Here is a 220,042-nt window from a genome sequence, read left to right on the forward strand (position 1 = left end):
GCCCACAGTCACCCAGCTGACAAGTGGCAGAGCTGGGATTCGAACTCATGAGCCCTGACTCCAAAGCCCATGCTCTTTCCACTGAGCCACGCTGCTTCTCTAAAATGGGGATTCAATATCTGTTCTCCCTCGCCCTTAGACTGCGAGCCCCATGTGGGACAGGAACTGTACCCCAATTATATCTACCCCAGTGCTTAGTTCAAGTCTCAGAACATAGTAGACATTTAAAATACCTCAATTAGTATTATTATTGGTTAGAGGGCATTTGTTGAGAGGGCTGGAAGGGGAGATTTAGCGCTTAGAACAGTGCCTGGAACATAGTAAGTGCTTAAGAAATACCATTAAAAAAAGTTTATGGAGGTGGGGAATCCCAGATTTTTGGAGGTCTGGAGTCCTCACGATTTAAGGTTTTCGGTTTCTGAGGACTTCAGATGGATCGGGTTTCGTGGGGAAGCTAGGGGCTTCCTTGTGCCTGGGACACGAGTGGAGTCAGGGCCTTGGGGCCATACCCCAGTTCAGCCCCTCCGCTGAGAGGCAGGTCCACCCCCGAGCAGAAGGATCCCTCCGCTGCCAGGAACATGGCAGCTGCCCCCACCTCTGCCGGCGTCCCCAGACGGCCTAGGACCTGGGGAAGGGACAGGGATGGAGATGGGGAGAGAGGAGGAGGAAGAGTCAAGGGTCTGAAGAGGTCTCTTCCCCAAACCCTGCATCCCACCACTAGTTTCCTAACCCTACCCTCCAGTTCCAACATCCAATGTCCAATCTCCTTCCTGCCTCTCACCTTACCTGAGCAGCCTCTCCTTCCCTCACTGCCTTGGCGAGGTCTGGTGTCATCTGGGCCAGTTCTTTCCACAGGGGAGTCCAGATGTTACCAGGGGAGATACTGTGAGGGGCAGGGGTGAGTGCAAATGGTCAGGACAGCCTCTCTCCTAGCCTCCCCTCTGTGGCCAACATCCTGCAATACCCTCCCTCCTCATATCCTACAGGCAATAACTCCTCTCCTTCAAAAGCCTTACTAAAGGCACATCTCCTCCAAGAGGCCTTCCCTGCTTATGCCCTCATTTCCTCTTCTTGCACTCCCTCCTGCGTCACCCTGACTTGCTCCCTGTATTCATCCCTCCTCCCAATCCCACAGCACGTATGTACATATCTGTAATTTATTTATATTAATGTCTGTCTCCCCCTCTAAGATGTAAACTTGTGATGGGCAGGGAGTGTTTCTGGTTTATTGTTGTATTTTATTCTCCCAAGCACTCAGTATAATGTTCTGCACACAGTAAGCACTCAGTAAATATGACTCACTGACTAAACAGTTCTCTAAGACAGTGAGCTCCTTGTGGACAGGGAACGAGTCTATGAACCCTGTTGTATTATACTCTTCCAACAGCTTACTACACTGTTCTGCACATAATAAGTACTCAATAAACATCATTATTTGATCAACTGTACAGTATTGTTCTCACCCTAGCACAGTCCCCTGGTTTGTACTCAAATACCACTAATTGATTGATAGGTCATGGCCCATAAGGAAGAGACCTGAGAGGTCATAATGGTCACTCCCCTTCCTCTACCACCACCCCCACCCCGGGTTTTACCCAGCCAGGGCAGGGAATTTCTCAAAGGAGAATCCGTCCCTTACTTAATGGTATTTATTGAGCACTTATTACATACAGAGCTTAGCACTGTACTAAATGCTTAGTACTGTCTTAAGAGCCAGCTCTCCTCCCTCCCACTGGGGTCTCCATCTTTTCTTCTTGTGCTGACATGGACTGAGGCAGAGACCAGCAGATGCCCAGTTTCTAGGATACCCAAGATGTCTCAAGCTCCAGACCTTACTTAAGCCCTTCCAGTCACACTCCCCAACACCAAGCCCTCCTCATTCTCCTTAGGAACCCTGGTGTCCTGGTCCACCACCCTTGATCACCTCCAAGCTGCTTCCCCCAAAGACACCCTAGCTCCTTTAAGGAACCTCATTCCTCTCCCACCACAACCCAGCCCGCACACTTCACTCCATCAACACCAACTTACTCGGCCGTCCCTCACCCCTGCCTCACTGCCATCAACCCTTTGCTCACACCCTTCCCTCCTGCCTGGAACTTGCCCCCTCCGCCCTACATATCTGACAGATATATATCCCCATCCACCGAATCCTACCTGAAATCCCTTTTCCTACAGAAAACCTTCCCTAAGACCTCACTAAATACCACTGTTTGAGCCACACGCTCTGAATTATTTACCAGTTGACCCGGACACCATTTTGACCTTCATCTATGGCGAGAGCTTTGGTCATGGCGGTGACGGCACCCTGCGGGGAGAAAGGAGAACCATTTGGGGGAGTGGGGAGAGGTGTCTGGGAGGGTCTTAGGCCAGGGACTGTGTCTCCCTGGAAATTGGGCCCAAAGGAGCGGGGCTTCTGGGCTCTGGTCTGGAGCATGCTCAGCCTTTACTAGGCCCTGAGCCAGGAAGGATTCTTCCCTCTCAACCATACCTTGTTCCAGCAGATGGGGGGGGGGGGGAGAAGAAGGGGCTTAGCCCAACATACTTTTGTAGCCACATAGGGGACAGCCTCCCTCTGTCCAATGATTGCCACCAAGCTGGAGATGTTGATGATATTGCCCTGGGTCTGTCTCAGGTAGGGCAAGGCTAGCTGTGAGGAAGGAGGAAGAGCAAAAAAGAGAGGTAAGCAGGGGGTCAGGAGAACACTTGGAGGGAACCTAATAGCCTGAACCCCTGCCCAACATCACTTCTACTGAAATCTGTCCCAGCTTTCTGGCCCCTGGGGTCTCTGGCCCTCCCCTTTTCTCTGTCTTTCCCCACCTCCTTATCTGCATCTCTCTCTCTGCACCCCTCCCCTCCATCCCTCCCACCCTCCCGTGGTCTCTTCCTTCCCCTACCTTGGAGGCCGTGTAGTATCCGAGCAGGTTCAGTTCCAGGAGATCTCGGAACTCCTGAGCCGTCGTCTCCTCTATCCGCTCCGGTCCAGGGTCTGGGGGAGGAAGGAGGTGGCTTTTCAGACTCCTCCCCCTCAGGCGCTCCCTGGAGTCCTCCCTCCTTTCCCTTGCCTCACTTCCCTCCCCCACACAGCCTCCCTCCGTCAGTGGACTCACGGCGCCCAGCGTTGTTCACCAGGCAGTCCAGTCGACCAAAACGACGTAGCGTCTCGGAGAACAGGGTCTGAGACGCACACGAGGAAAGACGCAGACATACCGGCGTTGGCCACTCAGCTGCAGCCCCCATCTTCAATCATTCCCTCCCCACCTCTCTGCTGGGGGGTCAGAGTTCACCCACCTGAAGCTCTTCTTCCCGAGTCACATCACACAGCACGAATACTGCTTCCCCAGGGGTGTTGGCTTCCCTCAGAGCCAGCTCCAGGGCCTGACCTGCTGCCTCTGGGATATGAATAGTGGTTATAGGGCAGGCCACTCGGGCCATAGAGAGCTCAGGGTAGGGCCTCCAGGAGCCTGGGTAGAGGGAGGACTGAGGGAGAGAGGGTCTGGGGGACAGGATGGCTAGGTCTTGTTTTTGTTTTGTTCTATTTTGCTCTGCTGTCTCCCCCATTTAGACTGTGAACCCGTCATTGGGCAGGGATTGCCTCTATCTGTTGCGGAACTGTACATTCCAAGCGCTTACTACAGTGTTCTGCACATAGTAAGCACTCAATAAATACTACTGAATTAATTGAATGGGTCCCTGAGAGGCTCAGGAGTGGGTCTCGCACGGGAGGTTGGGGAGGGAGGGCACGAGTCCTCGGTTCTCTGAGGACCACTCATAAGGAGTAGGGGTGGCTGGGGAGATCTTTCACCTCCCAGAACTCAGTCCCTGATTTCTCTCCAAATCTCAATAGATCGGCCAGCATGGCCTAGCGGATAGAGCCCGGACCTGGAAGTCGGAAGAACCTGGGTTCTAATGCCGGCTCTGCCACTTGTCTGTGGTGTGACCTTGGGCAAGTCACAACTTCTCTGTGCCTCAGTCACCTTATCTGCGAAAGGGGGATTAAGATCGTGATCCTCGTTAAGACTGTCCAACCTGGATTAACTTGTATCTTGTCCCAGGGATCGGTACAGTGTGTGACACATAGTAAGTGCTTAACAAATACCAGTAGAAAAAAATAAATTCTCGTCTCAGCCTCGCCTTCCCCGGGCAGCACCGCATGTGGCGAGGGAACTGGGGCACCTGGAGGCAGTTAGGGGTGAGTGGGGAAAGGAGATGGGGTTGAGGGGAGAAAATCTGGGTGGGCGAGGGATGGAGTGAGGAAGAGGCCGGTGTTAAGGGGAGAAGCTGGGCAGTGAGGATTTGGAGGGGCAAACTAGGTCCCCGGCCCCGCAGTCCGCAGCGACTCACCGTCTTTGTCACAGAAGACAACCCGGGCTCCTTGATCCACTGGAGACGGCGGAGAGAAGGGGACGGTGGAAGAGGTTACAGCGTGCTTTCCCAAGCGCTTAGTACAGTGCCATGCACACAGTAAGCGCTCATTGAATCCGATCGGAGGAATGAACGGGGCGGTCTCTACCGCCCCCTGCCGGCCCCGGGGGAGGTGGGCCCGGCTCCCGCCCTCCTCCACTCCCCACCTGCCCCCCGTGACGCCCATTCCCGTGACCGCGGGGCAGGGGTCGAAGGGCGGATGGACCCCCTCCCCCCAGCTCTCCCCACCCTTGCCCGCCTCGTCTCCCTACTTCCAATGCCTCCCCCTTCCTAATTCACTCATATTGAGCACTTAGGGGGGACAGAGCTCTGCATTAATCACAATGTGGGCACTTGTTAAGCGCTTACTCTGCGCAGAGCACTGTTCTAAGCGCTGGGGTGCATACAGGATAATCAGGTTGTCCCCCGTGGGGCTCCCAGTGAATCCCCATTTTACAGATGAGGTCACTGAGGTCCAGTGAAGTGACTTGCCCACCGTGCCACGGCTGACAGGTGGCCGAACCGGCATTCGAACCCGTGACCTCTAACGCCCAAGCCCGGGGTCTTTCCACTGAGCCACGCATTAAGCGCTTGGGAGAGCACGATACAACACGAGACGGATACAACCCCTGCCCACGACGAGTCCAGCAGACGAGCTTCCCAATCTTCCTTCCAGGCTCCTTTCGCAGGCCCCCATCCGCCTCGTCTTCTCCCCTTTTCCCAACCCGGCCCATCCCAGGCGCTCCCATCTCCCTCCTCGCCTTCCTCCATACCAAAGGCCCGCACGATGCCCTCGCCGATGCCCCGGCTGCCCCCGGTCACCACCGCCACCCGCCCGGCGTAGCGCAGTCCGGTGGCCATAGCGCTCCCCGCTCCTTCCGCCTCCGAAAGCGGGCCAGGGAGAGCGGAGGAGCGGGGTGTCAAAAGCAAAAGCGGAGGGGGCGGGTCCTGGAGGGGCAGGGGCCCCAGCCTCACCCCCGCCGGGGGGCCCCTGCCCTTAACTCTATCAGCTCCGGGAACCCGAGAGGCCCGCCCCTCCCCGGGGCCCAGGACCGGCTCCCGCCCCCAGGGATCCCGACCATCCCAAATTGCCCACGTTTTTCCAGGGACCCGGGCCTCCCCCCCGGCTTTTTCCCGGACAAACAGACTAGGCCTCTGACATAGGGAATAAAGTTTAATGGGCAAATGGGAAGGGGCGCCCGCCGGCCTCTGCAGCCCCGCCCCCTGGCAAACGAGGCCCCACCCCTTTCCCGACGAGGCCCCGCCCCTTTCCCGACGAGGCCCCGCCCCCAGCAGCTACTAGAAACTGGATTGGAGCAGGGTGACGCGCGGAGGCCACGAGGCTTCGTCGGCGGGGGCGGGAGGGACCGACCCCCCCTGCCAGGAGGCCGCCCAGGGAGCGGGGCCTGCCGCGCTCTCATTGGCCGAGACGGGCGGGCGGGACCCGCGGGGATTGGTCCGCTGGGGCGGCCGGGGGCGGGGCGAAGAGGGGCGGGGCTCCGAAGGGGCGTCGAGGCTCCGGCCTGAGGAAAAGGGCGGGGGGGGGGGGGAGAGGGACCATCAGTCCCCCGTTGCCCCTGGGGACCCCCGACCTGACCCCTGACCCCTGACCCCTGACCTGTGAGGAGCCGGTGCCAGTGCGAGGCCTCGGCCGCCAGGGCGTAGGACAGGCTGAGGACCCGTTCCCGGTGCCCCTCGGGGGGTGGCACGTCGGCCGGGGCGGGGCACCTGGGGCTGAAAGACGGACGGGGCCGCATGAGCCAAAGACCGGCGCCGTGGAGGCTCATGGGAAATGTAGTCTTCGCCCTCAGCCCATGTCGGGAGGGGAGTCGAGGCCTAACGGGGGTCCCGTCCTCCGACTCCCCTCCCCACCCCCCCCCCCCCCCCCAGGCCTTTCACCTGCTCCAGGAGCCCGAACTCCGGATCCACTCTGTGACCACCGGCTGGTCCGAGGCCTCCGGAGAGTCCGGGGGGACGGTGGGCACCTGGGGGACGCGGAGATGATAACAGTAATGAGAATAACGGCGGCGTTTGTTAAGCGCCTACTATGCGTCAGGCGCTGCAGAAATAAATAGATAAATAATGGTGGTAATAATGTTAATAATGTTGGTATTTGTTAAGCGCTTACTATGTGCAGAGCACTGTTCTAAGCGCTGGGGTAGACACAGGGGAATCAGGTTGTCCCACGTGGGGCTCACAGTCAATCCCCATTTTACAGATGAGGGAACTGAGGCACAGAGAAGTTAAGTGACTTGCCCACAGTCACACAGCTGCCAAGTGGCAGAGCCTGGATTCGAACCCATGACCTCTGATTCCAAAGCCCGTGCTCTTTCCACTGAGCCACGCTGCTTCTAAGCACTTACTATGTCGATTAGACTGTAAGCCCGTCAAACGGCAGGGACTGTCTCTATCTGTTGCCGACTTGTTCATCCCAAGCGCTTAGTACAGTGCTCTGCACATAGTAAGCGCTCAATAAATACTATTGAATTGAATGAATGAATGACTTGTTCATTCCAAGCGCATAGTTCAGTGCTCTGCACATAGTAAGCGCTCAATAAATACTATTGAATGAATGAATATGTGCAGAGCACTCTTCTATGCCCTGGGGGGATACAGGGTGATCAGGTTGTCCCACGTGGGGCTCACAGTTTTAATCCCCATTTGACAGATGAGGGAACTGAGGCCCAGTGAAGTGACTTGCCCAAGGTCACACAGCTGATCAGCGGCAGGGCCGGGATTAGAACCCGTGACCTGTGTCTCCCAAGCCCGCGCTCTTTCCACTGAGCCACGCTGCTTCATTGGGTCTGTGGTATTCGTTAAGCGCGTACTATGCATCAGGCACTGTACCCCAGGTAGTTGGGCCAGGCCCAGTCCCTGCCCCCCACATGGCTCATGGACCTCATCCCCATTTGACAGATGAGATAACTGAGGCCCAGAGCGGTGAAGTGACTTGCCCAAGGTCACACAGCAGAAAAGTGGAAGAGCTGAGAACTCAGGTCCTTCGGACGCCCAGGCCCGTGCTCCATTCACTGGGCCACACTGGAGCTGGGGCGGGGCCGGCGAGCGTGAGGACGGTCCAGCACCCTCGACCTCCTGCAGGGAGGGCGTCCCCCCGGCCGCTCCCGCCCCTCCGACTACACTCACCCGATTGACTGTCTCGGTGGTCTGAAGGGGCTGTCGACTGGATGGAGAAAGGGTCCTCCTGCCTCCCCCCACGGAGCCCAGCCTCCCTCGAAGCCCCAGGGACGCTGGGCAGGGAAGGGGCCGGCAGGTCTCCTGGTGGCGCCGCATCCGCTCCAGCTGCTCTTGGGCACTCATCCGGGGTCGGACTCCCCGGGCAGTGGGCTGGTGGAGGCAGGGGAGGGGGCGGGGGTCAGTAGGTCTGCCGTGCCTCCGAGTTCTGAGGGGAAAAGGGTGACGGGGGCCACGAGATGATACTCCCAAGGTGGGGGAAGGGGAAGTGTCCTACCTTTGCCCCCGGCTGGGGGGACAACTGCAGCTGAATGTCAGGGCTGGGTGATGAGGGGGAGCCGGGGGAGCTGAGGCCTGGAGGAGTGGGGGGGCAAGGCAAGCCAGGAGAAGAGTTAAATGAGGGAAGGGCAGAGGGGTTCGGGTTGGTATTGGGATGGGGAAGGAGCAGTTAAAGCTCAGCACGCTTCTCTCTCTTACCTGTTGGTGTACTGCATGTGTCTCTCTCCTTTGGGAGGCTCCCCCAGTGGAGGTCTGGGGGCCCTGGGATCCCCAAATCCAGTTGAGACCCCTGGGGTGGGCTCTGTTAGGAGAAGGCAGTGTGGTTAGATGACCTGGATTCCCATCCTGGCCTGCTCTTTGACCTTGGGCAAGCCATTTCACCTCTCTAGGCCTCAGTTTCCTCATCTGTAAAATGGGTTTTCTAGCACCTGCCTCTTCCTACCTCAAAGGGATATGAGGTTAAAATGGGGGCAATTATCACATCCCGCCTTGACTACAGCATCGACTTCTTCGCTGACCTTTCGGCTTCCTGCCCTCCCCCATCCAGTCCATACTTCACACTGCTGCCTGGATCATTATTCTAAAAAAAAATTCGGTCCATGACTCCCCACTCCTCAAAAACTTCCAGTGGTTGCACATCCACCTGCACGTCAAACAGAGACTCCGTGCTGTTGGCTTTAAAGCACTCAATCAGCTTGCCCCTTCCTATCATACCTCACTGAATTCCTACTTTAATCCAGCCCACACACTTCTCTCCTCTAAGACCAACCTACTCACTGTACCTTGATCTCCTCTATTTCGGCACTGACCCCTTGCCCACGACCACCCTCTGGCCTGGAACACTCTTTTTCTTCATATAATAATAATAATGGTATTTGTTAAGCACTTACTATGTGCCAAGCACTGTTCTTAGTACTGGCGTAGATACAAGGTAATCAGGTTGTCCCACACGAGGCTCACAGTCTGACATTTTACAGATTAGGTAACTGAGGCACAAGCCTGTGCTCTTTCCACTAAGCCACGCTGTATATACAACACATCACCTCTCTTCTCACCTTCAAAGACTTATTAAAATCGCATTTCCTCCAAGAGGCCTTCCCATAGTAGCCCTCATTTCCCTTACTCCTTTTCCCTTCTGTGTTGCCCTTGTACGTGGATTTGTACCCTTTAAGCATTTGATATTCACCCCATGCTCAGCTCACATTCCAAGTAGGAGGGAGCACAGGAACTGAATTCCCATTTTGCCGATGAGGGAACTGAGGCACATCAAAGTTAAAGTGACTTGCCCAAGGTTACACAAGAAGCAAGTGATGGAACAGGATTAGAACCCAGATCCTCTGACTCCCAGGCCCATGATCTGTCCACTAGGTCCTGCTGCTTTTGGTTTCTAATTGTAATTGTTAAGTGTTTACTATGTGCCAGGCACTGTACTAGGTGCTGGGGTAGATATTAGCTAATCAGGTTGGACAAAGTCCATGTCCCAGATGGGGCTCACAGTCTTAATCCCCATTTTACAGATGAGGTAAGTGAGGCACAGAGAAGTGAGGTGATTTGCCCAAGGTCCCATAGCAGACAAGTGGCAGAGCTGGAATTAGAGCCCAGGTCCTTCTGACTCCCAGGCCCAGGCTCTCTCCACTAGACCATGCTGCTTCCCATACCATCGGTTGATTGACAGCACTTGGGAAAAATCAAAAAAAGGGTGAAGAGAAAGTGGGAGTTGTGAGGAGGATTGGGTCATGGAGGGTCACTCACCTCTAATTTAGGGGAGCTCCTTCTTGGCAGAAGAGGGGAACCTGGGGCCTCTAGGTGATAGGGCGGTAGCTTATGGGAAGAGGGGCTCCCCAGGCCCTCCAAAGTGTCCTCTACCATCCACAGTTGCTGCTGGGCAGATGCCCGGGCCTACGGGAAGGGGAGGGAGTTGGAAAGGCAAAAGAGAATTCCGGTCAGAGTGGAGAGGTGTAGGGATAAGACGGGTAGGGGAACAGAGTTTAGGAAAAGGGTCTAGGCTCAGGATGGCTAGTGCTTCAACTAGCAGAGTTCTGAATCCAAGTGACCTGTTATTTTGTACCCTACCAAGCACTTAGTATAGTGCTCTGTATACAGTAAATGCTCAATAAATATCATTGATTGATTAGTTGATTGCATGTCAGGGGCCTGAGGATCAAAGCCAGGGAAGAAGATTTGAGAAGGGAAAGGAAAGGGGCAGAGACAAGCCAGGAGTTCTCTCTGCCTAATCTACACCCACATCCTCCCCACCCCTGGGGGTCACGGGTTTACCTGGGGAGAACCAAGCTGTAACAGATATTCCAATGTCTCTCTCAGTGTCTTCAGCTCCTGCTCCAGCCCACTGTAGTTCTCCCACACCCGCTCGTGCTCCTGGGAAAAGGGAGATGGGGACATGGGACAAAGCCACACATTGTTCCCAACATCTCCCCCTACCACCCTTCCCCTTGCCTCTCTTCTCCCCACCCCAGGCCAGTTTAGCAGCTGACTCAGAGGAGAAGCGGCCACGTCCCATAGCATCGGAGGGGCCTGGGAGGCCCAATCAGCCTCAGGGAGCCCAATGGACTCCCAAAAGCCTCTGGGCCCACCCCACCAAAGCCGGGAGATGAAGTCTTTGCTTTCCCAGCAGTTGCAGGGAGAGAGTATCCTGATTCCTTGGAGTCAGAGCCCTTGTCCGGGAGGTTGGTGCCGGTGGGAAGATGGGGGGGCCCTGCCTGCCTTTCTCTTTCCCCCCAGCCACTCCCCAGGGCCCTCACCAGGGTGAGCTGGCAAAGCCCAGCCCTCACGCACACCAGCCGGTCCTGAAGGAGACGCTGGCGGCTCCAGATCCTCTCGGTGACGGCCACTCCGGGCTCTTGGTCGGGCAGGAGGCTTAGCTGGCGACGGGTCAGCTCCAGCGCGGCCTCCAGCTGCTCCTGGGAGCAGGAGGGACGGTGTGAGAGGGTGGCAGGGAGGGAGAGTTGGGCTTCCCACTGAGTGACACTCAGTCAGCCAGTCAATCGTATTTATTGAGTGCCGTGTGCAGAGCGCTGTACTAAGCACTTGGGAGAGTACAATATAATGATCCCACAGGGGAGAGGGCTCACAATCTAAGTAGGAGGGAGAACAGGTATTGAATCACCATTTTTCAGATGAGGTAACTGAGGCCCAGAGAAGTGAAGTGAAGTGACTGGCCCAAGGTCACACAGCAGACAAGTGGCGGAACCGGGATTAGAACTCTGATCCCCTGACTCCCAGGCCTGGGCTCTATCCACTAAGCCACACTCAATGAGACGTCAGTAAGGGAAGGGAGCTACCTTCCCCAGAGGTCACTTGAGATGGAAGAAGGATTTGCCCATGGGAGGTTGGGAGATGCCAGCCAGCGTAGGGGCCAAAGTCCCAGGGTCCCCAGCCCTCATTCATCGTTCATTCAATAGTATTTACTGAGTGCTTACTATGTGTGGAGAAATGCACTAAGCACTTGGAATGTACAATTCGGCAACAGACAGATGGAAAAGGAGAGACAGTATGCAAAACAGCAAAGCAAACAAAACAAAACAAGACAACGTCATCAAGATAAATAGAATCAGGGAGATATACACCTCATTAACAAAATGAATAGGGTAATAAATAATATATACAAATAAGGCCCCCACACCCCGCCAAATCCCACCTTCTCCTCCCGCCTCCTCGCCATCTCCTCCTCCAGCCCCCTCAGCAGCCGGTCCTGCCCACACAACCTGTTCAGCAGCACCTACAGGGATACAGAAGATAAGTTTTGGGGGAGAAGCTACTTCTCTTATTTCCAGACCTTGTTTCTGCTCCCCCAATCTCCTTCGCCCCCTCTCCCAGACCCCCGGAGACCCCCATCTGCCCTCTGAAAAGGAAAAACATTTTTCACTGGCTTCTCCCCCGAGGGGGATGATAAGTCATCTCTGCCTCGGATACATAAAAGGCCCAGAGCACCAGAAACTCCTAGTGACCGGTATAAACCGGCAGGAGAAGCTGGACTCTGGAATTTGGGGATGAGGAATGGGGTCGAGGATGTGTGTGTGTGTGTGTGTGTGTATTGGGGGGGGGACTTACATCTGTCTCAGCTCCTCGTCGGAGAGTAGAGTCTGCATGGGTTCCAGGCTGTGAAGGGGATGGAGGGGGAGGGAGAAATCAGGGGGAAAGGTGAGAGGGGGGGTCACTGCGCCTCACGAGGGTCCAAGCTCCTCACCGCACACCAGGGCAGCCAAAGCGGTGAATGGGGATGGGGGCGCGGCAGAGGCAAGTTGGGACACACATACCGGAGAGGCAAGGGAGGTCCGGGACCCAGGCGGCCGAGGGGGAAGCTGCAGGTATGGGGAGGGTCCAGGGGACACCTGGGGGGCAAAGGGAGGGAAGAAGGTGAGTTGTCCCCGTGGTTCCAGAGGACTAGAGGATGCACGGAGGTTTGGGGGCTGGGTCGAGGATGGGGCGCGAGGCAGAGCTTCATTCCGCTGCCCGGATCATCTTCCTGCAGAAAGGCTCTGGGCCTTTCTTAAAACCTCCAGTGGTTGCCCATCAACCTCCGTACGAAACAAAAATTCCTCACTCTGGACTTCAAGGCTCTCCATCCCCTTGCCCCGTCTCCTCCCTTCTCTCTTTCTACTGCCCACCCTGCACGCTCCGCTCCTCTGCCGCCCACCTCCTCGACGTCCCCCGTTCTCGCCTATCCCGCCGTCGACCTCCGGCCCACGTCCGCCCGCTGTCCCGGAACGCCCTCCCTCCTCACCTCCGCCAAACTAACTCTCTTCCCCTCTTCAAAGCCCTACTGAGAGCTCACCTCCTCCAGGAGGCCTTCCAAGACTGAGCTTCCCCTTTTCCCTCTGCTCCTCCTCTGCTCCCCTTCCGCCCTCTGCTCCTTCTCCCTTCCCCCCTTTACCGCCCCTCAGCTAAGCCCCTTTCCCTCTGTTCCTCCCCCTCTCCCTTCCCCTCCCCTCAGCACTGTGCTCATTTGTCTATATTTTTATCACCCTATTTATTTTGTCAATGAGGTGTCCATCCCCTTGATTCTATTTATCGTGATGATGGGGGTCTCCCCCGATTAGACCGTGAGCCCGTCGTGGGGCAGAGATGGTCTCTATCTGTGGCCGAAATCCAAGCGCTTAGTCCAGTGCTGCGCACCTAGTAAGCGCTCAATAAATACCACTGAATGAACTTATGAGGGAGAGTGGTGGGAGGCCAAGGCCGATCCCAGACCGGCCCGAGGCTCCCAGGTCCGGTGACCCGAGGGAGCCCCTCCACCCCAGCCCCGTGCCCGACTCACCCCGGACTCCTGGGTCCAGTCCAGGGGCTTCCTCGGGGCCCGGGCCCGCCCCTCCTCGGTGGCCAGCGGCCGGCGCGGGGTGGAAGGCCTGGCCAGGGGCCGGCGAGGGGCGGCGCTGGCCCAGTCCTGGGGCCGGACGTCCAGGCGGCCCACGGGCGTGTGCGGCCGGGATGGGCGGCCCAGCTCCTCGCACGAAGCTGCGTGAGGAGGGGGCCGCCGGGCCGGGGCCGAGCGGGGCCGGGGCAGCCCCAGCGGGGACGGGGGGCGGGACAGGGGCGAGAACAACCTGGCCGGGGGCGAGAGGAGTCAGCCGGGGGCCCGGCCCAGGCCCTGCCGCCTCCCTCCCTGCCCTCCCCCACCCCCGCCCACTCACTCGGGGCTCCGGGGCGGGGGGCTCCGGGGCTCCCTCGGCTCGGGCCGGGCCGGGGAGCTCGGGGGGAGCCCGCCTCCTCTCTGGCTCTCTGAGATCCTGGCCACTTCCAGAGACTCGGCGCTGCGGTCCTCATCCCCGCTGGCCAGCTCGGGGGGGCCCCCCGGCCCCCCGGGACCCTCGGGGCCAGGCTGCAGGGAGGGGCGGACCCTGCTGGGGAAACTGAGAGGGGAGGCCGGTGGTGGTGGTGGTGGTGGAGGGGACGGACACTGGACGGGGACGATGAGGCAAGGGAAGGCCGCGGGGCGGTCTGAGAGTCTTGGGGGCTGAGGGTGGGGCCCCTAATCCCAAAGGAGGGGAGACTTCAGGAGGCAGAATGCGGATGAGGGACGGTTTCGGGGGGCGGGGCCTGGGCCCGAGGGGTGGGGCCTCCCGGGCCTCCACAACCCCGGCTTCTCCCCCCCCACCTGCTCCCCGCACCCCTTCCCCCCATCCCCATCCTTCCTCCTTACCTGTCCTCCCCCTCGGCCCTGGCGGCCCTGCCCAGGGCCCGGAGCCAGCCCCGCAGGTCCTCCTGGGTGTCAGCCCCCAGCACGTACGTCCTCATGCCGGGGTGCTCCGCCTGGAAAGGGGAGCGGAGGATGGGGGTCCCTGAGGCCGGTAGGGGAGAGGGGCGAGGGGGCGGCTCCCGGGGCAGGGGGGACTCACGGTGAAGGTGAAGCGGCGGCCGCGGGGCATCCCGGGGCCATCCGGGCGGACGCTGTAGCTGGGAAGGAGCACGCTGCCCAGGACGCTCTCTTCCCGGCTGTCTGTAAAAGGGGTGGGAGGGTAGGGCCTGGGTCCCCAGGACAGCTCGGGGTTGATGGGTCGGCGCCCGTTACCCACCTCGGGGTTCTGAGGGAGGGCGGTGAGTGGATGAATCTCTGGAGGATCGGGGTGAAACGTCGGGGATCGCCCACCCTCTCCCCTGGGCTGCCCGCCCGAACGCCCAGGCACTGACCCCGGTAGTAGAAAAGACAGTGGCCGGAGAGGACGAACCAGCGACGTTTCCAGAGACGGAGCCCTGAGCTATCCTGGGAGGCAGAACAAAATGAGGGAAAAATCAAAAAGAAACAGGCAGGTAGAGACGGGAGGAGAAAGAAAGAAGGGGATGCAAAGAGAAACACAGCTAGGGAGAGGACCAAAGAGATGGGCCCAGGGACCTAAAGAGGGAACCCTCAGAGACCCTCCCCTCCCCTCCAAACTTCTCCAAGAACCCTGAGGTCTGTCCAGCCCCTCACCAGCCTCCCAGGTCTCTCCATGGCCCCACCTGCCCGAAGGTCACCCCTGCCCCTCGTACCTGCTTGTATAACCAGCCCCTGATCTGCACAGCCAGGTTGGGGTCTCTCTTGAGAGCGCTCTCCCTCTTCCCAAAAGCGTGGACCCGGCTGACGGGCCGGGCCGGCTGGGGAAAGGAGACGGGGATGCTTGAGACCCTACCCGGGGGCTTCGGGCCGCTTGAGGGGCGATGGGGTGGGGCAGCGTGGAGGGGCGGAGAGCCTAGGCCCCATTGCTTGGGAGTGCCCATCCCTCACAACGTCGTGTGCGAGAGGGCTGGGGCCTCTGGCGGCCCACCCCAGGATGCTGGTTCACTGACCTTGGAGCTGAGGTTGAGGGAGGAGGCTGTGGAGACACCGCTGGAGACGCTCAAGCTGCTCTTGGGTCTCCCGTCCTCCATCTCCTCTCCCCTGGGAGAAAGAGAAAAGAGAGAGAGAGGGAGCTGCAAGAAAAATGTTTCTGGACCCCAAAGAGACAGGAGATTGAATTGTGCACAGGGAAATGTCATCCCTGCTCAGGGGCTGTTAGGGGCCGCGTGGGCTGTGGCCCCTTAACTTCGATCCTGGGGAGGGAAGGTTCTCTGGGCTCCGGTTCAGATCAGGGTGGGGATCGGATTGGGGGGCGGGAGAGAAGAGAAAGAAAGTTTGGAGAGGTGGTGGGGGGAGGGGGTGCAGGAGGGAGGTAAAGGTGGGGGTGGGTAAGGAGAGCCCAACTAGGGGTCTGGGAGAGGCAGGGGGTGGGTGCTGGATTTTGGCATGGGCTGAACCTGCTTGGCATACCAAGCTGGGGGCACTGCCAGGGGGGCTACAGCAGCTGCAGGCTGGTGGGGGTGGGGAAGGGAAAGGCCCATTGGAGATGGGCGGGGGGGACGGGGGACGGAGAGTGTGGTGAGGGAAGCTGAACTCCTTCCCTGGAGCCAGCTGCTGGGGGGGGACAGCTGGGAGGCGGGGTGGAGAACAGAAAAGAACCCCCTTTGTCCTCAGGCCCCTGCAGAAGGGGGAGGGGGTCAGTGGCAGGGGTCCCAGAGATCAGGAATTTAACCCCCCCACCCACGGGCCATTCAGCACACTGGCCCTGCCCCACCCACCCTCCTGCTGGGCCCCTGGAGAGGGCAGTGGGGGGCGGGGGGGCGAGGAGGCAAGCTGAGGCCCAATTCCAACTCGTGACACTCTTGAGGATGGTAAAGAACAGAGAGGAGCCTATAGGCCTCACCCCCCCACAATCCCCAGACCTCCCAGAGGCAACCAGCCCCCTTGACCTCCAAGGCAGAAGCTAGAGGCCCCTCCCATCATCCATCCTCCCTTCCCAGCCCCAGTCTTTTCAGCCGCCCCTAATCCCCATCTCTCCTGTAACCCAAACCCAACTGCCCCAGCTCTTGAGTTTCCAATCCCCTAGCCCTGCCCTCTCCCAGACTCACTGTACCTAGTCTGGTGCAGGAGGGGGACACAGTTGTCCTGCTCCCAACCTCTGCAGCCTTACCTTGATCTAGCAGGTCAGGTGGTCTTGGATTTGTACAGGTGTCTTCAAGAGAAGACCAGGGGTAACTTCCTGCCCCTCGGCCCTGTCTCTCCCCTTACTCCAGCCCCCACTTCCTTTGGGGGTTCAGGATCCCAAACCTCAGCTCTTTCTCTCTTGCTGGTTCCCCTCTCGAGATCCAGCGTCCTATTTCCTCAGTCCTTGCATATGAGTGTTCTTGATCTCTCTTTCTGTCTCTCTCTTTCTGACTCTCTCTCTCCCCCTCCCTCCCAGTGACTCAGAAAACTTCCTTCTCTGACCGTTCCTGATTTCTGACTCTGTTCCTTCTGCGACTTTTCCAATCCCTCTCTCCCTTCCCGGCTGTCTCTCTCTGTCTTGCTCTTTCTCCCTCTGTCTTGCTCTTTCTCCCCCTGTCCCAATCTTCTCTCTCTCTCGCCCCCGCACACCCCTCCCTCCTCTCCCCGTCTATCCCGTCTCGCCCCGCCTACCCCCACAACAACCTGACCCCTTGTCCCAGCTGCCCCCTCAAAGGGTGGGAGGGGCCCAGGCCTCAGGCTAGGATGCCTGGGTCACTAAGGAGAGGAGATCTAGTGGGGGAAGAGTGGAGTGCTAGGGGCAGGACGCCTGGGTTCCTGAGAGGAAAGCCAGGGGTTGGAGGGCCCAGGCGGCTCGAGTTCCTGAAGGGTGGGAGGGCTGGAGGGTGGGGCCCCTGAACCCCTGAGGGAAGCAGTGTCATGAATTCAGTGTTAAGGCAGCAGGGGCAGCCCAAAGAAGGCTCCTAGCCCAAAGAGGCAGGGAGAGCCTGTCACCCCCACAAACCATAGGGCTGGGGACACGCAGAGCCCTGGAGGCTCAGGGCAGGGTAGGTGAGCAATGGTGTGGCTTGGGGAGGGGAAGGCGGAGGGCAGTCAGGAATGGCGTGTGGGAGGCGATGGTCAACCAAGGCTCTGGGCAGGGGGACAAATTGTCTTGGGTGGGGAGAGGAAAGGGGCAGGGCCTTTGGGGAGGAGCAAGTGGGATGAGGTTTGGGAGGAATGGGCGGGCTTTGAGGAGTTAAATGAGAAAGAATCGGTTTGGGGTCTTTTTAAGGCCCGATGTTTGGTAGGAGATCCGGGTTGAATGAGGCTCAGGGTTCAGATCCAAAAGCTGTGGGCGTGAAAGAAGCAGCGTTTAAAAATCCACGGAATTGGCGCCTAAGGGCTGGGTAGGGGGCGGGGGGTGGGGGTGGGGAGGGGAGAGGCAGAGGCAGAGGCAGAACAGTTGGTTCGGTGTCAATTCGGGAGGAGGAGGAAGGGGGAGAAGGGGAGAGCGAGGTCGAACGGGGAACGAGCATAGGAAGGGACGATAATACAACTAATATGAATGGTATTAGACTGTAGTCTGTCTAGACTGCTCGTTATGGGCAGAGAACGTGTCTGCTAGTTCTGTTGAAATGCACTCTCCCAAGCGCTTAGGGCAGTGTTCTGCACATAGCGGGGAGAGCACGGGCCTGGGAGTCAGAAGGACCTGGGTTCTAATTCTGACACCACCACGTGTCTGCTGTATGATCTCGGGCGAGTCACTTCACTTCTCAGGACCTCAGTTACCTCGTCTGTAAAAATCGGGATTAAGACCGTGAGCCCCATGGGGGACGGGGATTGCGTCCAACCTGATTTGCTTGTATCCACCCCAGCGCTTAGTACAGTACCTGGCATATAGTAAGCGCTTAACAAATACCACATGCGTACCACATGCGTACCACATATACCACATATAGTAAACACTCATTCAATACGATTGATTGATGATGGTTAGATGCTTACTATGTGCCAAGCATTGTACTAACGGGTGGATTTGTCTCGTTATCGCTGTCATTCTCCTTCTTTCCCCGCCTCTCTCTTTTTGTGTCTCTCTTCGTCTCTGTCCCTCTGTCTCTGCCTCCCCCGTCTGTCCATCTCTTTCTTCGACTTGCCCATCTGTCCATTCCCCCCCATCCCCTCCCCTAGCCTGACTGCCCTTTCCTTCGGCCCCGCTGAGCTCCCTCTGTCTCTCTCACCTTCCCCATCTCTCCGCCCATACATCTCTCACATCTCCTAGACTGTAAACTCGTCGTCTAGGCTGTAAACTCGTCGTGGGCAGGGAATGTGTCTGTCTGTTGATGCATTGTATTCTCCCAAGCGCTTAGTACAGTGTTCTGCACACAGTAAGCGCTCAATAAATACGACTCACTGAATGAATATTGTACTCTCCCAAGCGCTTAGTACAGTGCTCTGCGCACAGTAAATGCTCAATAAATACTACTGACTGAATGAATGAATATTGTACTCTCCCAGGTGCTCAGCAAATAGGACTGAATGAACACTGTACTCGCCCAAGCTATTAGTATGGTGCTCTGCGCACAGTAAGCGCTTAATATATACGACTGAACAAATGAATGAACATTGTACTTTCCCAAGCGCTTAGTACAGTGCTCTGCACACAGTAAGCGCTGAGTAAATACGACTGAATGAACCTTTTCCTTGACTCTCTGCTGCCTGCCTATGTCTGTATGAGTCTCCGTCTCTGCACCACTCCCGTGTCTGCTGGTGGTCACCCCAGGGCCAGGATCGCCGCTCGGGACCCCACAGTCGGTAGGGGGGCGTGTCCCGGGGATGTGATCAATAAGGGGGCGTGATCAATAAGGGGCGTGGTTAATAAGGGGCGTGGTTTGTGCTGGGCATGGCCAGAGCGGCGGGGGCGAACAGCACAAGGCTGCAAAGGGCGAGGGAAGGACCCTAATTCTATTTATCTATTTTGAGGCTATTGATGTCTGCCTACTTCTTTTGCTTTGCTGGCTGTCTCCCCCCTTCTAGACCGTGAGCCCGTTGTGGGGCAGGGATTGTCTCTATCTGTTGCCGAACTGTACTTTCCAAGCGCTCAGTACAGTGTTCTGCACACCGTAAGCGCTCGATAAATGAGATTGAATGAATGAATGAACTGTTTTGGCGGGAGGGCCCGGGGCCTTGGTCGTGCAGGCGCAATGGATGGGCTCCCGCCCCCTTCTCCCGGTTGCCCCCGGAGCCCCCACCCCTCACTCATTCTTTTATTCATTCAATTGTATTTATTGAGCGCTTACTATGTGTAGAGCACTGTACTAAGCGCTTGGAGTGGACAAATGGGCAACAGAGAGACACCATCCCTGCCCAACGACGGGCTCACAGTCTAAAAGGGGGAGACAGCAAAGCAAAACAGAACAAAACAAGTAGTCTGGCGTCAATATCATCAAGATAAATAGAATCATAGATATAGACACATCATTAACAAACTACGAAGGCTCCAGGCCGCTCCCCCAGCCTCCTCCGGGCCAACCCCCGGGGCGGCGTCCTCGCCCGTTACCCCGGCAACGTCCGCCTCCCCCCCCCCCCGCAGGTAACCTGGTAACCGGGGTCGGCATCGGAGGAAGGAGACGTCTCCTAGGCAACCGGACCAAACACGGGAGCCGGAGCAGCCCGGTCTCCCTCTGGACCCACTCCTGATCCCATTCCCGATCCCATTCCTGATCCCCGGCCACCGGCCACCCAACTCCCCGTCGCCTCCTCCTCCATCCCGGCCTACCTCCCCCTAAGACCACCATGGCTTTTGGCGGGTGGACCACCACCGCCCGCTCCGAGATCAGCGTAACCGACTCCGATGGATTTGGTACCGGGGGCTGGGCAGGGCCCTGGGGGTAGCAGGGACCGGGGCAGGGATGGGGAGGTGTGGATAGAGGGTGGTAGCTGATTCGGAAAGAGAGGATGGGCAAGGAAATGTCCCCGTTTATTGTCATATTGTACTTTCCCAAGCCCTTAGTACAGTGCTCTGCACACCGTAAGTGCTTAATAAATAATAATAATGATATTTGCTAAGTGCTTACTGTGTGCCACGCACTGTTCTAAGCAGTGGGCTAGATAGAAGGTAATCAGGTTGTCCCACGTGGGGCTCAACGTTCTTAATCTCCATTTTACAGATGAGGTAACTGAGGCCCAGAGAATAATAATAATAATTGGTATTTGTTAAGTGCTTACTATGTGCCAAGCACTGTTCTAAGCGCTGGGGGAGATACAAAGTTAGCAGGTTGTCCCAGGTGGGGCTTACAGTCTTAATCCGCATTTTCCAGATGAGGTAACTGAGGCACAGAGAAGTTAAGTGACTTGCCCAAAGTCACACAGCTGACAAGTGGCGGAGCCGAGATTAGTACCCACGTCTTCTGACTCCTAAACCTGTGCTCTTTCCACTAAGCCACGCTGAAGTGAAGTGACTTGCCCAAGGTCACACAGCAGACAAGTGGCAGAGCCGGAATTAGAACCCATGTCCTCTGACTCCCAAGCCCGTGGTCTTGCCACTAGGCCATACTGCAAATTTGATTAAATGACTGGAGAAACAGAGCTGGGGTGAACCCAGCTGCCCCCCTAGGCCAGCTCCTCCATCCCCTTCCTAGCAGAGAAGCAGCGTGGCTTAGTGGGTAGAGGCTGGGCCTGGGAGTCAGAAGGAGCTGGGTTCTAATCCCAGCTCCCCCATTTATCTCCTGTGTGACCTTGGGCAAGTCATTTCACTTCTCTGGGCCTCGGTCACCTCATCTGTAAAATGAGGATTAACACTGTGAGCCCCGTATGGGAAAGACACTTCGCAACCTGATTAACTTGTTTCTCCCCAGTGCTTAGAACAGTGCTTGGCACATAGTAAGTGCTTAACAAGCACCATAATTACGATTATCTTAGCTGCGGAAACAGAGGTGAAGCGACTGCAGCGGAAATGCCAACTGATGGAGCGCAGCATGCAGTCCTATAACACTGAGACCCAAAATGTCATCCGACGGCAACAGTGAGTGAAGGGAGCTGGGCCCCTGGAGCCCCCGAGGGGATTGGGGTCTGGAGCAGGGAGAGCCTGGGGGACCCCCTGCCCTGAAGGGAAGAGAACCTGGGGGAGGGGCCTGGGAGGAAGATGAGGACGTGAGTGCTGAGAGAAGAGGTGGGGGCAGGACACCTGGGTCTGGAAGGTGACTGGGGACAAAGAGTAATAATAATAATAATTATATAACTTAAAATGTGGTGCTTATTATATGCCCAAACTTTACTAAGTACTTTGGTAGATGTAATCAGATCAGACACAGTCCTCATCACGTGGGACTCACAGTGCGAGAGGGGAATAGATATTTAATCCTCCTTTTACAGACGAGGAAACTGCGGTAGAGAGAAGTCAAGTGACTTGCCCAGGGTCACATAGCAGACAAGTGACAGAGCTGGGATTGGCACCCAGGTTTCCTGACTCCCAACCTTGCTCTGTTTTGCACTAAGCCCCACTGCTTCTTTGGGAGAGGAAGGAGGAGGGAGAAACTGGGTTTGGGACATCCAGGGTCCTGAGGGAACTAGTCCTTGGTGGGGAAGATATTGGCTGCCGTGTCCTCAGTTTCCCTGAAGCGGACTGTGCTTCCCTCTGGGGACTGGCAGAGGGAAGATCGCCCGTCTGAAGGAAGAACAGGCAGAGCTTCTCATCAACATTGAGGCCTTGGACAGTCGAGCCAACCGGCGGCGGGACCAGGAGAACGGGCGTAACTTGAGGGGCTTGCTGGAGCAGCAGGACCAGGTGCAGGAGAAGGTGAAACAGGAACAGAACAGACTGCAGGAACTGGACAAACAGGTGGGATGAACAGCATGCAGGGCGGGGAACCCGGAGGAGGACGGGGATGAGGGGAGGTGGAGTCAGGGCCAGGGGAGACAGGAGAGCAGGGAGAGCAGGGAGGGGACGGGAAATGGGCCAGAGGAGGGGGGAGGCGGGAGGACGTGAGTAAAATGAGGGGAATGAGGGGAGGGCAGTGTGGTGGGAAGGGGGTGGTTTGGGGGAAATGAGAGGTTTTGGGCGGAAGAGATGGGGTATGGAGAGAGTCAGGGTGGAAGGGCTGGCCGGATGGGGCTAGGCGAGCCAAGACCCAGAAATGCAGGCCAGAGGGAACATGTAGTGACCATTACATTCCTTCCCACCCCCTTTGGGCCCTTAGATCCAGGAGTGGGAAAAACGGATTCTATCTCTACACCGGGAGTCCCACGCCACTGGCCTCTCCCAACACCAAGCAACGCAGGCCCAACGAAGGGTGAAGATCCTGGAGAACCAGTTAAACATGGTGAAGCTGAGGGGTCGGTTACCTGAGGAGAGGGGAAGCCAAGAGCAAGGAAATGTCAGGGACAGGAGCCTAAGAGAATAGGGGCTCAGGGGAGAAGGGGATGATAGCAGTTAACATAAAGAAGAAGGTAGCGGTAAGGGCGTCCTGGACTCTGAGGAGCCTGCCCCTCCCAATCAATCAATTTATTGGGCTCTTCCTACCTGCAAGGCATTGTACTTCACTCTGTAATCCGGTTCATTTTTTTCTACAAAAATATTCAGTCCATGTTTCCCCACTCTTCAAGAACCTCCAGTTGTTGCCCATCCGACTCCAAGTCGAACAGAAACTCCTTACCGTCGGCTTTAAAGCCCTCAATCACCTTGCCCCGTTTTACCTTCCCTCGCTGCTTTCCAACTACAATCCACTTTGCTCCTCTAATGCCAACCTACTCACTCCACCTCAATCTCGACAATCTCGCCGCCGACCTCTCGCCCACATCCTGCCTCTGACCTGGAACGCCTTCTTTATGTCCGACTGACGATCCCTCTCCGCCCCTTCAAAGCCTTATCGAAGGCGTACCTCTTCCAAGAGGCCTTCCCCGACTTCGCCCTCGTTTCCTCTTCTCCCACTCCCTTCTGTGTCGCTCCAGCACTTGGATTTGCACCCTTTATTCCCCCTTCCCTCGGCTCCATCGGGGTGGAGGGTGACGGCCCAGCCGCTGGGGCGCTGCAGCCACTGGGCACGAGAGCGAGGTCTGGATTCACCTTCAGAATGGCCCCGGGCAGCGGGTCGAGTTGAGACAGGCTGGCACTGTGGCTCAGGCAGAATAATAATAATAATAATAATAATTGCGGTATTCGCTAAGCACTTACTACGTGCCAAGCAATGTACTAAGTGGCTGGGGGGGATCCGGGCAAGTGGGAGTTTTCTCCCCTGCTCGTCATCGTCCCTTCCCCTTTCCCACCCCCTTCGGCAGGCCTGCAATCACTTCAACACCCAGCTGGGGCAGAACGCGGAGCTGAGAAAGGAGCTGCGCCTGCTGCAAGTGGAGTGGAGCTGGTTTCAGCGTCTCCACAACCGACTGCTCAAGGTTAGGCCCTTTTCACCCCCGAGAGTCCAGACCCTCCTGCCCCCTCCCCTGGGGCCTCCCTGCCTCCCAACCACCCACCCCCCGGGACCTCCAGCTGTAGAGTTGGGACGGCAGGGTCCCCAGGTGGATATTCCGCTCTGCCCCGGCCTCACGGCCCCCCGTGCCTTCCCGCCAGGAACACTACCATGCCTCCCAGACCATCGCGGCCCACATCGAATCCTCGACCTCTGCTTTTGGTGCCAGGTACCCACATCTACCTAAGAGGAGGAGAAATGGGAAATATTGAGTGTCTAACGAATGCAGCCCACTGTACTAAATGCCTGGGAAAGTGCAGCGGGAGTCCTTTGCCCACAAGGAGCTACTGCACGGTAAACTCGTAGTGGGCAGGGAATGTGACCGTTCTCTTGTACTTTCCCAAGCACGTAGTGCAGTGGTCTGCACCCAGTAAGCGCTCAATAAAAATGATTGATGAGGGAGTGGCAGGGCAAGGAGGGAGGCCCTCTTCCCCCAGTCCATCCCGGCTGGGACTTCAGCCTCCTTCCTCCCACCTTCTTGGTCTCCATCCCATTTCCGTTGACTCTCCCAAGCGCTTAATAGACGGCCAAGAGAAGCCGTTGATTCATGGCTTGACGGACTGTCCCTCCCCAAAGGCAGGAAGGAGGCTGGGGGAGAGGGTCGGGGTGACCTTGGCAGGCCCCCCCAAAAAAAGAATGGAGTGGGGAGGAGGAGGAGGAGGTCCTCAGAGGTCAAGGGCTGCAAGGACCCACTCTGTCGACGGGTGGCCCAGGGAAGAGGCGCAGGGGAAAACGTCGCAGCTGCGAGAGAAGGCAGAGAAGGAGGCGATGCAGCGCAGAGGGGAACTGAGGGAACTGCAGCGGCTGCTGGACCACGAGGAGCGGTTGCGGCTCTTCTTGACCTTCAAGAGCCAGGAGCGGGCGCTGGATCCCCTGGCGCTGGAAGCCCGAAGGCGGCGGGGTGAGGGAGCCCCGGAGGCGGAGGCAGGGGGAGGTGGAGGTGGTCCCCTGGAGAGAAAGGACAGCGTCAGAGGGAGGGAGGGCACCCTGGGTGAGGTAGGGGACGGACCCAGTGGGGAGACAGGCAGGGTGAGAGAGATCCACAGTGGCCTAGAGGGCAGGAGGTGGTCAAGCAAGAGGCTGGGGGCTGGGTGAAAAGGACCGTAGGCTCACTGTGGGCAGGGAATGTGTCTATTATATTGTTATATAATACTCTCCCAAGCACTTAGTACAGTGCTCTTCACAAAGCGCTTAATAAATACGACTGACTGACCGACTCTGGGTCAGAAGCTTAGGGGAGGGGCTCAGTTGCTAGTTTGGTTCCCTCATCTCATCCCATCACCTCCTTCCTTCCCCCGCCTCCATTGGCCGGTCATCCTGCCTCCATTTTTCTTCTTTCCCTTTTGTCCCATCCTCACCGTTCCCCGGAACCTACTCTCGTCTGTCCCGCACTCCCCGCTCCTCCCTCCGCCCCAACCCCCGTCTTCCTTCCGTCCCCTCTCCCGACCTCTTCCCCACCGCTCTCCTTTGCTCCCCACCCTACCTTCTGGCCGCCCCCGACCACGGTGGCCTGGCAGAGCGGGAGAAGGCAGAAGGGAAACGGCGAGACCCCCGGAAGGCGCTGGCGAAGAGCTACAAGAAAATGCTGAAGGAGCTTGAAGAACTCACAGGCGAGACAGACATCCGGGAGCTCGTGGACAAATATCTGGAAGGTGCCGTCGGGTTTTTTGGGGGGCGGGGAGGGGGCGCTTGGGGGTCAGGGGACTGGGGCCTCTCCGATGGGTTTCCAGAGAGAGAAGTGAGCAGGCTCGAGAAGAATTTAGGTGGATTTGGGGGTGAAGAGGCCCTGATGGGTTGTTGGGGAGAAAAGTCAGCCCCTCTGCCCGGAACTTCCTGCCCCTCCACATCTGACAGACCACTGATCTTCCCATCTTAATAATAATAATAATAATGTTGGTATTTGTTAAGCGCTTACTATGTGCAGAGCACTGTTCTAAGCGCTGGGGTAGACACATGGGGAATCAGGTTGTCCCACGTGGGGCTCACCATCTTAATCCCCATTTTACAGATGAGGGAACTGAGGCACAGAGAAGTTAAGTGACTTGCCCACAGTCACACAGCCGACAAGTGGCAGAGCTGGGATTCGAACTCATGAGCCCTGACTCCAAAGCCCGTGCTCTTTCCACTGCGCCACGCTGCTTCTCTGAGTCCTCAATAAACACCAATGGTTAATTGAAGGATAACAAGGAGGGCAGCTAATGTGTTGCTTCTCCAAGCGTCTTTGGTGTCCATGATAGAGACAGGGGCCGGGCGGGGTTGAGCCATTGGTCATTGGTCAGACCCAGAGTTCTGATGTTGGGCTGGGGAAAGGGACTAGAGTTGTAGAGGGGTGGGGAGGGAAAAATGGGTGAGAGAAGACAGAATTGGGGTTTGAGTTAGACGCCGAGAAGCAGCATGGCCCAGAGGAAAGAGCCTGGGCCTGGGAGTCAGGGAACCTGGGTTCTAATCCTGGCTCTGCCACTTGCCTGTTGTATGAACTTGGGCAAGTTACTTAACTTCCCTGAGCCTCAGTTACCTCATCTGTAAAATGGGGATTAACTGTGAGCCTCACGTAGGGCAACCGGATTACCCTGTATCTACCCCAGCGCTCAGAACAGTGCTCTGCACATAGTAAGCGCTTAACAAATACCAACATTATTATTATTTATTATCTGAAAAATGAGGATTCAGTACTTTTTCTCCCTCCTTCTTAGACTGTGAGCCCTGTGTGGGTTAGGGATAGATTATCTCATGTCTAGTTCAGTGCTTACCAAGTAGTAAATCCTTATCAAAAAGCCATTATTATCATTAGAGGGATTTCCAAAGGAAGAGTAGACCCAGAGCTCAAGGAGGCAGTATTGGGAGTAGAAGGCCCAGTCTGGAGGAGGATCTGGGTGCTTTTTCTTTAAAAAAAAATAAAATTATTTGTTGAACATTTTCTCTATGCCAGGCATTGTACTGAGCACTGGGATAGATAAAAGCTAATCAGATTGGACATAGTTCATGTTCCACATGTGACTCAGTCTTAATCTCCATTTTTCAGATGAGGTTAACTGAGGCACAGAGAAGTTAAGTGACTTGTCCAAGGTCACACAGCAGACAAGTGGCAGGACCAGGACTAGAACTCAGGCCCACTAACTCTCAGCCCAGGCTCTTTCCGCTAGGCCACGCTGCTAACCCGTGTCCCTTGTGCGTGACCTCCTCTTTATCCCCTTTTCTTCCCCCAGTGGAGGAACGAAAATTTGCCCAGTTCAACTACGTCAATGAGCAGAACCACGAACTGGAGCGGCTTCGGGAAGAGATCCAGGAGGTGGGAAGAAGGAGCGGGCCACCCGTGTGGCTACTTTCTGACCCTGTGCCCTCACCATGTGACTTCTGACCTCGGGTCACTCCTGACTCCGGCTGCTCCGATACCTGTGATTTCCTCAAACCTGAAATCCCTCACTCCCTCTGACCCGAGGACCTCTGACTTTGTGAACCCTCTCACTCTACATCTCCCAGCTCCATAACCCCACTGCTCTGACCCGCTGACCCATAATTATGGCATATATTAAGCACGAATGTGTTAAGCTTTAGGTTATCAGATCAAGGTTATCAGATCAAGGTTATCCCACCTGGGACTCACCATCTATCTTGTTCCCATTTTAAAGATGAGGAAAATGAGCCCCAGAGAGGTTAAGTGACTTGACGACAGTCAAGCAGTCACACAGAAGGCTAGGGGCAGAGCTGGGAGTAGATTCATCTCCTGGAAGCGGCATGGGGTAGTGGATAGAGCCCGGGTCTGGGAGTCGGAAGATCATGGGTTCTAATCCTGGCTCCCCACTTGCCTGTTGTGTGGCTTGGGAAAGTCATTTCACTTCTCTGTGCCTCAGTTCTCATCTTTAAAATGGGGATTAGGTCCGTGAGCCCCTTGTGGGACAGAGACTATGTCCAATTCGATTTAGCTTGTATCCACCCCAACACTTAGTACAGAGCCTGGCACATAGTAAGTGCTTAACAAATATCATAATTATTATTTCCACCAGGCCACACTGCCTTCCCATGGGAACTCTGGTCCTGTGACTCCTCACCCCTTGATCGCCACCCCGCCCCCGGGCTCCCTCCAGTCCCTGTCCGGTCTACCCCCCACCCCGGCCTTTGCCGTTCCTATCCCAACATCCACGCCCTGTCTTTGTCTGTTTGGCCTCTGCCAGACCCAGCAGGCCCAGGCCATGTGTGTGTCCAGGAAGGAGGAGAGTCTGGCCAAGCAGCAGAAGGAACTGGCAGCCCTCGAGGAGCAGCAGGAGGTGGTTGGGCAGGAAGCCAAGCAGCTTACAGAGAAAATTCAGGCCATGGCCAAGACCTTGGAACTGCTCAAAGCTGGTGAGCCCCTGGGGGGCCCAGGCTCAGGGTCTCGGAGACTGGGATTCCAGAGGGCAAAGGGGGTGGGATCTTGGAGTAAGGAGAAATATGCAGCATTTGTGTCCACATCATTAATAATAATTGTGGTAAGTGTTAACCACTTACTATGTTCCAAGCACTCCATTCATTCAGTCATATTTATTGAACACTTTCTGTGTTCAGAGCACTGAACTATGGGCTTGGGAGAGTACAGTATAACTACAAAAAGATATATTCCCTGCCCACAACGGGCTTACAGTCTACTAAGCACTGGGGTAGATACGGGGTAATCAGGTTCCACATGGGGCTCACAATCAAAATAAGAGGTAGAACAGATATCAAATTTCCATTTTGCAGATGAAGGAACTGAGGCACAAAGAAATTAAGTGACTCGCCCAAGGTTACGCAGCAGGTACATGGTGGGGCTGGGATTAGAACCCAGAACCCAGCCTCTGATTTTCAGGCCCAGGCTTTTTCCACTAAGCCATGCTGCTTCTGCAATTTATTTTAATGCCTCTCGCCTCTTCTAGACTGTAAGTCACTTGATTTTTCCACGTCTCAAGTTTCCTCATCTGTAAAATGGGACTAAGATACCTATTCCCTATCCCCATTAGACTGTGAGCGCCCTGTGGGACGGGGGACTGGATCCAATCTAATTGCATCATACCTACCCCATTGCTTTGCACAGTGCTTGGCACATAGTAAGCGCTGAACACATACCATTGACCACATTATTGTTATTATTATTATTGTCATTCATGGAGCTGAAAGAGGTGGGTGACTGCATTTTGGTACGTGGCTCCATCGTCTCGTTTGTCCACCCACCCCAGGCATCGAAGCCATCTTTACACAGATGAGCTGTGACTCTACGACCCTGGAGCAGCTGCTGGGCGGGGGGACGCAAGTCCAGGACAACAACATGGGGGTCTTCTTTGCCCTCATCGAGCGGCGGCTCGGGGAGCTGCTGACCACCCAGGCTTTCCTGGACTCCAAGGTGAGAAAGCTAGAAGGGAAGGGGCGAAGTCAATCAGAGGGGAAGAGGGGAGCTGGGAGACAGGAAGAGAGACTCGAAGTGGTGGGGGGAAGGGAGGGTGAAGAGGCTGGGAGGCTGGAGGGGGAAAGGGGAATGAAAGCTGGAGGAAGGGAGGCTGGAGTGACCAGAGGAGGAGAAGGAAGGCTGGAGGGACTGGAGGAGGGGAGGCTGGAGGAGGAGTAGGGGGTTGAAGGAGAGGAGGCTGAAGGGACTGGAGAAGGAGGGGGAGGCTGGAGAAGGAGAGGGGAGACTGGAGGAAGGGAGGATGGAGTGACCAGAGGAGAAGGAAGGTTGGAGGGACTGGAGGAGGGGAAGTTGGAGGAGGAGTGGGGGGTTGAAGGAGAGGAGGCTGAAGGGACTGGAGGAGGGAAAGGGAGGCTGGAGGGACTCGGGGAGGAGGAGGGAAGGGGTGAGGACTTCTGAGGAGCTTTGGGCTAGGGGTGGGGGGTCCTGGATAGAGAGGATTCAGCTGGCAATGAAGCAGAGGGTGGACCCAGATGACCCCTTCCCAGTTCATCCCAGAACTGGTCCTTCCTCAGGCCTTAGCTGGAAAGGGAGGTGGACAGAAGGAATAAGAGGGAACGGGTTAGGAGTGGGGCAGCGGTGTGGGAATGAAGGAAAGAGCTGAGCCTCTGCTCCTCTTCTATGTCCCCTTCCAATGGGCCTTCTCTCCTTCCTCCCTCCATGTCCTTTCTTACCCCCTTGCCCCGGGACCCTTTCCACCTGTGTTCCTGTCTCGGTCCTCCTCCTGCTTTCCCCCCACTTTCTCCAGGTTCTCGCCCATATTCCCTGTCTACCAACCTTCTCCCTGATCTACGCTGGGCTTTTATCTGCTGACTCCCTTCCCCTCCCCTTCCATGTTGCCTACCTTGCTCCTCTGACCCCCGCCCCTGATCTCTCCTCCATTGGTATCCCTCCCCCTCCACGCCCTGGGCGCCTTACATGCATATCCATCATTTATTTATCTATATTCATGTCTGTCTTCCCCTCTAGACTGGAAGCTCATTGTGGGCAGGGAATGTGTCTGTTATATTGTTATACTGTACTCTCCCTAGAGCTTAGTACAGTGTTCTGCACACAGTAAGCGCTCAATAAATATGTACATATCTGTAATTTATTTATATTAATGTCTGTCTCTCCCACCTCTAGAATGTAAAGCTCGTGGGCAGAGAATGTGTCTGTTTATTGTGTATTGTACTCTCCCAAGTGCTTAGTACAGTGCTCTGGACACAGTAAGCGCTTAATAATTATGATTGAATGAATGAATAAATACAATTGACTGACTGACTCCCTCCCCGCCCCACAACCCCACAGGACGACAAGGCGAACTACGATGAGGAGGCCACCGCCTGCCTTCTCTTGGGGCAGAGACATGAGGGGCCTGGGCCCTACCCCAGCCAGCCCCGACTCCCCTCCGATGGGTATGGAACCGGGGATGGAGAGGAGAGGATTTGGGGTGTGAGGGAGGCTGTAAGAATGGCGGAGGGGATGGATTTGAGCCCGGACGGGGCAGTGAGGAGAGAGCTGCCGGACTCTGGTGGGGGAAGGGTTGGACCGTGGGGTGGGGTGGCTGGGGACTCCTGGGCTCTAACCCCGGCTGTGCCCAGGGAGGAGCCTGAATTCCTGCAGCAGCAGGAGGCGGAGCGGCCCCTGAGCCACCGGGAGCTGAAGGACCAGGTCCTGCAGGCGGTGAGTGGCGGGGGCCCCGGCCGGGGGTGGGGGGCGGGCGGACCGAGGGTCCGGATGGCCAGGATGGGGACAAGCTGTGCTGGCCAGGCCCACTTGTTGTCCACTGATTCCATCTTCCAGATCCTGGCTCGGGAGCAGGCTCAGCTCTGCAGGAAGAGTATTTATAGCGTGGCCGGAGACCAAGGGGGAGCTCCCCTGACCAAGCAAGTGTCTGATGCCTGACGGCTCTCCCCACTGCCACTTCCCTCCCTCCGTCCCTCCTTCCGTCACTGGGGCTTCACAGCGCTATCTTTGTCTCTGATTCTGAGCCCCGACTCTGACCATCTCTGCAGTCCCTGCCTCCCCTCTTTTCTCCTCCTCCTCCCTGAGAAGCCAGAGGATTCTGGGGCCCGAGGAGGAGGAAGGGGGCTGGTCTGGGTTGCGTGTGGAGGCGTGGAATAAAGCTCTACTGTGACCTGTGACCCTCCTCTCTGTCTGATCTGTGAGCGTGGAGGGACGGAGGAGACAGGGGTCTTGTGGAAGGAGCACAAGCCTGAAAGTCAAGAGGTCTGGGTTCTCAGCTCGGCTCTGCTCTCTGCCTGCTATTTGACCTTGGACAAGTGACTTAACTTCTCCGGGCCTCAGTTACCTCATCTGTAAAATGGGGATTAAGACTGTGAGTCCTATGTAGGACCAGGACTGTGTCCAACCTGATTATCTTGTATCTATCCCAGCACTTAGTACAGTGCCTGGCGTGTAGTAAATACTTAAGAAATTCCATTGAAAAAAAAGTGGGAATGTCGAGAACGAGGCCTGATGAGAGGGTAATTTTGAAAGGGAAAAAGAGGGTGAGCTGGAGCAGAGTGGGAGAAGAGAGCGGATAAGTAAGTGGGAGAGAGCTGATGAAGTGCCTTTAAAGCCGATGGTCAGGAGTTTCGGCTTAATGCAGAGAGGACTAGATATCCTTTGGGGGTTTTTAAAGAGTGAGGAGATGGGTGCAGAAGGAGGTTTTAAAGCAATCATCTGGGGAGCAGAGTGAAGTACAGGTTGGAGTGGGGAGAAATCAGAAGCAGGGAGATGAGTGAGAAGCTGATAGGATAGTCGAGCTGGACTAAGACCAGCACATGCAAGGCAGAATAGGGATCTCACAGAGGGATATATCCTGAGGGGGGAAAGACCATATACTTGTCGTGACTTATTGCAAGTTCAAAGGGAAAGGGGCAGACCAGAAAAAAACAACCTCGGAAAGACTTGAGAAGCAACGTGCCCTAGTGGAAGGAGCACGGTTCTGGGACTCAGAGGACCTGGGTTCTAATGCCTGCTCCGCCACTTATCTGCTGAGAGACCGTGGGCGAGACACTTAACTTCTTCCTGCCTCATTTACCTCATCTGTAAAATGGGGATTAATAACAATAATAATACAATCATGGCATTTGTTAAGCACTTACTATGTGCCAAGCGCTGTCCTAAGCGCAGGGGTAGATAAAGGTCATCAGGTTGTCCCATGTGTGGCTCACAGTCTTCATCCCCATTTTACAGATGAGGTAACTGAGGCACAGAGACATTAAGTGACTTGCCCAAAGTCACCCAGCCAAGTGGTGGAGCTGAGATGATAGCCCACAGATTATGACTGTGAGCCCCATCAGGGACATGGACTGTGTCCAACCCGATGAGTTTATATCTACCCCAGTGCTTAGTACAGTGCCTGGCACTGAGTAAGCACTTAACCAATACCATGAAAAAAAGGGGGCTGGTTAAATGCCACCTTTAACAGGGTGGCCTAGTGGAAAAAACATGAGTCTAGGAGTCAGGAGACCTGGTTTGAATCCCAGTTTTGCTACTGGCCTGCTGGATAACCTCGGGTAATTTCCCTGGGTTCCAGTTTCTTCATGCGGGACAGGGGCTGGTTCTGAGCTCATGACCTGGTGTCTTCTCCAGTGCTTAGTAAATGGTGTCGTTTCCTAGCCATTGGCTGATAACTAGAATGGAATCTTCGAGTCAAGAGGCACCTATTAATACACCAGCCACGTTACTAACACACCTGTGTCTACGGCCTGTTCTATCGCTTGTAATGAGTAATAGTTTGTGTCTATTAGATAATGGTAGGAGTTAGTCCATAAAATGTAGACGGTAGTCAGGGGAGATAGGAACACATTAGTACACAAATGAAAAATGAAATCTCTATCATTGAGGTTACCTTTATCCTCCTTTTCAACCTCCTAGTCAGCTTGGGGAAGGAAGTGGTGATGGGGTGGAGTGTTGGCTTGGGATAAAGTCAAATAAGTCCTATGAGGCTTGGGAGCTGTGGTGTTGCTTATCAGTCAGTCAGTACTGAGTGCTTACTCTGTGAAAATCACTGTACTAAGCATCACCATCCTTCCTGTCTCACAAACCCATAACCTTAGCACGATCCTTGACTCCTTTCTCTCATTCAACCCACGTATTCACTCTATCACTAAATCCTGCTGGTTCAATCTCCACAACATAGCTAAAAACCATCCTTTGCTCTCCACCCAAACTGCTACAACGTTAATACAGGTATTTATCCTATCCTGTCTTGATTACTGCATCAGCCTCCTTGCTGACCTCCCCGCCTCCTGTCTCTCTCATTTATTGGAAGAAGTATTTATTGAGCGCTTACTATGTGCAGAGCACTGTCCTAAGTGCTTGGAATGTACAATTAAGCAACAGAAAAGAGACAATCCCTGCCCAGTGACGGGCTTAAACCACTCCATTCCATACTTCACTCCGTTACCCAGACCATTTTTCTACAAAAATGTTCAAGCCATGTTTTCCCGCTCCGCAAGAACCTCCAGTGGTTGCCCGACCACCTCCGCATCAAACAGAAACTTCTCACCCTTGACTTTAAAGCACTCACTCACCTTGCCCCTTCCTACCTCACGCCACTTCTCTTCCTTCAGTAGTATTTATTGAGCGCTTTCTATGTGCAGAGCACTGTACAAAGCGCTTGGAATGTACAATTTGGCAACAGTCCGAGACAATCCCTGCCCATTGACGGGCTCATAGTCTAATCGGGGGAGACAGACGGACAAAAACAATAGCAATAAATAGAATCAAGGGGATGTACATCTCATTAACAAAATAAATAGGGTAATAAAAATATATACAAATGAGCGGACGTTCTCTCCTACCACCCAGCCATCACACTACAAGCCCTGCGTGGGACAACCTGATGGCTCGGTGGAAAGAGTCCGGGCTGGGGAGTCCGAGGTCGTGGGTTCTAATCCTGGCTCTAACCTGATTACCCTCTATCTGCCCCAGTGCTTAGAACAGTGCTCTGCACATAGTAAGCACTTAACAAATACCAACATTATTAACAAATACCATAATTATTATTACTGTACCTACCCCAGGCTTAGAACAGCAGTGCTCTGCACATAGTAAGCGCTTAACAAATACCATAATTATTATCGTATCTACTCCAACGCTTAGAGCAGTGCTTGGCACATAGTACACGCTTAATAAATACCAACATTATTAGTAGTACAGTGCTCTGCACAGCGTAAGCACTCAATAAATACGATTGAATGCATGAACGAATGACTCAGAATCCAAAGTCAAGGCGTGGCTCAGTGGAAAGGCCCCGGGCTTTGGAGTCAGGGGTCATGGGTTCGAATCCCGGCTCTGCCACTTATCAGCTGTGTGACTGTGGGCAAGTCACTTAACTTCTCTGTGCCTCAGTTCCCTCCTCTGTAAAATGGGGATTAAGACTGTGAGCAACCTGATTCCCCTGTGTCTACCCCAGCGCTTAGAACAGTGCTCTGCACATAGTAAGCGCTTAATAAACACCAACATTATTATTTAATCCCCATTTTGCTGATTTAGAAACTAAGGCCCAGGAAAGGAAAGTGACTGGGCAGAGGTCACCCGGCAGACAAGGGGAGCATTAGAACCCAGGCCTTCCCCCTTTCCAGCCTCGGTTCTTTCCAACTGCACCCGCCAGTCAATTTTGTTCTCCTCGAATGGAAACTCCATCACACCCCATGGGGGAGTTCGGGGCTTTCGGGTGAAACTCGGCTAAAGGGCAACTGGAAAAGGAGCGGCCGTGACGTCACCACGTCGGGGACGTCCGACCGCGGGCCCCGCCCCCGATGACGTCACCAAGGGGGAGCGGTTGTATAAAAGGCCCAGGGTGCGGCGGTTGCCCAGCACATCGGTCTGCACAGCTGAGAAGACGTCGTAGTAGCCGCCCCTGTCGCCCGGCCGTGAGATGACCCTCCCAGAGCCCCGAGGTGCTTGGATTCGCCATCGCCTGCTGCATCCCGCCTTCTCCCCGGGGTGACCACCCTGCCCTAACCGGTGAGACCACTGGGCTTTGCCCCAGCCAGAGGCCTGGGGTGGGAGGGACGCCTGGTTTCTCCCCTGGCCACTTGTCAGCTGGGTGACTGTGGGCAAGTCCCTTAGCATCTCTGGATCTCAGTTACCTCCTCCGTGAGCCCCACAATCTGATCGTCTTGTATCCCCCCTCCAGCGCTTAGAACAGCGCTTCGCACCTCGTGCTTAACAACTGCCATTGTTAGTATTTTTTGCTTCGTGACTCAGGGTCCCGCCACGGGGGATGGGCCGAGGTTACCGTGACTCACCCTTCTGCCTCCTCTCACCCCACAGGTCGAAGGCATGCCTCCCATCTGCAGCCCCCCGGGACCTGCCCTCGCCCTGGCTTCTCTAGCCTACGTCGTCACCCTGATCCGGTGGGCCCGGAGGGCCCTCTCGGGGGCTTCTCCGCCCTGGGCGGGGGCCGCGGGAGGGCCCTTCAGTGGCTCAGAGAAGGAGATTCAGGATGGAGATAACATCAGCCCCGCCTCCTGGGAACCCACGCTCGTGCCAGGGATGTGCCAGCCAATAGACGAATCGGATGATGAGGTTGATGAAGATGAAGAGAATGAGGATGATGATGAAGAGGATGAGGAGGATGATGATGAAGAGGATGAGGATGATGAAGATGAAGAGAATGAGGATGGTGATGATGAAGAGAATGAGGATGATGAAGAAGAAACAGCCTCAACTCCCAGGCTTCTTTTTGCCTCAAGCCCTGACCTACTTTGGGCTCCTGTCTCTCCACCAGAGGAGGAGAAAGAAGAAAGAACACAAGTGACCCAGTGTCCCCACTCCCCAGTATTCATGAGCCCCTGGCTCAGGGCCTGGGTCTATAGGCCGGAGGAGGAGGAGGAAGAAGAGGAAGAAGAGGAGGAGGAAGAAGAAGAAGAAGAGGATGACAGTGATGACAACATAAAAGTCACCCAAACTCCCCTCTCTCCAATGTTCATGAGCCCTCTGCTAAGGGCTTGGGTCTGCCATCCTGGGGAAGATGATGAAGATGATGAAGAAGATGAAGAGACCCACTCTCCCAAACCCTTCCTTGTGGCCTTCTACCTCCCTGGAGCAGAACCACCAGCTTCCTGGGAACTCCCCCAGATTCCCCCCCGGCTGCAGAGGCGCATGAGAAACCCCCCGGCCAGAACGCGGCCCCCGCTTGCAGACCCACCCGTGGAACGGTCTATGGCAGGAAGGAAGGTAAGGACGAGCCGAGGACCCGGGTCCCGGGAGGGGGTGGGGAGACAGAGGGTTGAGGTTGCAGCCAAGTTGCATAAGCTGGCCCCGGGTGAGTTTCTGACATCTGCAAGCAGCTAGAAATCCAGAGACGAAGGGTGTGGGGGAGTGGAGGAAGGACACAGAAACAGATGCCGGGGCCGGGGTGACACCAACAAGCTCTCGTGACTTCCCTTCTCTTCCCCTTGACTGACTCAAACGTTTGGCATCTGAGCGGGCCAGCGGGGTGAGGTAGTAAACAATCAGGAGATGGAAGCCTTCCTCCGGGAATTGATGAGGGAGACCCTGTCAGTCAAGGGCCTCCTGATCCTTAGCGTTTTGGATGATTTGTTAATCCCAGACTTGCGGGAATTAGAGTAGGTGTCTTGCTGGTGAAAAGGAGGCTGGGATGGAAGGGAACAGACTGGTGTCTTTAAGAGCTGATTCAGGGGGAGGGGTTTCCTGGCTCAGGGGACCAGGCAGGATTTCCTTTCCGTGCCACTGACTCCACTCTTCGTCCCCCCCCCCCGCACAGGTCCAGTTCTCCTCCCAGGTCTCTGTCCACCTCATGGCTGTGTGGGCCGGGCCAGCCAGGGCCGCCCGCCGGGGCCCTTGGGAGCAGCTGGCCCGAGACCGCAGCCGCTTCTCCCGCCGCATCGCCCAGGCTGAGAGGGAACTGGCGCCCTGCCTCTCCCCCGCGGCCCGGGCTGCCGCCTGGGCCCGCCTGCACCCACCCGCGCCCTGCCTGGGAGCCTGATGGAGTGGCCGACGGCCGCACTGAGGAGAACGGCTCCCTGGGACCGGTGCCGGCTCGGTCCGTGTGGCTCTGAGGGGAGTGGGGTCAGCCTCTCCTCCCCTCCTGGGGCTGATGTGATTTCCTCTCCTTCAGAGGGAGAGGCCTGATTTTTTCCCCCCCTCCCCACCCCTCTCCAAATTCAGCTAGACCTCTCCCCATCCTAACCCCTTTTTCTCCTCCCCTTTGGCCTTGATTGGTCTGTTTTATTTATTGGCAAGAATAAAGCGTCTGGCTTTCTAACGCTGATGTCTTGTTGTGTTTGACTGCAGGGGATAGAGCCACGGGCCTGGGAGTCAGAAGGACCTGGGTTCTAATCCTAGCTCTGCTACTCATCTGCTTTGTGATTGTGCGCAAGTCACTTCACTTCTCTGGGCCTCACTTACCTCATCTGTAAAGTGGGGATTAAGACTGGGAGCCTCATGTGGGACACGTCTGTCCAACCTGCTTGCCTTGTATCTACCCCAGTGTTTAGAACATGCTTAACAAATACTATCATTCAGTCAGGGAAAAGGCTGAAAGAGATCTAGAGTGTTAGATGGGTGCAATGCTGGTGGAGGGGCACAATAAAATTTATCTTACTCTATTTTTCCTGACCTTCTCCCCTGACACTTGATGAAGGGAGCAGGCAGGCAGAGGGCACCCAGACACATGTCTGTCTAAGGGAAATAAGTTTATTGCTGGTACAACAGAGCAGCCTAGATGCCCTCACTTGCAGGTCAGCTTCCCATCAAAGCTGGAGAGGCAGATGGCGAAGGCCTGAAGGGGGCAGAGGGGGAAGCGGAAGTCCATGGTGAAGAGGTCGGGAGCGATGCGGCCAAACTGTAGCACCAGGTACTCGGCTGGAGGGGGAAGTGACAGTTAAGGCCCCGCTAGGCCCTGGAGCCAGGTAATAATAACTGTGGTATTTAAGCACTTACTATGTACTAAGCACTGGGGCAGATGCAAGATTATCAGGTTGGACGGCAGCCCCTGGCCCATGTAGGACTCACAGTCTTAATCCTCATTTTACAAATGAGGGAAGCGAGGCAGAGAGCACTCAATTGACATGCCCAAGGTCACACAGCAGACCAGTGGCAGAGCCCAGATTAAAACACAGGTCCTTCTGAGTCCCAGGCTTTTGCTCTATTCGCTAGACCACGTTCCTTCTCAGATGTCTGCCTCCTCCCCACCCCCCTCCACCCCTGCATCTGCCCTTGGCCCCCGGGCTCACGGTCTTCCGGGTAGACGATCTGGAAGTTCTTGACGGACGCCCGGGTGACACGGCCGTGGAAGTTGAGGACGTAGGCGCCGTTCTCCTCGTTCCAGGACGGCGTCTTGTTCTGCAGCAGCACCAGTCCCTGAAGCGTTCCTCGCTGCACCTGGTTCAGGAGGGACTCCCGCTCCTGGGGAGGGGGCCAGAGGATGGTTGAGAGAATGCCCGGTCCCTGTTCCCAGCCCCCACCCCTCTATGGGGAAGTCAAAATCATGATATTCGTTCTGGGGGTCAGAGTGCTACATTCAGCACTGGCCTGGATCCAAGCGACCAGGTCAGGCAGGTGGGCAGAGCAGAGACCAGATAAGGATGCTGGAGCTCAGAAAGGTCAAGTGACTTGCTCAAGCTCACACAGCGAGTCGGTCATAATAACTGTGGTAAGCACCATACTTAGTGCTGAGGTAAATAGAGGTCATCAGGTTGGACACAATTCCCGCCCCAGATGGGGCTTGGGGTCTAAGAGAAGCTAAGTTGGGATCGGAGCCAGGTCTCCTGACTCCCGGCCTGGGCTCCCCACGAGGCCTCACCAGGGGCTCCCAAATCCCCCTCACCCCAAGGCCTTACACAGTGGGGCCAGATGCTGAGTCTCTGGCCCTGGGCGTCGATCTCCGGGAGGATGACGGTCATTTTGCGGGGGCCCCGGAAGCCCAGGAGGTTGGTCTCCTGGGGAAGCGGAGGGGGAACAGTCAGTCGGTCCGTTGGAGTTGAGACCCCAGCCCTCGCATCCCTGCCCCAAGAAGCTAGGACGCCCCCCGCCAACTCACGTAACACACTGCTCCTAGTTCCTCCCGAAGCTGCGCTGACTCGGGCACGAACGGTTTCTTCTCAGGGTTGATTCCATTGTTGAAGATGGTGAATCTGGTCCCCAGCACGTTGGACCTGCGGGCGGATGATCCGGGCAGCTGTGCTCCCCACCCCCCGCCCCCCCAGCAGAGGGGAACCCTGCCATTAAGAGCTCCCCGCACGAAGGCAGTTCTCACCTAACTTTCCCGATATAATTCTCTCCGTCCCGAGACAGGTCTGTGGGGTCCAGGGAAATGAGGTAGTTGGAAGTTTTGCTCTTCTTCCTTTTGCGGCCGGCCAGGAGAAATTGCTGGGGGTGGAGGCAAAGGGGGGAAACGGATCAGAAATGGGGGGAAGGGGTTTGGAAAAGCCCCAGTCTTCAGGTGCCTTTTTCCTTGATCCACTGGGTGGCTGGTCCACCAACTTACAGCTCTCAATTTAAAGCTCACATTCTGCCCCACTCCCTTTGGGACCTCCATGCCCTACAGCCTAGTCTTTCCCAGTAATAATAACTAAGGTATTTATTAAATGCTTTCCATGCACAGAGCACTGTGTTAAATGCTGGGGTAGATCCAATACAGACTGTCCTTGTCCCACATGGGGCTCACAGTCCAATCACTCAATCAGTGGTATTTATTGAGCTCTTAGTGTACGCAGAGCACTGTATTAAGTGGTTGGGAGAGCACAATACAACGGAATTAGCAGGCATGTCCCCTGCCCATAACGGCTTAAAGTCTAGAGGGAGCGTCTAAGTGGGAGGGAGAACAGGCATTTAATCCTCAATTTAATTTACAGATGAGGAAACTGAGACCCCCAAAAGCGAAGGTCACACAGCAGGAGAGTGGTGGAGCTGGGATGAGAACCCAGGTCTCCTGCCGCCCAGCCTTGTGCTCTTTCCACTAGGTTACAGCCCTTCCCCCTCCCCAGGTCTGGCCTAGGGACCCGGGCCCCTCCCATCTCTCACTTTCTTTCCGTTGAGACCCTCCAGGTACAGGTAGTAGGAGGGGAAGATGCCCTTGTCCAGGCCACGTTTGTCCCGGATGATCCGGCACTGGACCGTGAGGCCGCGGGGGACTGGCCGCAGGGCATATTTCTCCATGTCTTCGCCGATCTGGGGCCCGGGGGCCTGGGCCGAACAGCTGGGGAAACTGGCCCCGTCCCCTCCGCCGGCTCCAGACAGCTCCTTCTGTTCCTTCTCATCTTCCTGGGAGGGAAGAGAGACATTGGAGGCTAATAAGTAATTGTGGTATTTGTTATAGAGAGGCAGCCTGGCGAGATGGATAGAGCACGGGCCTGGGAGTCAGAAGGTCTTGGGTTCTAATCCCGAGTTCTCCATTTGCCTGCTGTGTGACCTTGGACAAATTACTTAACTTTTCTGTGCCTCAGTTACCTCATCTGTAAAGTGGGGATTAAGACTGTGAGCCCCACCCGGGACAACCTGATTACCTTATATCTACCCCATCACTTAGAACAGTGCTTGGCACATAGTAAGTGCTTAACAAATACTATAATTATTATTATTATTGTTATTATTATGTGCCAGGCGCTATACCAAGCCCTGGGGTGGATAGAAGCAAATCTGGTTGGACGCAGTCCCCGTCCTTATGTAGGGCTCACGGTCTCAAATCTCCGTTTTACAGATGAGGTCACTGAGGCACAGAGAAGTGAAGTGACTTGCCCAAGGCCACACAGCTGGGTCAGGAGGGGCCCCAGAGCCCTTGCAAATCCGATGGCTCCAAGCCCCGCCCTCGACCCGTCCCCTGGGGCTCAGAGCCCCAAGCCCAACCCCCCACCCCAACTTCCCTGGATCCAAAGCCCCATCCACTATGTTCTAATTGACCCCGAGACTTCACAGCAGCCCCCCCCACCAAATTCTGAAGCTCCGCCTCCAGAGGCTCTAAATTCTAAAGCGGGTTCCCCTGCAATCCGTTTGGCTCTGAGCTCTATGACTCAAATTCCATCCCCTGAAAACTCTCCCCCAGGGTTCTGATTGGGTCTCGGGCCATCATCAACCGTGTTTATTGAGCACACAATGGGTGCCGAGCACCGTACTCACTGCTTGGAAGAGTCTAATAATAATCGTGGTATTTGTTAATAATAATTATGGTATTTCTTAAGCCCTTACCATGTGCCTGTACTGAGCGCTGGGGTGGATACAAGCCAATTGGTTTGGACCCTGTCCCTGTCCCACGTGAGGCTCACAGTTTTGATCCTCATTTGGCTTACTAGAAAGAGCACGGGCTTGGGAGTCAGAGGCCCAGGGCTCTGATCCCAGCCCCACCACTTGGCTGTGTGACCTTGGGCAAGTCACTCACCTTACGAAGTGCCAGGGACTGCACTAAGTGATGGGGTGGATACAAGCCATAGTCCCCATCCCTAGTTGGGAACAGAATTAGCAGACACGGTCTCTGCCCTCAAGAAATTTACAGTGGGGATTACTATTATTATTTGTACATTTGTTAGCACTTTCTAAGTGCCAAACTCTGTGCTAAGCCTTGGGGTAGATTCAAGATAATCAGGACAGACACAGTTCCTGAGGCTACAGTTTAAGAGAGAGGAAGAACAGGTATTGAATTCCCATTTTACAGATGAGGAAACCGAGGCACCGAGAAGTTACGTGACTTGTCCAAGGTCACACAGCAGGCAAGTGGCAGATCTGGGTTTAGAACTAAAAGAAACTACACGTAAAGGTAAAGCTCAAATAAAGATATGAACTAGGGCAGAGCATGAGTCCCCAAAATCTTAGGTGGGGTGGAAGTTCTGAAGTGGCAGGAGGGGAGATTAGAAATCAACTGGGGAAATGAAGTCATGGGGATCTTCTCCTCTTTTCGAATTTGACCCACTTGGTTCTGAGTGCCATTAAGTCTCTCCCCTTGGGGGTTCTGAAGCCGAGGTCCCTCACATTTTCACTACTCCAAGCCCAGAGACAGAAGCCCTCCAGAACTCCGCCCACCACTGGAGCCCTCGGGCCCGGACTCCACGGCCTCTGCCCCGTGGCCCCACGGTCTTTGGCTCTGCCCACCTCACCTTGCTGGAAGGAGAAAAACTTCCTCCAGAGCTGCAGCTTTTGTCTTCACCCTCAGCCTCATCTTTCAAGTTGAAGCCTAGAGGGGGCAAAACGGGGGAAGCCCACCAGGACAGTGGTTGGCTCGTTGAGGGAGGTGGGTTGGGGCAGCGGGCTTCTGGGCCCAATGGCGGGGAAGGGGGGAGAACTGAAGGCAAGTGGGGGGAGATTAGACTGTAAGCCCGTCATTGGGCCGAGACCGTCTCTATCTGTTGCCGAATTGTACATTCCAAGCGCTTAGTACAGTGCTCCGCACATAGTAAGTGCTCAATAAATAATATTGAATGAATGAGATGACTGGGTCCCAGTGGGGGGATGGGTGTTGGAGATGAGACAGATGCCGGGGAGCCGCAACCGGTGTCCGCGCTACCTGGCTGTGGGGACGGCTTCTTCTCCCGCTGAAATCTGCCGTGAGTGAACTGGCCTGTGGTCACCCCTTCGGCAGGCTCCCCCTGCCCCTCTTCTGTGTCCTGGAGCAGGGCTGTCTCCTCCATCCCTGGACAAGCGGGGGAAGATGTACCCATTCGGTGTGGTAGCATGGATGAGAGAGAAATGTATCACAAGGTGTGTGTGTGTGTGTGAGAGAGAGAGAGAGATGTGAGAGACCTACCTCATCCACTCCCTATGGGGAGGAACAGGAAGACAAACCCTGGAGAAATCCCAAAGGCCACATCACATCCCCACTGGGGATCCCTGCTGACCCCTGCCCTTCCCCTGCCCCCAACGGTGGGCTGGGCTTCCCTGGGATCTCTGCTCTCCCTACAAGCCAGGAGGTAAAAAGTGGGGGGAAGATGCTGGACGGGGACCCAACAGCCGCAGAAGGTGCACCTGGGTGGTGACTACAAGATAGGTTTCCATCCCAGAAGCGGGAGGCTCTGGGTCCCGGGGAAGGGGGCGGCTGCACCCCCAGGGGAAATAAAGTGGGGAAGGGGGTGAGGTGGGCTGGGATTGAGTTCTGCACACAAACTGACCGGTTCTCTGGCAGGCCTGCCAGCCCCGGCGACAGGGCCCCAGGACGTCCTTGTGTGGCGAAGCCAAGACCGGGGCATCGGCCACCGACACCTCCTCCAGCTCAGCGTCAGAGTTGTCTGTGGTGAGAGAGCAAGGGGGCTTGAGGGCCCGGCCCCCATGGAGCTGAAGCTCGGGCAGGGGGAGCAGGGGAGGGTGGAAGTCGGAACGAGGGGGCCCGAGGGGGCCGAGGAGAGAAAGAGGCTGAGGGCCGAGCATCTTGGGCTGCTAGGGGTTCCCGAGGAAGTGGGAGCCGGGGGAGGATCCGCAAGTCGCCGGGGTCCCGGAGGAGCGGGGGCTGGCAAGGGCGGCGTTACCTGCTCCGGGCGGGGAGTGGCGAACCCCCTTCTCCAGGGCTCCGGTCTCGCCACAGCTCACAGGCCTCGGACTGCTCTGGGCTCGGGGCAGCATCCGCAGATCGGGGGCGGGGTCCGGGAGGGGAGGGCTACCCGGGCCTGCGGTTGGGGAGGAGCATCATCAGTGGTTTTTAATGAGCGCTGACTACGTGCACAGCGCTGTATTAAGCGTCTGGGAAGGTTTGGTTCAACGGCGTTGATCGACGCATGTCCTGTCTACCGTGAATTTACGGTCTAGGGGAGTTTACAGTCTACAGAGAAGAGAGGTTGGAACTGTAGAGTGTAAACTCACTGTGGGCAAGGAATGTGTCTGTTCTATTGTTATACTGTACTCTTCCAAGCACTTAGTACAGCGCTCCTCGTTTAGTAAGTGCTCAATAAATATCATTGACTGATTGGCTCTTCCTCGGCCCCACTGTCCTGAGGACACCGCCCGCTTTCCTCCCTTCTCCCTCCACCTTCTCTCTCTCTCTGTTTCTGCCTCCGTGACTCTCCCAAGCTCCTACTACAGTGATTTGCAGACAGTAAGTGCTCAATAAATACGATTGAATGAACGAACGAATGTGTCTCTCGGTCTCTGTCTCCATGTCTCTCTCTCTGTCTCTTCCCTCCCTCTCTCCCCCACCGACCCCAGCCCTTCTCACCTCTCCACACGGGGCCCCTCTCCTCTCGCCTCTGAGGCCGCCGGGGTCTCAGGGAGGCGTCGGGATTGGCCTGAACCATAAGAGGCTCCTGGCGCTTCCGACGCTGCTTCTTCTCAAAAAGGCGGCGCTGGACCGGGGGGGTGGGAAGCGGAGAGAAGGTGAGATGGAGGAGGTGAAGAGGAGGGGACCGATGAGGGACGGGGAAGGAAGGGGTCAGGGGAGAGGTAGGAGCCAAGGACTGGCCTCCCTCTTACCTGCTGCTCCAGCTTCTGCAGTCTCACGGCCACCAGCTCATCACCAATGCCCCTGAGAGACAAGACTCTGTGAGGTCACAAACCTCTGGGGGCTCCTGCCCCCTCCCCCCCCCACCCAGCCCCGCTCCCCCCAGGGCCCCGGACATTCAGGCTGGGGATTGGGGTAGGATTATGTCTGTGGGATTATCTCTCCAACAGAGCGGGGAGGGCCTGGAATCCAGATCCGACCCTGTGATTCTCCCGCCTGGGCCGTGGGGAGGGTGAGGGTCTGCCTGGGAGCCGAGGGGCTGCCGGAGTGGGGGACGGAGGCCCGAAACTCTGTCTTCCCTAGACTTACAGCTCCTTCTTCCAGGGATTGGTGTCCTGGAGCATCCTGGGGGGAGGGGAGGGGTGCTCAGACCCAAGCATCAGACCCTAACCCCCTTCCATAATAACAATAATAATAATACTGGTATTTGTTAAGCGCTTACTATGTGCCAGGCACGGTACTAAGCGCTTGGTTGGACACAAGCAAATTAGGTTGAACACAGACCCTGACCCACAGAGGACTCACAGTCTCAGTCCACATTTTACAGAGGAGGTCACTGAGGCCCAGAGAAGTGGAGTGAGTGGCCCCAGGTCACACAGCAGACAAGCGGCGGAGCCGGGATTAGAACCCATGACCCTCTGACTCCCAGGCTCATGCTCTACTATGCCACGCTGCTTTTCTATCCCTCCAGAGGACAGGGAGCTGGGGGCCCAGTCCCCCCATCCCTCGCTCTTTCTCCCCCAGCCTGATCCTGCCCACTAATCTGCCTTGGGGGCCGGAGGAGATGGATCTGGGGATCCCCGCCCCACCCGGCCTGGGTCTCTGCCTCAGTCTCCCTCACTCGCTCTCCCTCATTTCTCCCTCCTCCTCAGTCTCTGCCTCTGAGTTCGTTCCTCTACCTCGGTTTCTGCCTCTCCTTACCTGCTCTTCTCCTTTTGGATTCCCTTGGAGACCTAAACTCTGGGTGTCACCCACCCAGAGCCCAGAAGGGCGATCTTGGGGAATGGGGCTGAGCCCCCAGATCTGGGATCTCAGAGAGTGGAGGGGGAGAGAGGGTCAACGGACACCACACCCCACTGCCTCCTTTCCCTCTGCCTTCTCCCCCGAAGTTCCTTCTGCTTCAGATCCCCAAATTTCTGCACTCAAGCTCCCTGCTCACTGGCGCAGAATGGGCCCCGGTCTGGGCTCGCACCTGGCAACAGGGGAATGAAGTTCTGTCCCAGAACAGGGGGTGACATTCCTTAAAGGGGCCTGGACATTCTGATCCCCCTGGACTTCATTTCTCCCAGGGATCCAGGAACCCGCTCTCCATCCCGGCTCCCCTTAGTCATCCAGGAGTCCCAGCTCAATCAATCAATCAATCGATCAGTAGTATTTATTGAGAGTTTACTGGGTTGTAGAGCTCTGTATTAAGCGCTTGGGAGACTACATTACATAACTGAGTAGGTGGGCACATTCCCTCTACACAAGAAGCCTACGATCCTAGACATTAAAATAAATTATGGATATATACGTGTGTGCTCATTTACCCCCTACCTCACCGCCCACCCCTTTCCCGTCTCTTCCCTCTGGCCCGGAACTATAAGCTTGTTATTATTTTAAGCGCTTAGTGTGTGCAAAGCGCTGTACTAAGTGCTTGCTGTGGGCTAGGAACTCCGTTGTATTGCACTCTCCCAAATGCTTAATAATAATAATGTTGGTATTTCTTAAGCGCTATGTGCAGAGCACCGTTCTAAGCGCTGGGGGAGATACAGGGTCATCAGGTGGTCCCCCGTGAGGCTCACCGTCTTCATCCCCATTTTACAGATGAGGGAACTGAGGCCCAGAGAAGTGAAGTGACTTGCCCAAAGTCACACGGCAGACAAGTGGCAGAGCCGGGATTCGAACCCATGCCCTCTGACTCCAAAGCCTGGGCTCTTTCCACTGAGCCATGCTGCTTCTCAATAAGTGCTTAATACAGTGCTTAATACAGTGCTCTGCACATAGTAAGTATCCAATAAATTCCATTTATGATGGAACTCAGTCCCCTTCCATATATGCCAGTTCATCACTCTTCTCAACTCTCAGAGCCTTATTAAGGTCATATCTCCCCCACTCCACTTAAGGTATTATAATAATAATTATAATTCTGGTACTTGTTAAGCGCTTACTGTGGATACAAGCAAATCGGGCTGGACACGGTCCCCGTCCCACCTGGGGCTCACAGTGTTAATCCCCATTTCACAGATGAGGAAACAGAGGCCCAGAGAAGTGAAGTGACTAGCCCAAGGTCACACAGCAGACGAATGGTGGAACGGGAATTAGAACCCACAACCTTCTGAACTCCCAGGCTCATGCTCTATCTACTACATCATGCTGTTTCCCTTATCCCTGCCAATGGTCTGCTTTGTGACCTTGAGCAAATCATTTCATTTATTCATTCAAGGTTATCTATTGAGCGCTTACTCACTTTTCTGTGCCTCAGTTACCTTGTCTGAAAAATGGGGATTAAGATTCTGAGTCCCATGTGGGACGGGGACTTTGTCCAACCTGATGAGCGCTTAGTACATCTATCCCAGCGCTGAGTGGAAAGAGCACGGGCTTGGGAGTCAGAGGTCATGAGTTCGAATCCAGGCTCTGTCACTTGTCAGCTGCGTGACTATGGGCGAGTCACTTCACTTCTCTGTGCCTCAGTTCCCTCATCTGTAAAATGGGGATTAACTGTGAGCCTCACCTGGGACAACCTGATGACCCTGTATCTCCCCCAGCGCTTAGAACAGTGCTCTGCACATAGTAAGCGCTTAACAAATACATTATTATTCTCTGGGCCTCAGTGGCCTCATCTGTAAAAATGGGGATTGAAAAAAAAATGTGAGCCCCACGTGGGGCAACCTGATGACCCTGTCTCTCCCCCAGCGCTTAGAACAGTGCTCTGCACATAGTAAGCGCTTCACACATACCAACGTTATTATTATTATTGGCTCCGAATCCGTCTCCCAGCCAATCAGGTTAGGGAAGGCGGGGTGGTGGGAGGCTGGTTCAAATCCTGCTTTCTTCTGAAGGGCTGAGCCTCGGGGCGGGCGGGGGAGGGGGAGGACGCGCTCGGTCACCAACCAATCGGGCTGAAGGGGGCGTGGCCTCCCGAAATACCTGTCAGCCTCGGCCTGGGAGTGGCTGGGGTGGCTCCCGCTCCAGCCAATTAGATCGAAGGGGCGGAGCCTGACCCATCAATCGGACTGTAGGGGGGCGGGGCCTCCCTAAATGCCCGTCAGCCTCGGCCCGGGGTGGCTCCTCCAGCCAATTAGATCGAAGGGGCGGGGCCTGATCCCCCCAATCGGGCTACAGGGGGGCGGAGTCTCCCGAAATGCCCGTCAGCCTCGGCCTGGGCGTGGCCGGGGTGGCGCCTCCAGCCAATTAGATCGAAGGGGCGGATCCTGATCACCCAATCGGGCCGTAGGGGGCGTGGCCTCCCGAAATACCCGTCAGCCTCGGCCCGGGGTGGCTCCTCCAGCCAATTAGATCGAAGGGGCGGGGCCTGATCATCCAATCGGGCGACGGGGGGGGCGGGGCCTCCCTTAACGCCTGTCAGCCTCGGCCCGGGAGTGGCCGGGAGGCTCCTCCTCCAGCCAATGGGGTGTCGGGGGCGGAGCCGGCGTTGTATCGGGGGCGGAAGGGGGCGGGCCCGGCCGGCGGCGCCCCGGGAAGGAGCCGAGAGGGAGCGGAGCCGCGGGGGAGGGAGCGGCCGCCCGTCCGCCCGCCCGTCCGTCCGTCCGTCCCTATGGCGCCTCCCGCCCTGCTGGCCGCGGCCCTCTGGCTCCTGGTCCCCACCGTCGCCCTGCCCCTCGACAGGCCCGGACCCAAGAAGGGCAACGAGCCGCCGCCCGAAGCCCCGGTAAGAAGCATCTTCGAGAAGCAGCGGGGCCCAGTGGGAAGAACCCGGGCCGGGGAGTCCGAGGTCGTGGGTTCTAATCCCGACACTTGCTGCTGGGTGACCTTGGGCAAGTCACTTCTCCGGGCCTCATCTGGAAAAATAATAATAATAATGTTGGTATTGAAAAAAAAAAAATGTGAGCCCCACGTGGGACCATCTGATGACCCTGTCTCTCCCCCAGCGCTTAGAACAGTGCTCGGCACAGTGGGAGCGCTTCACAAATAACATTATTATTATTATCTTCTGGGTGTGGGGGACCCCCCCGGACTCCCCCATCGTCATCATCCTCAGAGTACTCAGATAATAATAGCGATGGTATTTGGTAAGCGCTTCCTGCGTGCCGGGCACTGTACTGAGCGCCGGATTGGATACAGAGAAGCGGGGTGGTTCAGTGGAAAGAGCCCGGGCTGGGGAGTCAAAGGTCGTGGGTTCTAATCCCGGCTCCGCCCCTTCTCGGCTGTGTGACTTGGGACGAGGCACTTCACTTGTCTGGGCCTCGGTGACCTCATCTGGAAAATGGGGATGAAGACGGTGAGCCCCTCGTGGGACAACCTAATAATAATAATGTTGGTATTTGTTAAGCGCTTACTATGTGCCAAGCACCGTTCTAAGCGCTGGGGTAGACACAGGGGAATCAGGTTGTCCCACGTGGGGCTCACCGTCTTCATCCCCATTTGACAGATGAGGGAACTGAGGCCCAGAGAAGTTAAGTGACTCGCCCACAGTCACACAGCTGACAAGTGGCAGAGCTGGGATTCGAACTCATGAGTCCTGACTCCAAAGCCCGTGCACTTTCCACTGAGCCACGCTGCTTGATGACCCTGCATCCTCAGCAGCGCTCAGAACAGTGCTTGGCACATCGTCAGCGCTTAACAGATACCAAAATCATCATCATCATTCAAGCAAGTCGGGGTGGACACAGTCCCTGTCCCACGTGGGGCTCACGGTCTTCATCCCCATTTTACAGATGAGGGAACTGAGGCCCAGAGAAGCGGAAGTGACTTGCCCAAGGTCACAGAGCAGGCAAGTGGCGGAACAAAGATTAGAACCCACGACCTTCTGACAGACGATCGACAATTACTCTCCTCCGCTTCAAAGCTTCGTCGAAGGGATGTCTCCTCCAGGAGGCCTTCCCTGACTAAGCCCCTCCTTTCCTCTCCTATAATAATAATGATGGTATTTGTTAAGCGCTTACTATGTGCCAAGCACCGTTCTAAGCGCCGGGGTAGGGACGAGGTCATCGGGTTGTCCCACGTGGGGCTCACAGTCTTCATCCCCATTTTACAGATGAGGGAACTGAGGCACAGAGAAGTGAAGTGACTCACCCAAGATCCCACAGCAGACAAGGGGCAGAGTTGGGATTAGAACCCACATCCTCTGACTCCCAAGCCCGGGCTCTTTCCAATAAGCTACGCTGTTGACTTGGTCCCTTAATTCATCCCCCTCCCAGCCCCACAACACTTTTGTCCATATCTGTCATTTATTCGTTTATTTATATTAATATTCACCCCCCTGTAGACAGTAAGCTTGTTGTGGGCAGGGAATGTGTCTGTTTATTGTTGTATTCTACTCTCCCTAGCGCTTAGTACAGTGCTCTGCATACAGAAAGTGCTGAATAGATACAGTTGAATGAATTAATGTTAAGCGCTTACTATGTGCCAAGCACTCTTCTAAGCATTCAGGTGCAGACAAGATAATCAGTTTGGACACAGTCCCTGTCCCAAGGGAGGCTCCCAGTCTTAGCCCCCATTTTACAGATGAGGTCACTGAGGCACAGTGAAGTGGTCACACAGCAGACATTTGGCAGAACTGGATTAGAACCCGGGTCCTTCTATAATAATAATTATTATTATGGTGCTCGTTAAGCGCTTCCTGTGTGCGAAGCACCGTTCTAAGCACTGGGGTAAATCCAGATTAGGTTGGACGCAGCCTCCCGGGCCCGGGCCCTTTCCATTAAACCGTGTCGCTTCTCCATCCTGTCCCCACCGCCGCCAGGACACCGGGCTGTATTATCACCGCTATCTGCAGGAGGTGATCAACGTGCTTGAGACGGACGGACACTTCAAGGAGAAGCTGCAGGCCGCCAACGCCGAGGACATCAAGGTGGACGCGGGGTGGAGAGCGGGCTCTAAGCTTGTTGTGGGCGGGGAGTGTCGCCATCAACTCGGTGGTATTATGTTCTCCCGAGAGCTTAGTACAGTGCTCTGCACACGGTAAGCGCTCAGTAAGTAAGTCAGTAAGTAAGTAAGGAGCAGCATGGCTCAGTGGAAAGAGCACGGGCTTTGGAGTCAGGGCTCATGAGTTCGAATCCCAGCTCTGCCACTTGGCTGTGTGACTGTGGGCAAGTCACTTAACTTCTCCGTGCCTCAGTTCCCTCATCTGTAAAATGGGGATTAAGACCGTGAGCCCCACGTGGGACAACCTGATTCCCCTATGTCTACCCCAGCGCTTAGAACAGTGCTCGGCACATAGTAAGCGCTTAACAAATACCAACATTATTATTACATTATTATAGGAAGTGCAACTGATTGAGGGAGAGAGGATCGATGGGCCCGGAGAGCGAGCGGACACATAATAATAATAACAATTGTGGTATTTAAAGTGCTTACCTGCGTGTCAGCGCTGGGGAATGATACGGGATGTTCAGTACGGGCACACGGTCTAAGTAGGAGGGAGGGCAGATATTGAATCTTCGTTTTTACGGATGAGGGAACTGAGGCACGGAGAAGTTAAGCGACTTCTTTTTTTTTGATGGTGTTCGTTGAGCAGCGTGGCTCAGTGGAAAGAACCCGGGCTTGGGAGTCAGAGGTCATGGGTTCAAATCCCGGCTCAGCCACTTGTCAGCTGTGTGACTTGGGGCAAGTCACTTCACTTCTCTGTGCCTCAGTGACCCCATCTGTAAAATGGGGATTTAAGACTGTGAGCCCCACATGGGACAACCTGATCACCTTGTATCCTCCCCAGCGCTTAGAACCGTGTTTGGCACATAGTAAGCGCTTAACAAATGCCATCGTTATCATTATTACTCTGTCAGACACTGGACCAAGCTCGGGGATAGATACAAGATAATCGGGTTGGACTCGGCCCACGTTCCACACGGGGCTCCCAGTCTTAATCCCCATTTTCTAGATGAGGGAACTGAGGCCCAGAGAAGTGAAGTGACCTGCCCCAGGTCACCCAGCAGACACGTGGCGGAGCCGGGATTAGAACCCAGGTCCTCCAGCCCCCAAGACCGTGCCCTTTCCGCTAAACCGAGCCCTCCGTCCCTGCCACCCCTCAGAGCGGCAAGCTGAGCCGGGAGTTGGACTTCGTCAGCCACCACATCCGCACCAAGCTGGACGAGCTCAAGAGGCAGGAGGTGTCCCGGTTGCGGATGCTGCTCAAGGCCAAGATGGACGCCATGCAGGAGCAGGGTGGGTCCGGGTCCTCGAGGTAACCGGGGGCGGGGGGGAGACCGGGAAGAAGGGGCTAGGGTCGGTGGGGAGCCGGACCCCCGAGTCCCTTCCCGATCCCGGCTCCGCCGCTTGTCAGCTGTGCGACTTTGGACAGGTCACTGCTCTGTGCCTCAGTTACCTCATCTGTAAAATGGGGATGAAGACTGTGAGCCCCATGGGGGGCAACCTCATAGTCCCGTATCGATCCCCGTGCTTAGAACAGCGCTTGGCGCGTAGTGAGCGCTCAACGAACACATTCATTATTATTATTATTATTCCTCTTCCCAGAAGTACAGGTGGATCACCTGAGTCTGTTGAAGCAGTTCGATCACCTGGACCCGCAGAACCAGCACACGTTTGAGGCCCGAGACCTGGAGCTGCTGATCCAGACGGTGAGCCGGGGGTGGGGGTCGGAGGTCAGGGCCCGCCATCGACCCGCCCGTCAATAACCGGACGCCTCGGATGGGGCGGCGGCCGCTCCTGCCCGGGAGGGGAAGGGGCGCGGGTCCGTGGCTGGAGAGCCGAGAGGCGGAGACGGGTCACCTCCCGGCCCGGCCTCTCCGCAGGCCACGCGGGACCTGGCCCAGTACGACGCAGCCCACCACGCCGAATTCAAGCGCTACGAGATGCTGAAGGAGCACGAGCGGCGCCAGTACCTGGACTCCCTGGACGGCGAGCGGCGGCGGGAGGAGGAGCGGCGGCTGCAGGAGCAACAGAAGCGACACCGCCAGCACCCGAGGGTCAACGTGCCCGTGAGCGCTGGGGCCGGGGAGGGCTGGGCTCCCGCTCGCCCGTCGAGTCCGTCCTATTTATAATAACGATGGCGCCTGGGAAGCTCTTACTATGCGTTAACCGCTGGGGTGGATACAGGCTAATCAGGCTGGACGCCACCTGAGCGCTGGGCGCAGACCACTGTCCTGTTTGGGAGAGTACAATAAAGGGACACATCCCCTGACCACAACGACCTTACGCTCATTCAGTCGTATGTATCGAGCGCTTACTGTGTGCAGAGCACTGTACTAAGCACTTGGGGGAGAGTACACTATAACATCCCACCCCAAAAGAGGAAACTGACCTCTGCCTGAGACACATGCCGTAACACCCGCCTCTTGCAGCCTCAATCACTGGTATTTATTGAGTGCTTACTGTGTGTAGAGAAAGCAGCGTGGCTCAGTGGAAAGAGCCTGGGCTTTGGAGTCAGAGGTCATGGGTTCGCATCCCGGCTCTGCCACTTGTCAGCTGTGTGACTTTGGGCGAGTCACTTAACTTCTCGGTGCCTCAGTCACCGCATCTGTAAGATGGGGATTAAGACTGTGAGCCCCACGTGGGACAACCCGATTCCCCTGTGTCTCCCCCAGCGCTTAGAACAGTGCTCGGCACATAGTAAGCGCTTAACAAATAGCAACATTATTATTATTATTAGAGCCCCGTACTGAGCTCTCGGAAGAGCACAGTACACCAGAGTTATTGGTTTACTGGCTTGGTCCCTGTGTTCTTCCCCCCTCCCAGCCCCACAGCACTTAAATTCATTTGACATCAGTCATACGTCTTGATGTCTGTGTCCCCCACCCAGGCTGTAAACTCGTTGTGGGCAGGGGATTATTGTCGTGTTGTAATCTCTCCCGAGCACTTAGTCCGCACACAGTATGCGCTCGATAAATATTATTGAACGGATTTGGCAGGCAAGTTCCCTGCACATAACAGGGAGCTCGCCTGCTGCCCTCTGCTTCTCTCTTTCCCATCTGTTCTGGGGGGGTCCAGTGGAGAGCTTACCGGGGGGGGGGGGGACGACACACCCTCCCTCCGTCGCCTCCGCTTCTCCCCTCAGGGTAGCCGGGCCCAGCTGCAGGAGGTTTGGGAAGAGACAGACGGTCTGGACCCCGCCGAGTTCAACCCCAAGACCTTCTTCCGGCTGCACGGTACGGGCCCCGATCTCCCCCCGATCTCAGCCCTGACGGATTCCCGGGTCCTCCCCTGACCGGGGCTGTCCCCCCCAGCTCTGTGCCTCGGTTGCTAAGCAGAAACGCTCCCCCGAAATGAGACCTGGGGAAGCCTAGTAAGACCTGGACCCTCCTTCGGTCTCAGTGCCCCCCAACCTCCACTCCCCCGGCGCTAGAACTTCCGCTCCCTCCCTCCGCAGACACCAACGGCGATGGCGTTCTCGACGAGCAAGAATTGGAAGCGCTCTTCACCAAAGAGGTGAGGTGCGGGGAGGGGCAGGAGCTGGGGGGGCAGGGTCCTTGGATCCCTGTGGGAAGTGGGCGGAAGAGGGAGGGAGAGAGATCTGGGTGGGGGAGAAGCAGCGTGGCCTAGAGGATAGAGCCCGGGACCTGGGTTCTAATCCCGGCTCCGCCACTTCGTCTGCCGTGTGACCTTGGGCGCGACACTTCGCTGCTCTGATCCTCAGTTGCCTCGTCTGTAAAAGGGGGATTGAGAATGGGAGCCCTAGGTGGGAGGGGGACTGCGTCCAACCCGCCCATCTTGTATCCACCCCAGCGCTTAATACGGTTTCTAGCACGTAGTAAGTGCTTAATGGGTAATCGCAGTTGTTATTAGGAGGGGTGTGCCCTGGTCTGAGTCACCTGTCTGCCTGAGCGCCTCACAGGCAGAGACGGGGCCTGGGACCTGCGTGACCCGTGTCCCCTTTCCTCCCTGTCCCGCCCCCTGCTCTCCCCCGCCGCCGCCGCCCAGCTGGAGAAGGTCTACGACCCCAAGAATGAGGACGATGACATGAGAGAGATGGAGGAAGAGAGGCTGAGGATGCGGGAGCATGTGATGAAGAACGTGAGGACGGGCGCTCAGCTAGTAGAGCCAGAATAGACACTCAGACCCCCCTAGGGGAGAAGGAAGAATGGGGGTATCCGATCCCCTGGATTGGGTGCCGGCCCCCGGCTCCCCGGGTCCTGCGTAACCCTCTTGGGGGAGCTGGACTCGTCGGCTCTGGGGAGAAGCAACGTGGCCTAGTGAAAAGAACCCCAACCTGGGAGTCAGAGGACCTGGGTTCTAATCCCGGTTCGGCCAGTTGCCTATCGGGTAACTTTGGGGAAATCACTTAACTTCTTCAAGTCTGTTTCCTCACCTGTAAAATGGGGATTTAATACCTGTTCTCCCTCCTGTTCAGACCGTGAGCCCCATGCGGGTCAGGAACTGTATCTTATCTGCATATACGGTATCTGCCCCTCTGCTTGGTACATAGTAAGGGCTTACCAAATACCATTATTATTATTATTATTGTTATCATTAGGGGCAGGAGCCAGGGGAAGAGTTGGGCCCTAGGGGAAGGAGGGGTCAGGTCCTAACTATCCCCACTCCTCCCAGGTGGACACTAACCATGACCGCCTGGTCACTCTGGATGAATTTCTGTCATCCACTCAACGCAAGGAGTTCGCCGAGGCCGGAGGCTGGGAGGTGAGGAGGCGCAGGCCACTGGGGCTCGTTTTGGGCCGGGAATGGGTCTTATATTGTGCCCGGGACATATGAAGCGCTTAACGGATAACCATTGCTGTTAGAGAAGCAGCGTGGTTCGGTGGAAAGAGCCCACGCTTGGGAGTCAGAGGTCATGGGTTCTAATCCCAGCTCCGTCGCTTGCCGACTGTGTGACTTCGGGCAAATCACTTCACTTCTCTGGGCCTCAGTTACCTCATCTGGAAAATGGGGATTAAAACTGTGAGCCCCGCGTGGGACCACCTGATCACCTTGTATCCCCCCAGGGCTTAGAACAGTGCTTTGCGCATAGTAAGCGCTTAAACCACCACCATTATTATCATCACTCTCCCAAGTGCTTAGTCCAGTGCTCTGCACACAGTAAGCACTCAATCACCTTCCGCGGCCTCACCTCACCCGGCTACTCACCCGCTACAAGCCAGCCGGCACGCTTCGCTCCTCCGATGCCAGGCTACTCACTGTACCTCAATCTTGTCTCTCTCGCTGCCGACCTCTCGCCCGCCTGCTGCCTTTGGCCCGCTACGCCCTCCCTCCTCGTATGCGACAGACAGTGACTCTCTCCCCCTTCAAAGCCTTTTTGAAGGCGCTTCTCCTCCAAGACGCCTTCCCTGCCCAAGCCATCTTTTCCTTTTCTTCCACTCCCTCCCGCACCACCCTCTCCCGTTATTCGTCCCCCTCCCCCAGCCCCACAGCACTCAGGTGCACATCCCGTAATGATTTATATTACTGTCTCCCCATCTAGACTGTAAGCTCGTCGTGAGCGGGGAATGTGTGTTATAACGTATCGTGCTCTCCCGAGTGCTTGGTACAGTGCTCTGCACACAGTAAGCGCTCAGTAAATAGGTCCGACCGACTAACTGATCCTCCCGCAGACGGTGGAGGAGCAGCCCGTGTACACGGAGGAGGAGCTGGTGCGCTTCGAGGCGGAGCTGGCCGCCCGGGAGGCGGAACTGAGTGAACGTGCCGCTCAGCTGGGCCGGGAGCACGAGGCCCTGGAGCGCTCCCAGGGGCAGCTGGAGGCCAAGAAGCAAGAATTGAAGCAGGTGGGGAGACTCCACGCCAGGTTGGGCGAGGGAAGGGGTGCGGGTCCCCCCCACAGAGGGGGAGTTGCCAGGTGCCCCGGGGGCCCTGACCCAAGTTCGACCGGAAGATGTTCTGCTGCATGAGAAGCAGCTTGGCCTAGTGGATAGAGCTCGGGCCTGGGATTCTGAAGAACCTTGGTTCTAATCCCAGCTCCGCCACTGGCCTGCTGTGTGATCCTAATTAATTGTGCCGTTTGTTAAGCACTTACTACGGGCCAGGCTCTGTACTAAGCGCTGGGGTGGATACAAGCGAATCAGGTTGGACGCAGTCCCCTTTCCACGTGGGGCTCACAGTCTCAATCCCCATTTTATATTCATTCAATTGCATTTATTGAGTGCTTACTATGTGCACAGCACTATACTAAGCGCCTGGGAGAGATTCCTTAAAGCTGAGGGAACTGAGACCCAGAGAAGTGACTTGCCCACAGCAGACGGGTGGCAGAGTCGGGATTAGAATCCAATGCTGCCGTGCTCTATCCACTGTGCCATGCTGACCTTGGAAAAGTCACTTCACCTCTCTGTGCCTCAGCCACCTCATCTGTAAAATGGGGATGAAGACTGTGAGCCGCCCACCCCCCTACCATGGGATATGAACGGTGTCCAGACTATCTTGTATCTACCCCAGCGCTTAGTTCAGTGCCTGGCTCATAATAAACGCTGAACTGATACCATAAAAAAAAAAATAGGTTGGGCCTGACCCCCGGGGGTAAGGGGGAATGAAGTCCCCATCTGGGTTCAGACCCCGAGGAGCCTGGGCCCCGAACGCTCTGTGGGGGATGGAGAGGACAGGGATTGGTAGGTCCCCGGCGATCAATACAGTCCACCCGTCCTTCAGGCCGTCCTGCAGATGGAGCAGCGGAAGCAGCAGCCTCCGGCCCCCCCGGCCCCCGGCCCCGAGGGCCAACTTCTGTTCCAGCCCCAAGCAGGTAGGAGGGGCGGGACGTCTGGACCTCTGAAGGGAGCGAGGCAGGGAGGAAGAGGGTCCAGGGGTTGGGGGTGGGGGGCCTGGATCCCCCCACTTCCAATCAGTCAACCAGTCACATTTATTGAGCGCTTACTGGGTGCAGAGCACGGTAGTAAGCACTCGGGAGAGTTCAAGGTACCGGTTGGTAGATACGGTCCCTCGGTTGTTACAGGTGCTGGAGCCCCAGGCCCCCGGGACGCTCTACCTGCATCGGCCACCCCCGACCAGAAGCCTACACAGCCGCCTGGGGACCACCCGCCTCAACCGGATCAGCTCCAGTGACGACCCCCCACGCCCCCAGGTTGACATCTCCGCCCTCGCGACCCCTCCGTCGGCGACATCTGCGGAATTTTTCCTTCTTTGTCCCGGGACTGTGAGAAGCACTGCAGAGTCTGGGGGGGGACCAGAACGAGAGCCCTGGGAGCCATTCAGGGGGCGAGGACCTCCAGGGCCAGCAGAGAAGGGACCCCCCGGCCGAGGCCCCGTAATAAAGACTCCTCCTCAACTGCTCGTCGAAACTCTGTCAGCTCCAGTCTGGGCAAGACTGGGGGCTGGAGAAGAGTGTGCGTGACTCCTTGCGACGGAGGCAGGATGGAAATTTACTGCTTGTGGACTAAATGCTCACCCGGGTTCCCTACTCTGCAGTTAATAATCCTCACGTAGGTAACTTGGAAGCGAGAAAATCCTGATTTGGGGTTCTTATCTGGGGAGAGGTGCTTATCTGGGCCCAGGGGTGGAAGGAGCGATGGGCAGCCGGCCTCCTAGGGCCAAGATCGAAGTCCAGAGCTGGCGTGGCTGAGCCTAGAAGGGGCCTGGGTTTTCCTGGGTCCTTTCCCCGCCCTTATTCTTGCCCACCTGGCCTTTGCCCATCCTTTGAACCTCGTGCCTCTGGTGACTCCAAGGTCGTGCAGGGTGTGACGACAGCTCGCGCCCTCGGGCTTGTGACTGGGAAGCTGAGCTCCTGGGGCTGGCCAATCTGAGAGCCACGTGGCCAGGTGGAGCCTGATGGGCAGAGAGAGGGGCTGACTAGGCACTCCTTGCCCCCAGCTCCTCCACCCAACGGGGACCCAGGTGTCTGAGCTGGGATCAGGGAGCTTGTACTCCTGGATAACGTGACACTGCCTCCCCTTCACCGGCCAGATTTCAGCAGCCTCCCTCCCTTCGGAGGTCCAGACGACCCACCCCTCCTACCTGCTCGGGACTGGAACAGAAGTTGGCCCTTGGGGGCTGGAGGTGCCCGAGGCGGCTGCTGCTGCTTCCAAGGGCTGAGGGATTTGAGGGTGACATGGTTGGGGAACGGGAATGGGTCAGCGCTTAGTACAGTGATTGGCACATAGTTAGGCACCTAACACCATCATTATTATCAAGTGATTTTCTCACTGCCACAAGATTGATTAAAAAACAGGAAGGCGGGGCAGAGCGCTGAGGAGCTGGTGAGTGGACCTCTTAGCGGAGGATAATAACGATGGCATTTGTTAAGGGCTAAGTGCAAAGCACTGTTCTAAGCACTGGAGGGGATACAAGGTTGTCCCACGTGGGGCTCACGGTCTCAATCACCCTTTTACAGACGAGGGAACAGAGGCACAGGGAAGGGACTTGCCCAAAGTCACACTGCTGCCAAGCGGTGGAGGCAAGGATTTGAACCCATGACCTCCGGCTCCCAAGCCCAGGCTCTCGCCACTGAGCCATGCTGCTTCGAAGGAGGGTGTGTGAGGGGGAAGGCTTACCTGTTTTCCTGTGTGTCCAGGGCGGGAGTAGGACTTGATGCCTTCCCGACCCGTGGCTTGAATTTGGGCCTCGTTTGTATGTACCTGCCCCATTCCGGAGGGCTGAGTCAAAGGGTGAGCTTGGAACCCCTAGGCCCTCTGCAATCCGAGCTCCGAGCGGGTCCCTGCCCACCAGAGAACAGACGCCGCCTCGGCCATTAACAAGGCAAGTTGGCTGGCGCCTCCTTCTGATAGAAAGGTTGTACCAGATGCCTCCCACAGGGCTGATTTCTCACTCGGATCTTCTCTGGAAATCTTCCTGCCCTGGCTGGGTTTAATTAGACGCAGCTATCTTGGCACAGGGGTGCACCAGGTGAGTGTGATGAGGGATTTATCACCCACCAAAGCACTGCCCTTGTTCACGGGGAACAAACTGCTCTGAGAATCCTTGCCTGGCCCCATGTCTGGCTGGACAATAGCCACCATAGGAGTGCTTGGACACCCCAAAAACCACGGGACAGTCTTGGTTCCCAATCACTGACAACCTATCAGTTTAGTGCCTGGTGGTAGAGATAGGGGATTTGGCTGAGGAGGGGGAGGAAACAGGGACTGACCTTTGCCACCCACTCCTGCCGCCCTCAGCAGCAACCACTGCCGTACCCCACCCCAAATAAGGTGGGATGCAGCTATTAGGGCACCTGAGAGACCAAGCAGCTGCCCTGCTCAGGCCTGGCGGCCTTGATCGCGGGCGCCGTCTTCCTCTTCATCATTAACCATCCATCTTCATCCGTCTCCATCACTATCCATCTTCCATTACCACCAGCTGTGCTTGGACAAGAAAGATGCATCCCACGAGATGTACCTGGCCAAAGACAAGCCCTCCAGGACCTAGTTTATGATCTCTCCGCCTCAGGGTCCTTAATAATAATGGTATTTGTTTAAGCTCTACGTGCCAGGCACTGTACTAAGCGCTGGGGTGGATACAAGCAAATTGAGTTGGACACAGTCCCTGTCCCGTGGGGCTGAGTCTCCCCATTTTACAGATGAGGTAACTTGTTAAGTGACTTGTCCAAGACCACACAGCACAGGATTAAAACCCATGACCTTCCATATCCCAGGCCCGTGGTCTACCCATTATGCCATGCTGCTTCTCCTTGGGCGGGTTCTTCGGGCCTCAGTTTCCTCTACGAAACTGCGATTCAATATGTTCTCCCTCCTACTTATAACTGTGAGCCCCTTGGGGGACCCGAGTACCTTGTATCTACCCCAGTGCCCATCATACAGTAAGCGTTTAGTACAACTATTATTGAGAAATGCCGTGATGCCCTCGGAGGCCCACTGCACCTCTCCCCTGGCTGTGCTTGACCGGGGGTGCGGGAAGGGGTACTTGCCAAACAGAGCGAAGCCAGGCTGGTAGAGAAAGTTATAGCTTTATTGGGGGGGGGCGCCCTCAGAACTTCTGGAACTGTTTCTTGGTGCCCGCAGCCTTTGTCACCTTGAGGACGTTGAAGCGCACGGTCTTGCTGAGGGGGCGGCACTCGCCCACGGTGACAATGTCGCCAATCTGGACGTCCCTGGAGGGGAGCAGAAACGGAGGGTCAGGGAATCCACGACTGCAAGTTCTCACAGCCTCAACCCCCTGTGTTAACTGAACCCTTTCCTCTGGTCCAGCCCCTCCACGGCGCACTGTGTGTCTTCTCCACAGAGCAGGAGACGCAATAAGCTCCCACCAAGCCAGAATATTGCACCCCACCCACCCACCGTCCCAACCTACGGCGAGTAGGCTCACAATGTTCCCTCAGTAACCATCTTAGAACATCACTCAGCACTTTGCTCCTATGGCTACTCATTTCCCACTATATTAAACAGAAATTCCCGCTCACTGGATTTGAGGTTCACAGCTTTCACCCCTTTACACATGGGGACACTCCCAATTCACACTCCCCCTAGACTGTGAGCTCACTGTGGGCAGGGATTGTCACTGTTTATTGCTGTAGTGGACTTTCCCAAGCGCTTAGTACAGTGCTCTGCACACAGTTAGCACTTCATGAATACGACTGAATGAAGTTCCCTAGCTACACCGTGCTCGACTCCAACCCAAACCCTTCCTGAACCCCCACCTGATCCCAGCACTCACCATCTTCAAAGTCTTTCCCGATTACTTCCCTATTCCCCCCCAAAACCACCTCAGTACTTAAGGCCCCCTCAAATCAGGGACTGGGATTGAGTTTTGTTTCGAGGGCAGTGCTGAACTTCCCTGTAAGTGTTCAAGTTTTTTGTCTTCTGGTATTTGTTAAGCACTTACTCCGTGCCCAACAATGTGCTAAGCTCTGGGGAAGATACAAGCCAGTCAGGTGAGACACAGTCCAGGTCCCACATGGGCCTCCCAGCCTTCACCTCCATTTTGCAGATGAGCTAAAGGCAGTGGTGGACAGAGGATTACAAATGCCAACGCTGGCTAGTTTCACTGCTGAGGGAGGGGACCCAGACAACCCTGGTTGTGCCCACCAGCCGTCCACTGGCCCCAGGCTCACCTGAAGCAGGGCGAGAGGTGGACGCTCATGTTCTTGTGGCGTTTCTCGAAACGGTTGTACTTGCGGATGTAGTGCAGGTAATCCCGCCGGATCACAATCGTCCGCTGCATCTTCATCTTGGTCACCACCCCTGGGGACAGCGGAAGAGTCAGAAACCCGAAGTCGGGGGCGGGTCGTCTCAAGCGCTTCGCTGCGCAGCCCCCGGAGACATCCTTGCCATGCTGAGCCCTTCTTTGGAAAACCAACCGGCTCCACTAACGTACCAGACTTCAGGTTTCTTGTGTGTCAGTCAGTCAGTCAGTCCTATTTACTGAGTACCTACTGTGTGCAGAGCACTGTCCTAAGCCCTTGGGAGAGTACAACAGATATATTTTCTGTCCACACGAGCTTACAGCCTACAAAGAGCAGTAAATACAGACTCCCTGGCAAGGCCCCAGGAGCTTCCGGGGGCCAATATTCCCGGAACAGCCAGGAGCTACTGCGAGCCAACACTCTTAGAATAACAATTATGGTATTTGTTAAGTGCTTACTATGTCAAGCACTGTTCTGTGCTCTAGGGTACACTGAAGAGAAGTGACTTGCACAAGGTCACACAGCAGACAAGTGGGGTAGTCGAATTAGAACCTATGACCATCTGACTTCCAGGCCCGTGCTCTCCCCTCTACGCCATGCTGCTTCTCCCCACAAAACAAAAATCAGCCCTACTTTTCTGAGCCTCCCACCTGACCCACCTCCCCCGGCCGCCCTTCCGGGTCCCCCTGGCATCAGCTGAGCCTTTCGGCGGTGTCATCAGGGCCCACGGGGGGCAATCTGAAGACCATCGTGAGAATGGACATCATCTGCCAGAGGGAAGGGGCGGCCCTCGGAGTCACTCACCGGAGAGGATGCGGCCGCGGATGGACACGTTGCCGGTGAACGGACACTTCTTGTCGATGTAGGTGCCCTCGATGGCCTGCAGGAGAAGTTAGAGATCAGGGAAAGGGGCTGGCACGGGGAATGGAGAAGAGGGCAGAACGCTAGGGTTTTTTGACAACTGCACCTCGCCCCCCCGGCTTCAGCTGAGCCAGTTGGCAGCGGCCCGTTCACCGGGGGGGGCTTGGACGACCATCGTGAGGATGGGCATCACTTGTGTATATTGGCATATTTTATTTATTACTCTTTCATTAATGTGTATATATCCATGATTATATTTATCTTGATGGTATTGATGGATGACTACTTGTTCTGTTGCCCGTCTCCCCGTTTTAGACCGTGAGCCCTTTGTTGGGCAGGGATTATCTCTATCTGTTGCCGAATTGTACATTCCAACCGCTTGGTAGAGTGCTCTGCACGGTAAGCGCTCAACAAATACTACTGAATGATGCCTACTTGTTTCGTTTTGCAGTCTGCCTCCCCTTCTAGACTGTGAGCCCATTGCTAGGCAGGGATGATCTCTATCTGCTGAGCTCACCTCCTCCAAGAGGCCTTCCTTCCCAGACTGAGCTTCTCCTTTCCCCTCTGCTCCTCCCCCCTCCCTTCCCCTCAGCACTATGCTCAACGGTATAGATTTTATCATTTTATTATGTTAATGAGGTGTCCATCTCCCTGATTTTATTTATGATTATGCGGTCATGTTTTTGTCCATCTCTCCCGATTAGACTGTAAGCCCGTCATGGGGCCAGGATTGTCTCTATCTGTCGCCTAATTGTCCATTCCAAGCGCTTAGTCCAGCGCTCTGCACATAGTAAACGCTCAATAAATACGATTGAATGAATGAATCTGCTGCCCGACTGCACGTTCCAAGCGCTTAGTACCGTGCTCTGCCCACAGCAAGCACTCAATAAATACGACTGACTGAAGGAATGATAATGGTATTTATAAAGTGCTTACTAGGTGCCCTGCACTGTTCTAAGCGCTGGGGGGGATTAGGAAGCAGCATGGCTCAATGGAAAGAGCCTGGGCTTGGGAGCCAGAAGTCATGGGTTCGAATCCCAGCTCCACCACTTGTCAGCTGTGTGGCTGTGGGCAAGTCACTTCACTTCTCTGGCCCTCAGTTCCCTCATCTGTAAATGGGGATGAAGACGGTGAGCCTCACATGGGATGACTTGATTACCCTGTATCTACCCCAGCGCTTAGAACAGTGCTCTGTACATGGTAAACGCTTAACAAATACCAACATTATTAGCAGCAGCTTGGCATTTATTTTAGAGAAGCAACATGGCTCCGTGGAAAGAGCTTGGGCTTGGGAGTCAAAGGTCATGGGTTCAAATCCCAGCTCTGCCACTCGCCAGCTGGATGACTGTGGGCAAGTCACTTCACTGGGCCTCAGTTCCCTCATCTGTAAAATGGGGGTGAAGACGGTGAGGCTCACATGGGCCAACCTGATGGCCCTGTATCTCCCCTAGCGCTTAGAACAGTGCTCGGGCGTCAGAGGTCATGAGTTCGAATCCCATCTCTGCCACTTGTCAGTTGTGTGACTGTGGGCAAGTCACTTCACTGGGCCTCAGTGGCTTCATCTGTAAAATGGGGATTAACTGTGAGCCTCACATGGGACAAGCTGATGACCCCTTATCTCCCCTAGCGCTTAGAACAGTGCTCTGCCCAGAGTAAGTGCTTAACATGTACCAACATTATTATTATTATAGTAAGCGCTTCACAAATACCCACATCACTGGCTGTTCCAGAAAACGACCCGTTTTCCAGATGAGGTCACTGAGGCGCGGGGAAGCCTGGAGCAGCGTGGCTCTGTGGCAAGAGCATGGGCTTTGGAGTCAGAGGTCATGAGTTCGACTCCCAGCTCGGCCACTTGTCGGCTGTGTGACTGTGGGCAAGTCACTTGACTTCTCTGTGCCTCCGTTCCCTCATCTGTAAAATGGGGATGAAGACTGTGAGCCCCACGTGGGACAACGTGATTCCCCTGTCTCCCCCAGCGCTTAGAACAGTGCTCGGCACATAGTAAGCGCTTAACAAATACCAACGTTGTTATTATTACATAGCAAGCGCTTAACAAATACCAACATCATTATTATCAACAGTGCTCTGCACATAGGAAGCGCTTAACAAATACCGATTTTCTTCTTCCTCTCTTCTTCTTCTTCTCTTTCCCCCGAGCCACTCATTCGGAAGTATTTCCTGAGCGCTTACGCCGGGCGGGGCACTGTACTGAGCGCTTGGAATGGCCAAGCGGGCCCGCCTGACCCACGTGTCCGGGGAGGCCCTGACCCAGAAGCCCCCGCGGCCAGGACCGGCCCCTCTCCGAGCCCACCTCCTTGGGGGTCTTGAAGCCCAGGCCGATGTTCTTGTAGTAGCGCGGGAGCTTCTCCTTGGCGCCCTCGCCCAGCAGCACCCGCTTCTTGTTCTGGAAGATGGTGGGCTGCTTCTGGTAGGCGCGCTCCGTCTGCAGGGAGGAGGAAAAGCGGGGTCGCCCGTGAGGGGGAGGAGACCCTTGCTTCGGCCCCGCTCCCGCCGGTCCCGGCCTCCCTCCCTCCCGGCCCTCGCTCCTCCACCTGGATGTCCGCCATCTTCGCCGGCCGCCGCGCGGAAGGGAGGCGCGCGCCCCGCCGGGCTCGTCTTATCCCCCGAGCAGGGGCCGGGCGGAAGTGACGTAACGCCCCGCCTCGGGAGGCCGCTCGGGAGGGGAGAGAGAGGCGCCCGGATCACGTGACCGCCCGGGCGCGCGCGGGGATCGCTAGGGGGCGCGCGCGCCCGGCGACGCTGAACGTCGTTGCGGGAGGGGCGGGGGGGGAGGTCACGTGGTTTCCCGCGGAGGCACGCCGGCGGCCCCGAGATGGCGCCCTCTGGGGAGCGGTGTTGGGAATGACTCTGATCATTACTACTATTACGGTACTTGTTAGGCCCTTACCATGTGCCGGGCGCTGTTCTAAGCGCTTAGTAGTGTCGTTATTACTATTATGGTATTTATTAAGCACCTACTATGTGCCAGGAACTGTTCTAAGCCCTGATTAGTGTCATTATTATTATTATTATGGTATTTAGAGCCCTGATTAGTGTCATTATTATTATGGTATTTATTAAGCACCTACTATGTGCCAGGAACTGTTCTAAGCCCTATTTAGTAGTGTTATTATTATGGTATTTATTAAGCACCTACTATGTGCCAGAAACGGTTCTCAGCGCTTATTAGTGTCTTTATTATGATGTTGATGTTGATATTTATTAAGCACCTATGTGCCAGGAACTGTTCTAAGCGCTGATTAGTGTCATTATTATTATTATATTTATTAAACACCTATGTTCCAAGAACTGTTCTGAGGCTTATTAGGGTCGTTATTATTATTATGGTATTTATTAAGCACCTACTATGTTCCAGAGACTGTTCTAAGCACTGATTAATGTTATTATTATGGTATTTATTAAGCACCTATGTGCCAGGAACTGTTCTAAGCGCTGATTAGTGTTGTTATTATTATGGTATTTGTTAAGCACTTACTATATGCCAGGCACTGTTCTAAGCACTGATTAGTGTCATTATTATTATGGTATTTATTAAGTACTTACTATGTGCCAGGCACTGTTCTAAGCACTGATTAGTGTCATTATTATTATGGTATTTATTAAGTACTTACTATGTGCCAGGAACTTCTCTAAGCCCTGATTAGTGTTATTATTATTATGGTATTTATTAAGGACTTACTGTATGCCAGGCAGTTCTAAACGCAATTAGTGTTATTATTATGGTATTTACTAAGCACTTACTATGTGCCAGGCACTGTTCTAGGTGCTGATTAGTGTTATTATTATGGTATTTATTAAGCTCTTACTATGGGTCAGGCACTGTACTAAGCTCTGGGGTGAATACTAGCAAATCGGGTTGGACACAGTCCCTGTCCCATGTGGGGCTCACAATCTCAATCCTCATTTTACAGATGAGGTCACATCTGTATTGTGTATGTCACACAGCAGACAAGTGGCAGAGCCGGGATTAGAACCCATGACCTTCTGATTCCCAAGCCTGTGTTCTACTATGCCCTGCTGCTTCTCTATTATCATTATTACTATTATCATTTTGATATTTGTTATGTACTTACTATGTGCCAGGCAGTGTTTTAAGCACTGAAGTAGATACAACATAATCAGGTTGGACTCAGTCTTAGGCTCACATAGGCTCAGTCTTAATCCCCATTTCACAGATGAGGGAACTGAGGCACAGAGAATTCAAGTGACTTGCCCAAGGTCATACAGCAGACAAGTGGCAGAGTCCTTCTGACTCCCAGGTCCATGTTCTGTCCACTCTAGGCCATGCTGCTTCTCTGAGCCCGAGACTCAGAAATCTTGGTAACCGGGAGTGTGTTAGAAGGTGGGGGAGATCGGGGGCTTTTCCACTGATCATTCATTCGTATTTATTTAGTGCTTAGTACAGTGCTGGGCACACAGTAAGCACTAAGTAAATATGATTGAATGAGTGAATGATCAGATGAATTAGGGAGCAAGTCAGGGAGTCGGAGAAGGGGGCGGGGGGGGCCTCTTGGAGATGTGCCTTCAATAAGGCTTTGAAAGCGGGAGAGTAACTGTTGCATATGAAGAGAGAAGTTCCAGGCTAGAGGCAGCACGTGGGAAAATGTCGGTGGTGAGATAGATGAGATTGAGGTGCAGTGAGTAGATTGGTATTAGTGGAGTGAAGTGTGTGGGCTGGGTTGTAGGGAAAGAAAAGGATGGCAGAGATGGAATGGTGTGAAAGCTGCACTGGAGTCCGAAAAGGAAGCCAACCCCTCCTTTCTCTGTGAGTCTGGAGGGGCGGGGGGGAGATGAGGCCACTTCTAGGGAGAGCAGCAGGGGAGACCCTGTTGTCTGGGAAGAGGCAGGTTTCACTGATGGTGAGGAGACAGGAACAGGACAAGGATGAAGGGAAGCTTCCCCATGAGGGAGTGGGGTCCCACAGGCCACCTCTGGCAGAAGCTGTGGAGGGAGGAGTGGAAGAGGGACAGCACAAGGAGTGGGATTTGGAGTTGAAAGGGGGCTTGCGCAGAGGGAGGGGGATGAGGAATGGGTAAAATAAGGTTCCTGATGACCCTTCCACTGGCTGCTTCCTATCACTCAACTGAATTGACCTCCTGCTTCACCCCAGTGATTCTCAATACCACCCTCTACTGCACTCGCTCCCCTATCCCTTCAATCTAATGCCACTAACCCACAGCCCTGAATCACCTCCACATCCCACTTCTTGTGCTTGAGCTGTGGAGTGCTGCTGGAGGATACCTACATTATCAAGCTGACCTCATCCGCTTCATTTATCCTTATGTGCTTTAACTCTGCCCTCTCTCCCTGGCAAAATTACATCTCCATCCTTACATCCTCACCAGGTGTTTCAGCCTTTTAACTGCCCCCCACCACCAAAATCTAGCCACCTACCTTGAGAAAGTCAAAACCATCAGGTGTGATCTCCCTAAAACCTCCCCTGCCCCTATCTCCCATCTCAATATCTCCCCGGCCCCTTATCGCCCATCTTTCCCAGCGGTATTGCTAGAGATCTCCTGTCTTGTCTCAAAATCCATCCCCTCCACCCTAGAGTCTGATGCCATCCCTTTGCAGTTCAGTCTGGTAGCTTTGATCTATTGTAGCTCCAAGCAAAGTGAATGCTTGTTTCCTTAGGTTTGCGATGAACTTTTCCTGCAGGAATCCACTACCTGAACTCCAAGCTGCTGCTTTGATTAGTAGCCACAGAAAGGAGCCAAGATGTCTAAGAGGTAGAAAAACCTTTTCCTGGAATAGACTGGGAGGTCCAATTATATCAACCCTTTATTGAGCACTTGGGAGAATACTAGATTTGGTGTATTCCCTGATCCCAAGTTTAGAGTAGATAAACCATTCTGGAATAGGGGGCACTAAAGGCCTGAATGTAGTATTTCCCAAACCAAAGGAAATGGAAACAATCTTGCCTAACAGGCCATTAATAGCACAAATTCCTTCACACAGGAAGCTGTGCAGATTAGGGAAAAAAAACTAAACTCAAACCATCAGCATGTGCCAGATTAGAGCAAAAGTCAAGCTACTGCTTCCAAAACAGTAACAACTCCTTGCCTCCAAAGCTCTCCCATTTCCCCAGCCGGCTTCCCTTTCAAGATAACAGCAGACATCTTCTCCAAATTCAACCCCAAAATGGATTTGACCATCTTCAGTACAAAATACACTTCCAATTTAATTTAATGCTGCTTTAGCTAATCCTTATACCACCTCCTGCATGTTTCTAAGAAGTTGAAGGTGGAGAGGGAACCAGTTTGCTGTTTCATGTTCAATGTTTTATCTCTGCCTAACCCATTTCCTCACTTGAGGGGAGGCACCCTGACCTGGGAATTGGAGAAATCACACCAGGATAGCCTGTTCTCAAGCCGAACTTCATTTATTGCTCACATGGGAGAGTACAGTAGACAAGATTGATCTCTGCCCTCAAAGAGCTAACAATCTAGTGAAAATGACTACACCCAGAAGTGAGAAGCCGGACAATCTCATTGCAGGTTAAACCAGGATTCCATCCTCCTTTAGCAGATGGTCTTCTGAGCTCTCTTCACACACATCCTAGTGAGGTGGAGAAAAGGATGTCAAACAACCAGTTGAAAAAGCATTGTGGTTTAGCAGAAAGAACACGAGCCTGGGAGTCAGAAAGACCACTAATCTGCTGAGGAACAAGTCACCTAACTTCTATGGCTCAGTTTCCATGAAAAATGGGGATTTAAGTGTTTTGACAGAGTGAGTACTTAACGCCACTTAGTCATTCTCTCCTAAAAAGACAAGTGATCCTCCACCCCATCCTTTTTGGCAGGGGGGTGGTGCAGGGGAGCCAGAAAAGGACAGGGACATCAATGGATGCTGGTATCCCTAGGGGCCTCAGATATAGCTGTTTTCTCACAGGAAAATCAAACAATGTAGGTAATTGAACAGCATCATCGGCCCTTGGGGAAGGGGGTACAGAGGGAAGGGACAATAAGGGTCTGGTACCTTTTTGTAGGGCAGAGGGGAATCTCCAACACCTCAAGTCTCTCCAGGGCCACCTGGCCCCATTTGATCTTGTGGGACAGCATCCCTAAGGAAAAAAGATGGAGGTCAGATGACCAGCACCTCCCACCCCAGAACCCAACCCCACCCTCTCAGGGGTCTCAGATGGTAGTGCATGGAGCTGTGATCTCAAGGTCGTGAGACTCGAAATAAAGTGAAAGTCATCATCACAGACCCATGTTCCCCCACCCCAGACCCCTTCTCACCATCTGTCAGAAGATGCAGGTCAGGGTTCGAGAGCAGTCCAGCCCTCTGGACGGGATGATATCCATCCGGTTCCTCAGGAACACCAGGTACCTCCCTAGGAGACAAGGATGGCTGACCTTATTTAGTGTCCTTCTGGCCCCTGCCCCTCAGCCCCCACCCCCTCAAGACCCAGGGACTTCTGCCTGGAGACATTTAGGGAGCAGAGGAGAGGCCTCAGAGCGGTGCATGGAGTTGGTCTCACAGTCGCGAGACTCGAACGAAAGATGGTGAATGTTCCTCATCACTGGCCGGGGGTTGGGGACTGCTACAGGGGGTCCAGGGCACAGGCAACACTTACCCAGGAGCATCTGTTCAGTCAGTCAACGGCAGCCAGGCGGCCCCACCCATCAATCGCCAGCTCCTGTAAAGGGCAGGGGACAAGGGTTGAGCCACAGCTCTCGGGGCAATCCTTCACCGGCAGCACCACAGGTATCCTAGTAGGCAGCCCCCACCCACCCATCAAGGTCAAGGAAGCAGCGTGGCTAGTGGAATGAGCATGGGCCTGAGCTCCAGGACCTGGGTTCTCATCCTGGCTCTGCCACTCCTTTATGGAGTACTTAATGTGTACAGAGCATTGATGCACCCAAGCCAAATTACATCAGATCCATCTCTAGCCTTTCTCCCACTGGTTCTTGTTCAGGGGGTCCAAATTCCCAATTCTCCCAGTGCCCCTCATCACCCCACATCTACATACCCACCTTTCTACTAAACCACTCTGTCCTGGACAGCTTTCCATGGCCCACATGACAGGCCTGCGAGTCACGAGACCTGGACTCGCCTGCTGTGTGACCTTAACTGAGGCCCAGGGGAGTTAACTCATCTACAAAATGCGGTTTGGATCCCATCGTTTGCAGACTGCTCACTCTGATAATCCACCCCAGTGCTTGGCATACAACAGTTTAAAGTGGTAAATGAATAGGAATGGATTTAAACTAGTCTCTTGATGCACTTCCAGTCAGCAACACCGCCAGAGGCCCAAGCCCAGGGAAGTGGTAGCCACCCCAGCTTGCCTAAAGCAGACTTTCCTTCTCGTGGAGGCCTTTCTCTACGCAGCTTTGATTACATCGGTGGTCTTGCGCATTTTATCTTGGACACCACACATGGGAGTGAGAACAGAGGGAAATGAGGCGATCACACTGGGTGATCTCCTGAAAAACTGCAGCCGCATTTTGCAAGTCCCTTTCAAAATGGAGATTTAGTATCCTTTTCTCTTTCAAACACGTGGGGCCAAATCATATGTCCACCCTAGCATTTAGTACTATCTTTGGCAAATAGTAAGCATTCAAACACTATAAGCACAGCATTTGGGAGTGCTCTACACACGGACCCGATGACCACCACCCCCTGGTCCCCCTGGCATCAGTTAAGCCGTTTGGCGGTGTCGCCAGCGCCCACGGGGGGCAATCTGAAGACCATCGTGAGAATAGACATCATCTGCCAGGAAGGGAAGGGTAGGCCCTCAGTGCCACTCACCAAAGAGGGAGAGGCCGCGGATGGATGCATTTGTGGTCCCCGGGCACTTCTTGTCGATGGAGATGTCCTTGATGGTCTGCAGGAGAAGATAGAGGTCAGGGAAGGACGGAAGCCACGTGCCCAGGGGCCTCCCCGTAACCCCATACGGGACTGCGCGGACTCCAGGGTGGGAAGAGGTGAGTTAATAATAATTGTATTTATTAAACGCTTAGTTTGGGCCACACATTGCAGTAGGAGCTGGGGTGGGCACAAGCAACTCGGCTTGGACAGTCCCTGTCCCACGTGGCAATCCTCATTTTCCAAGTGAGGCAGGGAAGCGACTTGTCCAAGGTCACAAAGCAAACAAGCATGGGAATTAGAACCCATGACCTTCTGAGTCCCAAACCCGAGGGCTCCAGGCCTTCGCCAAGTCGTCCGCGACCCAACCCGCTCTGGGCCTGACCGCGCTTCGCACCTCTTTCCTCTCGGGCCCCCCACCCTCCTCCCACAGAAGCGCTTAGTACAGTGCTCTGCACATAGGAAGCGCTCAATAAATACTATTGAATGCACGAAGCCGCCCTCCCTAACAGAGTCTAGCCCAGCTCCTTTCGACTGCAGCGCTCCCAAGCTCCTCACCTGGCTCCTTCCATGCCTGACCGCCTTTGGACAAAGAGGGCGCCCGCTCCTGCGCGGAGCCTTTTAAGCCGACTCGGAGGGGCGGGCCCAGGTGACGTAGTTGCCATCGCGTCTTCCCATTGGACGGTCGGAAAGGACGTCGATCACGTGACGAGGTATGGGCGGAGGCCGTTGCCCGGCCCGGCACCACGTGGTCTCTCCACGCTTTCCAGCGGGCGGCCATGACGGCTCGGGTCACGTGACCTCCCCTCACGTTAGCCTTATAGGCCATGCTACTAGTCATGGGGCATTTGCAAGGGCTTATCAAGGGCCAGGCACTGGGCTAAACCTTGGGGTATTTAAGAGATCAGCAGATTCGACCCAGTCCATGACCCACATGAGGCTCACGGTCTAAATAAATAAATTTATTTGCATTGGCGTCTGTCCCCCCCACCCCCAAACTGTAAGATGGTTGTGGGCAGGGAAGGTCACTGTTTTCTATTGTATGGTACTTTCCCAAGCGCTTAGTACAGTGCTCTGCACCCAGCAAGCGCTCGATATGATTAAATGAAGACACTGGAGGGAGAATTAAAATTCCATTTTAACAATAATAATGTTGGTATTTGTTAAGTGCTTACTTAACAAGTGGAGCAGCAGCGTGGCTCAGTGGAAAGAGCCTGGGCTTGGGAGTCAGAGGTCATGGGTTCAACTCCTGACCCTGCCACTTGCCAGCTGTGTGACTGTGGGCAAGTCACTTCACTTCTCTGTGCCTCAGTTACCTCATCTGTAAAATGGGGATTAACTGTGAGCCTCAGGTGCGACAACCTGATTACCCTGTATCTACCCCAGTGTTTAGAACAGTGCTCAGCACATAGTAAGCGCTTAAATACCAACATTATTATTAAGGTCACTGTTTTCTACTATATGGTACTTTCCCAAGCGCTTAGTACAGTGCTCTACACACAGCAAGCGCTCAATTTGATTAAATGAATGAAGACACTGGAGGGAGAATTAAAATTCCATTTTAATAATAATAATGTTGGTATTTAAGTGCTTACTATGTGCAGAGCACTGTTCTAAGTGCTGGGGGAGATACAGGGTCATCAGGTTGTCCCACATGAGGCTCAGTCTTCACCCACATTTTCCAGACGAGGTAACTGAGGCCCAGAGAAGTGAAGTGACTTGCCCAGTCACACAACTGACAAGCAGCAGAGCTGGGATTCGAATCCATGACCGCTGACTCCCAAACCCGGGCTCTTTCCACTGATATACGCTTAAGGAAACAAAGACGATAAGCACCTTCCTTGGCTGAGGTTGCTCAGCCAACAGAGCCAGAAATAGAACCCTGGTACTGATTCCTAGGCTTGGGTTCTTTCTACTAAGCCACCCTGCTTCCGTTATTAGTATTCTGGTACTTATTCTATTCTGGTACTTATTAGTATTCTGGTATTCCTACTGAGAGCTTACCTCCTCCAAGAGGCCTTCCCAGATTGAGCTTCCCCTTTTCCCTCTGCTCCCTCTCTGCCCCCCACTTCACCTACCCTTAGCTAAACGCCCCTTCCCTTCCCTTTCCCTCTGCTCCTCCCCCTTCCCCTCAGCTCGTCTGTGCTCATCCCCCTGTGCTCATCTGTTCATTTGTATATATTTTTATTACCCTATTTTGTTAATGAGATGTACATCCCCTTGATTCTATTTATTGCTATTGTTTTTGTCTCTATCTGTTGCCCAATTGTACATTCCAAGCACTTAGTACAGTGCTCTGCACATAGTAAGTGCTCAATAAATACTATTGAACGAACTTATATGTGTGGCTCAGTGGAAAGAGCACAGGTTTGGGAGAGGATGTGGGTTCTAATCCCAGCTCCTCCATTTGTCTGCTGAGTGACCTTGGGCAAGCCACTTACTTTCTCCATGCCTCAGTTACCTCAGCTGTAAAATGGGGATTGAGACTGTGAGCCCCACATGGGACAATCTGATTATCTTGAATTTACCCCAGTGCTTAGAACAGTGCTCGGTACATAGGGTTTTGAAGATGGGGCAAACACTCATCTAACAGATTGTAAGTGGAGGGCTGTGGGATGGGGAGTGCCAGGCCGAGGGAAAGCTGAGAGTGATATAGTTAGTTTGGAGGGAGCATAGTGTATGCTGGGCTACAATCATAGGAAGAGGGAGGTCAGGCTTATGAACCCCTTAAAGCCCAAAGATCAGGATAGACTGATCTAGGCACAATTGCTAAGCCACGGGTTTTGGAGATGTGTGGATTTTTTTTAGAAAGAGCTGTAAGGGGCTAGAGCATGGGCCTGGAAATCAGGACCTGGGCTCTAATTCCAGCTTTCCCACTTGTCTGCTGTGTGTCCCTGGGCCAATCACTCCACTTCTCTGTTATGTGTAAAATGAGGATTAAGACTGAGCCCCATGTGAGACACAGACTGTCCAATCTGAGTAGCCTCAATCTACCCCAGGTTTTAGTAAGAGTGAATGGCACATAGTAAGCAGTTAAATACCACGATAAAACCCCTCCCTGACCCATGCTGCATGATCATGGACCAAACTGCTAAATAGCTTAATTACATTTGTTGAAGACTGCAAGTTTCTTACGGATTGCCACTACCTACAATTAACCTGGGCTCTCTCAAGTGCTTACTACATTCCAGGTGCTTAGTACAGTGCCCTGCACATAGTAAGCACTCAATAAATAGGATTGATTGTATGAATAAACTGCTCTGCACACAATAAGCACTCAATGTCAGTGACTGAATGAACTTCGCCCACCACAGGGTAGGAGTGAGACCTTCGTGGGTGAAACCCATCAACCAAATCAGCACTTAAACTGCCTTTCTTTTTCCCCCTTAATTCAAGTCGGCTGTCTGACCCCTTTCATTTGTGACCTCTTTGAAAATATTTCTTCCGGCAATCACTCGAAATGTTCGGCCAACTGACGGTATCCACTGAGCGCCTGTTAAGTTGAAAGCACGCTTGGGAGAGAGGACAGAACTCTCAAAGAGCTTCCAGTCTAACAAGGAGTTTACAAAGACAAGATGACGAAGGAATCCTCCTCCGGCTGACTTTGCCAACATCAACCATAAAGCTATAAGGGTCTACCCAATGGTCCATCTGTCCCATCTGTGTCCTATAGGGCCAACTCCTGGCATGATCCAGGTGAAAGTCACCCCCCATCAATCCAGTAGGCAGATGAGTGAGCCAAAGAGCCGTTTATTGGGAGAGTTAGACCAAGATACCATGCTGTTTCAGCACCTCTGTGTACTTGCTGATCTTGCTCTCCACGTTTTTCTCCGCCTGTTTGCGCAGCCTCTGCAGGAGGGAAGGCAGGTTAGTTCAGAGTCATGTCAACTCTACCCACTCCCTCCCAGCCTCCGGCTCCGGGGCTCCCCAAGCTCCCAACACCCCTATTCCGACAGGCCTCACCGTCTGCTTCTTCTTGCGCCGGTAGTGCAGTTTGGCCTTCTCCTTCCGCTTCTCCTCCAGAGTGGCTGTCACGGCCTGGTACTTCCAGCCAACCTCATGGGCCAGGCGCCCCAGGAAAGCAAACTGAGAAGGAGACCGGGGGTCGATAAAGTTAAGAGCCTACACGGTCACTTCCAGTCTTCAGGGGGGCCAAGCCCTCCAGCTGCCCATGAGTCAGCCCCCTCAACCTCCTCCCCAGTGTGTGCCAGGGGTCCAGGGCAAGTGGCTGCCCTGACCAAGGTAGACCCACCTTCCAGGGTCCTGGAGCTAACTCACCTTGCGGGTGGGCTTCAGCCGGACCACCTTGAGGGCAGCAGGGACCACCATGCGCTTCCTCTGCAAAGGGAAGGGTGGGTCAGAGTCAGGATATGGGGTCAGAGAGAAGGATGTCAGTGGGAGACGGTGTCTGGGGGGGGCGGGGCCTCAGTCACAGTTATGTTCTCATGGGGAAAAATCAAGCAATGTAGGTAATTGTGCAGCATCACTGACCCCCAGGGGAAAGGGGCTCAGAGGGGCGGGAGGGAGTCCAAGGGTCCGGTACCTTATCGTAAGGTGGGGGGATCCCGTCGAACACCTTGAGCCTCTCTAGGGCCGCCTGGCCACGTTTGGTCTTGTGGGGCAACATCCCTAAAGGGAAGATGGGGGTCAGAGGAACAGGCTCCCACACCCAGAGCCCCAATCCCTCCCCGGCCGCTGGACGGTCTCAGATGGTAGTGCATGGAGATGTGATCTCAAGGTCGGGAGACTCGAAATAAAGTGGACAGTCGTCATCACAGACCGGTGTCCCCGCCCCACCATCGTCCTCCTCACGCCCAGGTCCCCTCTCACCTCTCACCGTCCGCCAGAAGATGCGGCTCGGGGCCCGGAAATGGTAAGGGCCCCTGGAGGGGTTGGTGTTCATCCGCTTCCTCAGGAACGCCAGGTACTTCACTGGGAGAAGACGGAAAGGAGGAGTCAGGGGACCCGGGCGACCTGCCGTCCTCGCCCGGCCTGACGGACTCCTTTACTCACGCTTATTCCGGTAGAAGTTGCCGGAGATGTTGATTCCTTCGCATCTCACCACCACCACCTTGCGTCCTAGGGTGCGAGTTTTACAGGGTTAGCCATCCTGCCCCAGATCCTCAGCTTCCTCCTTCCCACCAGCCCCAGGGATGGGGACGATGGGGACCCAGAAGGAAAGAGAGGGGAGGGGGCTGGGGGAAGAGGCCTCAGAGCGGTGCATGGAGTCGGTCTCACGGTCGCAAGACTCGAACGAAAGATGGTGAATGTTCCTCATCACGGGCCGGGGGTCCAGGGAGGGGGCGGCACCTACCCAGCAACACTTGTTTTGCCACAATGGCTGCCAGGCGTCCCAGCAAGTGGCCGCGGCCGTCTATCACCAGCACCTGGAAGGGAGAGTGTATTTTAACATGCCAGCGGCCTCTTCGTACTCGGTCCCCCACGCACGGCAAGTTGTCTCAGGGTCTGTGTCCTCTGCTAAACACCAAACTCTTTCAGGACAGGGCTCACATCTACCAGCGTCGTTCACTTTAAACTCACTTTGGGCAGGATAAGTACCTGCCAATTCTGTTGTACTCTACCAAGCGCTTACTACAGTGCTCTGCACATACTAAGAACTCCAACCATCGATTGATTCACACCCAATTGACTGTTCTGCACACAGTAAACGCTCAAAAAACACCGGTGATTGCCTCACACCCAAGGGCTTGGTAGTGTGTTCCGCACAATGATAGCTCAAAAAAATACCAGTGGCTGTCTCACTCCCAAGGTCTTAGCTGAGTGTTTTGCACACAGTAAGCGCTCAAAAACCACCAGTGATTGCCTCGCTCCCAAGGCCTTAGTAGAGCGTTCTGCACACAGTAACTGCTCAGAAAATACCAGTGACTGACTCACTCCCCAAGGGAGTAGCACAGTGCTCCGCACACAGCCCCCAGCAAATACTCATTCACTCATTCAATCGCACTTATTGCGCGCATACTGTGCAGAACGCTGTACTAAGCGCTTGGAATGGAAAATGGAGCAACAGATAGAGACCACCCCTGCCCAACGACCGGCTCCCACTCCTGATGGCTCGGTGGGGCCCTTCGGCCCGACAACGACGCTTAAACGAGGTGTCAACTCGTGGGCAAGGAACTCTGGCATGGGGTGCTTTGCGGAGCGTTTAGCACAGTGCTCTGCAGACAGCAGGCGCCCAACAGATGAGGCTTTTGGGTGGATTCCACCGGAAAGGCATAGTTCATTCATTCGGTAGTATTTATTGAGCGCTTACTACGTGCAGAGCACTGTACTACGCCTGTATCTCCTCCAGCGCTTAGAACAGTGCTGGGCACATAGTAAGCGCTTAACAAATACCAACATTATTATTACTAAGCGCTTGGAATGGACAAATGGGTAACAGCTAGAGCCAGTCCCTGCCCTTTGACGGGCGCACAGTCTAATCGGGGGAGACGGCCAGACAAGAACAGAGAAGCAGCGTGGCTCAGTGGAAAGCGCCTGGGCTTTGGAGTCAGAGGTCATGAGTTCAAATCCCAGCTCTGCCACTTGTCAGCTGGGTGACTGTGGGCAAGTCACTTCACTTCTCTGGACCTCAGTAAAACGGGGATGAAGACTGTGAGCCCCAGGTGGGACATCCTGATTCCCCTGTGTCTACCCCAGCGCTTGGAACAGTGCTCTGCACATAGCAAGCGCTTAACCAATACGCATATTATTATTATTAGAACAATGGCAATAAATAGAATCGAGGGGAAGAACATCTCATTAAAACAATAGCAAATAAAGGGAATCAAATAGGAGTTGGGGGGGGGGGGTGGCGGCCAGCTGGATCAGGGCCCTCGAGGGGCGTTCAGCTCATAGCCGAGACCGCGTGGGTCCTGGAGGCGCGGCGGCCCCTCGCCAAGGGTGCTGCTCCCTCGCCCCCTCCGCGCCGCAAGGACCCACGAGCCCCGCGTCCATCCCCGCGCGGCCGGTCCTCCCGCGGCCCAGCCCGGAGCGCCCCACCTGGCCTTCCGCCATCTTCGGCCGCCGCCTGCGAAAGAAGGAGCGCGCCGCCCCCCCGGGGTCTCCTTATCGCCGGCGCAGGGGCCGCCGGAAGTGACGCGTGAGGGCGGGAAGCCGGCTCGCCTCTCTATTGGTCGGCCGCCTCGGCGGAGGGGGAGGCGCGGGGGGGCGGCGCGGGTCACGCGGAAGGGGGAGCCAATGGGGAGGCTAGAGCGCCGTCACGTGGTCTATGGGGGGCGCCATTGCTCAGGTGGGCCGCCGCCGTACAAGCCCTTGCCGTACGGACGGGCCCAGGCGGAAGCGGCGCAGGAAGCTCCGCCGCCCCGCCCTCCCTGCCCCCTGCAACACCCAGGATAATAACAACTGTCGTATTTTTAAGTGCGGACGACGGTGACAGAGAAGCCGCGAGGCTTAGTGGAAAGAGCCCCGGCCTGGGAGTTGGAAGGACCTGAGTTTCCTCTCCCAAGCACTTAGACCAGTGTGGGCTCAGAAAGCTAGGGAATGTGTCTGTTTATTGTCGTTTTGTCTTCTCCCGAGCACCAAGTACGGTGCTCTGCACACGGTAAGCGCTCAATAAAGGCGATGGAATGCAAGCGCTTAGTACAGTGCTGTGCACGCGGTAAGCGCTCAATAAATACGATGGAATGCAAGCGCTTAGTACAGTGATCTGCACGCGGTAAGCGCTCAATATATGCGATTGAATGCAAGCGCTTAATACAGTGCTGTGCACGCGGTAAGCGCTCGGTAAATACGATCGAATGCCAGCGCTTAGTACAGTGCTCTGCACGCGGTAAGCGCTCAATACGATTGAATGCAAGCGCTTAGTATAGTGATCTGCACACGGTAAGCGCTTGATAAATACGATTGAATGGAAGCGCTTAGTACAGTGCTCTGCACATTCATTCATTCAATAGTATTTATTGAGCGCTTACTATGTGCAGAGCACTGTACTAAGCGCTTGGAATGAACAAGTCGGCAACAGATAGATGCACATGGTAAGTGGTCAATAAATATGATTGAATGCAAGTGCTTAGTACAGTGCTCTGCACACGGTAAGCGCTCAATAAATACGATTGAATACAAGCGCTAAGTTACAGTGCTCCGCATCTAGTAAGCGCTCAATAAATACTATTGAATGAATGAATAGTAAGCACTCAATAAATACTACTGAATGAATGAGTGAATGAATGAATGAATCCTGGCTCGGCCACTCTACCTCGGGCCAGTCACTATATTCGTCTGGGCCTCTGTTCGCTCATCTGCAAAATGGATTATGATGGTGAGCCTCACGTGGCACAGGGATTGGGTCCAACCTGATCAGCTTGCGTCTACCCCACGGTTAGTACAGTGCCCGATACCTAGTGCTTAACAAATGCCGTAAAAAAAAAAAAAGTCTAGAAGCCCTGAGAGAGGTGCAATGTAGGTAGAGTGGACACAGTCACTGTCCCACACGGGCCTCACGCTCTAAAAGGGAGGAAGGTCATTTAATCCCCATTTTACAGATGAGGAAACTGAGATCGGGAGAAGTTAAGCGCCCAAGGTCACAAAGCAGGCACCCACTCCCCTCCCTCCCTGCACTCAGATGTCATTAGTATAGCGCTCTGCGCACAGTAAGAGCTCAATAAATACTATCGAATGAATGTCTCCAGCACTACTTTTGCTCCCCAAGTGCCCCCAGTCCCCATAAGTCTCAGACACCCCGCGGGTGTCTTGTCTTCAGTATCATTATCGATGTTTATTGAGGGTCAGCGGAGGAAGGGGGGCACCCTGGGCCCTGAGGGCTGACAGGAATTACAAAGGAGGAATGAGATAGTCCCCCCTGCCCTGGAAGATTTTACAGTCTCTTTCGGGAGGCAGGAACCACATCGATTTTCAATTACTCCAAAAGTGCACGTGCCAGGAGCATAAAACCAAGAACTGAAATATATACACGAGATTTACAGAGATAATACACAGTTGCTAGAGCGGCTGAAAGGAGTCCACAATCCGAGAAGGCTGCCTGGAGGAGGAGGTGGCTTTTTGCAGGTCGAAGGCGGGATGAGATGTGGTTTAGCATCTCACAGCTTTGTCAATGCAAAAATCTTTCCATGTCAACTTTCGGCTTGACGCGCGAGGGGGCGGGTGGGCAGGTGCAGGATGGGGGAGGTGAAGCTCGGCCTGCTCCGGACTGCCCCGCGCCCAGCTGGAGCCCCCTTCTTGTTTCCTTGGGAGACAAGTGGCAGCCAAGTCCCGGAGGGAAGAGAGGAAAACTGGGGGGGTCGGGGGGCCACGGGGCGGAGAGGCCCGGGGAGGGGGCAGATCGGGGAGGCGGGGGCGGCTGCCAGCCGGCACCCATATACCTTGTCTCTCTGCTTCCGCTCTCAGTCCCGCTCAGGGTGGGCAGGGGGTCATAAGCACGGTCTCCTCGGGAGGGGAGAATCTGTGGGGATCTGAGACGTCCCCTGGCACGGCTGCGGAGAGAGAGAGAGCCCCCGCGCCAAAGTGGGAACCCGCCCGCTCCTCTGGGTTATCGGAAGGGGTGGCCCCCGGCGACGGAGGACCCCCTGCCCACCTCGGGAACCCCAACCCCCCTTCCGCGGTGCTCTGTCCGCCCCCAGCTCACCTGGCTCTGTCCTCTCCAGCTCCGCATCCTCCACAGCCTCCACAGTCCCCACAGTGCTCCCATGGTCAGCCCGGGCAGGAACAGCCACAGCGGGGTCAGGAGGAGGCCCCGGGACAGCGGAGCCTGGCTGCCCAGGGGGCCCGGGGTGCCGGAGGAGGGAGCTGAGGTGGGGGGATCTGGGTGGAGGGGGAGAATGAGCAAGAGAGAGAGAGGAGGCCGTGGGGGAGGGATAGGGTGGCCCGGCGGAGTGGGACACGGTGGGAGAGGGGAGCAGGGCTGAGGGAGTGGAGCACAGTGGGAGTTGCGAGGGAGGGGATTGCCTCTGCTGAGCGTGCCCTCCACCCCCCGGGGCCCCAAGTCCCCTCTTCCCGGCCCCTACTCCCTCCTCCTCCTTGGAGGACCCAGTGGAGCTGGGAAGGGGAGCCCAGGCCCAGAGACAGGGGTTCGCTCAGGGTGAGGAGGGGGAAAGGAGGCACATACAACTTGGGGCAGAGTCTCAGTCCCCCCACCCTCAACTCCCCCTCCCCAGGAACAGTAGCTGGGAAACGGGCAGGCCAAGGGACTCATTTCCCGCAGCTACCCTCTGCCACTCTTCGGGAGTCAGGGTGAGCTGGAGGGAGAGCTAGCTGGGAGAGCCCCCGCTCACATCCCCCGCTCCTGTCGTGGAGGGCATGGGAGGGAGGCAGGTGGAATGGGTTGGGCGGGGGAGCTGGGAGAGAGGGGTCCAGGAGGGAAAAGGGCAGACAAGGGGAGCCGGGAAAGAGGGGCCCAGCGTGGGGAAGGGGTGAAGAAGGGGAACAGGGAGAGAGGGGCACAGGGGCGGGAGAGGGAAGGACGGGCAGTGGGACTGGTGAAAAAGATGAAGACAGAGGGAAGTTGATGGCGGGGGGTGGGGAAAGGGGAAGGAGAATCGGGCAAGGCAAGGCGGCGGGGCAGGGGGCAGAGCCGGGGATCGGGGATGGAGACGGCCGTTACCAGGGACACAGCGGAGCTCCAGGCAGCTGGAGAAGTTGAGGCTGGTGATCTTGGGGCGCAGGGAGGTCAGATGCTGGGACACGTCCCCCAGGAACTGCGAGATGTTGATCTGCTGGAATCTGGCGCACTTCTGGGGGCGCTGAGCGGGAGAGGAGGCCCCTGCTTGAGACTCCCCGGGGGTCCCCCAGGGTCTCAGGTCCCGCCCGGCGGGGGGCCGGGGGTGGTGCGGTTGTTGGACGGGGACCCCCGTCCCTGTCCACGGGAGACCCCTGCCGTGGGGGCGAGGGGGCCGGTCCCACCTGGAAGCCACAGTCGTTGACGAAGTCGACTTCAGCCTGGACCTTGTGGACCAGCTCCCGCAGCCGAGGCCCGGACATCCGCTCCAAGTGCTTCAGCCGGTCCTCTGCCACCGACAGGTGCCACAGCTCCCAGCACAGCTCGTCCTGGGGTACAGCCAGGGCTGGGGCCGGGTGGGGGTGGAGGGGAGGGCGAGCGAGGGGACACGGCGGGGGGAGCGGGGAGGATGGGGGGGCGTGGGAAGGGAGGACCTGGGGGGAGCACGGAGAGGGCCTGGGGAGGATGGGGGGCATGGGGAGAGGAGGGGGGCCTAGTGGAGGGTATGGGGAGGGTTGGGGAGACTGGAGGGGACAGGGAGAGGACTTGGGGATGACGGGGTGTGTGGGGAGGGTCGGGAAGCCGGGGGGGGGGGGCAAAAGTGCAGGGAAGATCCAGGGGGACACGGGGAGGGCTGGGGGACCTGGAGGGAAAGGGGTGAGGCGAAGAGCTGGGAGTCGGCGGTGCGGGGGACCTGGGTCCTTGAGGGGCTGAGGGGGGGAGGCTCTTCTCGCGCCCCCCCAAGCCCTTCCGCACCCCAACGTGAGGCCGGGGAACCCGGAGGTACTGCCCCGGCCGGGGGAGGGTCCCCGTTGCGTCCTGGGCCCCGGGGCCTGGAGGGGTTGGGGGGTGCAGGGTCTCTAGGGGCTCCGCTCTGGGGGTCTGGCAGGGGGCAGGGGGTGCATCCGGGGGAGCAGTGCCGTACTCACAGTCTGGAGGTTGGTGACCACGCTGACGGGGTAGTCCTGGAGCAGGTACTGGGCCTGCGGGGGAGGGGCACAGAGAAGTCCATCAGCAGGGTGGAAGGGAAGGGCAGTGGGCGACGGAGTCCGGGGCCGGCCGGGGCTCCGGGGGTCCGGGGTGGGGGGGCTCACCAGGTTGTGGATGTGCAGTCCGAACATGGAGCTGACGGGGCTGTAGCGGAAGGCGCAGGCGGGGGCTGGGGGCGGCCCGCTCAGCAGCAGCAGCAGCAACAGCAGCTGAAGGTGGAACGGCGGCCAGGCCTGGGCCGGGGCGAACGGGGCCGGGGTTCGGGACCCCCGGCTCCCCCCGCCCCTCCCCAGGACGGGCCCCAGCCTGCCCCTGCCTCCCCGGCCACCTCTGCCTGGCTGCCCCCGGCCTCCCCTTTGGGGCCGCTCTCCCCTCCGCCCGCCCCCGATCCCTTCTTCTCCCTACAATGTCCCCATGTCCCACCGACCCCCACCCCTTCCCTCTGCCCCTCCCCGCTAATCCTCCCGTCCCCTTCTTCTCCCTGCAATGCCCCGTGTCCCACCGACCCTCACCCCCTCCCTCTCCCCCTCCCCGCTACTCCTCCCGTCCCCTTCTTCTCCCTGCAATGCCCCCATGTCCCACTGACCCCCATTCCCTCCCTCCCCCTCACCCCACCGCCCTGCCATCCCCTCCCTCTCCCTGGGACGACCCCCCCTCCCGTCCCACTAACCCCCCCCCACTGACCCCCATCTCCTCCCTCTCCCTGGGGTGGCCCCCCCATCTCACCGACCCCCCTCCCGGTGACCTCCCCTCACCCCGCTGACCCCCATCCCCTCCTCCTCCTCCGGGCCGCCCCTCCCGTCCCTTCGCCGGACTGGGGCCCCGGTGGCCGGTACTCACGTGGGGGAGTCCCGGGGGCGGCCGAGCCGTCATGTCGCCGACGGGCCCCACATGCCGGAGGCCGGGCCCTAGGGCGGAGGAGTCAGCCCCGAGCTGGGGACCCAGGTGTCCGGGCCGGACGTCCCCCGGCCCCCTCCCCCGCCCCCGGCCCCTTGATGTGGCTGGGTTTCCGCTGCGCGCCCCCTCCCCCGGCCGGCTTCCTGTGTCTGCACTTACTGCGAACGGCTCCCCGGGCCGCCTTCCAGGAACCCAGCCTCCTGCCCCCCGGCCCTGCCCCCCTCGGGGACCCGGGGGTCCCGGCCTCTGACCGGCCCCCCCGCCGGCCGGGGCTCCTCGGCCCGCTCCTGGGCCGCCACGCGTTCGAGGCTCACCTGCACTCGGCTCGGCGGCCCTGGGTCCGCCCCGCTCCGGACCAGCCGGGAGGTCAAGATATCGAAAGCAAAAACACCCCGGGTGTGTGTGTGTGAGTGAGTGGGTGAGTGTCAGGGGGTGAGTGTCAGGGGGCGAGTGTGCCTCTGGGGGTGTGAGTGTGTGTGTCTGGGTGCCTGGGTGTGAGTGAGCGTGGGCCTGGGTCTGTGTGTGTGTGTGTGTGTGTGTGTGTGAGAGAGAAAGTGTGTGTGTAAGTGTGTGCGCTTTGGTCTGTCCTTGTGGGAGTGAGTGTGCGTGTGTGTGTGTGTGTGTTTGGTGGGGGAGAGAGGGGGGCGGGCCGGGGGCGAGAGAGGCCATCTGGTGGCCGCTGGGCAAACACCACCCTGAAACCGGGAGTCCAGTCCAGTCCCTCATAACTGCACCCCAAAACCCGGGATCACACCAACTCAACCCAGGGAGGTGGGGGACCCCCGGAGCCCCTCAACAATACCCCCAAATCGGGATGATCCGAGCTCAATCTAGGAAGGTGGGGAGACCCCGGAGTGCCTCAACGGTACCGCAAAACCGGGACCACCCAAACTCAATCCAGGAGGTGGGGGGGGACCCTCCCCCAGGATCCCCTCCACGGTACCCCCAAACGGGATCATCCAAGCTCGATCCAGGGAGGCGGGGGACCCCGGAGCCCCTCAACGGTTCCCCCAAACGGGATCATCCAAGCTCGATCTAGGGAGGCGGGGGACCCCGGAGCCCCTCAACGGTTTCCCCAAACCGGGATCATCCAAGCTCGATCCGGGGAGGTGGGGGACCCCCGGAGCCCCTCAACGGCCCCCCCAAACCGAGACCACTCGAACTCGATCCAGGGAAGTGGGGGGACCCCAGAGGCCCTTGCCATAATAGAAGTGCTGCCTGTAAAGCACTTACTATTTTCTAAGTGCTGCACTAAACACTGGACACAGTCCCTGTCCAACACAGCGGTGGCTCACAATCCTCCCCCTCCTCTAGACTGAGGGCTTGTTGTAGGCAGGGAATGTGACGACCGGTTCTGTCATACTGTACTCTCCCTAGCGTCTAGTACGGTGCTTCGCACACAGTGAGAGCTCAGTAAATACCACTGATTGATCGACGTGAGAGGGAGGGAGAAAAAGTTTTGAATCCCCTTTTCGCAGATGAGGACACGGGCCCAGAGAGGTTAAAAGTCACAGTCAAGATGTGTTGATTATCACTGGGCCCCGTAATGCAAACGTTGGTAATGGAATGGAAATGAAGGTTGTTGGGAGCATGAGAAGCAGTGTGGTGCAGTGGAATGACCCCGGGCTTGGGAGTCAGAGGTCATGGGTTCGAATTCCGGATCTGCCACTCGTCAGCTGTGTGACTGTGGGCAAGTCACTTCACTTCTCTGGGCCTCAGTTACCTCATCTGTAAAATGGGGATTAACTGTGAGCCTCACGTGGGACAACCTGATTACCACGTGGGAACAGTGCTCTGCGCATAGTAAGCGCTTAACAAATACCAACATTATTATTATAAGTAGGGCCTTGGAAATCAGAATCAAGCCAGAGACTGACATTGATTTCTGTTAATTGAATGGCTTTTTTTATTGCCGACACCTTCTTCAACCAACCTAAACGACCACTGTGTACACGGACTTCACCGGATGGACTATATAGAAATGAAATAGACTCTTTTACCTGGAGAAAGAGATGGAGTTCTCTTTGGACAGCACAATCATGGCCCGGAGTGGATTGTGGAACAGATCATGAGCTGTTCATGTGTAACCTCTGGTTAAAACTTAGCAAGACTCATCATGCCTTATAGCTGCCCAAATATGACCCGACTAATATCCCCCTGCATTTAAGGATCATGTAAAAAATCGATTTGAGATGCTTAATCTCACAGACAAGGAACCAGAGAGACTGTGGCTGGAGATTGAAAATATCAGTGAGGAAGAAAGCGACACAGTATTGCAAAAGGTCAGGAAGCAGAAGAAATCAAAATGGATGCCGAAGGTAACTCTGGAAGTAGCCAGGAAACGGAAAGAAGCAAAAATCAGAGGACAAAAGAATCTGGATAAAGAACTGAACCGAGATTCCAGTGATCTGCCCGGAAGGAGAAACGGGAATATTATAACAGCATATGTAAAGAAATGGAATTCAGTAATGGATGTGGATGGACGAGATCACTGTTTCAGAAGATTGAGAAAATCAAGGGGACCTTTTGTCCTCGACTGACTTGGCTAAAAGCAAAGATGGACTGACGATAGACAATGCCAGTGGAATCAGAGACGGAAGGAATACGTACAGGAACTACACCAGAAGGATAGCAATACACAGGAAGCATTTGAAGAAGTTCCTTGTGAATTAGAGCCACTCATCACGGAAAGCGAAGTTAGATCAGCGTTGCTCTGTCTTGCCAAAAATAAGGCACCCACCTTGGATAGGGCTTCCTACTGAGGTGTTTCAGGCAGCTGGAGAAGAATCGGTTAGAGTCCAAAAGAATTGGCTAACCACTCAATGGCCATCTGACCGGGAGAGATGAGTTTATGCTCCAACACCGAAGAAAGGAGATAGAACTAAGTGCGACGATTATTGTAGGATTTCCTTGATCTCAGATGCCAGCGAGGTATTGCCAGAAGTTATACAGCATGTACTGGAGACCTACATGGGATATGAACCGCCCGATTCCCAAACAGGATTCCAGAAAGGACGAGGGACACGGGGTATTATTGCTGATGTCCGTTGAATAAACGGAAGGGCAAGGAAACATCGAAAGGAAGTCATCATGTGCTTTACTGATTATAGTAAGGCCTTTGACTGAGTGGAGCCTTGAGAAACTCTGGGGCACGTTAAGGAAAATGGGCATACCGGACCCTTTGATAGAATCAATACGGAAGCCGTACGCCAGAAGGGACACTACAATAAGAATGGAATATGGAGAAGCCGATTGGTTTCCCATCAGTAAGGGTGAAAGATAAGGATGCATCTCATCGCCTTATCGGGTCATCCTTTATGCTTAATACATAATGAGAGAAGCCTGATTGGAGGAAGACAGAGGAGTAAAGACTGGAGGAAGAAATATAAACAACCTTTGTTATGCTGATGATTACTACCCTACTAGCAGAAAGTGAAGATTTGAAGGGCTTATTATTAAAAGTTAAGGAGCAGAGCAAAAAGATAAGCCTACATTTGAATGTCAAGAATACAAAGACCATGACACTTAGAAGTTTTAACACATTTATAGCGTGTGGAAAGAAGATTGAAATAGTTGACACTTTTTCTCTCCTGGGATGGATAATTAATCCTAAAAGGAACTAGTAGTGAAGAGATATGCCAAAGATTAATGTTAGCAAGATTTGCAAGATTTGCCTGGAAAAAAAAATCAAGAAATGTGCTGATGTAACAATTGCCAGAAAAATGCAGATTGTCAATTCTGTGTGTTTCCAGTGACAGTGTATGGATCCGAAAGCTGGACACTGAAAAAACGGGAGAGAAAGAGCATCGACTCTTTTAAAATGTGGTGTTGGAGAAGGCCTCTACGAACACCAGGAACGGCCGGAAAAACAAATGGGTTTTGGAGCAAATTAAGCCTGGGTTCTAATCCTGGCTCCTCCACATGTCTGCTGTGTGGTCTTGGGTAAGTCATTTAACTTCTCTGGGCCTCAATGACCTCATCTGTAAAATGGGAATTAAGCGCGTTGGCCCCATGTGAGACGGGGACTGTGTCCAACCGGATTTGCTCGTATCCACCCGGCGCTTAGTAGAGTGCTTGGCATATAGTAAGTGCTCAGCAAATACCACAATTATGATTAAATGATCTGGTGTCCGTCTCTCTCCTTAGAGACTATACGTTCCCTGAGGACAGGGAGGAATCTTTCATCTCCCTGGTTCTCTGTTAAGCGCTCAGCTCAGTGTCTGGCACCTAGTGGACGCTGCGTACTGCAGAGGACGTACTGATCGGTCAACGGCTTGATCCTGCTGCCCCAGCCGGTGGCTCGGAGGATGAGCGCAGGTTCTGCAGCGCTCCTTCCCCGGGCCCGAGGGACTCAGAGGACCCCAGAGTGACAGAGAAATCCACCCAAGAGGCGGTAGGGGTCGGCACGGGAAGCGACATGCCGGGACTTAGTTTCGTGCCAGTTCCGCTGACCCCGCCAACCTGGGAATGCCCCCCATGGATGCCCGGATCCATCCCCTCCGCTCCCCTCATCCGGCCCCCTGCCCTACTCCTCTCCAACATATTCGTATTTGGACTCCTTTTCTCCCCCCTCCCCTCTGGACCTTGTTAGCCTTCCCCCCACCTCTGCCTGCCTTCCGGCCATTATTAACACCCCCCAGCATAGGCTCTCCAATCCCCGAGGAGAAGCTGAATGATTTTCACATTCTGGGGCCATTTATTGGGGGAGCGGAGGGGTCAGGGGTGGAGGTTGGCCGGCAGTGAGAATCAGTGCCGACTCTGGTCAACCACTGGGGCGGAGAGGGGGTGGGGGTCCGGCCGCAGGTCTGTCCCGTCGTCGGGTGGGCGGGCGGCCTGGGTGGCCCAGGGATCTCAGCTGTCCCCCGCGGGCAGCCACACGCTCTTGGTTCGGGCAGCCCGGCGGCCCAGCTCTTCGATGGCCCCAGGGGGAAGTTGGTCCCAGGCCCGGACCTGGCCTCCGCTCACCCACGTAGCTTTCAGGTTGCCGGCCGAAGCCCATTCCACAAACTGGGAGCCCTGAGGACGGGGGAGGAATGAAAGGGGCAGTCAGGAGGAAGAAAGGCCTTCCCTGACTAACCCCTCCTTTCCTCTTCTCCCACACCCTTCTGGGTCGCTCTGACTTGCTCCCTCTATTCATTCCCCCTCCAGACCCACAGCACTTATTACCCATATCTGTCATTTATTTATTTATATTAATGTCCGTCTCCCTACCTCTAGAGGGTAAGCGCGTTGTGGGCAGGGAAGATGTCTGTTTATTCTTGTATTGTACTCTCCCAAGCGCTTAGTACAGTGCCCTGCACACAGTAAGCACCAAATACGATCGACGACTGTGTGTGTGTATGTCCCTTCTAGACTGAAAGCTTGTTGTGGGTAGGGAATGTGTGCGTTATATTGTTATACTGTACTCTCCCAAGCTCTGCACACAGTAAGCACCCGATAAATGTGATCGCGCGCGAGAGAAATATGATCGACTGGCTGAAGGAAGCGGGTCGGGGGAGCAGGAGGAAGGGGAGCCCCTCAGCACCAATCTGGTTGAGGGGAGATCTGTCCTCATTTGCCAGGACCAACTACACCCTAGGCAGTGGGGCGGCGAGGGGCAAGGAGCTGAGCTGTGGGAGCCGGGGCAGGAGCGGGAGAGACAGTACCTCAGCGGACCCGAAGTACCACAGGGCCGGGACGTCTTGGTGCAGGGCCAGGCAGCGGGTCAGGTGGTCCCGGTCCCCAGTGATCACGTTTACCACGCCAGCCGGGAGGGTCGTGGCCATATCCTGTGGGGGAAGGAGGGGAGGAGAGGGGCAGATGGCTGCCGGAGTTGGGGGGCGAGGAGGAGGGGAAGAGGGTGACCGGGGGGCATTGACGCCTTGGTCCTTGAGGAGAGTCGGGGCTGGGGGTAGTGGTGCAGGTGAGCTCGTTGAGGGCAGGGAATGTGTCCATTTATTGATAATTGTGGTATTTTTTAAGCACTTACTACATTCCAAGCACTGTACTACGTGCTGGGGTGGAGACAAGCAAAGCAGGTTGGATACAGTCCCCGTCCCCTATGAGGCTCACAGTCTCAATCCCCAATATCTGGATGAGTGGCAGGGCTGGGATTAGAACGCATGCTCTTACATTGTACTCTCCCAAGCGCTAGTACAGTGCTTTGCACCCAGTAAGCACTCAATAAATATGATTGAACGAATGAATGGATGAAAGAGAAGAACTGGGCGTTCGAAAGAGGAAGCAAGTAGAGCCTAGAGGAAAGAACGGGGTGGCGGGGAGGCCAGGGAAGGTGGGGATGCCAGTGAGGGGGAAGGAGGGCCAATGAGGGGGAAGGGGTGGCCAGTGACGGGGCGGGGGCGTGAGTCCAGGGGTGGGCTCGGCTAGCCCCGGGTCCCCATCTACCTGGCACAGCTCCAGAGCAGGCAATGGGCAGCCCCCTGCCGGCACCATGACCAGGGAGTTGCCGTGGGCCAGGGCGGGGGCCAGAAGCGAGACGAAGCTGAGTAGGGGCTGCTCGTCGGGACACACGACCCCCAGGACGCCCAGCGGCTCCCGCAGCCGTAGCACGGAACCCTTCAGACTCGCCGCCTGCGGAGAGAAACGCGGCTCAGGCCTGGACCCCCTCGTCTTCCGGGAGCCCAATCCCGCCTTGGGGGCTGCAACTCCCGCAGTCCCCAGAGGCTCTATGGCACCGGGAAGAAAGAAGGCCCAGAGGTCCATGGGCAATGTGGTTCCCCGGGCCGCTGGGCCCCACTCACCTGCACGTGGCCCCCCAGGGTGCCGGCCTGGGCGCGGGCCCCCCACACCCGCAGCTGCTTCAAGCTCAGCTCCACCTCCGCTTTGGCCTCCTCGGGGCTCCTGCCTGCCGCTCGGGTCAGGGTCTCTGCCAATGCCGCGCTCCGGCGGGATAAGGCAGAGGCCAGGGCCCACAGGGCCGCCATCCGGGACCCGGGCGACTGGGCTGCCCAGCTGTGGGGAGAGAAGCCCAGCGGGGCGGGGGAGGGGAGCGGAAAGGACTCAGGGGACCGGCCTCTCGGTCCCATCTACCCTCCTGGTCACCTAGCGATAATAACTGTGGTATCTGTTAAGCACTTACTATGTGCCAGGTACCGTTTTACGTGCTGGGTAAATACGAGATCGGGTTGGACACGGTCCCTGTCCCAAGTGGGGCTCACAGTCTCGATCCCCCTTTTACTGATGAGATGACTGAGGCCCAGTGAAGTGGTTTGCCCAAGGTCACACAGCAGGTAAGTGGTGGAGCCGGGATGAGGACTCACGACCTTCCGACTCCCGGGCCCTCGCCCTATCCACTACGCCACGCTGCTCGCCCCGGCCCCTCTGGCCCTGGCCCTCCCACTCCCCTTACCCGGGGGCAGCCTTATGGGCGGTCTCCACGGCGACGCGCACATCCTTGGCCCCTCCCTCAGGGACGTGGGCGTAGACCGCTCCATCGGGGGCCCGGACCAGGCGGGAGCTTCGGCCCCCCGGGGGCTGGAATTTACCGCCAAGGAACAGGCCGTAGGGGACGGCGGGACTGGACGTCGGGTCGGGGGCGGGAGCGGAGGAACGAAGACAGGCGGGGTGGAGACAGAGAGAGAGAATGGAGAGATGGGTCAGAGCGCAGGCAACCCAGGAACTCTCCCCCCTTTCAGAGACCTAACTGTTCTGCCTCCCAGGACCTCAGCTTCATCAACCCCATCGCCCCATTTCCCCCCATCCAGCTTGAGAGATGGGAATTACATCTTCCATTAGTCCCCGGGGCCCAACTCTCAGACTCCTCAAAAGGGACAACTCCCCTATCCCTAGGTGGGTTCTGCAGTGACGTCCTGAAGGCTGACGGGAACAGTAGGCACCCAGCCCCGGAAGATCACGGGAGTCAGAGTCCTCTCGGGTCCCTTAAACGATGAATTAAGGAGTTGGGACTAAGGAAGGGCTCCGCGGAGGCTCACGGGATCAGGTTGCCCAGACTCTGGAGATTCTAGGAGCTGAAGTTCCCCATTCCAATCAATCAGCTCTCACCTGGGAGTGACCAGGGGACCCTCGGGGAAAGTGGGAGCGGGAGCTAGGCCAAAGGTGTCATAGTTGAGGTCTGTGACGGCTCCGTGATTTCGAGGGGTAAGGCCGGAAGGACGGAGGTACTCATAGAGTCCCTAGGAGGGGGGAAGGAAGTCAGGGAATGGGGAGGACGAGGGAGGGGAGGGCCAGTGAAGGGTCGAGGAAGGGAAGTGGCGAGGGAAGACAGAAGGAGAGGGATGGGGAGGCGTTGGGGAGAAGAGGCGGCGGGGGGCGGTGGGGCATACTCACATCTGAGCCCCCGTGGCAGGCCGGCCCGCTCTCCTTGCAGCCTCCGCAAGGGGCCGCGGGGTCACGGAGGGCGTGGGCATTGACCCAGACAGTGCCGACCCGAAGCCTGGAGTGGGAGGGGGAGGGAGGCCAGGGCAATGGAGAAAAGCAGGGGGAGGGAGAGAGCAGGGGAGGTGGGGGATGGAACGGTCAGGACCATGAACGAAATGTATTAAAATTCCAACTTTCCCTTGGCTCTTCTTCCTCTGAACCTTCCCAGTCCCCCCAGAAGAGCGGCCGGGGGCCCTCGACGGATCCCTCCCACCCTGGCTCGGAGAACCCCGCCTATCCCGGGGCCCCAAAATGGCAAGAGTTGGCAGAGGAGAGGCTGAGTCTGCCCGTTCCAGGTAGGGCCTCCTCTGAGCCGGGGAGGGGGCCTCCCTGTGCCCCTCCTGGGACTACGAGGCTCGGCAGCCCTCGGGGATGGTCGCTTCCGTGCGGGCGGAAGGGCTTTGGTCTGAGTTGCATTCAGGTTGGGGGGGGTCCCCTCACAGGGGAGGAGAGTGCAGGGGGCAGAGGCAGGCCAGGAAAGAGCAGTGCCAGGCTGGAGGCCAGGACCTCAGAGCTTTCTCGGGGAGGGAAAGAATTTGGGGGGAGGTCCTCACCCGTAGGCCAGCTCCAGGGCCAGGCCCAGCTTCTCACTCCAGATGCTGCTGCTGCTCCCGCGGGGGGTCCCGTTGGCCAGGGCCAAAGCTTCTTTGGTCGTGCGGAAGGGGAGGGCCAGGACCAGAGGCCGGGGGACCTGCCGGGGAGAGGCAGGAAGGGCTGTGATTCTCGGGGACCCCGGCCCCTACAATCCCAAACCCCTTTTCATTCATTCGATCTTATTTACTGAGCACTTACTGTGTAGACAGCACCGTAACTAAGCGCTTGGGAGAGTGCAATACAACAATAAACGGACACATTCCCTGCCCACAGTGAGACTGGTCTGGAATTTCCTACAGCACTACCTCCAGAGGCCCCCAGCCCCTACCCTCCACAGCCTCCATTCCCTCCTCCTCCCTCCCCGCCGACACCCTCTGCCCCACAGAGCCCCCTCCCCAGAACCTGCACTCGCCCCTCCCCGCCCCTCAGCCTCTCATGCAGACCCAACCCCACGCACCACCCCAAGTCCTCCCCTTTTGGCCGTCACTCACCTCACTGTGGGCACAGGGGGAGGCTGCAGGGAGGTCGGTGATCAGGGTTGGGGGGTAGAAGGGCCCTTCCTGGGGGAAGTCTCCAGCCTGGAAGATCTGGGGAGAGAAGCCCACACCTGGATCCCTCGCCTCTCAGTCCCGCCACGGCCACGGGGATCCATGCCGCACGGCCCTCCCACCCCCACTTCATCCCGCCCCGGGGAGCCACTTCATCCCACTCCCCCTCCGGCTCCATGGTATCAAGGGAGCTCAAGTTCCCCGCTCCCCTCCCTGCCCTTCGTCCCAGGGTCCAACCCGGGTCCCGCCCCTCGGCTCCCCCAGAGGCTCACGGGGGTCGTCGCCCCGGCCCGCGGCTCACCTGGGCCCCCTGGCCCTGGGCCCGCCGGACGAAGGCGTCGGCCTTGTCCCGCGCCGCGCTGCCCAGGCTGCCCATGTCCACGGCCCCGTCCAGGCCTCGGCCCACACGCAGGCGATCCATCCGGCTCCGCACCCGCCGCAGCGTCTCCTCCCACACCGACTCCTGCACCAGCAGCCGCGCCCCGCCCTGCCCGCCCCGGGGAGGGAGGGGCTGCTCAAGGATGCTTTTGGCTACCCTCCCCCTCCTGCCCACCTGGCTGCTCTCCTCTCCCCACTGCCCACCCATCCACTCTCCCCACCCCGCCCACCTAGACGGTCTCCTCTCCCCCCGGCCAACCAGCCCCCTCTCCGCCCAGCCGGCCTTCCCACCCTTACCGCGCTGCCGTCGGACCAGACGGCCTCCAAGGCCCCCTCCGCGGCAGAATCCAGGTCGGCCAAATCGGTGACCAGGAGGACGGTGTCGGCTCCCAGGCTCAGGGCCAGTTCAGGCCCTACCCCGGCCAGGGCCCGCCGCAGACTCCGCCCCTCCTGGGAACGGGACGGGTCCCGTCGCTTAGCCTGGCCCCATCCCCTGGAATGAAGCCCCGCCTCATCCGTGAAGCCTCACCCACATTCATTTAGCCGAGGACCTCTGACCTCCTCCCCCTTTCGGCCTGCCCCCCACCCCCACTCCCCAGCACCCTCTTCCCTCATCCCATGAGCCCCCCGCTCGGCCACTCCTGCCTTTCTCAGGCTCCCACTCCCCCTTCGGCTCCCATCCCCGTTCCCTCTCCCCGCTTCCCTCTGTCCTCCCCTTCCTCCCTACCTCAGTATCCCCGGCGTAGGAGACCTTGCTGACCCCGGGCTGGGCGGCAAGCAGGGGCCCCAGGGTAGAGGGGCCCGTGACCACGTTGAGGACCCCGGGGGGCAGGCCCGCCTCCCCCCCAAGCTGGGCCAGGAACAGCGGGGAGAGGCAAGCGGAGCCGGCGGAGAGGACGACCACGGAGCAGCCTGGAGAGCCGGGGGAGAGGGAGGGGAGGGTCGACATGCAGGGCCCAGGGGTCCCTCTTTGCCCCACATGCCCCCAGCCCCCCCGACCCCGCACTAGAGCGCCAACTTCCAACTTACCCACAGCTAAAGCTGGGCAGACTCTCCACATCATCTCGGTGAGAGAGAAGGATCCAGGGAGGAGGATGGCCACCACCCCTGGGGGATGATGGAAGAGTGTTGGGACCCGGGGGATGGGGGCGGGGGGGAGCAGGGTCTGGACAGGGAGGAGCGGAGGAGGCAGGATGCCCGGGTCTTGGCTTCTTACCCACGGGCTCCCAGTCTGCCAGTTCTTCCTCTTGGATCTGGGCCCAGCTGGCATGATAGTGCAGCAGCCTGACGGCTAGAGGCAGATCGCCATCCCGAACCCCGTGCACAGCCCGGCCGGACACCAGGGACTCCAGGGTCCACAGCAGCCTCTGGTGCTTCTGTATCGTCTTCGCAAAGCTGGGGGTGGGGGGAGGCGGTGGGGGGCGGGGATGGGGAAGAAGCAGAGTGTCAGAACCCGGGCTTTCACTTCCCCTTGGGGCTCTTTTAAGTAGAACTACAACTCCAACGAGCCCTTGGGGCCAAAGCCCCTAGCAGCAGGGGGAAGGGGATTCCAGAACTCCCTGGGAAATGTAGTTTGAAAGGTCCCGCCTCCTAACAGGAACGGGCAGGAAGATTTAGAATCAATGGGGAAGAAGAGACTTAATGTCCTCCTTGACCCTTTCCGGCCTTGAGACGGACAGGCCTCCTGCTTTAAGAATAACCGGCTGCCCCACAGGTTGCTGGGAGATCATCAGTGCACGTAACTCGATCGATCAATTGATATTTACTGAGCACCTACAGCCGACAGAGCACCGTACTGCATATTTAGGAGAGCCCAACAGAGGGAGAAGCCATGTTCCCTACCCTCGGGGAGCTTATAATTGAATGGGGTAAACAGAATCAGGAGGCAAGAAGGAAGTGCTTAAATAATAAAACACGTCAGTCGATCCGTTCAGAAGATTAGCGGCGGCTTGCGACCGCAGAAGGGCTACTGTGCCGGGGGAGGTGGGACTTGAAAAGGATTTCCGAGGGGAGACTGAGTCCCCAGTCCCGAGGCTTCTGGGAGATGGAGCCCGGGGCGGGGGTTTCCAGGAGGAGGCCGCATCCCAGGGGCTGTTGGCCACTCACTTGGTCAGGTGCTGAGCCCGCCTGGTCCCGGGGAGCCTGCTCCACGTCTTGAAGGCCTCCTGGGCCGCTTCCACGGCCACGGTCACATCCTTCTCCTCACCCTGCAGGCTGGTGGCCAGGAACTCCCCTGGGGCCACCAGAGGAGAAAGGGCAGACCTCCTGCTGAGGGGGACTAGATCCGAAACCCCCTCCCAGCAAGAGAAGGCCAGTGGTTGCCCCTTGGCTATGAGAACTGGCCCTCCCCTCAACCCCAACGCCCCCTCCGTCCAAGTCTGTCACCCCCCGCCCCCCACCACACAAACACACACCTGAGACCAGGTTTCCCCTGCCCTCTCCGCCCCTCGGCGACCCCCAGACAAGAGCCACGGCCCCTCAGCAGCCCCGACCAGGCTGCCCCTAAGGTACCTGTGCCTGGATCCCTACAGCTGTGAGTCTCTCTCCCCTCCGGCGTTAACCAGTCCCCGTCCACAAAGTGGCCCAGAGCTTGGCCGTGGGAATTCAGCCAGGCCTGGGGACAAGGGAAAGGGGGGGGTCAAAATTTTCTCCCCCCGGCCCCTTCCCCGAGAGACCAGCCCCTTCTCTCGTCCCAGACATCCCATCGGCCAGGATCTCTCCTCTTTGCCCTTTGCTCATTCGAGGGGTGGGGGAGAGGGCAAGTCCGGGGCTCCAGGGTTCCTTTCGCACCTGCTCCACCAGCTCAGAGTCCAGCCCTTCCTCTCTCTCTCTCCACACCCTGCAAACGGCCAGGGCCATTCCATGCCCCCGGGTTCAAGCTGTCCCCCTTCGCCCCAACGGGGGCTCCCCGACCCATGGTGGGGTGAGGTTGGGCCCCAGACACAGGAGGGAGTGAGGTTCAGCCTCAGAACGGCCGAGCTGGGCGGGGGACAGGACCTGAGAGCCTCGGAAAGGAGGTGGAGGGAGGGTGGAGTGGGGAGAGAGCGATGGTTTGGGGGCGGGGGGAAGAGGGCTCGGGCGGAGGAGAATATGAGTATGGGGTGGGGAGAGAACAGGGATGGGGGGGACTGTGGGGAGAGAGAGGGAGGATGGGGCAGAGGGAGGAGAGCGAAAGGAAGGGTGAGGATGGAGGGCTCTGCACAGTGCAGTGCTCTGCACACAGTAGGCGTTCAATAAATACGATTGAATGAATGATTGAACAGGGATGGGGGAGACTGTGGGGAGAGAGGGAGGGCAAAGATGGGGAGCGAAAGGAAGGGTGAGGATGGAGGGCTCTGCACAGAACGTTGCTCTGCGCACAATACAGTGCTCTGCACACAGTAGGCGCTCAGTAAATACGATTGAATGAATGATTGAACAGGGATGGGGGAGACTGTGGGGAGAGAGGGAGGGCAAAGGTGGGGAGCGAAAGGAAGGGTGAGGATGGAGAGCACAGTACAGTGCTCTGCACACGGTAGGCGCTCAATAAATACGATTGAATGCATGACTGAACAGGGATGGGGGAGTCTGTGGGGAGAAAGGGAGGACGGGCAGAGGGAGGGCAAGGGTGGGGAGCGAAAGGAAGGGTGAGGATGGAGGGCTCTGCACAGTGCAGTGCTGCGCACAGTACAGTGCTCTGCACACGGTAGGCGCTCAATAAATACGATTGAACGAGTGGGGAGGGGAGAAGACTGGGGGAGAGGATGGACAGTGTGGGGTATTGAAGGGGGGAGAGAAGAAGGGGTTTGGGGATTACGGGGGGCTTTTTTTTTGGAGGGGGGGCCTGGTAGGGTTCGAGGGGTCCCGAGTTCGGGGGGAGCAGGGGAGGAAAGGAAGGGGGAGTCGAAGGCGGGTCTGGAGGCCCCTCACCAGCGCGCATGCGTGGCTCTCGGGCACTGGCCCGAACTCCAAGGTAGAGAAGATGTCCCGCGCCCGCTTCCCGCCCGGGCCCGCTGCCGCCGCCATGACCAACCGGACCGCTCCCCGGGCCGGACTGAAGGGGCGACGGTCACCGAGCGGGAGAAGGGCGGGGCGGGGCGGGGCCGGGCGGGGCCGGGCGGACCGGGAGAGAGCGTCTCTCCGGAGGCCACCGAGACGGAGGGCGAATGGTGGGGTAGAGCGCCGCTCCGCGCCCCTCCTCGCCTCCTCATTGGTCCGGCGCCCAGCCGGGACCGGAAGTCGGGCACCGGGGCGCCGGAAGAGTGGCGGTGCCCGGGACAAAGAGGGAGGTGAGGCGGAAGAGGTTGGGAAAGGAGGGGGGCGAGGACGGGCATGGCATGGACGGACCCCAAGATGGGGAAGGGGCCCGAAGAGGGAGATGGGGGGCTGGGGGCGGGAGGAGGAAGCGGGGAGCGATTGCAGGGTGATGGGGGAGAAGCCGGCCGACCTGGGGGGGGAGGCTCCAATAGTAGGGGAAGCCCCGTGGCTCAGTGGAAAGACGCCGGGCTGGGGAGTCCGAGGTCATGGGTTCGAATCCCCGCTCTGCCACTTGTCAGCCGGGTGACTGTGGGCGAGTCACTTCTCTGGGCCTCCGTGACCTCATCTGGAAAATGGGGATGAATAATAATGTTGGTATTTGTTAAGCGCTTACTCTGTGCCGAGCACTGTTCTAAGCGCTGGGGGAGAGACAGGGTCATCAGGTCGTCCCACGTGAGGCTCACAGTTAATCCCCATTTTACAGATGAGGGAACGGAGGCACAGAGAAGTGAAGTGACTTGCCCACGGTCACACGGCTGACAAGTGGCAGAGCCGGGAGTCGAACTCATGATCTCTGACTCCGAAGCCCAGGCTGTAAGCCTCACGTGGGACCCCCTGATGACCCTGTATCTCCCCCAACGTTTAGAACAGTGCTCTGCACAGAGTAAGCGCTTAACAAATACCATTATTATTATTATCATCAGTTAAGCGCTGATTGGGTGGCAGGCACTGTCTTGAACGCTGGGGTGGATACAAGCAAATCGGGTTGGGCACAGGCGCTGTTCCCCATGGGACTCCCAGTCTCAACTCCTCTCCCCTCCCCCCCGTTTCACAGATGAGGGAACTGAGGCACAGAGAAAGGGAAGTGACTTGCCCAAGGTCGCACAGCAGACTAGCGGTAGTGCTGGGATTAGAACCCATGGGTGTAGGAGGAGCAAAGTGGGGTCACAGATGGAGAAAGGGAGAGGTCTTCATAATAATAACAATGATGGTATTTGTTAAGCACTTATTCAGTAGTATTTCTTGAGCGCTTACTCTGTGCAGAGCACTGTACTAAAGGCTTGGAATGTACAGTTCGGCAACAGAGACAATCCCTGCCCAATGACGGGCTCACAGTCTAAACGGAATATGTTTGGCACTTACTATGTGCCAGACACTGTTCTAAGCTCTGGGGTAGATACAAGGTAATCCAGTTGCCCCACGTGGGGCTCACAATCTCAATCCCCATTTTACAGATGGGGGAACTGAGGCATGCAAAAGTGAAGTGACTTGCCCAAGGCCATATAGCAGACAGGTGGCGGAGGCAGAATTAGAACCCACATCCTCTGACTCCCCAGCCCTTGCTCTTTCCAATAAACCATGCTTCTTCTCTTGGAGGCGGGGGTCTGGAGCCAAGGGGATACCCGTCCCCTCTGCCAACCCCTCCCACATCTCAACCCCTCCAGGTCATGGCGGGGAAAGCGGATGATTCCCTACTCTTCTCGGGCCAGAGTGAGGAGGATGAGGACCAGGCTCTGTACGAGCGCATCCTGCTGCAGGTGGAGGGCTGGGTGCCCGGGTCCTGAGGGGAGCGGGGAAGAGGGGCTGAACCGGGGGGCCACGAGTCACCGCCTCGCCATCCATCTTCTCTCCAGGCTACGCAGAAGATCTTCAATGCCCGCTCTCCCATGCCTGACTCAAAACAGATAAGACCCCAACCAGGTATTGAGGCGGGGGAATAGGCTTTAGGGGTGGGGGAGAGGTCGAGATGGGAAGGGCAGTGGGAGAGAGGGAAAGAGGAAAAAAAAGGGAGAGGCAGAGTCACGTCGGGACGGACAGCGAGCTGTGTAAGGGTGGAGCTGATTCTGGTTCTGGGTGGATAACCCTCGGGTCGCCTGCCACTGTTCCTGCTATTTCTCCTCCCGCACCTCTCCCGCTCCAGGTTTCTGCATCAAGACCCGCTCCCCACAGGGGAAAGTCTTTATTAACGTCTGCCGTTCCCCTTCCATCCCACCCCCGGCCGACCTGACTGAGCAGGAGCTGCTGTGTGTCATCGAGGACGACCAGACAGCCTTCCGGATCCCCATGAGCCTGGGGGAGCCACACGCTGAGCTGGACAAAAGTAAGAGAACAAGCTTCCCCTCCCTTTTGCCCTCCTCTGCCCCCACCCCCACCCCAAGGGCCCTGGGTGAGGCCTCACCTGTCCTCAGCTCCCGGCACCTGCTCCTCTAGCTGAGAGTCCAGATCCCCTCCCTGTCCCGCCGGCACCGCCCCCCTCCCAACTCCCAGAGCTGGGAGGGCGATGCCCAGCCCCGGGGAAGGGGGCAGTCGATCGATCAGTCGACGGTATCTGTTGAACATTTACTGTGAGCAGAGCACTGGATTAAATGCTTGGGGGAGCCCAACACAATACTTGATAGACACCTTCCCTGCCCACCGGGAGCTTACCGTTAAGAGGGGGCGATGGACCTTAAAATGAATTATGGATGTGAACATAAGCGAATAAATACATAAAAATAAACGTGGGTATTTGTTAAGCTGTTAAGCGCAGAGTCCTGGACTAAGCGCTTGGGAGAGGAAAGTACAACAGAGTTGGTAGACGCCCCCTGCCCACCAAGCTAGAGGACGAAGCAGACATTAAAATGAATTTTGGGTATGTACATGAGGTGCTGTGGTGTCCTGTCCACCTCTCCCTTTGGGAAGCAGCACGGCCTAGCGGATGGAGCACGGGCCTGGGCATCAGAAGGACCTGGGTTCTATTCCCGGCTCCGTCACTTGTTTGCCCTATGATCTCAGGCAAGCCCCTTAACTTCCCTGTGCCTCAGTTGCCTCATCTGTAAAATGGGGACTCAAACTGTGAGCTCCATGTGGGACAGGGACTCTGTATAACCCGATTACCTGTACCTACCCCAGCGCTTAAAACAGTGCTTGACATATCGTAAGTGCTTAAGAAATTCCATCATTATTATTAAGAGTATCGTCAACATTGCTATCTATATAGATGCCATGAAACTCTTCCCTTGGACTCAGCCACCTTCAGACCCTTAGGTTTGCTGGGACTCCATTCATTCAATTGTATCTATCGAGCGCTTACTGTGCGTAGAGCACTGTACTGACTTCTTGGGAGAGGACATCACAACGAAAAACAGGCACGTTCCCTGCCCACGACGAGCTTACGGTCTAGGGGGGAAGCCAGAACGCAAGCTCTGGGGTCCTACTCCATCAATAAAGTGTATCGAGCACTTGCCAAGAGCAGAGAGTACTGCACTAAGACCCAGGAGTGGACAGAGAAAGTCAGAAGATGCGATCTCCATCCTCGAGGAGCTTACAATCTAGCAGGGTCCCGGCTGTTGCAGGTGGGCAAGGGTGCACGGCGTACGACGTGGCAATCAACAGCGACTTCTACGAGAAGCTGCGGGTGAGGCTGGGGTGAGGGGGCCCGGCGGGGGCGAGGGGCGTGCAGTCGAGGGACGCGGGTGCCAGCCGGGGGAGGGGGCTGGGGTCCCGGAGCGGGGCTAGGACGAGGAGTGGGGGCCGGGGAGGGGTGGGCTTGCCGGACCGGGGGACCGCAGGTGCCGAGTCCCGCCCCCTGCGTCCTCCCTCCAGACCAACGACTTCTTTCTCGAGTTCTTCGTCACCGTCGCCCTGGAGGGGCTGAGCAGCAAGTACGGGGTGGAGCTGAGCAGCGGTGAGGAGCGGGTGGGTGGGTGGGCCCGGGGAGGGGGCGAGGGGGCCCGGGGAGGGGACGGAGCCCTCCGACACCCCTCCTGTCCCTCCCCCTCAGAGTGGCGCCTCCTGAAGCATCGGCCCTTCCTCGGCTCCATCTCGGAGCAGAGCATCCGGACCCAAAACCGTCCGGGGATCCAGGAGCTGGCAAGGTGAGGCGGGGGTGGGCGGCAGGAGGGGGCGGAGCGAGCAGGCAGACCTCCCCCAGTCCATCCAACATCCTTATCAATCGATCAGTGGTATTTATCAAGGCAAGGGGCTTCCAGTCCCTTTAGCTTTGGAGAGAGGAGATTGAGCCTCGCTCCGTCACCGCTCCCCCGCTTTTCTCTGCCTCTCCCTGACTGTCCGTCCGTCTCCATCTCCGTGTCTCCGCCAGCCCCGAAGCTCCGGCTCTGACCCTGTGGCTGGAGCCGCCCAGTCTCATGACGGCAGAGATCGCTCTGCCCAAACTGGTGAGGGGGCCCCGGAGGGGTGGGGGGGTTGGGGGCCAGGCTCCCCAGGAACATCTAACGTGGTGGCCAGCTTTGAGCCGAGGGGTGGGGTGGCGGGGTCTGTGTCCGTCCTCTAGACTGTAAGCTTGATGTGGCGGGGAGCGTGTCTGTTGTATTGTTATATGGTACTCTCCCAAGCGCTTAGTACAGTGCTCTGCACACAGTAAGCACTCATTAATTGATTGTGCATGTGCTCCCTCTAGACTAAGCTCGTCGGGGGCCGGGAATGTGGGTTATAATGTTAAGTTGTACTCTCCCAAGCGCGGAGTACAGTGCTCTGCACACAGTAGGCGCTCAATAATTGATTGCGCGTGTGCTCCCTCTAGACTAAGCTCGTTGGGGCCCGGGAATGTGGGTTATAATGTTACGTTGTACTCTCCCAAGCGCAGAGTACAGTGCTCTGCAATAAATGAGAGAGAGAGAGAGAGAGAGAGAGAGGAGAGAGAGATCCCTGTGTCCCCCCGGGGCCGGATTAAAGGCCAGGTAGAGAGAGAGAGGAAGTGTGTGAGGGAGACAGAGAGAGAGGAAGTGTGTGTCTGTCTCCCTGTGTCTGTCCCCCCGGGGCCGGATTGAAGGTCAGGTAGCCCCAGCTCAGGTAGCCCCAACCCTGGGGTTCCTAGCCACCGCCCCAGTCCGGTCGCCCTGCAGTTCTGCGATTGGCCACCGGAGGCCGCCCCGAGACCGGCGGAGCCGCAGGGACCCGACCCTGACTCCTTCCGTCTCTCTGTCTCTCTGTCTCTCTGTGTCTCTGGGGGCCCCCACCCCCACCCCCCCCTTAGGACTCAGCTCGCTCCCTGGCCCTGAGCCTGGGCGAGGATCGGCTCGTATTGGCCGGCGCCGACTCCCCTTACCGGCTCGACGTGTACGTGCCCCATAACGTGGTCCAGGAGCGGAGCCGGGCGGCCTTCAACCGGGACAGCAAGGTGCTCCGGCAACACTGTCGTTATCGTTATGGTGTCTCTTAAAGCGCTCACTAGGTGCCAAGCACCGTTCCAAGCCGCTGGGGTAAATACAAGGTCACCGGGTTGTCCCACGTAGGGCTCCGGGTCTCGAGCCCCGTTTTCCAGATGAGGGAGCTGAGGCCCAGAGGAGTGAAGTGGTTCGCCCAAGGTGACCCAGCAGACAAGCGACGGAGCCGGGATGAGAACCCACGATCTCTGACTCCCAAACCCCGGGCTCTTTCCACTAGGCCGTGCTGCTTCTCTGCTAACTCTCAGTTACTATTAATAATGTTGGTGTTTGTTAAGCGCTTACTATGTGCAGAGCACTGTAATAAGCGCTGGGGTAGATACAGGGTAATCAAGTTGTCCCACGTGAGGCTCACAGTCTTAATCCCCATTTTACAGTTGAGGTAACTGAGGCACAGAGAAGTTAAGTGACTTGCCCATAGTCACACAGCTGACGGGTGGCAGAGTCGGAAATCCAACCCAGGACCTCTGACTCCCAAGCCCGGGCTCTTTCCACTGAGCCACATTACTACTGATAATAATAATGGGGGTTTTGGATAAGCACCGGGGTAGACGCGTGATGATCCCTGACCCACACAGAGCGCTAAGAGGGAAGGAGAGCGGGTACCGTCCCCATTTTTACAGATGAGGATACCAGAGCCCAGAGAAGCGAAGTCACCCGCCCAAGGTCACACGGCAGGGAAGCGGCGGAGCCGGCGGCGGGACCCGGGTCTCCCGTCGCCCAGCCCCCACGCTCTTTCCACTGGGCCGCGCGACGGCTCAAGGCGGACCTGCGCCCTGGGGTGGGGGGAAGGGTGGGGGGTGCTATTTTGGGGCGACGATACGGGACGGAGACATCTAGGCTCTCTTTCGTCCAGATCCTGACGGTCACCATGCCCCTGCAGACCCCCTGCCGCTGAGCTCCGGGACTCCCGGCCACCCTGGAGATGGGAGTCCGGGAGAGGCCGCGCTCTCTCCCAGTGTGTGTGTGCAAATAAAAGACTTGAACCTGAACCTGTCTGTGTCCCGACCTCTTGGCAGAGGGCGGCAGGGGGACGGGGGCGTCTCGTGGGGGAAAGGGCCACCTAGGCCTTGAGGAGGGTGGCCGCTTCCTTGGTCTGTCTCCATGACGACAGCCTTCACTTGGGGGGACCTGGCAGCTGGCCGCCTCCCCCTCCCCCTCTCCATCTGCTCCCCCTCCTCCCCGTCCCCCCCCCTCCAGCTCACACCTGGCACGGAGCCGCCGCCCACTCCCGGGCAGCCCCACCGTCCGGCCCCGGCCTCCGGGCCCCGCCGTCCCCACGTCCCGCACCGCCAGGTGGCACCGGGGATGCCACAGTCGTGGGGGGTGGTCCCCCCGTCCCCCCACCTACCCTCCTCCCCCCCCCACACCACCACCACCTCAACTTCCCGGCCGTCAAGCCAGCCCCGAGGGCCCGGGCTCCGCGAGACCCAGCGGGTGACGGGGTCTCGGGGGGCCGGGAAGCCGGGATCCTGGCTTCCGGGGAGACGTGTGCGTCTCGGCTGCCGCCCCTTTCGTTTCTCATGAGCCTCCCTCCCCGGTCTTTCCCCTAGTTCGTGGCTCGGAGCCGACCCGTGAAAATTTAATACCCAGCGCATTAGGCGGGGTGGAGGGGAGGGGCCGGGTCGGGCGGGGTGGGAGGCGTCAGGGTCCCCCCTCTTTCTTTCCTCTTCTTTTCCCTCCTCCCGGCCCCTGCCTCTCCTCCTTCCCTTACAGAAACCGGGTATCCTGTCCCCACCGGGCTCCGGCCTCCTCGGGGACCCCGGCGTCCGCCCCCCGCCCCCTCCCCTCTTCCCGCCGCCCGAAGCGGGTCTGCGGTGCTCGTCGCCGGCAATTCCAGGGTTACTGTGGGAACCACGTGTTCCCAGCCCCGGGGTCCCCCCGGAGGTGCGGGGCGGAGGTGGGGGAGGGGGGAGGGGGCAGCCGGGAGAGGGGAGGATTTAAAGGGCCCGGCCGCTGGCCGTGGTGCTGCCGCTCTCCTCGTGGCCGGGAAAGCTGGGGGGACGGGACTCCCGGACGCCCCCCGAGGCTGGGAATCCGGACCCCGGTCTTCCCGCGGGGAGCAGGGACTATGTAGGGGCTGGGGGGGAGGGAGACGCTGGAAGGAAGGGGGTAGAAGGCCAGTGGTGCCAAAGGGAGTGGAGCTCGGGTGGACTTGGGTCTCCCTGGTCAGCGGGGGAAAGGGGGGGGGAAGAGAAGGGGCTGGGGTGGGACCCAGGAATGCAGGTCCCCAGCCCCTCCCCGTTCCCCCCTTCCCTACCTTCCTTCCCCCCTCCCCCCTAGCGCTATATATAACCCACCGGGTAGGGGCGGGGCCGCAGCCTCCCCTACAGTAGCTCCTATCCCGGCCACTGGCTCTCCCAGGACCCCCACCCCCTCCATCCACCCCTTTTCCGCTCCATCTTTTGCCTCTCAGGACCCCCCCTCCCTTAAACCTGAAACCTCCAGTTCCCTCTGTCAGGACACCACTCACCTTCCTCCCTCAGCCCCTCTCTCTCCCCCCCCCCCCCCGCCCCCGACCAACTCCACCTTCTCTCCGCAATTCTCAATCCACCGGAATCCCAAAGCCGGACTTTCCAGGAGTGACATTCCCAACTTTGGGTTTGGGGGGGGGGGCGGTGTGGGAGGGCACCCGTGAGAAAGGACCCTCTGCACTCATCGGATCTGAGCAGCGCCCCTGGAATTCCAGACGGCGTTCCAAAGTGGCGTTCCCTTCCATTCCCGAAGACCCTCCCCCCAAACCTGGGATGTGCTGACGCCCGCCCCCCCACGTTCTGGGCCTGGGAGGCGCAGGAAAAAGAGAGAGAGAGACAGAGACAGAGAGAGAAGGGCGGGGCGCTGGTGTACCATCGCCTCTGGGGCCGATCGCCCCCCGGAATAGCAGGAACGCCGGCCAGCATCCCACCGCCATGGAGTTCCGGAAGGAGGAATTCCAGAAACTGGCCGGGAAGACCTTGGGCCACCTGCACCGGTGAGTTCTTTACCCCAGTATTTGTGTGTGGTCCCCGTCCCGTCCCTCCCAGCCCACTCCAGACCCTCCCTAGCCTTGGGACGTCGACCGGGTAGGAATATTCCAACGCTCCTACCGCATCCCGGACGGCTAGGGTCCGACGGGAATCCCGGGGAGGGCGGGGGACAGGAGAGGAGACAGACAGGCAGGGCCAGGACCAGTGGGGCACGGTACCTGGGCTTCTGGAGAGAGACACACAGAGAGGGGGAGAGTGTCCCGGTCGGAAAGAGTGAGAGGGATGGATTCCTGGAGTCTGGCAGCAGGTTGGAGCAGTCTCTGAGCTCGGCCCCGGGGCCGTCTCCGCCTCCCCTTGCTGCCTCGGTCTCCTCTCCCTACACTTAACCGTTCCTTCATCTCCCCTCTGCCTTTTTGCCCCTCTGTCAACCTCTCTGGCCTCTGTCTCCATTTCTGTCTCTTCTCCCTTTGCATCCACCCCCTCCCGTCCCCCCCGCCCCGCATTCTCTGGTCTGGAGGGGGGGGGGTGGGAAAGGCAGGACCTAGCAGCCCCCTTCCCCCAGTCTCTCATCCCCGCCCCTCCCCCCTTCTCCCTGACCAGGCCTAATCCAGGCCCAAAGCCGATTGGCAGCGGGTGGGGAGTGGATGGAGGCAGGAGGGAGGACCGTGTCCTGGCGTGGGTTGAGCCAGGACGGGGGGAGGGGAGACCCTGGAGCCCCAGGGGGCAGAGAAGGCCTGAATCCTGGAGTTCTTCCTGACACAACCCCGGGTCACCTCCTGCCTCTTCCTCTTCGAGGAAGTCGCCCCTTGTCTATCTCGACTCCTCCCTGCTGCGGGGCCTCCTTATTCCTCGTAGGGAGGCAGGAGGGAAGCAGGGCTCCCTCTCCGGGGGTCTTCCCCGCCAGACCTTCACCTTCAAGTCCTCGAGGTGGGGGTGGGCAGCGGAAGGAAGGTCCTTGTGAGATGTCCCGCAAAGATGTCGGTCTCTCCGATTTTCAGTCTGAGAGTCTCTGTTCCCACCCCATCTCTCTCTGTCTCCTTCTACCTCCGTCTCTCTCCCTCTGTGTCTCTCTGCCTCTCTCTCTGTGTCTGTCTTTTCCTGGGACGGATTCCGTTTCCAGCCCCCTGCACTTCACCCTTTCCCAGAAGGAAGAAGGAGTTCAGTGCAGGGGAGAGAGAACAGGAAGGGGCCGAGAGGGGCCGGCGAGCCGGGAGCGGGCAGAAGAGACTTCTAGAATCAATCTCCGCAGTAGGAAGGAGTGAGGGTAGACTCAAGGTGGACAGGGGCTAGGTCTATGCAGGAACAGTGGAATGACTGAATTGACCCTGGCGAGCCCTGGGGGACTCTAGGTCATAGCCGCCTCTTCTGCCCACTCCCCTCCTCTCCCCCCCACTGTGGTCTGGCTCCATGTCAGAGATATTACTCAAAACTGCGGAGACCGACTATAAATATCCCACGCGAGGGTTGGGCCGGGCCGAGGGGTGGGGAGATAGAGTCCGAGGGCAAGTGACCCCTCAGGTAGGGTGATCAGAGTCATTCCAGCCTTCCCTCTGCCTAGCCCTCCGGGAGAGGGGTGATGGTGCTCTGGGCAGTTGGAAAATCCTTTCTCCTGAGTTTGCCTCCGCAATGCCCACTCGTAGGCCTCCTGGAGATTCCCTGTCCATCTGGAAAATGGAGGGGGAGCGGGGCGGGAATTGGGGTGAGGAGGGTGTGATGCCCTGAGAACGCCTCCCCTCGGGGGGCTCCTTGACATAACTGCCTTCTAATTCCACCACTCGTCTGCTGCGTGACCTTGGGCAAGTCATTTCGCTTCTCTGGGCCTCAGTGACTTCATCTGTGAAAGGGGGATTAAGGCTATGAGGTCCAAGTGTGACAGTGACTGCATCCAATCTGATTAATTTGTATCTACCTCAGCGTTTAGTGCAGAGCCTGGTACATAGTAAAGCACTTAACAGATGCCGAATTGTACATTCCAAACAGTGCTCTGCACATAGTAACTGCTCAATAAATACTATCGAATGGATGAATGAATGAATGAACCTGGGTCCATCTCACTGCAGCTGGGGGAGGAGGGCGGTGCCGGGGACCCTTTCCAGAGATCTCCTGGTTAGGAGACACCCCCCACCCCCACCACCACCAGCTTCTCTCACTGCAGGCAAATCATCTCACCCCTCTCCCATCTAGGACCTTTCCCCCCAAGCTTCTGCTCCCCCCTCCCAGCAATCAGACCGGACTGGGGGCACCTCTCAATCAATCAGTAGTATTTATTGCGCTCTTATAGTGCGCGGAGCACTGTACTAAGCGCTTGGTAAGAGGACAATACCACAGAGTTGATAGGGAGGTCGGGGAGGATTCTGAGACAAGAGGAACCGGTCGACCTTCAGCTCCTCTCCCCTCCTCACAGAGTCTGCAGCGGGAGGGAACCGGGGCAGAGTATGGAGGAATGTCTGATGGGGAGGAAGCTCCGGGTGTCTTCGGGGCGGGGAGTTCGGGGGATGTGGGGGGTCCCCCGATCCCTTCTTGAAGCTCTAGTTCTTTCGGGCAGGGTCGGGGCTTGGGCCTCGGGAAAGGAAGGAAAGGCAGGCCTCGGAAAGGCAGGCCAGATCGGCTCCCAGGGAGTCCAAGCCCCCCGCCCCCGCCGCCTCCGCAGCCACCTCTTCCCAGTTCTCGACACCTCGGTTCGCGCGACGCCCGAGATATATATATATATATCTATCTATCTCCAGGCGTGAAGTCGGAGAGAGCGCCGAGCGAGAGCGAGAGAACGAGCGAGCCAGAGAGGCCTCGTTTCTGGGACGCCCCCCTCCCGACCCTCCCAGGCTGGGAAGGACCGTGCCCGGGGGAGGGGAGGGGGCCGAGGGGCAGGGCTGGGGCTGGGGGCTGGTCAGAATCGCCCCCCCCACAGCCCCACTTATTCCAGCAGGAGAAGGGGGAGGCGGACAGGACGGGGAGGTGATCAGAGATGGGGTAGGGTGGCCTAGTGGATAGAGGCCGGGCCTGGGAGTCATGGGTTCTAATCCCGGCTCTGCCACTTGTCTGTTGTGTGACCTTGGGCAAGTCACTCCACTTCTCTGGGCCTCAAGGACCGCATGTGTAAAACGGGGATTGAGGCTGTGAACCCCATGCGGGACAAGGACCGTGTCCAGCCCGATTGGCTTGGATCCACCTCAGCGCTTAGTACAGCACCTGGCACATAGTAAGCGCTTAGCAAATACCATAATAATAATAATTAATTTAAATTATTATCGGGCGATCTCCTTCCCTGTCCATTTCTCTTCGCCTTTGTCTCTACCTCTCCTTCGTCTCTTCCCCTCTCTCTAACTGGACCCTAAAGTCCCGGCTATTTCATCGTCCCCTCGGTCTCCTTCGGGGGCCTGGTGGGAGGACGGGGGGCGCCCCCCGGCCCCCGAGAAAGCCCAGAGGCTGAGATCCAAGATGCTCCAGGCTAAAGACCGATGCGCTTCCCCCCTCCCCAACTTCCCACCTGGACCTCGGATCCCCGGACACCAGATGACGCGGGAAGCAGGAGCCGGGGGGCGGGGAGAGCAGAGAAGAGCCAGCTGGACCGGCCCTAGTGTCCCCACTGGACTGATCCTAGAATTCACCGGGACCAGAGGGGGATGGAGGGGACCTTTGGTCCCCTCGGACCCGACACCCCCACACCCCCACAAGTTCCCCTCCGGATTCCTTGGGGGAGGGAATCCCCTCCGGCTCAGATGCCTAGGGGAGGGAGAGTCGCCGGGCTGAGCCGGGCCTTGAGTGAGGGAGTCGGGGTGGTGGGGCCGAGACGAGAGGTCTCCGGCCATTTGGAGGACGAGGCGGGGTTAACTCGGCTTCTGCCTTTCTCTTGTCTCTGTCCCTCTGTCTTGACCTCTCGGCGGCCCCCCGGCACATCCCTGACCATCTGGCACTGCCCAGCCCAACCCAACCCCACCCTGCCGCCCTCAGCCCGTCATCAGCCCGTTATCAGCCCATCCTTTGCCCTTCCTCTTGCCCTCCTCCAGCCCATCCTCTGCCCTCCCTCTGCCCAACCCCACCAGGCCTTCTGCCCTCCTTCTGCTCGCCCTCATCCCATCCTCGGCCCATCCTTAGCTCTCCCTCAGCCCTCCCTCAGCCCATCCTTAGCCCTTCCTCTTACCTTCCTCCAGTCCATCCTCTGCCCTCCCTCTGCCCGCCTTCTGCCCTCCCTCAGCCCAACCCCACCAGGCCTTCTGCCCTCCTTCTGCTCGCCCTCATCCCACCCTCGGCCCATCCTTAGCTCTCCCTCAGCCCTCCCTCAGCCCATCCTTTGCCCTTCCTCTTACCTTCGTCCAGCCCATCCTCTGCCCTCCCTCTGCCCGCCTTCTGCCCTCCCTCAGCCCAACCCCACCAGGCCTTCTGCCCTCCTTCTGCTCGCCCTCATCCCACCCCTGGCCCATCCTTAGCTCTCCCTCTACCCACCCTCAGCCTTTCCTCTGCCCTCCCTCTGTCCTCCCTCAGCCCACCCTGGCCCTCACCCAACCTGTCCTCAGGCCACCCTCAGCCCTCCCCCCACCTTGGCCCTCCCCCAGCTGGTCCTCAGCTTGCTCTCAGGCCCCTCCCCCCTTCCCCGGCCCTCCCTCAGTCCACCCCAGGCCTCCTCAGCCCTCCCTCAGCTCAATGGCCTGGCGATGCGGGAGTAGCGGGGGCGGGCGATGCGGGAAGGGAAGGCCGAGAGAACAGGCCAGGTTTCTGAAGGTCAGGGCTGGGCAGGGACCGAAGCTTGGGGAGTCATTTCCACTCTACCTCCCCATCCCAGGAATCATTTCCGCCTGGGTCTGGCCCCCACAAGCCTCCAGGGAAACCAGGGAGGCCCCCGGGGAGCAGGCTGGGGTTGGGAATCGGCAGGGGAGCAAGTCAATAGACCCCCAGAGAAGGATGGGAGTGTGCGATTAGACTCCATACATTAGTACTGGTGGCAGGCTGGAGCTCGGAAATTCGACATTTGACTCCAAGATGAGAAACTGATAACAGGAGAGGAAATTAGAGCTATCTGACTCTGATCCCAGATATTGATCTATCGCATCCCCATATTAGGAGAGATGATTAGCTCGCTCTGACTCCGAGATTGGATGTGCGACTCCACTCTTCGACAGATAATAATACTAATAACAACAACGGGGTTTGTTAAGCGCTTAACAAACTATGTGCCAGGCACTGTTCTAAACGCTGGGGAAGATACAAGGTAATCAGGTTGTCCCAGGTGGGGTTCACAGTCTTAATCCTCATCTTGCACATGAGGTAACTGAGGCACAAAGAAGTTAAGTGACTTCCCCAAAGTCACACAGCTGACAAGTGGCGGAGCCGGAATTAGAACCCACGACTTCTGACTCCCTAGCCTGCGCTCTTTCCACTGAGCCACGCTGCAGATGACAGGTTCGTGCTCAGGACGGGCTCTGGCATCAGAAGACCATATTTGCTCTTAGTCACTGGAATCGGGACGTCAGGACTCAGTGTGATGAAAAAAGATCCGAACTGCGGCCTCGCAGTGTTGAGGGAAGGTGAGAAGCTGGATTAGGTTTTAGAGGAGCTGATGCTTGGCTGGATTAGAAAAGCAGCGTGGCCTAGTGGAAAAAGCCCGGCCCTGGAAATCAGAAGACCTGGGTTCTAATCTCGCCTCTGCCACTCGCTTGCTGCGTGACCTTGGACAAGTCATTTAACTTTTCTTAACTCAGATTCCTCAACTGTAAAATGGAGATCCAAATCTTGTTCTCCCTCCTACTTAGAGTGGGAGCCCCCTGTGGGACCGGGACTGTGTCTGACCTGATTAACCTGCATCTACCCCAGCGCTTGGAACAGTGCTTCTCACAACATAAGCGCTTAACAAAGTCATAATTATTACTATATAATATATAGTGGACTATAAGACATTATTATTATCATTAGACCTGGACAAGGAGGAATTAGCGCTCACCCTGCTTCCTGCAGAACCAAATGGATCCTGAAGCGTGAGGACCTTGGGGTAGACTCGAGAAGGGACTTCTGGAAAGAGTGGGACAGAGGAGGCTTCAGGGGAGGGGAGGGCTCTTCTTCTCTGATCTTCTCCGCAATCCTCTGGAGGGCTGGTGTGCATGTATGTGTGAGCTAGACGTGAGAAATAAAATGTCCCCTTTAGCCGCCAATTTCCCCCATGCACCGTGACCAAGTGGGCGAGTGGGAATGGACACGTTTGGTCCTCCCGCCCTTCCCGTGTTCTCTCCCTCGACGGCTCCCCCCAGCCCCTCACGTTTCTTCTCTGTGCTGCCTCACGCCCCCCTCCCCTTTTCCCTCCCCCCCACCGGGCCTGGCTGTTCTCGCCCCCTCCTCCCCCGGCTCCGTCTTTCTTTCCATCTGTTCCCCAACGCTCTGAGCCTGGCGCGGGGCCGGCGTCTCCTGCATTCATCTTTCCTTCCTTCCTTCTTTCCTTCTTTCCTCCCTTCCTCCCTCCCTCCCTTTCTTCCTTTATTCCTCCCTCCCTCCCTTTCTTCCTTTATTCCTCCCTCCCTCCCTCCCTTCCTCCCTTCCTTCCTTCCTTCCTTCCTTCCTTCCTTCCTTCCTTCCTTCCTTCCTTCCTTCCTTCCTTCCTTCCTTCCTTCCTTCCTTCCTTCCTCCCTCCTCCCTCCCTCCCTTCCTTCCTCCCTTCTTCCCTCCCTTCCTCCTCCCTCCCTCCCTTCCTCCCTCCCTTCTTCCCTTCCTTCCTCCCTCCCTTCTTCCCTTCCTTCCTTCCTTCCTTCCTCCCTCCTTCCCTTCCTTCCTCCCTCCCTCCCGCCTTCCCTACTTCCCTCCTTCCTCCCTCCCTGCCTCCCTTGCCTCCCTTTCCGGCTCTGTCCCTCCGTCCTTCCGACCGTCTGTCTGTGTCGGTCTCTCCCTCCCTCTATCTCTCGGAGTCTCTCTCGGACTGTCTCCATCTCGGCCCCCTCAGTCTTGGGCTCCAGCTCCCGAAGTTTCTCCTCTCTGGGCCTCTCCCTCCTTTGAGCTCCTGGTCCTCCCCCGCCCTGGGCCGGGCCGGGATAGTGAGGGCCTTCGTGTCCCGACTTTTACCGGGCGCTGCCTGGCCCTAGCTCCGCTAGACGCTCTGTTTCAGGCTGGGAGGAGGCCGAAGGCCCTGTTCTTTGACATGAGAAACGGGGCGGGGGCGCACCCAGGGAGACTGAGGCCAGGACTCCTGGGTCCCCCCCATTCCAGCCACCCCAGGCTGACACGCTCTATTTGAAGCTGCTCAAGGTGCTAACGAGATGCAAAGAGGAAGGTGTCGCAGGAACAGATGCTAGTCAGTAACTGCTGTTAAAAATAACCCTCCCCCACCCAAGACTGGATGTCTGAACACCCCCCCCCCCAAATCCTTATCCCAGCCCAGCCCGGCAGCCTCTGCTCCCTTCGGAGTCCCAGGCGTCCCAGTCCCTAGCACCCCCCACCCCCCTCAGCCTCTGTTTTTCCCTGGTGCTCTGCCCCTCATTCATTCGTCCATTCATTCAATCGTATTCATTGAGCGCTCGGAAAGTAGAAGCAGCGTGGTTTAGTGGAAAGAGCCCGGGCTTGGGAATCCGAGGTCATGGATTCTAATCGCGCTCCAGCAATTTATCAGCTGTGTGACTTTGGGCAAATCACTTAACTTCTCTGTGCCTCAGTTCCCTCATCTGTAAAATGGGGACTAAGATTGTGAGCCCCACGTGGGGTAACCTGATCACCTTGTATCTACCTCAGCGCTTAGAACAGTGCTTGGCACATAGTAAGGGCTTAACAAACGCCGTTACTATTATTATTATTATTCTCTATGCTTCAGTTACCTCAGTAAAACGAGGACTAAGATTGTGAGCCCCACCTGGGACAACCTGATTACCTTGTAACTACCTCAGCGCTTAGAACAGCGCTTGGCACATAGTAAGGGCTTAACAAACGCCACTACTATTATTATTATTATTCGCTGTGCCTCGGTTACCTCATCTGTAAAATGGAGATTAAGATCGTGAGTCCCACGTGGGACAACCTGATTACCTTGTGTCTACCCCGGCGCTTAGAACAGTGCTTGGCACATAGTAAGCGCTTAAGAAATATCATCACGATGATTATTACAATTCGGCAATAAAGAGAGACAATCCCTGCCCACAACGGGCTTCCAGTCTAGAAGGCCCCCTCCCCCGGGTCTCCTCGGGGACCCCGGGGTCCGAGCCTCAAGGGGATGGTGATTCGGGGGGTCTGGGAGACGTGGGGAGGGGCGGATGTCCGGGTTGGGGGGAGGCAGCAGGGACCCTCCAGACAAGAGGGGGGGGGGGACCGGCCAGGGGCGGAGCCCGGCCCAGGAGGGCCCCCGGCCCCCGGCCCTCGGGTCGGAGGGAGAAGAGGGTCGCGGGGAGAGGGGGTCGGGGGGCGTCCCCCCCACCTCCCCTCCCCGACTGAGCCCCTCCCGGCCCGCTCTGGCCGCCAGCCTCCTGGAGAAGCGGCAGGAGGGCTCGGAGACGCTGGAACTGACGGAAGAGGGGCGGCCGGTGGCCGTGTCGGAGCGGCGGAGGCCCGTGCTGGACTGCACCTGCTTCGGCCTGCCGCGCCGCTACATCATCGCCATCATGAGCGGCCTGGGCTTCTGCATCAGCTTCGGCATCCGCTGCAACCTGGGCGTGGCCATCGTCAGCATGGTCAACAACAGCACCGTGCGACGCGGAGACAAAGTCCTCATCCAGGTGCGGGAACCCTCCCGGCCCCCTGGGCAGGTCACTACACTAGTCTGGGCCTCCCCAGGTACTCGTTCTGTCGGCCCGGGCCTGGGAGTCAGAAGGACCTGCGTTCCGATCCCGGCTCCGCCACGTGTCTGCCGGGTGACCGCGGGCAAGTCACTTCACTTCTCTGGGCCGCAGTTCCCTCACCTGTAAAATGGGGATTGAGACTGTGAGCCCCACGTGAGACAGGGCCTGCGTCCAACCCGATTTGTTTGCATCCCCCCCAGCGTCTAGTACAGTGCCCGGCACATAGTAAGCTCTTAACAGACACTACAGTTATTATTATTATTGTTGTCTCCCCTCTAGACTCCGGGTTCCGTGTGGGGCAGGGACTGTGTCTCACCGGATGATCTTGCATCTAACCCCAGCACTTAGTACAGTGCTGGGCACATAGTAAGCGCTTAACAAATATGATGATTTTTAATTATTATTATTCGTTCATTCATTCAATCAATCAATCAGTCGTATTTATTGAGCGCTTACTGTGTGCAAAGCAGTGTACTAAGCGCTTGGAAAGTCCAATTCGGCAACAGATAGAGACAATCCCTACCCAACAAAGGGTTCACGGTCTAGAAGGGAGGATGCAGATATCAAAACAAGTATTATTCGGCCATTGAGCCCTTACTGTCTGCAAAGCACTGTACTAAGCACTTGATTATTATTACTATTGTTATTATTACCATTATTATTCCGAGGGACCCAAAAGCCAGGCATGAGCTGGGGACAGGTTCTGGGCGTCCCGTGGGGGATTCTGCACAAAACGAGACTCTTCAACTCGGATTTGGAGGCCCCATGGGGGCTGAGGGCTGAGGAGGGGGCAGGCCTCTGGGGTCCCTCGCCAGCCCAGCCACGAAGGAGACCTCTGGGGCTGTGGTCTGGTGGGGGCCGGCGGTGGTCCGGGAGTTGGGGAGGGGGCGCCTCTGGCATGCCCCTCTCTCCCCTGTCTCCTCAGAAAGCCCAATTCGGTTGGGACCCCGAGACGGTAGGCCTCATCCACGGCTCCTTTTTCTGGGGCTACATCGTCACCCAGATCCCCGGCGGGTTCATTTGCCAGAAATTCGCTGCCAACAGGTGCGAGGGGCGAAGTGAGCGGGGGGGTGAGGGTGGGGTAACCAGGGGCTGGAAGTGGGACCCGGAATGAGGGGAGGAGAACGGATCTGGGGAGGAGGCCGGGGTTGGGCCGGGCAGAGGCGCGGCTCCCCACCTCCCTCGACCACGACTGATTTTTTTCCCCTGTGTGCCCGCAGGGTGTTCGGCTTCGCCATCGTGGCCACGTCCACGCTGAACATGCTCATTCCCTCCGCTGCGCGCGTCCACTACGGCTGCGTCATCTTCGTCCGCATTTTGCAGGGCCTGGTGGAGGTCTGGCCCCGTCCCTTTGCCCACCGCCCCGCCCTTCGGCCCACGACCCCGTCCCTGCGCCCACGCCCCCACCCGGGCACTGACCCCCCCTCCACCCCCTCCTCCTTCCTCAGGGGGTCACCTACCCAGCGTGTCACGGGATCTGGAGCAAGTGGGCCCCCCCACTGGAGCGGAGTCGTCTGGCCACCACAGCTTTCTGCGGTGAGGGGCGGTGGGGATGGGGGAGACGGGCTCCAGGGCTACTAAGGAAGGGCGTGGAGGCTGGGCGGGGCGGTGGCAATAATAATAATAATGTTGGTATTTGTTAAGCGCTTACTATGTGCAGGGCACTGTTCTAAGCGCTGGGGGCGGGATACAGGGTCATCAGGTTGCCCCATGTGAGGCTCACAGTCTTTATCCCCCTTTTACAGATGAGGGAACTGAGGCACAGAGAAGTTAAGTGACTTGCCCACAGTCACACAGCTGAGAAGTGGCCAAGTCAGGATTCGAACCCATGACCTCTGACTCCCAAGCCCGTGCTTTTTCCACTGAGGCACGCTGCTTCTCTAGTGGTCCGGGGAGGCAGCCCTGGCTGGTGGAAAGAGTCCGGGCCTGGGAGTCAGGAGATCTGGATTCTAATGTCGACCCCGCAACGAGGCTGCCGTGTGGTCTTGGGCAAGTTACTTAGCTTCTCTGTGCCTCGGTTCCCTCATCTGTAAAATGAGGATTCAACACCTGTGGTCCCTCCCGCTTAGACTGCAAGCCCCATGTGGGACAAGACTGTGTCTGGCCTGATTGTATCCTATCCTCCTTAGCACTTAGCAGGGTGCTTCGCACAAGGCAATACTTTTATTATTATTATCACTGTAGCAGGGAGGAGGATGCCTGATGCTCGAGGGGAAGCAGCTGAGGCTAAGTCCAAGGTGCTCAATCAATGACAATTATTGAACACTTACTACGTGCAGAGCACTGTGTTAAAGGCGTGGGAGAGTACAGTAGAGTCGGTAGATCCAGTCCGTGCCCTCAAGGAGCTGTCAGTTTAGTGGGGAAGCCGGACATTAAAGCAAATTACAGATAGGGTAAGCGGGAGAATATAAGGAGATGAGGATATAGAGAAGCAGCGTGGCCTAGTGGAAAGAGCGCGGGTTTGGGGAGTCAGAGGTCGTGGGTTCTAATCCCGGCTCCGCCACTTGTCAGCTGTGTGATTTGGGGCAAGTCGCTTCACTTCTCTGTGCCTCAGTTACCTCATCTGTAAAATGGAGATTAAGACTCTGAGCCCCACGTGGGACAACCTGATTACCTTGTATCTACCCTAGGGCTCAGAACAGTGCTTGGCACATCGTAAGCGCTTAAGACTGAGTGCTTTAAGGTCGATGGTAAGGAGAGTCTGTTTGACGCAAAAGTGGATGAGCAACCACTGGAGGTTCTTGAGGAGTGGGAAGATGTGGATTGAATTCTTTTTCCTAAAAAATTATCCCGTCAGCAGAGAAAAGTATGGACTGGAGTGGGGAGAGACAGGAAACGGAGAAGTCAGCGAAGAGGCTGATGCAGGAGTCAAGGCGAAATGGGATATGAATTTGGACCAGTGTGCTAATAGATTGGGTGGAGAGGAAAGGAAATATTGTGGAGGTAGAATCTGCAGGATTTGGTGACAGATTGAATATGTTGGTTGAATGAGATAGATGAGTCCAGGATGATGGAAGATTTTTGTGACAGGGAGGATGGTGGTGGTGTCTATAGTGAAGGGAAAGTCAGGAGGAGGGGGTTCCTGGGTGAATCCTCTGGGGGTCCTTCTTCCCAGGCTCGTACGCGGGGGCCGTGGTGGCCATGCCTCTCGCTGGAGTCCTGGTCCAATACTCAGGCTGGAGCTCGGTCTTCTACGTGTACGGTGAGTCACCACCTGGGCGCTGGGCACCTGGGTCCCGAGGGGCAGGGACGGGCTGGGGACGGGGTCAGAAGGTGAGGGCGGGCTGGGGCTGGGAACTGGGCACCTGGGTCCCCGAGGGGCAGGGGCCGGCTGGGGCTAGGGGCTGGGGGCTTGAATCTTTGAGGAGGACGTGGTTAGAAGGCAAGGACAGGCTGGGGCTGGTCGCCGGGCTCCTGGGTCCTCACTTCCTCGCGGGTCCGGGCTCTCAGGCAGTTTCGGGATCTTCTGGTACCTGTTCTGGCTCCTGGTCTCCTACGAGAGCCCCGCGCTGCACCCCAGTATCTCGGAGGAGGAGAGGCGGTACATCGAGGAGGCCATCGGCGAGAGCGCCAACCTCATGAACCCCGTCACGGTCAGGGGGCGGCCGGGGGATTGACCGAGCCGGGGGCCGCTGGAGTCGGGCTGGTGGGTGGGCGAGGAAAACCTGGGGCCTGAGCCAAGGGCTAAAGGGAGAAAGGCACGGTGGAGATGAGAGAGGGGAGCGTGAGGGCGGATTGGCGGGGGAGGCCGGTTTGAGTCCCCTTCCCCCAGCTCCCGCCCCCTACCCCCGCAGAAGTTCAACACTCCCTGGCGCAAGTTCTTCACGTCCATGCCCGTCTATGCCATCATCGTGGCGAACTTCTGCCGCAGCTGGACTTTCTACCTGCTCCTCATCTCCCAGCCCGCCTACTTCGAGGAGGTGTTCGGCTTTGAGATCAGCAAGGTCAGGCCCGGCCCCCGGGGAGGCCCAGGGAGTCCCGCCCTCGATCTCCCGAGAGAAGACAAGAAAAGGGGCTTGGCCAAGGCCGGGTGGAGGCCTGGGATGGAGTGGGTTCGGCCTGGGATGGAGTGGGCTCGGCCTGGGATGGAGTGGCCTTGGCTTGAGATGGAATGGGTTTGGCCCGGTGGCCTGGGATGGAGTGGGCTCGGCCTGGGATGGAGTGGGCTTGGTCCTAGGACCTCACCTGTCCATGTCCCCCATCCCGGCCCCCCAGGTTCAGGTCCTGGGGGGCATGGCCAGCCTCAGCCCCTCCCCCTCTGTCTCCCCTCCCACCCCAGGTGGGGCTGGTCTCAGCGCTCCCCCACCTAGTCATGACCATCATCGTGCCCATCGGGGGCCAGATCGCCGACTTCCTCCGCACTCGCCGCATCATGTCCACCACCAACGTGCGCAAGATGATGAACTGCGGCGGTGAGAGCTGGGCCGGGGGTGTCCTGACCCCATCACCACTCAGGGAAGCAGCGTGGTTCAGTGGAAAGAGCCAGGGCTTGGGAGTCAGAGGTCCTGGGTCCTAATCCCGGCTCCACCACTTGTCAGCTGTGTGACTTTGGGCAAGTCACTGAACTTCTCTGGGCCTCAGTTACCTCATCTGTAAAATGAGGTAAAATGAGCCCCACCTGGGACAACCTGATGACCTTGTATCTCCCGCAGCGTTTAGAATGGTGCTTGGCACATAGTAAGCCCTTAATATATACCATCATCATTACTATTATTCAATCGTATTTACTGAGCATTTACTGTGTGCGAATCACTGTACTGAGCCCTTACAATTCATTCACTCATTCATTCTGTTGTATTTATTGAGCGCTTCTGGTGGGCAGAGAACCATACTAAATGCTGGGGAGAGTACAATACAACAATAAATAGACGGATTCCCTGCCCACAACGATCTTACAGTCGCGAGGGATGGACGGATGGACATTAATATAAATTAATAAGCAACGGATATGTACTTTAGTGCTGTGGGGCTCGGAGTGGAGATGAAAAAAGGAAAGAAGTCAAGGTGACATAGAAGGGAGTGGGAGAAGAGGAAAGGGGAGCTTAGTCAGGAAAGGCCTCACCATCATCATTGTCATCAATCGTATTTATTGAGCACTTACTGTGTGCGGAGCACTGTGTTATATGCTTGGACAGTACAACAGAGTTAGCAGACACGTTCTCTGCCCACAGCACAGAAGAACCTGGGTTCTAATAACCAGCTCCTCCAGTTGTCTGCTGTGTGATCTTGGACAAGTCACTTCACTTCTCTATGTCTCAGTTACCTCATCTGTAAAATGGGGATTAAGACTATGAGGCTCATGTGGGACATGGACTGTGTCCTACCTGATTATCTTATGTCTACTCCAATGCTTAGAACATTGCTTGGCACTAAGAAAGCACTAAACAAGTACCGTTATTTTAAAAAAAGAGCTTACAGTCTAGAGGGAGCTCTATTTGGTCGTTTTATTGCCAAGCCATTTGCTCCTCACAACACCCTTGCATGGTAGGGCTCCGGTATTGTCCCCATTTTACAGATGGGGAAACTGAGGTATGGGGATGTTAAGTGACTTGCCCAGGCCACACAGTAGACAGGTGGCAGAGCCGGGACTAGAACCCCCTGGAGCTCCCACTCCCAGGCCTGCAGCTGTCCCACCTTGCCACACTGCCATCATCATCGATGCCATTTATTGAGGACTTATTGCGTGCGGAGCACTGTATTAAGCATTTGGGAGAGTAGGTGGACACGTCCCCTGCCCACAGTGATCCTGAACGGAGTCCAGGGGTGGGGTAGGCCCAGACTGACGGATCTCCCCTCCTCGCCTCCCAGGGTTCGGAATGGAGGCTACCCTGCTGCTGGTCGTTGGCTACTCCCACTCCAAAGGCGTGGCCATCTCTTTCCTGGTTCTGGCCGTCGGCTTCAGCGGTTTCGCCATCTCCGGTGAGGGGCCTGGCGGGGGTAGGGGCACGGAGAGGGGAGGGACAACCCAGGGACTACCCTCGCCGTCGTGTCTCCGCGCTCGTGTCTCTGCGGGCCGTGTCTCTGTGGGCCGCTGACAGGCTTTGCCCTCAGGCTTCAACGTTAACCACTTGGACATCGCCCCTCGCTACGCCAGCATCCTCATGGGCATCTCCAACGGCGTGGGCACGCTGTCCGGCATGGTCTGTCCCATCATCGTGGGTGCCATGACCAAGCACAAGGTACTGATAGGAGGAAGGGTTCTCTGAGGGGTCTCCGTACTAAGCGCCGGAGTGGATACAAGCAAATCGCTTGGACACAGTCCCTGTCCCACGTGGGGCTCACAGTCTCAATCCCCATTTTACAGGTGAGGTGACAGGCCCAGAGAAGTGAAGTGACTTGCCCAAGGTCACACAGCAGACAAGTGGCAGAGCTGGGCTTAGAACCCATGACCTTCTGACTCCCAGGCCCAGGCTCTGTCCACCATGCCATGTTCCTTCTCATTACGATACGTGACCTTTGGCCAGTCACTTAACATCTCTGTGCATTGGCTCTCCCGTTCTCGCTCCTACTTAGACTGTGAGCCCCAGGAGGGACAGGAGCTGTATCCAACCTAATTCACTCGTGGGGTGCCCTACCCCAGCACTTAGAGCAGTGTTGGGCACATAGTAAGGCCTTAATAGATACCGCATAAAGGGGACGCGGTAGGGGAGGAGAAGGCCGCAGACTGAGCTAGGTTGATTTCGGTTTCTTTCTGCCTCTTTCTCTGTCCACACTCTCTTCCCCCGGACTCCCTCCCTCCCGTCTCCCCTTCTTTGGGCCCGGCAGACGCGGGAAGAATGGCAATACGTGTTCCTCATCGCCTCCCTGGTGCACTACGGTGGGGTTCTCTTCTACGGGATCTTCGCCTCGGGAGAGAAGCAGCCATGGGCCGAGCCCGAGGAGCAGAGTGAGGAGAAGTGTGGCTTCATCCACCAGGACCAGCTGGGGGCCAGTGAGGAAGACGAGGACGAGTACGAGGAAGATGGGGCGCCCCCGGCCCCCACGGGTCCCCCGGCCCGGCCCCCGGCCCCTCACGGCTACGGGGCGACCCGCTCCACCCCTCGGGCCCCCAGCAACTGGGTCTCCTTCGACGATCCCGCTCCCTCCCAGCCCCTCGCCCCTGGCCGGGACTTCTGAGGCGGCCCCCCGTCCCCCCTCATCCCAGGAGCGGGGCTAGTGATTTCCTCTGTGCGTGTGAGAGACGGAGCGTCTGATCGAAAAGGAGGTGTCCAGACACCCCCAGCCCTTCTCAGGCTGCAACCGGGTTCAAACCATGGTTTCAAGCGCCTCCCCCATCCTCCCTCAGCTGATCTCAGGTGTTTCCAGTCTCCCCCACCTTTCCCAACTAGTTGTTTCATGGGCCCACCGACCCTTTGGGCCCATGCTCCCGGGCCCGGGCCCGGGCTCCCTTTGTTACTGCACTTCCAGCCCTCTTTTGGCTGGACGAGGCCCTCTCCAAAGCACTCGATCGATGGTTTCAAGCCCTCCCAACCACCAGGCCAATCCATTTCAAGTTTCCTCAGATGTTTGTGGAGTCTTCCCTCTCACTCTGAATGGTTGCTACAAGACCTCCCTAAGTCATCTGTGGGTGTTTCAGGACCTCTCTCAATTCCTAGCTGGCAGTTTCAAGTCTTCCTGCTCGGGTTTTGGAAGTGTTCAGGCCCCTCCCCAACCAGCAATTTCTCAAGCTCCTCTGTCTCTGACCACCCCCACCCCTAAAGTTTCAAGTCCCTCTACTCAGGGGTTTTATTCTCCCTCGGGCAAGTCCTCTGTCTTACTACAAAGTATTTTCTTAAGTGTCCTGAGGAGGGGATTCTCCCCACGCTCCTGACCAGCAGTTTCAAGTCTTCCCATCAGTCATGTCAGGGTCTCTCTTTTCCCCCGACTGGCCGTTTCAAGTTCTTCCCAATCCTCTCTATGAGCCTCTCTGTTCCAGACTGTCAATTTCAGGGCTTTCTCTAGCCCCTGCTGGGGTTTCAAGGCTCCCAAAGTCCTTCTTGAATTGGTCCTAGGTCCAGCCCTGGCAAAAGTACTACTGGGGTACTGAGAGAAGTCATCTCACGCCCCTTCGAGGCCAGGGCCGCCTCCTCCAAATGGGTCCACGAGAGACCACAGCAGGTGCAAAGGCAGCTCGGGTAGCTTCCCCGGCACGTGCCCGCTCTCCAAGATAACATATCCCAGAAGGCCCTGAGACTCTGAGCCCTAAGCCTCCCTCATGCCAATTCTCCCAGAGATTGGGGTACAGAGGGAGCTCAAGACTATAGTTTTCCCCAAAACCCAGGTGGATTCAGGCCTCCCTCTGATCCCCGATGGGCACTCCCCCCCAGACCTCCATGTCTCTAGCCCCCCCCCCCAGACTTAGCACCCCATCCCTCCTGGGGGAGTCCCAACTCTCTCCCCTCCAGGCACAAATGGAGGGTGAGGCCCTGCTCTGCCCGTCCCCACAGCCGCTCTGCTCCCCTGGAACTGACGTCCACCAGCGTTTCTAGGAGACACGCGCGAAATGACCCTCCTCCCCCTGGGGGAGCCAGCGGCAGGTGCCCTGGCCCAGCATGCTCTAGACAGACACCTCCAGCCTCCTACACCTGCCCGCCCCGGCACGGTCTCGGGGTCGGTTTGGTGCTACCTGAGCCCAAACCAGCCAGCTCTCCTTCCTGGGGCCTTCCGGTGCCCCCTACCCTGCCTAAGGAGCCCCAGGGACAGCTACTAACCCTCCTGCACTGTCTCTGAGGATGTTTTTGGCACCCACCCTCAGCTCTGAGGGATCTGAGCCCAGCGCTCTTCAATCGCCCTCTGGGCAACCCACACCCAATCACAATGGCCATTTTCCTCACAGGCCCACGAGCCCTCCCCACCATCCCTAGCCCCCTCTCTGGCGTGGTCTTTAACCTCTTCCCCCTCGCACTTTCAAAATGGCTGTTCCCATCACCCCACATCTAAAACGACTACTCACCTCCTGGCGGTTTCAACCTCCCTCCCTCTTCCGCCTGCACTTTCTCCATGGTGGTTTCAAGGCCTCCCACTTCCTATGTGGGCCCTCCTTGCACTTTACCATACCTTCCCTCCCTTCTGGTGGTTTTAAACCACTCCAATCCATTTCTCCCCCAAGCCTTCACCAGCGGTCTCCAGACCCATCCCCACCACCCCTTGGCGAGTACCCATTCCGGGGTGAACGACTCAGAGTCCGGGTTTCCCCCCAACTCCGGGGATCCCAGTCCTCCTTCCCCCATCCTCCTGGGGTCCCTGCTCCGTCTCTGTGTCTCTGTGTTGTGCTCCTGCTCCTGCCCACTTCCTTGTCTGAATAAAATGCTGTTGTGTAAATATATAAATACACAGTCCCAGCCCCACCACTCCTTCCTTGCCTTGTTCCTGTAGTCTTGGGGGGCCAACACTTGCTCTCCCCCCACCCCGGTAACACGGATATGCTGCCTCCCCATCTCCAAACACAGATTCACATCACTGCCTCCTGGTTTTCTGTTCTGGTCTTCCCTCATTAATTATCTAGTTTCTAGTTGGGGGTGGGGGACCCTGGATCCCCTTCTGCTTGGGGATCTATTGGACCTTGGAGCCGGAGAGGGGGGAAAGGAGTGGTTCGCTGCAGGGGGCGGGAGGAGGGCTTAAGGGGAGAGAGGAAGGAACCGCAGACCTGTCAAAGGGCAGGGACTGTCTCTGTTGCTGAATTGTACATTCCAAGCGCTTAGTACAGTGCCCTGCACATAGTAAGCGCTCAATAAATACTATTGAATGAATGAATGAATGAATGAAATGAGAAGAGGGGAGAGGAGGCAGGAAGGGAAAAGAGCTGAGGACTGGATTGGGAAGAGGGTTGTTGCTGAAAGGTGGAGGAGAGGGGAGAAGTAGAAATACTTGAAGAAGAGAGATTGGCATCGGGCAGGAATAGTAATAGTATTTATTAAGAGCTGACTGTGTCCAGAGCATTGAACTAAGCACTGGGAAAGAATATTGCTTAGTAAAAGCGCTTAGCACAGTGCTTTGCACACAGTAAGTGCTCAATAAATTCGATTGAATGAATGACTATTGTACTGATAAAAATTGTATTATTTATGAAGTGCTTACTATGTGCCGGGCAACGTGCTAAGTGCTGGTGTGGATGCAAGCAAATTGGGTTGGACACAGACCCTGTCTCACATGGGGCTCACAATCTTAATCCCCATTTTGCCGATGAAGGAACTGAAGGTAAGTGACTTGCTCAAGGTCACCCAGCGGACGAGTGGTGGAGATGGAATTAGAAATCGGGTCCTTTGACCCCCAGGCCCGGGCTCTATCCAGTAGGCCACGCTGCTTCTCTCTACAGGTGGGAATTAGGCAGAGTTCCCAGCCCTCAGGTTCCCGAGCTGTTGCCTCTCCATTAGTTTTGATGCTTATCGTCTTGCAGTGGTTCCCGCCGCCCCTGAGGTCCCAATTACCACAAGGAGAGCTGGCTGCCGTTTCCCAAGAAGCGTTCCTTGTCAGAGAACTCCCAGATATTCGGTAGGGGTGGCAGAGGGGGAGCAAAAAGCCCTTTGGGACCTAGAATGGAATTTTCCACCAACTCCATCCTGCTCATCCCTTAAGGTCTTTGGCTGATTTTGCTTATTATCAGGCCTCTTCCCACCTGACATTGTTTACGAAAGGTCCAGCTTTCTGAACAGGTAGCATCTTTAGTGGCCTGTTTATCTGGGCCCCTGAGACCTGACTTGGCTTACATAGGATTGTCATGATCCTGTTTACCTAGGGTTCTCTCAGGGCTGGCTGTTTTCTTCCTTTTTCCGCCCAGCATTTTTCAGAAATCTTTGAGATGCCTCTATAAAGGCCCTAGAGAAATGGATTGGTTGGAACCTGGGCCTCTCAAGTCCGGTTCATGAAGGGCTTTTACAAAAAAAGGCGAGTTGTTTTTGCTAAAGGTAGATCTTTTCAGACTTCAGTGGTCTTCCCTTGCTTAGGAAGGAGCTCTTAATACTTACCTTGGCTCGGGTGCTTTGCCACGGCCTGGGGTGAAAAGTGCATCTTTGGGCGTCTTTCTAGCCCCTTGGTCTTCCCCCAGCCTCATCTCCACCCCATGACATCACAGGGCACCTCATCAATTGCCCTGGAAGAACCCTCCACCCCAGTGGGAATGGGTGTGGCCAGCTACCCGGAGGTAGGTCTACACTCTCTTCCCAGGATGGGTTCCTAGGGCCCGTTCAGCTTTGCCTAAGTAAGGTCTGCTGCTTGGCACGTGGTAAGTGCTTATTTTACAAATCCTGCAATCTATGCTTAATAATCCCTGGTCGCACCGCATCCCCATGCTGCCACTGCCCACTGCTGCCCCCTGAAGCAGCCTCCTCATTTCATTCCCACCACCTCTCCCGACTTCTTCCCTCCTGGACAGACGAGGCAGAGAACAGGATTAGAGCCCAGGGCTGGTTTTATTACTGACTCGTTGGGTCCTCCCCCTGCTAAGGCAAAGCGACAACTAGGGCCCTCTCCCCTCCACCGTCCCCTGGCCGGAGACCTCTTCCAGGCTGAAAGGGACTGTGGGAGGGGGAAAAAACTGGCAGAACTACAGGGCAAAGCATCCTGGAAAGGGGAAACCAGAGTCTCCCCTGACACCTGGCACCACTGGGAGAGCCAGACCCCTGGGTACCTGGGGGTAGGGAGCATCCCGGCGGTGAGGGCTAAGGGAGTCAGGGGCCAGGGAAGGTCAGAGGAAGCCAGTGTGGTGGGGAAGGAGGGCGTTTGCGGGGAGAAATTCTCAGCTGCCTCTACCGACGACCCCCATCCTCCCAAGGAGACCCGTGCTTGCTTCACACAAAGTTATTGGGGAGGGCAGCGGCCGAGAGCGGCTCCAGGTGGATCCCCGACTTCCCGTTTTTGGGGGGACCCTGGGTTGGGGGAGGTAACTTCGGGGGCACCGGAGAGGGCAGCGGAGGAGTCTGCGGGGGAGGCTGCTTGGTAGCGATGTGGGAGGGGATCCAGGCGTCCGGGGCGTAGAAGTACAGGTCGTAGGGGTCCTTGGGGCTGTCCAGGTGGAGAACTGCAGGGGTGAAGGGGAGGTGGAGGAGGGTCGGGGGATGGTGGGGGAGAGGGGAAGGGGAAATTGGGGGGGGGGAGAGGGGAGGGAAGGGTGCGGGGCCTCACCTGGCTCGTCGTAACCGTCCTCGTGCAGCCGGTGGTGGGCGAAGGGCTGGTGGTGGGCGGCCCGACGGTAGAGACAGTAGAGGAGGAGGAAGACCCCGAGGAGGAGCCCGGCCCCGCACAGGAACAGGATCAGGGCGCCGCCCCCCGGGCTCCGGGCCCGGCTCACCAAAGTCACACCTGTCGGGCAGCGAGACCGAGGTCCGAGCGGAACCCAAGCTCCCCCGTCCGTCTCCCCGCTCCCCCACCCCGCGCTCCGGTCCCGAAAGAGCCCGGGCTTGGGAGGCAGAGGTCGTGGGTTCTAATCCCGACTCCGCCACTTAACAGCTGTGCGACTTGCCCAAAGTCACTTCGCTTCTCTGCGCCTCGGTTACCTCACCTGGAAAATGGGGATTAAGACTGTGAGCCCCAGGTGGGACAACCTGATTACCTTGGATAATCATGATAATAATAGTGGCATTTTGCTAAGCGCTTACTATGTGCAAAGCACTGTTCTAAGCGCTGGAGAGGATACAAAGGGATCAGGTTGCCTCCCCTTGTGACTTTGTGACTTGCTCAAAGTCACACAGCTGACAAGCGGCTGAGCTGGGATTTGAACCCATGACCTCTGACTCCCAAGCCCATGCTCTTTCCCCCGAGCCACGCTGCTTCTCGGATCTACCCCCCCCCCCCCAACGGTTAGAACAGTGCTTGGCACTTCGTAAGCGCTTACCAAACACCATCACTGCTGTTTATTATTATTATTACCTGTCTCCTCCACACGCTCCACCACGATGATGGTTTTGAGTCGGTCGCTCCCGCCGCGCCGCGGCAACGGGGGAGGGTTCGGGGGTCGGGGGCGGTCAAGGGCGGGGGGTGCGGGGGACAAGGGCCTGGACCCATTGGCGCGGGAAGAGGAGGGGGTCCCGAAGGAGGGCTTTCCAGAGGGAGGAGCTGAGGGGGAGGAGCTTCCAGGGGAAGGGGTCTTGGAGGAGGAGTTCGCGGGGGTGGGGGTTTGGGAGACGGGGGTTCCAGCGATAGGAGTCTGGGGGGCCGGAGTCTTAGAGGCAGGGGTTGCAAGGGCAGGGGTCTGGGGGGCGGTGTTGTCAGGGGGAGGGGTTTTAGGGGTGGAGTTTCCTGATGTAGGGGTTTGGGGGGTGGGGTTTGAGGGGCCAGAGTTTCCAGGAGTAGAGGTCTTGGAGGCGGGACTGCTGGATTCAGGGCTCTCGGGGGAGGGAGGGCCTGTGGCTAGAGAAGTTGTAGAAGAGATAGCGGCGGAGGGAGGATTTGGGGCGAGGGGGTCTCGGGCCGGGGTTTGGGGAGAGGAATTTGGGGAGGCGGGGGTTAGGGGGGTCGGGGTCTCGGGCTCAAGGGTGAGATTTTGGGAATCGGTGGAAGGATTTCCGGAGCTGGAGGACTCCGACGCAGGGGTTTCAGACGAAGTGGAAATAATGGGGTCTAAGGTCCCGGGGCTGGGGGTCTCCGATCCAGGGGCCTGTTTGGGGTTATCGGTCACGGCATTCGTCCCCTCGCCCCCAGCCCCTGTGCCGGCCAGGGAGTCGGACCCCAGGGAAGGCCGGGTCCCTGGACGGGACTCGGCCAAGAGGGGGGCGATATCGGTTCGGAGCGGGGTGACCGGGAAGGTCCCCTGGGGGACGGGGGTTGGCTCGGAGACGGTGCTCAGGGGGTGGAGGAGGAAGAGGAGGGGCCAGAGCGATCTCATAGCGCACAGAATCCGCTGCACCTGCGGGAGAATGGGGAGGGGGGGAAAAGGTTAACTAGGGCGTGGCTCGAAAACGGCCGAGTCCCAGAGAACTACGACACCCAGGAGCAATCGGGGCAGCGGCCCGATCCCCTCGCTGCAGCGAAGGCCCAGGGCATCATGGAGATTGTAGTCTGTCCCATTACCCGCGGCACAGACGGTCCCCGAGATGTGGGAGGGCGAGGAGCTTCTCACGCGTTCACCTTAGAGCCGGGATCAGGGCCGGAGCTGGGAGAGGAAGGGGGGAAGGGAAGGGAAAGGGGGCCCGCATCCCCCAGTCACCCCGAGTTTCCACTCTTTAAGTTCAACGCTCCCCGGAGAGTGTTGGGAAGGAGCAGGATGCCCAGATCCCTGGGGAGAAAGGAATTGGGTCCGGGAACTGTGGGGGCAAGACTCCCGGGTGTCCCTGGGGGGTGCGGACCAAATTGGGGAAATTGGGGACCAAAATACTTGGCTGTCTGAGGGGCCGGGCAAGAAGGGAGCCCGGAGGGGAGAGAGAATGGACATCGGGGGCAGGGTGTGAGCAAAGTGGGAGTTGCGGGAGGGCGAGCCGGGGCCTGGATGGAGGACAGGATGCCCGAATCCCTCGGGGGAGGGCGGGCTGAGGAGGGAAGGCTTAAGGATGGAGAGCAGGGCGCTTGGATCATTCCCTGATCCAAGGGGAAGGTGGTCTTAAGAGAGGGGGGAGAACGGCGGGGTCCCTTACCTGCGGGGCGGGGACGGGAGGCAACAACAGGTGAACAAAGCGAAGAGCAGCGCCAGGTGAACGGCGACAAGGAGACAACAGGGGGGCGGGGCGGGGCAGGACAGGGGGAGATTCCCCGGGGGCTCCGTGACGCATCTGACACCGCTTCGGGGCAGAGGCACCTGTTACCAAGGTGCCATCTCTTAAAGGAACAGTACTGGGGCCTGACACCTAGGTCCTGCAGGGGATGGAAAGGGAATAATAATAATAATAATAACGATGACATTTGTTAAGCGCTTACGATGTGCCAAGCACTATTCTAAGCGCTGGGGTAGATACAAGGTAATCAGGTTGTCCCACGTGGGGCTCGCAGCCTTAAATCCCGTTTTCCAGAAGAGGTAACTGAGCTACAGAGAAGTCAAGTGGCTTGCCCAAAGTCGCACAGCAGACAAGTGGCGGAGCCGGACAGGGGCCACAGGGAGGGAACAAACCTAGATTCCTGTAGGGAGCAGGGATTTGGTAGAGAGAGGTGGAGGCCGGGGAGTAGGACCCCTGAGGAGCCCAGCGCGTGGGATGGGAAGAACCGCATCTCGCCCCCTGCTTTTTCCACGGATCTTATCTGTAAAATGGGTATTAAATCCTACTCACTGCACCCTGAACTCCAGATGGGGCAGGGACTGTTTCCAACCTGATTATCTTGTGGAGAGAGCATAGGCGTGGGACTCAGTAGGTCATGGGTTCTAATCCCCACTTGTGTGCTGTGTGGCCTTTACTTCTCTGTGTCTCAGTTACCTCACCTGTACAATGGGGATTAAGACTGTGAGCCTCAGGCGGGACAGGGACCTTGTCTAACCCGATTTGCTTGTAATCAACCCAGCGCTTAGTGAGTGCCTGGAACATGGTAAGCGCTTCACAAATACCATAATTATTATTATCATCATCTTGTTTGTGCCCCAGCGCTTAGAACACTGCCTGACACATAGTAAACCCTTAACAATAATAACAACCATTATGATTATTATTGTCATCATTATTTCGAGTGTCCCGCCCCGCCAGAAAAGAGAATCGTTGGGGAGTGAAAGTGAGCCCTTCCTCTTTAAGGATCAGTCTCTCCTAAATCCTACTCCCTCCCCTCGGAGAGCTGGGGAGCCTGGCCCCGCCCTCACCCTCCCACCCCCCCCCCCCAGACCACCGAGCAATTTCCTCCCCCTCTCCTTGGGGAACGGACGGAACGCAGAGGAACTCGCTATTAAAGGGGCCTCACCACGAATCTGTTTATCCTTTTAATTGTATTTACTGAGAGCTTATTGTGTGCAGAGTACTGTACTGAGTTCTTGGGAGATATACACAATATAACCATAAACAGATACATTCCCGGCCCACAACGAGTTTACATCGCGGACGGGGCCGGGGGAGGCAGGTAGCGGGGAATTTCCCACTTGCTGTGCCAGGCTGGGAGGATGCAAGCAAATGGTGGTGGACAAGAGTTCTCCCTGTTAGTGGAGCAAGGGGAAGGGCCTGTGAGGAGTAGTGGAGGTGCGAGAATCTAGATTTACTGGGCCCTCCAACTCCTTAAAAAAGCAGGGTACTTGATAAGTGCTTACTATGTGCCTAATACTATTCTAAATGCTGGATTAGATACAAGTTAATCAGGTTGGATTATCTCCCCTTTTTGGTCCAGGGGTGTTCGTTCTTTCCCTCTCTCCCTCACCCCGTCTCTTCTCTCCTTTGGCCACCTGTTTGGCTCGTTGTGTTATCTCGGAAATATCTCTCGAAAGGATTAGAGCCCCCCGCTCACTGCTTCAAAGCAGCCAACCCTCCCTCCTTTAAACCTGCCCAATTACTGTAAACTCGTTACACTGTGTGACCTTGGACAAGCCCCTTAACTTCTCACTGCCTCAATTCCCTCTCCTGAAAATGGGGATTAAAACTGTCAGCCCAGTGTGGAACCGGGACTGTGTCCAACTCAACCCCAGCGCTTAGTTCAGTGTCTGGCACATCGTAAGCGCTTAATAATTATAATTATAGTATTTGTTGAGCGCTTACGAAGTGCCAGGCTGGGATGCAAGCAAATCGGGTCGGGCAAAGTCTCCGTCCCGCATCGGGCTCACGGTCTTAATCCCCATTTTTACGGATGAGGTAACTGAGGCCCAGAGAAGCGAAGTGACTTGCCCACAGTCACGCAGCTGCCAAGTGGCAAGGGGGATTCGAACCCATGACCTCGGACTCCCGAGCCCGTGCTCTTTCCACTGAGCCACGCTGCTTCTCTATGGGCTTCTCCCATAGAAAGCCCTTTACAAACCCCAACGTTATTATTGTTATTATTATTATTATTATTCTTTCCATCTCTCGGCCCTCCCGATCTCTCGATGAGCCAATGGGAAGAGCGTCCGCCCGCATCGTCCCAACTCATTCTTGCCATCAGCCACTCAGAAGGCGATCCGCTCCCGCATCCTCTGGCCCTACTCCCCGCCTTCTCAGCCGAAGAATGAGTCGCCAAGGGTGACCGGTGAAAGGGAGGGTCAGCGGGAGGAGAGATTGGCCTTCCGATGGGGTCTCCCTCCCCCGCCCCACCTGGCCTTAGAAAATCCAGATGTCTCGTCCCCCTCCCCATCTTCTCCGGCTCCCACCGCCCCCCGCTCCACTCCGGGCGCCTCCGGCCTCTCCGTCTATCCTCTCGGGTCTGTGCTGGCCGAAGAGGGGAGGAGAGGAAAGGAAAGGGCTTTCCTTAGCGTCCGATCCGGCCTCGGTCTCCTGGGTTCCGAGCAGCCGGCTGGGTCTTTAGAGCAGGGAGGGAAGCGGAGATGCGGGGGGGCGTCGAGGAGCGGAGACAGACGCCCAGAGACCCACAGAGTGAGAGAGAGAAGCCGGTGGAGAGGTAAAGAGGAATCGAGGGAGCCTAGGAAGCGAGGCCGTCTGTCCCCTCCCCTCCCCGCCATCCCGCACCGCACCTAGTGACGACACGTCCAGCAAGGTCTCCGGGAGAGTAGGGGCTTTATTGAGGCGGGGGGCGGGCTGGGGGAGGGCGAGGCGGCCATCCGGGGGGCCCCTGGGGGTCTCCCGTCGCCCCCTCCCCCTCCTCAGGCCGCGTTGACGAGCAGCATCTTCTGCATGTAGGAGTTGAGCCACTTTTGCCTCTCCATGGCGGTCAGCAGCTTGGCCCGCTCTCGGAAGACCGTGTCGTCGGCCACCACGAGGCTCCGCTTGGCCCCGGGGCCCCAGCCTCCCCCGGTGGGGCCCGGCCGCTCCGGGCCCGGTTGGCCCGTCAGCCGCAGGGTCCAGTCCCGCAGGGTCAGCCACGGGGCCGGGGCCCAGGCCGGGGCCAAGGCGGGGGGTGGCCGCCACGGCCTGCGGGCGGCAGAGGGGACGGGTGGGGGAGCCGGACGCCTCCGCCGGCCCCCTCCTCCCTCCCTGACTCCATCCCTAGGTTCGGGCCCGAGGTCGTGTCTTCCCCACCCCCGGCTCCGGGCCCTCTGTTTCCTCCCTCCCCTCATCCCCTCGGGCTCCCCCGAGGTCCACCCTCCCTCGGGACTGCCTCGGAGGGGAGGTGGGCAGGAGGGTCCCCCCCCTCAAGACAGCCCCCTTCCGGCCCCCCAGCCCCTCCACTCCCGGCTCTCCTTGCTGCCGCCCCCCACCCCCTCTATCATCCCATCCCCTCCACGGCCATCCCCTTCCCTCCCAGCTCCTCTTCTCCGCCCCTCGCCCCTCTTCCTCACTCTGTCCGTCCCTCTCTGTGCCTCACTTTCTCACTCTGGACCTTCCGGACACCCACCTGCCATCCCCCCCGGAGGGAAGAGGGGCCCCGACCCCCGGCCTGGACCCCACCAGAAGCGCCAGCAGCGCCAGCAGCAGCCGTCTCGGCTCCGGTCTCTGCGCCGCCTCCATCACCTGCGTGGGGCGAGGCAGAGACAGAGTCGGCTCAGCCTTCCCGAACCCCCAAATCCCCCGCTCCCCCCTCCCTCAGCCACCTACCCAGCTTCTCCCCATCCCCCTTCCCCAACTGTGGCTTCTGGTTATATAGCCCCGGCCCCTCCGGCCTCCCCCTTCCCCCTCCCCGCCTCGACCACACGGGTTCTGGCTGGCTGACGCAGGGACCAAGGGGCTGGGGGTCGCGGGGTCAGGGGGACGCCCCCCTGGGAGCCTCATTAAAAGCCGGAGATGGGATAACGAGGAGCCGGGGGTGGAGCCCGGAGAGTGGACGGTAATTGGGGCCGGAGAAACAGAGACATAGTGGGGGGAGAAAGAAAGGAGGGGAGAGGAGACGAGAGAAAAAGAAGGGAGAGAGAGAAAAGATAGACTCTCCCCGAAGCCCCTGCTTCTCCCCATCTCTGCTCCTCTTCCTTCCCAGAAGAAGAGAGAAAGAGAGAGAGAGAGAGAGAATAGACTCTCTCTTCGAAGTCCCCTGCTTCTCCCCATTTTGCTCCTGTTCCTTCCCAGAGAGAGAGAAATTAGATTCTCTCTTCGAAGCCCCTGCCCCTCCATATCTTTGCTTTATGCTCCTGTTCCTTCCCAGAGGGATAGAGACAGAGAGAAATAGACTCTCTCTCCGAAGCCCCTGCTTCTCCCCATCTCTGCTCCTGTTCCTTCTCAGAGAGAGAGAGAGAAAATAGACTTTCTCTTCGAAACCCCTGTCTCTCCAAATATTTGCTCTTTGATCCTGTTCCCTCCCAGAGGGAGAGAGAGAGTGTCTCTCCGAAGCCCCTGCTTCTTCCCATCTCGGCTCCTGTTCTTTCCCTCCCTGCCCCCGCCCTCCTGGTACTCCTCGAATTCCGCACTGTCTTCCCATCCCTGCCTTTCCCCCCGCCCCCCCGGGGGTCGGTGAGGCAGTTTTTTGGGGGGCGGTAGGCAGCTGGACGGCCAGAGCCACGACCGCGGCCACGGACTGACGGGAAGGGTGTTCGGCTCGGACTAAATGACTGCAGGCCACTCGGCCACCGCGGGGATGGTTCATTTCTCCCAGGATTAAGGAGAGAGAAACCTGCTCCAAAATTTCTAGAAAGCAGAAATAGGTTCACGGGTCCTTTGGAATCTTAGGTATATTCCTCAGGGGTTGAGGCCGGGGCCGCTCGAGGACAATTGAGAAGCAGAACCCCTCCCTCCCAGCCCCGCTTTCCCTCCCCTCATCTAATAAATATGGTATTTGTTAAGCGCTTAACTATGTACCAGGTACTGTACTAAGATCTGGGGTGGAAACGAGCAGATTGGATTGGATACAGTCCCTGTCCCATGTGGGGCCCACAGTCTCAAACCCCTTTTACAGATGAGGGAACTAAGGCCCGGAGAAGTGAAGTGACTTGTCCAAGGTCACTCAGCAGACAAGTGGCGGAGGCAGGATTAGAACCCATAACCTCCTGACTCCCAGGCCCGTGCTCTACCCACTTAGTCACACTCGTCTCTACCTCCCTGTCTCACTTCTCCCCGGTCTCTACCTCGCCTCATCTCTATCTCACTGGGCTTTACTTCCCCCGTCTCTACCTTCTCTTGTCTACCTCCTCTAGTCTCTACATCCCCTGTGTCTCCTGCTTCCATCTCGACCTCCTCTTTCGGGAATGTGTTTCTCCACCTCAACTCTGTCGCCCCTGACTCTGCTTCTCGTTCTCGGCTCTCTCCCTCTCCCTCTCTCCATCTCTTCGCCTCTCTCTGCCTCCCTGAATGAGCAGGTCTCTTTCCTCTCAGAGTTTCTGTCTCAAAATTCAGTCGGTATTGGGTTGTGGGGGTGGGGAGCTGGAGGTCTGACTGGCTAACTAGGTCCCTGCCTCTGTCCAAGCTTCTAATAATCATAATAATTATAGTATCTGTTAAGCACTTACTATGTGTTGAGGACTGTTCTAAGCGCTGTGGGAGATATAAGCTAATCAGGTTGGACAATCCCTGTCCCACATGGGGTTCACAGCATCAATCCCCATTTTACAGACGAAGTAACTGAAGCACAGAGAAGTTAAGTGGCTGGCCCAAGGTCACCCAGCTGACCAGTGGCAAAGGCGGAATTAGAACCCGGGTCCTTCTGACTCCCACTAGACCACGCTGCTTCTCCCTCCATTCGGACAATAGCCCCAGAAGTGGTCCGTTGAGGGGCCTCCCTCTAGATTGTAAGCTTGTTGTGGGCAGGGAATGTGTCTTTTAGGTGGTACTCTCCCAAGCGCTTAGTACAATACTCTGCCCACAGTGAGTTCTCAATAAATACGATCGACTGACCGATTAACTGATTAGGAGAGGATGGGGGGCGGTCCTCCTCGGGTCCTGGCATCCTGGCATCCTGTCTGCCCGACAACCGGGCCTGCTGTCGGCCTGCAGGCTTCTCGTGTCTCTACATCGATTGAACGGTTTGCCGGCCGCCGGTCCCCTGCTAGTTGCTAACTCACGCTGGCGATGGCCTCTCCTCTCCCAGCCACCCCCCGGCTCTTCGCCTCCCCGTAATTGGCTGCCTCCCACCCCCACTCCAAACCGATCCATCGATCCGGCCCCGTCTCCAAAGCCTCTGAGCGGGAGGGGGGGCGGCGGGGAGAAGTCGCAGGACCTCGAGCTGCAGCGGGGACGTTTGGACTTGCTTAGGTGGAGAAGCTGCATGGCCTAGTGGGCAGACCCAGAGGCGGGGAGGCAGGAGACCTGGGTTCTCACCCCACCGCCGCCGCCATTTGCCCGCGGTGTAACCTCGGGCAGGTGGCTTGACTTGCCTGAGGCTCCATTTCCTCGTCTGTATAATGGGGATTCGATAACTGGTCTCCCTCTTCCCTTCAGACTGGTAATTCCATCTCGGGCAGGGATATTGTCCCGCGGTATTAACCTTTTGGTCTAGTGAGAAGCAGTGTAACCTAGTGGATAGAGCAGGCCTCAGTGGATAGGGCCTGGGAGTCGGAAGGACCTGGGTTCTGATACGGACTCCGCCACTTGTCTGCTGTGTGAACTTGGGCAAGTCACTTCGTGTCTCTGGGCCTCCATTTCTTCATCTGTAAAATGGGAATTAAGACTGTGAGACCCACGTGGGACATGGACTGTGCCCAAACTGATTAACTTGTATCTACCCCAGTGCTTAGTGCCTGGCACACAGTGCTTGACAAATGCCATAAAAATATTTTTTAAAAAATATTGGGGCTTGGTTTTTACAAAGGGCTCAGCAAATGATGTAGTTATTCTTCTTAGGGCTTTTCTTAGGTGGCTTTGCTTGGAGAGTGTCTTGGCTTTTGAGGAGGGTCCCCAAACCACCGACCACCCCAACTGCCTCCCCCAGAGACATCTGAGTCCCTTTCCTCAGGCGTGGCCGACCTGGGCTCTCGTTCTGAAGGCAGATTCACCCCTCTGCCCCTCTGGGGGAGTCTCCAGGGCCGGGGGGGCCTTTTGCTCCCCAGCTAGACTGGAAATGCCTCAAGGACAGGAATCTTTTTTCTTAAGTGGTACTTATTAAACGCTATATGCCAGGCACTGTACTACGGGCTAGGGCAGGAACAAGCTAACCAGATTGGACTCAGTTCATGTCCCTCGTGGGGCTCGCAGGGATAGTGTTTTCCAACTTAATCTCTTTCTTTAATGGTATTTGTGCTTACTATGGGCTAAGCACTGTACTGAGCTTTGATTTAGTACCTCCGAAGAATTTAGTACAGTGCTTAGTACACACCGAAGCACAATTGGTGGGTTGATTGAATCTACCTCACGAAGGTGATCCTCCAGGGGAAAGGTCTGAGGCCCAATCGATAATATTTGTGTTTGTTAAGAGCTTAAAATGTGCCAAATCCTATTCCAAGGCTGGGGGTTGACCCCGGGGGACTCCCTTGAAGGTGGTGACCAGTCCAGTCTGGGGCTCCCTTGGGAGACTCTACATTTTTCACCATTTTTCACTAGTATTTTTTAAGTGCTTACTATATGCCAGGCACTGCATTAAGCACAGGGTAGAGACAAGCAAATCGGGTTGGACCCAGTCCCTGTCCCATGTGGGATTCACATTCTCAATCCCCCTTTTACAGATGAGGTAGCTGAGGCCCAGAGAAGTGAAGTGACTTGCCCAGGGTCACACAGCAGACAAGTGGTAGAGTCGAGATTAGAGCCCAGGTCCTGCCCGGGCTCTATCCACTAGGCCACACTGCTTCCCTATACCAAGCTGTGTGGTCTTAGGGAGAGGGGCTAGCTTTGGGCCCCTCCAGCTGTTCAGGGAGCTGCCTGGGGAGAAGCCCAAAATGTTGGTTTGTAAGCCCCTCAAGGGCAGCTATTGTGTCCTCAGGAAAATCCCATGAGCGCACAGGGCTTTCATAGGCCCTCCACAGGAGCAGTTCTCCTACCACGCCGGGGAGGGGGTTTCCTTCCGGACAGACCCGGCATGAAGGAAAACGCACATCAGGGTCTGTGCTTCTCTCCCGATTTTCCCACCACACCCGCTTAGGACACGGCAGCCTGCTAAGAAGCAGCATGGTGCAGCGGATGAAGCATGTGTCTGGGAGTCAGATCATGGGTTCTAATCCTACCTCCACCGCCTGTCAGCTGTGTGACCTTGGGCAAGTCGCCTGCCTTCTCTGGGCCTCAGTTACCTCATCTGTAAAATGGGGACTGTGAATGTGAGCCCCACAATGGACAGGGACTGTGTCCAACCCGGTTTTCTTGTATCCACCCCAGCGCTTAGTACAGTGCCTGGCACATAGTAAGTGCTTAACAAATATTCCGATTATTATTATCTTGGCACGACGCCCTCTCCGGGGAGGCGAATGCGGTCGGAAGAAGGGTCCCCATTTCCTAAGCAGCGTTTCGCCCCAGGCCCGGCGCAAGGTTCTCCTTTTGGGCGAACCGAGCGTGAATTCTGAGGTAACGACAGAGCCGCCACCAGCGCGCTTGGGCTGAAGAGGAACCGCGTAGTCACCGCAGGAGCGACCGTCCCGCAGAGCAGGCGTCCCAGCAGCTCGGCCCAGACTCGAGTTCAACCAGGTTTTATTCCAGCCGGAGCCACGGGGGACCCCGTCCCTGGCCCCTCACGGGCCAGCTCACACCGGGGGCGGCTGCAGGTAGTGCAGCTGCAGGTGGGGCCAGGCCGGCCTCCTGGGGGGGCCCGGGGCCGGGAGCCCGGGCAGCGAGAGGAGCAGCAAGGACAGCAGCATCAGGAACAGAAGCAGTAGGCCTAGGAGTGGAGGCTGGGGCGAGGCCCTGTACGAGGGAGTGGAGGAGAACAGAGGTCACCTTGGCCCTCTCCCTGCCTCTGCACCCACCCCGTCGCTCACCCTTGACCCCGGTCCCTCCTCTCCAGTTACGCTTCCTCATAGCCACCCTCGCATCCCCGTAGCCACCCTCCCGGGTTCTTGGTGTGGCTACCATTCTTTGGTTTCAGGGCCATTTTCTCTGTCTGCCTGAGGTTTTCCCCTCACAGGGCAATGGCAGATACTGACTGTGATAATAATATTGATAATATTGATGGCCGGTGTGAGGCCTGATCTAAACCCATCTCGTGGCAGACAAGGTGTTTGGGGGCACAGGTATGGGGGCACAAATGAGGCGGTGCCCCAAATTTACTGGTTTTCTTCGCTCCCTCAATGGGGAAATTCTTTCCAGAGTCTACCTTAAATCTTCCTTGTAATGCCAAACCAAGAAGGCGAGATGGAAGGGGGTTTCTACCCATCCTGGATAATCTCCTGCCCCACACTGAGATCCTGCTGCTGTGAAATCTGCTTGGGAATGATAACTGTCTGTCCCGGGAGGTCCTCCCTATTCCAAGCCTGGAACTTCCTGCACCCCCCTTCCCTCCGGCCGACTGGCCTTCTTACCTGTGGTCCGGGGCGGGCTGGGGGATGGGATGGAGCTGCTTCCAGGTCCTCCGCCTCATTGGGGCCAGTTGGTTTTGCACCGGCACCAAGGCCGCCGTCAGGGCTGGGCTTTCCGTGTCTCTGGGAGGAGGGGAGAGAAGTTGGGAGCAAGAGTTCAGTGGGTTCGACACTGGGTTTCTCTCTGTCCTGTCTCTCCCCGGCACCCTCAGCTAGAGCCTTGCCCTCCCCGGCTAGGGGGCTGTACGCCTGTGCTTATGGAGCTGGGTTAGTTGGTACCAAGCCCTGGGGAAACCAGATCTAACCTAGATCCTTCCTGCTGCAAAGCCAGCACATTTCCCTGCCTTTTTGTCTAATGGGGGTCCCAGGGTGGGGGCGCAGCCAGACAGGTCATGGCTCGGAGCTGGCTCAATCCCCGTCCACACCTGAGACTTGGATGGTCTCCCTGTGTGGGCCTTTGTCTCCATTGAATGTTTTCTTGAGATATGCGTGTGTGGGTGCGTGTCTGCGACTGAGTGCCTCTGAATCTGTGTCTGTGAGTGTGCGTGCGCGCGTGTGCCTGAACCACTATTTCTCACTCGTAGTTGGGACCTCAATGGAGTCTAGAGGAATCCTGGGGGAGGAGAATGAGGAGGAGGAAGAGAAGAGGAAGAAAGAGGAAGGAGAGGGAGAGAGAGTGTGTGTGTGTGTGTTTGTGTATATCTCTGAACAGCTGTTTGGTGGTGACAAATGGTAAACCAGAATGTTCTCCTTCTTCCGTCCCTCCCTTCCCCCGTCCTTCTTTTCCTCCCTCTCAGCCGCCCACCCGCTTCTCTCCCCCATCTTTTCTTCTGTCTTTTCCACTCATGAAAATCTGCTGCGATTTTGAAAGGGAACAAACAGAGCAGGAGACAAGGGAGTGTTGGGGCCTTTAGGTTTGGGCAGCGTTGACAGCACAGGGGACGGAGGAGCAGGAGGATGGGGCCCCTCGGCTTTGGAAGTCCTGGGTTGGGGGAGGCCAAGGCTTCTGGGTTGTGGGGACAGCTCCTGGGAAGGGGAGAAGAGGGTACCTGGGCTCCGGGAGGGTGATGGGTATGGGAGGGGAGGAACTACGGAATTGTCGTGGGAGGGGGTGAGGTTGGTGTATGTTGGGGGTAAGTGTGGTCTGTGGCAGGGAACTAGGGAGAGGGCCTGAGCCTTGGCAGGAGTTGAGGTAAAGGGGATTTGATAAGCAGAGCTGTTAGACCTTTATTCTTCACACCTGGAGTTCACGCTCCCTTCTCCTTCCTGGAATTAGACTCCTTCACCTGCACCAATGCAGATCTCACCCTGCCCCTCCTCCCTCCCTTCTGCCAGTTGGCCTGCCCCTCCTTCAGCCTGAGCCAGGTGCCCTGCCCCTGCTCCTGCCCCTGTGCCAGCTGACTCTACCACAGCTTAGGCCTCGATGGAGTGACGGTCTTGTTGGAGAGATCTGTGTGGAAGGAGACAGCCGGGGCCCAGCTTTCCCAAAGAGTTACTCCGTGAGTCTACCCCAAATCACTGTTGCTGCAGGGCTGGCTAGGCCCTGTGGGGAGTCCCTCTCCCCCACAGCCTCCTCCTCCAGAGTCCCCAGACCCCAAAATCAATCACCCTTCACCCAATAGTTCCTCTTCCCCTTGGGCCAAGCCTTCCTGGGCCATTTCCCCCTCCCGTCTTGCCTCTCTGGAGCCTGTGGAATCCCTCTCTCCCCCATAACACTGCTCCTCACTCTCCCCTCTCCCTCCCCCCATCCCCACCAGCTCTCCTCAGGACCCAGGCCGGGCTCTCCGGGTCGCGCATCTTCCCCGCCCAGCTCCAGGGCCCGTGGGGACTCAGACCTCTCATCGCCCCCAGGCTCAGACGTCAGTAGCTGTGGCTCCGTCTCAACGGTCTCTCCCCCGCCCCACTGGCCGCTCCTTCTCTCTAATGAGGTTGCAGTGACAGGAGCTAATTGGGCCTGTCTGGGAGAAGGTGGGGGGCGGCGCGGGGGAACCGAGCCTTGGAGAGCGGGCCCCTGGGCAGACTGGCATGGAGACCTCTCACGCTGGAAGTGAGAGCTGAGGGCTGGCAGGGGTGGGGATGCCTGGGTCGCTGAAGGAAGGAAGCTGTCCGGCCTGGGAGAAGAGGGGCCTTGGTTCCTGGGGATAGATTACCTTCTTGTCTCCTCGGGGCCCACGGCTTCAAGATAAGACGCTGTTCTCCCCTCTTGGTCTCCCCGCTCCAGAGACTGGGAAAAGTGCAAATGGAAAGATCATGGGCTGGGAGTCGGGGAACCTCCCTTCTAGACCTGTGATCTTGGGCAAGTCGCTGAATCTCTCTGTTACATTTTCCTCCTCTGTAAAATGGGGATAAGATACCCCTTCTTATTGCTCAATCAATCTTATTTACCAAGTGCTTACTTGGTAGAGCGCTATACTATACACTGAGGAGAGTGCAACGGAACAGAGTCGGTAGACACGTTCCCCACCCACAAGGAGCTTAGGGTCTAGGGGGTGAGGCAGACGGTAATGTATATAGATGAATTATGGATACGTACATCCCGTAAGGGACAGGGACCGTGCTTGATTGGATTATCCTGTATCTTCTTCAGTGCTCAGCACAGTGCTGGGGTTGCTGTGAGTCCTGAATAAATCTCATAACTAATTAATGCATCGATTGAAAACCCTCATCCCTTTGGGGTGAGCCCTGCCCCTGTGCTGGCTGCCCTCTCCCTGCCTGGCCCCCAAAGGAGTCTGTTCCTTCCTGGCCAGTTCCCAAGGTCTCAGATGGCTCTAGGACCTCCCTCGCTGTCCTCTTCCCAAGGGTCCCATTCATTGCTCCCCCGGCCCGGGCTCCCCCGACCCAGCCCCGTGTGGTCCCCGGCTGGCCATGCCCCCGGGCCCTTCAACCTTCTCCCCGTCAGCTGGCCGAGTGGCCAGGTAAACCCCCTGCTGCTTTCCATCCCTAAGGCTGAGTTGGAGCCTGGCCTCCCTGCTGCCCGGGAATAAAAGAAGGTCCCTGGGCTGTCTCCGTCCCCTGCTTCCAGTTGGCTCCCTTATTGGGGGCCCCCTCTCCCGCTCCCCAGAACCCTGGCCGGCCGCTGGGAACGCAGCCCGAGTTCTGCCGGCAGCCTATTGTTCCCCGCTAGCACCACGCTCACCCCCGCCGGCTCCCCCTCCTCCCCCGTCCGTGCCACCCAAGACGGACGGCACCGGGCAGAGTGTGGGCAGAACGCCGCTTGAAGCTGAGGTGCAGGCGGCCACACGAGCACAAATCCCCAGCTGATCATCCCCAGAGGCCCGGGGCTACCCTGGGGGCATGCCCGAAGTCGCCGAGGGATGAGTAGCTCACCAGCTCCTCTTCCCTGCAGTCTCCCGCCTTGGCCGGCTTGGAGGGCATCTCGCCGGGCAGCGCCCCGCACAGTGGGCTGGGCAGCTCTAGCTCAGGATCCAGGCTCTGTAGGACCGAGCAGAGCAGGGGCTAGGGTGAGGGTAGGCAGTCGGCCTGGGGTGAGGACTACAGTTAAGGTCAGGGGATAAAAGGTCAGGGCTTGGGGATAGGTTGGGACTGGGTTTGGCAGTGGGGATGGGGCTAGTACACTCTGAGGTTGGAGTTGGGTGGAACGGTGGGGCTGGGGTAGGAAGTTGGGGATGGGTTGGAGGCAAGGCTGGGGGAGGAGGGGGAGGGTGGGACTGGGGGAACGATAATAATAATTATGGTGTTTGTTAAGCACTTCCTATGTGTCACGGACTGTTGTGAGCGCTGGGGTAGATACAAGTTAATCAGGTTGAACATAGTCCCTGTCCAACATGGGGTTCACAGTCTTAATCCCTATTTTACAGATGAGGGAACTGAGACACAGAGAAATGAAGTAACTTGCCCAAGGTCACAAAGCAGATAAGTGGCAGAGCCGGGATTAGACTCTTGACTTTCTGATTCCCAGGTCCATGCTCTATCCACTATGCCATGTGGGGAAGAGGGAAAGGATGGGGCGGGGGAAGAGGGCAGGGGCGGGTCTGGAGAGGAAGAAAGGGAGGGAGCTGGAGAGGAAGGCAGGATGAGGCTGGGATCAGAGGGCAGGGATGGGGCTCGGGGAGGATGGTAGGGAAAGAGAGAAAGGGATGGGGACAATGGTGTGGCTTACCATCTGGGTGGCCTCGATCTCCAAGAACATTGACTGTGGGGCGCTCTCTCCCGCCTCTGGTGGGTCCCTCGTCCGGCTAGGCCACAAACCAGACAGCCCCCAGGTCAGTCTCAGGGCCTGCTGAGATTTAACTTGCTCCTCCCTTGCCTACCGCACCATCCAGGTGGCCTGAGACCCAGTCCCAAAGCTTCTCCACCAGAGATTCTCCCCAAGAATCTCTCCTCCTCTTCCAGCATCGAGTTTTTTCTGGTGCCTAGCTTCTAGACTGTACGCTCATTGCAGGCAGGGGATGTCTCTTTATTGTTGTACTATACTCTCCCAAGCGCTAAGTACAGTGCTCTGCACTCAGTAAGCGCTCAGTAAACATGATCGAATGAAGAAATGAAAAACCTCGGCCCCTCGGGCTGCAGTGATCACGACAGCAGCTGGGGGAGGGCAGACCTGCCTCACCTCTCAAATCCCAGCCAGGGACCCCTTCCCACTCTGCCTTCCCAACCCCTCTTTCCTTCCCCCTCCTAACTTCTCTCTTCCTCCAACCAGCACTCACCTCTCCTCGCCTCCCTGACTCAAGAAGAGTTTTTCTTCCAGGTGGCCAATCTCGGACTTCAGTTCCTAGGATGGAGGAAGGAGGGAGCCGACCCCGCTGTCCCCTGGATCTCTGGTGGAGTCCAGCTTGGGCTGTCCCCGGGGCAGGGGAGGCTGAGAGAGGGAGATGGGCATAAAGAGGGGTGGGGGGTGGTGACTACCTGGATTGTAGCTCGATATTGCTCCACAGCTTCCGTTAGATCTTCTGTCTGGCTTGTTCTCTGGGAACACAGAATCAGGAAGTGGATGGGGGAAGGGGGGGACTCAGGGCTCTGAGGGGAACCAGAGGGCTGGAACAACGGAGTCTCCGGGGAGAGCGAGACCTGGAAGCTGGGACGTTGGGCAGGATGTCTCTGTGGGAGTCGGGGGCTGGAGGCCGATGTTTCTGAGGGCGTAGAGCCGGGAGAAAGGGCACTCACCTCCGAGAGGATGCTGTCTCTGTGGCAGATGAGGGTCTCGTATTCACACAGCTGGCGCTAGGGACAGGGAAGAGAAGTTCCACCTATGTTCTCCCCTCCCTCCCTCCTCAAATCCCTTGGGGCAGAGATGCCCCCGGAGCCCAGTGATCTTTGTTCTTCCAGCCTGGGGAAGTCCTTCCTTAGGTCTAACACAAATTTGATTTGCTGTGATGTCAGAATCAAGGGGGTTGAGGTCCTGGGGGCATCCCTCATCTTGTGAGTTCTCTTGAGAACAAGTAACTAGTAACTATCCTGTTCTCCAACAGGTGGGAAGCTCCCCCCAGAGAATATGGAGAATCCCTTCCCGGCAGAGATGATCCTGCCCTTTCGGGGTTGGGGGAAGGGGAGAGATGGATTCCTGTAGAAGGCGGGTCACCTCCAGGGCCTCTCCTCTCAGAGCAGCCTAGTCCAGGGGTTCCTCGCTCTCCCCTCCGCCTGCTCCCTCCCGGCTCCTCCTTCTTCTCCCCTCCCTCAGCCACCGGCACTTCTGGTCCTTCTGAAGCAGAGTCAAATAATGGGGCTGCAGGATCTGGAAAAGACTTCCTTCCCGGTGGATCTATGTGGGAGCCGCTGGGACAAGAGGACCGAGGTGGCTTTTGGAGGGGATCACTGAAGGCCCAGGAAGGAGAGCCTCACCCTGCTCCAGCCCAAAGGATTCAGCCCGGAGGCAGAGGAGTAGATGTTGAGGGCCCCCTTGACCCCCAAGAGGGAGAGGAGAGGTACCTTCAGAGCCATCCTCTCGGCTGCCAGCACCTCGCTCCTCATCTTCACTCCCTCATGCTCTGCCAGTAGTTTCCCGTTCTGGAAAAAAGTGGGCATAAGGTGATGCGGGGCCAGCTCCAGGGCTAGCGAGCAGCCCTGTACTGTACTGTACTGTACTGACTCCCAAGAGCCCAACCTTTCCTGGTCCCTCCTTGTCAGGGTCTACCCTAGTAATGAATAACTGGGGTCTTTACTAAGCACTTACTAAGCCCTGGGGTAAATTGGGTAGGTTCAAGACAATCCGACTGACCACAGTTCCTGTCCTAAATGGGGCACATGATCTAAGCGGCGGGGAGAACTGGGGTCTGATCCTTATTTTACAGTTGAAGAAACTGAAGTCGTGTACAGCGGGCTAGTGGCGGTGCCGGGACTAGAACCCAGGGGCCCTGATTCCTAGGCCTGGGGTCTTTCCCCTCAGCCCCACTGCTTCTCACATTGCTTCCTTGAGTCATGACCCCACCTCCCGCTGGTGCTGTCGGTTCTAGAGAACTAGGGTCAGAGGATCTGGGTTCTAGTCCCGGCTCTGCCATCTGTCTATGTGACCTTGGGAAAGTCACTTCACTTCTCTGTGTCTCGGTTACCTCACCTGTAAAATGGGGATTAAGACAGTGAGCCCCATGTGGGACAGGGACCGTGTCTGACAATTATCTTGTATTCATTCAATAGTATTTATTGAGCGCTTACTATGTGCAGAGCACTGTACTAAGCGCTTGAGATGAACAAGTCGGCAACAGATAGAGACAGTCCCTGCCGTTTGACGGGTTTACAGTCTAATCTACCCCAGTGCTTAGAACAGTGCCTGGAACATAGTAAGCGCTTAACAAATACCTCAGTTATTATTATTAGTGACATTCTTTTTCTTATTATTAGGCAGAGAAGAAAACCCACTCCATCACTCCCCTCTTCCCACCCCACTTTCCCTCTGGCTCTCTCTAGATCCCCTCTTCCCATTTTATCCTCCCATCCCCATTTACCCATCCATTTCCCTCTCACTCTCCTTTGCCCTCCTGCTCCTCACTCTCGCTCTCCCCAACTTGCTCTTCCCTTCTACCTCCCTTTTCCCCCCGCTACTCCACACACACCCATGTTTGCTGGCTCAGTGGCTCTGGCCTCCTCCAGCAGCTCAGGTTTCCAGAGAAGGGCAAAGTGTCCCGGATATCTGCAGAGGCGGTTTCTTCCCCTCTCCTTCCCTTTCCACTCTCCCTCCCTCCATGGGGCCAGGAGGGGAGGGGGGCCAGGAGGGGAGGGAGGAGGAGTTATTAGAGGGGAATTGGAGAGTGTCCAGAAGGGAAAAGAGCAGAGGAGGTGGGAGGAAGACAGGGGAAAACACTAAACGGAGCATAGAGACGCAGAAAAATCAAGAGGTATGCAGGGATGCAAACACTGCAGAGATAGAGCCAGGGAGAGTCAAAGAACTGAGAAAGACAGAGAGAGGCTTAGAGGTGGTCACAGGGACAGAGAGATACAGAGGCAAGGACACTCAAAGAGTGTCGCTTAACTTCTCCGTGCCTCCATTTTCTCATCTGGAAAACGGGGGTTAAATCCTACTCCTTCCTGTTTAGACTGCGACCCCTAAACAGGTTGGGGACTGTGACCATCCTGATTTTCTTCTATCTATTTAGAACAGTGCTTTGCACATAGTAAGCACTTTAGAAATACCGTTAAAAAAGAGAGAGGCAGAGAGAGAGGCGATCTAGATTGTAAACTCATTAAATTGTAAACTCCTTGAGGATAGGAAGTGTGTCTACCAACTCTCGAATGATTGAGACAATCAATCAATGGTATTTACTGAGTGTTTACTGTGTGCATGGCACTGTAATAACCTCTTGGGAGAGGACAACAGAGTTGATGGACATGATCCCTGCCCAGAAAAACTTGCAGTCTAGTTAAGGAGACAGACATTAAAATAAATGACAGTTGGGGGAAACGGCAGTGCATAAGTCTGTGGCAGGGTATACGGACAGAGACCGATATTCATTAATTCACTCGTATTTGCTGAGTGCTAACTGGGTGCATAGCACTGTACTAAATGCTTGGGAGAAAGCGGCAGACACAAGCAGCAGAGGCAGGAAGAGTTGAAGGAGGGGAATTTTCCCCATTTCCCTGCCCATTTTCCCCGATCTTCCTGTCTCCCTCTCTGTTCTAAGTAAAATCAGAGAGGTGGAGCATTTTTTCGAGGGTCGCCCAGCAGGGGCGGGACAGGCTCTGATCAACCAATGGTATTTATTGAGCCCTTACGGTGGGCAGAGCACTGTACTAAGCGCTTGGGAAAGGACAATGCAACCTAATTGGTAGGCGTGCTCCCTGCCCACAGGAGCTTCCAGTCTCCAGTCAATCGTACTTACTGTGTGCAGAGCACTGTACTAAGCACTTGGAAGAGTACAATTTAACTAATAGACATATTCCCTGCCCACAAAGAGCTTACAGTCTAGAGGGTGCAGTTAAATGGTCCAGAACACATTCCTAATTTCAAATTTAGAATTTGCCAACCATTCCAGAGGACTGAAAAAGTTTTCAGAGGGAGACGCACTAAAACAATTTTTCCCAGCCCATGAGCAGGAGCTTTCCCTGGGCCAACTCACCTGCTCCCGGAGCGTCTCTACCTCGGCCACAAACTGCTGCTGCTCTCTTTCCTGCAGTGGAGAGGATGGACGTTGGACTGAAGGAGGTGGGCAACAGAAGGGGGAAGCAATCTCTCTACCCAGAAGACCAGTCTCCCTCCCTCTGGACATGGGGTCTGTCTCGGTGGGGTGCAGGGGAAGAGAAGCAGCATGGGGGGGAGGGAGGGAAGGTAGAGCAGACCCCAGGGAGAACTGTGGGTTCTGAGTCTGAAGACAGGGCCAATGAGGATTTCTCAGGAGAGGAACATTTCCCCAGTGCAGGAGGGAGGTCTTTGCCAGGCTGGGGATTAGCTCATCAGCTCCATTCATAATTGGCACTTGCCTAAGGATCTCGGGAGGAGAGAGATATGACAGGCAGAGAAGGAGCAGGGAGATGGAGAGAAAAGAAATAGGTGTGGGGGGCTGCGGAGGGAGAGCCAGAGGCTGGGAGGCAGGATTCTTGGGGCGCTAAAGGGCTTGGGCACTGGCTGGAGAGAGGGGACCCTGGCGAATCCCGGTGTCCCTCCCCAACCCCTATCCCACTCACTGAGTGCCGGGCTTGGGCCTGCAGGCCTCGATTCTCTTCCTGTAGGCTCTTGGCCAGAGATTTCATGTCTTCCAGTTCCTCGTCCCGGGCCTTGGCCACTTGGAGGGCCTGCTGGGAGCTAAGGGAGAGACAAGGCAAACAGAGATGGGGAGAGTCAGAGAGTCCCAGATAGAGAGAGAGGAATGGGTGAAGTGAGAGGCAAAGATGGGGAGAGGCAACCGAGAGGAGAGACAGAGCTGGGAGAGTAAGGGGGAGAGGGAAGGAGAGACAGGTGCACAGAAATGGAGAGGGTGACAGAAATAATAGTAATGACAATAATAATTCTGGTATTTGTTAAGCGCTTACTATGTGCCAGGCACCGTACTAGGTGTTGGGGTGGATACAAGCAAATCAGGTAGGACAAAGTCCCTGTCCCATGTGGGGCTCACAGTCTCAATCCCCATTTTACAGATGAGGTAACTGAGGCATAGAGAAGTGAAGTGACTTGCCCACGGCCACACAGCAAACAAGTGGCGGAGCCCATATTAACCAATCCAGAAGGCATTGAGGTGGGGTGGGAGACAGGATGAAAAGAGACAGGATGAGACAGAGGAGAGGGGCAGGGAGGGGGCTGAGAATGGAGATGGAGGTAGGGAGCATGAGCAGGGGACAATAGGGGACCGGAGAAGGTCTGGGTCACAGCAAGGCTCAGGGACAGGGTCTGGGGGGAGGGTCAGGGTGTCCTGGCCTGGTCTCCACCTCCTCAGTTTCTTCTCCAGGGTGGAGATCTCCTCGCCCAGCCGGGCCCCGATTTCTTCTGCAACCTCCACTGCCCTTTGTAACTTCTCATTCTCCCCCACGAGTCTTCGGTTGTTGAACTCCAGGTCTTCAATGCTGCTCCGGAGTTCGGCCTCATTTGAGCTGTGTGTGGGGAGAGAGGAGATGTGAGGGAAGGTCATCACCTCCAATCCCCTGCCTCGGGGGCCCCCTGCCTTTCCCCTCTCCCCAGGGAAACCTGGCTCAGTCACTTCTCACTTGGGGAGAAGAGAAGATGGAGGACCTTCTGGGTGTGTTGTAAATGAGATTGCCCCCAACTCTTAAATTTGAGTCCCATGAGGGACAAGGACTCTGTCTACCTTGATCATCTTGTATCTCTCCCAGAATTTAGTTTAGGGCTTGCACATAGTAAATGCTACATAAATACCACAACTAATATTATTAGGTTAAGTGACTTGCCCAAGGTCTCACAGCAGACCAGAAGCACAAGAAAGACCGAGGTATCCAGAATCCCAGGGTCATATTCTTAGGTCAAGCTGCCCCGCTGAAACACAGCCAGGGGCAGGGAGACATCCAGAAACACATAGGCAGAGGACTGGACACAAAATGAGAGAGGAACAAAGAGACACACACACAGAATCAGAGAGAGAGAGAGAGATGAAGTGAGACAGAGATACGGAGCAAGGGGTGTGGAAGGCCAGTGAAGAGGCAGAGGGAGGGAATAAATGATCCAGTGAGGCATACCAATGACTTAAGTTTGTAGTTTTCTGTTTTTTTATGGTATCCGTTAAGCGCTTATTATGTGCCAGGCACTGCATTAAGCGCTGAGGTAGATACAACCAATTAGGTTAGACACAGTCCACCCTGACATGGAGCTGTCTTAATCCCCATTTTACAGATGAGGGAACTGAGGCACAGCAGACAAGTGGCAGAGTTGGGATTAGAACCCAGGTCCTTCTGACTCTCAGGCCCTTCTCTCCACTATAGGCCATGGTGCTTCCCAGTGGTATTTAAGGGCTTATTATGTGCCAGGCACTGTACTAAGCACTGGGATAGATACAAGTTTGTCAGGTTGGGCACAGTCCCTGTCCCTCACAGGGCTGGCAGGTTCAGTCCCCATTTTAAAGATGAGGTAAATGAGGGACAGAGTAGTGACTTGCCCCAGGTCACCCAGCAGAAGAGTGGCAGAGTCCAGATTAGAACCAGGTCCTTCTTACTCCCAGGCCCATGCTACTTAAATCCTCTGATCTCTCAGGGAGGCAGGGAGGAGAAGAGAGAGGGGTGAAGGTCTGGGTCCACATTCTCCCCCTCCCCTCCTTCACTGCTTCTTCAACTCGGGCAGCTTTCCGGCCCCCTCCCCAGTTTTCGCTTCTCTCCGTCCCCACCCTTCAGCTGGCTAGTTTAACTGCTTGAAGCCTAACCACACCTCTTCTGGCTTCCTCTCTGATAGGTTACCTCATGGTGGTATTTATTGAGTGCTTAATGTGTGCAAAATACTCTATTAAATGCTTGGGAGAGGACAATACAACAGCCTGGGAAACCATGTTCCCTGCCCACAAGGAGTTCACGGTCTAGAAGAGGAGACAGACATTGAAAGAAATTACAGATCTGTGCATAAATGCTGAGGGGTGGCCTGGATAATAAGTGCTTAAAGGGTACAGATCCAAGCGCGTAGGTGACACAGAGGGGAGGGTGGATAGGGGAAATGAGGACTTAGGTGGGGAAGGCCTCTTGGAGAATTTAAGATTTCAAGAAGGCTTTAAAAGTGGGGAGAGTGATCATATGTCAATCACATAGGAAGGGTGAGGAAGTTCCAGACCTGAGGCAGGGTGTGGGCAAGGGTTCGGTGGTGAGATGGAAGAGATCGAGGTACAGTGAGTAGGTTGGCATTGGAGAAGCGAAGTGTGCGGAGTGGGCTGGGCTGTAAGGTGAGTTGAGAGGGGGTGATTTGAACTGAGTGCCACAGTGGTAAGGAGTTTCTGTTTGACACAGAGCTGGAGGTTCTTGAGGCATGGAGAAACAGACTGAATGCTTTGGTAGAACAATGATCCATTATTATTGTCTGCAGTGTGGTCTTGGGCAACTCACTTTGCCACTCTGTGCCTCAGTTCCCTCATCTCTAAAATGGGGATGACGCCTGTGAGCCCCAGGGTGGGAAAGGGATGGCTTCCAAACCTGATTTGCTTATATCTAACCCGGTGCCTACCCGGAGGTGAGACCGAGACCCATTAATGCAGATGGGAAGCTGGGTTAGCTCAGGCCCACGTCTGGGTGGCTCCAATTTAGGCTCGTCGCTCTCCTGGGTGTCGGGCCACACAGGCTGTGGCCGGTGGGGAAGAGGGGACGAGAGGCTTTGAAAGTGGGGGAGTGCCTGAATTAGGGGGTCTAACTTACAATGCAGATCTGAGATCTTCTCCGCCATAACTCTCCAGTTGGGCAATGTCTGAATGATTCAGAGTCCCTGGAATGTGAGTGAGAGAGAGAGATGAATTTCTCTGTTACACCCCATACAACATGAAACTCTACATTCAAGCCTGGGGAGCTCTAGGGGAAAGGGAAGGGAGGACCCAAGTGGCTTTTATGGCCTGGGGAAAGGGGAATATGCAGAGGCCGGCAGTACAGGCTAGGGGATTCTGAAGGAAGAGGAAGAGCTCAGTTCCAAGGGAACCCTGAAGCGGTAGGGACTCCGGGCATACTCACAGGAAACAGAAGGAACTTCCCAAACACGGGAGAGCCAAGGCAGGGAAATGTCCCCTCCAAAAGAGCTATCGGGAAACCCCCTCCCTCTGCTACCGAACTCCCTGATAATTCTCAGTTGGCAGTCCGAGAGACACGGGTCTTGCTTCGGGAAGGATTTCCCCCTCAACATTCCCAACCAAATCCTTCCACGTCCTCTCCTGATTAGACAACTAGCAATCTCTGCTTGAGGCAGGGGAAGAGAGATCTGAAAGGTCTTTACTGAGGGAAATACTTAAAAGACGAACGTCCCAGAGGAGGGAATCAGAGAACCAAGGAACCGAAGTCCACGTCAATGGAAACCAGACGCCGGGGTCTCTGTCCAATCCCGACCAAGGCCCGTGGGGCCATTTGGGAATTCCTGATTTAGCGGCAGGCCCGGATCACGGTATTTGCCCCTCTCCGGGACCATCCAGGTGGGCGCTACCAACTGAGCGACCAGGGTGGTCCCTTAATGGCCGTACGGTGGCTTCTGTCTCCCTCTGCTGGTTCTAAGGAGCTTCATCGCCGGCAGCTCCCCAGCTCAGCTCCCCCCGACCCCGCCAGACCGGCTGGGGGGGGCAGCTAGAGCAGGAGAAGCCAAAAATGTCCCTAGGAACGATCTCCAGAGGAGATACGGCCTCCTTTCAACTGTCACTCCCCCTGACGGAAGCAGCGTGGCTCGGTTGCAAGAGCCCGGGCTGGGGAGTCCGAGGTCCTGGGTTCCGATCCCGGCTCTGCCGCTTGTCAGTTGTGGGACTTTAGGCAAGTCACTTCACTTCTCTGTGCCTCAGTACCCTCAACTGGAAAATGGGGATTAAGACTGAGCCCCACGTGGGACAACCTGATCACCTTGTATCCTACCCAGCGCTTAGAACAGTGCTTTGCACATAGTAACTGCTTAATAAATGCCATCATTATTATTTTTATATTTTTCCACCCTTCAGGCTCCGGTGGCCAAAGAGCTGACTTGGACAACTTGGACAACGCCCCTCCCTCGGCAGGTTTCAGGGCTGTTGTAAAGGTGTAGAAAAGCTAAGATTAAGCAATGCTCTCCTAGGTCAGACAAACGACCCAATAAACACCACTGTCCGTGACACTGACACTGTGAACCTACGACAGGTGCTCTGTCATTCATCACTTTTGTCCCCCCACCAATACTTAACTTTCTCCTCTACTATTCTGTCCCAAATTTACCCAAACTTTTCTTGAACCCATCGATATTTTCTGCTTGTGTACCTTTGTTCCCGAGGCCACATATTCCACATTGACCTCACCCTGTGCGAAAAGCTGCTTCCTATTGTTTTTTAAACTTACTACTTTCAGGTTTGGAAAGAGCCGGGGCCTGGGAATCTGAGGTCCTGATTTCTAATTTCTGGCTTGCCACTTACAGGCTGTGTGACACTGGGCAAGTCACAAGTCCTCTGTGCCTCAGTTCCCTCATCTGGAAAATAGGGATTCAAAACTTGTTCTTCCTCCTACTTGACTGTGAACTTCATTTGGGACCTGCTGATCTTCTATCTACCCCAGCACTTTTAGTACAGTGCTTGGCATATAGGAAGCGCTTAACAAATACCAGTTATTATTATTATGAGAACCTAAGGAACGATGAGATCATCCTGCTTCTGCCTCTTGTCTGCTCTGCCTCTGGGCAAATCACTTCACTGCTCAGTGCCTCAGTCACCTCATCTGAAAAATGGGGATTAAGACTGTGAGCCCCATGTGGGACATGAACCATTTTCCAGCCTGATTAGCTTGTACTGGGCTTAGTACGGTGCTTAATAGAGTGCCCGGCATGTAGTAAGCGCTTCGATCCCATTTTTTCAAAGAAAGATAACACTGAACTAGGCATCGACTGCAATAGGGCTCCGGTTCCGCTTAATTTTTTTTGGATTTGATAAGAACTGATCAGTCGACAGTCTCCTTGACGGACTGTGCTCACTGGCTGTTGCCTGGAAGGTTGTAGGGAGGGCAGGTCCTGAGACGTCCAAAGACCTGGGAAGGCCCTAGGGGAATCCCATATACTGGTTCTGGAAAAAGATTGAGAGAAATCAAGACAAAACCTCAAGTTGACCAGAGTTCAGGAGTAGTACAGACTTGGAGAAAGCAAGATGGAGACACAGAAACAGAGATTCAGGACAGAGGATATGGGGAACAGAGAGAGAGAGAGAGAGAGAGAGAGAGAGAGACTGGGGTGGATTCAAGCAAATTGGGTTAGACGCAGTCCCTGTCCCACATGGGGCTCACAGTCTCAATCCCCGTTTTATAGATGAGGGAACTGAGAACTAAGTGGATAAAAAACTGAAGGGATAGAAAGGCAGAGAACAGAGATGGAGACATAAAAAGAGAGGAAGAGGCAAAGAACTAGAGTTTGAAGGAGAATACCAGGAGAGAAAGGAGGAGCCGGTGTCCCAGATGAAGAGATTGGGGGTGGGGGCAAGATCCAGGAACAGAACCTTCGTGGGGAGTCGAGAGGGTTATCCAGAAGCAAGAGAAAGGATCCTGATAGGCTGTTTCCCTGAAAGGGAGGAGGTGAGGCAGAAGTGGATTTTTCAGCTTCTCGGCCCTCCTTCCAGGCTCCTGAATTATTGAGCGGCCTATATTTAGATGCAGCCCGGGCTCCGGCTCTCTCACCAGATGGCAGGAGGTCAGTGGAGACCGTGGCTCCCTCCTCTGCCTCCTCAGCATGCTCGGGCCCCCTGCGGAAGAAGGCAGAGTGGAGATCAATCCTGCTCCCTTAGAAGGGAGGGGATATGTGTGTCGGGGGGGAAGGGAGACGGGGATGGGGAAGGCAGGGCTGCCACGGGGAGAAAGAAGGAGGGTGGCTGACCCCCATGGGAGGGCGCGGCAGGACCATATGGTGTGGCTGTGGGGCCAGATGGAAGACGGAGGAGGGGGACGGCAGCCAGGGGAACTGGTCGAGGCGCAGATGTGGATGGGGAAGCGAGGTAGGAAATGGGGGACCACTGGAGGGAGGCAGGGCAGAGAGGGCCTGGGGCTGAGGTTCCGGGCGACGGAGGGCCAGGCCCTTAGGTAGGGACTGGGCTCACCTGTCCTGCTGGCAGTAGGAGATCCAGTCCTTGGTGATGGCGAGGAAAGTCCCGAAGTCGACAGAGGCCCCCTTTTGCTCGGGGTCCAGCTGGTTCGCCAGAGACTGCAGCCGGTCATCCCCGGCGCCCTGCCCGGACACAGCCTCGATGTACGTCAGGATCTGAGCCACGGGAACCTTTCCTGCGGACCCTCCCCCAGGTCAGGGCCACCCTCCGGCCCCCCGCCCCCGAGGGCTCCCGACCCCCTTCTCTTTCTCAGCAGGGACCCCAGGCTCTGCTCCCACAGTGTCCCCAAACCACTTTCCTCCTCCCCACCCCCATCCCTAGTGATTCCAGCCCCTGCTCCCTCCCCACCCCTCACACTCTCTCTCTCCCCTGGGTTCCCACCCCCAAGTGCCGCTCCCTCCCCCTGGAACCGATACCTGTCTTTTCCAGGTCACACGCTCTGAATGTAGAGATGAGCACCTGCTCCTCCAGGCTGACAGGCCTCCCCAGCGCATCACATGGCCAATCTCTGGGAATCACTACAGAGAGAAGAGGGGTCTTGACAGCATGTGGCTGAAGCATGAGGGACACAGCATCCCTCGCCTTTTCCCTCCGACCTCCCCACCCCCCTGCAGGTTAGCCTGACCTCTCTTGCCTTCATCTTGACCCCAGTGAAGAGGCGGCTTCTCCAAACTAGGCCCCCTCTCGCCATCACCTTGCCTTCAGACTAACCTCTTTCTCTCTCTCACTGTATTTTCCTCCACCTCCCCTGCCCGACACTTTTTCTGACCCAACACCCCTCACTCCCCTGTCCCATTTCCCCAGCTGGGTCTCCTGGGCCCCAAGTCCTTCTGATGCCACAAGGGTCAGAAACTCAATCGACCCTTTCCTATAGCAAGGCAGCACAGCCTAGTGGACGAAGCCCAGGCCTAGGAGTCAGAAGGCCATGGGTTCTAAACCCGGCTCCACAACTCATCTGCTGTGTATGACCTTCGACAAGTCACTTCACTTCTCAGTGCCTCAGTTCCCTCATCTGTAAAATGGGGGTTGAGACTCTGAGCCCCACGTGGAACAGGGACTGTGTCCAACCCGATTTGCTTGTATCTATCCCTGCGCTTAGCACAGTACCTGACACATAGGAAGCACTTAACAAATACCAGAATTTTCATTATTATTATCAGAACGTGGGGCTCACTTGCTGACTCTAAGGGGATGACTTTGCAGATGCTGGTGGAGTTTACTGTCGAGTAGGGCAGAGAGGCCTCAGGCTTGAGATTTCAGAACCAAGAACTCAGGTGAAGGAGTCAATTAGCTAGTAGTTTGCACGGTACTACCAGGAGGCTCCCGTTGCTTCCAGTTAGTCTCCCGCCGGGGTACGGAGGACCGTGAGACAGTAAGCAGGCGAGGGTGCAGCTCATTGTGACATGACTGTGGAGGTTTGTTTTTTTTTAACTGACAGGATCCAGCCAGGCCCAAGTAACCGCAGCCCAGTGAAAGGGCCAATGGCGGGGGATGGGGGGCAGGCGGGCCCCCCCATCCTACAGAAGGCCTGGAAAAGGCCTTGAGAGCTAGGACAAGGACAATCCGATAAAGGACGCCGCCATCTCTGGTTTCACCCTCAGCCACTGTTTTTTGCCGTGCTCCACTCTCTCTCCCTCCATACTTGTGACCTCTCCTCCCCACCCACAACGCCCCCACTCCCTTTCCCTAGCTCAGCAGCAAAAATGACCTCATCAGCATCTAGGGGCGAGTGGAGGAGGAGCTGGGCTACTGTCTGGTGGAGGGGGTTCCCGAGCCTCCTCGTGCACGTACTTTGCCCCGACTTCTTCTATCCCCACTCTCTCCGTAGCCCAGATTCTCCCGTTCCAGTTAGAATAAAATGAGGAAGTGGCTGCTGCAAAATCAGCCGGAGGGCAGGCCCAGTTCTCCTCGGCACTGAGATGAAGATGGGGGAGAGAATAGCTTCCTCTGCTGGTGCTCTGTGGAAAGTTGTGAGGAGTGAGGGCCGGTAGACGGTCACTCTGACTCCCTCCACTCTCCGGGGACCTGAGGGGACAGAAGGCCAGTTGGCAAGGAAGAGGCAGGTCCTTCCCTCCCTAATCATTCGGATGGGACCCCTCTCTGGGCATGGGGAACTTTCGCCATTCCACCTACTAAGGCAACTGACTTGTTTCTGGGTCCTTTTTGCCCTCTTCTGGCCCAAATAGAATATACAGGAAGAGAAGGGACTTAAAGAAGCTCAGCTGGCTTCTCCATCTCCACCCCCAAAAGGAGAGGGGAAGGGCCAGGAAGATATATGCTGGATGGGCATTACCAGACCAGGAGCCAGACACTGCCAAAGGGGGTTTAGCTGTTGCTCCCCGGCCCACAGTTCTGGTCCCAGACAGTGTGCTTGGATCCTGCCCCAAGAAAATAATAATTATGGCATATGTTAAAGTGCCTACTAATTGCCAAGCACTGTTCTAAGTGCTGGGATAGATGCAGGTTGTCTCACGCGGGGCTCACAGTCTTAATCCCCATTTTACAGAGGAGGTAACTGAGGCACAGAGAGGTTAAGCGGCTTGTCCAAGGTCACAGAGCAGACAGGTGGCGGAGCTGGGAGTTGGGGGTCCTCTGACTCTCAAGCCCGAGCTCTAATGGAAAGTGCCTGGAGCCGAGAGTCAGGAGACCTGGTTTCTAAATCCGGCTCCACCATTTGCCTGCTGTGTGACCTTGGGCAATTCACTTCTCTGTGCCTCAGTTTCCTCATCTGTAAAATGGGGATTACAGTCCTGTTCTTTCTCTCTTAGATGGTGAGTCCCATGTGGGACAAGGACTGCGTCTGATCTGATCACCCTGTATCAACCTTAGCCAGTGCTTAGAACAGTACTTTGCACAGAGTAAATGCTTAACAAACACCACTATTATTATTACTGGCCCAAGCGGTCTACCTTGAAGCTCTTTAAGGGGTTCTATGCCCACTGAGAACTACCTGAGGTTTTCAGGGGGAGGCATCCATATCATTCTTGACTTGAGGGTCACAGATTGGGTGATTCAGGGCCTCTGGTGGTTCCAACTGTCATTTCACGGGGATGAGAATGTTTAAAATGGACCTTCCAGGGTACAGGAAACAGTGACTAACTGTCCTTGGGGTGCAAGGTTTGAAAGGGTCTGTCCAGATTCCGGCTCTCCAAGACCAGACCTCCCTGCCCCTCCCACTTACCTCAAGCATAAATGAAATCAGATTAGTTTAGGGCTGACCACAAACATAACCCTGTTCTCCCATGCTGCTCTTGGGCTCTCCCTCTTGCTGACAGTTAACTGTGCAGGAGCTGCTCAACACTTCTCCCGGAATCACATTCCCCACCCACCTCTCCCTTCCCCTCCCATGGTGTGGAAAGAGCCATGTGAGTCAGAGGACCTGGGTTCTAATCCTGTCTCTGCTACTTGCCTAATGGGTGACCTTGGCCAAGTCACAACTTCTCTGGGCCTCAGTTTCCTCATCAGTAAAATGGGGATTCGATACCTTTTCTGTCTAGAGACTGTGTCAGACCTGATTAACTTGTATTTTCCCCAGCGCTTGGAACACACAATAAGTGCTTAACGATACCACCCTCATCATTATCGCTATTAGTATTATTATTACTCTGCTACGCCTCGTCCCTTCCGCAGAAAGCCCACAGGCATGGAGACAGGAGGTTCATGGAGTGGATGTGTTTTGAAAATTCCTGGTGCCAATACATACTATCTGGTGGCGGTTCCATTTCATCCAAATGCTGTTCAGCAGACTGCACACTTGTCCAGTGATTTGGCTGTGACATGCTGGATCACGAAGAGAAGGGAGCCGGCTGCCTTTGGGAAGAACTTGAGCTATTTCTTTCCCAATCCTAGAGCACACAGACAAATGATAAATCAAAGGAAGGTGTCAGTCTCTCAACTGGTTCTTCTACAGCTCCCTATGTGTCTTTTTCAATCTCCACAAAATGCTCCACTTTTACTCTTATACAGAGGTGGAGAGACAAAGAGAGACAGAGAGTGAAGCTTGGAGGGGCAATCTGAGAAATACAGTGTCGGGCAGAGAAACGGTGACAGACACCCAGAGGCAGAGAAACAAGGAAAGCAGCAGGAAGAGGAAAATCAATCCATGGTATTTATTGAACGCTTACTATGTGCAGAGGCCTGCACTAAGTGGTTGGGCCAGTACAATAAAACAGAATTAGAAACATACTCTGACCATAACGAGGTTACAGTCTAGAGGGCCAGAAACACAAAAATGGGGCAGAAAGAGGCACTTTGAGACAGAAACCATAATCAAAAATAGATGGATGGATAAGGAATGGTGGTTTGCTGGATAGTTGAGAGAGGAGAGGCAAGTGGGAGAAGGTAGGAGCATTTGGGTAAATAGTGGTTGGCAGAGCTACTTTGTAATAGTCCCCAAATCAGTTTTTAAGTCTTCTTTTTTCTTTTTTATTCTCTCTCCTGTCTCATGGTCTCTTGGGAAGGGCAGGCAGGGAAAAAGAAAAGGGAGACGAACTCCCAACCTATTGCTGAAAGACAGTTTGGGTGGGGGAGGAAGTTGAAAACAGCTTTTAGATTATTTGTAAATTTTGACTGTACAGACTATTCACACCTCCCACCGGCCTGTCCCATCCAGTCACTCACGCTGAATGCCAGGACAAAGGGAAAATGGAAGCTTGCCCCAAGTAACATTTGTCGGCTTCACTTGGGAGGTACAGGTAGAAGAAGAGTAGACCCTAAACCCAAGAGCCAATCACCAGAGTACAGCTCTTCCCTGCCAGGTTTTCAGCAGGTCCTACAAAAATAGGAGTAATTCTTGAGTGGTTCAGTGGAAAGAGCTCGGGCTTGGGAGTCAGAGGTCATGGGTTCGAATCCCAGATCTGCCACTTAATAATGCTGGTATTTGTTAAACGCTTCCTATGTGCAAAGCACTGTTCTAAGCGCTGGGGGGGTTGCAAGGTGACTTGGTTGTCCCATGTGGGGCTCAGTCTTAATCCCCATTTTCCAGATGAGGTCACTGAGGCCCAGAGAAGTGAAGTGACTGGCCCACAGTCACACAGCTGGCAAGCGGCAGAGCGGGGATTCGAACTCATGACCTCTGACTCCCAAGCCCGTGCTCTTTCCACTGAGCCACGCTGCTTCTTCTGCCACTTGTCAGCTGTGTGACTGTGGGCCAGTCACTTCACTTCTCTGGGCCTCAGTGACCTCATCTGGAAAATGGGGCTGTGAGCCTGACGGGGGTATCTCCCCCAGCGCTTAGAACAGTGCTCTGCACATAGTAAGCGCTTAATACCAACATCATGCTTAGGAAGCAGCGTGGCTCAGTGGATAGAGCCCGGGCTTGGGAGTCAGAGGTCATGGGATCGAATCCCGGCTCTGCCCCTCGTCAGCTGTGGGACTGTGGGCGAGTCACTTCACTTCTCTGGGCCTCGGTTCCCTCATCTGTAAGACGGGGATGAAGACTGTGAGACTGTGGGCCAACCTGATTCCCTTGTGTCTCCCCCAGCGCTTAGAACAGTGCTCTGCACATAGTAAGCGCTTAACAAATACCAACATTATTATGACGGAGTTCCGCGGCCATTTTGCGCAGCTGGGCACGAGGCCTGCGAAAGGGGGGCCTGATCAATCGCCCAAAGCTGGGGAAATTGTTACCTCGGCGCTGCCTTGGTGGCGGCGCCACGGACGAGGAGGTGCGAAATGGCGGAGGGCGAGAAAAGGACCGGGGGGGGGGGGAGGGGGGAGGGGAGTTGCTCACGAGGCCCCGTTTTCCCGCCCGAAGAGAGCGCGAGCTCCTTTCTGCGCAGACTCCCTAGCAACGCCCGCACGCGCCCCGGCTCCTTCTGTCCCCCCTCCCGCCCCCGGCAGAGCCGCGCGCGCGCGCCTCGCGCAGGCGCCGTCGGCTCTTCCCCCTGCGCGCGCCGGGCGTGAAGCTGTTTTTCGCGCCTTGCCTCACGGCGCCATTGAGGGGGAGAAGGCGGGAAAAGGGTGGGGGCGAAAGGGTCTGTTAATGGATGGCACTTAAAAATAATAATGTGGGTATTTGTTAAGCGCTTACTCTGTGCAGAGCACTGTTCTAAGCGCTGGGGGGAGATACAGGGTCATCAGGTCGTCCCATGTGAGGCTCCCAGTCTTCATCCCCATTTGACAGATGAGGTCACTGAGGCCCAGAGAAGTGAAGTGACTTGCCCACAGTTCCCCCAGCTGACAAGTGGCAGAGCTGGGATTCGAACCCATGACCTCTGACTCCCAAGCCCGGGGTCTTGCCACTGAGCCACGCTGCTTCTCTAGATTAGAAACATCTGGGAGGGGATGATTCATTCAATAGTATTCATTCAGTAGTATTTATTGAGTGCTTACTATGTGCAGAGCACTGTACTAAGCGCTTGGAATGTACAATTCGGCAACAGGTAGAGACAATCCCTGCCCAATGACGGGCTCACAGGCTAAACGGGGGAGAGAGACAGCAAAGCAAAACAGAACAAAAACAAGACATCAAGATAAATAGAATCAAGGAGTTATACACTTTATTAACAAAATAAATAGGGTAATAATAATCTGACCCATGATTTGAGGCGGCCATAGCAGGAAACCAATTGAACCGCACCCCAAACCCCATCCCAGGCTCCCCAAACCTTCGGACCTGAGGACACCAAGAATCGTGGGTGACATAAATAATCCCCTCCCCGTTCCCCTCTCACCCTTCCACCTCGATGACTGTAAAATCATTGCAGGCAGGGAATGTGTCTGTTTACTGTTCCATTTTACTGCCTCAAGATTTTAGACTAGCACTTAGTATAGTGCTTGGCACATAGTAAGGGGTTAACAAATACCATCATTATTATTACAGTGCTTTACACATTGTAAGAACTGGCTCAGTGGAAAGAGCCTGGGTTTGGGAGTCAGGGGTCATGGGTTCGAATCCCTGCTCTGCCACTTGTCAGCTGTGTGACTGTGGGCAAGTCACTTCACTTCTCTGTGCCTCAGTGACCTCATCTGTAAAATGGGTGAGAAGACGGTGAGCCTCATTTGGGACAACCTGATGACCCTGTATCTACCACATACCAACATTATTATTATTTAGGATTGAACGAATGAACGAACCTCCAAGGCAATAATAATAATAATAATAACAATGTTGGTATTTCTTAAGCGCTTACTATGTGCAGAGCACTGTTCTAAGCGCTGGGGGAGATACAGGGTAATCAGGTCGTCCCATGTGAGGCTCACAGTTAATCCCCATTTTACAGATGAGGTAACTGAGGCACAGAGAAGTTAAGTGACTTGCCCACAGTCACACAGCTGACAAGTGGCAGAGCCGGGAGTCGAACCCATGACCTCTGACTCCGAAGCCCAGGCTCTTTCCACTGAGCCACGCTGCAATGATCACCCTAGGATCATGCCCAAGTTTGGATCTAAATGTGGAGAACAGAAATATTTAAAAGTGAAATGTTAACACTCTTGGTGTACTTTGACCAAACTTTGTTTACCTGTAGACCCTTGGTCTCCATCTTGGCTTCCTTCTCACTCCTTCAGCTCCCCTCCGGGGTACTAATATGCTCCTTTGTGACCTAAATTTGAGAATCCCTGATATGAAATATCCTTATTGTTCTAGCTAAAAAGTAGCCCCTAAATGTTGTTTAGCCCTTGGAAAATATATTTTAAATAATTATGATACTGACCGTAATATGGTACTCGATATGGTACTGATTCCCAGGCCTGTGCTCTATCCACTACACCATGCTGCTTCTCACGCCATTTTGGCTGGATTGTGCTGGAACTGTAAGCCTCTGGAAATGTTTAAAATTGCCAGTGTGAAGTTCTGCGCCTCTAACGAGGGGGCGGAAATAGGTGTTGAGGAAAATAAAACGAGATGATCGGGAACTGTGTCTCTTCAAGCTTTAATCCTGTTTCTAAGCACTAGGTAAATATTTAGGGCCTATCTGGCAGAAAACCAAGTTTTAAACCTTTCAGAAACATCTGTGGATTAGCAAAAATAATGATTTAATTTGGTAATTGTCCAGGTGAGAGAGACGGAGATGAAAGAGAGAGGTAGAGGGAGGAGAGAGGCAAGATGGGGGAGGAAAGAGAGATGGGGAGAAACATAAGAGAAAAAACGGGATGGGGAGAATCAGGGCCAGAGAAACCGATACTATGAAATGATGACAGTATTTGACTTTTCACATTAAAACTTTATTCTTTCCAACAGGTACACACCGGCCAGTAATCTCAACTCGTGCCTCTGTGTCCCCAACCTGCAAGCACCTCTAGAGTGGGTGGGGAGGCCGCAGTAAGTAGAGGAAATGAGACCTCGGGGAGATGGGGTGGAGACGAGGGGCCTGGCGGAGTCCAGCGCGGAGGGCCATGAGCCGGTTCTGGGGGTTGTCTAACCAGTGATCCCTCAGCCCACCCGAAGGAGGCGGGTCAGTTCTTGCCAGGCGTCGAGGAAGTGGGACAAGAAAGAAGGCAATGTGGGGCGGAGAGTTGAGCTGGGGTCTTTGGATCTGGCGGTGTTGCACCTCCTCCTTGATGGATGGGCTCTGAGAGACAGGATGGATAGCTACTCCTTGAGATCCCTCTTTAACACCCCATGCCCATGTGTCCCCTCCTCGTCAGTCCCACCCCGGCCTCTGGACCCCCCTCCTCTCCCTAGCCCCCGTTCTCCTTCAGAGGAAATTAACAGCAGCCACTCTGAAAGACAGGGAGGAGAGCTGTGAAGTAAGATGTCTGGATTGCTGCAGGGAGCTGGGAGGGGAGAAGGAGTGAGGAACTGGAAGGCAAGAGGCCTGGGTCATTGAGGGATTATGTAGGTATAAGGAGTTTAGAACTGGAAGTCCAGCTGCCTGAATCTTGAGAGGGAATGGAGATGGAGGAGCAGATCCTGAGGCCCTGGAGAGGACCAGTGTTGTGGATGAAAAGTCTGGTGGTCCAGTACCTGTCACCCTGATGGGGGTGGGGGTAGAAAGGATGCCTGGGTCCTGAAGGATGTGGTGGAGAGGGGGATGCAGTGCAGGTCCCTGGGTTCTGGGTGGGGAGCTGGATTTAGGGGCGTTTTAGGTGTTACAAGGAGGAATGGAAAAACCAAACACAAGTGATAGAGAGCCAGGAAGAATCTGAAGAGGGGGGTGGTGCAGAAGCATGGGGGGAGGGACTGGGGAAGGAGTACAAGAGCAGGGAAGTAGGAGTCAGAGGAAGGAGATTTGGAGGGGCACCAACTCACCTTCCCCATGTCGTCTTCTTCCACGGATGCTATTACCTTTTCCTCAAACACTACTTCTCCAGTGCTGTTGTCTGTCTCCTGAACATGAGGTAGATTTTCAGAGCCTGCAAGCCTAATTCTAACCACCCATCCCTGCTTCTTGGTCTCTTCCCCAAGCCTGGTATTGATTCCCCTTGGTAATAATGATGGTATTTGTTAAACTCTTACTGTGTGTCAAGCACTGTTCTAGGCACTGAGGTAGGTAGAAGCTAATCGGGTTGGACACAGTCCACATCCTACATGGGGCTCACAGTCTTAATCCCCATTTTACAGATGAGATAAATGGGGAACAGAGAAGTCAAGTGACTTGCCCAAGGTAACGCAGCACACATGTGGTAAAGCTGGGATTAGAATCAGGTCCTTCTGACTCCCAGGCCCATGCTCTATCCACTAGGCCACGCTGCTTCCCAATTAACTATCAGGATGGATTCTGGCAGAACCCCTTGCCTGCCCATGGGAAAGGCGGAAAGTCCGGCTTCAGAGGTGAAGCCATCAAAATGTCAGACACTCCAGGGTGAGGAAACGGCCTAGCGGATAGCGCACGGGCCTGGTAGTCAGAAGAACCTAGGTTCTAATCCTGACTCCACCACTTGACTGCTGTGGGACCTCGGGCAAGTTACTTAACTTCGCTGTGCCTCAGTTACCTCATCTGTGAAATGGGAATTAAGACTGTGAGCCCCATGCGGGACACAGAATGTGTCCAACCTTGTACCTACACTAGTGTTTAAATCAGTGCCTGGCACATAGTAAGCACTTAACAAATATATATTTTTTTTTTAAAAAAAAGGACTTCTCTACTGGGAGGTGGGCTGGGGCTTGGATGGAGCAGGGGCATGGTTTCAGGGCAGAAGCATGGGGAAGGCTATGCTGAGGGAGGCTGGGAGGCAGAAGCAGCAAGTTTATCCTGTACCTTGTTGATCTGGCGGTGGCTGTAGACTGTGGCATTGCCCACTCTCTGTTGAGACTGGGCCTCGTTGTGGTAGTTTGGAGGGAGGTCCCGGAAATTCAGGAGCTCATCAAAGAGATTCACAGTTCTGCTCAGCTCCACCTGCTGTCCAGGAAAATGGTGGAGGTTGGGGGACTCGGGGGGAGGAAAGAGGATTATTCCCTTTAACCCCCAGATCCTCCACTCCCTCCTTGGTTCCTGGCCAATCTCCATCCCTTCTGCCTCTTCCCCTTGTACTTATTGCCACTTCTGACCCCACTACTGGGGTACCTTCTGTACCCCATCCTCATTCCCCTCTTAATTCTCAGTCTTGTTCCTAATTTCCCCTCATCCATTCGTTCAATCGTATTTATTGAGCGCTTACTGAGTCCTCCCTTCTGCTCCTCCTCCCTTCCCCATCGCCCCTACTCCCTCCCTCTGCTCTACCCCCTTCCCCTTCCCACAGCACTTGACTAAATTTGTACATATTTATTGCTCTGTTTATTTCTGATGTGCATTTGTCTATGGTTCCATTTATCTATTTTGATGGTAGTGATGCCTGGCTACTTGTACCTATTCGTTTTGATCTATTGTCTGTCTCCCCCTTCTAGACTGTGAGCCAGTTGTTGGGAAGGGATTGTCTCTATCTGTTGCCGAATTGTACTTTCCAAACGCTTAGTACAGTGATCTGCACACAGTAAGCGCTCAATAAATACGACTGAATGACTGACTGAATGGCCTACGCAAACTCCTTCCACGGCATTGATTCATAAGGACTCACACGAGACACACTGGACACATAATCAGGAGGACTAACTCACTCACTGGACACATAATCGGGAGGACTAATTCTCCGGAGAAGACACTAATGCTAGGAAAAGTCCAGGGAAAACGTGGAAGAGGCAGACCCTCAGCTAGACGGAGAGAAACCATAACAACGAAAACGGCACAACCGTTATCACGGTTACGGCAGGGGACGACGTTCTGGAAGAAAACACATCCACAGAGCCGCTGTGAATCGCAAACGGCGACACTTGATAATAATAATTAGTGTGCAGAGCACCGTACTGAGCGCTTGGGAGAGTCCGCGCCAACAGCAGATACTCGAGGAGCCCAATAGGCTCCCGATTCTCGTCCTCACACCTGTTTGGCTCTCTCACATCCTCCCCTATTTCTCTTCTCTCTCCCCTGCCCAGTCTGCCCCCGGGGTCGTCGTCGTCCCCTCACCCGCCCCAATTCTCACCGGCTGCAAGAGGCGGCCAAACCGCCGGATGAGATTATGCAGGCCGAAGAGGGGCTCCTCGGTCCCGTAGGTCTGTCCTTCCAGAAGTAACGGGGCTGGGACACCCCGCCGAGGCGAAAGCACTGCGAGCAGGAAGAGGAGCCTCAGCGGGGACGGCATCCCGGAGGCTGCAGGGGACGGGGAGGCAGAGAGGGAGGTCTCAAGCAACCTCCAGGTCCCACACTCCGCCTTGCCCGTTTCCCTTTGTTTATGTTTGAGCTGCCTGGAAACGCCTCCGCGTTCTGGCCCGCCCCCCCCCATACGCCCCCACCGCTCTGGCCCCTCCCACAAAATCAGGACTCCCCTCCCCGCCCCCGCGACCTCTAACCCCTCCTTCCAAACCCTTGCCCCCGGCCTTGGTCCAGCTCCTTTGGTCCAGCTCCTTCAATCAATCAGTCAATAGCATTGATTAAGGGCTTACTGTGCGCAGAGCACTGTATTAAGCGCTTGGGAGAGTGCAGTTGTCAATCAGACGAGCGTATTGATTGAGGGGTTTTTGTGTGCAGAGCACTGTATTAAACGTTTGGGAGAGTACACTGTAACGATCCATCCTTCCTGTCTCACAAACCTGTAACCTTGGGGTTATCCTTGACTCCTCTCTGAGATTCAACCCACAGAGTCAATTTATCGCTAAATCCTGTCGGTCCCACCTTCACGACCTGGCTAAAATCCATCCTTTCCTCTCCATCCAAACTGCTACCAAATTAATACAATTACTCATCCTAGCCCGCCTGGATTACTGCATCAGCCTCCTTGCTGACCTCCCCACTTTCTGTCTCTCCCCACTCCAGTCCGTACTTCACTCTGCTGCCGGGACCATTTTTCTATAAAAACGTTCAGGACATGTCACCCCGCTCCTCGAAAAACTCCAGTGGTTGCCCATCCACCTCCACATCAAACAAAAGCTCCTCACTATTGACTTTAAAGCAGGCCACTACCTTGGCCCCCTCCTACCTCATCTCACTTCTCTCTTTCTACAACCCAGTCTGCACACTTTGCTCCTCTAATGCTAACCTAATCACTGTGCTTCGATCTCCCCTCTCTCACCTCCGACCCCCAGCCCACGAGCTGCCTATGGCCTGAAACGCCCTCCCTCCTTAAATCCCCCCACCCCTGCAAAGCCTTATCCTCCAACAGGCCTTCCCAGACTAAACCCCACTTTTCCTCATCTCCCACTCCCTTCTGCGACGCCCTGACTTGATCCCTTTGCTCTTCCCCCCTCCCAGCACCACGGCTGGGATTACATATCTGTAATTTTATTTATTTGTATTGATGTCTGTCTCCCCCACTCTAGACTGTAAGCTCGTCGTGAGCAGGGATGTGACTGTTTATTGTCATATTGTACTCTCCCACGTGCTTAGTACAGTGCTCTGCACAGAGTAAGCACTCAATAAATACAATCGAATGAATGAAAGAACAATAAACAGTCACATTTCCTGCCCCCAACAGGCTTACAGTCTAGATGGGGAGACAGACGTTATTATAAATAAATAAATTACAGATATAGACATAAATGCTGTGGGGCTGGGAGCTGAGGTGAGTAAAGGGAGCAAGTCAGGAGAAGGGAGTGGGAAGAGAGGAAAGGATGGCTTAGTCAGGGAAGGCATTTGGAGGAGTAGTGTTTTCAGTAAGGCTTTGAAGTAGGGTAGAGTCATTGTCTGTCAGATATGAAGAGGAAGGATGTTGCAGGCCAAAAGCAGAATGTGGGTGGAATACAATACTGTTAATAGGTACCATCCCTGCCCTCAAGAAACTGATAATCTAGTGGGGGAGACATTCATGAAAATAAATTACAAATAAAGGAAGCAGCGTACTAGGAGGATAAATGCATAAATGTTGAGGAGGCAAAGTTAGTGTGAGTATCAAAGTCCTTAGACTGTACAGAGCCAAGTGCATAGGTTTTTTTTCTTTTAAAAATTGTACTTGTTAAGTGCTTACTTTGTGTCAAACACTATTCTATTTGCTGGGGTAGATACAGGGTAATCAGGTCAAACTGAATCCTTGGCCCACATGGCGCTCAGTCTGAGTAGGATGGAGAAGTGGTTGAATGAATCCCCATTTTACAGATGAGGAAACTGAGGCACAGAGAAGTTAAGTGAACCTGCCCAAGGTCATACAGCAAGGCAAGTGGCGAAGCCGGGATCGAAACCCAGGTCCTCCAACTCCCAGGCCTGTGCTCTTTTCACTAGGCCATGCTGCTCCTCCATAGGTGATGCAGAGGGGAGAATAGGGTGTAGAGATGATAGGTTAGGCAGGGACGGCTTCCTGGCGGAGATATGATTTTAGTAGGGCCATGAAAATGGGGGGAGTGTTGGTCTGTCAGATTTACCTCTAGCTATTTGGCCCTAGGTCTTGGTCTCCACCCAGATCTTTCCCTGTCTCAGTTTCTGGAATCCTATGGGCAGGAATCACATCTATCAACTCTGTTGTACTTTCCCAAGTGCTTGGTACAGTGCTCTGCGCATGGGTAGCCCTCGGTAAATACCACTGATTGATTGCCTGGCTCTTTATATTTCTGTGTAACATTTGTCTCTGTGCGGGCCGCTGTGTTTGTATAGCCCTCTTGCCTGGTTATACTGTCCACTAACCCTGCTATTCTGTCCCTTTATACGCCTTGCCCCACATCCTTCCCTATCCCTAACTGTTTTGGTTACATCCATAAGAGGTGTTCCCCGACTTAGCCCTCTTTCTTTTTTTTATGCTATTGTTTGAGCGTTAACTACTTGCCAGGCATTGTATTAAGTGCTGGAATATATACAAACTAATCAGGTTGGACACAGTCCCTGTACCACGTGGGACTCACGGTAATAATCTCCATTTTCAGGTTAAGGTAACTAAGCAAAGAGAAGTCATACCCAGACAAGTGACAGATTCAGGATTCGAACTCAGGTCCTTCTGAGACCCAGGCCCAGGCTGTATCCAAGTAGGCCATACTGCAGGCTCCCTGTCCCTTCTGCTTCATCTTTACACTTGGATCTGTGACCTTTGGGCATTTGCTATTTGCCCCACCCTCAGACCCATAGTACTTATGTATACAGCTATAAATTATATATTATAAATTATTTATTTATATTAATGTCTGTCTTCCCCTCTAGACTGTGAGTTCATTGTGGACAGGGAAGGGATCTTCCATGTCATATTGCAGTGTCCCAAGTGCTTGTAAAAAATAAAATGAACAAAATGTATTAACTCATGAAATAAATTAAATTCAAAAGCTGGTCAAATGTTTGCCATATTGCCACATATCTGATTAACATCTGATATGATGTTAATTTATTATTACTAATAATAATAATAATTGTGGTATTTGTTAAGCACTTACTATGTGTCAGGCAGTGTACTAAACACTGGGGTGGGTACAAACCAATCCGGTTGAACAGAGCCCCTGTCGCACCTGGGGCTCAGTGTCTTAATCCCCATTTTACAGATGAGGTAACTGAGACACAGAGAAGTTAAACGACCTGCCCAGGGTCACACAGCAGGCAGTGGCGAAGCTGGAATTAGAATGCAGGTCCTCCTGACTCCCAGGCCGGTGTTCTTTCCACTGGGTCCCGCTGCTTCTCTTGTATTGTTCTCTCCCGAGCACTTAAAACAGTGCTGTGCATGTAGTAAGCTCTCAATAAATACCACCGATTGATTGATTGCTCGGCAGACAATAAGTGCTCAATACATGAAGAAGCAGCGTGGCTCAATAAATGAAGAAGCAGCGTGGCTCAATGGAAAGACCCTGGGCTTGGGAGTCAGAGGTCATGGATTCTAATCCCGCCTCCGCCACTTATCAGACGTGTGACCTTGGGCAAGTCATTTCTCTGGGCCTCAGTTCTCTCATCTGTAAAATGGGGATGAAGACTGAGCCCCCATGTGGGACAACCTGATGATCTTGTACGCCCCCCAGCGCTTAGAACACTGCATGGCACATAGTAAGCGCTTAACAAATGCTTATAATTTAATGACATTATTATTATTAAATGCCACTGATTGATTAATTGATCCCCGTCGGTCTCATCTCCCGCTTAAACTTCATTTATGGAAACGGTTAATCGGGCCTGCAGGGGGCGCTGTGGGAGGGGGTGGAGGAGGGCGATTCCAGCCTTTTCCCAAATCCCTGGCGCAATCCGTTCCCAGCTCCCAGGCATCCGGCTTCCCAGAACCTGATTCCCGGAAAGACCCGGGCGACCGAGCTCCCAGCCCCGGCTCTTACCAAGCCCCTTGTCTCCAATTTGGCGCTTAGACCCGAGCTCCGGAAGAGGGGTAGGAGAAGCGGCATGGTCTAATGGCAAGAGCCCCGGCTGGGGAGTCACAGGTCGTGGGTTCTAATCCCACCTCCGCCACTTGTCTGCTGTGTGAGTCAAGAAGATAAGTAAGTCACTTCACTTCTCTGTGCCTCAGTTACCTCATTTGTAAAATGGGAATTGAGACTGGGAGCCCCTCATGGGACAACCTTGTATTTACCCCCAGCGCTTAGAACAGTGCTTGGCACATAGTAAGCGCTTAACAAATACTATCATTATTATTATTATGGGGCAGGGGGAACTCGACGGGTAATTTTGAACTCGGAACCCCAAGGAAACGTCTGCATTATGTGGCACGAAGCCCGTGGCCCCGGTGAGGTCACAAGCGACCAGGGTTGCCCTGGTGACGGGGACAGCCCCCTCCCCTTCCTCCTCGCCCACCTCCCCTTCCTCCTCGCCCCCTGCCCTTCCTCCTCGCCCCCCTCCCCCTCCTCGCCCCCTTCCCCCTCCCCTCTGTCCCCGTCGCTGCATGGAGCAGAGGGGCCGCTGCCTTGACTCCTGAAGACGGGGTTGGGGGCATTAATTCGGGGGGGGGGGGGGGGGGGCGACAGCCAACGGAAAGGGAAACAAGGGGGGCCCCACTCCCAGTCCTTCACCCCAGTCCCCCCTCCTCCCGGGGGACCCAGGAGTTCGCTTCTCCTGGCTCTGAATCCTCGCCCCCACTCCCCTCAGGGAATCTGGGATCCCGCCTTTCCCCTCCCTTCCCCAGATTCCCTCTTCCTCCAAACTTTCCCAAACAAAGATCCCAGCAACTTTCCCGCCCTCTCTCTCTGGATCTCTCTCTCTCTCTCTTCCTTGCCGGCTGGCGGTTGTCCACCTCGGCCCCGCAGTCCCCAGCAGGAAGGTAAGGAAACGTTTGAGGGCGATTTTCTGGCCTCGCAGCCCCTCCCGGGGCGCAGGCCAAGCTCCCCCTCCCCTAAAGCCCCCCAGCCCCCCAACCTCCGGGCGGCTCCAGATCCCCAGCCGGTCCCTAGCTCACCTCGGGCATCCAGACCCCCTAAGCCGCCCCCCGATTTCCCTCCAACCCCTCCCGGACCCTCCGGATTTGGGGGTGAGGGTGGGCTGGGCGCGGACCGGGACTGGACTTTTGATGTCCTTTGCCGCATGTGCGCCAGGACCGGCGGGGAAGTGGGAGGGGGCGGATATGGAGGGCGGGAGTTGGGGTGGGTGGGGGGTAGGGTGGGGGGTGTCCGGGGGTGGCCCATCCGCCCGGAAGACGCGTCGGTCTTTTGTCCAGTGGCGATTTCCCAGCCGCGGGGAGCTAAGGGAGAGAGGGGCCGAGTGAGTCCGGGAGCGGGGCCCCAGGAAGGGGGCAGAGCTGGAAGGGGTCCCCCACCCGGGGCTACTAGGGATCCCCCTCCCCACCCTGATCCCCGACCCTCGACCCCCCTCCGGCGCCGAGCAACAAGTGGGTTCGATGTGTGACCTTTGTTTCAATGTCTTCAAAGATCCCTGCGGAGGGGAGGGGGGGAGAGGCCGGGAATGGTCAGCGAGAGGAGTGGGGGACTCGTGGAGGGGTTGGGGGGAGGGAGGGAGAGGCTGGGGGCGGGAGGCAGGACGTCTGGGGCCTTGGGAAGGGGGGGAATGCCGGCCGGGGAGTCGGGGGCTGGGGGGCGGGAAGGCTGGGGCTCTGGGCGGGGTGGGGGGCTGAGAGAAGGTGGGGTCCCCCCCGGGTGGTTCGGGAATGGGTCGGGGGGCCGGGGGAGGGGAAGAGAGAGTCGTTGAGGGGCCGGACAGGAGCGCGTTGGAGTTGGGAAAAGTTTTCCCGGGATTCCGCGGCCTCCGGAAAAGCAGAGGAAATCGGAGAGGCGAGATGGGGGAGGGGAGAGCGGGCAGAGGCGGGGAGGAGGGGGAGGAGGAGGGGGCTAAAGGGGGTCGGGCCCCCTCCCCTCTCCGCACTACCCCTTTCCTAGCTTTCTGCCCTCGGGTGGCTCTGGGAAGGCTGGGGGAGGGGGGCGCCGGTGTCCTTCTTTGTTCCTTGGCTCCAGATCCTGGACTCAACCAACACCACCCCACCCCACCCCCCCGCCCCCATCCGCTGTTTCTGTCTGTCTGGGAGACTGACTCCGTCTCACAGCCTCTCTCACGATCTTTTTCTGGCACTCTTTGCCTCTCTGCCCCTGGGTCTCTCCCTACACCTTACAAAGTCTCCTTGCCCCCGTTTCTGGGGAGAACAAACTTTCCTTCCCTTCCCTGTCCCTCCTATCCTTCCCCCAGTACTGACTTTCAGAAGCCAGCCACAAATCACACACACACACACTCTCCCTGTCTCTCTCTCTCTTCCTTTCTCTCCCTCCCTTCTCTCTCAGAGACTGTCCTATCCCCAGCACCTCAGGGACAACTGCCCCTCACCCACTTTCACCCGGAGTCCTGCTATAGCACCCACCATGGACTCCCCCAGAGGAGCCCTGATCTCACATGGGACCTGTTGCCCTCTCAGGCATTCAAGGACCCTTCCCTGTCTCTCTTCCCCTCAGGGATTTGGATATGGTGCCCCCGACCAAGATCTGATCCGTACCTTCCCTGGCCCCCGCTGACTTCAGGACCCAGGGTCTTTGCTCCCAAGCTCCCTCCAGGATCCAAACCCTCTGAGGCCCCCCCCCCAAGCCCCCCGCCCACCCTGCTCCGCAGGCTGCGAAGCCCGGATGGGGGAGCCCAATGGTTGGGCCGGGGGCAAGGTGGAGAGCGAAGAGGGGGCCGCGGAGGATGAGGGATGTCCGGAGCCCGACGCGGAGGGCGTGTGGAGCCCAGACATCGAGCTGAGCTTCCAGGAGGCCCTGGCCATCTACCCACCATGTGGGCGTCGCAAGATCATCCTCTCGGACGAGGGCAAGATGTACGGTGAGTCTCTCCACCCTGCCCACGTTTAACCCCGATCCCAAATGGGGCCCACATCTCCCCGGGAGAGATGCTGCCCACACAACCGTCCTTGCATGTGCCTGATCGGGAAGTCCTTCCTGAAGTCTAACGTCCATCTGGCTTGCTGCAGTGGAGGAAGTAAAGCGTGGGGAGAGTCGCGGTCTCCTAAGCTCAAACTCCAGAGTCAAGAACCTTGCTCCACCCTCACCCCCCACCACCTCCAACCGGCTTCATCCCCTCTATCCCTCACCATCCAGGTCGGAACGAGTTGATCGCCCGATATATCAAGCTTCGGACAGGAAAGACACGGACCCGGAAGCAGGTCCGGCTGGGAGGGTGGCCCGGGGCTGCCTGGCTGGGGGCCGGGGGGGCACGGGGTGTCTTGGTCTGGGCATCTTGTAAACTGACTAGAGTGTAGACTTGAGGGAGGAAGCGAGTGTGAGAAGGGGGAGGAGGGGTGGGCTGAGGACGCTGTGTCTGTCCCTCAATCTAGGTCTCCAGTCACATCCAGGTTCTGGCTCGGCGAAAATCCCGGGAGATACAGTCCAAACTCAAGGTGTGTGTTGGTAGGGAGACCATCCCAGACTCTGCCTCCCTGGAGGGAAAAAATAGGACTGGGCACAATGTCTTTCCCCTCTGGAGGGTTCCCTGGGGAGAGAAGGGGAGAGATCCCAGCCTTAGTTCGGCCCCTGGACCCCTCCGATTGGCTGCCTGGTTTCCCTGTTTCCATCAGCTTCCTGTCTTCCCCTTCTTCTGAAATGTCTCTGATGGCTGGAGTGGTCTAGGCCCTCCCCATCTCAGCAGCCCCTTTCCTCCCCTTCCTCACATTAGGCCTTGCCCCACTTCCTGTCTATCCCTGAGTTCCTCACTTGTCTCCTTTGAATCCTGCTTCCTGTTCTCCTTGTTCCCTGAGCCCATCCTCACTTCCTTTTCCCCTGGCTCATTTTCTTTCCCATTTCCCCACTTCCTACTTCCCTTGTGTGTCTCCTCCCTACTTCCTATTCACACTCCAATCATTTCCTGTCTCCCCACTTTTTGATTTCTCTTTCCTCTTGTCAATTTCCTATCTGTCCTCTTTTGTGCCTCCTCCCACTTCCCCCTCCCCTTGATTTCTGTTACCCTGAATCCCCCCAGATTTGTCTCCTCCCCACACACTTTGCTGATCTGGATTGGAAGATCCTGGGTAGTAATAGCATTTATTAAGTGGTTCTTTTGCACAGAGCACTGTACTAAGTGCTGGAAGAGAATGCACAGTTGGGAATTAGACCCTGTCCCGTGGAGGGATCCCAATCTAGGAGCGGGGGGAGCTATGGAGAGGGGGGAGGGTCTCCAGCTAAACTCCTGTTTTTTCCTTCTCCCTGGCGGGCGTCCCCCCACCATCAGACCCTGAATGTGGTAAGTCCCAGGCCCCTGAAAGCCTTCTGCCATCTCCCCTCCCCTCTCCTTCATTCTTCTCAAGCCCTCTATTTCTCTGTCTTCCTCTTGGCCCCAGCCTCCCTGGGTTCTTCTCAAGCTCTCCAGTCTCCCAAGGGAGAGTGAGAGAGAGAGAGAGAGTCAGGGAGAGAGGTTCTGAGATTGGGGAGACAGAGAGAGGTCTTGAGAAGAGGCAGGAGATGCGAGGTGGGGAGAAGTACTGTGGGGGCTTGGCTGGCCCCGGGGGAGGTGGGCAGTCATTCCTCCCTCCTGCCCTGCCAGGTCCATTTTGGATCTTGCTGACTCCCTTGTGCCTTCACACCCTATCTGTCTCCCCATCCGACCCCAAGAATCCCCATGGTCACCCTTATTCGCTCCTAGTATCCCCCAGCAGATTCCAAACCCTAGCAGTCCAACCCCACCCTTCCCCTCTTCGACTCTCCATTTCCCACGCTGGTCCCTCAGTGTTTCCTCCCACCTCTCCCCCATGATGTCCTTGGTGTCCCCGACAATGCCATGCCCCACCTCGGTTCTCCCCGCGTTCCTCCTCCCCAACCCCCTGTCTACCCCCAACGTCCCCAGGACCAGGTGGCCAAGGACAAGGCCCTGCAGAGTCTGTCGGCCATGTCATCTGCCCAACTCATTGCGGCCCCGGTGCTGGCCCCCCCGACGCCCCCCAACCCCGGCCCCCATGTAAGTCCCACATGACCCTTGGGGGCAGAGAAGGCCAGGCGTTAGTCCCGGGGGGTGTGGGTGGGCAGGGGTCGGGGGATGGTGGGGAAAGGGGAGCAGAGATCGAGGTACGGGAAAGGAATGAGAATGGGTTAGGGAGGCAGAGACGAGCCCCAGGGACGGGGCAAAGTCTCTGGGGGACCACCAGAGGGTTCTGGGGGGAGAGGTTCTGACCATGCCTCCTCCCTCAGGCCTCCGAATTTTTCCAGTTCTGGCCGGGACCAGGCAGCCAGCCCCTATCTGGGCAGGAGTAAGTAACTCCCGATGCTCCTCAAATCTCCCCAGCTCGCCCAGACCCAACCCCGCAAGGTCTAGTAGAAAGAGCACGGGGCTGGGAGTCAGAGGACATGGGTTCTAATCCTTGTTCTGCCACATGTCTGCTGTGTGACCTTAGGCAAGTCACTTCTCTGCACCTCACTTCCCTCATCTATGAAATGGGGATTAAGCCTGTGAGCCCCATGTGTGACAGGGACTGTGTCCAATGTGATTACCTTGTATCTACCCCATTGCTTGGAATGACGCTTGGCACATAGAAAGCGCTTAACAAATACCAGTTATTATTATTAACCCTCTGTCCTGCTGCCCTGTTTGACGCCCTCTGGCTCCCCGCCCTGACCTTGAGGGCTCTCCCATCGACCCAGCTGTTTCCCCTCCAACAGCGGGAAGCAGTTCCCCCTGATGCCGGCGCCATGCCCCACCTTGATGCTGCCTCCAACCCCTATGGACCTCCCAGGTACCACCGCACCCCCCAAATCCACTGCTCCTTCTCCACCCTCTCTCTAACTCTATCGTCCACCCCCTGCCCTCCTTCCTTCCGCTCTGGGGGTTACTCTGGGTTTGGGCTGGGATGGGCTGGTAGGCCAGGGTGGGCTGGAAGTAGCCAAATGGCTCATCTGCCCTCCTCTCTCCTCTTCTTCCATTCCCCCAGGATATGACTCCTCCCCTCCCGGTGGCCTGTCCCCCTCCCCGGGCACGTGCTCTTCCCCGGGCTGGCAAGGCCGGGTGCTGGGCACTCCCAGGTTGCAGCTGGTAGAGTTTTCCGCCTTCGTGGAGGTGCCCGATGGGGCTGGAGCTGTGAGTCACGTGGGCTTTGAGGGAGCAGGGAGGGTGAGGGATAGCGGAGAACACACGGAGGTTGATGAGGTCATTGGAGTCCCTTGGAGGTCACTAGTTGGTTATGGACAAGTCAGGAGTTATGGACAAGTCAGGAGGAGACCAAGGGGCTCACTAAGACAATGAGTCCCTGGGGTCAACAAGAGAAGATAGGGGGCTGGCGGAGGGTGGGGGGAACACCCAGAAGTTGTGGGACCTGATGCTGACCCAGAGGGTTTTGGAATTAGAGTGGTCATCAGAGTTCACAGGGTCAAAAGCTTATATCAAGGAGGCAAGAAGGAGTTTATGTCCAACCTGATCATTCATTCAATTGTATTTATTGAGCACTTACTGTGTGCAGAACACCATACTAAGCGCTTGGGAAAGTACAACTCAACAATAAACAGTAACATTCCCTGCCCACAGCAAACTTACAGTCTAGACAGAGGGAGACAGACATCGATACAAATAAATAAAATTATAGATATGTACATAAGTGCTGTGACGCTGGGAGCGGGGAAGAGCAAAGGGAGTAAGTTAGGGTGACGCAGAATCTACCTCAGCGCTTAGAACAGTGCCTGGCACATAAGTGCTTAAATGCCATAATCATTATTAAGGAGTGGGTGGGTCACCAAAAGTCTGGGGGAGGGGGTTTCAAGTCCAGAGGAGATCTGAATGAGGGGACGGGAGGTCCCATGACTGACCCTCACCCCCCACCCCCACCCCCAGGTTCAGCGGCACCTGTTTGTCCACATCAGCCAGGACAGCTCGGGTGCCGGGGACACACCCCTGGAGAGCGTGGACGTGCGGCAGATCTATGACAAGTTCCCGGAGAAGAAAGGGGGGCTGCGGGAGCTGTATGAGCGGGGCCCCCCCAATGCCTTCTTCCTGGTCAAGTTCTGGGTGAGCGAGTGAAGCGGCGTAGCCCAATTGAAAAGCCACGGGAATGGGAGTCGGAGGACCTGGCTCCTCATCCCGGTTCCACCACTTGCCTGCTTGGTGATCTTGGTCAGGTCATTTGATTTCTCTGGACTTCAGTATTCTCATGTGTAAAAGGGATTCAATACCCCTTCTCCCTCCTGCTTAGACTGTGAGCCCTATGTGGGACAGGGATTGGGTCTGACAGGATTATCTTGTATCTTCCCCTGTGCTTAGCAGAGTTCTTGACACAGAGTTAGTACTTGACAGGTACCACAATTTTACTTATCACTGAGACCTCTGGCGTCCAAGCTGTGAAGGTCTATACTACTCTGGGCCTCAGTTACCAAATCTGTAAGATGGGGATCCAAGACTCCTCCCTTTTACTTAGATTGTGAGTCCTGGGTGGGACAGGGGCTGTGTCTGACCTGATTATCTTGTATCTACCCCAGTACTTAGAGCAGTGCTTGACACATACTAATGGCTAAACAAATACCACAGTTATTTTACCTCCTTGCTGATTGCCCCCCTTCCCTCTTGCCCCCCCCTCCAGGCGGACCTGAACTCGGGGCAGTCAGAGGAGCCGGGCAGGTTTTATGGGGTGACCAGCCTGTACGAGAGTCCCGAAGACATGACAGTCACCTGCTCCTCTAAGGTCTGCTCCTTCGGCAAGCAGGTGGTGGAGAAGGTGGAGGTGAGTGGAAGGGGAACGGGTCAAGGAGGAGGAGCAGGCTACCTCTGCCCCGCCCAGGCCAGAATCCTTTGGGGCAAGAACTGGACTCCATCTGGTTGCGGGGCCCACTCAGTCATCCTGGCCCGAGGCAGACGCTAAACACAGTGGTGACCACACAAGCTTGTCCTGGCCCCACCGGACACTAGACCATGGTGGAGGGAGTCTGGATGGGGGTGGGGGCGTGGAGGAGCCGTGGTTGAGTTGGGGGCTGTGAAGAGGGAGTCTGTGAGAGGGAAGGCGTAAGGAGTCTGACTGACTCTAGACTGTAAGCTGGTTGTTGGGCAGGGAACGTGTCTGCTAATTTTGTTGTATTATGCTCTCCCAAGCGCTTAGTACAGTGCTTTGCACCTAGGAAGCGCTTGATAAATACCATCGATCGACTGATTGAGCCCACGGTGGGCAGGGGGCAGTAGGGGCGAAGAGGTTGGCTCTGAGAAGTGAGACCTGATTCATTCGATCAATCATATTTATTGAGTGCTTACTGTGTGCAGAGCACTGTACTCACAATAATAATTACGGTATTTGTTAAGCACTATGTACCAGGCACTGTACTGAGCACTGGGTGGATATAAGCAAATCAGGTTGGACACAGTCCCTCTCCCACGTGGGGCTCACAGTCTCCATTCCCATTTTACAGACGTGGTAACTGAAGCCTAGAGAAGTGAAGGGACGTGCCCAAGGTCCCACAGCAGACAAGTGGCAGAGTCGGGATTAGGACCTGTGACCTTCTGACTCCCAGGCCTGAATTCTATCCATTAGGCCAATTCAACAGAGAACAGACACATTCCCCGCTCAGAGCAAGCTTACAGTCTAGAGGGGGAGACAGACATTATTTTATGGAGCATCTGGCGGGCAGAGGCTCAGGACGTAAGAGAAGCTGTGAGCCGGTCCACTTGGAGAGTGGGGACGGGACCTGGGCTGGGGGTGATTCCTCTGTCCCGTCGTCTCCCCACCTCTTGGTGCCCCAGACAGAGCGGGCACGGCCGGAGAACGGACGCTTCGTGTTCCAGCTGCGGCGTTCGCCCATGTGCGAGTACCTGGTCAACTTCGTCCACAAGCTGCAGCAACTGCCCGAGCGTTACATGATGAACAGCGTCCTGGAGAACTTCACCATCCTGCAGGTACGAGCCTCCTGGCCGCAGCACCCCGGGCCGTGGTGCCGAAGGGCACCCCAAACCTGCAGTAGGTTTGGCACGGGGAGGCACCCCCAAACCGGCACAGGGCACAGTGTTGAGAGGGATCCCAACTTACAATGGGCCCCCAAACCCACAGCAGGTATGGCTCTGTGGGGGACCCTAAAACCTATAGCGGGCATGGTGCCGAGAGACCTCCAACCTGCAGTGGGCATGGCCCCCAAGCCATCCCAAACCCATAGCGGGTATAGCACGGAGCACCCCAAACCTGGAGCGGAGCCGTGGCCAGGGGCAGCCACTGTAGGAGGAGTGGTGCTTGCCAGAGGAAGGCTGCTCTATTGTCTGGGGGTCCCTGAGCCCACCATCACCACTACAGGTCTGCTCCCAGAGATGCCCTCAGCAGTAGAGGACACCCCAAGTTCAGGGCTCCCCCAACACGGAGGGGCACTCGTCCCTGGAGTGGCCATCTCAGCACCCCCCCCCCCCGAGGTCACCGAGGAATGGGGGCAACCGGGATCCTGTGGCATCTCCCAGTTTTGTTAACTTCCTCCTTCCCCTTAGCCCTCGGACTTGCCTCCACCCCTCCACGGCCACCGCCCTCAGAAAACAAAGGAAGCCCCCGGCCCAAAGCTAGGGGTTGGGCCCCAGGCAGAGAGGACCCCCCCGGGCTCAGCCAGGGGGTGGGTAATCCCAATTTTCTCTCCAGGTTGTGACCAACCGAGACACTCAAGAGCTGCTGCTCTGCACGGCCTACGTGTTCGAGGTCTCCACCAGCGAACACGGGGCTCAGCACCACATTTACCGGCTCATCAAGGACTGAAGGGGCGGCCCCGAACCAGGTGGACCTTTCTCGTCAGCCCCTCCTCTCAAAGGGGCCCCCGACTCCTTCCCGCCCCCCGGGTTGGGGACACAAACCTCCCTTATGGCTTGTGAGGAACAGAGATCAAGAATGGGGCAACTCAAAGCCGGGTGTGGGGGGAGTTCCAGCACCCCCCAACACAACCCGGACCCCCAGGGCTGTCCAACCAGTCCCTTTTGATGCTAAGCTCTTTGCTGCTCATTTGTAGGGGGCTAAGTGGCAGGAGAGGGTACCCGGAGTGGGGAGACCTTTTCCCTTCCCGTAAATGGCAGGGTCCTGGCCTCAAGCAGGAATCACTGATGCAGGGGGTCCGGCTTTTGAAAGACTTAAAGGATTTGGGATTCAACCCAGCAATGCAGAAGTGTGTCTGTTGGAGCATCAGCAGCTGGGGGTCACCCCAAAATGTCCCCATCCAAACGCCTCCTCTAAAGCTCATTTAAGTGCTGTTAAAGTCAAATCCCAGCCCTGAGATTGTCTAAGCACAAGGCAGACTTCCCCCTTCCTTCCCCCACAGTTTGGACTAACCCTGACCCTCCTATCCGCCCCCCCGACTTCCCTGAGGAACCTGAGGCTGGGGTGGGATAGAGGTCTGGGTGCCAAGGAGGCAACTGCAGGCAAGAAAGGGGTTGGGGTGGGGGAGATGAGACCCAGTGACCTTGAGACTATTCTCTTACCTGTTCAGTGGTATTCATGGGGAGCACGAATCCCTATTTTGGGGGGGACCCCCGGGCTCGGTGCTTTGGGAGGAAGGCTAAGTTATTTTACCCCTCTGACGGCTGGAGGCTTGCTGAGGAAAGGGATTAGGATGGAGGCCAGGCCAGAAAACCCCATAAAATTGTTTATTTATAAAACGTACCTGAAAGACTGAAGAGCAGGAATGGGCTGGGAGGGAGGAAGGGCGGGTGGGGCTGGGACCCCAAAGGATCCTTGAGAGGAGGTGGGGGACAGAGAGGGTTCAGCTGGAGAAACGATTTGGACCCTGGAGAGGAGCGGATGAATGCGGGGGAGAAGTTATTCGGTCCCTGAGGAAAGCAGAGGCCAGCGGTGGGGAAGTAGCCGGGGAAAAGCGGGGAGTTAGGAAGACACCGCGGGTGCTTAGGGGAGAGGTGACTGGGGGAAGAGCAGGGAGGTAAGAGGATACCTCGGGAGCTGAGGGGAGAGGTGGTGGAGAGTCACGAAAATATATACAGCTCTGTGGAGGGGAACCGGCCCCCCCAGGACTGGAGGGAGGGGGGAGAGGGAAGGTGCAGTGGTTTTTCCCTGGACCTGAGGGTGGGGACGGGGTAGGGGGGTGTCACAGTCCCGAGTGAGGGGTCAGGGCCTAGGAGTATCGCGCGAGCTTGTTGTAGTTGTGATCCAGGTTCCTGCACAGGAACATCGAGAGGGCCATAACCCCGAGCTGGGGAGAGAAAGGGGTAGGAGTCAGAGGGCAGGAAGCCCCTCCCATTGCCCCCCCACCTCCTGGGGTGGGGGGAACCATCTGCACCCCCGCCCCCGCAGAACACCAGCTCAGCTCCCGTGTGTATCCATTTATCAGACCCTTTAATTGAGGGTACCCTTCCTCTTAGTCTTCCAGGAGCCCAGCTCCACTACGTGGAGGCGGGGGGAGATGCGGGGCAGGCGGGGAGGAGCCCGGGAGATCTGCGGGATCCTGGGGATGGTGGGCAGGTGGGCCCAGCGCTCCTGCAGTGAGGCCCCGCGGCCCGCCAAGGACACCAGCCCCACCAGCTGCCCCACGGGCCCCTCGGACCCCTCCCCCAGCATGGTTCTCAGGGCCCCCCAGGGCCGGGCCTGCTGGCTGAGCACCCAGGTCAGCCCCGCCGAGAGCACCTGGAAGTGGAGATGCACTGGTGAGTCAGGGGGCGGCAGGGAGGGGAGGAGCCTGCAGGTCTCCAATCAGGGGTGGGTAACTAAGGGCACATCCAGTGAGGAATGTTGGGGCTGGATCCCCTCAGGCTGTCACGCAAACTGCCAATCCACCCATCTTCCCTCCCCTCTCCCTTCCCCTACGCCCCCCAGGAGGCAGGGTGTCGCCGGGTGTCCGTCCGGGTGTCCGTCCGGGTGTCCGATGGTACTGAGTGAATATCCCTCCCCCCACCAAGGTGCAGGGGGGGCCCGAGGATAAGCCAATGAGATCACCCTGGGCTGGGTAAGAGGAGGGGAGCAGGTCCGGGCTTGTACCTCGAGCAGTGCGATGCCCAGGCAGACGCCAACGATGGAGATGAGGTTGTTGTTGAGCCATGCGTGGACGCTGCGGGCACAGCCCTGAGAGAGGATTGGAGGGGGGAGGCAGTCAGAGGGCGTGGTCCCAGGGTGGGCCTCTCGGCCCTGCCGCTCCCCACACCCTGTCCTGTCTGCGGAGATAGGACTAGATTGGGGTGAGTTGGGATCGGAGCCCTAAGCAAAACCCAGAAGAAACAGGCAGGACCAAGAGTGACCAAGTCACCAACTGTTTAGAGGGGCACCTGAAGTGTTCCAGGGGAAGTTAAGTGCTTGGGAGAGTACAGTACCTCAATAAACAGACACATTCCCTGCCCACAAGCTTATAGCTTAGAAGGAGAGACGGATGTTGATATAAATCATTTTTAATAAGTGAACGGTGTCCACCCTCAGTGATGTGGTTCTCCAAGAAGAGGCACAGAGGGACAAGGGACAGACTGAATCCTGTCAGGGCAGCCCCCTCCCCCAACGGCTAAGGACCCCACTAGACTTGTCAGCTCTTCTAGGACCCAGATGGTGGTGTACTCTCCCAAGATATCAGTGCAGTGCTTTGCACGCAGTAAGCGCTCAATAAATACCACTGGTTAGCTGAGGGAGGCAACCCAGGGTGGTGACTTCTGAGCTGTGTTTCCCCGCTTTCCCCTGAACCCACACACCCTCACGAGGGGGTTGGGGATGCGGGACAGGATTGGGGAGGGAGGGAAGAGAAAACTGCTCCCTCCTCTCCCACCCCCTTTGGTCCCCCATCCACTGCTGGGTGATGTCACTCACCTCCCTGTAGACAGCCACATCTCCGGGGCAGAAGCCAGAGGGGATGGGGGCCACCGGGGCCCCGGGGCCAACCAGTACAGCCGTGGAGTCAACCGTCACATTGGCGTGGATCTCGGTGCTGTTGCGGCAGGAGCAGGGAACGTGGGGGGCAGAGCTGTTGGAACGCAGACCCGGGTTCCGAGTCCAGTCCTGAGGGGAGGCCCAGCCACAGCAGTGGAGCTGAGGGTCGGGGGAGAGAACAAAGCGGAGGGTCAGGAGCCGGAAGCAGAATCGAGATGGCGGAGGCCACTGGCTGGGACCTAGGAGAAGACTTGTAGGGGGTGTACGAGGCACAGACTGACTCTGGACTTCAACAACCGGAGAGACCCAGTGAGCAGTGATTTGCCCCTCTGTTACTGAAGACTGCCGGAAAATAGCACTGTGCTCCATAACACCCAAAGGGACCGACTGCCAGGAGCCTTAGGGGAAGGCGCCCAGAGCCAGGAAGGCAAGCAGCGCAGAAGAGCAGCAGCGCAGAGCGTACCCGGAGAGACGGGGGCACCCATTGATTCCCAAGTGGCGAGCCCGGGCTGGCCCAGGACTTTTGGCATTGGTAAAGACCCGAGAGTTGCGGGCTGGGGTGGAAGTTGGAGACTGCTCTGCCTCCAACCGGTCACTCTCGGCCCAAAGAAGCCCACCCCTGAATCGAGGTGGGGGGAGACGGGAAGGGGCCATGCTGGGGGTCAGCCTAGTCTGGCGATTCTTCACACGACCGAGGTGGGCCTGGCCTCAAAATGCTGGCAAGTTCTCACCCATTAAACTTTCCTGAACCTCATCTGAGCCTAATATCTCCAAACATGCGCCAGGGAGGGGGTAGGGGTTCCTGGTACCGGGAAGGGGGAGGGGATGGGGAGGGCAGCTCTCACCTGGAATTGGACATAATCCCAGTTCTCCTCACCACCCCGTTCTTTTCCTGGATTCTGCTGGTAGTTCTCGATTAAGTCCACCACCACCTCGCCCACTTTGGCCTTTAGCTGAGGGAACCGGGGGGAAACAAAGGATGAGAACCCCCTCCCTCCTTGACAAGATGTCCAGGACAGGCCATCCCACTTCCAGCCAGCCCTTCCTCTGAGGTCTTTCGTGACCCTCTCCCTCTGCCCCCAGCCCTGAGGTCACTCACGCGGCCACGCTGGGTGTAGATCAAGACTCCCAGGGTGATCTGGGCTGTGAAAAGGAGGAGCAGGACCCCAAAATACTGCAGGCAGAGGGGAGACAGAAAGGGTGTGAGGCAGGGAGAGCTCTCCTCCAGCCGCCCCACCGCCTCCCCAAAACCCAGTCCAGGATCAGCACTTGCTTTGGTGAGAATAGGGCAGGATGTGCAGGGGGCGGGGCTTGGGGAGACTTGTCCAAAAGGGTCAGGGCTTGAGGGGGCAGGTGGGCTGCCGGACACACACACACATCGACACAAACTCACGCAGCCCAACAGGCAGCGGATCTCTTTGAGGGCACCAAGGCAGCCCAGGAAGCCGAGCAGCATCGTCAGGATCCCGGAGGCTGAAAGCGCGAAGGACCACGCACGGAGCGGGGAGTACGACACACCTAGAGACAGCGGGCAGACGGGTTGTGGAAAAGGAGAGGAAAGGGAGGGCGGAAGCCTGGAGCTAGGACTGTGGAAATGTGGATGGGGTCCGGGAGCCGGGGGCTAAACCGCTTCAGGGTTAAGGTCACGCGGATCGGAGCACAGGGGTCAGAATAATAACAGTGATATTTGTTAATGCTACTTTTTATGTGCCAAGCACTGTACTCAGCTTTGGGGTAGATACATGACAGTCAGATCAGACATAGTCCCTGTCCTGCACGAGGTTCACAGTCTGAGTGGGAAAAAGAGGTACCGAATCCCCATTTTACAGATGAGGAAACTGAGGCCCAGAGAACTGGCTCGAAGTCTCACAACAGGCAAGCAGCGGAGCCGCAATTAGAACCCAGGCCTCCCGACTCCCAGGCCCAGGGTCTTTCCGCTAGGCCCCGCGGCTGCTTGTGAGCAAAGCCCAAGGCAGGACGAGGGCACTGGGTCGGAATCATCACGGAGGGAACACGGAAACGGAATCCGGGATGATCGGGAGACAGGGACCAGGTCGCCGAGGGGGTCAAAGAGGGGGGTCGCCCTATCCCACCCTTCTGCCTTCTCCTCCCCGCAGTAGCCTGAGCTCACCCAAGAAGGAGGCAAAGCTGTTCCGGTCGAAGAGAATCCACAGCCCGAAGCAGAAGAGGAGTCCGCCGAGGACCTGGAGGTGGACGGGGCGGGGGTCGGGGGACGTGGCGGCCGGAGGGATCGGGAGACGGCCAACACAGGGTGGTGGGAGTTAGATGCTCGGGGTCGCGGGTGGACCTCGACCCGGGTGGACCGAGAGGGGAGACGCAAGTCCGGGGAACCCAGTAACGTCGGGGGTGGTCGGATTGGGGAAGGGGGAACGGCAAGTCTTGGGTGGAAGACGGAAGGGGCCCGGGCGTCCAGGGAACCTTAGGGAACCTTAGGGGACCGAGGGGCGGCAAAACTCACGAAGAAGAAGAGATTGAACACGAAGAGGAAATATTTCGTGAGGCTGAGACACCCGTTCCCGGCCTTTGGCGACATGGTGGATGCCTGGTGGGGGGCGGTGATGAGATCAGAGAGCGGCAGAGACCCCGAGCAGGCAAAGAAAGAGACGGACCCTGAAGGGGCTCTCTCCCCTTCCCCCTGCCCCACCTGAGAAGGAGGGCTCAGAAGGGTCTCCTCTTTGCCGTCCATGCCGGCGGGGCCGGAGGACCGGGGTGGGGAGGTCGGGGGTGGTCAGGGAACCGAGGAGGGGGGGGGGTGGTGAAGGGGGGGCTAAGGGCTCTGCCCCCCATCCCAGCCCCCGACCTCACAGTGAGCCTGCCGAACGTCACAACACCATCTGGGCTTCCGAGAAGCTGATGCGGTGACGAGACAGCTGGCCTTGGAGCCCTGTTTGGGGGGGGGGGAAGTGAGAGTCTAGGGTGGGGGTCCCTGGGGAATGGGGGGGAGGGGATTTCCTAGCAAGGGGAGGGCTCGCCCCTGTGCCCCGGGCTGGCGCACCTGTTGTTTCGGGTTGCCCCTCCCCCTGTTTCTTTCCCCAAATCTCCGGTCAGGAAATGGGGGTGTCTGTGACCGCTGCCTCGCGGGGAGGAAGTGGAGGGAGGAAAGTGGGGTGGGGGCACGAAAAGAGAGGAGGGGGGCGGGGAGGAAAGGGGGAAGGGGTCTCCCGCCAAAGGGCGCGCGGGAGGGGAACGAGGAGCCCCCCTCGAGCTGCCCGGCTAACGGACGTGGCCGGGGCCGTTGCCGAGGGGGCCGGCGGGGCGCGGTAAGAGCCGGGACCCCCGGGACCCCCGGGGAGGAGGAGGGGGCCCGGCCCCGGAAGTCGCCGCGAAGGGCTCCCCCCTTCCCTCCTTTTACCGGTCGACGGCTGCCACTCGGGGAGGGGGCGGCTGGGGAGCCCGAGCTCCGGGGTCCGTCCTCCGCGAGGTCGACTGCCCGAAGCAGGTCCGGGAAAAGGGGGTAGGGGGCCGGGGGGCGTCTCCGCGCCACCCATTGGGAAGTGGCCGTCGAAGCCCCGCCCAGCCTCCTTAAGATGGCACGGCCTGGGCAGGGACTTTGCTCTTCCTCTCCCTCCTGGGATGGGCTTTCCAGGGCCCGATCCTCCCCCCAGAAAGGGGAGCTCTGAGAAGGATGCGTTGCTGACTGGCCCCTCTTTCGCCCAGCGCTTAGAACAGTGCTCTGCACAGAGTAAGCCCTTCGCAAATACCCTCATCCTCGTTATGCCCCTCGACCGTCCTCTAGCCCGTAAGCTCGCTGTGGGCAGGGAGAGCGTCTGTCTATCGTTCTCCTGGACTCCCCCCAAGCGCTCAGGACAGCGCTCTGCACACCGGAAGCGCTCAATACATGCGACTGACTGGCTGACTGGCCATCTGTCATCGTGGAGATGCCGGAGACACCTTAAGCTCATCGCGTCCAAACTGACTCCTCCCTTCCTCTTCTCCCTCTGATAACTTTCTCATCAGGGCTTTCAACACCACCATCTTCCCCTCTCTCGAGCCCGAGAACGGTGCTTTGCACAGAGTGAGCGCTTAACAAACACCATCATCATTATTATTCCTCTAGACCACACTCTAGCCTGTAAACTCGCTGTGGGCAGGGAATGCGTCTGTCTATCGTTCTCCTGGACTCCCCCCAAGCGCTCAGGACAGTGCTCTGCACACAGGAAGCGCTCAGTAACTGCGATTGACCGGCCGACTGGCCATCTGTCATCGTGGAGGTGCCGGAGACACCTTAAACTCATCGCGTCCAAACTGACTCCTCTTTTCCCTTCCTCCTCTCCCTCAGATAACTTTCTCATCAGGGTAGACAACGCCACCACCTTCCCCGTCTCTCGATCCTGTGACTTTGGCGTTCCTCGACTCCACCCTCTCTTTCGACCCCCATATTCAGTCCGGGATCAAAATCTTTTCAGTTCTTCTCCACAGCATCTCCAGAAATCCTCTCTCTCTCCACTCAAACTACCAACAAATTGGCCCACCTAGTTCAGGGATCATCTCACTGCATTCATCTCCATCGATCAATTTTTTTTATTGAGCACTTACTGTGTGCAGAGAGCACTAGACTCTTAGGAAAGCTGCTTAGAGAAGCAGTATGGGGTAGTGGAGTGAGAACGGGCCTGGGAGTCAGCCGACCTGAATTCTAATCCCAGTTCTGCCACTTGTCTGCCGTGTGACCTAGGGCAAGTTACTTCAAATCTCTGGGCCTCAGTTATCTCGTCTGTAAAATGGGGATTGAGACTGTGAGCCCCCTGTGGGACAAGGACTATGTCCAACCTAATTATCTTGTACCTACCCCGACGCTTAAGACAGTGCCTGGCACAAAGTAATCACTGAACAAATTCCATAAAAAAAAGACATACATCAGAGTTGGTAGTTGCAATCCCTGTCCACAAGAAGAGGGCAGTCTACACAGAGAGATGGACATTAAAATGAATTATGGCTAGGGGAAATAATAGAGTAAAAAGCTATTTACATAGGTTCTGTGGGTCTGGGGGAGTGTTGGCATGATTAAGGGGAACGCAAGGACAGATAGGGGGAATTAGGGCTGAGGTAGAGAGGGCCTCTTGGAGGAAGCGTGATTTGAGGAGAGTTTTGAAGGTGGGAAGAGGGGAGGTCAATCAGATATGAAGAGGGAAGGAGTTTCAGGCCTGAGAAAGGATGTGGGCAAGGGGTCGATGGCAAGATAGATGAGATCGAGGTACAGAGAGTAGGTTGGTATTAGAGGAGAGAAGTGAGCAGAACAGCGTTGTAGAAGGAAATCAGAGAGGTGAGATTGGAGGGGCAAGTAATCGAATGCTTTAAAACCAATGTTGAGAAGTTTCTATTTGATGCAGAGGTGGATGGGCAACCTTTGGAGGTTCTTGAGGAGTGGAGAAAGATGGGTTGAAGTCTTTTTAGGAAAACGATCTGGGCAGCAGAGTGAACTATGGACTGGAGTTGGGAGAGACAGGTAGAGGGGAGGTCAGCAAGGAGGTTGACACAGTAATAAAGGCAGGCTAGGATAAGTGCTTGGGTCGGTGGAGTAGCGGTTTGGATAGAGAGGAAAGGATGGATTTTAGCGATGTTGTGAAGGTTGAACTGACAGGATGTGGTGACAGATGGAACATGTGGGTTGAATGAAAAGAGATGAGTCGGGGATAACACCAAGGTTACGGAACTGTGAGACAGGGAGGATGGTGATGCTGTCTACAGTGATGGGAAAGTCAAGAGGAGGACAGGATTTAGGTGGGAAGATAAAGGAGGTCTGTTTTGGACATGTTAAATTTGAGGTGTCGGGACATCCAAATAGAGATGTCCTGAAGGTGGGAGGAAATATAAGACTGCAGAGAAGGAGAAAGATCAGGGCTGGAGAAATAGATTTGGGAACCCTCTGCATAGAGATGGTAGTTGAAGCCATGGGAGCAAATTTGCTTTTCAAGGGAGAGGATGTAGGTGGAAAATAAAAGGGGGACCCAGAACTGAGCCTCTAGGGACCCCCACAGTTAGGGGGTGGGAGGCAGTGGAGGAATTTTCAGAAGAGACTGAGAATGAACAGACAGGGTTAGGAGGAAGACCAGGAGGAAACAGTAGCAGTGAAGCCAAAGCTAGATGATGTTTCCAGGCAAAGGGGGTGGTCATCTGTAAAATGAATTAGAGTGATCTAGTGGATAGAGCATGGGTGTGGGAATCAGAAGGACCTGGGTTCTAATCTCAGTTCCCCCACTTATCTGCTGTGACCTTGGGCAAGTCACTTCACTTCTCTGTGGCTCAGTTCCCTTATCTGTAAAATGGAGATTAAGACAGTGAGCCCCATGTGGGCCTAGGACTGCATCCAACCCGATTAGCCTGTATCTACCCATGGTTAGTACTGTGCCTGGTGCATAGTAAGCACTGCACAACCACTATAAAAAAAGGGGGGGATTCAATACCCGTTTTCTCTCCCTCGGACTGTGAGCCCCATGCAGGACAGGGACTGCTGTAATAGATCAACACTAGTGCTTAATACGGCACTTGAAGCAGCATGGCATAGTGGATAGAGCATAGGCCTGGTAGTCTCCTGCCTCCTGCCTCCGGGACGTCTCCACCTGGATGTCGGCCCGCCACCTAAAACTCAACATGAGCAAGACTGAGCTCCTCATCTTCCCTCCCAAGCCCGGTCCGCTCCCAGACTTCTCCATCACCGTGGATGGCACGACCATCCTTCCCGTCCCGCAGGCCCGCAATCTCGGTGTCATCCTTGACTCGTCCCTCTCGTTCACCCCACACATCCTATCCGTTACCGAGACCTGCCGGTTTCACCTCTACAATATCGCCAAGATCCGCCCTTTCCTCTCCACCCAAACGGCTACCTTACTATTACGGGCTCTCGTTATATCCCGGCTAGACTACTGTGTCAGCCTTCTCTCTGACCTCCCTCCTCTCTTGCCCCGCTCCGGTCTATTCTTCACTCCGCTGCCCAGCTCATCTTCCTGCAGAAACGATCTGGGCATGTCACTCCCCTTCTTAAACAACTCCAGTGGTTGCCTATCGACCTCCGCTCCAAACAAAAACTCCTCACTCTAGGCTTCGAGGCTCTCCATCACCTTGCCCCTTCCTACCTCTCCTCCCTTCTCTCTTTCTACCGCCCACCCCGCACGCTCCGCTCCTCTGCCGCCCACCTCCTCGCCGTCCCTCGGTCTCGCCTATCCCGCCGTCGACCCCTGGGTCACGTCCTCCCGCGGTCCCGGAACGCCCTCCCTCCTCACCTCTGCCAAACTGATTCTCTTTCCCTCTTCAAAACCTTACTTAAAAATCACCTCCTCCAAGAGGCGTTCCCAGACTGAGCTCCTCTTCCCCCTCTACTCCCTCTGCCATCCCCCCTTTACCTCTCCGCAGCTAAAGCCTCATTTTCCCCTTTTCCCTCTGCTCCTCCACCTCTCCCTTCCCATCCCCACAGCACTGTACCCGTCCGCTCAACTGTATATATTTTCGTTACCCTATTTATTTTGTTAATGAATTGTACATCGCCTTGATTCTATTTAGTTGCCATCGGTTTTTATGAGATGTTCTTCCCCTTGACGCTGTTTAGTGCCATTGTTCTTGTCTGTCCGTCTCCCCCGATTAGACTGTAAGCCCGTCAAACGGCAGGGACCGTCTCTATCTGTTGCCGACTTGTTCATCCCAAGCGCTTAGTACAGTGCTCTGCACATAGTAAGCGCTCAATAAATACTATTGAATGAATGAATGGTCAGAAGATCGTGGGTTCTAATCCTGGCTCTGCCACTGTTCTGCTCTGTGACCTTGGGCAAGTCACTTCACTTCTCTGTGCCTCTGTTACCTCATCTGGAAATTGGGGGTTAAAACTGTGAGCCTTGTGTGGGACAGGGATTAGGTCCAACTCAATTATCTTGTACCGACCCCAGTGCTTAATTCAGTGTCTGGCACATGGCCTCTAGATTGTAAACTCATTATGGAAAGTCAGTCAGTCAGTTGTATTTATTGAGTGCTTACTGGGTAAAGGGCACCATACTAAGCGCTTGGGAGAGAATAGTATAACAATATAACAGACACATTCCCTGCCTACAGTGAGCTTACAGTCTAGAAGGGGAGACAAACATTAATATAAATAAATGAATTATGGATATGTATCTAAGTGCTGTGGGGCTGAGGGGGGGGAGTGAAAAAAGGAAGCAAGTCAGGGCGATGCAGATGGGAATGGCAGAAGACGAAAGGAGGGCTTAGTCAGGGAAGTCCTTTTAGAGGAGATGGGCCTTCAGTAAGGCTTTAAAGGTGGGGGACAGTCGGATTTGACTCTCCTGGTCAGAAAGCCTGTCAGATTTGAGGAGGGAGGGCGTTCCAGGGCAGAGGCAGGGTATGGGTGAGTGGTCAGCGACAAGACAGATGAGGTGGAGGTAGAGTGGTACAGTTAGCATAAGAGGAGCCAAGTGTGCCGGCTGGGTTGGAATAGGAGAATAGCAAAGTGAGATAGGAGGGAGCAAGGTGAATAAGTGGTTGAGGGCAGGGCATGTGTCTGTCAATTCTGTATTAGTGTACTCTCCCAAATGCTTAATCCAGTGCCCCGACTCGCTCCCTTTGCTTTACCCCGTCCCCGCCCCACAGCACTTGTGTATATATGCACATATTTATAATTATAATTCTATTTATTTTTATTAATGATGTGTACGTATCTCTCATTCTTTTTATTGATAATGCTACTGATGCCAGTTTACTTGTTTTGATGTCTGTCTCCCCTCTTCTAGACTGTGAGCTCGTTGTGGGCAGGGATTGTCTCTACTTGTCCCTGAAATATACTTCCCAAGCACTTAGTACAGTGCTCCACACACAGCAAGCGCTCAGTAATACGATTGAAAGAATGAATGAATGTCCTGCATGTAGCAAGCGCCCCCTTCCCCTCCCCACAGCACTTGAGTCTATTTGTATATATTATTTATTACTCTATTCTATTAATGATGTGCATATATCTATGATTCTATTTATCTCGATGGTATTGATGCCTGACTACTTGTCTTAGAGAAGCAGCGTGGCTCAGTGGAAAGAGCACGGGCTTAGGAGTCAGAGGTCATGGGTTCTAATCCCTGCTCCACCGCTTGCCAGCTGTGTGACTTTGGGCAAGTCACTTCACTTCTCTGGGCCTCAGTTACCTCATCTGCAAAATGGGGATGAAGACTGTGAGCCTCACGTGGGACAACCTGTATCTACCCCAGCGCTTAGAACAGTGCTCTGAACATAGTAAGTGCTTAACAAATACCAACATTATTTATTATTATTCTCTGGGCCTCAGTTACCTCATCTGGAAAATGGGGATTAAGACTATGAGCCCCGCGTGGGACCTGATTACCCTGTATCTACCCCAGCGCTTAGAACAGTGCTCGGGCACATAGTAAGCGCTTAACAAATACCAACATTATTATTATTGTTGTGTCTCCCCGCTTCTAGACTGTGAGCCCGTCGTTGGGCAGGGAGTTTCTCTATCTGTTGCCCCACTGGACATTCCAAGTGCTTAGCCCAGGGCTCTGCACCCCGTAAGCGCTCAATAAATTACGATTGAACGAATGAATGATTGCGAAGAATAAATACGATTGATTGACAGCGCTTCACAAATCCCATTTTTTTAAAAAGAACCTCCTCCCATTGGCTTCCCGCCTCCCCGCACGAACCCGCCCCTTGTTCATTCCTTCATTTCTTCATTCATCCATCCATCCATTCGATAATACGAGAAGCAGCGTGGGTCAGTGGAAAGAGCCCGGGCATGGGAGTCAGAGGTCTTGGGTTCGAATCCCGACTCTGCCACTTGTCAGTTGTGTGACTGTGGGCAAGTCACTTCACTTTTCTGGGCCTCAGTGACCTCATCTGCAAAATGGGGATGGAGACTGTGAGCCTCACGTGGGACAACCTGATGACCTTGTAACTACCCCAGCGCTTAGAACAGTGCTCTGCACATAGTAAGCGCTTAACAGATACCAACATTATTATTAAAATGGGGATTCAGACTGTGAGTTTCACGTGGGACAACCCCAGCGCTTAGAACACTGCTCTGCCCATAGTAAGCGCTTACCAAATATCAACATTATTATTATTACTATTAACTTCTCTGTGCCTCAGTGACCTCATCTGTAAAAGCGGGGATTAAAAAATGGGAGCCCCACGTGGGACGATCTGATTACCCTGTGTCTACCCCCAGCGCTTAGAACAGTGCTCTGCACGTAGTAAGCGCTTTACAAATACCATAAGTATTATTATAATTTATTTACTGAGCGCTTACTCGGTGCAGAGCTCGGCCCGCCCTCCCCGGGAGCGGGAAGGAAAGGGTTTAAGGGGAGAAGGGGCTGGGCCTACCCGCTCGAAGCCCCGCCTCCCCTCGCGGCTGATGCAACTGGCCACGCTGCACCCCATGGCCACGCTGCACCCCCGGCCCCCGCTGCACCGGAGGCGGGTGAGAAGGAGCCCGAGCCCCCCTGGCCCGTCCCGGACCCTTGGCTCCCCCCCCCCCCCCCCCATCCCGCAGAGGCTCCTACTCGCCCCCTGGGACCCCCGGCTTCCCCTCCACGCACACACACGGCCGGCCCCCCGAATGCAAGTGCCGATGGGCAGGGCTGGGGAGGGGGAGATGAGGCCGGTCGGGGAGAGGGGGGCTGTTCTGGACCAAATGGATCAGGGGGCGGTAGCCCGGACGGCAGGAGGGGTCAGGAAGAAATTCTCTTCAGGGACCCCCCTGGAGTGAGGCTCTGGACCACTTGGGTCAGGGGGCGGTAGCCCGGACGGCAAGAGGGGTCATGAAGAAATTCTCTTCAGGGACCGCCCCCGGAGTGAGGTTCTGGACCACTTGGGTCGGGGGGCGGTAGCCCGGATGGCAAGAGGGGTCAAGAAGAAATTCTCTTTAGGGACCCCCCTGGAGTGAGGTTCTGGACCAGTCGGGTCAGGGGATGGTAAGAGGGGTCAGAAATTCTCTTCAGGGATCCCCTAGAGTGAGGTTCTGAACCAATTGGGTCAGAGGGCGGTAGCCAGGATGGTAAGAGGGGACAGGAAGAAATTCTCTTCCGGGACGTGCCGGAGGGAGGTTCTGGACCACTTGGGTCAGGGGGCGGTAGCCCGGACGGCAAAAGGGTGCGGGAAGAAGTTCTCTTCAGGGACCCCCCCCCCCCCCCCCCCCGACCCCTGGCCCTTCCCCAACCCTCCCGCCTCCCCCACCCTCCAGCCCCGACTTTGTTGCAGGTCCTCGGAGCCCCAGAGACCCATCGAGGCCGCCTCGTGAGGGAACCAGGAAGAGATCTGTCCAACTGCAACGTGTCCTGTTCCAAATTTCAAGCGGGCATCCAGGTTGGGGGCAGGGGAGGGGTTGTTGTCCAAGTCTTAGTGCTTGGTTCGAGGTCCTGCACCCTTGTAAGCTGGAGGTGGGCGTGAAGATGGGGGTCCGGTCGAGGTTTGGGGGGACCTGACTTCCTCTGGGCTCCTGGGCCTCTTCGTTCCCGGCTCAGGCTGGAAAGGGGGGAAGGTATTGGAACGGCCCCATGCCCGTCCGGCCTCTGTGGGAGGGATCTGACCTCTGCTCCTGGCAGAGCCAGACTGACCCAAACCGGCCCTGGGGTGCTTGGGGTTCCACGGTTCCCTGAGGTAAACCAGATCCCACACGTTGCTATGTGCAAAACGCTGAACCCAGGCTCAAGGGACCTATAGCCTCAGAATACATAGGATACCCTAGGGATGAATTCCAAGAAACAGTTGAGTTGATGTGTTCAAGTGCAATTTAGGCTAAGGCTAAAAGAGCAGTTTGGGGGCTCTTAAAGTCCCCAGAGTCAGTCAGTCAATCGTATTTATTGAACGTTTGCTAAGTGGAGAGCACTGTATTAAGCACTTGGGAGAGTACAACAGAACAGAGTTGGCAGAGATGTTCCCTGCCCACAATGGGCTTACAGTCTGGGGAGGGAGGGGTGGCAGGCATTAATATAAATCAATCAATCAACTCTATGGATCCACTACCAGAACGATTGCAGATGGAGGCGGGGCATTCTGGGAAAGATGTATCCATGGAGTCCGCAATGGGTCAGAGAAGACTCGACAGCATAAGACAAGATAAGACATAAATGCCGTGGGGCTGAGGAAGGGGTGAATAAAGGGACCAAATCCAAGAACAAGGGTGACGCAGAAGGGAGTGGGAGAAGAGGAAATGAGGGCTTAGTTGGGGAAGGCCTCTTGGAGATGTGCCTTCAAATAAGGCTTTAAAGGTGAGGAGAGTGATCTGCTGTCGACTATGAAGAGGGAGGGTATTGCAGGTCAGAGTCAGGTTGTAGAAGAGAGGTTGGCGGCGAAATAGGCGAGTTTGAGGTACAGTGAGTAGGTTGGCATTAGAGGAGTAAAGTGTGTAGGCTGGGTTGTAGAAGGAGAGCAGTGAGGTGAGGTAGGAAGGAGCGAGGTGATTGAATGCCCTGAAGCTGACTGTAAGGAGTTTCTGTTTGATGGGGAGGTGGAAGTTCTTGAGAAGTGGGGGGAAAAATGTGAACACTAGGTCAGGCGGAGTCCTATACCTGCTGGTTCTTTCTACACACAGAAGTGCCTTCTGCCCTCTTGATTTGGTCTGGTTCTCTCTGTCCGTGGCCTGGGAAGAGAGAGGTCTCCTTCTGGGTTTTTCTAGCTAGCCCTCTTTGTTCCCCACAGCCACGAGTCCTCCTGGATCTGCGGTCCTCGGCTCAGTTCTAGAAACCTCCAATTTTTCTGGATTTCTCCTTCCAGGTGTCCCCGGCCACCTGAGGGGGTCCGTCCATCCAGGCCAGAGTCCGGCCGTCTCCTCTGAGACCGGGAGCTGCCCTCCCCCCGCACATCTGCTGCCCTGATGGAGATGGAGGAGAGGTCAGCGGCCGCCAACCAGGAGGCCGGCGAGGAGGAGGAGGGCAAGGCTCCCGTTAGCCGCCAGGCCTGGGCCAACAAAACCGAGTACATCCTGGCTCAGGTCGGGTTCTCCGTGGGGCTGGGGAATGTCTGGAGGTTCCCGTATCTGTGTCACCAGAATGGAGGCGGTAAGGCCTGGACGCCTGGGTCCTGGCTGGGGGTGAGGGGTGGGGCTGTGACGGTGCCTGGGTCTTGGCAGGGACTGGGGAGGATTGGGGGTTAGGGCCCGAGGCTCGGAATCCCCTGAGGAGAGAGGAGGGAGCTGGAGACTGGGGGGCGGGACTCCTGGACCCCTGAAGCTCCTGTTTCTGCCTAGGCACCTTCCTGCTTCTGTACGTGCTTCTCCTGACCTTCATTGGTATCCCACTGCTCTTCATGGAGATGGCGGCGGGCCAGGACCTGCGGCAGGGCAGCATCGGCGTCTGGAAACGCATCAGCCCACGCCTCGGGGGCGTGGGCTATGCCAGCTGTGTGGTGAGCCCCTCTCCCGCCCCAGCCCTCGCCTCCTGCCCCAACTCCGGCCCCCGCTCCCTGGCCCTGCCCCTCACCAACCCCCTACGACCGCCCTCCCCGCAGGTGTGTGCCTTCGTTGGCCTCTACTACAACGTGATCCTCGCCTGGAGCCTCTTTTACCTGAGCCATTCGTTCCAGGCCCCGCTGCCCTGGCAGTCCTGCCCACTCCTACCCAACAGCACCGATCCCGGTGAGAGGGCGGGGGTGAGACCAAGGGGAGGGAGGGCCAGCAGCCAAGAGACTGACTCACTCTCCCAAGCACCTAGGAAAATCAAAGCAATGCTGTAAATTGGAAAGCAGCATGGCCTAGTGGAAAGACCTCATGCCTGGGAGTCAGAAGGACGTGGGTTCTAATCCTGGCTCTGCCTCCTGTGAGGGCAAGTCACTTCACTTCTCTGTGCCTCAGTTACCTCATCTGTAAAACGGAGGTTAAGACTGTGAGCGCTCTATGGGACATGGACTGTGTCCAACCTGATTCCCTCATATCTACCCCGGCGCTTAGAGCAGCGCCTGGCACAAAGTAAGCACATAACAAATACCATTTAAAAAATAAATAAAGCACTTACTGTGCACACTGCACGAAGTGCTTGGGAGAGTACAACAGAGTCGGTAGACACATTCCCTGCCCACAAAGAGCTTGCAGTCTAAACGGGGGAGACAGACATTAAAAGAAATTACAGATATGGACCTAAGTGCTGTGGGGTTGATGCTGAGTTATATCAACTGTTTTAAAAAGTAGAGATCCGTCCATTCATATGTTCAAAGGTATTTATTGAGCACTTCCTGTGTGCAGAGCACTGTACTAAGTGTGTGGGAGAGTGCTTGAGAAGAAGCGTGGCTCAGTAGAAAGAGCAGGGCTTGGGAGTCAGAGGTCATGGGTCCTAATCCCGGCTCCGTCACTTGTCAGCTGTGTGAATTTGGGCAAGTCACTTCACTTCTCTGGGCCTCATTTCACTCATCTGTAAAATGGGGATTAAGACTGTGAGCCCCACGTGGGACAACCTGATTATCTTGTATCCCCCCACAGCACTTAGAACAGTGCTTGGCACATAGTAAGCGCTTAACAAATACCATCATTAATATTATTACTATTATTACAATTCAACAACAAATAGAGACAATCCCTGCCCACGAGCTCACAGTCTAGAGGAGGGGAGACAGACATCAATATAAATAAATTACAGATATGTACATAAGTGCTGGGGGGCTGGGAGAGGGGAACAGTAAGTGCATAGGTGATGCAGAAGGGAGAAAGATGGGAGAAAGATGAAAGAGTCGAAGAAGGGGCAGGAGGAGGGCGGGAGGGTGATGCTCTACATAAAGGAGGAGCTCAGTAAATGCTATCGATGGGTGGAGAGAAGGGAGGAGATCAGGGTCTCCCCCTGACCTCCCAACTTCTCCTCCTTCCCCCCATCACAGTGCCTGAGTGCGATCACTCCTCCCCGACTACGTATTTCTGGTACCGGAAAACTTTGGAGGCCACTGGGTCCATCGGGGAGAGTGGTGGCCTTGTCCTGGCTCTCTCCCTTGCGCTCCTGGCCGCCTGGTTCCTGATCTGTGGGGCCATGATTCGTGGGATCAAATCCTCAGGGAAGGTAACCTCTCTCCTGGCACGCGCCCCCCAAGCCTGCCCTGCCCCAACTCCTCCAGACTCCCGTGACCTTTCCCTTCCCTAGTGGTCTCCCCGGTGACCCTAGTGACCTCCCCCCGTGATCTCCCCACTGACTCCACTGATCTTCCACTGTAGTCTTTCCCTTTGACCCTGGCGACCTTGTCCCGTGTTCTCCCCGGTGACTCCATGATGGTCCAGGCCCCCTCTGTGTCCCATTTCCCTCCTCACTCTCCAGATGCCCCCCGCTCCCCCCCACCCCGGTCTTTTGCCTCACCAAGTGCCCTGCCTGCCCTCGGGCTCCCCTTCCCAGGTGTTGTATTTCTCCACGCTGTTCCCCTACCTGGTGCTGCTGTGCCTGCTGATCCGGGGACTGCTGCTAGACGGGGCCAACGCCGGCCTGAAACACATGCTCCAAACCCAGGTCAGGTTCTGCTCCGCAGAGACCCGTGGGACCCCATAAGGGGGAGGGGCGGGCTCTCCTGCACCCCTCCCGCCTCGGCCTCACTCTGTCTCCCCCTGCACCCCACAGCCCTCAGCTCTGCTCTCGATCCCGGTGTGGCGTCGGGCGGGCACCCAGGTTTTCTTCGCGCTGGGCCTGGGCTTTGGCAGCGTCGTGGCCTTCGCCTCCTATACGCCACGGGAAAACAACTGTGCCCGCGATGCCTGGGTGGTGGCCTACATCAACCTAGCCACGTCCCTGCTGGCCACTCTTGTGGTCTACACCGTCCTGGGCTTTCGAGCCACGACCCTGACCCGCCGCTGTGCCATACAGTGAGGATGCGGGTGGGCTTGGGGGACGGGGCGGGCCTGGTGGGGGAGGGGCGGGAGCAAAGTTCCCGGTTGGGGGCCGGAGGGGAATGATGTCTGGGGAATAGCCCGGACCACCAGCCTCAGCTGCCCCCTCTGGCCTGCTCTTCTGCCTCCCCAGGAATGCGAAGGCTCTGGTGCAGCTCACCGCAGGGAATCTGCTGCCCTCTGAGGCCCTGCCCCTCACCAACCTGTCTGACATGCCAGCCACCACATTCAACGACTGGTTCCGAGCTCTGCGCCCAGACCTGGCCGCCCAGGTCCGCCAGTTCAACGTGTCTTCCTGCAGCCTGGAGGAAGAGCTGAACAAAGTGAGGGCCGCACTAGAGCCCCCAGAGCCCCCCGCCTCTCGGAGGCAGGAGTGTTGGCTCAGGGGACCCAACCTCCCTCGCCCAGGATCCCCCGCAACTCTCTGGCACTGACTCCGATGCCCAGAATCCCCTGCAGGGCCGCACAGCCTTTGCCCCTCGCCCGGGCGCTTCTGCGATCTGAGTCCTCTGGGGCTGGGGACCTGGAGGGAAGCAAGGGAGGAGTGAGGAAGCAGTTGGGCGGGACTTCCCTCAATCTGTCCTTTGCTCGCTTCTGACTCCCCACATGTCTCTTTTGTCTCTTCTTGGATCTTCTCTGGGGTCCCTCCCCGCCTAGGGTGTGGAAGGCCCAGGCTTGGCCTTCGTGGTGTTCACTGAGGCTCTGACGCTCTTCCCCGGCGCCCCGTTCTGGGCAGTGCTCTTCTTCCTGATGCTGCTGAACCTGGGCCTGAGCACCATGCTGGGCACTTTGCAGGGCATCCTCACCCCCCTGCAGGACGCCTTCCACTTGCTGCGCCGCCACCGGACCCTACTCACTAGTATGTGGGGTCAGGGGGGCCCGGGGTCAGGGGAGAGAGGGGACCCAGCCTCCTTGAGCCCCCCTCATAATCATGAGGGTGGTACTTGGGCCAAGCCCAGCACTAAGCTAATAGGGTAGTTACCAGAGAAGCAGGCTGGGCAGAGTCCCTGTCCCACTTGGGGCTCACCCTCTAATGGGGAGAGAGAACTGGTATTGAATTCCCATCTTATAGAGGAGGAAACTGAGGCCCAGAGAAGTTTGGTGACCTGCCCAAGGTCACGTAGCGGGCAAGTGACCCCCAGGGTCGTGCTTTGAGGCCACGACTCCCACAGTCCCCTCCCTTGGCCCTCAGAACCCCTCCAGCATGCGAGGGCTGTGGATCCCAGAGTCTTCTAAGACGGCCAAGTAGAGCCCTATTGCCCAAAATGTCCAGAATTCCTTGAGGCCACAGGGACTGCCCCTCCCAGATTTCCTTGGTCCCAGATTCCTCCAGAGTATCCCCAATTCCTAAGACCCCGGAGACTTTATCTCCCTTGACCCTTTGAGATCTCGGTCTGATCTTGCCCCACATTTTCCTTACCTCTCCTGCAGTTGGTTCCTGTTTGCTGGGCTTCCTGGGTGGCCTCCTCTTCACCCAGGGTTCAGGCAGCTACTTCCTGGCCATGTTTGATGACTATTCGGCCACCTTGCCTCTCATCGCCGTGGTGGTCTGCGAGAACATGGCCGTGGCCTGGGTCTACGGAGCCGACCGGTGAGACAGACATAAGCCCCTCCCCTGCCAGCTTTTCCTTAGCAGCCTCTGTGTCAGAACCTGACCCCCGCCACCCTCCAACGACCAAGATTCTTATCTCCGTCCTGGGAGACTGGACCAGAAGATGGTTGGAGGTTACTATCCCTGTCTCCCTCTACCCAAGAACTACGACTCCCGTGACCCCCCCGGGGAAGGGGGCAGAGCCCTTCCCTGGGACTAAGGGCAGGATCTAGTCATGCATAGGCCAGATTTCTGTAGCCCATTCTCGAACACTGCTTGATCATTCATTCCGTCATATTTATTGAGCGCTTACCGTATGCAGAGCGCTGGACTGAGCGAACAGTAAACAAACACGTCGTGAAGGGATTTGACAGGATGAATATGGAATTGTAATCTGCCAGATCCCTTAGTTACAGGATGAGGTGACAGCTATTGAGTCTTGGAGATGGTATGTTCCAAACAGCCCCAGGAAAACAGCTTCACCCAGGGAGTGGTACGTGGGAATTTATCTTCCCCCGGCCAGAAACAAGAGTAGGCCCAAAACCAGTAGATACATACGAATTCATGAATAGGCATTGCCTAAGTAGAAGTAGAGGAGACAAGTTAGGGATGCCGGATGGTCTATCCCTAACCGATCGGACAACCGATTAAATGGATTTATTAATAATTGTGTTTATTGTTAAGCGCTTACTCTGTGCCAAGCACCGAACTCAGTGCTGGGGTAGATAGAAGATATTCAGATCCCACATGGGCAGTCTAAGTAGGAAGAAGAAATGAGGGGACTGAGGCACAGAGAAGGTAAGTGACTTGCCCAGGGTCCTACAGCAGAGTGTGGCCAAATAGAAATTAGAACCCAGGTCCTCAGACTCCCAGGCCTGTGCTCTTTCCACTAGGCCATGCTGCTTTATCGAGCATTTACTACCTGCGAACGCTGTACCCAGAAAAGTGCTTGGCACATAGTAAGCGATTAACAGATATCATCATTATTATTACCAAGCACTGGGGGAGAGGGCAATTGAGCACAAAGGTGCCTGCCCTCGAGGAACTTAGGAGCTAACTGCGGACATTAAAATAAAATCACCCAAGGAAGAGCACCTGTTGCCCTAAGCATTCAGATAGGCCTCATGAATGCTTTTATTGGATCAGACCAGGTGTCCATCAGCAGCATGGCTCAGTGGCAAGAGCCCGGGCTTGGGAGTTAGAGGTCATGGGTTCGAATTTTGACTCTGCCACTTAGCTGTGTGACTTTGGGCAAGTCACTTCACTTCTCTGTGCCTCAGTTACTTCATCTGTCAAATGGGGATGAAGACTGTGAGCCTCACGTGGGACAACCTGATTACCCTGTATCTACCCCAGCGCTTAGAACAGTGCTGTGCACATAATAAGCGCTTAACAAATACTGATATTAGTATTATTATTATTACAGTGCTTGGCTCGTACCGCATAACAAATACCACCGTTATTATTATTAGTGGTAGTATAGTCCCTCTTGCCCTTGAACTTGTCCACATCTTTCAGGAACCGATAGGTATTTCTGAACGTCTTCCCCAGCCCGGATGGTCAAGGAAGCTCTTTGCAGCTCTTTGCTCCTCCGAACAGCTGTTTCTGACCCATTGCTTACACCTCCCCTATAACAGCTTCACCAAATCATGTCCCTCCCTTCCTTCTCAGTTGCCCTGGCCCTCAGGCCCCTGCCTCCCTAATTATGGCATTTGGTAAGCACTTACTATGTGCCCAGCACTGTGCTAAGCACTGGGGTAGATATAAGTCAATCAGCTCGGACAAAGTCCCTGTCCCACGTGAGGCTCACGCTCTTAATCCCCATTTTACAGGTAAGGTAACTGAGGCGTGGATAAGTTAAGTGACTTGGCCAAAGTTACACAGCAGACCAGTGGCAGAGTTGGGGAGTGAAACCCGGGTCCTTCTGACTTCCAGGCCCGTGCTCTATCCACTAATCCACACTACTTCTCTACCACGTTCTCACACATTTTTATGCAGGCTTCCCAGATGGCCTGTGCCTTCCCCAGAAGCAGCACAGAGTAGTGGCTAGAGCGTGGACCTGGGAGTCAGAAGGTCATGGGTTCTACTCCTGGTTCCATCCCTTGTCTCCTGTGTGACTTCACTTCTCTGTGTACCTCAGTTACCTCATCTGTATATTGGGGATTAAGACCGTGAGCACCATGTGAGACAGGGTCTGTGTACCACCCGATTTGCTTATAGCCACCCCAGCACTTAGTACAGTGCCTGGCACCTAGTGAGCGCCTAACAAGTACCACAGTTATTATGACTGCCTGGGCTGCTGGAATTTGTGGTCCCAAAGGGTGCCCAGGATCTCCCATGTGTCTGTGTGCAGGGTGGTGGCCAAAGATGTTGTGTTTGCTCAGATCCTCTTTCTTCCAAGAGAGATGGCATTATTTGGGCAGAGACCCTGCCCCCTTGGGAATGAGAGAGATCCCCAGGGGAGCACTGAGCCCACCTTGCCTTCCTGCCTGCCTTCTCCCCGCAGGTTCCTGGAGGACGTCGAGGTCATGTTGGGGCACCGGCCCTGGCCCGGCTACCGGTTCTTGTGGCGCTACGTGACGCTGGTGGGCATGGTCGGGCTGCTGGTGGCCAGCACGGTGCAGATATGTCTGCAGGTCCCCACCTACCGTGCCTGGGATGCCCAGAAGGTGAGCTCTCTCCCCACCGCCCCTTCGCCCCCTCCGATATTCATTAATTCAGTCGTACTTATTGAGCGCTTTCTGTGTGCAGAGCACCGTACTTAGCACTTGGGTGAGTACAGTATAACAGACAGACACATTCCTTGCCCACAATGAACTTAGAGTCTAGAGGGGGAGACGGTTATTAGGTTATTAGTAGAAATAAATAAATTACAGATATGGACATAAGTGCTTTAGGGTTGCTAAGTGCTTACTATGTGCCAAGGACTGTATTAAGCGCTAGGGTAGTTACAGTGTATATATACAGACTGGATATTGTCCCTGACCCAGGTGGTGCTCAAAGTCTAAGTAGGAGGGAACAGGCACTGCATCCCCACTTTAGAGATGAGGAAACCGAGGCCCAAAGAAGTTGAGTCGCTTGCCACGACAGGCAGGTGGTTGGAGCTGGGATGAGGATCTGGGTTCTCTAATTCCCAGGCCCGGGCTCTTTCCACCAGGCCACACTGCTTCCCCTCACCCAGAGGCCGCGCCCTCCCCTCTGTTTATCTCTGCAACCCACAGTTCCAGCAGTCAAACCCCAGCTCCCAACTCTCCCCCCCAACTTGCGCCCTCCCTCTCCACAGGCTCAAGAGGTGGATCTCCCCTACCCACCCTGGGCTCTGGCCATGCTCATCATCCTCATCGTCTTGGCCATCATGCCCATTCCTTTCACCCTCCTGTACCGACTCTACCGGGAGTACCAGGCCCAGAAAGGAATCTCGCCCCGGGAACTTATCCCTGCCCCTGCGGATGGTGTTCCTGCAAATGGTTATGTGCCCGTGAGGACGGAGTAGGGGCAGAGATGGGGGACAAGATGGACATAGGATGGGCCCTCCCCCTCCACACTTCATCTGGGGGGCAGGGGCCTCAGATACTTGGGCTCTCATCCTCTCGCCTCCCCTTTTTCCCCCCAGCATCACACACACACACACACACACACACACACCCCTCCCCCCGTCCCCCTCATGCCACACACACACCTCATCCTCATCCTCTCATCCTGCTCCGCACCACACAAACACACACACACACACCATCCTCTCATGTCCCCCTCACACCACACTCACATACACACACACACATACACTATCCTCTCATCCCAACACTCACATGTACCACACTTCCCTCCCTGGGCTCCCTTTGGAACCGGGGCAGCAAGGAGAGGAGACAGATTTGCCCAACAACAGATGACAACATTGAATTCTGCCCCTCGGATAGTCTCTCTGGCCACTGAAGGACAAGCGGCCGGGCACCTGGTGCCGTCATCACATTCCACAAGGTGGACGATTCGGCCAGCGACCAATGTCGACGGAGTCACCAGGTTCCACCCAGTGGATAACCTGCCTAGCAACTGCCGCTGTCCTCAGCTCCAGCGGCTGTCTAATCTGGCCAGTGCCCAGTGACATCATAAATTGGCCAGTGCCCAGTGACGTCATAAATTTCCACCAGGTGGAAAATCCTCCTGGAGGCCATCCATTAGCAAGCTGGTCCTGCAATCCCAGCAAGCCTCTCTCCTCCCCAGTCAAGATCACATCCTTCCTTCTATTGATAAGGCACGGAGGTGGCCGAGAGGCTTTTTTAGAAACTCCTGGAGAAGGTGGGATGGGGAAGTCATTACCAAACACTCCATTGGGGACGGTGGAGGGAAGGGACCAAGTCTTTCCAACTCCGCAAAGCTGCCTTCTCTCACGACTGGCCTCCATCAGCCAAGAGTCCCCCGTGGGGGGCGACCCATGGTGCTAACTGACAAATAAACCGATTCGTTGGGTCGAAAGGTCCTAGTCGTCTCCAAGTATTATGTGTGTCCTAGTCAATCAATTAATCGTATTTATCGAGCGCTTATAATGTGCAGAGCACAACCGAGTACTTGGGAGAGTACAGTACAAGGGAATTAACAGACGTGTCCCCTGACCATAATGAGCTCACAGTCTAGAGGAGGAGACGGTAATACGAACAGTTAAGCTTCGAGGCTCACCCTTACCAATGCACGCGCACCCACTCGGGGACCCTCGTGTAATAAATAACGGTATTAGGTAGGATGTTTATTGTATTTGTTAAGCACTTACTATATGCCGGGCGCTATAGTGAGCGCTGGAGTATAGGCTAAAACCCGGGGTAGATAACCCATCCGATGCACTTGGTCCCACATGGGACACGCAGTCTGAGTAGGAGGGAAAACAGGCATTAAATCCTCGTTTTACAGAAGAGGCCGGTGAAGCCCAGAGGCGTGAAGGAGGCGGACGTGTGCTGATATGTTTTTTCTGGTTCGGAATTTAGATTTATTCCCCTAGGATGAGGCAAATCGAATACAGAAAAGTACCCTAAAAGCCCCTCGGCACAGACGGGATCGGAATCCAGCCCTCTTTAACTCCCAGGCCTTTGCTCTTGCCACCGGACGACGCTCCATCCTCCAGTTGTGTTTTGGGGTGGCGGTTTTCTCTCCCAAAACGCTCTTCCCCTTCTTACATTAATAGCACTTTATGTAAATAAGATGCAAAGACGCCACCCGTCGCCACAGGGCGAAAGATTAAAGGTGCGAATCCCGGCTGCGGGGGGGGGGGGGGGGGGGGGGTTGGGTCACGTGGGGAGGGACGGGTCGGGATCACGTGACGGTGGCGCCGGGGGAAGGAGGGGGCCCGTCACGTGACGGGGGCGGGAGCGCGATCACGTGGCGGGGGGGCGGGCGGGGCCGCGATCACGTGGCCGGGGGCGGCGCCGAGGCCGCCCGCTGGCCGGGAAGGGCGGTAGCGGGAGAGGCGCGATGGAGGGCGCCGGGGACCAGCCCAGGAGCGGGGGTGAGGCGCGGAGACACCCCCCGGGGCCGGGGACCCGGGCGAGGGGTTCCACCTCCTCCGGGGGGCCCGGCTCCCGCCGCAGCCCGGGCAGGCCCGGACTTGCCCGCCCGGTTGCCCGCCCGGCGCTTCCTGGCTCGGAGGCGGCGGGTCCGGGGGGCGGGGAGGGACCGCGGGGCCTCCCTGACCGCCCGCTCGTTTTCTCCCCAGCAGCCTCCGCCGCCAGCTCCGAGCAGATCATGAAGACCGGGGCCTTGCTGCTGCAGGGGTGAGCGGGAGCGGGCCGGGGAGGGGGGCGGCGGGGCGGGCGAGGCCCGGGCTCCGCACCCACCTCTCCCCCTGCCCTCCTCCCCCCCTCCCCCCCCAGGTTCATCCGGGACCGGGTGGCGCAGGTGGAGGGGGGCTCGGACCTCACCCCGGAGCAGCTGGGGGGCTCCGAGCTGCCGCCCCCCGACGCCTCCACCAAACGGCTCAGCGAATGCCTGCGCAGGATCGGGGATGAACTGGACAGTAACATGGAGCTGCAGAGGTGCGACGCCCCCCACCCCCCTCGGTGACGATGCCGTCCGCGAAGCATGTACTGTACTGAGCGCTGGGGGGGGGGGGATATCAGGTCGTCAGGTGGCCCCACGTGAGGCTCACGGCCTTCACCCCCCACCCCCCTTTGGCAGATGAGGTCACTGAGGCACCGAGAATAATAGTAATGTTGGTATTTGTTAAGCGCTTACTATGTGCAGAGCACTGTTCTAAGCGCTGGGTAATAATGTTGGTATTTGTTAAGCGCTTACCATGTGCAGAGCACTGTGTAAGCGCTGGGTAATAATAATGTTGGTATTTGTTAAACGCTTACTATGTGCAGAGCACTCTTCTAAGCGCTGGGTAATAATGTTGGTACTTGTTAAGCGCTTACTGTGTGCAGAGCACTGTGTAAGCGCTGGGTAATAATGTTGGTATTTGTTAAACGCTTACTATGTGCAGAGCACTCTTCTAAGCGCTGGGTAATAATGTTGGTACTTGTTAAGCGCTTACTGTGTGCAGAGCACTGTGTAAGCGCTGGGTAATAATGTTGGTATTTGTTAAACGCTTACTATGTGCAGAGCACTCTTCTAAGCGCTGGGTAATAATGTTGGTACTTGTTAAGCGCTTACTGTGTGCAGAGCACTGTGTAAGCGCTGGGTAATAATGTTGGTATTTGTTAAACGCTTACTATGTGCAGAGCACTCTTCTAAGCGCTGGGTACTAATAATGTTGGTATTTGTTAAGCGCTTACTGTGTGCAGAGCACTGACCTAAGCGCTGGGGGAGATACCGGCGTAATCAGTGTGTCCCACGTGAGGCTCACGGTCTTCATCCCCGTTTTACAGATGAGGGCACTGAGGCACCGAGAGGTGACGTGACTTGCCCAGAGTCACACAGCTGAGACGTTCAATAGTGCTTATTGAGCGCTTACTATGTGCAGGGGACAGTACTGAGATGTGGCAGAGCCGGGATTAGAACCCACGACCTCTGACTCCCAAGCCCGGGCTCTTTCCACAAAGCCACGCTGCTTCCCTTCCTCCAACACCCCCCAGACCCCTCTGTCGTCTTGGCCACTTACCTGCTGGAAACCTAGCCGAACCTGACCTCTGTTCAGGAGGTGGGGCCGCGTCTCCCAGGACCGGAGAAACTCTTGGCCAGTCAGGCAGTTGCATTTATTGAGCACTGAGCACTGTACTGAGCGCTTAGGAGAGTACAGTATAACAATAAAAACAGACATGCTCCCTGCTCACAATGAGTTTACAGTCTAGAGAGGGGAGATAGAGGGCTTAGGGGAAGCAGTGTCTTGTAAAAAGTAGTATTCACTCTAATGACCGAACTCTTTTACTGGCTTCCTTATTGACCTGCCATGCCATACGCTGTTGACAGGAATGTTATTCGTACACGGTAGCTCTGGTTCATATTTTTGCCCTCTATCCGCCGCAGTACACGCCGGGAGCTGCCGTCCAAATTCTGAGAAGCCAAAGGGTTGGAGAGGGGAGCTCCCCTCTTTTACTCAGCCAACCCACTTAAGGACAAAACCAGTGGAAGCCCTTGTTCCCCTTACCTAATAATAATAATGTTGGTATTTGTTAAGCGCTTACTATGTGCCGAGCACCGTTCTAAGCGCTGGGGAAGACACAGGGGAATCAGGTTGTCCCACGTGGGGCTCACAGTCTTAATCCTCATTTTACAGATGAGGTAACTGAGGCACCGAGAAGTTAAGTGACTTGCCCAAAGTCACACAGCTGACACGTGGCCGAGCCGGGATTTGAACCCATGATCTCTGACTCCAGAGCCCGTGCTCTTTCCACTGAGCCACGCTGCTTCTCTAATCTGATCCCGCGGGGGCCAGTGTCCAGAATTCTGAAGTGGGGAGGGGTCGGGCTGCCGCCGGGGATGTTGACAAGACTGAACCTTGGGGGACAGGCTGTGGGAAGGGCTCTGATGAACTCTCTCTGCTGAGTCAATCGTATTTAGTGAGCATTTTCTGTATGCAGAACACTGTACTAAGTGCTTGAGAAAGTATGGTACAGTAGAGTTGTACAAGGAATACAGGAAGCAGCGTGGTGTAGTGGCAAGAGCACGAGCTTGGGAGTCAGAGGTGGTGGGTTCTAATCCCGGCTCCTCCATTTGTCAGCTGTGTGACTTTGGGCCAGTCACTTAACTTCATTCAATAGTATTTACTGAGCGCTTACTATGTGCAGAGCACCGTACTAAGCACTTGGAATGTACAATTAGGAAACAGATAGAGACAATCCCTGCCCATTGATGGGCTAATCGGGAGAGACAGACAGACAAAAACAATAGCAATAAATAGAATCAAGGGGATGTATATCTCATTGACAAAATAAACAGGGTAATAAAAATATATACAAATGAGCAGACGAGCACAGTGCTGAGGGGAGGGGAAGAGGGGGGCAGGAGCTCAGCAACCTCATCTGTAAAATGGGGATTAGGACCGTGAGCCCCATGTGGGACAACCCGATGACCTTGTATCTACCCCAGCGCTTAGAACAGTGCTGGGCACATAGCACTTAACAAATGCCATCATCATTATTATTATTGTTAGAGTTGGCAGACCTGATCCTTGTCCGCAAGGAGCTTACACTGAGTAGTGTTATTTGAGGACCTAGCCTGGGCAGAATACCAAACATAAAGCGCTTGGGATCATCAATCAGTCGTATTTATTGAGTGCTTACTGTCTGCGGAGCACTGTACTGAGCGCTTGGGAGAGTCCAGTAAAACAGTTGGTGGGCACATTCCCAGCCCACATCAAGCTAGTAGTCTAGAGGGGGAGACGGATGTGAATATAAATAACGGATATATATATATATATATATATATAAAGTGCTGTGGGGAGGAAGAGAGCAAGTCATGGTGAAGCAGAAGGGAATGGGAGAAGAGGAAATGAGGGCTTAATGAGGGAAGGATTTTTTGGAGAAGATATGCTTTCATTAAGACTTTGAAGGAGAGGAGAGTAATTGTCAGGAGGGAGGGCATTCCAGGCCAGAGGCAGGACGTGGGAAAGAGGTTGGCGGCGAGATTAGATGCTGTCGAGTTAGAAGGTGGGTTCCCAGCCAGGAGGGACTCCTCGTAAAGAGGCGACGGGATGGGGGAGGGAACAGGCAGTCACTGGGGTCCTCACACAGTTCGGACTCCCCTCAGAATGATTGAATCGGTGGACACCAACTCCCCCCGCGACGTCTTCTTCCGAGTGGCAGCTGAGATGTTCGCTGATGGCACCTTCAACTGGGGCCGTGTGGTCGCCCTGTTCTACTTTGCCTGCAAACTTGTGCTCAAGGTAGGAAGAGGGGCGAGGTGGGGGAAAGGAGGCAGGGGAGGGGACCCGGGGGTCACAGGTGGTGACGTACAGAGCACCCAAAGCCCCCACAAAGGTCTACCTGACCCGCCACTCTGCTGCTGAGACCCCCAGGTCGGGCCAGAAAACCCCCAGCAAAATGTGGGGGGTCGGAGGGTTGGGCGGCTGCTCTGGGGTAGAGTGGTGCGTGCTGAAACCTAGGCAGGTGTAGAGTGGGGGAAGGGGGAGGAAACTGGGTAAGGAGGGTGGTACTATCCCCCCTGTTAATCATATTTATTGAGCACCTACTCTGCACAGAGCTTTATACTAAGCACTTGGGAGCGTACAATAGGGCGAAGCAGTAATGGCCTAGTGAATAGAGCACGGCCTGGGAGTCAGAGGATCTGACTTCTAACCCCGCCTCGGCCACTGGTCTGCTGTATGACCTTGGGCCAGTCACTTCACTCCTCTGTGCCTCAGTTCCCTTATTTGTAAAATGGGGATGAAGCCTCATGTACGACAGGGACTGGGTCCAAACTGATTTGCTTGTATCCCCCCCACCCCCGGTGATTAGAACAGTGCCTGGCACATAGTGAGTGCTTAACAAATATCCCAATTGTTGTTGTTATTAACAGTGTACTTGCACCGGGCACCCTGATGGCGGTTGGGCTTCTGCTCATTCCCCACAGCCCCAGCCGCCCTCCCCCAGTCCCGCAGTCGGTATCCGTGTCCTGGCACCTGTCATCCCACGCGTCCTACCACTCGACCCCAACCCTCGTGCGTCCGCGGTGTAGCACGGATGAAGGCAGGGGTCGGCGGGCGTGGACTACTGAAAGCGCTTCTGTCCTTGCCTCTCCAGGCCCTGTGTACCAAGGTGCCGGAGCTGATCCGCACAATCGTGGGCTGGACCCTCGACTTCTTGCGTGAGAGACTGCTGGGCTGGATCCAGGCCCAGGGAGGCTGGGTAAGACTGGAACACGTCCTCTTCTCTCCCCCCACACCCAATGTTCTCCATCTTGCTCCTCCTTCACTCCCTCACCTGTCCCGGCACTGACTGGAAGTCCTCAAATTCATCAGTATTCATTCACTCATATTTATTGAGGCCCTGACTGCGTGCAGAACACTGTACTGACCGCTTAGAAAGTACGATTCGGCAACAGATAGAGACAATCCTCACCCAACAATGGGCTCACAGTCTAGAAGGGGGAGACAGACAACAAAACAAAACAAGGAGACATCAATAGCAGCAGCGTTTCTTGAGTCCCGGGCTGGCTGTGGAGAAGCTTGCACTAGAAGCTTGGGAACGCACAGTAAATGGTTCCTGCCGTCAGTCGATCGGTCGTGTTTTTTGAGCACTGTGTTCAGAGCACTGTACTAAGCGCTTGGGCGAGTACATTAAACAGGCACATTCCCTCTCCGCAGCGAGTTTACAGTCTAGAGGGGGAGATGGTAATATAAATAAATTATGGATATGTACATCAGTGCTGTAGGGCTGGGAAGGAGGATGAATAAAGGAACCATGCAGAGAAGGGACTGGGAGAAAAGAGAAGAAAGGCTTAGGGAAGGCCTCTTGGAGGAGATGTGCCTTCAATAACTGTGAGCTCGTTGTGGGCAGGGATCGTCTCTCTTCACTGCTGTATTGTACTTTCCCAAGCGCTCAGTACAATGCTCTGCACACAGTAAGCGCTCAATAAATACGAATGAATAAATGAATGAATGAATGAAGGGTTTGAACCAGGGAGAGAGTCACTGTCTGTCGGCTATGAGAAGGGAGGGCGCTCCAGGGCGGAGGCAGGATGTGGGCGAGAGGTCGGTGGTGAGATAGATGAGATTGAAGTATAATGAGAAGGCTAGCGCCAGAGGAACGAAGCGCGCGGGCTGGGTGGTAGTAGGAGAGTAGCGAGGTGAGGTGGGGGAGATGAGGCCATAGAGTTCTGTGAAGTCACTGGTGAGGAGTCTCTGTTTGATACAGAGGTGGATGGGCAATCACTGGAGCTTCCTGAGGACTGGGGAAACATGACCTGACTTACCCTCCAAAGGGGGTTGTGAGCCCCCAGTGTTGCCAGATTTGCTGCAGTCCCCAGATTGTCCAGGGCTGAGGAGCTGGTGCCCCCTTTTCCTTCTTGAGCCCCTGACTCCTGAGGTAAATCACCCATCCCTAAATTCCCCCCTTTCTCTCTCCTTGACCTCTGTCCTCTGTTTGCCTATCCCCCCCAACATACACACTCTCTTGCCCACTTTCTTGCTCTCTCTCCTCTCTCTTTCTCTCTTCTTTCTCCTCACCCTTCAGCCTCACCTCGAGTTGGCTGATAGGCTGGACCCAGCCCCAGTAGCGGGAAGGGCTGGTCCCAGTGCCCGAGCACTGGGCAGGTATGTAGAGTCATCCAAGCCTCCTCACCTTGGCGTCTGCCCGATCCCAGCCGCCTCATTACACAACCATTGTATTTATTGCTTACCCGCTGTGTGCGAAACACTGTATAGAGCCCTGGGACAAAATTCACAGCTCAATCAGTCGTATTGAGTGCTTAATATTCATTCATTCAGTGGTATTTATTGAGCCCTTATTGTGTGCAGGACACTGTACTGAGTGCCTGGGAGAGTACAGTAATAATAATGGTATTTAAGTGCTTACTATGTGCCAGGCACTGTACTAAGTACCGGGATGGATACGAGCAATTCAGGTTGGGCACAGTCCCTGTCCAACATGCGGCTCCCGGTCTTAATCCCCCATTTTACAGATGAGTTAACTGAGGTTCAGAGAAGTAAAGTGACTTGCCCAAGATCACACAGCAGACAAGTGGCAGAGTCAGGATTAGATCCCTTACCTTCTGCCTCCCGGGCCCAAGCTCGAGGCCACTAGGCCATGGCAGGAGGAAAAGCGAGACTAGCAAGAAAGGGAGAGGTCAGGGACGAAGAGGTAGATTTAGGGAATCATCCATGGATGAGAAATAAATTTGAGCCTCTTGGGGGCCTGGGACTCTTTTTAAGAAGAAAGGATGAAAAGCCTGGGGGAGACACGTAAAGGAAAGAAGAAATAATGAAACCCCACAAACCACCTGGAGATACAAGGAAAACAGTAAATCCAAGAAGGACTCTTAGACCACAGGGTTCCCAGCTCCTCACGGCTGGCAGTCTGATGATGGTCATGACAAGCTGGCAGATTCGGAAAGGAAATCCCTGCCCTGGACTGTTGCTGTGGTTTTTTGTTTTAAATTTTATGGTATTTGTTAAGTGCTTACCATGTGCCAGGTACTGTTTTAAGCACTGGGGAATATACAAGGTGATCAGATTGGACATAGACGATGTTCTAGATGGGGCTCACAGTCTTCGTCCCCGTTTTACAAATAAGGTAACCGAGGCCCAGAGAAGTGAAGTGACTTGCCCAAGGTCACACAGCAGACAAGCGGCGGAGCCAGGATTAGAACCCAGGTCCTTCTGACTCCCCGGCCCGGGCTCTATCCACTAGGCCGTGTTGCTGTTCCTCCCTGCCCCGGCCTTCCTCCAGTTTTTCCGTCTCCCTTGACTGCTCTTCCCTCTGTTCCCCCCAGGACGGTCTCCTCTCCTACTTCGGCACACCCACCTGGCAGACCCTCACCATCTTCGCCGCTGGGGTCCTCACTGCGTCCCTCACCATCTGGAAGATGTCCTAGGGGCTGAGGGGGGGGAGGGGAGAGAGACCCTTCCCTGCCCCCCCCCCCCCTCCTCTGGGGCCCTGGGTGATCTCAGATTTGGGGGATCTTTTCCATGAACTGTTTTTGGGGGGATTTTTTTTGCTTTTATGATAAATTATGACTTTGGGGGGGGGGGGTGGGTTTGTTACTTTTTTAATTACGGGGGTGCGAGCCAGCTGCCTTGCTCTGAATGCTAGGGGAGGGCGAGGAGGGTAAAGCCAAGATCATCATTACTTCCTACTGAATCTCCCCCCCCCCCCCCCCCCGCCGTCCCGTCCCTTCCCGTGCCCCCCACCCTCCCCACCGGTTTGGGGATGTTGAGGGGACAAAGAGGCAATAAACAGAGGAGCAGCAAGGGCCGAGAGTGTGATGTGTGAATGGGGTTGGGGCGGGAGGGATGCTCGGAACCCGGCCTGGGCCCCGATTCTGGGTCAGACGGGCCAGCAGGGCATCCACACACTCCCGCATCCCCTTCTGGTGGGGTCCGACCCCTCCCCGGTTCTTAAGCTTATCATTCAGCGGGCTTGATTGAGCACTTACAGAATGCAGTTCAGACTACTCAGGACACAATACAGGACAGAGAATGTGTCTGTTTATTGTATTGTACTTTCCCAAGCACTTAGTATGGTCCTCTGCACACAGTAAGCACTCAATGAATACAATTGAATGACTGAATACAGGCAGTAGACAGGATCCCTGCTCTCAATGAGGAGCAGCAGGGCGAAGTCGATAGAGCGGAGCCTGGGAGTCAGAAGGTCATGGTTTCTCGTCCTGGCTCTGCCACGTGTCTGCTGTGTGACCTTGGGCAAGTTACTTTACTTCCCTGGGCCTCAGTGCCCTCATCTGTGAAATGGGGATGGAGACTGTGAGCCCCCTGTGGGACAAGGACCGTGTCCAACCTGATTTGCTTATGTCCACCACAGGAGTACAGTGCCTGACACATAGTGATGATGATGGTATTTGTGAAGTGCTTAGTATGTGCCAAGCACTGTTCTAAGCACTGGGGTAGTAACTGGGGTAATTAGGTTGTCCTACGTGGGGCTCACAGTCTTAATCCCCATTTTACAGATGAGGTAACTGAGGCCCAGAGAAGTTAAATGACTTGCCCAAAGTCAAACAGCTAATAAGTGGCGGAGCTGGGATTAGAACCCACGACCTCTGACTTCCCCGCCTGTGCTCTTTCCACTAAACCACACAAGTGTTTAACAAATACCGCAATTACTAAGTTTACACCCTAGGTAGGGCAGGCACACTTAAACAAACTGCTCCTCCCTCCCCAAGAGGCGATCAAATGCTGAGGTGGCACATGCTGGCAGGATAGGGTGGGGGGTGACATCTGGACCCAGCTGGGGTGTTGGCACTGGCCTAAGGACACCTTGTCCCCCAGCTGAACCCCACCCGGACTATCCCTGCCCCCCCCCCCGTGCCCACCCCCAGATGCCCCTCCCCGGCGGCCAGAATTTCCCCTTGGCTACCTCCGGAACCCAGGATCGCCGCCCGGGCCGCGCGGGTGGCACGGGAGGGCGGGCCCGGGCCAAAGGGCACGTAATTGGCGAGACCATGGTAACAGACACCTGAGGCTAGCACGAGTGGCTGGGGTAATGGGTAACCCTGCAGGTCCCATGACTTCCTCCTCCTGGGGCTGAGTCAGCCTGGGCCCATGCCCGGACGCACTTCCCTCTGACTCAGGGCCCCAAGCCCTGGTCCCCGCCGCTCCCGCCCTCCTCCCACCCCTCCGCTTCTCTGCCTTTAGCTTTCAACCATGTTCCCTGCCCCTAACATCTTCTTTGCACATGAGCTCCCGACACCTCCAGCCTCTGCCCACTTCCTGGCTCTGCACTGTTTCACTGTTTCAGCAGTGACGCCCCTCTCCCGCCTACTCTCTCAATTCCCCTTCTGGCCGCTGGCCTCTCTAACCCCTGCTCCACCCTCCGGGTCATTTCCTGCTCTCTGACTTGTGTCCTGACCCCCCTCGCAGCACCCCCCACACTCACTTCATGCTCAGCCTCTCCCTGAATTTCCTCCTCCACTGACTCAGCACCCAGAATGACCCTCCTAGCTTGTCTCCTCGCCCACCAGCAACACAATGGCCCTCCAGCTTTCCCAGCTGGCCCTCCCTCTCCAAGCCCCTCCCTCTTCAAGCCCCACTTTCACCCCGCCCCTTTCCCGGAGGCCATAAAGGCCCAGAGCTTCCCCGGCCCCCACCAATACCTCTCCTGGACCTGGTTCCTGCTCCAACAGTGCTTGGACGGAACCAAGTCCCCGAAACCCCAAGCCAGCACCAGCTTCAGCACCAGCTTCGGCACCACTTCTAGCCCACCATGGCCCCGTCCCAGATCCGACAGAACTACGACTCTGAGTGTGAGGCGGCGGTGAACCGGATGATCAACCTGGAGCTCTACGCCAGCTACGTCTACCTGTCCATGGTGAGTTAATTATAATAATAATCGTGGTATTTATGAAGCGCCTACTCTGTGCTGAGCCCTGTAGTAAGCGCTGGGGTGGATACAAGCAAATCGGGTTGGACACGGTCCCTATCCCACGTGAGGCTCGCGGTCTCAGTCCCTGTTCTACAGGCGAGGTAACCGAGGCCCGGTGAAGTGACTTGCCCAGGGTCTCACAGCAGGCGTGCGGCAGAGTCAGGTTTAGAACTCAAGACCTTCTGACTCCCAGGCCCGTGCTCTAGCCACTACACCATGCTGCTCTCTACCTTCCCTCAACACACATCCACGGTGGCCCTCCAGCTTTCCCAGCTGGCCCTCCCTCAGGGTCCTCTCACTGAATCCTAATGCCCGTCTTTGCCACCCGGTCTCTTGTCTCCATCCTCGCCAGTCATCCTCCCCTTTCCTGCCCCTGAGGGCCTCACCCCGCTTTGTCTTCCTCCTCAGCCTCAGCCACCCCAATTCTCCCCCCCACCCCGTTTCTCCTCCGTGACTCAGTCAGTTCCTCCCAGACCGCTCTTCCTCTCTGTTCCCCCTCCCTCAGCTTTCTCGTGCTGCGGCTGGGGGGAGGGTGCCCCTTTCCCCCTCCCCTCGCTGCTCGCCCGTAGCTCTTGTGGAGCGGGAAGGGTTCGAAGGCGTCCTCTCCTCCCCCGCCCTCCCAGAGCAGCTACTTTGATCAGGACGACGTGGCCCTGCATCATGTGTCCAAGTTCTTCCTGGCCCAGTCTCACGAGGAGCGAGAACACGCCGAGCGGCTGTTGCGCTACCAGAACCAGCGTGGGGGCCGCATACTCCTACAAGACGTGCGGGTGAGTCGGGGGGGTGCCTGAGCCCCGGCACCCCCGAGAGGAGGGTGGGGAGGGAGAGGTGGGCGAGCGACCTCCAGAAACCCGGCCCCTCGGGCATTGACCGGCCTGCTGGACCGCGCCTGCCCTTTGACCACCCCTCCACCCGCTGCCAACACCTCCCCGATCCTGAAGCGTGTGTTTCGGGCCCCCAGAAACCAGAGCGAGACTCGTGGGGCTCGGTGCTGGAGGCGATGCAGGCGGCCCTGGCTTTGGAGAAGACGGTGAACCAGACCCTGCTGGACCTGCACGCGCTGGCCACCACCAAGGCTGACCCTCATGTGAGTGACTGCCCGACCCCCTCCCCGGCCCACTCCAGTGGGACCCTTCCCCAGATCCCAGTCCCAACAGTGACCTCTCCAACGATCAGCCGAGACCCTGGCCTCGACCATTTCCCCTTCCTCCCACCCTGCCACATTCGATCCAATATCCTCACTCCGGGGCTCCCGTGATCCCTCTGACCTAACTTCCCCTGCCTTCCCCCTGCCCCTCAGCTCTGTGATCTGCTGGAATCCCACTACCTGGCCGAGCAGGTGGAGGCCATCAAGAAGCTCAGCGACTATGTGACCAATCTCACCCGGCTGGGGCCCGGCCTGGGCGAATTCCTCTTCGACAAGCACAGCCTGAGCAGCTGAGCGGCCGGGGTGTGGCAGGGTGGGGGGGGGGGGGGAGTGAGGGGCTGGCTCCCTTCCTATTCCCTCCCACCCCCTCAATAAAGGGTGTTTTTGCCCTGCCTCTACTCTGTGTGTGTATTATCTATATACTGACTCCCCCCACTGCCCTAGCAAACATAGTAGATAACGACACTGGTCCTTATCCAGGATGGACACAACTAAAGCAAAACTGGAATTTCTCCAGGGTGAGGGATAGACAGTCCAGTCATTCATTCATTCAATTGTATTTATTGAGTGCTTACTGTGGGCAGAGCACTGTATTACGCACTTGAGAAAGTACAATACAGCAATAGACACATTGCCTGTCCACACCCAGTTTACAGTCTAGAAATTCCCCACTAGCATTTCTTTTATGGTACTTAAGTGTTCACCATGTGCCAGGAACTGTATTAAACACTGGTATAGATAGGAGCTAATCAGGTTGGACACAGTGCATGTCCCCATGTGGGGCTCTCAGTCTTAATCTCTGTTTTACAGATGAGGGAACTGAGGGCCAGAGAAGTGAAGTGACTTGCCCAAGGTTACAAAAATAAGGGGTGGGGATGGGATTAGAGGGCAGGTCCTCCTGACTCCCACCCCCATGCTCTATCCACTAAACTATGCTGCTTTGGAGGAAGGCAGCCCCACTCCTTGCAGGATACTTAGTAAGTACCCCACTGTGTGCAAAGGAGGGTAATAAATGCTGGGATAAAAATAATGTGAAAATGGCAGGGTCCTCAGCCCTCCAGGGTTTTATAATGTAAAAATAAAAGACACACACAAACATCAGTCAAGGAAAGTGATAAAAGTGACAAGAGCAATAGGGCACCGGAGGCAGAAGAGCAGTGTCGAGCTCCTCCCAGGTCAGAGTCCAAGAGTCACAAGAGCCACAGTTTCACAGCTTTCTGAAATTCCTGGGGGAGGCTGGGCATCCATTCCAACGTGAAAGTGGGGCAGGGGCCAGTGGGCAACCATGTGATTCTTCTGTGTAGGCACCTGGCTTTCTGAACAAAAATAATCCCTGCTACCTCCATTTCTTTATAATAATAATGGTGGAATTGGTAGCACTTGGGTTCCAAATGCTGAGATAGGAAATCCTTAGAGAGAAGCAGCGTGGCCTAGTGGAAAGAGCCCGGGCTTAGGAGTCAGAGGTCGCGGGTTCTAATCCCTGCTCCGCCACTTGTCTGCTGTGTGACCTTAGGCAAGTCATTTAACTTCTCTGTGCCTCAGTTACCTCATCTGTAAAATGGGGATTAAGACTGAGCCCCACGTGGGACAACTTGATGACCTTGTACCTACCCCAGCGCTTAGAACAGTGCTCGGCACATAGTAAGCACTTAACAAATACCAACATTATAAGATTGTTAGGTTGGACACAGTCCCTATCCCACATGCGGCTCAGTCTCAAGGGGAAGGAGAGCAGATGTCGAAGCCCCATTTTTCAAGAAGTTGTGACTTGCCCAAGGTCACCCAGAGTCAGGATTTTTTCATTCCCAGGTCTGTGCCAAACTGCTCCTTCTCATCAAGATATACACCTGGCTGGCCCTCGTGTCCCTATTTTTGTTTTCCCCATTGCCTCCTTGCTCCAGAGGGACTCCCCTCCTTCCCCTGGGTTGCCCATTCATTTGCTTTTATTCCAGACAGTCTGGTTTTCAGCTCACTGTTTCTTATGGATATGTCTCTGAATGCCTATTTTAATAATAATAATAAAAACAATAATAATGTTGGGATTTGTTAAGCACTTGCTATGTGCCGAGCACTGTTCTAAGCGCAGGGGTAGAAACAAGGTAATCAGGTTGTCCTACAGGGGACTCTCAGTCTCAGTCCCCATTTTACAGAGGAGGTACCCGAGGCACAGAGCAGTTAAGTGACTTGCCCGAGGTCACAGCAGACATGTGGCAGAGGCGGAATTAGAACCCACATCCTCTGACTCCCACGCCCCGGCTCTTGCCACTAGGCCATGCTGCTTCTCAGCACCCATCCTCTCTCCATCTTTTAGAGTTTTGGTTCCGGCCCCCGAGTTCCATGGGTTGGAAGTGATGCCTCGGCCGAGAGGCCGCAAACTGGCCATCGACCATCGCCTGGGACAGAGACCTGCTCGAGGAACCAGAGATCTCTCTGCCGAGCAACCTCAATCTGACCACATCATCAGCCATCAGAACAACTGCCTACCCTTCGGAGGGGCCCATCAGGTCTCGGGAATTTCTTTCCCCGCTTGCTGCGGCCGGAAGGGGCCATTTCTTCATCTTCCTCCTCTTCCCTGCAGTCGGGCCTGTTCCCTCAGGGGAAAACACAGATGGGGGCAGCTGCCTAACCCCCAGCTGACAAAGGCCCTGATTTATACATCTTTACATATCAACAGCGGCCTGCCTTTACACCAACTCAGCCTGTTTTCTCCTATTCTCTGGTCTCTTCACTCTCGAGGCACCAAGGACAATTCAACCATCTCCTCAGGATATCACCGGATTAAGCAGTTATTGCTTTTACCTCAACTAAACTTCACCGTCCCCACAGTGACCCTTCTAACCCCTCTCTCCAGCCAGACCATCCCAGTCCTCTCCTCCCACCACATCTCTCCCACC

General features: G+C 56.1%; 20 protein-coding genes, 1 long non-coding RNA gene and 8 other non-coding genes across 46 annotated transcripts; 9 read left to right on the forward strand and 20 right to left on the reverse strand.

Moving 5' to 3' along the window:
* Positions 1 to 336: 336 nt before the first annotated feature.
* On the reverse strand, positions 337 to 5,398 carry HSD17B14 (hydroxysteroid 17-beta dehydrogenase 14). The gene is made up of 9 exons (XM_029072710.2): positions 5,175 to 5,398; positions 4,342 to 4,380; positions 3,289 to 3,389; positions 3,108 to 3,174; positions 2,895 to 2,986; positions 2,543 to 2,647; positions 2,238 to 2,305; positions 787 to 883; positions 337 to 625 (listed from the first exon to the last, which is right to left on the reverse strand). The coding sequence occupies exons 1-9, from the start codon at positions 5,260 to 5,262 to the stop codon at positions 455 to 457; spliced, it is 828 nt and encodes a 275-aa protein (XP_028928543.1). The 5' UTR covers positions 5,263 to 5,398; the 3' UTR covers positions 337 to 454.
* A 159-nt stretch (positions 5,399 to 5,557) lies between these two features.
* Positions 5,558 to 16,701, reverse strand: PLEKHA4 (pleckstrin homology domain containing A4). The gene is made up of 20 exons (XM_029073002.2): positions 16,314 to 16,701; positions 15,154 to 15,244; positions 14,857 to 14,961; positions 14,518 to 14,590; positions 14,226 to 14,326; positions 14,030 to 14,139; positions 13,521 to 13,739; positions 13,148 to 13,433; positions 12,147 to 12,221; positions 11,941 to 11,988; positions 11,528 to 11,608; positions 10,632 to 10,790; positions 10,150 to 10,248; positions 9,625 to 9,771; positions 8,071 to 8,173; positions 7,871 to 7,947; positions 7,546 to 7,746; positions 6,301 to 6,386; positions 6,020 to 6,135; positions 5,558 to 5,924 (listed from the first exon to the last, which is right to left on the reverse strand). The coding sequence occupies exons 2-20, from the start codon at positions 15,232 to 15,234 to the stop codon at positions 5,701 to 5,703; spliced, it is 2,391 nt and encodes a 796-aa protein (XP_028928835.1). The 5' UTR covers positions 15,235 to 15,244; positions 16,314 to 16,701; the 3' UTR covers positions 5,558 to 5,700.
* A 3,012-nt stretch (positions 16,702 to 19,713) lies between these two features.
* ODAD1 (outer dynein arm docking complex subunit 1) lies at positions 19,714 to 31,110 on the forward strand. The gene is made up of 14 exons (XM_029072840.2): positions 19,714 to 19,967; positions 21,026 to 21,128; positions 21,755 to 21,944; positions 22,303 to 22,425; positions 23,381 to 23,494; positions 23,670 to 23,737; positions 24,282 to 24,469; positions 25,086 to 25,220; positions 26,775 to 26,857; positions 27,741 to 27,909; positions 28,758 to 28,921; positions 30,275 to 30,381; positions 30,568 to 30,649; positions 30,770 to 31,110. Exons 1-14 carry the CDS (start codon positions 19,901 to 19,903, stop codon positions 30,869 to 30,871), a joined length of 1,695 nt encoding a protein of 564 aa, XP_028928673.1. The 5' UTR covers positions 19,714 to 19,900; the 3' UTR covers positions 30,872 to 31,110.
* Positions 31,111 to 34,768: 3,658 nt separating this feature from the next.
* Positions 34,769 to 37,218, forward strand: PPP1R15A (protein phosphatase 1 regulatory subunit 15A). Its single transcript, XM_007661599.4, has 3 exons — positions 34,769 to 34,948; positions 35,258 to 36,163; positions 36,714 to 37,218. The coding sequence occupies exons 2-3, from the start codon at positions 35,267 to 35,269 to the stop codon at positions 36,933 to 36,935; spliced, it is 1,119 nt and encodes a 372-aa protein (XP_007659789.3). The 5' UTR covers positions 34,769 to 34,948; positions 35,258 to 35,266; the 3' UTR covers positions 36,936 to 37,218.
* A 407-nt stretch (positions 37,219 to 37,625) lies between these two features.
* TULP2 (TUB like protein 2) lies at positions 37,626 to 45,556 on the reverse strand. Of its 2 annotated transcripts, XM_029072971.2 has the most exons (14): positions 45,285 to 45,556; positions 44,673 to 44,708; positions 44,336 to 44,387; positions 44,082 to 44,208; positions 43,399 to 43,536; positions 43,045 to 43,161; positions 42,444 to 42,569; positions 42,037 to 42,113; positions 39,974 to 40,213; positions 39,207 to 39,319; positions 38,991 to 39,105; positions 38,791 to 38,889; positions 38,185 to 38,356; positions 37,626 to 37,813 (listed from the first exon to the last, which is right to left on the reverse strand). In XM_029072971.2, the coding sequence occupies exons 2-14, from the start codon at positions 44,705 to 44,707 to the stop codon at positions 37,680 to 37,682; spliced, it is 1,545 nt and encodes a 514-aa protein (XP_028928804.1). In that variant the 5' UTR covers position 44,708; positions 45,285 to 45,556; the 3' UTR covers positions 37,626 to 37,679. The 2 variants fall into 2 exon arrangements, with proteins under 2 accessions (XP_028928804.1, XP_028928805.1); XM_029072972.2 differs by lacking the exon at positions 44,673 to 44,708 and having other exon boundaries at positions 45,285 to 45,555.
* Positions 45,557 to 48,070: 2,514 nt separating this feature from the next.
* Positions 48,071 to 57,871, forward strand: NUCB1 (nucleobindin 1). The gene is made up of 12 exons (XM_029074094.2): positions 48,071 to 48,234; positions 50,269 to 50,376; positions 51,554 to 51,686; positions 51,996 to 52,099; positions 52,274 to 52,459; positions 53,536 to 53,626; positions 53,848 to 53,906; positions 54,399 to 54,491; positions 55,026 to 55,115; positions 56,024 to 56,194; positions 57,069 to 57,159; positions 57,370 to 57,871. Exons 1-12 carry the CDS (start codon positions 48,121 to 48,123, stop codon positions 57,477 to 57,479), a joined length of 1,350 nt encoding a protein of 449 aa, XP_028929927.1. The 5' UTR covers positions 48,071 to 48,120; the 3' UTR covers positions 57,480 to 57,871.
* A 2,443-nt stretch (positions 57,872 to 60,314) lies between these two features.
* On the reverse strand, positions 60,315 to 65,026 carry RPS11 (ribosomal protein S11). Its single transcript, XM_029072674.1, has 5 exons — positions 64,923 to 65,026; positions 64,682 to 64,813; positions 62,314 to 62,389; positions 61,438 to 61,567; positions 60,315 to 60,477 (listed from the first exon to the last, which is right to left on the reverse strand). Exons 1-5 carry the CDS (start codon positions 64,935 to 64,937, stop codon positions 60,354 to 60,356), a joined length of 477 nt encoding a protein of 158 aa, XP_028928507.1. The 5' UTR covers positions 64,938 to 65,026; the 3' UTR covers positions 60,315 to 60,353.
* Positions 62,193 to 62,281, reverse strand: LOC114814916. Its single transcript, XR_003762711.1, has one exon. It is a non-coding gene; the product is annotated as a small nucleolar RNA SNORD35 (small nucleolar RNA).
* A 3,728-nt stretch (positions 65,027 to 68,754) lies between the features above and the next one.
* Positions 68,755 to 71,809, reverse strand: LOC103165585. The gene is made up of 6 exons (XR_484601.3): positions 71,761 to 71,809; positions 71,146 to 71,221; positions 69,971 to 70,033; positions 69,633 to 69,727; positions 69,370 to 69,454; positions 68,755 to 68,949 (listed from the first exon to the last, which is right to left on the reverse strand). It is a non-coding gene; the product is annotated as an uncharacterized LOC103165585 (long non-coding RNA).
* Positions 69,252 to 69,325, reverse strand: LOC114814883. The gene has a single exon (XR_003762679.1). It is a non-coding gene; the product is annotated as a small nucleolar RNA SNORD34 (small nucleolar RNA).
* LOC114814850 lies at positions 69,522 to 69,604 on the reverse strand. The gene has a single exon (XR_003762646.1). It is a non-coding gene; the product is annotated as a small nucleolar RNA Z195/SNORD33/SNORD32 family (small nucleolar RNA).
* LOC114814861 lies at positions 69,841 to 69,924 on the reverse strand. The gene has a single exon (XR_003762657.1). It is a non-coding gene; the product is annotated as a small nucleolar RNA Z195/SNORD33/SNORD32 family (small nucleolar RNA).
* Positions 71,023 to 71,111, reverse strand: LOC114814906. Its single transcript, XR_003762701.1, has one exon. It is a non-coding gene; the product is annotated as a small nucleolar RNA SNORD35 (small nucleolar RNA).
* A 3,123-nt stretch (positions 71,810 to 74,932) lies between the features above and the next one.
* On the reverse strand, positions 74,933 to 78,289 carry RPL13A (ribosomal protein L13a). Its single transcript, XM_001506957.6, has 8 exons — positions 78,202 to 78,289; positions 76,517 to 76,589; positions 76,216 to 76,281; positions 76,033 to 76,134; positions 75,746 to 75,831; positions 75,481 to 75,540; positions 75,166 to 75,288; positions 74,933 to 75,051 (listed from the first exon to the last, which is right to left on the reverse strand). The coding sequence occupies exons 1-8, from the start codon at positions 78,214 to 78,216 to the stop codon at positions 74,965 to 74,967; spliced, it is 612 nt and encodes a 203-aa protein (XP_001507007.1). The 5' UTR covers positions 78,217 to 78,289; the 3' UTR covers positions 74,933 to 74,964.
* On the reverse strand, positions 75,621 to 75,697 carry LOC114814894. Its single transcript, XR_003762690.1, has one exon. It is a non-coding gene; the product is annotated as a small nucleolar RNA SNORD34 (small nucleolar RNA).
* Positions 75,902 to 75,985, reverse strand: LOC114814839. Its single transcript, XR_003762636.1, has one exon. It is a non-coding gene; the product is annotated as a small nucleolar RNA Z195/SNORD33/SNORD32 family (small nucleolar RNA).
* LOC114814872 lies at positions 76,407 to 76,490 on the reverse strand. Its single transcript, XR_003762668.1, has one exon. It is a non-coding gene; the product is annotated as a small nucleolar RNA Z195/SNORD33/SNORD32 family (small nucleolar RNA).
* A 1,622-nt stretch (positions 78,290 to 79,911) lies between the features above and the next one.
* Positions 79,912 to 84,273, reverse strand: FLT3LG (fms related receptor tyrosine kinase 3 ligand). Its single transcript, XM_007657411.3, has 9 exons — positions 84,094 to 84,273; positions 83,723 to 83,790; positions 82,987 to 83,091; positions 82,822 to 82,875; positions 82,078 to 82,221; positions 81,779 to 81,917; positions 80,804 to 80,979; positions 80,541 to 80,651; positions 79,912 to 80,404 (listed from the first exon to the last, which is right to left on the reverse strand). Exons 2-8 carry the CDS (start codon positions 83,753 to 83,755, stop codon positions 80,589 to 80,591), a joined length of 714 nt encoding a protein of 237 aa, XP_007655601.1. The 5' UTR covers positions 83,756 to 83,790; positions 84,094 to 84,273; the 3' UTR covers positions 79,912 to 80,404; positions 80,541 to 80,588.
* Positions 84,274 to 88,452: 4,179 nt separating this feature from the next.
* Positions 88,453 to 97,747, reverse strand: ALDH16A1 (aldehyde dehydrogenase 16 family member A1). 2 transcript variants are annotated; one of them, XM_029073549.2, is made up of 17 exons: positions 97,585 to 97,747; positions 96,187 to 96,289; positions 95,782 to 95,908; positions 94,892 to 95,070; positions 94,705 to 94,782; positions 94,403 to 94,587; positions 93,973 to 94,125; positions 93,599 to 93,784; positions 93,241 to 93,336; positions 92,710 to 92,846; positions 92,066 to 92,171; positions 91,781 to 91,911; positions 91,128 to 91,295; positions 90,520 to 90,730; positions 90,164 to 90,349; positions 89,425 to 89,547; positions 88,453 to 88,795 (listed from the first exon to the last, which is right to left on the reverse strand). In XM_029073549.2, exons 1-17 carry the CDS (start codon positions 97,678 to 97,680, stop codon positions 88,631 to 88,633), a joined length of 2,430 nt encoding a protein of 809 aa, XP_028929382.1. In that variant the 5' UTR covers positions 97,681 to 97,747; the 3' UTR covers positions 88,453 to 88,630. The 2 variants fall into 2 exon arrangements, with proteins under 2 accessions (XP_028929382.1, XP_028929383.1); XM_029073550.2 differs by lacking the exon at positions 97,585 to 97,747 and adding an exon at positions 96,466 to 96,614.
* Positions 97,748 to 97,869: 122 nt separating this feature from the next.
* On the forward strand, positions 97,870 to 104,068 carry PIH1D1 (PIH1 domain containing 1). Its single transcript, XM_029073551.1, has 10 exons — positions 97,870 to 97,943; positions 99,357 to 99,449; positions 99,546 to 99,612; positions 99,833 to 100,012; positions 101,247 to 101,308; positions 101,497 to 101,578; positions 101,675 to 101,768; positions 101,993 to 102,068; positions 102,887 to 103,030; positions 103,933 to 104,068. The coding sequence occupies exons 2-10, from the start codon at positions 99,360 to 99,362 to the stop codon at positions 103,972 to 103,974; spliced, it is 837 nt and encodes a 278-aa protein (XP_028929384.1). The 5' UTR covers positions 97,870 to 97,943; positions 99,357 to 99,359; the 3' UTR covers positions 103,975 to 104,068.
* A 1,549-nt stretch (positions 104,069 to 105,617) lies between these two features.
* SLC17A7 (solute carrier family 17 member 7) lies at positions 105,618 to 124,106 on the forward strand. Its single transcript, XM_029073430.2, has 12 exons — positions 105,618 to 106,047; positions 114,465 to 114,717; positions 115,706 to 115,824; positions 116,001 to 116,115; positions 116,229 to 116,316; positions 117,896 to 117,982; positions 118,231 to 118,373; positions 118,575 to 118,724; positions 119,060 to 119,192; positions 120,589 to 120,699; positions 120,832 to 120,959; positions 121,546 to 124,106. The coding sequence occupies exons 1-12, from the start codon at positions 105,986 to 105,988 to the stop codon at positions 121,894 to 121,896; spliced, it is 1,740 nt and encodes a 579-aa protein (XP_028929263.1). The 5' UTR covers positions 105,618 to 105,985; the 3' UTR covers positions 121,897 to 124,106.
* An 8,276-nt stretch (positions 124,107 to 132,382) lies between these two features.
* On the reverse strand, positions 132,383 to 133,187 carry PTH2 (parathyroid hormone 2). The gene is made up of 2 exons (XM_029072891.1): positions 133,075 to 133,187; positions 132,383 to 132,650 (listed from the first exon to the last, which is right to left on the reverse strand). Exons 1-2 carry the CDS (start codon positions 133,185 to 133,187, stop codon positions 132,383 to 132,385), a joined length of 381 nt encoding a protein of 126 aa, XP_028928724.1.
* Positions 133,188 to 138,195: 5,008 nt separating this feature from the next.
* On the reverse strand, positions 138,196 to 160,344 carry KASH5 (KASH domain containing 5). Of its 3 annotated transcripts, XM_029073431.1 has the most exons (18): positions 160,264 to 160,344; positions 158,339 to 158,480; positions 155,052 to 155,153; positions 154,630 to 154,810; positions 154,214 to 154,278; positions 151,259 to 151,325; positions 148,847 to 149,008; positions 148,109 to 148,226; positions 147,544 to 147,594; positions 144,923 to 145,000; positions 144,161 to 144,217; positions 143,903 to 143,962; positions 143,704 to 143,768; positions 143,157 to 143,232; positions 142,364 to 142,468; positions 141,187 to 141,260; positions 139,040 to 139,159; positions 138,196 to 138,425 (listed from the first exon to the last, which is right to left on the reverse strand). In XM_029073431.1, the coding sequence occupies exons 2-18, from the start codon at positions 158,412 to 158,414 to the stop codon at positions 138,266 to 138,268; spliced, it is 1,617 nt and encodes a 538-aa protein (XP_028929264.1). In that variant the 5' UTR covers positions 158,415 to 158,480; positions 160,264 to 160,344; the 3' UTR covers positions 138,196 to 138,265. The 3 variants fall into 3 exon arrangements, with proteins under 3 accessions (XP_028929264.1, XP_039769305.1, XP_028929266.1); XM_039913371.1 differs by lacking the exon at positions 147,544 to 147,594; XM_029073433.2 differs by lacking the exons at positions 158,339 to 158,480; positions 160,264 to 160,344 and adding an exon at positions 156,427 to 156,512.
* A 2,435-nt stretch (positions 160,345 to 162,779) lies between these two features.
* On the reverse strand, positions 162,780 to 166,308 carry DKKL1 (dickkopf like acrosomal protein 1). 3 transcript variants are annotated; one of them, XM_029073445.2, is made up of 4 exons: positions 166,036 to 166,308; positions 164,778 to 164,948; positions 163,829 to 163,906; positions 162,780 to 163,148 (listed from the first exon to the last, which is right to left on the reverse strand). In XM_029073445.2, exons 1-4 carry the CDS (start codon positions 166,192 to 166,194, stop codon positions 162,876 to 162,878), a joined length of 681 nt encoding a protein of 226 aa, XP_028929278.1. In that variant the 5' UTR covers positions 166,195 to 166,308; the 3' UTR covers positions 162,780 to 162,875. The 3 variants fall into 3 exon arrangements, with proteins under 3 accessions (XP_028929278.1, XP_028929280.1, XP_028929279.1); XM_029073447.2 differs by having other exon boundaries at positions 164,778 to 164,915; positions 166,036 to 166,307; XM_029073446.2 differs by having other exon boundaries at positions 164,778 to 164,918; positions 166,036 to 166,306.
* A 4,576-nt stretch (positions 166,309 to 170,884) lies between these two features.
* On the forward strand, positions 170,885 to 183,910 carry TEAD2 (TEA domain transcription factor 2). Of its 5 annotated transcripts, XM_039913217.1 has the most exons (14): positions 170,889 to 171,210; positions 172,844 to 173,207; positions 173,483 to 173,547; positions 173,719 to 173,781; positions 174,609 to 174,620; positions 175,221 to 175,331; positions 175,562 to 175,620; positions 176,030 to 176,103; positions 176,299 to 176,444; positions 177,192 to 177,365; positions 177,934 to 178,074; positions 179,082 to 179,234; positions 179,953 to 180,085; positions 183,537 to 183,910. In XM_039913217.1, exons 2-13 carry the CDS (start codon positions 173,012 to 173,014, stop codon positions 180,064 to 180,066), a joined length of 1,308 nt encoding a protein of 435 aa, XP_039769151.1. In that variant the 5' UTR covers positions 170,889 to 171,210; positions 172,844 to 173,011; the 3' UTR covers positions 180,067 to 180,085; positions 183,537 to 183,910. The 5 variants fall into 5 exon arrangements, with proteins under 5 accessions (XP_028929271.1, XP_039769151.1, XP_028929268.1 ...); XM_029073438.2 differs by lacking the exon at positions 183,537 to 183,910 and having other exon boundaries at positions 170,885 to 171,210; positions 179,086 to 179,234; positions 179,953 to 180,196; XM_029073435.2 differs by lacking the exon at positions 183,537 to 183,910 and having other exon boundaries at positions 170,891 to 171,210; positions 179,953 to 180,574.
* CD37 (CD37 molecule) lies at positions 180,931 to 186,632 on the reverse strand. 5 transcript variants are annotated; one of them, XM_001516547.5, is made up of 9 exons: positions 185,822 to 185,899; positions 185,636 to 185,719; positions 185,288 to 185,360; positions 184,550 to 184,674; positions 184,256 to 184,330; positions 184,002 to 184,109; positions 183,097 to 183,315; positions 182,287 to 182,370; positions 180,931 to 181,504 (listed from the first exon to the last, which is right to left on the reverse strand). In XM_001516547.5, the coding sequence occupies exons 1-9, from the start codon at positions 185,861 to 185,863 to the stop codon at positions 181,427 to 181,429; spliced, it is 888 nt and encodes a 295-aa protein (XP_001516597.2). In that variant the 5' UTR covers positions 185,864 to 185,899; the 3' UTR covers positions 180,931 to 181,426. The 5 variants fall into 5 exon arrangements, with proteins under 5 accessions (XP_001516597.2, XP_028929274.1, XP_028929275.1 ...); XM_029073441.2 differs by lacking the exons at positions 180,931 to 181,504; positions 185,822 to 185,899 and adding exons at positions 181,631 to 181,935; positions 186,530 to 186,632; XM_029073442.2 differs by lacking the exons at positions 180,931 to 181,504; positions 185,822 to 185,899 and adding exons at positions 181,631 to 181,935; positions 186,173 to 186,265.
* On the forward strand, positions 186,382 to 205,037 carry SLC6A16 (solute carrier family 6 member 16). Of its 3 annotated transcripts, none has more exons than XM_029073425.2 (13): positions 186,382 to 186,437; positions 194,362 to 194,466; positions 195,877 to 196,160; positions 196,349 to 196,506; positions 196,609 to 196,735; positions 197,965 to 198,140; positions 198,468 to 198,578; positions 198,687 to 198,928; positions 199,086 to 199,275; positions 199,610 to 199,811; positions 200,384 to 200,543; positions 203,050 to 203,212; positions 203,827 to 205,037. In XM_029073425.2, exons 3-13 carry the CDS (start codon positions 195,977 to 195,979, stop codon positions 204,034 to 204,036), a joined length of 1,923 nt encoding a protein of 640 aa, XP_028929258.1. In that variant the 5' UTR covers positions 186,382 to 186,437; positions 194,362 to 194,466; positions 195,877 to 195,976; the 3' UTR covers positions 204,037 to 205,037. The 3 variants fall into 3 exon arrangements, with proteins under 3 accessions (XP_028929258.1, XP_028929257.1, XP_028929262.1); XM_029073424.1 differs by lacking the exon at positions 186,382 to 186,437 and adding an exon at positions 193,510 to 193,582; XM_029073429.1 differs by lacking the exons at positions 186,382 to 186,437; positions 194,362 to 194,466 and having other exon boundaries at positions 196,004 to 196,093.
* Positions 205,038 to 205,942: 905 nt separating this feature from the next.
* On the forward strand, positions 205,943 to 213,773 carry BAX (BCL2 associated X, apoptosis regulator). Of its 2 annotated transcripts, none has more exons than XM_029073451.2 (6): positions 205,943 to 206,037; positions 206,248 to 206,302; positions 206,402 to 206,563; positions 209,718 to 209,853; positions 210,710 to 210,814; positions 213,399 to 213,773. In XM_029073451.2, the coding sequence occupies exons 1-6, from the start codon at positions 206,004 to 206,006 to the stop codon at positions 213,498 to 213,500; spliced, it is 594 nt and encodes a 197-aa protein (XP_028929284.1). In that variant the 5' UTR covers positions 205,943 to 206,003; the 3' UTR covers positions 213,501 to 213,773. The 2 variants fall into 2 exon arrangements, with proteins under 2 accessions (XP_028929284.1, XP_028929283.1); XM_029073450.2 differs by having other exon boundaries at positions 205,949 to 206,037; positions 206,245 to 206,302.
* A 1,944-nt stretch (positions 213,774 to 215,717) lies between these two features.
* Positions 215,718 to 217,546, forward strand: LOC114814650 (ferritin heavy chain B-like). The gene is made up of 4 exons (XM_029073453.2): positions 215,718 to 215,947; positions 216,625 to 216,771; positions 216,963 to 217,088; positions 217,302 to 217,546. The coding sequence occupies exons 1-4, from the start codon at positions 215,843 to 215,845 to the stop codon at positions 217,440 to 217,442; spliced, it is 519 nt and encodes a 172-aa protein (XP_028929286.1). The 5' UTR covers positions 215,718 to 215,842; the 3' UTR covers positions 217,443 to 217,546.
* Positions 217,547 to 220,042: the final 2,496 nt, after the last annotated feature.

The sequence above is a fragment of the Ornithorhynchus anatinus genome, chromosome 10 (genome assembly GCF_004115215.2).
Source record: "Ornithorhynchus anatinus isolate Pmale09 chromosome 10, mOrnAna1.pri.v4, whole genome shotgun sequence".
NCBI lineage: Eukaryota > Metazoa > Chordata > Mammalia > Monotremata > Ornithorhynchidae > Ornithorhynchus > Ornithorhynchus anatinus.

Coding starts and splice junctions, on each gene's coding strand:
- TULP2 (XM_029072971.2), bottom strand. CDS start 44,707: ATGCTCCAGGACACCAATCCCTGGAAGAAGGAGCT. Junction 42,114..42,443: donor GAAGCCGTCCCCACAGCCAG/GTAGCGCGGACA, acceptor TGCCCCCTCTAG/GCTTCAACTTGAAAGATGAG. Junction 39,320..39,973: donor AGGGTCTCAACGGAAAGAAA/GTGAGAGATGGG, acceptor CTCCACCCCCAG/CAATTTCTCCTGGCCGGCCG.
- SLC6A16 (XM_029073425.2), top strand. CDS start 195,977: ATGGAGATGGAGGAGAGGTCAGCGGCCGCCAACCAGGAGGCCGGCGAG. Junction 196,507..196,608: donor TGGGCTATGCCAGCTGTGTG/GTGAGCCCCTCT, acceptor CCCTCCCCGCAG/GTGTGTGCCTTCGTTGGCCT. Junction 199,276..199,609: donor TGGAGGAAGAGCTGAACAAA/GTGAGGGCCGCA, acceptor CTCCCCGCCTAG/GGTGTGGAAGGCCCAGGCTT.
- PTH2 (XM_029072891.1), bottom strand. CDS start 133,187: ATGGAGGCGGCGCAGAGACCGGAGCCGAGACGGCTGCTGCTGGCGCTG. Junction 132,651..133,074: donor CCCTCCGGGGGGGATGGCAG/GTGGGTGTCCGG, acceptor TGCCGCCCGCAG/GCCGTGGCGGCCACCCCCCG.
- DKKL1 (XM_029073445.2), bottom strand. CDS start 166,194: ATGCCGTCCCCGCTGAGGCTCCTCTTCCTGCTCGCAGTGCTTTCGCCT. Junction 164,949..166,035: donor TTGGCCGCCTCTTGCAGCCG/GTGAGAATTGGG, acceptor CCTCCCCCCGAG/TCCCCCAACCTCCACCATTT. Junction 163,149..163,828: donor AAGAAGACGACATGGGGAAG/GTGAGTTGGTGC, acceptor CCTGTCTCTCAG/AGCCCATCCATCAAGGAGGA.
- RPS11 (XM_029072674.1), bottom strand. Junction 61,568..62,313: donor CCGCGGCCGCATCCTCTCCG/GTGAGTGACTCC, acceptor CGCTGTCCCCAG/GGGTGGTGACCAAGATGAAG. Junction 60,478..61,437: donor CACCTCTCGCCCTGCTTCAG/GTGAGCCTGGGG, acceptor GCTCCCCTCCAG/GGACGTCCAGATTGGCGACA.
- NUCB1 (XM_029074094.2), top strand. CDS start 48,121: ATGGCGCCTCCCGCCCTGCTGGCCGCGGCCCTCTGGCTCCTGGTCCCC. Junction 52,100..52,273: donor TGGAGCTGCTGATCCAGACG/GTGAGCCGGGGG, acceptor GCCTCTCCGCAG/GCCACGCGGGACCTGGCCCA. Junction 53,907..54,398: donor AAGCGCTCTTCACCAAAGAG/GTGAGGTGCGGG, acceptor GCCGCCGCCCAG/CTGGAGAAGGTCTACGACCC.
- SLC17A7 (XM_029073430.2), top strand. CDS start 105,986: ATGGAGTTCCGGAAGGAGGAATTCCAGAAACTGGCCGGGAAGACCTTG. Junction 106,048..114,464: donor ACCTTGGGCCACCTGCACCG/GTGAGTTCTTTA, acceptor TCTGGCCGCCAG/CCTCCTGGAGAAGCGGCAGG. Junction 118,374..118,574: donor ACCTCATGAACCCCGTCACG/GTCAGGGGGCGG, acceptor CTACCCCCGCAG/AAGTTCAACACTCCCTGGCG.
- ODAD1 (XM_029072840.2), top strand. CDS start 19,901: ATGGCTTTTGGCGGGTGGACCACCACCGCCCGCTCCGAGATCAGCGTA. Junction 21,945..22,302: donor TGCAGGAACTGGACAAACAG/GTGGGATGAACA, acceptor TTGGGCCCTTAG/ATCCAGGAGTGGGAAAAACG. Junction 25,221..26,774: donor CGTGGACAAATATCTGGAAG/GTGCCGTCGGGT, acceptor TTCTTCCCCCAG/TGGAGGAACGAAAATTTGCC.
- RPL13A (XM_001506957.6), bottom strand. Junction 76,282..76,516: donor GGCAAAACAAGTGTTGCTGG/GTAGGTGCCGCC, acceptor CTCGCACCCTAG/GACGCAAGGTGGTGGTGGTG. Junction 75,832..76,032: donor CTTCTGGCGGACGGTGAGAG/GTGAGAGGGGAC, acceptor TCTTCCCTTTAG/GGATGTTGCCCCACAAGACC.
- HSD17B14 (XM_029072710.2), bottom strand. CDS start 5,262: ATGGCCACCGGACTGCGCTACGCCGGGCGGGTGGCGGTGGTGACCGGG. Junction 2,648..2,894: donor GATACTACACGGCCTCCAAG/GTAGGGGAAGGA, acceptor CCTTCCTCACAG/CTAGCCTTGCCCTACCTGAG. Junction 626..786: donor GGGAAGGAGAGGCTGCTCAG/GTAAGGTGAGAG, acceptor TCCCTTCCCCAG/GTCCTAGGCCGTCTGGGGAC.
- ALDH16A1 (XM_029073549.2), bottom strand. CDS start 97,680: ATGGCGGCGGCAGCGGGCCCGGGCGGGAAGCGGGCGCGGGACATCTTC. Junction 92,847..93,240: donor CCCCCTGTGCCCACAGTGAG/GTGAGTGACGGC, acceptor TCTCCCCGGCAG/GTCCCCCGGCCTCTGGTCCT. Junction 91,296..91,780: donor GGTCCCCTGGTCACTCCCAG/GTGAGAGCTGAT, acceptor CCCGACGTCCAG/TCCCGCCGTCCCCTACGGCC.
- LOC114814650 (XM_029073453.2), top strand. CDS start 215,843: ATGGCCCCGTCCCAGATCCGACAGAACTACGACTCTGAGTGTGAGGCG. Junction 215,948..216,624: donor GCTACGTCTACCTGTCCATG/GTGAGTTAATTA, acceptor CCGCCCTCCCAG/AGCAGCTACTTTGATCAGGA. Junction 216,772..216,962: donor TACTCCTACAAGACGTGCGG/GTGAGTCGGGGG, acceptor TCGGGCCCCCAG/AAACCAGAGCGAGACTCGTG.
- PLEKHA4 (XM_029073002.2), bottom strand. CDS start 15,234: ATGGAGGACGGGAGACCCAAGAGCAGCTTGAGCGTCTCCAGCGGTGTC. Junction 10,249..10,631: donor GGCTTTGCCAGCTCACCCTG/GTGAGGGCCCTG, acceptor CCCTTTTCCCAG/GAGCACGAGCGGGTGTGGGA. Junction 6,136..6,300: donor AGTTCGGGCTCCTGGAGCAG/GTGAAAGGCCTG, acceptor TCCGTCTTTCAG/CCCCAGGTGCCCCGCCCCGG.
- BAX (XM_029073450.2), top strand. CDS start 206,004: ATGGAGGGCGCCGGGGACCAGCCCAGGAGCGGGG. Junction 206,038..206,244: donor GGACCAGCCCAGGAGCGGGG/GTGAGGCGCGGA, acceptor TTTTCTCCCCAG/CAGCCTCCGCCGCCAGCTCC. Junction 206,303..206,401: donor GGGGCCTTGCTGCTGCAGGG/GTGAGCGGGAGC, acceptor CTCCCCCCCCAG/GTTCATCCGGGACCGGGTGG.
- PPP1R15A (XM_007661599.4), top strand. CDS start 35,267: ATGCCTCCCATCTGCAGCCCCCCGGGACCTGCCCTCGCCCTGGCTTCT. Junction 36,164..36,713: donor GGTCTATGGCAGGAAGGAAG/GTAAGGACGAGC, acceptor CCCCCCGCACAG/GTCCAGTTCTCCTCCCAGGT.
- CD37 (XM_029073440.2), bottom strand. CDS start 185,863: ATGGACGGCAAAGAGGAGACCCTTCTGAGCCCTCCTTCTCAG. Junction 185,720..185,821: donor TTCTGAGCCCTCCTTCTCAG/GTGGGGCAGGGG, acceptor GCCCCCCACCAG/GCATCCACCATGTCGCCAAA. Junction 182,371..183,096: donor ATGTGGCTGTCTACAGGGAG/GTGAGTGACATC, acceptor ATCCTCTCTCAG/GGCTGTGCCCGCAGCGTCCA.
- PIH1D1 (XM_029073551.1), top strand. CDS start 99,360: ATGGCGGGGAAAGCGGATGATTCCCTACTCTTCTCGGGCCAGAGTGAG. Junction 99,613..99,832: donor ACAGATAAGACCCCAACCAG/GTATTGAGGCGG, acceptor CTCCCGCTCCAG/GTTTCTGCATCAAGACCCGC. Junction 101,309..101,496: donor ACTTCTACGAGAAGCTGCGG/GTGAGGCTGGGG, acceptor TCCTCCCTCCAG/ACCAACGACTTCTTTCTCGA.
- TEAD2 (XM_039913217.1), top strand. CDS start 173,012: ATGGGGGAGCCCAATGGTTGGGCCGGGGGCAAGGTGGAGAGCGAAGAG. Junction 173,548..173,718: donor AGACACGGACCCGGAAGCAG/GTCCGGCTGGGA, acceptor CCCTCAATCTAG/GTCTCCAGTCACATCCAGGT. Junction 175,621..176,029: donor CAGCCCCTATCTGGGCAGGA/GTAAGTAACTCC, acceptor CCCCTCCAACAG/CGGGAAGCAGTTCCCCCTGA.
- KASH5 (XM_029073431.1), bottom strand. CDS start 158,414: ATGTCACAGCCAAATCACTGGACAAGTGTGCAGTCTGCTGAACAGCAT. Junction 154,811..155,051: donor GTGTGACCTGGAAAAGACAG/GTATCGGTTCCA, acceptor GAGGGTCCGCAG/GAAAGGTTCCCGTGGCTCAG. Junction 151,326..154,213: donor CACTGACCTCCTGCCATCTG/GTGAGAGAGCCG, acceptor CTCACATTCCAG/GGACTCTGAATCATTCAGAC.
- FLT3LG (XM_007657411.3), bottom strand. CDS start 83,755: ATGACGGCTCGGCCGCCCCCGGGACTCCCCCAC. Junction 82,222..82,821: donor TGGTCACCAACCTCCAGACT/GTGAGTACGGCA, acceptor GCTGTACCCCAG/GACGAGCTGTGCTGGGAGCT. Junction 80,652..80,803: donor GCTGGAGAGGACAGAGCCAG/GTGAGCTGGGGG, acceptor CTCTCTCCGCAG/CCGTGCCAGGGGACGTCTCA.